At 49.9% G+C, this 253,219-nt stretch overlaps 1 protein-coding gene across 2 annotated transcripts; it reads right to left on the bottom strand.

The window, feature by feature from the left end:
* Positions 1-39,565: 39,565 nt before the first annotated feature.
* LRFN2 (leucine rich repeat and fibronectin type III domain containing 2) lies at positions 39,566-231,815 on the bottom strand. Of its 2 annotated transcripts, XM_082414113.1 has the most exons (3): positions 230,950-231,815; positions 88,669-90,093; positions 39,566-54,917 (listed from the first exon to the last, which is right to left on the bottom strand). In XM_082414113.1, the coding sequence occupies exons 2-3, from the start codon at positions 90,066-90,068 to the stop codon at positions 53,948-53,950; spliced, it is 2,370 nt and encodes a 789-aa protein (XP_082270239.1). In that variant the 5' UTR covers positions 90,069-90,093; positions 230,950-231,815; the 3' UTR covers positions 39,566-53,947. The 2 variants fall into 2 exon arrangements, with proteins under 2 accessions (XP_082270239.1, XP_082270238.1); XM_082414112.1 differs by lacking the exon at positions 230,950-231,815 and having other exon boundaries at positions 88,669-96,957.
* Between the last annotated feature and the right edge of the window lie 21,404 nt (positions 231,816-253,219).

Raw genomic sequence — 253,219 nt, 5'->3', positions numbered from 1 at the left:
CCAGCCCTTCTAGAAGACCCTAGATCCTATGGTCTGTGCTGGCCAGAAGAAGGGACAGTGCTAAATGTTCTCTCTCCACAGTGGCCTATAAGGCTGGCCATTTGTAAGCAGATTTTTTTTTTTTAAATGGGTGTTTTCTGACTGTAAAAGTAATGCATGCTCATTTTTTAAAAAATCAAACAATATAGAAATTCACAATATTGACAGTAAAAGGCCCCCCTAATCCCTCCTCTCCCTCCCCAAGATAACTACTACTTGGGGTATATTTTCTTCTAGACTTTTGCATGAGTTTGCAAATATATATTGTCCATTTTTAATGGAATTAAAATTAACAATTAAAATAATTGTTTCTGCAATTTGCTTTCTTCACTTAACCGTCAGTCTTGGACAACTTTTCATACCCGTACACACTGCCCTATAAGGCAGGGGCTGTGGTCCCCACTTATCGCTGAGGAAGCCGGGCTCAGGGAAGCTTAGTTGCCCCAGGCACACAGCCCACAAGAGACAGGGTTGTCAGCACCCCAGGATCCAGGCGTCCAGCGGGGACTTGCCCACAGCTACACCTGCCCACTCACCACTTTTCTCCCAGCAGCCTCAGCACCATCGTCAGCTGCTGGGAATTTTTAGGAATGGATTTCTGTGTCATTTGCAATAGATCAGGAATATCGCAGCAAGACAGATTGCCTGAGCTTTTTGGGTGGTTTTCTGTGAGCTGATAAAGTTCTGTCAGTTGAAAATCAAGACTCATCTCTCATGTATATCGATGATTCCTTCTTTCAGGAAGACAGCTTTCAGGCGGGAGATGGGGGTGGAGTGCCACAGTGCAGACCTGCTGACCCAACAGCCGCCCGAAATAGCCCTACACCCGGACCTGAGGAGGCGTGAGTCGTGGGGATTCAACCAGGGGCATCCCTTAGCCTCTCGCTGCTCAACGTGTGGTCCCAGCTTCCCCGGGCACTAGTTAGAAATGCAGAATCTCAGGCCTCACCGCAGACCTGCTGAATCAGAACCTGCAATTTAACAAGATCCCCAAGGGACTCCTGTGCAGAGCAAAGTATAGCATGGCTTAGTAGCATGCTACTAAGCATAGTAGCATGGCTTTGGCAGTGTTCTGGAGCCTGTAAAGCCAGCCCGCGGCTTCTTTTCTAGATGTTTCGTTGATGTGCTCAGTATTAGAAACTTAATAAGAGCTAGCAATTACAGGGAAGCGTCTACGTGCCAGGCAACACTGCAAGGGTTTTACTTGTATTAACTCATTTAATCCTCACAAGGACACTGCGCAATGAGGTACCATGACTATACTGACCTTACAAGGAAGAAACTGAAGTGCAGAGAAGTTTCCTAACTTGCCTGAGGTCACGTGCTAACATGTAGGTGAGCTGGGACTCCAAGCCAGGCCCCCAGGATCTCAACCACTACACCCCACTGCCGGCAGGAAGGTGAGCCCGTCTGACTCCACGAAGTTGTTCTGACGGGCACCTCCTAAGCAGCATTTCCCAGCACTTGCCAACACATCTTTTTCTCTCCCTTACTGCCTTCTGCCCCCTCAAACACTGATCACCTAAGGGAAACCACGACACTCAGCCCTGGTGCCATCATGGCCTTCGCAGCGATGCTGGGACCAAGACGTAATGACAGCACATCACATTCGCAAAACCCTTTGTCCCCCCAAGAACCGAGTGAGAAGAGACAGGTGTCATCTTCTCCATCAGACAAGTGGGCCAAGGAAGTCAGAGACACCAAGTGACTTAGCCAAGGTCACACAGAACTAAGATGCAGCTGGGCGTCCTGGCTGCCTGAGCACGTTCCTTTCATCTCCCCAGGTTGCCTACTTTTCTAGAAGACTCCATCCCAGTCTCCCCACCCTGAAGGCAGCCCACATCTCCTCTCCGTGCTTCCACAGCTCTGTGGGGAAACCTGGTCCCTAATGGAGCCACAACCTCTCTCCCAGGCTGCCTCCTGCCTGAAGCCACTATAAATCACAGCTTTTTCCCTTCATTCAGACTTGATGTTTAATTCATCGCTATTCTGGCTGCTTTAATGTAGAACATTTATTCAGCGGAATAGCTTTGTTTTGCCTCCCAAGCTTTGTTCTGTTTAGAATACCATTTCCATTGCAGGGGGTGGGGCTTGCTATTAGCCAGCTCCCAGAATGCCCCTCCTACCATTCCTCAAGAATGGCCCAGCTCTGCCTTCTGTGGCGACCCACCCTGGTGCTGTGAGTCAGCCTCTGTGCCTGATGAGGAGTCCAGACTTTTCTGTCTTTCGTCCAGGCACCTGACATTTTCCATTTGTCCCCTCTCTCCCAGGCCATGTGCCTGATGTAATGAGCTGCCTCGCTCCCTGTTTCCTGTCTCCCAAACCCCACAGCTGGGGAACTTAGCCCCTGAGGTTTGGGCCTGCCTCAGGCCCAGGGCACAGGAAGTTGGAGGGTCCTGGCAGGCAGCACGACTATCATGTCACACCCTTGGAGCTCCTGCCTCATGCCATTGACCACATCTTCAGCTTCCCCCAGTTTAGACAATTCTAGAAACTTGGGTTTCTGTCCTTAGATGCTTATGCCAGGACCCCACCTCCCGGATGATAATTTCTATCGTCCTGAATATCAGCTTATTTAAAGTCAAGAGAAAATGGCAAAGACTGCTAAGTGTCTACAAAATATCCATTTTCCCCCTCTTTTGTAGCAACAAATCCCTTAGCTGAGTACAGGGCTTAAAACTCAGCTTACATATAAAACTATACTCCCATCCTCCCTAGTAGTCACGTATGTCCATATGACTAGATTCTGGCTAATGAAATCTAAGTAGAAGTGTTGTGTGGGTCTTCTGTGAAGCCTTCTTGAAAAAGAGAAGGCACAATTTTCTTAATTTCTTTTCTCTTACTTACTAGTTGGAATATGGATGCAAAGGCTGGAGCTCTAGCAGACATTTTGGACCATGGGATGGCACTCACATGCTTCCACCTTGCCTGAGGCTGGAGGAGGGCACTTTCTATTTTTCCATACCAAGCTTCCTAGCCTGTCCGTAGAGGGTGATGGTGAAGCACAGGCTGGGAGACCAGGCTGCTCTGGTTTGAATCCTGGCTGTACCACTTACGGACTGCACAACCTTGGGGAAATTGCTTAACCTCTCTGTGCCTCAGTTTCCTCACCTATAGAAGAGGCGATAGTTTACACCTGCCTCATAAGGTTACTGTAAAGGTTGTGTTAGTCAGTAAGAACCCAGAATAAGTGTTAGCCATTACTATTGTCCATGAATTCCAGATTAAGTTCCTCTTGCAAGAGAGACTCTGACATGGTCAACATTTTGCCATTTTGCCCACTTTTCACATTATCATATGATCATTGATGGTTCTTTGAGGGCAGGCGGCAACTGTCTTATTAGTCTTTGTTCCTCTGTACTTAGGATGGTATCTGGCACGTGGAAGGTACTCCACTAAGAATGTGTTGAATAGACCTGAGTGGAGCTAAGTTATTTCCTCGTTTTTCAGATGAGCATCTCTCCCATTCTCTCTCCTCCTCCCTCTGTCTCCCTCTGTCTCTCTCTTTGGCTCTCTTTCTGTCTCTGTCTGTCTGTCTCTCTGTCGTTCATTCCGCCATCCTTCTCTCTTTCCATCTCATACACTCTCTCTTGCTCTTTCTTTCTTTATCAGCCTTTCCTGCTCCAGCCTTCCAACTGGCACTGGCACCCTTTTCCTGGGCTTCCCACCCCAAAGTGCACCCTCTTCCTGCTCCAAACCCCCACAGAGGCTCAGTCTTGTCGTGAAGAGCCTGCCCACTCTCAGCCGTGTGGACACTCAGGCGTCAGGGCTGGATGGGACCCTGCTGCCCCCTCTCTGTTCCAACCTCCTCACTTTTCAGATGAGGACACCAAGGTCCAGAGAACAGAGGACACTGTCTCACGGTCACATGGCCAGTTTGTCCCAGAGCTGGGAATTGAACCCGGGCTTCCCAACTCCCTGCCCAGTGTTCTTTTCCCGATGGCATCCCCAGAAGCAGACTGGTGGACATGTAGTGGGAAACCATGGGGTGTTTGTTGAATGAATAAATGAATGAATGAATGAATGAATTGTATCAGGAGGGAAGAGTTGCTCCAACATCACCACTTCTGGTTTCTCTGGAGACCCTCGTGACCTCTGGCCCCTGCCCCACCAACATAAGAACAGATGGCGGTGGGGAGGAAGGCTGACCCCTTGTGTCCAGGGGTTCCCAGACAAGGTCTTGTCTCCACCGCTCATGTGGGCAAGGTCACCTCTCCTCCACCCACATTCTCTCCTCTACTGACTCCCATGTGCATAAAGGCTGTTTTCATTGTTCTCCCTGGAGTGATCTTTAGAGGCCCCAGTCCCTTCTCTGAGATTAAGCCTCGTGCCAGGAGTCGTGGACCTGCCCTTTTCTCTGGGGCTCGCTGTCTGCTCATAGCCATCTGTTCTGGCCTCAGCACTGCCGATAGGAACAAAGTGACTCCTGTTGGAACCCTGTAGCTTGTAGCTGGCTCTGCCTGGTTTTTTTTACTGCAAAGGTGGCACCCCCTTTCCTCTCAAGGAGAAGGGGGGAATGGTTGACTTGACGCTCCTTCCCACAAAGCCCAGCTTGGGGCCCTCCCTACCGGCCCAGCCCGCTCCCTCACGTCCTCCTCGCCGGCACCACCTCCCCTGCGTTTCCCGAACGCTACCTGGTGCTGCAGTTCCTCCTTTAACTGTTCTTGTCTTAATTCCATCCCCTGTAATTGGAGCCTGAATAATGAGTTATTTTACAGGAAGATGGATCTGGGTATTAGGGCATCATTTAGTTTGCCATTACAACAGTCAATTTTGGTTACATGCTCAGCTGTGAAGGGGAAATGGACCAGGATGCTGGAGCTTTCTAAAGCATGGTGCTTGTGGGGGGGAGGAGGGGGCACTGAGCTGAGGGGCCAGAGGGCATGGAAGTCTGTCTAGCTTTAGCCCATATTCTTTATTCTTAGAATATGACGCTGGGGAAGAAATTGTAGGACTGAAAAGGGATGGAACCCTTTTTGGAAGGGTAGGAAAGATCAGGGTTTTGAGGCCAGACATGCCAGGAGTGGGAAAGTATTTGTTAAACAACTGAGTGAAGGACCCCAAATTAAAGAATGTTTCAGACTCGTCAATATTTCAAGACAACAGAGTGGCTGAATATTCCTACCCACCATGGCACCTACCAGACCCGGTGCAGGACTTACAGTGCCTTCCCTTTTGGATCTCCAAGTCTGATGGGGGAGATACAGCATCTTCCCTCAGGGAGCTCCCAGTCTGATGGAGGAGGGAGATTCTCTTTCACGTCACCTACACGGGGTGGGGGCGGGGGTTGGGGGGAGAACTTCCCCACCTCCCACCTATCTCTCAGTGTCCCCTCATCCTCTATTTCCCTCATGTCACTTCTCACAACCAAGCAGTGCCCTTTTCATTTATTTTATTTTGACTCACTTGCCTGTCTCCTCCTCAGCTAGAACAAAGGCTCCATGAGGACAGAACCGGATGAGGAACCCCCATCAGAGAGAGAGAACACTGAGTGTGGAGTTGGCAGACTTGAGGTTTGCCCTTTGGAGAAGTCATCACACGTCTCTGAAGTTCATTGTCCTCGACTGTTTCATGAGCATTTCGTGCTGTAACGTTTGTGACAATGCTGTTTCCTGCACAGGGTTGTATGAGTGCTGTTATTAGTAACATCATTAATCAGTGTGGCGGCAATCTCAAAACCTGTCTATGACCAATGAGCCCATGGGCATTGAGGGGAACCAAGGGAAGCCTATCCCGTCAGGAGACTCAGATCAGCCACCACTGAACAAAGCAATCCCTTTTGACTCTGGTCACAGAGGGGCCATCCCCTGGCCCTCAGAGGACCTCAAATATCTCAGGGACCTGTGTGCTTCCAGTTTGGCCCATTGGGGAGATAACCAGAAGACCAGGGAATGATTTGCCTGAAGCATTTGGGTACCAGTAACAACAGAAGTTGAACAGGCTTTAGCTACATTACCAAAGCTATTAAAGTTAAAAACCACTAAACAACCACAGCTTGCTTCCCATCATCCACCCCACGGGCATCCAAAGCAAAACCAACAAGAATGTGTTAGAAGAAAGCAGACACTGAGATTTATTAATACCTTGTGTTTGTCCAGAGCTTTCAAAGCAAGCCCCCGGGCATTGAGGACATGGCCCACCAGGCGCTGTTGAGCAGCACCTCAGGTCCCCCCCCACCTCACACCTCCACCCCAGAAACTTCAAGGTCTGAAGTTCATTTTTCAGACCCATTATCAGAGAACATTTCTGAGCACAGCTGTAACACAGGGGGATGGTGGGTGAGGGATACTTTGACATGGGTGGTCCATGGGTCACAGTTGAAGACCCCGGGGGCAGGCAGAGCAGCCAGAGAGTGGGAACTGGGATTTGGGAATCCTCTGTGTGGGAGCAGAGGCACTGACTGTGAATCCTGGGGCCAGAAGTAAGCCAACAGCATTGGTCTGCAAATAACCCTCATCCTGCAATGGTTGGCAGGCTCTACAAACAGAGGGAGGTTCTGCAAACAGTACAAGTGTGTTAAATAGCTTCAGACTCTCTAAACAGCAGCTTGCTCTATACACAGAGAATGGTGCTGTCATCAGGGACCTAGTGAGCAGACAGTCACAGGATTTATACCCCAGGTTTAAAGCCACAAACCAAAAGACCATCTGCTGGTGCAAGTAGGAGAGAGAGTAGGGGTCAGTTTCAGTGTTTCAATGAGGTTGTCATAAACAAGGTGGCCTGAAGACCTGAGCCATTCATATTGCTCTGTGGGGCACTCACTGCCCGCACCCTGGAAGGATCTGGTGGGGGCGCAATTTTCCAATTCTTCTCCACGGCTTCACTTTGGCCCCCAGCATAACATGGCTCCTCACGGGGAATCTCTGGGCATCTGGCTGTGGCAGGCTTGGACCATGCCTTATTAAGAGGGATGCTGGGTTCCTTGCAGAAGGCAGAGGCTGGTGGCAAGCGCATCATGTGGCATTGTTGAGTCCTTCTGGTTTACAGTCCATTTGGACATCCATTATTTATGACGGTGGAGTGGCTGTGAATGAGCTGAGACTCAATTAAGATAACGTTCTCCTGCACAGAAGCAGCGGTTAATGCTGAGAAGTTATTCCAACTCACCCTCTACACTGCACAGAGCCAGAGATACAAGAGACCAAGAGAGGCTCAGAGACAGAGAGACAGAAGCAGAGAACAGAGAGATGGAAAGAGAAAGAGGAAGGCAGACACGCCCTGAGTCAAGAGTGGGAGTCTCTCCCCACAGCCCGTCTTGGCCCTTATCCCCCGGCCTCTACACCGGAATCCCTGCTCCCTGTCCTGGAGGAGAGGGACCGGGTCGCCTGGAGTTGAATCTCCCAGGGTCCACAGTTCCCCTCTCTTCCTTCCCTTGAACTGTCCATCCTACATTGTCGGGTTCCCCAGCACATGGCAGAGTTTGATACGTCCCCTGAGGACTGTGATACGTCTCCTGTAAGGAGAAGGGGATGCCAATTCGACCTGTTGTGCCGTCTGCCCTAGAATTCACGGAGCCGGACCACAGGAGAGGCAGGTGAGGCCGGCAGGGCTCCCAGGAAAGGATGGCGGGCTAGGGAAGAGGAGGAGAGGTTGGGGGTCAAGGTGGAGAGAACGTAGGTGGTGGACAAGTGGCTAAGAGAGGTGGGGGAGCGGGAAGGGAGAAAGGGAAGAAAGGAGAGGGAGAAAGGGGGGGCTGGTGTGGGATACGTGCAGGGGAGGCTAGAGAGACGGAGGTAAGAGGGGGCAGGGAGACAGTGGAGGCGGGGGTGGGAGAGGCAGGGAGGGGCCTCATCAGGCATGTGTTTCAGAGCAGGGAGAGCCCATGATGGGTAATTATGGTGCTTCATTGAGAGGCCACCAAGGGAACTCTGTCCACTGGGGCCCTGAGTTGAGAAAGTCAGGGTCCTACATCCTGGACCTACATCCTGGGTCCTACATCCCTGCTCAGCTCCCTGATGAGGACAAAGTCCTGGCTGAGCACCTGGGGGAGCAGCTCTGTGGGCAGCAGGCACAGCTGCATCCACCAGAGAGTCTGGACCTGGGAGCTGGGAAGGAGTCTTCTGGTGGGACCGAGTCCTGTTTGAGGGAGGCAGCTGGCGGCCCAGTGCCCCGTCTCCTGCTGTAGGTACTACGGCATCTCTGTCCCGATCACTCCCCCTTCCGTTCATTTCCAGATGGGCAGCCCTGCAGGTTGCCCTGCAGAGTTCTGCTGAGCCCTGGTCACAGTCACCCACCTCCTCCTGCTTGGACTGTGTTGCCTTCCTGTCAACACACAGTTTCACTGTCATCACCACCATTACTTTTTAGCTTGTAAGCTTGAGGGCAGGAGCTGTATGTCACCCGCCGCTGTGCATGCATGTGTGTACACACACACCCTCACACACTATTGACACAGACCTCAGACCTACTCCAGGGAGTGCTGTATCAGTCAGGGTGTTTGCAAATCTACTCTGGTTAGTTTAAGCAGAAAAAGAAGATATCAAATCTTTGGGGGAGCCAGACTCAGACTCTGGGGGAAGTCACACAGTCAGGAATGATGCCCGACCCACCCCTCGGCTCTGCTCTCATCAAGACCCCACAGCTGCACGATTGGGCACATGTATTATGGTGCTGATTCAAGGTGCTGGGTCCTGGACCTCCACCATTGCTTCCCCCAAAGCCAGATGGCTCTGCCTCGGCTCTGACCAGGAAACAGCCACTGCCTGGCACCTGTGCCTGCATGCTTGTCTCAAGCCGAAGCCTCCTACAGGGGCGTCCCTTTGGCAAAGTCCAGGTCCATGCCTGTGTCCTGGATGTCGCAGAGGCTGGGAAGAAAGCCTGGTTTCTCACCCCAAGAGGTAGGACTCCCAGAGTGGGAAATTCCCAAACAGGGCAAGGGTGTTCAAGAGCTGCGGGTGACCAGAAAGCATGCCGACGTCCTCAAGTGGTGCTGAGGGGTGGCTGAGTGCAGAAGTGGAGCGCAGCAGTGACCAGAGGGGCCACTCACTGAATTAATCCCCGACATGTATTCCAGCGCTCAGCGCATGGAGGGCCAAAGGAGTATAGCAGACACGCTTCCTGCACTCAGGAAGGCACTGCCCTGGGGAACAGATGTGAATGTGTCCCATCATCCGTCACCGTGGGAGGTATGTGAAGGTATTGCAGGGGAGCTGAGGCACCTGTGATCAGACAGTCAGTAAGGATGAAGTGGCTGAATCCAGGCACGGCAGAGCCCTGCCGGGAAGCAGGGAAGATGGACCCTTGGCGTCTTTCCACCTGTAGCTCACCTGCCTGGGAGCTGTCCAGTCGAGCTGGAGAAGGGCTAATGGATGGGAATGGCAGGGGTGTCCCTTCCCCAGGTGTGTTTGCTGGCAAAAAAGGTACCCAAAGTGAGGGAAAAGAGTCGGACCTGAAGACATGAAGCAGGGCAGTCTGGCTGTGCACATATCACATTGCCAACCTGCTCTCAGGATACTTCTGCCCATCGGCTGCCCGTGTTCCCTCCCCGCCTAGCTTGGTGCAGGGCCATAAAAGACAAGAACACTCCCCGCTGGACTCCCCAGAGGTGGAAGATACTTGTGCTGGGATTTCAAGCACCTAATAGGGAGCGGGGATTGGAGGGCATGGGACCCCTTGCCTTGCACCAGGTGGTCATTCATTCTACCCAGGTGTCACCCAGGTGGCGGGAGCTGTCTTCTGCCCACTCCCCCGTGTCTGTACCCCAGACCCTTCACAACGCATCAGCAGGCAACTTCCCGGCATGACTTGTTTCCCATTTCCTTTTATTTTGGGGGCTTTCAGCTAAAGGGATCTGTGAGCAGCAGGCAAGTTCATGGGCCTAATAGGGCCTGAGGCATCTCTATCCAGACAGGGAGCGTGTGTCTGGATTTGTCGCCCGACAGGTACAGATGTTGGAGGCTCTCATCCATGAGACGGAATCACTCCTGGGGATTGAGAAGCTCAGACGGCTCAGTCAGAGGCAGGCTGCGCATCTCAGATGGGGGATGGAGGCTGCTGGCAGAGCCCCTCCAACAGACCGAGGTCAGTAGGCCCAGCGCTTCATAAACGGAATTATGGAAGCTCTGCCTCAGAGCTGAGAATTTCTAAGGATGCATTTCTCATCACCTCCTTCCTATCACCAAGGAGTCCTTCCCAGGTAAAGGTAAAGGGATGAACAAAATCTCTGAGGCGTGACACCCGGGGTGAAAACCCAGCTCCACTGTCTGCTTGCTGAGTGACTTGGGTCAGTCACTCACCTGCCCCAGGTCTCCGTTAACTGTCTCGCATGTGGGCCCGTTGTGAGCAGCCAGTGGATTCTCTGTGTGGTTGTCCAATCTTCTGCGCTTCTGCAGCACTTTATTCCTTCTTCTGTTAGGTGATGTCGTGGTAAGAAACCCTGGCCTGTACTCGTTAGCTGTGTGGCACTGGGTCAATTACTTAACCTCTCTGAGACCAGTTAGTTGTCTAAAATGGAGGTGGTGGGCTTCCCTGGTGGTGCAGTGATTAAGAATCCACCTGCCAATGCAGGGGACACGGGTGCGAGCCCTGGTCCCGGAAGATCCCACATGCCGCGGAGCAACTAAGTCCGTGTGCCACAACTACTGAGCCTGCGCTCTAGAGCCTGTGAGCCACAGCTACTGAGCCCACGTGCCACAACTACTGAAACCCGTGCGCCTAGAGCCCGTGCTCCGCAACAAGATAAGCCACTGCAATGAGAATCCCACACACAACAACCAAGAGTAGCCCCCGCTCGCCGCAACTAGAGAAAGCCCGCGCGCAGTAACGAAGAACCAAAGCAGCCAAAAATAAATAAATTAAAAAATAAATAAATAAATAAAATAAAATAAAATGGAGGTGGTGACAGTACCTACTTGGTCGGGCTGTTGAGAGGGTTAACACCTGTGAAGCCCTAGGACAGACTGGTGCCCCATGAGCCCTTGGGAAACGCTGCTGGTTGTTTTGCTGGTGGCAGTGGTGTAGGAGTCTTCCAGTACCCATTCCGAGAGTTAGATGATTCCAACTTGTTCATCTGGCCTCTCCCGTCAGCCTGGGAACTGGCCAGGGGCCTGGACTGTATGCAGCCCGGATCCTGGTGAGTGGGGGGACGTTCCATGAATCCACCTTTGATGAATCAGTGAAAGGGCCGCTGCCATATGAAGGTAACGTGTCACCCCAGTGCCGTGCAGAGCAAGCAAGACCCCCACGGCTTCCTGTCCACTGTGACTCCTCCTCTCCGGTTCTCAGTTTTCCCATCTGTGATGTGGGGATAATTGGCTTAAATAATGTCTCTGAGGCATCCAGCACCATCCCCAGCTCATGATGGGGGCTTAAAAAATGGTGGCTGGAAGCCGTCCCATGAGACCCACCCTGGAAAAATGGTGAAGTTGCCCAAGAATCTCCCACCTTTCCCTGCCCCGGCCCACCTCTCCCTTCTGCTGCCTGCTCAAGTCCAGGTCAGTGCCCCAGGCTCCAAAATGAGCCCAGCCCACCACCAACCCCCCAGAGCCCTAGTCAACTGGTTATTGGAGGATGGCTGTGAAAAAATTAGTTCCCATGAGGCATAATTCATGGGAATTAGGTTCTCCCTTTCCCAGGGCCACCTGCATTTACAAGAAGTTTGGAAATGGCATCATTCACGAGGTAAGAAAGCAGGTAAAGTAAAGGTTTAGAGTAGTAAGCTGGATAACAGGGAGTGATGGGAACCAGAAAGAATTAGCACAGCATTCAAATCCAAAATCGTGAAACACTATGTTGGCCAAGGCAAGCACCTGGTTATGGGTTCCCAATTTGCCACCTGTGAGATAAAGGTGGCTGCAGTGGTGGGATCCTGGCTGAGGATGGAGCACGAATGGGGTAGCAGCAAGTACCCCCTCTGCCTTCAGACCAACCCAGGGCGGCTCTAAGTCTCCTCAACCAGTGAAGAAAGTCTCTCCTCCCTTCTCCTCTCAAAGGAAGCCCGAGAGAGGCCAGTGTCCCTCATGCTGCTGGGAAGGCCCTCCACCTCTGTGGCCACCTCCCTGCAGCACAAGCTGGGGTCAATCTTGTCCTTTCCATGTTTAGAAAGCGTTGGGACCTAAATGTCAGCAGATGATATCGGAGCGGCATGACAGTTACCAGCTTAAACTGAAAGGAGGAAGGAAAAGCCCACCCAGCACCCATCAAGCCAGGCCAGAGTGGGGAGCAGAGCCCTGTGCTTCCACGCTAATCCTTCACCTGCCCTGCCCTGGGGAGGAGGTATCTGGGAACAGGGAAGTGGTGTGCTCAGACGTGGGGCTGGGAGGCACTTGACTCCCTGGGGGCAGCTACAGCCTCCTCTTCCCCTTGGGTGCAGGCCTCGGTGGGGCAGGCATGCCAGGCCAGGGGCCTGCCCTCACTTCCGAGCCACCCGAGCCCCTGCAGCACCTCCTCCTTCCCGGCTGGCCGGCTTCTGGGCTTCCCAGAGGCGTTGAGATGGTAGAGGTGAGCCCTGCAGGGCCAGCACAGCCTGGGCAAGCTCCCAGGAAATGTTCCTGACATGCGTTCGGCCTTCTTGAGGGGGGCTGCTCATTGGGCATTACATCCTCGCCCGGATGTCCTGGAGCTGTCTACGCAACCTGACCCAGCTCGGCCCTCCAGCTCCGGGTAAGCTGTAGTCTGGATTTGCTTTCCCATTCCTTTCAACCCTCTGGAGGAGGGAAGGACCCTTGGTCTCTGAACAAGGGCAGTGCTAGGTTGTCTTTGAAAGGATCTGCTGGGATTTCTACCATCTTTCCTCCAGCGTCCACATCAGTGGGTCTCTGAGTCCAGCTGGTGGTCCCCCCGGGCCATGCTGAGAGCCTCTGTTGCTGTTTCTCCAAACACCTGCAGCTTCTTCTCCACGACGTCACATGCTCGTGACGTCAGCCCATCCATCCCCACCCGACACCCAGCTCCTTGAGCCCAGGTCCCCTTAACCCCAACCTAGGTCCCTGGGCCCTCTTGGGGCTCCCTTGACATGGACCCAAATCCAAAGGCAGACTGTCCCTGGAGAGCACTGGGCTGGGAGTCAGAGTTCAGAAAGCCTGGGCTTTAGCTGTGCACACATCATGTGCCTTCTCCGAGCCTCAGTCTCAGAATAAATTCATCTTTTACGTCCTGACTGGCTGTGAGACTGAGATTTCTAAATACTGTTTTTATAAACAGAGTAGACTTGGCCATACACACACACACGCACGTACACACGTGCAAGATCCCCAGGGAGCTGGGCACAACTTTGCTGGGTCAACACAGAGGCACTGGCCAACTCCACCCAGAAAGGGGTGGGGGACAAGAGGTGCTGGGGAAGGAGGTGCGGCTGAAGAGAAGGTGGGCAGAAAGCCAGGAACTGCCTCCAGTTGACAACCCATCCCCCCACCTGGCAACCCATCCCCCCCACCTGACAACACATCCCCCACCTGGCAACCCATCCCCCTACCTGGCAACCCATCTCCCCACCTGATAACCTATCCCTCCTAACAACCCATCCCCCCACCTGACAACACATCCCCCACCTGGCAACCCATCCCCCCTGACAACCCATCCCCTCACCAATCCATCCCCCTACCTGATAACTCATCCCCCTGGCAACCCATACCCCACTTGATAACCTATCCCCCACCTGACAACCCATCCCCTCACCAATCCATCCCCCCACCTGACATCACATCCCCCACCTGGCAACCCATCCCCCCACCTGATAACCTATCCCCCACCTGACGACCCATCCCCTCACCAATCCATCCCCCCACCTGACATCACATCCCCCACCTGGCAACCCATCCCCCCACCTGATAACCTATCCCCCACCTGACGACCCATCCCCTCACCAATCCATCCCCCCACCTGATAACCCATCCCCCACCTGACAACCCATCTGCCCACCAATCCATTCCCCTACCTGACAACACATCCCCTACCTGACAACCCATCCCCTTAACCAAAGCCTGTGGTTTGAGGGCCTCTAGGCCAAGACTGGGTTAAGGAAACCTGCTGAGGGCAGGCTGGAGGGAGGGCAGAGGAAGCTGGCAGTGGGGGGAGATTTAGAGCAGGTAAGAGCAGGAGTAAAGAACTTCACCCACATAGTAGGAAAGTCTGAGCTGGGCCAGACCTGGGGGCCCAGGGCCCTGCTCCCCTGCCATTGCCACCTTGGCACCAGCCTCAACTAGACCTCCTAGAGCAGTGGATGCCACAGCCATGCCGATGACCTTGAGGCTGCACATCCAGCTTAATCCACATCAGCGTCAGAGTGAAGGTCTCACTGTCACTCGGGGATATTTATAACCTGCCTGCCAGGCCCCAGTACCTGGAGGCTGCCTGGAAACTAGGCCACAGGAGCCACAGAGGAGGCAGGCTCTGCCCCTGCCCCAGCCTCGGAAGGCTCCCAGGGAGTGGGGCCCAAGTTAGGGGACAGAGGAGAGAGAGCCTCTCTGCCCAGCTAGAAAACTCGCCCCACCTACTGGGTGAGTGGAGTTTCCAGAAAGGGCTTCCCGTGTCCATAATAAGCTTGTCTCTAGGCTGAGTCTCCCACCCACTCCTAACAAGCAGCCCGTCGACAAATGACCCAGCTGTGTGCATCCTCCCAGTGATCAAATCACCCAAGGGCTCCCAGTGCTGGGGAGCAAAGCCTTCACCCACACCACCTCCCCACCCGCTCCATGTGGAGGGGTCATGGGGTCATTAATGACTCAGATGGCCTGGGGTCCAGTGCAGGCTCCACTGATCTCTGTGTAACCCTGAGTAATCTCATGTGAAACTTTCTGGGTCTCAGTTTTCTCATCTGTAAAATGGGCTGAACAGTGAGGCTTCCATGAATAAAACGCTCAGGATGGTGCCTGGCACATAGTAAGCACTCAATGTGTGCTAGCTTGTATAGAAAGGCTTCTGATTAGGAGTAGAGGCTCCAGACAAAGCCTACTTGGGTTTAAATCTTGATGCTGCCACTTACTGGCTGAATGTCCTCGTACCCATTACTTAACCTCTCTGGGCCTCAGTTTCTTCCTCCCTAAAATGGGAATAATAGTACCTACTTCATGGGGTTATGAGGATTAAATGAGTTAATATGGAAAGCTTTGAGAATGGTGCCTGGAACATAGTAGGTGTTCAGTTAGTATTAGCTCCATGATGATGATGATTCTGGCAAGATTTTCTTCCAGCCAGGCTCCCTCTCTTCTTCCTGCCCCTGTACTTAGCTGGCACAGCTGCCCTCCCTATTCACCCTCTCCCTCCTCTTCTTTCCCAGTTCAAGTTCTGCACTTCTTTCAAACCCCACCTCCTCCATGCAGCCTTCCCTGACCACTTTGGTGGACTCTGCACTGCCTCCCTTCTCTGATCCCCTAGGTCTAACCCCACCCACCCCACATTATTCCTCTGAGTAAATCTACTCTGTCGGCCCTGAGGCAGGGGCTCTGCCTGGCCCACCTCTCCTCCCCACCTTGGTGCACAGATCCCAGCCTCGTGCTGGGTGAGCAGCAGTGAAACCAAAGCTTTTCTAAGTCAGACTGGTCCTTGATGAGTCTGGACCTGTCTGCTCCATGTAGGCATCTATTCTTGAGCTAGGGGACAGTGCGTCCTAGGCCCCAACACACACACACACACACACACACACACACACACACACACACACACACACATACACACACACTGTGCTTATGCCCTGTAAGGTAGAATGGAGTTGTTTCCCCAGAAATAATCCCCCATTCCCACTAATGACAATGAACATGCATTTTCGCAAAGCCCAGGCATTTTCTGGATTTTTCAGTCCTCCCCAACCCTGGGAGATGGGGCACACCCAAGAGCCTAGGTGGGGCTCTTGGCAGGGTGACATCTGACATCACGAGGGGGCACCAAGGCAGGACACCCCAAGGACCAGGGCCCAGCACGGGGGAGGGAGGCGATGGGGGTGCTGAGGCACTGCAGTCCCTTCCTGAGGAGGAAAGGGTACCAGAATGTCATTGTTTTCTCTCCCTTGAAGGCCTGACAGACAGTAGTCAGCCTTTCTGACCCTGACGCTGTTCACACTTGCTGTCTCCAGGCCACACTCAGCCCCAGGCACATCAGAGGGCTCTGTTGACCAGAGTCCTCTCCCCCACTTCACCCCAAAGGCCTGGCTGGGCTCCCAGGAGCTGCCTGTCTCCCTAGGACCTGTCACAATGGAGGGCTGTCCCCTCAGCCCCCTCCCCTGCCTCCCCCAGTGATCACTTCTCCTGGGGTGCGCCCTGCACAGAGGCAACCTCGCTCACCCCACAGGGGCCACCTTTGGCGGGGGCCCCTCCTTCTCCTACGAGCTGGGGCAGGGGCAAGGGAAGAAGGCAGTTCAGCGGGGGCAGGGAGGGAGTGCTGCCCTTGAACTCATTATTCTCTGGGTGACAGAGGGCCACTGTCACCAGCCTGAGTGCTCAGCCCTTTCTAGCCTCCATGTCAACCTGCCCCAGAATAGGTGAGGATGGGAAGAGGCCCTCCTGCAGTCCCCTAGGTGGAAGCCCAAGCCTGTCTGCTTGGCCCTCACGCCTCTCCCTTGTTCTAGTCTAAGACGGCCTGAAAACGGTCTTACACTAGTATCTGTGAATCTACAAATGAGAGCTGGAAATTAAGCCTCTCCACTTTGTAAGTTATCCCCAAGGATAATACCTTCCCAAAGGAAGGTTTGTCTAATGGAGGGAGCCCAGGCCAGGGGAGAGGGGAACGAGAGAAGCCTTACAAATCCAGTCAAGCGTTGGTCTGTGTACTCCAGCCCCATGCAAAGTTAAATCCGGGCCCTTCTTCCCTAAACAGCACGGGGTTATGTGCGGTAATACTATCGGGTATTTACAGAGCACATCACAGCTAAAAGATGCCTTCCAACACGCTCCATCCATTTGTTACCCTTCTGCACTACAAGACAGCAATCCTCTTCCACATGGGAGGGAACTGGACCTCAGAGCGGCTGGTCCAAGCCTCAGCATGGAAGGATGTATCAGATGCCCCCGGTGCCCCACCCACATCTCCTTCACCTGTCAGGCACCTGCCCCAAGCTGCTGCAGTGTTGGCTGCTAATGGCTTACAATGTGCCCTTGTCCAGCAGACTGTGCTTAGCCAACAGGAGCCACTTCCCTGGGAGACAGCCAGGAGGTTAAGGCCTCCATCATATGCCCCTGCCCTGGGAACAGCCCTTGGCTAATGACACTGGGTAGGGACTAAAGGCAGCCCCCTTGTCTTAAGGTGGGACAACTCCACATGCCATTCAGCTCCAGAGCTCCTCGGGGGTCAAGCCGTGGCTTAGCCTCACCTGAAGTGACTTCTTGGCCTAGATTCTTCTCCTCCTGCTCCCCGCACTCCCTCACAGCTTCTCCTGAGAGTACTCCCTCAACAAATCACACAGACTCGGGGATCCCAACAAAGACCCCTCTTCTGGGGAACCAGGAGGGATAAAACACAGGGCTTCTGATCTGAAATCTTCACGCTCTTAAGATAGTTCCTGGGGTGTCTGTTGTGGTGAGAACCTAGCTTTCTGCCAGGATCTGTCTCCCTCTCCTTCTCCCAGAGGAGCAGCAGGTTCTTACCACTTTCCCCCGTGAACCTGAGCCCCGGCCCCGCCCACAACCCACAGCCTTTCCCCCTCCCTGCCCCCAGGCTGTGGCAGCCAACGCCATCCATCCACCATCCTCCTGGGCCTCCGGGATCGCTACCCAGTGGCCTGACTTGTTAAGCAGCGCAGATGGCAATTAATTGCATGATATGAAAATATCCAACCCTAATTATTTCAGGGATGAGGCCAGGGACCATAAATAAATGATGAAGAGGCTTTCCAGAGTCTCCTCGGCTGGCCCCTGCTCTAGCTTGCGGAAGGCTGGGGAGCAAGGGGGACCCTTCTCCTCACAGAGTGCAGCGGTGTGGGGTGGTGAGACAAGAGGCCATGCCGAGGGAGGCGGCGTGAATTTACCAGGGGCACGGAAATACACAACCGTTAGGGCCACCGTGCTGGTCTTGCGGACAAACAGGAAGCAAACAGCAGTGGCTCCCTGGATGTCCTCTGATGAATAACTGATTGTAGAATGCAATCTGGTGAACGAATTCCAGGAGGATCCCCAGTCACCTCCTTCTCCCACATCTGCCTCTCCTTCCCTGTCCCATGCCAGGCCAAGGCAGGTTTTTCATTTTTCCCAAATGATTAAGTTCCCTTTGTGCCTCACCCTGAGGTGGCCGCCCTATGGGTATGCCCCTGGGGAGCCGCAGTCAGACGCCAGGAAGGATAGGCTGCAAGCTCAGATAGAGATCTGAGCCACTCAGGGCTGCCCTTTGCTGGAACAGTGTGTCTTTTTCCAGCAACATATCACAACAAAGCCGTGGAGAGAAAGAAACAATTTGCATTCCTGGATCCTTTTATGTGCCAGAGTGAATGCCAACGCACACACACACAAAGGCACACACACACACACACCCAGGGACACACACGCACAGGCACATTTGAACAGATGGGGCTCCCATACTTTGAAAGCCTGAATATGAACATTGATATTTATGGAGGGAGAGCTATTTACTTCACAAGAGGTTTTGCAACAGGGCTGCTTTAAACAGTAAGCAACCAAACCACATTGAATAGAATTTGATTTACAAAAATTTGACTTACCTGCACATTTTCAGAAGCCCATGCATTGTAGAGGTGCGAATGTGTGTTTGTAAATAAGCAGAACTTGTCAGCGCCTCTGGTCATCTAGTCGGGGAAGGGGCAGGCACTTCTGATGACCGGCTACGCACCTAGCCGGATCCACACACCAGTTCCTGCTCCAGCTGGCAAAGAGGAAAACAAACCCCGACCCACGGCTCACCTTCAAAGACGTTCCCCCACTGACCCCCCAACCCCAGTGGTTGAGCCTCCCATGAGTGTTTTGAGGGGGGCAGCTAGAAAAGAGCTTATTAACCGTCTCTACCAACTCCCTCATTTAACAGATGAAAAAAATGAGGCAGTGGCCTGTCGCAAGCCCAGTGCCCACCTGACCTTGGGCCTTTAATGCCATTCTCCCAGCCATCTCCACAGTACCTGGTGAGGCCAAAAGCAATAAAGAAAGCTCCTGGGTAGTAGCCTTGCTGTCCGGTCTCCTCCAGGCTTGGGCCTGCCCCCTCATTTCTCTGCCCTCCTCCTCTCCCTACTCCAGGTGACAGATGTGTCCTTTGAGTGTGAGTTAGCCTATGACACTCCCTTGATGAGATTAAAACTCACTCCCTGGGTAAAAACCTTACCTTTTTATTAAGACCTCACCCTTCAGAACCAACTCCTGTGTCAACTGCTTACTGCAGGTCCCACAGGACTGTTCCGGTTCCCCTTAGAGGGGCTGGACACCCAGGGACATGAAGTCAGAACAAGGAGTAAGATTCATTTCTCTCCTAATTTCCAGTCCAGAACTTGTCCCAGCAGAGAAACACACACACCTCTTAAGATCTAAGTTCCTTTTCTGTAATAACAATAAGGCTGATCATAAGAGCAAACACTTATTAAAAAAGAATAGGTGACACATATGCACATGGCACCTACTACGTGCCAGGCAGTGTTCTAAGCTCTGCACGTATGTTAACTTATTTGATCATCACAACAACTCAGAAGGAAGTTCTGTCATTACCTCTCCAGAGACCCAGAGTGGTTAAGTAATTTGCTCAAGGTCACACAGCTAGTAAGCAGCCCAGGATGGAACTGGGCCCAGGAAATGTGACTGCAGAGTCCAAGGTCTGACTTCTTGAACCCTTCAGACCTGGCCCTTGCTGACATCTCTGACCTCAGATCCTACCATCCCTCCTCACCCCAGCCCTGCTACTGCTCTCCAGCTACAAACACACCATGTTCATTCCCACACAGGGCTTCTGTCTTTGCTCTCCCTTTGCCTGAAATGCTTGGCCTTCAGACTTTCATGTCCCCTGGGACAGGCTCAGCCCGATGATACTATCTGAAGCTGTCACCATAGCCACCCCCCTTACCCGTCACTTACTACACATAGATGTGCTGTATTTCCTTCAGCATTTCTCACTACCTGACATGGTCTTACTTCTTGGTTTACTGTTTCTGCCACTGAGATGTAAAGTCCGCAGACACAGTGATCTGGCCCTCTACTTCACCACGGTGCGCCCTGCACCTGGACCAGCTTGGCCTGGCACGTAGCGGGTGCACACTGCTGCGGACTAGAGTGTGCCCACTAAGGCGTCCACGTGAGGCGCGGCCCACAGATGGCCGTGTGTGTGAGATAGTGCTCTGCAGTGTAGCACCAGCTAGAAGTGGTGAGACCAGCTTAATGTAAACGGGCTTTCTGGCAGCCGATGCTAAGAAACAGAATGCCTCTGAGGACTGATCTGTAGTTACCCGGCCTGGAAGAATGCGGAACAGAAAACAGAACCCCTGTGTTGGAGCCCAAGCATCTCCACCACCTGGCCCAGGCCTTTTGCTGGTTGCCTGGAGAAATGGAAGACTTGATTAAAAGGTGTGAGGAATTGGCCCCTCCAGAGGCCTTTGAAGGGCTGGGGACAGGAGCTGCGGTGGTCCAATTGCTCTAGTTACTGAGTGGAGCTTCTAAATATAGCCGGGCCAGGCATTGGGCCCTGAGGAGGAAGGTCTGAGATCAGATAGGATGGAAGGGGCACCCCTCCCCCCAGCTCCCTGCCCCCCACCTGACCACTCCCTGCCCAGGAGCAGTCTGCGGAGAGGGGATGCCATCTCTACTCTGACAAGGAGATGGGGGGAGAGAGGCCAGCAGGGACCTAAGCTTATGAATGTTCTGACCCAGACCCAGGGCCTGACCCAAGCTGGGGCATTCTGTTCTGGACAACAGGTGTTTGGGAAACGTAGGATCACACACCCGTGTGTGGTCTATGGAGGTACCGCCAAACTCCGGCGGATGTGACCCTTGTTCTGTGGCACTCAGGCCTTGCCAATTTCAGTGCTGCTCCAAGCCCTCGTTTGTGTGTGTGGTGATTCATACAGTAGGAGGAGAGTACCCAACCCCCGTCTACTGTATGGTTGAAGGCCAGTACGTTAAATATGATGCCTTCCCAGAATGGAGGCGTGGATATGGAGGGGGGAGAAAACTCCAAAACCACCATGAGTGGCATGAGGCAGGATTAGTCCTCCTTGGCCTGGCAGATGCCCAAAGCCTCTGCTTCCACATAGAATGTCCCAGGAGTCCTGTACTGAATGGGAAGGGCTGGGCAAAGCTCTCCACAGCAGGGGGCATGCAGAGCCCAGAGACATTTAGCAAGCCCAGGTGTGCACCTCTGTACTCCACCCTGCCCGTGGTACCAACATGCCCTATGTCCTTGTCTTTTGGTCACTCTGGCCTCTGGGGGTCCTGGTGTCCCTACCCCCCCCACGTGATGTTCCCCCTGGACGGTCAGGGAGCCAGGAAGCCTTGGCTGGAAGTAGGTGGCTGGACGCAGGGACGGTGAAGAGGGCGCCCACTCTTGTGGCCCAAGATTCTCCCTATCAGAGCATCAACAACAATCATCCCGTCCCACACCCACCAGCAAGGGACCTCGTCTATAAAATGGGACAATAATGCCCTCTTCAGAGAGTTGTTATGAAGATGAAATGATAAGGGACAGTAAGGCACCCAGCACAGTGTGTCAACCAAAACAACAAAGAGGCATGTGGACATCCACCCTGATTCTCTCTTCTCTGGACTCTCTTTGGAGAGTGTAAGTTGGCCTTTCCTATGAGATGTGGTCAAAATTTGTTATTGCTTTCTACCATCTTGAACTGCCCGAGACAACTGTCTTCTCCACTCCTACCTCCAGTGGAACTCCCACCACCCCCCTGGGCACTCCCCACGCTGGCACCAGCTGCCCCACAGGCCAGGGCTCAGTTGATCAATGGACATTGGGACTGGGTGCCCTCTCCCTTATCCCCACTGGTTTACCCAGGGTCGGGGGAGTTGGTAAGGAGCCTCCTCCAGGGACCACCTTCCACTGCCCTCTGCTATTGCCCAAGGCTCCACCTTGGGTCTCCCTACCCAGGTAGGGGATGTGCTATTGGCAGGCCCACCCCAAAGCCTCTCTTGAGCCCCTCCTCCTTTCTCGGGTGAGGGCTCTCAGGACTGCTCAGAAGGCAAGACTGGGATGTGAGTTGGAATCCTAGTACGAGGAAAACACGGCCCCTTCCATCATCCCTGTTCCCCGCCTCCCCTCCCTGACCACAGCTCTGCTCTGCCCCTCCACTTACATCCGAGTGAAGTCAAGTCTTCACATGGCCAGGTCTCTGCTCCTCGGCCAAGTGTCCTGGCGCACCCCCAGCCTGCCTCGAAGCCGACTCCAGAACGTCTGCTTCACCCACGGCCGAGGGGCCCCACCATCACCCAGGCTCCAATAGAGTCCCTCTTGCACCAGGCTGGGATGAACAGGTTCCTTTAAGAGAGTGTTTTATACCTTATTCTTTACTGTTTGAGGTGGTGCATGGAGTGATGAAGTTAGGACAAGAGTCTACCTTTACCTTCTACCCCAACAGGTGGATTGAGTTTGGGAAAGAAGAGAGATGAGAATTACAGGGAAAGGGCCCTGGTCCCTGGCTGCCTCACTACCCACTTCTCGAGGGACTCCCCCGCCCCTCGAGTAGTGATCACTTCCTGTGGCCTCAACAGCTCTAGAGCAGGGCCTGCATCACTTGGAGGAGTGGGATCACCTTCCTGCGTGTGGTTACATTTTGTGGAGGGTGTTCTGTTAACCTGAAGGAATGGGCTCCCCACCAGTGCCAGGTACTGGGCAAGGCTGGGGGCAGGGTGGGGCAGTGTTCTTCACCGCTGCGGTTTCTTGGTGATTGCTAAGGAACAACTGTGTGAAACGATGACTCCTCGGCGACAGACGAATGTGGCAGCAAAGCTGACCATATCTGGGGAGGTGTGACTCACAGGGAATCGGGGCCCTGAGCTTGTGATGTGTACTCTGGAGTGATATCAGGAGCTCTTTGGGGACTTTTAGTTGATACTGGGACAGGGGGGCCCATTTCCTTCTGGGTCTGGGGGAGTGGGCCACCATCCCCACCCCCTGTGCCCATCTGCCCTTTTTTTCTTCCCTTCCTGGGGTTAGAGGATGGCAAACACCACAGGAAGTGTTCCAGTGCAAGTCCTCACCCAGAGCCGGTTTTCTTGTTCAGATGGTGACGACAGACCACCCTGGGTGCCGAATCTGTCTGTGCTCAGGGTCCAAGAGGACAAGAGAATGGACCTGGTTGACCAGGGCTGCCTGGAGGGGGTTCGGCACAGACCTCCTTTCCTGGTCCCTGGGTGAATTCTGAAATTCAACATGCCCATTGTTAGTCAGGATGGTATCAGTGCTCCTTGGCACAAATATGGATCAGAGAATTCTAATATCAGATAAGGGAGACTAAGCTAGATGGCCTCTGAGGCACTTACCGTGCCAGTCCAGTGATTCTAGAACCCAATATACCCAATACTGTCATCAATATGATGTAACTGATCACAGTGTGTTCATGGTACATATTATAAATATGATGGAGACTGTTAGCCTTCCATTTCTCCAGTTCTGGGTGTTATGGATTTAACTACTCAGTGCTTCTCAGTTTATAAATGCACAGCTGCCTGAGCTCGATCTTCCTCTGTAGCCATTTTACCAATTAAAGAACTGAGGCTGAAAACTAAAGGCTTCCCCCCTTACTCATGAAGAGACGGGAGTCCCCTCACTGTTCTCTCCTGCCCACTGTCCTTTGGCCCACTGTCTGCTCCCCCCACAAGCCCACAGGACCACGTCCCCCCAAACTTTAATGCCAGAGTTTGCTCCCTCAGGCCTCCTCTTCCTCAGAAACAACCATCAGTCTTAACTGACTCCTGGTTGGACTTAGAGCAAATCTCTTCCCCTTCGAAGGCCTCAGTCGCTTTCTCTGATAAGTGAGGCACGCGGGTCTGCAGACCTCGAAGAGTGCCATGAATCCTCAGCTGAGAGCCACCTTGCAGCAGGCGGTCCTCTGGCCAGTCCATCCTTGCCCAGGCCGGGCATTCCTGATACAAGGGGACCAGAGAGGGCTGCATGAGAAGCACACCTGTCCTTGTCAACCAGAGTCATTTCCTTAGGGAGACTTGTGAAGGCCTCATGGGCCTGGGCCTAAGTGCTTTCACATCTCACCACGAGGGGCAGAGCATCTTGTACTCAGCAAGTCACTGAATGTGAACTGTTCTGATTTCTAGTCTCCTGCACAGTGCTGCCGGCCTCTGTCTTCTTAAAGTTCACGGCCCAGGTGTTAGGAGTCAGGACTATAGGAATTAAGGAATTGTCTGGGTTTGATATCAATTCCAGCACAGGAAAATGTGTTTATTGAAGGCTTCCTCAGCCCTGTCACTCCCCAGGACTGTGACCTTGGACATAGAGGTTTGTTTAACTCTCTGTGCCTCAGTTTGCTCATTTGGAACATGGATATCCTACCCCATGCCACGGGCTTAGTGAGGATTAACTGGCAGAGCACATGTGCAAAGAAACACAAGCTTCTCCCTTCTCTACTCATAAAGCCCTTTCTGCATTGTTAAGAACTTTCCTTTTCATGGAGCCTCAGAACAGTCAAGGAAGGTCAGCAGGGGCCCCGCCTCTTGGGCTTCTGTCTTTCATCACAGATGTCAGGGCTTGGCCCATCCAAGTGCCCTTTGGAACATTCCAGAAGTCTAGATCTTGGCGTTCCTCCTCTGCTCCCCTTTCCCTGACCTCCAGCTTAGCCCCACTCCCCATACCCAGGAGTCACAGCTGACCCAGGATCATGATGGTTTTTAAAAGACCGGTGGCTCATTATTTCCTCCCTCTGCACTTTGGTCCAGTGGGCTGGGCTCAGCTCATTTGAGGTCAGGACCTGGGTTGGGGTGATGGGTAGAGCTCGGCCACAGAATACTTATCGGGGAGTCTGGAGCCAGGCTTCTTAACTTGTCCCAGATGTGACAGCTGTTGTGTCCCCAAGAACGTGTGTATCCCCACACGCACCGATCCAGGTTAAAAACTGACAGGTAAGAGTGATAGGTATCAGGAGCCCTGAGGTGCGGACACAGCCCCCAAAGCAGGAAGAAAGAGCACCCTGAGGCCAGAGCACAGGCTCCCCTTCCTCAGAGGGCTGGCCCCTGCCTTTGTATGCTGACAAACACATTGGCTGCCACTCCCACTCCTGCCACGGACTCCCTAGTGGCTGGGACATGAGCGTGGAGAAAAAAGAAAGGAAAAATCAGGGGTGCCTCCGCATGTTCTGAGTTTTGGGAGTCCCCTCTTTCACTGCTCTAACCAGAACCAGGGGGTCTCTTCTGCATCTCTCTCTCTGTGTCTCTGCACCAAGCACTCACTTCCGGGTTTCAGGCTGTGCTGAGTTCTGCTCAGGGGAGGCCCAAGGAAAAAATAGGCTCAATTCACCACCAGTTCAGTGGTACTTGGAATCCTGGTGCCTCTTACCCCCCAATTCACTTGCTGGTACTTACTGTTCAGAGACTTCAGATAGCTGTACCGTACACTCTGCTCAGGTTTTATAGTCTGTGGGAGACAGAGGCTGCCATGTGTTTACTGCGTCTCTCCTGGAACTGGAACACAGTAAGATTTTAAAGTCCCATCAGGTTATAAAACACTTGGTCCTTCTCCTCTCTCCAGGAAGAAGGAGACAAGTCCTGGCTGACTGTCACATTGTCCTCCATCCCCATGAAAACACAGTCACACCTATTCACTTATTCATTCCTCTCACAAATATTTCTTGAGCACCGGTTCTGTGCTGGGCCCCTTCTAGACACTGAGAATTCAGCAATGAAGAAACAGACAAAGCCACTGTCAGGCAAGGCAGTCAGAATATAAACAAATAATTAAATATATCATATGTAGGTGGTAAGTACTACTGTGAAAAATAAAAGAAGGTAAAAGGATGGGAGTGCTTTTTTTTTTTTTTTACAAAGCATGGACAGGCAGAGCCTCTTTGAATAGGTAATGAAATCTAAGGAGAAAGTAGAAAAAAGTGAGTTCTCTAAATATCTGAGGCAGAAGTATTCCAGGAAGAAGAAACTGTCAGGGCCCTTTGAAGACACAGAAAGCATGTCCGTTCGGCAGGTCTGAGGAACAGCCAGGGGGCCTGTGTAAGCAGGGAGCACAGGGCAAGGAGGGGCGCTGTTGAGGATGAGGTCAGAGGTTGGTGGGGGGTGGGGCAGGTCACATGTAACCATGTAGGTCATTGTTAGGACGCTGGGGAACAGGGAGTTTGACACAGAGGAGTGGTGTTGCCTGACTTCTAATTTCAAAGGATGGGACTTCCCTGGCGGTCCAGTGGTTAAGACTCCGCCTTTCAATGCAGGGGGTGAGGGTTTGATTCCTGGTTTGGGAGCTAAGATCCCACATGCCTCACGGCCAAAAAACCAAAACATAAAACAGAAGCAATATTGTAACAAATTCAATAAAGACTTTAAAAATGGTCCACATAAAAAAAAGTCCTTAAAAATTTTTTTTAAAGGATCAGTTGACTGCTCTTTTGAGAATAGATTTGGGCAGGAGAGTGGGAGGCCAAGAGGGAAGCAGAGGAATCATCTAGAAGACCATGAAATAATTCAGGAGAGACAAAACCGTGGATTGGTCCAGGGCGATTCAGATGGAGGAAGTTAGAAATGGTTGGGTTCCTAATATATTGATATGTTGAAGGTAGTGTGGACAAGAGCTATTGACAGTGGCGTTCAGATGGAGAGAGAAGATGAACGGTCAACTTGGCGTTGCTCTGGAGGCCGTTTGGCAATCACCCTGCTGCCCCAGGAATCTCCAGCTCAACATCCCTGACATGATATTCAGCCACTTAATGCATACTCCTGGGGAGAGAGGATTCACCACCTCACACAATGGCCTCACCCAGTCCTTGAAAGTTCTTTCTTATACTCAAAGTCTACATCTGTGCTTTCTCTCACTGCTCCTAAAGCAGTACAAGGCAGGTCTCCACCACCTCCCACACAGAGTCCTCCAGATAGTCTGGCTTCTCTCTCGTTTCGCATCCCCCATCAATGCCATTTTCAGTTGCTCTGGACATGAACACATTCCAGAAGGAAGTAGCTCTGGGTGCTCTACTTCCTTCCTCGGTACAAGGGCCAGGGACTGATTGTTCTCTGAGGTCCTTCTAGAACATCATTCACAGATTATGGTAAATGATTTGCATTCAGACCACAAATTTAAATTTAGCAAATTCACTCAACCCTTACACTTTTTCAGGTGGGAGGAATTAGAGAGTTAGCTTAGATCTTGCTTCTTACCACTGAGAAAGCCAAAGCCGTTAGAAGAGCATCTCCTTAGGTACCACCTGTCAGCATCCATGTCCACACCCCCTGCTTTCCCTCCCATTACAAAAATGGACTACCTGTGCTCCTATCTAAATTCAGCCCCTCCACTTTTCTGCTATATTCCACCCCTTCTTTCATGTTTGAGAACACTGGTGACCTGAGAGTTGGAGGGAACAATGGAATAGAACTAATATTTTTAAAATAAAATTTAAGAATCCTTTATAGAAATAAGAGAAAGCCTAAATTTATGTAAGAGCTAACCATGTGTCTGGGAAAATTGAGAATGATCAACTCAGAGACACAGCCTAAAAAATGATTAGACTTTAAAGACAAAGAAACCATACTCAAGGACTCCAGGCACAATACTCGTAATACGTACAAGAGTATGAAAATTATATTGGCATCAGGATATTTAAGAGCAACCTGCAAAGCAAGGCAAGAATGGAACATTATTTTCAGGTAACCAAAAGAAAGGAAACAAATTGTGAGTCAAGGACTTTATATGCAACAAAGCCATCATCTAATTATCAAGACTATAGAAAAATAAATTATATACGCAAAGAGTAAAAGAATCTGTGCAAATGAGCCCTTCATGGATAACCTGCTAGAGGATGAATTCTATCCAATCAAGAGATGACAGGGGAAACTTTGGGAAAAGAATGATGGAGGATGTCATGTATTTAAAGTGTATTTAAAGCATGTAGATCTAAAATTTCATGAACAAAGGTGGAAAATACTTTGTAAATGTCATATGTTCTGATAAAGTAGAAAAAAAATGCAACTTGAAATTTGAGCTAAGAAGGAAGGCAGTGGAAAGCAGAATAAGATCATTTTTGCATAGGGAACAGGTAGGAATCAAATGATACCACTTGGAATTGACTATCCAGATAGTAAAAGGTTAAGTAAGGAAAAAGGAGAATGAGGATATCTTAAAAGATATCAATGCAAAGGTAACTACCAGAACAAAATGTACACTTTTATAAATATCAAAGCAATTTTTTAAGAACAAAGGAGACATAGAGAAGGAAACAAAATAAATATAACATAATACATGGACTAACTATAATACAAAATGTTGTAAGGAATTTACACCCAATATATTAGTCATCTCAATAAAAATAAAGGAGACTAACTTGCCTAGTAAAAGAAATAGATTTTCAAAATATCTTACAAAGGAAAACTCCAGTCTCTTCCATATACAGGAGAAACACTTAAAACAAAGTAATGCAAAGGCTAAAATATTGAAAGAGGACGGGAAAAGTTATGCCAGCTAAATAGAACAACTCTAAAGCAAAGGTAGCAAGCCTAATATTAGATAATGTAGAATTTAAGCCAAAAATATCAAACGACAAATAAAAACATTATACTGTAAAAAGGCACAATCTACAATACAATAAAATAGATCAGTTATTAATATCTATGTACCAGATTACAAAGAAACAACCTATTTGTAAAATAGAAATTACAGCAATGCAAGGAGAAATAGATAGAAACAATAATGATAAGAGAGTTTTACACACCACTCTCAGAATGAGAAGGGCACATGAACAAAAAATAAGTATGAATAGGGAAGACTTAACCAACATGAATCATAAATTAGATTTCATAAATATATATTAAATGCTGCACCCTTTAGTAAAAAATATACTTTCTTCTCAAGTAGACATGAAATATTCATTGAAATTGATCATATATTATATCACAAAGGAAACATAAGTTCCATAGTAGAAATATTACAAACAGAATTCTCTGATCACATGCAGTAAAAGTAGAAATAAAAAGAAAAAATTTTAAATGCCCTTCCAAAGATGGAGAGAAAGGGACTGACTTGACTCTCCCACTTAAAACAACAACAAAAATTCTGAACAAAATATATGAAACGATGGTTTTCAAGATACCAGACATCAGACCATGAAGGACTGTGATCCCGAAGAATTGGGAAACAAAATGAGATGAGTTCTACAATTCCATCAGCTTGGTGCCTGGAAAGAGTTTCCAGGCCACAGCACAGTGGGGGAAAAGCCAGGCAGAGCCCAGTGGACTCCCTGATTCGAGAAGCTGAGAGTCTGAGGAGATCAAGGTAGCCAGAGTTCACAGGACAGAGTACCAGACAGAGGACAGTTGCAAAAGGTCCCCCTCAAATATTCAACAGAATGCTGATAAGCACATACATGTAAGGAAACTACCTGCCTTAGTCCATTTGGGTCGCTATAACAAAATGCCAAAGGCTGGGAAGCTTATAAACAACAGAACTTTATTTCTCACCGTTCTGGAGGCTGGAAGTCTGAGATCTGGGTGCCAGCATGGTCCAGTGAGAGCGCTTCCCTGGTCCCAGACTTCTCATTGTATCCTCACATGGTGGGAGGGGCTAGGAAGCTCTGTGGAGCCTCTTTAATAAGGCACTAATCTCATTCGTGAGGGTTCCATCCTTAAGACTTAAGCACCTCCCAAATGCCCCACTTACTAATACCATCACCTCTGAGGGTTAGGATTTCAACATAAGAATTTGTGGGGAGTGGGGCAGACACAAACATTCATACCACAGCACTACCCAAAGCTGCAGAAAGAACCTCCTAAAAGGATAAGAAGAGGGAATTCCCTGGTGGTGCAGTGGTTAAGAATCTGCCTGCCAATGCAGGGGACATGGGTGCGAGCCCTGGTCTGGGAAGATCCTACGTGCCTTGGAGCAACTAAGCCTGCGCTCTAGAGCCTGTGAGCCACAACTACTGAAAACCGAGTGCCAAGACTACTGAAGCCCACGCAACTAGAGCCCGTGCTCCCAACAAGAGAAGCCACTGCAATGAGAAGCCCACACACCGCCACGAAGAGTAGCCCCCGCTCACCACAACTAGAGAAGCCCATGCACAGCAACGAAGACCCAACGCAGCCAAAAATAAATAAATAAATAAATAAATAAATAAATAAATAAATAAATAAATAAATAAATTTATTTATTTATTTATTTATTTATTTTTAAAAAAAGGATAAGAAGAAACACTGCCGGATACTCTGACAGAACCTAGGGTAGTGTCTGCTCCAACTAGCTGAACTGGAAAACCTCATAATTCATGTAAATTATATAGAGTACTCAGAAGGATCTTGCTTCAAAAGTGGGGAATAATTAGCCCTAGACTAAACATTGCAATGGCTCTATCTGACAAATCTTTAAACCAAGACCTGAAAGGAGGGCTTCCCTGGTGGTGCAGTGGTTGAGAATCCGCCTGCCAATGCAAGAGATACGGGTTCGAGCCCTGGTCTGGGAAGATCCCACATGCCATGGAGCAACTGGGCCCGTGAGCCACAACTACTGAGCCTGCGCGTCTGGAGCCTGTGCTCCGCAACAAGAGAGGCCGCGATAGTGAGAGGCCCGCGCACCGCGATGAAGAGTGGCCCCTGCTTGCCACAACTAGAGAAAGCCCTCGCACAGAAACGAAGACCCAACACAGCCAAAAATAAATTAATTAATTAATTAATTAAAAAAAAATAATGAGCTCTCTCAAATTTAAAATATTAAAAAAAAAAAAGACCTGAAAGGATTGAACAGTTTCCACGTAACTTAACTGCATCCCAGAACAAAGCTCAGGAATATTTATAGGAATACAGAAATATTCAAAACCCAGTAAACTAAAATTCCTAATGTCTGGCATCTAATAAAAAATTACCTGGTGTACAAAGAAACAGGAAAATATAACCCATAATGAAGAGAAAAATCAATTAATTAAAACCAACCAGAACTGGCCACAAATGTTAGAATTAACAAAGACATTAAAACAGTTATTATAACCATAATCTATATGTTCAAAAGTTAGTACAGAGACATAGAAGATACAGAAAAGACCCAAACTGAACTTCTAGAGAGGAAAACTACAAGGCTTGACTTGAAAAATACAATGGGTGGGATTAACACAGATTAGACATTAGAGAAGATTAGTGAATTTTTAAGACACAGCAATAGAAATGACCTAAAATGAAACACCCAGAGAAAACATAATAAGAAAACAAAATGAAAAGAGTATCAGTGAGCTGTAGGACAACTTCATGCTGCCTATTATACCTATAATTGGAGTCCCTAAAAGATAAGATAGAGAGAGACCAAAAAAGTCTGAACAAATATTGGCTTAAAATATTAAAAATATGATTAAAAAATATTAATGTACAGACCCAAGAAGGTCAACAAACCCCAAGCACAATAAACACAAAGAAACGACACTAAGCCAAATCATAATAAAATTACTCAAAACCAATGATAAAGAGAAAAGCTTAAAAACAACCAGAGAAAAAGATGCCTTACATACAGAGGAACAAAGACAAGGATGCTAGCAGATTTCTAGTCTGAAACAATACAAGCAAAAAGACTGTGAAGCAGCATCTTTAAAGTACTGAAAGGAGTAAACAAGCTAGAATTCAATACCCAGTGAAACTATCTTTCAAAAACTAATGCAAATAAATAATTTTTTAGCATGCAAGAACTGAAAGAATTCATGCCCTGCAGGACCACACTATAAGATTTGTTGAAAGAAGTCCTTCAGGCAGAAGAAAAGGATACCAGATGGAAATACAAAATTACACAAAGAAATGAAGACCACTGAAAATGGTAGCTATGTGGATACATATATAAATTTTTTTCTTATTATTTAAATCTCTTTGAAAGATAATAACATTTAAGAAAAATACTCCACTGTAGTGTGGAGTTTATAACATATGTAAAAGTGAACTCTATGACAGAGATAGCATAAAGGCTGCAAGGAGATAAATGGAAATATGCTACTGAGAGTTTCTTATAATATATATGAGGTAGTATAAAATCACTTGAGTTAGGTTGTGATGAGTTAATGATGTATACCATAAGTCCTTAAGCAACCACTAAAATAGCAAAACAAAGAGTTATAGGTCATAAGCCACTGAAGGAGAGGAAAATGGAGTAAAAATTCAATTAATTAAAAAGAGAGCAAGAAAAGAAAAGAAAAATCAAGGATATATGGGACAAATAGAAAACAGACTGCAAGATGACTTTTTTTGGGACATATTTAAACTTTATATCAATAATCACATTAATGGAAATGGTCTATACACCCCAATAAAAAGGCAGAGATTTTTTAAATGGATGAAAAAGCAATCCCCACTATTGCTGACTACACAAGACTCACTTTAAATATAAAGACACAAATAAAGTAAAGGAATGAGAAAAGATATACTGTGCTATGACTAATCAAATGAAAGCTGGAATGGCTATATTAATATAACGCAAAGTAGATTTTAGAACAAAGACTATTACCAAGGATAAGGAACGTAATTTCATATGCTAAATTAGAGGTCATAAAAATCCTAAATGTCTATGTACCCAATAACTGAGTTGCAAAATACATGAAATAAAAACTGATAGACAAGTCCACAATTATAGTTGAAAGTTTTAGTACCACTCTCTCAATAAATGATACAACAGAGACAGAAAGTCAGTAAAGATATAGGAGATTTGAACACAATAAATCACCTTGACCTAATTGACGTTTATCATCCTCCATCCAAGAACAGCAGAATATATATTCTTCTCAAGTAAACATGAAACATTTACCAAGATATTCTGAGCCATAAAACAAGTCTCAATACATTTAAAAAGATTCATGTCATACAAAATATATTTTCTGAACACAGTGGAGTTAAAGCAGAAATCAGAAACAGAAAAATTGAAAATCCCTGTATATCTGGAAATGAACAACATACTTCTAAATAAGCCACAGATCAAAGAAGAAATCATAAAAGATAATGAAAGTATTTTGAATTGAATAAAAATGAAAGCAGAAAATTATCAAAATTTGTGGGATGCTGCTGAAGCATTATCCAAAGGGAAATTTATAGCACTAGAGAAACACCCAAATTAGAAAAGAATAGCCTCACATCAGTAAACTCCCAGCTAGACTAATGAAGAAAACACAGATGAAACACAAATTATCAATATCAAAAATAACAGAAGTGACATTATTACAGATTCTATGGGTATTAAAAAGGTAATAGCAGAATATTTTGAACAATTTTATGCCAAATAATTTGACAACTTACTAAAGTGGAGAAATTCACTGAAAGACACAAACTCCCAAAACTTGTGCAAGAAGAAATAGATAACCTGAGCTATTTTAAAATTTTACCTTATAATTAGAAACCTTCAAATAAAAATCCTTTGGACCTAGGTGGGTTCACTGGTGAATTCTATCAACACTCAGAGAGGAGATAATACCAATTCAATACCAACTTTTCTAGAACATTAGAAAGAATAATGAAGAATGAGTTGAGAATATTACCCAACTCATCTTATGAGGCTAGTATAACCTTGATAACAAAACCAGGCAAGGACATTATAAGAAAATAAAACTAAAGACTAATATCTGTCATAAACATAGATGCAAAAATTATTAATACAATTTTAGCAAATCAAATTCAACAAAATATTAAAAGAATAATATATGTATGACCAAGTAGGATTTATCCCAGGAATTCAAGTTTGGTTTAACATTTAAAATAATCAATCAGTGTAATTTACCATATTAAGAAACTAAAAAGTAAAAGTTATGATCATATCTATGGATTCAGAAAATCACTTGGAAAAAAATCAAACATCCATTCCTGATAAAAACTCTAAGCAAAGTAAGAATGGAAGGGAACTTCCTCAACCTGATAAAGAATATCTTTGGAAAACCTACAAATATAATCACACTTAATAGTGAATAACTAAATGCTTTCCCCTGAAAAGAAGGAAACAAGATAAGGAGGTTGGCTCTTATCATTTCTGTTCAATATTTATTGAAGGCTCTAACCAGAGCAGTAAGGCAAAGAAGAAAACTAAAGAGCATCCAGATTATAAATAAAGAAATAAAACTGTTTGTATTTGCAGACGACACTATTTTCTATGTAGAAAATTCTATGGAATCCACAAAAACAGTTACTAGAACTAATAAGTAAGTTTAGCAAGTTTGCATGATATAAGACAGTAGACAAAAATCAATTTTATTTCTATATATTAGTAATGAACAATAGAACATTGAAATTAAATAAATACCATTTACAATAGCATCAAAAATGTGAGATATTTAGAAATAAATCTGACAAAAGATGGTCAAGACCTGTATACTGAAGCCTATAAATCATTGCTGAAGCAAGTTAAAATAGACTTAAGTAAATGAAGAGATACATCATGTGCATTATTTAGAAGACTCAATATTGTTAAGATGTGAATTCTCAAATTTACCATTAGATTGAAAGCAATTCCAATCAAAATGTCAGCAGAGTTGGGTTTTTTTTTTTTTTGTAAAAATTGACAAGCTGACTTTGAAGTTCACATGGGAATTAAAGAACCCAGAATAGCCAAAACAACTTTGAAAAGAAGAACAAAGTTGGTAGATTAATGCTACCTGATTTCAAGATTTATTATAAAGTTATGGCAATCAAGACAGTGCAGGATTGGAATAAACATAGGCAAATAAATCAGTGGAACAGAAGAGAAAGTCTAGAGATAAGCCCACATATACATGGACAAATTACTTTTGACATAGGCACAATGACAATTCAGTAGAGAAAAGATAACCTTTTCAAGAAATGGTCCTGGAAAAACAGAATATCTGTATGTAAAAATATAATAATTTTCTGATATACCTTGCATCATATAACAAAATTAGGTTGAAATAGATTGCACACCTAAATGTAAAATCTAAAAGCATAAAACTTCTAAAGAAAACATAGGAGAAAGCATTTGCAACCTTTGGTTAGGCAAAGATTTTTCAGATAGGATATCAAAATCATGACCCATAAGAGAACAAATTTATAAATTGTATTTCATCAGAATTCAAAACAGCCCCTCTTTCTTATACTCCTAAGAGAATGAAAAGACAAGCTACAGACTAGGATAAAATATTTGTGAATTATAGTTCTGACAAAGGATTTATATACAGAATATATAAAAACTCTCAAAACTTAATAAAAATAAACCATACAAATCTATAAGAAAATGGGCAAAAGGTTTGAACAGGCATTCCACCAAAGAAGACATATGGGTGGCAAAAAAGCATATGAAAAGATACTCAAGATCAGTAGTTACTAAAGAAATGCAAATTAAAACCACAGTGAGATACTACTCCACACATTTTACAATGGCTAAAATTTTAAAAACTGATTATGTTAAGTGTTGGTGGGATGTGGAGGAACTGAATCTCTCATATACTGCTCTAGGGAACATAAAAACCACGATCACTTTGGAAAATAGTTTGGCAGTTTCTTAAAATATACACACATCATATGATCCAGTCATTCTATTCCTAGGTATTTATCCAAGAGAATGAAAGCATATGTCCTTACAAATGTACACTAATGTTCATAGCAGCTTTATTTGTATTAACTAAACTGGAAACAACACAAATGTTCATCATCAGTTGATAAATACTGATAGATAAACAAATTGTTGTACATATTTACAATGGAATTCTATTCTGCAATAAGAAGAAATGAACACTAAAACATGGATGAGTCTCAAAATAATTATGCTGACTCAAAGAAGCCAGATAATAAAAGAGTACATACTGCATGATTCCATTTATATAAAATTCCATGAAAGGCAAACTAATCTACAGTGACAAAGCAGGTCAGTGGTTGCTTGAGGGGAATGAAGGGTGAGAGAGATTACAAAGGGATAAAAAGAAACTTGAATTTAATTGTTCACTACCTTGATTGTAATGGTGATGATATCACTGGTGTTTAAAATTGTCAGAACTTATAAAATTGTATGTACTTTAAATACATGCAATTTATTGTATGTCAATTATATCTCCATAAAGCTGTTAAGAAAAGACTTTCAGATGGAAAAATATTTTTAAGATGTCCTTCCAACTGTAATTGAAAAACAATCTTTTATTAAACAATTCTTAGGTGAGAAAAATACCAACAGGAATTAGAGAATTCTGAAAAAAAAGGATAATCAAAGCACTAAATATCCTATTTATAAGACATATTTGAAGCAGAGATCAGAGAAAAATTATGGTCATAAACACCTATATCTCTAAAAATGGAAGAGTAAAAATATTATAATTAAAATTTCACCTCAAAAACCAAAAGAAGGAATTCCCCCCTAAAAACCACAAGGAAGAAAATAATAAAGCTAAGTACGTAAATAGTTGAGACAGAGAACAGGAAAGTAGTAAATCTAAACTATAAATTATAATCCCAGGGTGTTTTTGGAAACTGACTGATAGAGACAAAATAGTAGCTAATCTAATTTAGAATAAAATAAGAAAACATGAATTTATATAATAAGAATTGACAAGGAAGAAATAACCATTGATATATAGGAAAGTTTTTTAAAATGTGCCTACTTTCCACACATATATGCAAATAAAGTGGGTGGAAAGAGTAGGGGATTGAGTAAAAATTCACTGATTATACATTCTATATGGTTTGAAATTTAGAATCATGTTACTATTTCACATATTCAAAGAATAAAATTGAATCAACATGAGGGAAAAGATATTTACATCATCTCTAAGTATCTTCCAAGAAATTACTTACTAATTACAAAAGAAAGAAGTAACAACTTTACAATGGTGAAATCTGGCTTAAAAACATTTTGATGAAGTGATGAACATTAGCCTAATCAATAATGGGACAAACCAACATCATGGCCCCCTATGTATTTCACTGACAAGGACAAAATTCACTTAGAGTTTTTGCCAAGGATGCACTAACTGAATCCAATCCACATGTAATACAATACAAAAGAAGAGGGAACTGTTCCAGATTAAAGAGACATGACAATTAAATGCAGAATGATGCTGAATTGAATTCCGGACTGGAAAACATAACTGGTACAAAGGACACTACTTGAATAATAGAAGAAATTAGAATATAAATTGTTGATTAAATACTAGTATTGCATAGATGTTAACTTTCCTGATTGTTAATGATACTGAGCTCATACAACAGAATTTCCTTCTACTTAGGAAAAAAATAACTATTGAAGAGTAAACACGCATGATGAAATGTAAATTACTAGTAAATGAGACAGAGAGAGAGAGAGAATGATAAAGCAAATACAGCAAAATGTTAACCATGAATAGATCTAAGTAAGCAAATATAGGAATTCATGTACTATTCTTGGAACTTTTCTATAAACTGGCAACTAAAACAAAATAAATGTTAAAAAATTGTATTCACACCTCTCCTATAGAACCCTTTATACCCATTAAGTACTCCAATTTCTATATTCCATAACACTTAAGTTCTAATATCAAATATATAGTATGTTTATCATGAATCTCCCTCCATAAAAATACAAGTTCTCAGGGACAGGAACATTTGCAATTTTGTACAACGAGGTAATCCTGTTTCTAGAACTGTACCTAGCATTTCGTAGATGTAAAATAGATATTCTTCAGTTAATGAATAAATGTATAATTGGTTAAAATAAGCTCTAGAGTCACATAAGTCAAATCCTTGTTCTTAGTGTTCCTTGATACAACATGGGCAAGTTACTGAACCTCTCAGGAACTTAGCTCCTAATAAGTATTTACTTCAAAGGGATATGAGGAGAGTGACATCCGCAAAAATTGTGCAGTAGGAACAAACTCGAAAAGTTTGTTCTCCACAAAAGCAATAAATAAACTGGCAAAAGCTGTGAGAATCAACTTTTTTCAAAACTCTGGAATTGAATCAAAATTTACCACAAGCAGAGAAATGGTTAATTGATTAAGAAAAAAAAAAAAGAACAGATGAGTCTAGATAAGAGAGCTTTGTGACATTTTAACTTACCCTGATACCATCTCCCGCTTCCCAGCTTGCAGTGGCATGAAGACAGCAGCTGGCATTCCTAGTATGTACCTGGAACCAGAGGGAGCAGAACAGACTTTATTCTCAAACAAATGTGGTTTTTTTTTTTTGACCTGTCTGGTGGCTCCTTGAAGAACCCTCTCAAATGGCTTGCTTTATCTCACCTCACTCAGAACATTCCCAGGGTTGAAGTAGCTACCCAGGGAAAATTTGTTCAAAACATTTAAAGGCAAATGTATTAGCTTTTGCTTCCTGAGACTGGGAATAACGGTTGGGGAAAACAATAGACTAACCTAAAAGTTTGGGAGGAAAGGCTGGGAAATGAGATGATTTGGGGAATAAGGATTTTGAAAAGCAGTCACATATTTCTGGGAATCTAGAAGTCCATGCACCTATTCAGGGCTGGGCACATGCTCAGAAAAGAACTGAGAAGGCCCTAGGCTTTTACCTCTGGCTGAATTCAGGCTCTGCAGGAGCAGGGAGTGAAGGCTTAGGGGGAGTTGTAGTCTGCTTGGCTGATTAGGGGGAGTTGTAGTCTGCTTGGCTGAGTGTTGGAATGCACGTCCCAACACACACACACACACACACGCACATGCACACGCAGAGTCCATCTGCAAAGACTGGCGGATTTTTTTCTTTTAGTTCTAAGAGCATAAGGAAATTTCTCTTGAACCACTAACTGGGCATTAATCTAGCAGAACAGACTTTAATGACCACACATAACAAAGGATACAAACTTTTCAAAACTAGTTCAGAAAAGTCAAAGAACAAGGGACATGCAAATCAAAGCTACAGTGAGATGCCATTAACACCTACTAAGATGGCTATAATTTTTTTTAATAAAAGTAAAAAGTGTTGATGAAGGTGTAGAGAAACTGGAACCCTCATATATTGCTGGTAAGAATGCAAAATGGTACATCAATTGCATGTTGGCAGTTCGTCAAAAAGTTAAATATAGACTTATCATATGACCCAGCAGTTCCACTCCTGGATATATATCCGAGAGAACAGAAAACAGATGCTCAAACAAAAAACACGTGTACACAAATGTTTATAGCAGAATTATTCATAACCGAAAGGTGGAAACAATCCAAATGTCCATCAACATGAATGGATAAAGAAAATATGGTATATCTGTGCAGTGGAATATTATTTAGCCTTAAAAAGAATGAAGTACTGATACATGCTACAACATCGATAAACCTTGAAAACATTATGCTAAAAGAAGCCAGACACAAAAGGTTATATACTGTGTGATTCCTTTTACATAGAACGTCTAGAAGAGGCAAATCATCAAAGCAGAAACCTGATTAGTGGTTGCTAGAGGCAAAGGGGAGGTGAGAATTGGGATTAACTGCTTAATGTGTATGGGACTCCCCGGGTTGTGGGGATGGTTTGTGACAAAATGTTCTGGAATAGTGGTAATGGTTGCACAACGTTGTGAAGCCACTGAATCGTACTTTTAAAAATGGTTAAAGTGATAAACTTTATGTTATGTGAATTCTATTTCAATTTTTTTTTTTTTTTTTTTTTTTTTAATGGGATCTCAGTTCCCCCACCAGGGGTTGAACTCCGGCCTCTGCAGTGAAAGCTCCAAATCCTAACCACTAGACCACCAGGGAACTCCCTATTTCAATTTTTAAAGAAGCAATATGGGATGCTCAAATACAATGATGGATTTTGAACTTTTCAGGACTGAGTCTTTCAAAATAAGTGCCCAGTGAATATTCACACATGGGCCTCCTCCAACTGCCCTCTAAGACATCTTCCTATTCTCATTGGTCAGGGCCATACTCATCTGCTCAGCAACCCTCTCCCATTGGCTGGATCCTTGATGCCAAGGCTCTGAGTGAGAACCCGGGTCCCCCAGGTCCTGTGGCAGGGACACAAGGAAGCAGGGGATAATGGTAAACCGGCCTATAAGAATCTGGGTCCCCAGGGGCTGGCTGAGACTGGGTAAAGCTTCCTCTATAGTGAGAGGCCTTTGGTTGGTGGGAAAAGGTCAGAAGTTGTCATTAGGGGGGTCTGAATTGCAGCTCTGCCCCTAACTCTTATGAGGCCTAAAGCTATTCACACCTCTCCTATAGCTCCTATAGCTGGATGGTGCTTTTCTCTGAGGTAAAATGGAAGTGAGGACTCTGGGATCACAGGCATCACATTATCAATGTGGTTTGATGGTCTGCTAAATATAAAGCGAGGGCCACTGCCCTCAGAGGCCAGACTGCAGCCTATCTACATTCTGGACGGTCTGCGGGCTCCCATCCCCTCCCACACCCCCAACTCCTTCTCACAGTGCTTGGCCCATCCAAGACTCAGAGGTTCCCTAGAAGCCCCCAAACTCCACGGAGTCCAGGCGGCCTCTCCCCCTACTCCTGCCTTGGGACTGCTGGTGTAGGACCAGTCAAAGGCTCTGCAACGTTCTAGAAGGCGCGAGGCCATCCTCCGCTTCCCCCCTACACACCGCAGGGGTGGGCAGAGGGAGGAGGGCCTCTGATTGGAGGAGCCTTGGTGGGAGGGTGGGGTGATGGGCGTGGCCAACGGCTGGAGGAGAAGCAGTTGGGAGCAGTTAATTTCGGGAAGCGCCTTGCGCATTTTCCCTGAGATGGCGCTGACTTAGTTGAGGAACAGGCTTTTGGGGATCCCCCCCTCCAGGAAGATCAGGACTGCTATAAGGATGCAGGAAAACCCTTGAGGCCCGGGACGTGGAGAACTGGGCACCCTCTCCCTCAACCCAGGTTGGTTGCAGAAGTTGTGGCCGGAGGGTCCCCTGGGGCCACAGTCCTGCCATCCTTGGGGCCTGGCTCTCCTGTCGCGCCAGGAGATGGGCGGTGGTTGGCAGGGCCCCGAAGCCCCTCCCAAGCCCCCTCCCCCTGGCCTCTGGCCTCACCAGAACATTTCTCTGCTCTTTTCTCCCTTTACCTCTTATTGCCTCTCTCATGGAGGAAGGATTCCAGTCTCCCATCCCAAGGAGGAGAGCCACCTGAATGCCATGAAAGACACTGGGACTCCGGGGACAAGTACGTGCCTGGCAGAGTGACCTCCCAGCCCATTCCTGTGTGCCCTGCTCTGCGCTCTGCCGGCTTCTACCAGGCCTCTCTTTCTGGGTTTGAGGGTATTTTTCCTGGCTTCTTAGTCTCATTTCTCAACTCCCTTCCTGCTGTGACTCGTGAAGGGTTGGGGTGGACAAACTGGAGACCTGGGGGGTCAGGGATCTCAGTTTCAAGTCCAAAGATGTCCCTCTAAGCTCTGTGTGATCATGGGAAATACACTAACCCCTTCATGAGTATGTGCTCTCACCTGGAAAGTGACAAAATCATAATGCTAATTCAGAATCTTGGTGAGAATGGGAGTGATTTATGTGAGTGTTTTTTGAAAATGGATGTGCTACAAATTACTTATTGTGATTTTAACTCTGTTCTTCCCACTCTCCGCCACCCAGCTGCTGCCTTTCTATGTACCAAGTTTCTTCTGATTGCCTTTTTACTTCCACAGGATGGGTCAGTCAAGCCGTAACAAAGAGCATGCAGGCAGCCCTTTTGTCCACCCCGCCATCTTCTAGGAACTGGGAAGCACCCTTCAGGAGTCCCCGCTCCAGCGGACCTTCCCAGGCTCCTTCCTTCCCAGCCTTTGCTGTGGCATTAGCCATCTGGAAAAGGAGCTGCTAGTAGGACCCCGACTTTTGTTCCCGGCACCACTCCCACCCCTTCCCCTCCAGATATCCAGTACTCTACCTTCAGGGAGGAGACGTGAATTTCAGGCAGCAGGAAAAAAACCGAGCCTTCAGGGTTATGGTTCCCTCCAAGGCCAAGGTTCCCATGATCCTCAGTGGAGAGGGCTGGGCTGGGCCCCTTCCCTTCCTCACTCTTCTTTTCCCTTTTTGTCCCAGAGCCCCGCTCTGACCTCAAGGCTTTTCCATTTACCATCAACATGGAAACTTGACTCTTCACACAAGTATACTCTCCCTCTTTTGTGCATTACGTTGTTCCTCAAAACTGCCCTTCCATGCAGGAAGCCTGTGGGGCTCAAGTGGCCTGGTCAGTCAGCTAGGCCCCCCTTTTGGGCCTCTCACACCACAGGTCGAGTGGAAAAGTTTAATAAAGACTTCATGTCCTTCTCGACCACTGGCTTGTGGTCAGTGTGCTGATTCGGAAGTGAAGACTCAGAGGGATCCTTCCTATGCTTCCCACCCAAACCAGGTGGATGGTGTTTGTGCCACAGGGAAATGCAAAGAGGGGCAGGTGGGAGGGCTGTTAAAATGGGCACCCCTGGCCCTCCCACCTCCCCCTTTGAATGAATAAAACTCATCACTGTCTCTCATCTAGGGACCTGGCACCAGCTGGTTTACCAGACACCTGGCAGAGTTTGCCGAGCATTTGCGTTGTAATAGGGCAGGAACTAAAGGAACAAATTTATCCACCAGAACGTCAGGTCACGAGGAAGGGTGTAGGAGCGGGTAAACAGTGATTCATATTGAGGTCCTGGAATTTTATTAGTTACTATTTTTATAACTTTGTTCTTTTAGTCCTTGATTGAGGATAAAGGGAGAATTGGAACAAATCACAGGTGGGAGGGCGTGGAGGGGGCCGTTGTCCTCGTTAGAGTGGGAATGGAGGAGTACATGCATCATCGGCCTGTGCTGTGCACCTGAGAGGTGGGGGCAACTCTCTTGGATCCCACACCTGGGAGTGAAAGTCCCAGAACACAAAACATCAGCTTACTGGGGCCTCAGAGGCTGCCCGGTGCCCCTGCCCCTCTCCCCTACCTGTTTTCCCCGTGTGCCATGGAGACCAGAGCTGATTTGGCAAGAGAACAGACACATCCCTAAGACTCCCCATCTGGGGCCCTGGTTCTGTTCTCTTCTACCCCAGTGGTGACCACAGAATATTCTGGGAGTTGTCTTCTGTTATGACTCTGGGGGCCTTCTAAGGAGCAGTAATGGTGGAGTCTGTACAAACCTGGAGCTCATTGACGCACAGGGCATGAGTTCTTCATGTGTTCTTCAGCTATTCTCTTCCTTGGTGGACTTCGGAATTAAAGGTATGGACTCATTTATAATCATGATACCACCTGGCAGGGATATTGGTGCATGGAGGAGGGCTTATTTGGAGACCTCTGATCTTTCCAGCCCTAAGACTCTGGGCCTGATATGCATATAATAATCAGTAATGTCCTGTAATTTATAACAGTGTTATCATTGGTCCATGTCATTACTCATCATGAATTGGTGACTTCTCAAATCCTATAGGTTATTTGTACCGTATAGAGCTCTGTGATTTACAAACACAAAAATTGTTGGAGGTAGAGAGATACTATGCTATTTTACAGATGAGGATACTGAAATGGGAAAAAGACCCAACTCCCTTGAGCGAGGGGGTATGCAGTGCACTTGCCTTGTTGGTGCTATATTACTCCTCCGCTCTCTCCAACCCTCACACTTTGGAAAGTGAAAACAAAAAAGAAAACAGGCATCTGGGGATTATTTAACACTCAGTTTGTCAGGACAAAGTTTAAGGACTCTTAGGAGGCACTGGGACAGGCACAGAGAAGTCACTAGATATTTGCTCAATCCATTTCTCCATGTCTTCTGCTTTTTAATGTTACATTTGCTCTTAACCCTCATTGCTCACCTTCCAGAAAATTTGCTGAAATTCTAATGTCCTTTGCTGTTCCATAGGTTACTTGGGGGCAACTCCAGTTTTCAAGTGATTACCTAGCCCTCCCCCTAACTAGTTGTATGACCTGGCAGCAAGTCATTAACACCTGCCTGCGAGTCTGTTTTCTCAGTGAGAAAATGGGTGATCTAACCCATTTATGAGGTGCTTATTACACTGGTTGGTAAATAACACTAGTTCCCTCGCTCCTGCTTGGACAGTCCTTTGTATTCTGTCAAGAGCTTGACTATTTATGGTGTGTCACAACCAAAAGGAAAGAGTCCCAAGTCCTCCCTCCCGTAGCTGGTTCAAGACCAACCCAGATACCATAAAACTTTCTGAAAGACTTCCATCCTTCTGTGCAACAGCCCGCCCCCCGGAGACTGGGTGTGACAGGTCACACCTGGAACAATCTGAAAGGCCTGGGGCTCATTGCCTTCCACCATCCTCCACTCATTTAGTCTCCAGCCATCCCCTCGTGGAGATCTGGAAAGGACAAGCGGACTTGATGGTGGGGCTGTGCCCCGAAGCCTCCAGTATTCATGGAGAAGCCAGCCCTTCCTTCCTTCACTAGACCTTGAAATGCAGGTGTAGACATAGCCACGATTTTCCAGTGTGCTTCTCTCTTCCTACACGGGGTCAAGAGTCTTTGCCGGACTAGTTCCTTTGAGGAACTAGAGCCTCAGAGCGTACAGCACAGTCACTCGAATCCTGAAAACGACCTCAACTCCCGGATGGGCCCTGCTAGCCTTCTGGCCTCACTAGGTAGAGGGCCCTCAAGGACACTCCGTGTGGAGCCCGAGCCCTGTCCTCTGCTCCTTCCCCCTCTTCTAGATGTGGACGCCACACGGGCTGGATCCACACCTCGGACCTGCGCAGCTGTGTCCTCCCAAAACCTCTTCTGGTCCTGCCCCTCATCCCTGCCCTACTCGTCCTTGCCTGGACCCGTCTCACGTCCCTTCTTTGTTGCTTAGCCCACAGTGGACGATGGTGTCTAACCCCTGTCCCAGCTGGACTGGCCCTGGAGGGCTGAGAGAGCCTCATGTCCACAGAGAACCCCTGGCAGAGCTGCCCTTCTCAGCCCTATCTCTCAACTTTCCAGGGTCCTATAGCCTTTGTCTGTCTCTCCAAGACCTGCTTGTGGGGCTACCGTCTTTCCTACCTCTGGCTGCCTTCCTACCTATTGTGGCAGCCAGCACTGTACCGGCTGAGTGTCAGTGGTGTGGCATGAAGAGAACTCCAGTTGTGGGGTCAGAAGATACAAGGTTTGAGACCCACTTCTGCTTTATAAGCTCTATAAGAACTTGGGGGGAAATGGACAACTTTCATCCTCAATTTGGAAAATCTATAAAGTGGGGAGAGCAGTAATGTGTAAATTGGAGTTTTTAGGTAAGGAATGGAAGGAATGATAATCTACGTGAAAGAATTTATTTGTAATAGTGAGACGCTGTACAGTCTAACTCTGCTGCCGACTGTGTATCTTAAATGTCTCCAGTTATGTTTCCTCTCTCATTCTGCAGACAAGTTGGAGGTAGGGAAGGAAACTTGGTTGACCACCCCTGGAATTGGATACTCTTGCCTGGGCCCACTCCATCTTGTTCTTTACTCCAAACCGAAGATGGAGGTGTTCAGACAAGAAGATCTTGCTTTTTCATGCCTGGCGCAAAGCCGCACTTTCCAGAAATCTTAGGGAGGTGGAAGGCCCTAGAGCTCAAGAGAAAAGTCCCAGCCTCTGCTTCCCTAACGGGTCAGGGCTGAACTAAGCTACAGCTGTTTGCAGGATTCCTCAGAAGGTAGACTCTCATCAGAACGCTTGGAAGTGTGAAGATCAAGGAAGAATTTGGCCCCTTGATTGCTGCTGAAGTCCTCTCCACCTCCTCCCAGACCTCTGGGGTGACCCACAGTTGTCTCCATTTACTCTCGACATGGAAGCCAAGCTCTTGGTGTGTGGGGGTCACCTAATCCCCAGCATCGTGTCCTGCTGCCCTTCCTGAAGCACCTGTGCACCATCAGCTCTCCCAAGGGGCCTGTCCAGCTACGCGCACTCTAGCCAGCCCCCTCTGACCTCCAGATGGAGTGAAATATTTCTCTAACGTTCTTTCTTCATTCAAGTTGGGACTAATGTGCTGCTTCAGAAGTAAAAACCCAGCTGGGAGCCAATCTTAATCTTCCCTCCTCAGGCAGGTGGATGTTGTTTGTGCTACAGGAGACCTGGATGTTAAGGAGAGGCTGCCTGGGGTCACCCCACCACCCCTCGGAAAGTGCTCACCGCCGGACTCAAGTGGGGACCCTCTGGCCCACTCTACATCCTTGAACAGAGCCGGCCTCTCCCTGGATGTCTTACCTGGCACCTGGCAGAGTCTTCCCATGGGTATTTACATTGTAGAAGGGAAAAAGTCTTTTAACCCAAAGGAATAAAGAAAAGCCAATGGGAGATTTTTAGTGGCGGCATTTGTGTCATTCCAGAGCCCTGGTTGTTAGATTTTCATCACTATGCCAGATGTGAGACAAGGGTGAAGTGTGAGCAGGGATTGGGGAACCGATGAGTGAGGGAACCCAGGGGAGAGGTCTGGAATCTTCCAGGTCCTTCTAGTTGCTGGGACAGTGGATCTCAGAACACAAAGGAGTATCAGGGGCTGCAGAGGCTACCATGTGCTTTCTGCCCCTTTCCTACCTCCTTCCTTCTCTCAATGTCATGATCAGCGTTGACTCAGCAGGGGAACAGCCCCTCCACAGATTTTCCCAGGCAGGGCCCTGGCTCTGTACCTGGTTTCCTACCTACCTGTGGTTTGGCCACAGCAGTCTCTGAAAGCTGCTTTCTCTCTGGGCTCTGGATTTCTCGTGAAGGCAGGAATAATGGTTCTGCAAGGGCCCACCAGGAATACGGAAACATAACCATCCGGCACTGGTCTGATTGGAGTACAGGGAGCCACAGCCTGCCTGGGTAAATTCTCAAATTCCTCCTGCACGATCTTGCCTGTAGTAAGATTAATAACAGTTTTCATGGATATTGAACAGGGGATTCTAATACCCACTGAGGGAGGCTAGAGTGGATGACCTCTAATAGCTCTGTGAGTCCTGGGATTCGGTGAACTTGAGATACCTATTATTATCACTAATGTGCTATAATTTATAATAATGTTTTCAATGATGCATACCATCAATAATAATGACTTTTATCACTCTGCCTTTTCCAACCTGATGTATGATCTATATAACTAAATGGTAACTCCTCAGGGGTACTTACTGAAGTTGATGCTTACCATTGATATTTTACAGGAAAGGAAACTCAGGCCAAGAAATAGGCTCTGAATCCAGCTCCTCCCACTGGATGGCCCCTCCCCACCAGGAGCAACTGCACCTGCCTTGGGCTACTCAGGACCCTCCAGTTCTTTGCAACTGCCCCTCCTACCCTCTTCCAGGACTGCTTTGTTGTCTCGTCCCCCCTCCCACCCACCTCAGAAGCTCCTGGGCAGCTAGAATTGTCTCCTCTGTCCCTGCTTGTCCAGTACAGGATTCCAGGCCTGGCTGGGCCCATCTGACCCAAAGCCATTCACTTCTCCATGCTGGTCCCTTTGGAAATTAAAATCTAGTGAATTCTTCCAGCCAGAGGTGCCACGTGGGTTTCTGGCCAATCCATCCCCCCATCCATCTCCTCCTGGATAGTGGGTTCTTCAGAGCTATAGGTTATCTTAAAACGAGTGAAAACAGGCCATCTTTGTAAAATCAGAGATCTAGAAACCAGCGAATGTCCCTGCCCCTCGGAAGTGTGTAAGGCTCTCCAGTGCATGCCCAGTGTCCTTCACTTTTATTTTGATTTCTCTCGATACCGGCCACAGTGCAGGGCACACAGTAGGTCAGCAAATACGTGCTGAAAACACACAGCACTGATTTCTCCAACTCTCTCACTTTTTCTGCTGGACTGTTTTCTCAAATTCAAGGTTTATATACCAGGACTCAGGCCTTTGACCTGAAACCCAGCCAGCTCTGCATTTCTAATGGTCTGTGCAGTTCTGTTAATAACTTCAGTGTAAATCAATGTATTGAGTGTTTACCCAGCTCTGCCACTCACTAGCTGTGTGACCTTCGGCAAGTTATTTAACCCCTCTCTACCTTAGCTTCCCCAGTGGGGATGATAATGATACCCACTTGATTGAATCGTTTTGATGATAAAGTGAAATGATCTATAGCAAGCTCTTAGAATAGTGCATGGCACATAGGAAACTCAATGAACAGCTGTTATCAATTTAATTTTGCAGTTCAACATCCACTCGGAAAATGCCAACCTTGTGTCAACCTAATGAAGGGATAAGAACTTTCTCATAATTAGTCAGGGTAGGTAAGGCAACGAGGCCATCCTTGGTAGACAGGCAGAATCATATCCTTGAGAGATTCCCCAAAGGAATATGTGGGAAAAAGTATGACAGAGAACCCAGGAGGGGAACATTCAAGATTACTGGATGTAAATGAGGGCTTAATTCTCTTCTTCTCGGTAATATTCCTTCTCAAATGGTGAGCAAGATACTTGCTTGTTACCAGGACATGCCAAGTCAGTGACTGAGGGGACAGGTGTGGGGCTCTGAGGTTTTGTCTCATGAGAAAGTGGGAATGGTCTCAGGAAGGTCAGCTGACAGAGGTAACCACGGTTTGGGGAACAGGGGACATCTCGGAGATAGCACTGGCCATTCAAAGGAAAGAAAACTCACCCTTGCAAAACATATAAATGCTGGAGTCGTTGCTGGGTGCGCCAGGGAGCACCAATGAACACATGTTACAGAGGAGGTGGCAAAAGAAGAGGGGGTATGATCGTCATCACCTAAGCAGATGGGCAGCCTGGACGGAGGGGCCCAGGGCTGTGGGAGGCTGGTCAGTAGGCTGACTGGCTGTGGACCAGATGGGCTTGGGGATCCCATGGAGATGGGTGTAATGCCAGATTCACCCCCTCATCAGTAGGGAACCAAGTGGGTAACTGCGGGAGACACTGACATCTCAGAAAGGGGCTGGCTAGTGAGATCTTCCTTGCTGCAGCCCCAGAGAGACTCCAGCACAAAATGGTGGAGAGATTGCTGGCTCTGAGTCACTCGGACTACATTTGACTGTTGGCTAAAGGGATCAGATCAGTTATCCCAACAAAAACAGGAAAATAACCAGACAAGAGCCTGCAATCTGGGCCCATTTCCCCGGAGTCAGCGAGCAGAAGAAAGATGCCAAACGTTGTCCCAAATGAGGACATGGCTGTTGCACCTGTGGGAAGATGCTGACTGGCCAGGACGGGGATCACAGGATAGCTGCAGAGGTAAAGCTCAGCTCCCCTCTTTGGTCTGTTGGGAAGAATATCAATTTCCCTCTGCCAGAGGCTGCAGGGAAGGGAAACCCATGAGCCTTGTAAACATTCACTGGCTGTGAGTTGGGGGACCTGAAATAAGATAATGAAATAAGCTGAGAAAATAAGATCTTTGGTTTAAAGGCCGAAAGCACAAGTAGATATTTTTAAACTGAGAAGGGGGCAGTGTTCCTTTGAGATGTTTGCAGAGCAACCTGGATGGGTCTGATTCTATTACGCAAAAGTAGAAGCCTCAGGTGTTTACCTGTGAGAAGCCTTCTTGTCACAACGAACTTCTCCTGCTGCCAGCTGCATCACACGGAACGTTGCTGGGTTTGGGATCTGGGTGTGCTGTATAAAATTGTGTGTTCAGGTTTTGACTGCTGCCTGCCAAAAGTCTTTTCTTTTGAATAAGTGTGTCTATTTTACCAGCAGCCGTTTGCAAACCCCCACGGCTGCAAGAACAGAGGAAACCCCACCCAGTTTGCTGAAGCCCTGAGACCTTTACTGCAGACACACTGAGAACAGAGAACAGAAGACACGGAAGTACTCAGGCTGTACTTATGAAAAGTCTATACCCACAGACTCTGGGAGAAAAGTTACTACCCTTTTGGGAAGGGGGACATCTGAGACAGTGACCTTCCTCTTACCTGGTTAGAAATGATGTCCCTTAAAAAAAAAAAAAAAAAGCGAGTCTAAGTTATTTTGGAATTTCAATGCTGTAATTATGGCAAAATGAAAAAAATCTCCTTTGAGGGGAATCTGAGGGATGTGTCATTATCAAGAACTTGGGGAGAGGGGGTCGAACACTTGCCAGAAACTCAGTAATTCAGCCAGGCTCAGAGTGTATCAGCTACCTCTCTTCTGTGAGAGATCAGAGAGCTAAAGGCTTCTCTCTGTCAGGAAAGAGGATCTGGGTAGGCAAGCATCTCTCCTGATAGGGACAAAAGTTTTGAATTAGGAAGAGGCGAGAAGATGGGTTTGGACATTAGAGTGAGCTGGTGTTAGGTTTTCTGTCTTAAGGGTACAAAGTTACAGGTTTTCAGGGCAGAGGGTGCCAGATGAGGCTGGAGGTTGGAAAGCTATTAAACAAGGGACTTCTAGAGGTCACCAGGCCAGGAGAAGGGATGATCAGGGGAATTTTCCTGGGATAGGAATGTGTTACAAGCCAAAAAGGGCCAGAAAGGCTAATGCAGGGGTCAGAGGAAACCACTTAACCAAGGGGCCCTTGCCTGGAGTCAACACTCTGAGAACTTTAGCAGACCTTCGGGCCAAACCCAGGGTTTCCCGATCAGGCTATAAATTTGAGTACTTCAGTCAGTATAAAATACAGTCTGTAACGAATGAGTTGAAGGGAGGAAGAAAGGATAGGGGAGGCCGTGTGATGTCATGCGAAGAGCTAAGGCTTGCAGCCATGTGTGACCTTGGGCAAGTTACTTAAGCCCTCTGAGCCTCAGCCCCTTCATTTGTAAAACTGGCATAATAATAGTTACCTTGAGAGGCTGCAGTGAGGATTCAGCGAGACATGCGTGTGAAGCAGCAACACAGGACCTGGAACTGTAGGTGCTCAGTAACCGTTAGCTTCCTTCCCCTTCCAGAAGCTGTGCTTGCAAGTCAGTGGTTGTATGTGTAGAGCTGCACTGTACCAGCCCCATGTGGCTCTCAAGCACTTTAAAGGCAGCTGGTTTGAACTGAGATGTGCCATGTGAAACACACATCAGATTCCCAACACTTTGTACAAAAAAAAAGAGTAAAATATCTTATTAATCATTTTATAGTGATTATATGTTGAAATGAAAATATTTTTATATATTGGGTTAAATAAACTATATTGTTAAATTAATTTCACCTGTTTCTTTATACTTGATTTAATGGGCTACTAGAAAATTTAAAATTACGGTGAGGTTCACACTTTAATCCTCTTGGACAGTGATGACCTAGACACTAGAGGAAGATAGGGTCAGGAAGCTGTGTTCCAGAAGCTCATTTGTTTCTCTCCCGTGGGTCTGTGCTTTGGTTTGTTGTCCTGGTTCCCCAGTAAAAGACCCTTTTGAAAAAATGCCACCTTGGGCTCAAAGTGGGTGGAAGGTACTTGGGCTCCCCTAGTGGCTACGCGCGGTAGTGGCCATCCGGGGAAAAGGAGGCAGGGCTGGAAGGCGACAGAATGGAGGGATCAGGGTGTAGCCGGGGATGGACTATTCCTTCCTAGCCTGGAGCTTAATTCCAGACCCTCTACTGACCTTTACTCCAGGAGGGCGGCCCCATTCTCTCTTATTTCAGAAGGCTCCCATCTTATACATGAACTTGGCAGGAAGCAGGCTGTCACTAGGCGGTACCAAACACAGGTGTAAGGGAAAATGCCACCTCAAAGCCACCTTCAGAAAACCACAGCGTTTCCAGAGAAATAAACAACAGACATTCACAGACACAGGAATGTTCTTTTTTTTCTCTCTCCCAAGAAGTGTGATCCGTTGTTGTTTTTAAAACTGTACATTTTACTGTACATTTTTTTTTTTTTTTTAGCAAAAGAGAAGATTGGCATTTGTATTCTGCCCACAGGGATGTCACTTTCCAAAACTCCAAGTCAGAAACCTGACAAACACAAGCGTGAGTACATACCATGTCACGACAGAGCTCGGAGCCGCTGATGAGGACAGACAGTTGATTCCCCCCCTTCCGATGTCCACCACTTTCCCTCTGGGCATCTGAACCCAAAGGCAAAAAGAGAGGTGGTATTTGGGGTCACTTCCTCAATGGCTACATTTCGAAAGGCTTAGTGAGAAAGTGCAGAGGGAAAAAGGAATGGAGGAAAACGGGTCCGAGAAAGAGGGAGGATGGGAGAAATTTCAAGTCACGGAGGCTAGGGGCGCCCTCATGACTGCAGAAAGCATGTGCTCTGGCACCCGGGCTGAAAGTTAGCTTGTGGTCTCAGGAAGAGACTGGCCTGGTCTGTTAATGGCCTGATCTGTTAATGTCCTGGTCAGGACCAGAAAGGGACTGGGGGAGGCAGAGAGGCACCAGGAGAAAAAGAATGAAGACAGGAGAGTAGAGGGAAGGGGAGGAGAGAAAGGAGGAGGGGGAGAAGGACGAAGGCATGGGATTTGGAGGCTCCTGGGAAGAGCCAGAAGGCAGTCCTGCATAGACAGCTCCCCGCCCTCTCCCTGTGTGTTCTGGGCGGGGTTGGGGACCACCAGCTCAGCTCCAGGTCTGAGCCCATTAGAACGTTTCAGCCCCAAATGGACTCACCTGTATGCTTTGTAGGCTGTGTAGTCAGCAAGTGGCAGAAGGAGGGAGAACAAGAGACAGAGGCTAGAGATCTATGGCAGATGCTCGGGAGAGGAAAGAATGAGGTGGGGAGAGGTAGTGCGTTGACAATGAGGAGAGACTTGGAACAGACAGGGACCAGGAGAGACAGAGATGCAGGGAAAGACCTTCAGATGCTTCCAAAGCCTTTTCTCCCCCGCCACGTCTCGTCTGCCCCCTCTGGCCACTGTCTGGGAGCGTGGGGGTCAATCCCTAGATGGAAAGGAGCCCGTGTGCCCCTCCCATCGCCATCCTGTCATTTCCATGGTGGATCCTCCTCATGAACGGCATCCATGGAAGGCATCCCCCATGTCCCCATGTCCCACCCTGAGCCACCTTCTTCAGGAACAAACAAGGGACAGACTTTGGACATAGAAACACCCTACCTACGGTGAAGACAGGGTAATGGATTTCAAGCACCACCCCCAGGAGGTAAGTGGCCTTGGGTCCTGCCCTGACTTGGTCACTAATGCACTATGTGACCTTGGGCAAGTCCTTTAGACCCTTGGGGGAAAGGAAGAGAGGGTTAAGGATGAGATGATCGCAAACACCTCTTCAAGCTTCAAAACCCTACAGTTCATTTAGTCATGAAGAGTCCTTAGTCCTTCGAGCTGGAAGGGAATTGGAGACTTGGTATGATCGCAGTATTTTATGAATTAAGAGGCTGAGGTCCAAAGAGAGAAAGGGTCTTGCCCACTGTGTTTAGCTGGTTATTCGGTGGTGGCTCTGGAACCCAAACTCAGAGCTTTGGACCCCGTGTCCAGTGCTCCTTCTGCCACCCCACTCTGCTCTCCTTAATTAAGAGAAGCCCTCTTGCCCCCCCCACCCCATGTCCATGGGGACTCCCTGTCCCAGCTTCCCCCAAAAGAGGCAAAAATCCCAAAGCAACTCCAAAAGTTAACATCCCTTATGCCCTTGTGTCTCATACAAACCCTTCTCCCTCTCCTGCACGTAGAGTTCTGGAAGTTACCCTTCTAGTTTAAGCTGATGTGATGGGTGTTTGAGAAGCAGAGGAAGCTGGGCCACGGATGGGGGAGGTCACTCATCCTTCCCAAGTGTGGGGACTCTTGGGAATAATGAGGCGTCTGGGCGGGGGACTCCAGTCTTCCCCCAAACAAACGTGCAACCCAAATTATTCCCTGCTCTTCTCAATTGGCAATGATCGCCCACCACCAGGGCTGCTGGGAACCCGCTTTCGTGTGTAGAGTAAACTCTCCATTATCCGTGTCACTGAAGAGGAGGAGTCGGGGAAGTGGAAGAAATAAATTAAGAAATAAAAACAACACCGGAACCATCAGCAATGCAAAGCCGCTTGCTTATAGGCTACATTTGTGATTAGAAAGGCAGGAGCCCCGCCTTTCCAAACACTCAGGGCTTAGTCTGACATTTGAGCCATCGAGTCTGCTTTCCCTGAGCACAGCCCAATTGGCGGTGGGGGACTGGCCTGGGAAGGTGGTGTGAGTGGTGTGGTGGGGAGGGGAGGCCATTGACAGGGAGACAAAACTGTCCCTGGATGTAAACATCACCATGGAAATGCCACAAAGACTTGTGGGTAAAGATGCTTTCCTCTTCTCTCACCCTGACAGGGTGGGAGGGAGGATGCCCACCCCACCCCCCCACCAAGCCTACACCGTGCTCTCCATCACCCACTCGGAGCTGCCAAAAGTTCCCCGGGCCCCTGCCAGGTCACTCTCCTCAAAGGGCAAGAGCATGCCGTTGACAGAGAGGCTGCGCTTTGTCCAGATGTTCGAGACCTTCCGAGGGGGGCTGTAGCCACCAGGGGCGACCCCTCCCGCAGCCGCAGCCGCAAAGTCCCCCATGTCGAAGGAGTGACTGCGTTTGGCCTTGCCCTCCAGGGGCAAGGGGAGCAGGCTCCTGGCCCGGGCCGCGGGCGGCCCCAGCAATGGCTCTCGGTCCGAGGGGTGGCCCCTGGCCGACGTCCCAGACCCTCTCCCGCCTGGAGTCCTGGAGTCCAGCAGCTCCTCCTTTCTCTGACTTTTGAGGTCCAAGGAGGCGAAGGCCCCCATCAGGCGATCAAGGTTGGGCTTGGGGCGGGGGGCGGGGGGTGGGAGCCTCCAGGGGCCCCGTCCCAGCCCTGCAGCCTCCCCCATGCCCAGGGAACTGGAGGAAGAGGAGTCGCTGCCTCGGGCCAGGCCGGCGCTGAAGTCCATGAGCTCGTGGCGCACCACCACCTTGGGCGGCCCGGGTGCGGGGGCCCCGCTGGGTGCGCTGCCCAGCGCGGGGGGCTGGGCCCCATTGGTCTGCGAGTGCACATTGCTGACGGTGGCCGCCGGCTTCCCAGCGCCCTCCTGGTTGCAGACCTTGTAGCGCACCATGAGGATGACGATGAAGACCAGCAGCGTGGCCACGATGATGCCGCCGATGACCAGGATCATGGTGCCGCCCAGGATCTGGCTGTGCAAGGACTGGCACTGCGGGTAGTCGGCCTTGGTGAAGAACTGGGCGCAGCCCACGATGTTGGTGGCCGTGAGCGTGGTGGCCGTGTCATCCCACATGGCCAGCACGCACAGGTCGTAGCCAGTCCCTGACACCAGGTTGTTGACCACGAAGGCCTTGTTGGAGGCTGGGATCATCCTGCGGGGGGTGGGTGGGCACAGAGGGGGAGGGATGGTGAGGGACAGTAGGGTGATGGGGGGACAGAGGAGAAGCAGAAAAAAGAGAGAGGGTGACAGAGACAGGAGAGATGGAGAGGGAGAGAGAGCCACAGGTGCAGGGACACAGAGAGAATGAGGCAGAGCAGAAGAGGGTGACAGGTGGAGAGACAGGAAAAGGGAGAGACGGGGAGACAGAGGGGAGGGGTAGGAGGGGGACCCGGGTGAAAGAACAGAGACAGGTTGGGGTGAAAAGGGAAACGAGAGAGAAAGATTCCGGGGTGGAGGGTGGAAGTGCCAGAAGCAGGTACACAGAGAAAGACATCGGAGATCAGGTGCAGGGAACAACCCAGAAGATGTGGAAATAAAAGAAGGGAATGAGACGAGGGATAGTTGACGGTAGAGACAGTGGAAATTGGTTAGAGATGGAGGTTCAGGGAAGAAAGGGGAGAGATTAAGCACAGAGGAGAGAGGAAGCACACGGGGAGGGGCAGAGGGAGGGACAGGAGAGGCAGAGAGATTAAAGGTGTGAAGAAGCAAAACCTGAACAAAAGGGACTCCCCACCTCCCCACTTCTGCCTTGTCTGCTGCAGATAGTCCCTGGGTCTCTGGGCAGTGGGGGTGAGAGTAAGGTCGGCCCTGGCCCCTCAGCACCCTCCCAGAGGCTGGGTCCACCCCTTGTCTGTCCTGGGAGATTCCTCAGCATTGACTGAGCCTTGTTCTGAGCCTGGCGCTGTACTGAGTCACAGACAAGGTCCTGCCCTCAGGGACCAACTCCATCCTCATCTCCACATGGCTTTCTCATGCCTCGGGAGGGAGAACGCTCGCTGGTGCAGACTGGGGTCTAAGCAGAAGAAAACTGGAGGTGGGAAGTGGGGGTGTTGCTTGGAGGGGAAGGGCACGGTGCAATGTTGAAGAATGGTGGGCAACTGTTTCTCAGAGGGAGGGGACGGGTCCTCCATCACTGCCACAGCAGGCCAGGCGCATCCAAAGACACCTGGGAAAGGGTATCACTGGTCGGGGAGGCCTTGACTGGTCTCTCACCTTAAGGGAGGGTCTGAGGGGGCAGCAGTCTCCCCCCACTGGGGCCCGTCCACCATAGCCTGGGACCCTTCTGCCTGGACCTTCAGGAAGCGTGGATGCAAACCGTGATCTCTAAGGCCTTTGTGCAAGTATCATGCCTTCTGGTGGGGGTCCCTAGAAATGACACCTGTCTCACCCCATAAACACTCCTGCAGAAATACCTCGGCCTGAAGGTGCCACATCTCTCTCTGCAGCCTTCCCCATCGCCCTCCACTCTCAAAGAGCCCTCCATTTTCCTGTCCCCTACTAATCCAGGGCGCCATCCATGCCTGTCAATCCCTCATACCCAGAGCCAGGCAGCTTAATTGAGATCTCAAATATGAAATACTGGAGCCTGAACACTTCCACCTGGGAACCGCACACGGAGACTGGGACTGACAGGCAGGTATTGACAACCCGTCAGTGGGCAGCCCTGGAGGCTGCTGCCTCCCTCCTCACTCTTGGCCCGCACAGCTGCTGGGGAAGCCACATGGAAGAAATTGAGTCCTCTGCCCCCGTCCCCATCCCCAACCCATAGCTACAGTGCATGGGGCAGAAGAGGCGGGTGGAGGAGGTCGGGGCCCAGATGCAGCATGCGCCCTGCAAGCCAGCCCTTTAGGTCTATCTGTCTCACCTGGGCATCATGGTAATGCTGTGTCCTCATGTCACAGAGGAGGAATGGCCAAGGCTCAGAGAGGCTAAGTGATTTGCCTCAGGTCACACAGCTGGGACTGCCAAGATGAGGCAGTTGGGGCTTTAACACTAGCTTCTAGATCCACAGTCTAGTCTTATGCCTTTCCACAAACTCGGATGTTTTTCCTCATCTCAGTGAAAACTGCACCCTCCGCCCCGGGGCCTGTGGCAGGTCAGCCACGCCCTTCCCTGGAGCAATATTCAGAGCCCACTAAGGCTCACGCTCCTCCACCAGCAGGACCTCAGTTCTGCTGGGCCAACTGCTGTGCAGAGCCCAGGGCTTCACGGGCCCACTTCCTCCCCCCTCAGGGAAGTGATGTGAAGGAGCTGTGCACACCCAGAACGGTGACAATAGTAGAGCAAACACTTAATGGCAAGTGTGTGCCAGGCTCTGTTTTCGGTGTCCTACTTCTATCAACTCACTTCGCCCTACGGCAACTCTCTGAAGCAGCCACTGTCGTGACCCTTGCTCTGCAGAGGTATTAAGCAGATGTAACATGGCAGAGCTGGCATTCAATCCCAGGCAGTCCGGCTCCTGTCCACTCTGACCCACCTTGCTCTGCCACCTCTCTGGGTCGTGAGCGATGGAAGAGCATATCCATGGAGGAGGGGGCGGGCTGGCTGCTTTATTGAACACTTGGTATGTGACAAGGGTTTCCACATTCGATATTGCATTTAAACTTCACCACAATCCCAGGACACAGGAGACGGACTCCGAGCCCAGAAGTCATCTCAGTGTTTAGACAGCTTATCCTGGGACGCAGACCCCACTATTCCTACTACTAACAGTTTAACACCAGCAAACAAATCTACAGCTGATTTCTACAGCTCATAGCAGAGGTTTAAGAAGAAATCACACGGGAGCATACTGGTTATTCTGCTCTTGGCTCTCAGGTCTGTCTACCCTTTCACCTGCCCTCCCATGGACACCGAGGAACTACATTTCCCAGGCTCCCTTGCCTGTTCCCAGGCTCCCTTGCCTGTTCCCAGGCTCCTTTGCCTCCCAGGTAGAGCTGGCCACTGGAGGCCCCAGAGGAAGACTGGAGGGTGGGAGGAGGGGAGAAGCCAGGTATTTCTTCCCTTTTCTGCTTTAAGTGGTGTCTCCCTCTCACCTCCTGAGCCTCCTCTGTGATCCCAGCTCCAGGGGCTCTACCTCCTGCCAGAGAGACCTGGCTCTTAGGCTCCGATCAGACCATCTCCTCCATGTACCTCCATCCTTGGGCGGGGTGGGTGGTGGCAGTGGCTTCCTGCTGCAGCTAATCTCTGTGATGCTGACCCCTCAACAATCCCATCACCTGTAACCCAACCCCAGTAGTGAATTCCCTCTTCTATCTAGAGTGTTCTTTGTTTTTTTTTCTCCTTACTGAATCCTAGGTGACACAAGGACATATAATTTACACGACAAGAAGGAAGAACTTATTTTTTCCTTGCACTTTGCGAAAAAAACTATCATTACTTGATGCCAGCAGTAGTACATCTTATCTAGTAGAACCCCAGCTGGAGGAAGCACTTTGCCACCTTCTCGGAATCACTCATCACTCCCCAAATCTACCACCTTACGCCTTTGCGTAGAGCAGCCCCTCTTCCTAGAAACCACTTATCTTTCTCCACCTGGTGACCTCATCCTTCGAGGCCTGACTCAATGTCACCTCTGACCCAACCTCTGCCCTCTGCTCCCACAGCCCCCCTGCCTTCCTCTGCTAGAGCCCTTCTCAGTGGATGCCTGTGTCTCCCCGGAGGACATGGGCTGTGTCTTCACCTTTGCATCTCTGTTGCCTATCATCATATCTGGCCTTGCGTCACTGCTGAGTAAATATTTACCCTATAGTTGAGCAGTGAATGAAAGACTGCTTTGTTAAATATTAAGGCCTGTACAAATGTGAGGGATTCTTAGTTAAATACGATAGCTGGTGACCTTTAGACACTGCCTGGTCCTTAGGATCTCTCGGGAGAGGCGTTTTCTACATCTCTGAAGCACACCCCTGACAATCTTTATGGACTTGCATGTAGATACGTGTTGGGGTGTGTGAGTGCAGATGAATGTGCGTGCATATGTGTGAAACGATGTGTGGGGGGCATGTCTGTGTGTCTATCATTTGAGAGCCAGCTGCGTGGGTATTTGTGAGCATGTGTGTGTGTGCGTGTGTGTGTGTGTATAGGTGTTCACTTGTATATAGTACACAAAGGTTCTAGTTCCAGACAATGCTGGTCACTGCTCTGTCCCTCTTCCACCCAGCCCCCCAGAGGCTCCACATGTCCCCTAACACTTCTGAGGGGACATCCCATGTAACCTTTCCCAGAGACACTTGCAGACCAAGTTTGCTCTTTCCTAACTGCTGCCATTAAAGCTACTATTTGGGGCATCTGGGAACGGAGATGGGAGAGGTTCTTAGAGTCTCCACCTGGGCCTCAGGGCAAAGCCTATGAGCTGACCACCGAAGTCTACTGTCCCCCTTTCGTGGGCTCAGTCCAGACCGCATTCCCCAGCCAACTGTGCACTTAGTGGTGTCCAGGTGGCAAGTTCTGGCCAATGGAATATGGTGGCAGCAGTGTGTGCACCTCTGCCCCAGGCCTTACAAGAGCGGGAGTACTTGCCCGACTCTCCTTCCCCTCTGCTGGCTGGACCCTGGGTGCAGTGACCAGCCTTGGCCAGGCAGATGACAACAAGGCCCACCCGAGGGATGCTGGAGACCGGGCGCCTGAGTCTCCACGTGAGGAAGGCCTCCTGATTAAGCCGGTAAACCGCCCTGGACTCTCAGGAGAGCGAGAAATCGAATTCTGCCGTGTTTGGGCCTTTACGCATTTGCATCCATTTGCTGTGGTAGTTGGCCTCTCCTGGCTAATCCAGGCCCCTGCAGATAGGATGAGGTGAACTTGAGAAGTCTGTTATGTGCAGGTGTGACAGAGAAAAAGAGGGCGTGAGTGTGTGTGGGGGTGACTGAAGAGGTGCGTGTGTCTTTGTGTAAGAGGAAGTCGGTGCTGGTGTCTACCCAAGAAATGCGATTCTTGTCTTCCTGGAACCGTCAGCAAACGCCACCTCTTTTACCTCCAGCCTCCATCCCCCTCAGCTCCCAGCATCACCACTTTTAGGTGCTCTCCTCCTCCCCTCCCCCATCGATGATGCACCGGCTGCCTGCTGAGCCCCAGCACTAATTTGGAGACACCATGTCAAGCTGCCCTCACTCCACTTCCCCCGCTCTGCACCCTCATTACTGGCTCTTCACAGAATCACCAGCCTGCCAACCTCTCTGGCCGGCCATGACATCTCAGGGCACATGAAAGGGACTCATTAAACCAAGGCAAGCAGCCTGGCTCCCCAGCCTCTCCCTCTACCTGCCAGCCCCAAAGGGGCCTGTTTGCTTTCCTGCACAACTGCAAGGGAGCAGAGGAGACGTGGCTGGGTCTATCTGGCATACGATTCATTGAGTACGTACTATAAGCCCGGGACTTGTCAGGCTGTGTCTCTGATTCTGCACACGGACTCTATGAGGTAGGAATAATTATCCCCACACTACAGATGAAGAAACTGAGGCTCAGGCAGATCGGTCACCTGCTCAAGGTCACACAGCTGGAAGGCGGCTGAGCCACCGTTGTTAGCCAGGGCTGCCAGGCCACCAAGCGTGGTCTTCCCTACACTGTATTACCTTGAACTGAATTGAGCAGAATCAGATCGTAGCAGGAAGCAAGTCTTAGAGTCAGGGTAACTATGTGACAGCAATTAAAAATCAAAACCAGAAACATATTACTACAAAGGCAGCTAATATTTATTGAACACACTATATGTCAAGCAGTGTTCTGAGTACTCTACCTGTATTAACTAATTTAATCCTCACAGCAACTCTACGAGGGAGGTACTATTATTATCCCCATTTTACAGAAGAAGAAATCAAGGCTCAGAGAAGTTAAGTGATTTGCCCAAGGTCTCATAGAGAGAATGTTTGTGCCTAGCCAAGATTTGAAGCCAGCACTGTCACATTATTTCAATAAATGCTCTTGATAACCCTGGGAAGTACCTTTCGGAATTATGCTCCCCATTTTAGAGACAGGTATTAACTGAATTACCCCCTATAGCTAATTAGGGGTAGAGATGAGAGTCCCATGAGGGTTGTTTTGCTACTTCTGAATGCTCATGGGAGATCTGAAGGAAGTGAGGGAGCTATGTGGATGTCTGTGGGCAGTTTTCCCACAGAGGGAGCTGCCAGTGCAATGGCCCTGAGGCAGGAGCCATGAGGAGGCCGGTATGACAGAAACAGAGTGAGGGAAAGGGAGAGTGGTAGGAAATGAAGTCACCAAGGTAGTAGCCAGGAGCCAGGTCCTAGAGGCCTTGCAAACACATTGTGTCTTGTGTGCCAACTCTGAGGATTTGCTGGGTGCCAGTTTTGAGAAGGATTCTGAGGCTGTGTTCAAACTCAGTGGGACAGAGTGCTATGGATCTGTTTTATATTTGTTGTTTCTAGTCTCAGGATCAGAGAGCCGTTAGAAGTACTGGAAATAGTACAAGTGGTAGAATCCCCTCTTCTGGTTTTGGTGCCAGATGCTGGCCTTCCCTGAATGCACGGCCCTGAGTGATAACAGGGGAAGGCCCATGGCTGTTCTTCAGAGCAGGATTACCATAGAGCTGGCGTGACTCAGTGAGGGCTCCAAGAATCAGGAGCCTCCCATTAACTTCTGAGACAGGCCAGGGGCCGGGGGCCAGGCTCTGTCGCTGCCCTACTGCCTGTGCCCCTCCTGAGAATATGGGGCTCCCCTGGGTGCCCTGAGACACTCTGTCTTATTGGCAATGACTTTGCCCCGTCGGCAAGTAAAGGAGGCACATTCAACATGACTGAGATTCTGAGGCAGAGAACACCAATATCCATTCCCACAGCCCTCAGAACAGCAGGCAGGGTGGGGATCAAAACTCTTGGTTGCATTGGCCTCTGGATGAACTCTCTTGCTCCCCTCCCCCCACCTCTCCTCTACAAGCAGCCAGAGGGATCCTGTTAAAACCCAGATCAGATCAAGCCCTTCCTCTGCTCAATGACCCCAGTGAGGCCTGTCTCATGTAGTCAAAGTCCTGACGTGGCCCCCAAGACCCCCTGTGACCTGCCTCTCACCCCTCCGAGTTCCTCTCCTCCTACTTACCCTGCTAACTCTGCACCAGTCACCTGGCCTCCCTGCTGTTCCTCAGGACCAAGGGTGCTCCTGCCACAGGGCCTTTGCACCACCTGTTGCCCTTGCCGGGATGCTCTTTCTCCAGATGTCCATATGCTCTCTGCCTCACCTCTTTCAATTCTGCTCCAATGTCACCTCCTCTGACCGTCCCGTTTAACATTGAGGGCTTCCCCCATCTTTACCTTGACCCCCCCCCCCCAGCCCCTTACTATGCTCCATCTCTTCCCATTACACTTTTATTGCCTGACAGACACTATCATTTGCTTATTTACCAGGCCTCCTGTTAATTCTCTCTCTCTCTCCTTCCACTCCTAAGAGCAGGCTTTTTTGTCTGCTTTGTTCCCTGATGTCTCCCCAGCCTCTAGAACAACACTCGGCACATAGTAGGCCCTCAAAAACAGTCTGTAGGGCAGGTGAATGAAATGAATCGTTCTGTATCGGCACTGTCCAATACAGTAGCCATACGTGGCCTTTTAAATTGAACTTCAAACTAATTAAATTTAAATGAAATTAAAAACTCAGTTCCTCAGTCACGTTAGGCACACTTCAAGGGCTCAGTAGTCACATGTGGCCAGCGGCTGCCACACTTGACAGCGCAGCTTGGGGGCAGCCCACCATCTCAGAGTTCTACTGGCCGGGGCTCTTGTTATGCCCTCTGGCAGGTGGTAGGAATCCTGCCATTTCCTATGTGAGTCCTGGCGCCCCAAACAGATGGGCCAGGCCGGGGAGGCTTGTCCAGCTCAGGGACAGCTCCCGCACCAGGACAATTGGTCTTGAAGGCTTCAGTCCGGGCCTCTGCGCTCTCTGTCTCCCCAGGCGTTCTCTCCATGACGCTGGACAGCTTCATCCCTTCTTTTTGGTTCTTCCAGTTTCCCTCGATTCCTGGGGCCTCCAAGTTCAGTGGGGTCTCTCTGGGGCTCCCCCAGGCCTGACTCAAGCTCGTCTGCCCCCCAGGAGTGCTCTGACTCTCCACCTCCCACTCAGCCTGTGGTCCAGACCCTTCCCAAGACTCTGTCCTGCGGCAGTACCACCTCCCTTTACCCACGGTCCACATGCTGGGCCAGCCCTGGGCCAAACTGAGGCTTTGGGCCCCTCTGGTCCTCCGTTGCTATACCCTGTTCCTGCTTTTCCACTTCCCATCTACTAGTTACCCTTGTACTTCTGTTGTGTAAGTCTCTATTAAGAAAACTCCCTGATAATTCCAATCACCATGATGAATGTCACCCCTCTCAGGAACAGTGACCATTAGAAAGAGAGGCGGCAGAGGGCAGTGGTGAGGAGCACAGAGTCTCGAGCTAGACTGCTGGGGTCAAACGCTGGTTCTGCCTCTTCCTAGCAGTAATCACTTACTGTGGGCCATTCCTTTACCTGTCTGTGCCTTAGTTTCCTAGAAATATCCTATTTCTGGAAAAAATGGGGCATTTATAATCTCTGCTCTATAGGGTTATTATGAGGTTTGAATGAGTCATGACTCATAAGGAGCCCGGGTCAGTGTCTGGCACACAGTAAACTCCACTGGAGGGTTTGTTATATAAAGGGTGGGTGATGCTGAACTAGAAGTAATGTATCTCTGATAGTGGAAATCCAGGCCTCGAGGGTTTGTGGCTGGCAAATCTCATGCAAGCTAGATCCTGGGAGACGTGAGCAGCACCTGGATCCTGGCTGGGCTGATAGGAGACATCGTGGCTTCAACACTCACAGCAGCAGGACATGTTCCCCCCTGCGTGTGACTCCAAAAGTCTTTTCCAGAAGAAATGTGGTGACAATGTTAGTCCAGCCCTGGCTGAGTGAATGAAGGGATTACTGGAAATTCAACCAAAGTGAGCCAAGCCCCAGCAGGCTGCCTCTTCACTCATCTCCCCAGAGTAAGGGCATACCTGGTGACAGATGAGGATCTGACCTGGGGAGGCCCTGCCTTTGCTCCCTGACTCGGGAAATGTGACAGATCAAGTTGCCTGGCAAGGGTTTGGGAAATCGCCAGCCCCCATGTTTGGCTGGGATGACAGTATCACGGAGGAAGTTCCATCCTATTCCATGGTGCTCCTTCATCAAGGGGATAAAGCCGGGAGTGAGAGCGTGAGCCTGGGACTGGACCACCAGGGTCCAAAGCCCAGTGCCATCACTTACCGGCTGTGTGACCTTGGGCAAGCCACTTAACCTCTCTGTAAAGGGGGACAGATGATAGGGCTTCCCTCACAGAGTTGCTCTGAGGACGAAATGAGTCAGTGCCTGTAATTTAAACCATGCCTGGTCCATCGTGAGCTTAGCATATGTAGTGATTTTGACTGAAGGAGTCATCTGGCCCCAACAAGGACGGAGATGAATCCAGCAGCCTGAGGTTAGGTTAAATACTGGCTAGTGAGGCAGGTACACAGCCCAGCTCAGGGGCTAGCCAGCTGAGCTCTGGCGGTCTGTCTCTGCTGCTGGCCCCAGCCTGCCCTCCAGCCTAGCACTTCTCTGGCTGACCCACCAAGATGATGCCGGCTCTTTCTAGTTCTCCCTGTGCCATCTCCACTCACAGACCACAGGAAAGCCGGGTTGAGGGGGCCCATCGACCCCCTGGCTGTCAGCGCTCCACTCACACACTTCCAGGGACACGCCAGGCAGCCCCCCATCCCCCAGCTTCGCGCATCTCCGAGCTGCTCAGAATCCCTGCTCACGTTGCTATGGTCTGACAGCTGCTGCTTGGTCCCACCGGCCCCAACTCAACCCCACAGAGACACCCGGGACAGGGTGTTTCTTTCTTGAACACATTTCAGCGCTTCCCAAATTGTGCACCAGCTCTCTCACCCCACCTTGAGTTTCCACTTCTCCAGAGTGAACATTTCCATTCCTTCCCACCATCTTTTCGGGACACGCTTTCCAGCTTGCCTCGCAGCTGCTCCTCACTGATCACACGCCAATCTGTCTTTGGCCCTCCTCTGTGTGTATGGGGGCGGTGGGCGGGGTCTGAACCAGAGAACAGAGTCACGTTCCCCCAACCAGACATCCTGCTTCTCCTGAGGCCCCCCACCCAAGACAACACGGGACTTTCTGGAAGCTGCATCGCCTCGGTGGCTCACACTGACCAGGTGGCTAATGGAAACACCCTGTGATTTCCCCAGGGCTGCAGTTAAGCCACGTTGCTCCCATTCTGTCCCCTAAAGCATCGTTTCTACCATTGTAGGCTGAGCCGACCCAGGCGAGGTCCCCTCCCCACATCAGGCCTTTTTCTCTCTCTGTATATCTTTATCTCTCTCTCTGTTTCTCCTCATCCAAGTTTCTATGGATGTGGAACTTTTTCCTGCCTCTAATTGTCCTTAGCTCTCAACCCCCAAGGACTGGGTGGGCACATCACAGGAAAAAAAAAAAAAAATGTGGGCTTTGGGATCTGACAGAAATCTCTCTTCGAAGGCTGGTTCTGCCCCTGACCAACGGTGTGACTCGGGGTCAGTTTTTCCTCACTCTGAACCCAATTTGCTCATGTGTGAAATGGGACTAGCGGTCCCAACCTCCTGTGCTGAATGCGAGACATTAAGTGCTCTGGGGAAAACATGATTGCCCTCTCCTCTCCCTTCCCAGGGCCATTCAGTACTCCAGTGATGACGACGATGGCCACAATCGTTGCCATTTATCTCCTCAAGGAGCTGAGAAAAGCTTGCTCAATAACGATTCATCACTTACAGAAGAAATGCAGGTGTCAGACCAATTATACCTCGTTGTAAACACAGGAGTGAACAAAATGAAGATTGCCCACCAGCCGCCTCCGAACGCACTAGAACAACCGGCAGACGCCAAGTCGGTGCCACCCAGTGATGTACCTGATGAGACAACTCTGCCCAGTTAGCAGATCCATAATTTCCCAGGGGCACCACGCAGGGGCAAAGTCACCTGTGGCACCAACTCCTTAAAACTGCTATGATGGTGCTCACTTCAGCTGCACATGTACTCAAATTGGAATGATGTAGAAGAGATTACTATGGTCCTTGCACAAGGATGACATGCAAATTCGTGAAGCATTCCATACTTTTATGAAATTCTGACACATGCTACAGCTTGGATGAATCTTGAGGACATTATGCTAAATGAAATAAGCCCGAAACAAAAGGACAAATATTGTGTGTTTCCCCTTATATGAGGTACCAGAGGGGTCAAATTCATAGACTGAAAGTAGAAGAGTGTTTGCCAGGGGGAGGAGGAAATGAGGAGTTAGTATCGGATAGGTACAGAGTTTCAGTCTGCGATGATGAAAAAGTTGTGAAGATGGATGGTGGTGATGGTTGCACACAAATGTGAATATACTTATGGCCCCTGCACTGTACACTTAAAAATGGTTAAAATGGTAAATTTTATGTTATGTGTATTTTAGCACAATAACAAAGTGGCCAAAAAGGTGCTATCACAAAGCAAAGGCTGCCAGGTGGGCAGGAAGAGGAGAGTTTGTTGGTGTCATTTGTCACTTCAGTGTGGCTGATGCACACTCAGGTGCAGTCACCACCGGCAGGGACCTTGTGGTTCTGTTGTTGCCAGGCTTGGTTGGCCCGGTCAGGTCTGGGGAGGGCATAGGGTGGGGCAGAGTGGCCCCCTGGCCTTCTGCTTGTTCTTTTACATCTGTCCTGTTGTTGAAGAACAAGGCAGCTCCAGAGCAGAACTTGGCACATACCAAATGCATGCAAAGAGGTTGCAGAAGATAAAGCATGGTGGTTCCCAGCATCCGCTGCGCTGTCAGCTGGATCTGGGTTCAAATCTCACTCTGCCACTGACTGACTAGTTGTGTGACCTGAGGCAGATTATCTAACCCTCTCTGTCTTAGTTACATAGAATGCTAGTACCTACTTTGTAGGAATAGTGTCAGGATTAAATGAGGTAAAGTGTGTCAAACATTTGGCATGACTCCTGGCAATAAATCAGGGAACAGCAAACACAAGGTTTTGTTTGAATGACAATGGTGACATCAGTGATGACCCTTGATAGAAAAAGTCAAGATGACATGAAATCCTCAGTCATCTCATGGATGGGTTTTGGGGCCCTGCCCTTTCCCCCAGTTCTAATCCCCTCCCTCTGTCAGATCAGAAGCTCCTTGAAGAAGGCAACTTTATCACCCCCCAGGTAAGTTTGTGCTACGGTGTAAAAAGCTTACTGACTGTGCAATGTAGGTAAGTCACTTCATATCTCTGAGCCTCACTCAGTTTTCTTGCCTGCAAAATGGGTTAATAGTATTGATCCTATGGCATCTTTGTGAAGCTTAATTACAGTGATATTTGTTCAGTACTGAGTACAGTGCATAGGCTATATTTGTGCAATAAAAAGCCATCAGTAGAAACTAACACAACATTTTAAATCAACTATACTCCAATAAAAATTTTTAGAAAAATAGCAGTAATCAGTATTACCTTTAGTAACTTGGCAATAAGTGATTCTCTGTGCTGTTTCTTAAATTAACCTCAGAATTTATTGAAAAACAAAAGCAGCCATGATGATACTTGGATTAGGTGTCTGAAGATCAAGTTCAAATCCTAGCCCTGACAGCTGCTAGCTGAGGGATCTTGAACCAGGAAATTGTTGGGAAAACCTACCAAGCTCCTTGGATGCACTTGGTAAAGTGCTCACAAAGTTGAGGTGTCAGGTTTTATAATGGGGACCCTCAGAACCCCTGCATGAATGAGTGACTGAGAAACTGACAGGCACCTCCCTGAGGGCTGCTCCAAAGCTGCATGCCTGGAGGCTGGACTCCACGACTAAGAGGCCTGCCCGACTTCCGGCTCGCTAAGCTGCAGCGCCAGAGTGCCTGCTGCCTCACCCCGAGGAGAGACGCCCTTTCCAGCTGGTGGTCTGGAGGAGCCCGCTTAGCACTTCTCCAGCCTGTGTTTCTGCTGATCCTGCCCTGAACACCTCCGCCTCTAACAAGCAGGCTGGCCGGGATGGGACGAATCAGGTCAGGAGAGAAACAACCTCTGAAGTGAGACCTCACTGGGCAGTGGGAAGGTCACTCTATCCAGTCAAGTGGATGGAGGAGCAGAGCTGTCCCCACCCACCAAATAGTCTCAAGTTCAGCTGGATGCACAAGGCTCTAACCCTGGCTCTCTCATGGAATTGCTGTGTGACCTTGGGCAAGTCACTTTCCTCCTCTGTGCTTCAATGTCCAATTCTGACATTCTAGAATTCCACAAGAATATCACCAGGAGAGGGGTGACAGGAGCAAGGGAGAAGCAGGAGGAGGGAAGGAGAGGCACAGCCATCAAAGAGCTGTGGGAGTTTGGGCACCAGGTCCCCAATTCTGAGGGCACATGGGATTTGGCAACAGAGTGACCGGGGCTCTGGGCTTAAATCCTGACTCATAACTTACGGGCTGCATAATCTTTACCCCAGTACTTAACTTCCCAGAACTTCAGTCTTGTTTGTAAAAGCAGTCTGCAAACCTAATTTGCAGAGTCATATGATGATTAGAAATAAAGTATGGAAAGCACTGGCATATGATATATACTCAATAGACCATATATGTATCTAGTGAATGCTTACCTACTTTATCATCTATCATCTGTCCATACCTATCTACCTATCTATCTATCTATCTATCTATCTATCTATCTATCTATCTATCTATCTATCTATCATCATAGTTTTTATAGAGAATACTAACACCATCCAACCCACCCATCTCCCAGAAGGACCTCTGGCAGTGGCGAAGGTGAACTATCTGGGGGGAATGGTGGGTTGCCTGGGGGTTGGCACTTTGTGCTGAGTGGGAAGGTAAGCTTCCCTGTGGAATTCCTTCATCTGTCAGGAGTTTTCAGGTGAGGCTGGCCTGGCCTAGAGGTGCATCGTCCTGGTTTTAACTGGGAACAACTGAAAGCAGTATGGTTGCCCTCCCCAAGCCTGGGGCAGCAGCTCCTGTGGGGACAATGAGCCCCTAAATGTGCTTCAAGGTCCCTGGAGGATGGCCCTGTGGGTGTGTGATCTTAGTATGGAAGTAATCATGTGAGTAAATCTAATGTGAGTAAATCACAGACTTACATCTGTAACTTTCTGGTGGTCTCTCCAGCACTGTATATTGGGGTGCATGGGTCTGAGGCTCCAGAAATTGGTTCGCTTTCCTCCCTCTTCTGGTCCAGGCTGGGAGGGGTGTCGCTGGGCTGCAGAGGGGGCAAAAGGCGGGTGAGCGGCCTGCCCCTCTCCTACCCACACAGGCGGGATGGAGGCTGAAACCCGGCAGGGGAGCTGTGTGTGTGTCCACTGACTGGTGTGTATGCGTGTAGGTGTGTTGTGTGTGTGTGTGTGTGTGTGTGTGTGTGTGTGTCTACTGACCAGAGTAGAAGCATCACTGGTGTGTGAGTAGATGAGAGGAGGGTGTTGGCTTCAGGCTGTGAGCCTCTGTGAGCATTTACAGGAGGTGAGCATTTGAATGAGTCAGAGCCTGGAGAAAACACCCTCCAGGGGTCCGCAAGGCTCCTCGTGGTCTGGCCCCACTACCTCCCTGCCCCGTCTCCTGGACTCTGCCCCTCGCTCTCTCCCGCTGCTGCGGCCACCCTAGCCCCCGTTGCTCCTCAGACATGCTCCAGCCTTGAGGCCTCGCCCCGGCTGGTCCCTCTGCCTGAAATGCCCTTCCCGTAGACCTCTGTTTGGCTCACCTCCTTCAAGTCTTGGTCCTGTCTCACCTTCTCAGTGAGGCCCGCCGGGCCACCCTATTTAATATTGCAATTTGCCCACCCCCTCCCCCAGCCCCTTACCCTGCTCTGCAGGTTCCTTTTTGCGTAACACTGATTTTCTCCCCTCACCTCTATACTTTGCCCATGTATCGTGCTTGTTGCCCGTTTCCCCCACGAGGACGAGGATGTCCAGGTGTTCTGTTCACTGATGCATCCCAAGCACCCAGAACAGTAGCATTTATTTGACGGCACATTTGCCTCTAGTTTCTCATTTGTAACACGGGGACAATAAGAGAAGCTCTCCACTTCAGAGAGTTGTTGGGCAGATTAAATGAATGAATACCTAAAAGCACCGAGAACAGCGCTCGGCACACAGCTTAATACATGTTAGCTGTTGTTATTACACCCCATCACTGCTTGGGAGGTGGAATTGAGTGAGTGATCCACGTGAGGGATTCAGCACGCCGGCAGTCACACAGGGGTGAAGGAGCTTAATAAACGCTTCTCGCTTCACTCCCACCCCACCCCTTAAAAATTCCCAGGAAGGAAAATTCCCGGACCTCTTCCAGTCATGGAACCCGTATTTTTGGGCCCTCTTTGGGTTAGGAAGTTAGTTATCAGTAAATTTACTATCTGTTCAGGTTTTGTTGTTGTTGTTTGTTTGTTTTTTATCAAAGGAGGAAGCAAGCAAGCCCCCAGCCTGCCCCACCCTGGGCTGCATAGCTCCCAGGTCCTATAGGTAGTTAATAGCATGTGACTAACAAGCACTTCCCTTGTTGGGTGTGATAGCAGCTTGGACTACGCAGCACCTGAGCCCAGGAGTCGGGTGCCCAGATTCTTCTCCCAGCTCTGCAACCCCTGATAGGCTGGATGACTGGGGCACGTCCCATCCCCAATCTGAGTCTCTGCTCTTCCCTGGTAAGGGGTTGGGATTAGACCATTGCTAAAGTCTTTCCAGACTCTTCTGTTCATCCGATTTTTATGGAGCACCTGTTATGTGCCAGTGCTGCTAGAGGGGATACAGCAGTAAGCACAGGACACAAGTCCTTGTCCCATGAAGCTGACATTCTGGGCGGGGGGAAGGTGGACAGTAAATGATTAACACAATTGGTAAATTATGTACTATGTTAGAAAGTGGAGTGTGCTATGGGAAAAAGAAAAAGCATAGCTGATTAAGAGAAGGTGAAAGGGTTTGGGCGTGGGGTGGGCAGACTCAGCTCCATGTGGGCTGGTCAGGGATAACCTCCTTTAGCGGTGACATTTGAGGTGAAGGACATCTTACATTCCAGGAACCTACGAATCTGTGTGATTCTCTATTCCGTTTGGGGTCCCCTGGAGTCCCCATCTCTTATTTTCTCTCCTTCTCTGAGCACACTGAGCCCCAGCTTGGCCAGTGGGTGATGGGGCCAGAAGACAGATCAGCCAAGTCCCCAACGGTGGTGAGTGATTTATCACCGTCTTTATTCACATTCCGATATTTCACGGCTCCCGTGGCTCTGATGGAATAAATATGACCTTTTATTCTTCACTTCGCTTAAGACTCAAGGTCAACAGCCCAGCTGCGATCTATCGGCTGCCCCCTCCACTGGCCATCTGTGAGCCAGGGAGCCCCATGGCTGTCAGAGATTCATGGCACCACCTCCCAGCCCCACGCTCCGCCTGCCCCTAGGCACTGGGCCTGGGCCTTGCTTGGCTGAGGAAGCAGCAGCCGCGGTGGCTCTGGGGGACCATGGCTTATTGAGGGCAGAGATCAAGCCATAAATCTCCCCCCTCTCCCAAGCACCCCCCATCACTAAGGTTGAACCCATGACCCGGGTTTCATTTCAGTCCTGGGAGGAGGCAGCCATGGGAAGGCCGAGCAGCCACGGTTCAAAGGGCAAGTCATACATTAGAACGCCAAGGGCACGGCCATCAGTTTTCTCAGCATGGAGAAGGGACGAAAAGGCATCAGCCTGCCTGCCTCAGATGGAACCCTCCAGGCCCTTCCGGCAGCCGAGGCCTCCTGCTTTCAGAGAAGCCTGGTTTTGCTTGTCAGACACCACCAGCACTCCTGGAAGTTCTTCCACTTGTCTAACGGAGACCCATCCCTGCAGCACCCGCCTCCTTCCTCTCGTTTCCTCCTTATGTGTGGGTGGTGGGTGGGATGGGATGGTCTGGTTCATACTTCCCCTGCTTCCTCATGGTGGTCTGAGTGACACGGGCTGCTAGTCTGGGTTCGCTAATAGGTTAGGTGGCTGGGAAGGGGCGGCTAGACAGTCTAGAAAGGAGACGCAGTCACTGGCCTCTATTTTGAACACACCACCTGTGACCCTAAGGTACCATCTTGCTCCTTTCCATCCTAACTCATGTCCTGGGAGGAAAAGGAGGGGTCAGGAGCTCTCTGGAGCACAGCCAACCTGGGTTTGAATTCTGGCTCTGCCACTTCCAAGCTGGGAGAACTTGGGCAGCTTACTTACCCTCTCTGATCCCAGAGATTCCTACCCTGCAAAGTGCCCATAGTAGTCTCAGCTGTCTCCCAAGGGTTGTGCGCATGCTCGATGAGGGGGGGGCGGGGGGGGGAAGCACAGAGCAAGCACTCAAATGCTAAATGTGTATTATCAAGGCCTCGAGGTGCAGACCCTAGAGCCAGCCCACATGAGTTCAAATCCCAGGTGGGACACCTTGGGTAAGCTTCTTAACCTCTTCGGGCCTCAGTTTTCTCATCAGGATAATAACATCTCATGGGGATGTTGCAAGAATTAAATGAGCCAATAAATGGAAACCACTTAGAAGAGCACCTGGCACGTAATCATTTCTCAGAAAGGTCGGCGCTTATTATCATCACCATTACTGGAGGAGAAACCATCTGCAATCACTTGGCACTTTTGACCTAAGCCCCATCAATTGGTTTTGTGATTTATAATCCACCAACCTCCAACCAAGTTTATAAAGGGCCTTGCAACATAAAAACACATATAAAACGAGATGAGTAAATTTTTAAAATGTTTTATGGCAGATCATGAGCCAGCAAGAAGGCTTGAACTAGAGGACCCCAGGATGTTTGCTGTGATGTCCAAACAGTAACCTCACTTATAACCCCTACATACCCACCAGGTTGCCACACAGTGCTGGGCCACTTCATCTTGGGAAGAGCCTAGGGAGGAGGGGGCGTGATGGCCTCAGAACATGTGAGGGGAGGGGCTTTGTTAGGGCCACCCTTTCAGTGTGGGACTTGGACCAGAGGAGGCCAGTGGGGCTGAGGCTGCCTTCAGATGAGGGGCACCCTCGGCCCATGAGGAACTGCCCCAGTCCACTTTGCTCTGGTCAGGCCACATCCAGCATACTGCCCACTGTTGGATCCCACACATGCAAAGGGATGGCACAACCTGGTACACATCTGAGGCAAGGGACCAGGAGATGTGCCACAGGACACACCCCAGGTCCCTTCCTGCTCCAGGGACAAACATGACAGCCCTTTACCTGTAATGCCTCCCACAACTCTTCACTGATTGCCCTCCTACTTGACCTTCTGGGTCACCTCCTCCAGGAAGCCTTCCCTGACCGCCCCAGGCTCTTATAGGCTCACACAGCTTATCACAGCTGTAGTATCTGAATCAGTGACTACACAAGTACCTAGTCCTTTAATGCTTGTCTCCCTGGGAAATGCGAGCTGCAGGAGGGCAGGGGTGTCCCATTCTCAGCTGTCTTCCCCGTGAGTGGCCCAGACCCAGCATCATAAATACCTCTTGAATGACTAAAAGTAAAAGGCAAAAATGGATGGTGGCAGGGAGGGAAGACGTTGCATTTGAAACAAATAGCACTAGGTGAACCATGAGAATTATCTGTAAAAAATAAATAGACATATTATGGAAGAAGAATGAGTTTTATTCCTGATGAGAATGAAGACAGAATCTAAGGCTAGGAGGTAGAGGGAGATGGAGTTTGGGGCCTGTAAGAAAAAACTTCTTAGCTTAAAGGCATCCAGCAGTGGTCTGGGCTCTTGAATAAAAAAGAGGGCAGGTTCCTGTGTCTGGAAGTTATCCCCATGTGGGCCAGTCAGCATCCCAAGGAGGTGGTAGGAGTGGGGGTGATCAGTAGGAAGGGTGGTGGGCATCATAAGGATTCATGAACAAAGGAGAGGGCTGGCCTGGATGACTTTGAACTGCCCCCTTTTCACTCTGGACTTTTTTCAGTCTATGAGAGTAGCAAGAACTAGGCCCATTTTAAAGATAGAAGAACAGAGTCACAAGAGAGTTTTAGCAAATGAACAGCTGAATTGGTCCCCAGACCTTGGCTTTTCCTCCCTCTCCCTGAGCTCTCTCAAGCCCTTGGCAATGTGTCCACACAAGGGAACTAGGCTTTGAGGATGCCTGATGACCCCTTCCTGACCCCCTCTCCCTCCTCCTGTTAGAGCCTCCACTGTGCCCTCCATCATGTCTGCATCCTCTGTTGGCCAGTCCCAGAGGAAACCACTTGAGTATCTCCCATGACAAATGCAAAGAAACACATCTCTAATGGTGGGATTTCAGATCTTCTGATCTTTTGTGAAGGCAGTATTTTTGGATGGGATTCCATTCCTAGGCCCACTCTAGGCAGGACGAGGGAGACTGGAGTTTGGGTCTGGACCTGGGCATTCCCTTCCCGACCTCAGGAAGGTGGCTTCCACCCACTCACTTCTGCTGCAGGACAGAAGCTTCTTTCCAGCCCCCCTGCCTGAGGGAAAGGACTGCTGAACACCAGCCTAGCCAACCTGGGAATTTTCAAAGCCTCCCTGTTCCACTCAGACCTTCTTTAGATCAACAGTCAAAGCTTGGCGGAAAAGCAGCCTTGGGAACCAGCCCCTGGCACTGGCTCATAAACGGTGGCATTCTGACGGGTGGTAAAAATATCTCTCTGGTGTTCAGTGCCGGCTGCCGCCACCATTTCAGCTTCTAAGATCCTGTCTCCATGCCCAGGACCTCAGCAGCCTCCGCACCTGTCCACACACACACCCCAGGAGACAGAACACAGGTCACCCAGCCCCTGACCACTGGCCACCCTCACACCCACAAACGCCACCCCAATTGTTGCAGCCAGGCACCAGCAAAAAACGCTCTTAAGAGCCACTAGAGAGGGAGATTTATTCTCAGAAATACTGCAGCACATGTCTAATGAGCTAATTAAACAAGAACATAAATAATTGCTCCCTATCAGAGTGAGAGGACCTGGGGGGAGGGGGGTGATGACTGAGGAGCTGGGACAGTGATGGGTGAGCTGTGATGCTCTGGAGGGGGAGATGGGAAACTCCTCTCCGCTGTGGCTGTGGGTTGGGCCTCAGTGAGGTTCCCGGGCCAGGGAGATGCAGCCCCAAGGAGTCTGCCAGAAAAATCATCACAAAATGCCGCTTTGTTCCCTGAGTACTTCCTGCTCACTCACGTGCCCACGCCCTGACATCCCTCCACCGTCATAACAAGCCCAAACGGGAAATTTTGGTGGAAGGGGTCCTTCCCCGCATTTTATGGATGTTGACATTAAGGAGCAGGAGGGTCTCAAGACATTGCTAAGACCCCTGAAACCATCCTGTACCTGATCTCCCTGCTTCCACCCCTGCCCACTATAGTCTCTTTTCCACCCAGCTGCCAGAATCTTCTTTCTTAGTCACATCATGCCACTCTCCAGTGTTCAACCACCCAATGGCTCCCATCCCATTCCAGATAAAGTCCAAGGCCTCGCCATGGCCTGTGAGGCCCTACATGATGCAGCCCCATCCAGTTCTCTAACCTCATTCACTGTCACCCTTCCTCCAGGCTCACTGGAGTCTTGCTGCGTCCCCAGCATCCTACCCTAAGGGCCTTTGCACTTGCTGTTTCCACTGCATGGCTCTTCCTGTCACTCCATTCAGGTCTCTGTTCCAAGTTCACTCTTTAGAGAGGCCATCTCTGACCACCCATATAAAACAGCAGCTCCCCAGTCTCTGTCTCCTTACACTACTTATTTTTCTTCCTAGTGCACATTTAAATTTTTTCATCCCTCTCCTCCATAAGAATGTAAGCTCCTTGTAGACAAGGACTTTGCCTATCTTGTTCTAACCCTATGGTCTTGACTAGATTCTACCCCAAAGCAGACACAAAATAAGTATTTACTGATTGAATAAATAATAGTCTAGATACAAACATCAAAGTGTGGTTTGTGCCTAGACTATTCAGTTCCAGATCCAGAGTTTCTCCACCACAGGTCATTTCTCCCCTCAGAACTTGACCATGGTTCCCCACTGCCAACAGGAGAAATCCTGAAGTCAGGACAGAGCACTGGCTACAAACTCCAGCTCCACCACCTCCAAGCTGGGGGACCTTGTAAGTCATGTCACCTCCCTATGGCTCAGAGTCTTCATCTGTCAAATGGCAATATCATACCTCACAGGGTTAATGTACCAAATAAGAGAATAAGTTACCCAACACATCTTTAAAACAATATCTAGAATGTAGTAAGGGCTCAGTAAATATAGCTATTGTGTGTGACACTCAAGGCCACCCTCTGTCTGCCCTCTTCCATCCTCTCTGAACAAACGTCTTATTATTTCCCTAGACCAGAGGGTCTCAAAGAGTGGCCCCCAGATGGACAGCTCAGCATCACTGGGAGAATGCATTAGAACTGCAGATTCTCCGACCCCACTCCAGACTGAATGAGTCAGGAGCTCAGGGGGGTTGGGCCCTGTATCAGTGTGCTAACAAGTCTGCCAGGTGATTCTGATGCGTGCTCAAGTCTGAGAACCACTGCACTGGAGAGAGCCTTTCCACCAGGTAAGCCAGGTGTGGTAGACTGAGCTGTTGGACCTGTTTCTTCACTTCTCTTTAATAAGATAAAACCTCCACAGCCTTGCCGTGGCCTGACGGTGGGTGATATGCATGCCCTGCTTGGCCTTGTAACTTGCTTTGGCCCATGGGATTTAGCAGACGTAATGCCAGCAGAGGCTTGATGTTTGCTTCTTCACCTGCCCACTTGCATTTCTGCTCTCACCATGAGAAGAACATACTCTGGATGGCCACTACACCCTACCTGGGCTCCAGAATGAGATACACAGAGAAGATCTAAACCAGACCCGGAGTCTGGAGCCCAGCCCAGCTGAGACCAGGTGAACTCCAACCGACCTGCAGACCCACAAGTAAGAAGATTCAATAGGTTGTATGCCACATAGATTTTGAACTTGTTTGTCACACAGCATTATTGTGGTGACACTGACTAATACACTGGGGCTCTCAGGGGTCCTTGACCAGGGCTGATCATTCCTGCCTCGGCCTCTTTATTGCTTCCACCTAAAACAGCTAACCCCTCCCCTCTTCCTTCCAAATCCCACCTACTCCCCAGGACATAGCTTATACCTCACTCCACCTGCTCCCAGAAGCTCTGCCCCATCCAGCCACAGAATACACCCCTCCAACCCAGGCATGTGAATGCACTTCCATTAGCTCATGAAAAAGCTCAAGTGGATCAAGTTCACCAAGCAAGTTCATTTACATTTTCACCTTTTAGGTGGCTAATTACTAAACTGAAATGCCCCTTAACTTAGTATCATCACTAGCTAATTACCTGGTTAGAAGGTTAAGTGTCTTATAGTTCCGTGTGATGTTTAATTTCTGAACAAGTACCTTCTTGACGATGCAACAGCAGTTAGTTCCCACATCTGGACCAGTACTCCCACCCACAGCATCAGCCCTGCAGCCACAGCACAAGTGGGAGCCCATCTTTGCAGCCCAGCCCCGCTAGAAATAGCTCTCTTTTGTAAATAGTTAATGAGCTTGTTCATGCATTTTGCATGTCTCCGTGGCCCTGCTTTCACCTTGGGCTGGCATATCACAGTCTGTGGTTTTGTGTGATTCTGCTGGCTCACCACCCCCCACCACCTCTGAGGCTCTGAAGATGATGGGCATTAATCTGACTTCACGTTTGGAACCCTTCTGTCACCTACGGGGTGCCCACTCTCGTCACACACACACATGCCAGACCACAGGCCTAATTGGCAAGAACTCAGACATCCCTCTCGGCTTCTCTCTCTGTCTCAGTGTCTCTAGAGATGAGAAAAGAGCACTCACAGAGTGGCAGAAAATCAGCCCAGATCAACTTCCTTCCCAGGCTGGCCTCAGCTAAACTACACACTGGCTACTGGCTCCCGGGATTTTGTGGGCAGGTGCCAAGAGACGTGGATGTCACGGACGCTTTCGCCCATACGGCTCTGTGGCGGTTGCACTCCTGCCCAACATCCATCCTCTTCTTCTAACTCCCCTGCAGAGCCCTGATTTTATTTGGGAAAGCAACATGCCTGAACAAATGACCAACTTTCTCAGACTCTGACGTGGACTGAGGAAACACAATGAGATGGAAGCAGGAGTCATTGGGTGGGACTTCTGGGGGACTCTTTAAAGGGGCTGACTCATCCAGAAGGTTGGTACCTGTCTTAGTTGGGCTTTCCCGGGAGCAGACTCTAAGATGAAGATTTGAGTGCCAGTAGTTTATTTGGGAGGTGGGCCCAGGATTCTCTGGAATGGGGAAGAAAGGCCAAACAGGCTGTTTCGCTAAGCAACTTACCCTTGTGAGCAATCTGGGCTCAGTCCTACTGGGACCCTCTGGGAGACAGCACAGAACATGCCTCAGCTGTCCTTCTTCTTTCCCCCTGGGGGAGGAAGCTGGGGTGTTAATCCTCCAACTCCCTCTGGCATAGGGTGGGGCTGCTCCTGGGGACGTCAACTCTCCTGCACTTCAGCTGCCCTCCCTGTGGGCTGGGCACACCTGAGGAAGTCCCAGGGGGAAGGGTCAGTGAGCCACATGTTAAAAGACTGCAACTGACCTAAGAAGGAGCTTCAGTCCCTGAGGTCCATGGAACTCCCATACCAGCCCTGAGCTATATCCCTCTGGAATTCCATTACATGACAGAAACAAACCCCCAATTTTGTCAAACCACTACAGTCAGATCTTTGCTACGAGAAGCACTTCACACTATCTGAAGATGCTCTTCTTCACGTCTTACATCTTTTATCATTTCACAACATCCTTGTGAGTTATTATCATCCCCATTCTGCAGATGAGAAGCCTGAGGCTCAGAGAAGGAAAGGGAGGGGGATAAGAGACCACGTCTGGAGCCCTGGATTCGATCCTCCTGGTATTAATCACTAAGCCTCAGCTGAGGGGTGAGAAAAATGACTCCAGCAACTAAAATGCACAAGATGCTTTTGTTTCCTAAATGTTTCACATACTTTACCTCTTTGGAGATAACCCCATTTGAAGGGGTTTGTATTTCAATGTTATAGATGAAGCAAAGTCTCAGAGTGGTGAGATGACCAGGGCAAGGTAGAGCGGGATGGGAACCCAGGTCTCCTGACTTCTTCCCTCACCAGAAGTTCAGAGACCAAACCCCAGCCGTGGGATTTACAGCAGCTCTGCCCACCAGTACCGCCCATTCCCTAGGTACAACAGCCCAATGCTGAACACACATCAGAGTCACTGGGGGAGCTTTAACGACACGGATGCCTGGGCCCCACCCCAAGCTGACTCAGGATCCCTTGGAGAGAGGATACAGCTCCCCATGGATTCCGGTGCACAGCTAGGCTTGGGGAACACTGGGGTGGTGGGAAACCTCAGGCTCCAGGTCAGAATGCCTGGGTTTCACACTTCCCCGACCCACAGTTCTCCTGGAGCTGTTACGAGGCTGAAAGGAGCTGGCTGCTGTGAACATGTTTGGGGGAAATTCTAGTTGTCAGATGAGTGTTTGTGTTTGGTGTCATTCTGATGGCTGCCACCACCAGCATGATCCCCAAGTCCCAGACACTCCTCAAGCCTAGCCCCTCCCTCTATAAACCTTCTTTGGTAATTTCCTGGTGAGAAATAAGTAATATCCCCACCCCCACCCCCAAACCAACCAAATGTATATAAAATTAACAAGGGACTGGTTCTCTGGTTCTCACTTACTAGAGGGGGAAAAGCCACATTCCAAAAGAAAGGTAGACTGGATGCACAATTCTACTCCCTTTACTCCTGCTAATTATTTCTCCCTTCGAAGATGTCATCAGACAGAACTTTTTGAGAATAATGAAGGAATGACAAGTAGAGAATTTAGTCACTTCTGAACAGGTGCCCTGAAGGTTTTTGAATCTGAGTGGAGTCATCTTCTTGTGCAGAGCAGGAGGGGCAGGATGATAAAGTGGTGATATGATTTGAGATGCTCTTGGAAGGCACCCCTGAAAAATTTCTCTCCTATGCACAAACTTGCTGTGGGTTTTGAAATTCCACCATTAGAGATTCACTGCTTTGGGTCTTTCAGAGTTTCCAATTGAACTGCAAAGATTTCTGAAAGGGGTGACACCTTACACCTTGATCTCTTAAATCTCTATCAGATTGTTTTCCCAGTTTACAGTTCTCTTAGAATAAGGTTTTGAAGAATGGAGCTGCAAGAAGAAGCCTGGAGAACAGGGACAAAAAGAGGGGGCTAAGAAAGGAAAGTGGATAGGCTCCTAATAACAATGAGTAATGATACGTATCCTGTACTTCACAGTTGACTATGAAAGATGCACTTTCAAATAGGTGATCTCATTCAGTTCATGCCACTGTCTATATAACATATGCAGAAAGGAATCTCTGTTCCCATTTTACAGACAAGAAAACAGAGACTGACAGTGATGCAGTGTTTTGCCCATGATCCCAAGACTAGTAAATGGTAGAGTTAGGGTGCAAACTCAGGTTCTAGAAGTGCTAGCTGCCTCTTTGTCGTCTCTATATTACTGGCAGTGCATTGTGCCTAGTTTTAAAAAACTACATTTCCCAGCCTCCCTTGCAGACATGTGTGGCCAAAAGAGATATAAGCAGAAGTTATTGGGTAGAGCTTCAGAGAACCTCCTCCCCTTTGCCCTCTGGCCCTTCTGCTTTTTATCTTTCCTGCTGTATAGAAAAGAGATGTGAAAGCTAGAGTGCCAGCAGCCATTTTGCACCATGAGGGAACCTTAAGAACAGAAACTATGTGCTGAGGATGGCAGATCAGAGAGGCAGGAGCTGGGCCCTCGGTGGCCATGCTTCCCAGAAACCCAGGCTAAACTCTCTTCCACTGGACTTCTCTTACACAAGAGACATAAACCCTTATGAACTTAAATCTCATTAGGTTAAGTTTTCTATTCATCCTAATTGCTACGGCTAGGCCTTAGAAATGTGGGGAAAGCAACTAAAGCTGGAAGAGAAAATCTCAGCAGACTCCCAGTGGGTTACCCCATCCTTCCAAGAAAAAGAAGTTATAGTTGGTGTCCCTCAGCCCAAGTCTCCAGCCTTAAGGAAAACTCCTTGAGATATCAGTGAGATGTGCCCCACAGCATGGTACCTGGCATTGGATGTAGGGCACCACATTTCTAGTCTTTGCTTTGTGGAACCTTGGGAAATCCACTCAATTCATTAAAGACTTAGTTTCACCATCTATAAAATGGGTATAATATTTGTCCTGTCCATCTCTGCTTGTGGATATCAGATTTCAATTGTCAAGCAATATAAAAGAAATTTAGAAAAATATAAAACCCAAGGCAGGCTGATCTGGCTCTGACCAGGGAGTTGCCGGGGATCTTTCTACCCCACCCACCCCAATTTCCTCCTTTACACCTTTTTTCCTCTGCCTGTCAGGGTTCAATCCACTGTTTCAGGAGAAGCTGAGATGTCAAAGAAGCAGCTGAGTCAAAGAACATTCCCCCTGCATAGGTGTCAGGTTTTGCATATGGCATGACCCTTCCTTTAGGGAGCACCTGTCCCTAGCAGTTTCTCCCCATATCCACAAGATCCCAGGTTCATCAGTAAATTTCCCTCCACCCCAAGGTGGAGAAGGCTACATTTTCATGGGGTAGGGGGGACCAACTGAGGTGTTGATTCATAAGATTCTGATAGGGTAGAAACTGGCTGAATCTGCCATTTTATTCTTTCCCCAGATGGGAAACAGAGCAACAGTAAAAAAAAAACAATGCCCCAACCCAGCCCTGCAAAACTCTGTGGGGTGGTTCAGTCTCCCCCAAGGTGGGGAGTATGTCTGACAATCATGGAAGAATATGGCATGGAAAGGGGGGGTCTGAAGATAATTGGGGGGGCGGGGCATGGAATGGCTACTATCTTCTACCACCTTCAGGTCTCTTGCCTCATAACCCCTCACTTTTTCTACACGGAGATGATGACAGCAGAATAACCTGCACAAAGACAAAGCTGCATCCTGGCTAATTCCACACTGTGCTATAGAAGTATGCTGGCTGTTCTGCTGGCCCTCCTGGGGACTGTTCCAACATCATGCCTGGAGGCAATTGTTTGTGAATGTCATTTGGGCTGCTAATGACATGCAGGGCACTTAACTTACCATGTCACGCGGGGGATGAGGCAGAGCTGGGATGGGCTTCTGCTTTCTCATGGGAGAGGGGAGGCCCCCTTCTTTCTGACTCCCCTCTCGCCATCCTTCCTCTTCCCCTCAATGACTCCCCCCCACCCCCTGACACTGTCCCCATTAATGCTAGCCACTTCCTGAAAGGGCAGGCCCTGGGGCAGACAGATGGGGGAGCTGGCCCTCCCCAGTCACACGGGAAACAGGCCAGGCCCCACTCGTGGACTGTACGTGTCCAGCATGACCCAGGGCTGCCGGCAGGGCTCAGCCGTGTGTACTCAGGGAAGGCAAATGGCTTGGGAAGTCAGCAAAAACCATTAGATAATTAGGGAGCTAATTATCTGATTTAAAAAAATAAAAGCGAGACACTATTTCATAGCCAAATTCAAATCCTGAGTTATCCATGGCTTGGAATTAGCCATGCCTCTGCTCCCCCTTCCTGGTATATAGAATAGAACCTGATGTTTCAGACACAGCTCACAGCCCCCAGGGCTTCTGTAGGCCCATGGTGTTGGTCAATGGTGACCTGTCAATGACGTGTCCAATCTGGCTGGACAATTGAGCCTCCACCAAGGTCCCTGTCTGTGGCCTCGGGCCCCAGGGCTTAAACCCCTATGAGACAGGGCACCCTAAACCTGGGAGGCAAGATGCCATGTGGCCCCAACTGGCAAAAGCAGGTGGATTTAGCAAGTGTGATAACCATATTGTCTTGATCATGGGGTAATAAGAAAACAGAGCCATAGACCATCAGGGTGGGCTCACTTAAGTCAAATGTTACAGTTAGGCTGACCACTCGGTATCCCCGGCGTGGAGTTAGCCGGGTTCTGCTTGAACCCTTCCGGTACTCACTACCTTATGGCAGCCCTTGTTTATTCTGCTGTTGGGCAGCTCTGATGTTCATTTCCATTCTGTTCAGTTCACCAGGTGTTGACTCAATAGCTGTTGTGGGCCAGGACTTACTAGGAGCTGGGGATACAGAGATGAGTAGGTATGACTAGCACATGCTAGAGAGGAAGAAAGACACAAGCCAAATCATTTTGCAGCCAGATGGAGAGCAATGAGGTAGGTACAGATGCTGCTATTGGAATTTTTTATTGTAATGGGTCCATGCCTGCTTTCGTGCGTGTGTGTGTGTGTGTGTGTGTGTGTGTGTTCCTCTCTCCTACTCATACATTCTTTGAATAAATTAAGGGATATATGACTCCTTTCCCAAATCCTGTCATCTCCAAGGTAACCTCTGCCCATCTCACAAGATTCTAGAATCCCATTCTCATCAACGGATCTCTGGATATATTGCCATTGGTAAAGATAATCTCTTGAGACTCTGTCATCCTGTATTAAACGTGTTACAGCTCCACTCCGACCAGCTTGAATGATTCAGTGATTAAAATCGTAACCTCCCATGATCTGAGCACTTCACCTCTGCTAACACAACCCAAAATTACAGGAGTCTTTTGGCAGCTCCATCACTTTGCGGCCATGATGTCCTTGAGATCAGCTAAAACTCTGAGCCGATGCCACACAAAATTCCAGTCAAGCCAGATGTGCCTCACCTTGAACTCATGCAGTTGAGTTTTTGAACCGAAAGAGAATACATATTTTCCGTGTCATTATCCATGTCAATAAGAAAACACACTGAGCAGTACAGAATGGGAGCAGGTATGGGCACAAGGCAGAGGCTTTCTCCCATGCTCACATCAATTTGTTAAGCACCTGATTACTTGACCAGTTACAAGTCCACTTCACCAGTTCACACGTCTCCATTTTGGCCCAAACACAGGGTGAGATTTTGTCAAGTGTCCTTTACAATTGTGATACGCTCTGTTTACGGCAGTGAGTCACAGCCAGTGGAAACTCCTAGGACGTTTTCCAACAGCATCTATCACCCCAGAGGTTCTGGCCCACTTCCCCCGTGGAGATGCATAGGTGTGGGGTCTTGTGGAGAATCCTGTGTCAGGAGGGATGTCATTGAGGAGGGCTGCCCTCGTGAATGACAAGGGGGCAGATTAGAAGAACTACTGGGTCACAAACTAGTGAATATAACAAAAAAAGAAACAGACTCACAGATATAGAGAACAAACTAGTGGTTACCAGTGGGTGGGAGGGGCAAGATTGGGGTAGGAGATTAAGAAGTACAAACTATTATGTTTAAAGCAAATAAGCTACAATGATATATTGTACAACACAGGGAATATAGCCAGTATTTTGTAGAAACTATAAATGGAATATAACCTTTAAAAATTGTGAATCACTATGTTGTACACCTGTAAAATTATGTAATATTGTACATCAACTATACTTCAATTAAAAAAAAAGAAAGAAATACTGGGTCATAGTGTCCCCTGAAGACAGCTGAATACTTGGGCAGGATTTGTCCCCTGGGAACCCATGCTGGGTCCTGGCAATCAGCATTCTTTGCCAAGGGCTTATAGCCATCTGTTGAGCAATTCTGCCCAGCCTAGCATCCTATGCTTTATGGGGTCTAGTCTTCAAAAGCAGACTATCTACCCTTTTCCCATTTTGGGCACTTCTCTTTCTGTCCATGTTATCTCAGGCCCACTCCCATGGGCTTGGGAAACTCAGCTAGTGTCCTCTAGTCCTGGGATGTGACCCTTGGGGTACATGTGATGTGTCTCTGTTGGCCTTGGTTTCCTCCTTGAGTATTGGTCTTGCCCTTCCCATGTTGCCTGGATTCCAATTCTGTCTCTGCTACTTTCCATGTAACACCTTGGGCAAGTTTCTTATATGGGAAGTGGAATAACAATAGTTCTCACCTCCTGGGGTTTTGAGAAAACTCAGTGAGTTAGTACACATAGAGCCCTCAGAATAGTGCCCGGTTCAAGTAAGCTCTCAGCGCAGATGTGTACCATTATTGCTGGCCCTGTTCTTGCCGGGGAAGGTGGAGGCCAATTGGAAACTGTGTGGCTTTGCCTGTGGCTCTTGTCTAGTCTCCCTGCAGCCTCCTTCCTAACCAGCACATTTGTCCTTCCTGCTATGAACATGGATTAAAAGCCCTGCCCTCTGTACAGTGTGTGCTCCTCTTTAATATTCATCTTTGAATAGAAGCCTTTCTGCCCCTCTTTTGTACACATCCCTGTTGAAGGCCGAGCATGTCACAGAGCCACTGTGCAGCCCACTGGTGTCTCTTCTTTCTTATGGGGACAATTTGCTTTCTAAAAATCCACTGTATCCTTCTTGGAGTCTCCCATTTGTCCTAACAGCCAGCTTCACTGTTAGGGTGAGGGCAGCACAGCCATGGTGGCTAAGTCTAGGCACTGAAACCAGAGGCCTGTGTTCAGATCAGTCCTGCCTCGTTCTGGCTGCACAACCTTGGGAGAGTTTTAATTCTCTTGGTCTTTTATATTTCTTGATATGTCCAGGAGATTTAAATGAGATATTTACTTCTTGGAAAGCTACATTGAAACCCACAGTAAGCTGGCAATAATGTTGTCTGGTGATTGCTGTTACTATTATCTGGCTACAGACTCATGTTGTCCTTTTTCTCTAAATTTTGGAAATCCAACTTCTTAAAGACTGAATTGCATATCTAACCATACTCTCCCCGTTGCTCGCCCAGGATGGCAGACAAGATAATGGTCTCAACTCTCACCATTACTGTTACTACAACCATCACTATTGCTAATAACAATAATAATAATAATTTGTATTCCTTGAACACTTACTATTACGTGCCTGCACTGTTTGGAGAGCTTTCCATGCTGCTTCTCTTCTAATCTTCAAGACCACAATAAGGGGAAATCTGCATTGTTATCTGCATTTTTTTCCCCTAAGATTTCTGATGTTTCCATTTACTTCATTTTATTGCACGTTGCTTTATTGCACTTTGCAAATATTGTTTTTTACAAATTGAAGATTTGGGGCAACGCTGCATTGAGGAATTCTATAGGGGATATTTTTCTAACAGCATTTGCTCACTTCATATCTCTGTGTCGCATTTTGGTAATTCTCACAAAATTTCAAACATTTTCATTATTATTATATTTGTTATGGTGTCTGTGATCAGTGATCTTTGACATTACTACTATGACCCACTGAATGCTCAGATGATGGTTGGCATTTTTTAGCAATAAAGTATTTTTTAATTAAAGTTTGTACTTTTTTTTAGACATAATGCTGTTGTACACTTAATAGACTACAGTATAGTGTAAGCATAACTTTTATATGCACTGGGAAACCAAAAAAATTCATGTGGCTCCCTTTATTGCAATATTCACTTTATTGCCGTGGTCTGGAACCCCACCCAAAATATCTCCGAGGTGTGCCTATATTTCTACCTATAAAGCTAGTGTCTCCAGGATCTCAATCACCAAATAAAAGCACTTTGAATTCAGCTTTGAGTGACTTCAGAAGCATACCTCCGACCCCTCCCGTGGCCCTCGGAGGGTTTCTGAGACCCCCAGGGAGGGGTGCCATCTTGGCAACCTTGGCTTCCTGCCACCTTGATGCCAGTATCTCCCCCTCACAAACTGCATGTCCCTTCATCCTGCGCCTTTGCAAGCCTCAGAGTTGGTAGCTTTTTGCCTTTACACTTTATATCAAATTCAAAACCATATAATAAATTCACAAGTGAAGAAATATACTTATTTTCAAAAGGTCAACCTCACAAGGTATCAAAGAAATGCAAATTAAAACAAGGTCCATTTTTCACCTATGAGATTGGCAAAACTGAAAGAAATTATATATTCTATAATTGGCAAGGGTGCGGTCAAAATGGGCACTGTCACCTTCCACCGGTGAGAGGATAAATAAATGTTTATATGCAATGTATAAAGGTTGTAATTTCCCCGTGAAACCAGTAATTCAACCCCTAAGAAAATATGCTAAGGAAATCACTGAAGTTGCACAAATGTATTTATGTACAAAGATATATCCATTGCTGCATTACTTTTTTTTCTTTGCTGCATTACTTTTAATATTGAAAAATGGAAACAACCTAAATGTCCAACAATAGAAGACTGATTAAATAAATTACGGTATAGCCAAATGAAAAGTACTTTAATACCATGGGATCTAAGCAAGCTACAATGCTGAGTGGAAAGAATTAAGAAACAAAAGGACACACTAGATTGATCGTAAGTATTGTTTTGAACTGAAATAAAACTTAGAGGCCAAATGCTCCTGGTTAATTTTGAGTGGTGGGATTACAGGTCATTTTCTTCTCTCTCTTTATCATTTTGTTTATGTTCCAAATTTTCTATAAAGACTATTACTTTCATAAGTAGGAAAAATATATATGCAGATTGTTTAATGTCATATATATATGAATACATAACATATATTGTTTAATTTCATATATATATATATGACATGCATATACTCCAGTTAAGTTCTAATGCTGTTTTCATCCTGAGAATGAAGCTGCTCTCCAGACAAGCCGCACATATGACGCCAGGTAAGGGAAGTTCCTTGGCTCCAGCAGCTTCCATGGGGCACCCACCCTCCATGTCATGGACTCCGTTTGGTGAATAAATGCCTTCCTCTCCCCACACCTTCCCATCCAGAGACCGATTCATCAACTGAGAAAGTCAGAGCTGGAAGAAACTTCATTGACAGATCAAGGTTCTTGACCTCTCTTGTACCATGGACGCTTCAGCTGTCTGGCGAAGTATATGGGATCCCCTCTCAGAATAATCATTTTAAATGCATACAATAAAACGCACAGGATTTCAAAAGAAACCATGCATTCCTTGAGCTGTAAGATTCTAGGCCATGTCTGTCATGTTTAACGCAAGCTGAGGCTGGCCAAGGAGGAAACACAACTGTGATCAGCCCCCGACCCTTCGGCCTGGACCCATCATCTGTGGGCGCCTCCCTCCCTCCGAAAAACAGGCAATTCTGTTGCAGCTTTTCAGTCTTAATCTCCCTTTCGATCAGCCTAGGAAATGGCCCTTTGATTATCACAGAAGGAGATGAACATCGATGTCTCCATTTCCAGATGAGGAGACTGACACCCAGAGCGGTCAGGACAGGTGGGCAGGATGATCCCACCTCTAATATTCAGTAGGCTCACATGACCTGCTCTGGTTAATCAGAGCTCATCCAGGGCTTCTGCGGGACCAACTGGGACATGGACGCTCTTCTCCTTCTAGGGCTGCCCAGAGGAAAGAGGATGTCTGAGGGTGAAGCCAAACCAAAAGAAAAATGAAACTTAGGGAAGCTAAGAAACTGAGAATGCAGGATGTTTGTGGGGCCTTTGATCTACCTGAGGCAGGTCCCCGAGTTTTCAATTACATGAGCCAACACATTACCTCTCCCTTTTTCTTTTTTTCAGCCAGTTTGAGTTGAGTTCAATTACCTGCTGACCAAGTCAGGTGCAGATTATCCCCATTTTACAGATGAGGACAACTGAGGCAGGGCAAGAGAATTAAATGACTAGCAAGTGGCAGAGTGATGATCTGAATTTTACACCTCCTGACCTTAACTGTGACTGCCTACAAGTCCAGGTGAAGGTCAGATTCATCCCTCCTTGGAGGAGTCAGATTCTTCGGCCAAGAGTTCTGCTCATTGTTATTGTGTGCCCTCCATCTGAGGCTCAAAACAGAAAGTTCTGAGGCTCACAGCCACGAGACCACCTACCACAGTCACGGCCCTGGGAGGTACGGTCCTCCGACATACACATCTCTTCGGGCTGCCCACGTGGGGTCCCCTCTCCTTAAACTTGTAGGTAATGTTCATTCTACTTCCTCTCACCTGCACAAATGGTGCAGTTTGTCCCCAGAATCCCACAGACACCTCTGGGGAGGTGGGGCATAGGTGGGAACAGCTCAAAACCCTCCCCATCATTTCCTCCTGGCCCAGCCAGACACCTCCCTGTGTTGTCGCAGTCCCGGGCTCACCTGTAAATCAGTACCTCATCGTCGGAGCAGTTGTACTGCAGCTGGTACATCTTCACCCGGGGGGCGGACTTGCTGACCGACCACTTGACCAGGGCCGAGGTGGTGGTCACATCGGACACCAGCACAGCCCGTTCCGGGGGGCTTTTGGGAGGCTCCCCGCCCCCACTACCTCCACCTCCCCGGCTGGTCTTGCTGGAGCCAGTGATGTCCGAGAGGCGGGACTTGGGGGACGCCGTGCGGCTGGTGCTATTGCTGAGGTGTGGCAGCTGGACAATGGAGACCTCCACTGTGGCCGTGGCCTCCCCGGCAGCATTGGCAGCGATGCAGGTGAAGGCGCCGCTGTCCTGAGACGTGGTGATGAGGATGTCCAGGGTGCCGTTGTCATACACGGCAGTCCTGGAGGAGTTCCCCACCAGGCGGTCATCGGGGGCCACCCAGTGGATGAGGGGGCTGGGGTCCCCGATGGCCTTGCACTTGAGTGTGGCCGCCTGGCCCTCCAGGACCAGCAGCTTGTGCGTGTGCTGGGTGATGAGAGGCGGTTCGCACACAAACTCCTCCTCGCGCACGTGCCAGAAGTAGCGGCCCTTGAGGGCCCCCGGGGAGCCACAAGTCTCCAGGTCATCGTCCCGCTCGAGCCTCCGCAGCCAGAGAAGCTCGCAGTTACAGTGCAGTGGGTTTCCCCCAAAACTAAAGGACAGGGGTGGAGCGAAGGGCGTGGCCGTCAGGGCAGAGGCCTGGGAGTGGGCGAAGATGGGGTCCGGGGGCAGCTTCTGCAGCCGGTTGGAGGTGAGGTCCAGGCGGGCCAGTTTCTGCAGGTCGGCGAAGGTGCCCTCGGTGATGTGGTCCAGCAGGTTGTGGTCCAGGCTCAGCTGGTGCAGGTTGACCATGCGCCGCACGGAACCCCAGGGCAGGCCGTGGAGGTTGTTGTAGGAGAGGTCCAGATCCTCCAGCGTCAGCAGGAAGTCCTCGAAGGCCTCGTCTGCGATGCCTCCCAGCTGGTTGTTGTTCACAATGAGGTGCTGCAGGTTGACCAGGCCCCGCAGCGTGTCCTCCCCGAGGCTGGGCAGCCGGTTGCTGTCAAGGTGCAGGGAGCGCAGGCTCTCGAGGTCCAGGAAGGAGAAGGGCTGGATGTGGCTGATGGTGTTCCTGGACAGTGTCAGGTCCACCAGCCCCGTCATGTTGGCGAAGTCCTGGCGGCCGATGTGGATGATAAAGTTGCCGCCCAGACGCAGCTCCACCGTCCGCCGGTCGATGTCAGGGGGTACGAAGAGCAGCCCCTTGGAGGGGCACAGGGTCCCCAGTGACTCAGACAGGTTCTGGCAGACACAGTACTTGGGGCAGGCGTCGACCACGGCAAACGCCATGCCAAACGCCAGCAGGCCACCAAGCAGGGTCTCCATGGTCTGGTCACTCAGGCCGCGGCGCCTGGAAGGGAGGGACACAAGGTCAGGGTCAGGAGGCGACTTCCTAAAGCCCTGGCCCAGAGCTTCCTCCCTCACACCCACCCCCTGCCTTGGGGAGCAGTAGAGTAGCATCTGCTCACGCAGGTGTAATCTCTTCAACCAGTCCCTCCAATACAATTCTACTTTTTCCTTTCTCCTTAGCTCTTATCACCTTGGAACAGACTATTTAATTACTTATTAATTATGTTTATGGAATATTTTCTATCTCCCTCACTAGAATGTCAGTTCCATGAGGGCAGGTACTTTTGTCTATTTTGTTAATTGCTATAACCTGCACATCTAGCACAGTGCCTGGAACATAGTAGATGCTCAATAAATATTTGTTGGATGGATGCATGGATGGATAATTCCATACCAGTGGTTCATCTAATAATCATTGGATTTGAAAAGTGTTCTATGGCTGTATTTTGAAGCGGTTTTGCCTTCTTAATTGGATTAGGCTCAGCATGAAATCAAATTGGACCAGCATTCCCTAAGAACAAGAACATGGACAAGGAAAGAGCTGTCCCTGGGAGATGCCAGGGTTAGTGGGGAACTGGCTTTGGGTAAGTTCTTCCCCATGGAGAATCCACATAGTGGGTGAATCTCTGGGAGTTCAGGGAGGTGAAGAAGGGGGTGGGATGGGAAGCCAAGGCATGGACTTCTTCTGAGCACTTAGTATGTGCTGGGTCCCCCGCCTGGACCTTCATATACATCACCTCATCTGGGCTTCAGGAACACCCTTCACAGGGAAGGGCTTATCTGTGTATATAAATGAGGACTTGTCCATGGCCTAAGAGCCTCCTTCACGTCCTTATGCAAAAGTCACCTTCTCACCAAGGCCCTACCCTCTGTGCACATCCCTCTTCCTTGCTCTGCGTTTTCTCCTTGGAATTGATCACTAAGTTACTGTATGTTTCACCTACGTGTCTTGTTATTGTTTGTCTTCTGCACTGGCAAAAAAGCCCCAAACGGTTGGGGCTTGTTTTTATTCACCACTGAATAAAAGTCCTATAGCACTGCCTGTCGCACAGTAGGTGCTTTTGTGAGAATGACTATCCAGGGAAGGAAGGAACAGAGCTTTGGATCAGGTCTTTGAATCTCCAAATCTTACAGTTTCATCATTATTCCATGTGGCTCTATTTATGTAGTACTAAGAACATCAACTGAGTTGGACTTTCGGAAAATCATTACACACTGGCTGTGTAGCATCACGCAGACCAACAGCTCTCCATTTGCCTTCTAGGAGTGCTAATTAGGGTTCTGCAAGGAAGGCTCCTAAGGCCACTGAATTGGGAAGCACAGCCCACTCTTGTTCACCCTTGCAAAAGCTCTCTATGCACTAGCAAGTTCATAGAAGGGTTGAGAAATTCTGTGGCAGTAAAGAAATTTGATTTAATGTTTAATTAGGCATTGCTCCTTTTTTTAAGCTAAATATACTCCTATTTTTTTGCATAACAACTATTAATGCCTTGAGGAAGTAGAGCTCTATTGCTCCCAGTTTAAGGAGCACAGATGCGGACAAAACAACTAGCTGATAAAAAAAAGATACATAGTAAATTTAAAAACCTATTCCAATCAGATATGACTTTATTGTGAAGATTTGAGTTCCATCACTGTGTCTCTTTAAGGGTAAATCTCCCACCTGAAACGCTTCAGGGTGAGATTTACTTTGCATTTTATCTGTAGTGAGTGTTAATCCTGAACAGCACTGTCCAATAGAAACATAATACGAGCCATGAATATAATTTTAAATTACATATTAAATTACATTTAAATTACATGGCCATATTAAAAAAGTGAAAAGAAACATGTGAAATCAATTTTGATCATGTATTTTACTTAATCCACTATATCCAAAAAATTATTTCAACATGTAATCAATACAAACAATTATGAAGGAGATGTTCAACATTCTTTTATTTGTACTAAGTCTTCAAAATCCAAGTGTATTTAACACTTAGAGCACATTTCAAGTGCTCAATAGCCTTATGCGACTATGGGCTTCCACAATGGACAGCACCGTTACAGCAGGTGTTACCTAAGTGTAGCCCAAGGGCCAAATCCAGCCTGCCACCTGTGTTTGTAAATAAAGTTTTATTAGAACACGGCCATGCTCATGTTTGCATATGGTCTGTGTCTTTTTTCACGCTACAATGGTGGAAGTAAGTAGTTGCAGCAGACAGAATATGGCCAGCAAAAGCCTAAAATATTTTCTGTCTTGCCCTTTACAGAAAAAGTTTGCTTACCTCTGTTCCAGAGGATTTTCTTTTCTTTACATCTTCTTCATTATGGTCACCCTCATTAAAAGCCTTTGTCAACATGCCTATTTCCATGCAGCTCTGCTCTGAGCTCCCATGAGCAAAAGCCCACCCTTCCAGTCCCTGCTCTCGCCCATCTCCTCCTTGAGGGGTACCAGCCTGCCCTGACCCAGGTCCCACCAGGCACATCCATCCCAGAGGTGTCTACATGTGGAAGCTTTTGTGCCACCTTCTCCATGCCCAAATGCATGGCCTTCTAGGTACATACTTAGCTGGGTGCTGATAAAGCAAACAGGAATCTTTTCCATCTGCCTTGACCCTCTTCTTATGTTTAGCACAAGGACAAGTCTTTGCAAGAGCTGGTTCTGCCCATTTCTCCACTTTCTTTCTCACGACTCTTTCTTCCTTTGTTCTTCTTGCTTCAACTACACTCAACCTCTCTCACTTATAACTGCCAGGCTTGACCTTCCTCCGGGACTTCCTCCAAGCCCTGCTCTCTTCCCGGCTTCTCCCCCGCCTCCACTCCTGCCTGACCAAGCTCCTAGTGCACCTCCAGGCTCAGCTTAAATGGCACCTGCTCCAGGAAGCCTCTCCAAAACCTTGACCAAAACAGACCTTCCTGCTATGGGCCCCTTAGCACCCTATACTTGTCCTACGTATTGCTCACCACACTTATACAATTCCTTAATCACTTACACGTCTGTCTCCCTAGACTAGAAACTCCACAAGGCAGGGAATTTATCTACCCTGTCCACCCATCACTGTATCCCAGCACCCAGTACCACACCCGACTTGTAGTAAGTGCCCAATCAGTATTGAATGAGTGAATGAATAAAATCTGGTGCTGAGCCAAGGGAGCTTCTGGCATTGTCACTGAGGTTCTGAGTTCTGTATCAGCTCTGTCCAGGGTTCACTTGGCTAATCAGCTGAGAAAACCATCTTCGTGGAGTGGCCTGGTCACACAGAAGCTTCAGAAGTATCTTCCGCCAGCCATCCGTGTGCTTTCTCAAGCATATGGCTCAGTGTGGTCATAGAGTCAGGGAGGTCAGAGGTCTCTGGCCACTTCATCTGCTCAAGGAGAGGTGAGTGGTATCTCCTACACCCACTGGGGACACAGGGATAGCCACCCCCAAGGAGGTCCCTTGCTAGTTAAGCTGTGTGCACGCGTGCCTGTGTCTATGTGCATGTGTATGTTTATGGGGGGGTGGGTAGGGTTCTGAAAGCCTCTGGCCCCTTGAGAAGGGCATCCTCCTCATGAGCTCTTGTCAGTAAACACCGCAGTTTCTAAGGCTCAGCAGCACTTTCCAACATCTTCCCATCGCTGCACACACAGGAAATGGTAATAATCATTGTCAAGTGCATCTGAGTCCAGAGCCGAGGCTGTTGGCGGCCTGTGGGGGTATCTTCCACTGTCCCTCCAGATCCTCTTTCTCCTCCCTCTCTGACCCTGCCCTGTGTCCTGGAAGGCTGACCAGCATGGGCGGCATCAGTGCGATATGGACTGACTGCCCTGTCCTACGGCATCCTTGGGCCTTTCCATCCCTGCCTCTGTCGCCTGCCCTCCGGCAGTGGCAGCAAGCAGGAACGATGCGGACACTTTGGGATGCACACCCTGCATGGGGCCCATGGTTTCAAACAGTTGTGCCCCTGTAAATTGTGCTAAACAAACCACATTTAAAAAAAGAGTTTGTTGAGGATTAACAAACATCTAATGAATTCATATCTGTGACATAATAGAGCTGGGTAAATATATTTTAAGTAATCAGCATGGGAGCTTACTGACAGAGAAGTGACTATTGAATCTTAATTAAAATTGTATTCTGAGAACCGTCACTTATTACTCTTATAGCCAACAAAAAGCAGCTTAAACCCCAAGTTGGGAGGGAGGTGAGGGGAACGGGGTAGATAACAGGCAACTAGTGCACACCTGGGGGGGGTGGGGAGGATCTCTCTTTTGAGCAGTGATTTGAACAAATGATAGAAAGAGCAACCCAGGTTCCTCTAAGCATCTCGGAATGGTGTAGGTGGTGGAGGGGACCACGGAGAGGTGGCGGATTAGGAGTAGAAGGCTGGTATCAGGAACAAAGAAGCAGATGAAAGCAGGCAGGAGGGGCCGAAGCTGAGAGAGGTGCGTGGGGATCAGAAGCGAGGCTATGAAATGGATGCTGGTATCAAATGTCAGAATCAGCCTTCATGGGAGGAATCCATCCGCAAAGGAGCAAGAGCTTGTCTGCTCAGAATGTCTATGAGCCAGGACTGGGGGGGAGGGGAGGGGCGAGTCAGGGAAGTTGCCAGAGAGACCAGGCGATGAGCTGGAGAGGAACAGAAACAATCCCCCCTGGCCCTGCAGTGCCTGGGAGAATCAGCATGTCTCTGGGGGTTTACCCAGGGTAGGAACAGTTCTCCTCCCTTCCTCCCTAGGTTTCTGGACGCGGTTTTCACAACAACTCTGCAAGGTGAGTGCTGCCACTAGTCCATTAAGATGCTCTGGTGTAATTGGAAAGAGGTGTCCCCACTGGGCGTCTGGAGTCCTCCTTAGCGGAACAGCCTTGTGCAGTGAGCAACCTGATCTACCGTACCTCATGGCCTGAGTATTGCTACCCCTGTTTTAACCACCAGGAAGTGAGGTTCAAAGAGACTTGGACCTGCCCAAACTCTCCCATCTCCCCTGAGAAGAATCATGATTTGAACTCAGGATAGTCTAGCTCCAGGCTGCCCTGAGAGTAGAAGAGGCCCCTCTAGAGGCTTCCATGTGCCTGGTGTACGTAGAAACCGGCTGCCTCTACCATGAGATTGCTTAGTAACCTGTGACAACCCAGCTGTTCAACTAAATTTGGGCACTTGTGTTTCCTGCTTGGGGATGGGCCTGGAAGGAACGCTGCTGGTGTTCTCAGAAGCTGAGGCCTAATTGGCTCAGAAAGACCCACCTGTCAGGCCCGATGGTAGTGAGTCACACACATACACATGCACGCACGTACACAATTAAATATACTGGCAATGAATATAGAGTTGTGGAACTAGGCTGGTGGTTTGTAATCAGAATCTCCAGATGGGATTTTATATTTAAAACCAAAGGAAAAAAAGAACGATGAGGACAGAAAGGGGAAAACTAAGGGACACGGCAGACATGGCAGCACAAAAGGAAATTTCCTGTTCCTTAACTTCATGTGGAGACCACAGACTTTCCTCGCCCTTCCCCCAGCCCCTGGCCCTGCCTTCCTGCCAGAACCACCTCGAGCTGTTCCAGACAGAAGAGGCAACATTTAGCAGATGGCTGGCACGATATATGTGATATCTCTCCACCCTGATTTCCATTTAAAAGATACCTTAGCAACCAGCCGAGGAGCCACCCGCCCCTGGAGCCTGTAAATCAAGTAAGATGCCTGTCTCTGCTTCAGGTAAAAAGAAATGGCCCCTCCAGGGTGCTCCAGGCCGACAGGAAAGTGTGAATTAATAAGAGGGGGAGGGGTTCGTATCTGCCAGGAGAGGCAGCCGCCTGCGTCTTCTTTCCAGACTTGCCCTCTCAGAGTACTTGCTGCTCCCCATAAATCACACCACTCAAGGCGAGCCCTGAAGGGACCTGCACAGGAGCCAGGGGACCGGAAAAGGAAACTTGATTTTCAGACATGGGTTTCCTGAAGGGGCTGCTTCTCTGATCTAGGAGTTGTCAGGTGGCGACCCTGCCTCCAGCCCGGTGCGTGGTTCCAGGTTGAGGCTTCCAGCCCCTGTCCTTGCCCCGTCGCCAGCACCTCCACCTCTCAGGCCCTTAAGAAGTAACAGTCTGGGGTTTCTTCTGAGGGTAAGAGAAATGAGTTAGCATCAGAGAACTGATTTTCTCCATCCCCCTCCCTGATGCTGCTTTGCACAGGAATCCTTCTAGAATCTCGAGAAAGAGGGGATGGGGGCAAGTTCAGTGGATGTGTTGGAGAGGGAGATAGCTCCTGACCACAGAGAGCTCCCAGTCTGATGGGGGGAGGCATAGCTTTTGACCACAGGCAGCTTCTATGTTGATGTTGGAGTCACAGCTTCTAGTTTGAAGGGAGAGGGAGAGACCGAGAGACAGAGACAGAGAAAGCCAGAAAGCCTGCCCTTGGAAGGTCCTAGCTCCATGGCTGCAGAAAGACACCCACACAGGATGGGCAAAAACATTCCCTGTGCCGTCCCCAGGCAAAGCCGGGGAGACAGAGGCCACATCCCAAATCCTGGGACTTCTTCATAAACTAGCTGAAAAGACTGGTCTTAGATAGCAGAGGTAACAGGAAAGAAAAGGGAAACGAAGTCTAAAACATCCAAGGGCAGAATGAGCCCACTTAGGCTCTGTTTAAACTTCTATTGTGCAAGGTAAGCAGTTGTTATGCTAAGTAAGCTATTAAGCTCAGAACTGCTTCCTGTCTGCTCAGTGACAGCACGATGCCTCCCTGTTAACACATCCACGATAGCTTTGATTGTGTTGCAGTGTAATTATGTGTTTCCCTGTTTTCTACCCTATTCACCTGGGAACCCCTTCTTGGCAGGGACTGTATTTTGTTCAGCTCCGAATCCCCAGTAGCAAGCCCAGGACGTAGCACAGAGCAGGCACCAGGCACATGTTTGATAGAGAATGAATGAATGAATGAGGGCTCCAGCATGAACAGCTGTACACCTTGGCACCTTCGACCCTGTACACGCCCTCTTACTGCAGGAGTGTGCTCGCCCCCGTCTGGGGCGGGCCAGCCAGGCTGGCGCATTCATGCCCTGGAGGACAGCCCCCCAACCAAGGCTAGTAAGGGGGGTGGAAGATAAAGACCTCAGCTTCCTCGCCGGTTGGGTGGAACGACTCCGAAGCGTGTCGTGCACAGACTCCTACGGGTCCCCAGTGAGACTGAGCCGCAGTGGCCCTTCGCAGCCGCCTGCTTCTAACACACCCTGTTACTGGCTGCCTTCCCCTCCCCACGTGACCTCCCACCCCTCTTCCTCTTCCTGGGAGTCCTGCGATCACGGGCCAAATAAGCCACTTACACTCAAATCCTTGTTTCAAGTCCACTTCTGGGGCATCCAGCCCAGGGCACACTTCCGTACAACTCTCGTGCTATAAGGTACCGGCCGAGCCTGGGCCATTGTGGAAACGTCAGACACGTGGGAATCAAACATGATGGAAAAGCCACGCATATCCTCGTCAGTGACTAACACGAACAGGCCGCTTATCGAAGGCAAGAGACCTTAGTTCCCACACTAATGATAGGTAGTGAGAGTTGACCGGAAAGTGGCTTCTACCCAACGTATTCACAACCAGGGCTGTGGAACACTAGCCCTCTTCTGTCTTGAGACACGTGTGAGCCAGGTGAGCGTTCGCGTGTGAATGAGGGAGGCCCGTGTACGGATGGGCGTGGAGCACGAGTGGAGGGTGTGTGTGTGTGAGGGGGGCAGGCGTGCCTGAGTGTGCCCGGAGGCGCCTTCGTGGGTGAGCGAGGGGGCGCTGCACGGATGGAGGCGGTGACTGGGGGACCCGCGGGCGTGGGGGAGGGGAGGCGAGCTGACTTGCTCAGCTTTGATGGGAACAAACGCTGTCTCGCGGCTGTGTTGTCAACTGCAAGTGCGTTACTCTCCATGGTCGCCTGTGATCCGTCCCTGCTTAGGGGACACGGACGGCCTACGGGGCTGGCGGCTCTCGGCATCGGTTCAGGCCCCGGCCTTCCGGCCGCTTTCCGCCCGTCGGCCTCCACGCCAGCCCTCAGCTGTGAGCGTGTGGGGGCTCAGCTTTCACACGCACAGATCTCTGCTTCGATTCGGTCATGACTTTCAAGACTTTTCTCTGCCATAACCCCCGTTCCAAGCCTCTTTTAGATTCTATCACCCGAAGCCTCAAGCAAGCGAGGCTCCAGCTCTGGGCACGGCTGGGTAGACCACCGCCTTCTTACCTCAGAGGCGGGATGCGGAGAGTGTGGATACACAGGGAGGCGTCTGCGGTGGACTCGGCCTTTCTGGTCCTTTCTGCCTCTCCCAGAGTCTTCCCCAGCAGATTCACAGCCAAGGACCCCGTCTTCGCCACTTTAGCGCTTTCATCTTCGCCTGCTCTAAACCACACAACACCCGCCACCGAGCACCCCGGCCCCTCTCTGGTCCCCACGCGCAACGGAGCAAGCGGAGCGCGTGGTCCCCTCCAGGACCCCGGTGAGGAAGGGAGAAGGGGGGGGGGAATTCAAAGCGGCAGAAAATCCAAAACTCATTTCCACTCGGCTGGGGAATGTTCACTCTGTGATTTACTCTCCTCATTATGTTTGGCTCAGGCTAAAATTAAAATTGGCTTTTCTTCTTCACGCCAACCAGGCTACAGGCTAGGCAATGGCTGGATAGCACTGAAGTTTCGTCCAGCTAGAGAAGTTAATTATGGGTTAACATCTGACCAGGATATCAGACTTGAAGGTCAATAGAGGTAGGGGTTGGATCTCCCCTCAGCAGACCGGGGCTCCCCGAGGGCGGGGCCGCGTCTCCCCTCAGACCGGGGATCCCCGAGGATGGGGCCGTGTGTCCCCTCAGACCGGGGCTCCCTGAGGACGGGCCTCCGTCTCCCCTCAGACTGGGGCTCCTTGAGGCAGGGCCGCGTCTCCCCTCAGACCGGGGCTCCCCGAGGGCGGGGCCGCGTCTCCCCTCAGACCGGGGCTCCCCGAGGGCGGGGCCGCGTCTCCCCTCAGACCGGGGCTCCCCGAGGGCGGGGCCGCGTCTCTCCTCAGACCGGGGCTCCCTGAGGGCGGGGCTGTGTCTCCCTGAGGGCGGGGCCGTGTCTCCCCTCAGACTGGGGCTCCCCGAGGGCGGGGACGCGTCTCTCCTCAGACCGGGGCTCCCTGAGGGCGGGGCTGTGTCTCCCTGAGGGCGGGGCCGCGTCTCCCCTCAGACCGGGCTCCCCGAGGGCGGGGCCGCGTCTCCCCGAGGGCGGGGCTGTGGCTAGCACCTGCCCACAGTTCTTCCTCCGGCATCTGAGGCTAATATTCGCAGCGTCCTCCTGCTCCTCACAGCCCCCTCTGCTTACCCCACCGTGGGAAGCCCAGGTGGGGGCCAGGCCTCCCTGAAGCAGCCGTTCCCGCAAGTCCGCAGCTGGGCCTCCGCAGGGGCTGCCGCCAGCGTAATATCACTGAAGCTCACAGGCTGCTCTGAGAAGGGCGATGTCTCGTTGCACAGGCCTGTGGTTACTACCCTTGCCTGTTATTATGCAGCTGGCGCAACATCAAGCAGGGAATATTTAATCTTGGACTACTAGTAACACCTCTGATTATTAAAACAAAAAGAATTTAGACAATCAGATTGGCTTGATGGGAGTTTATTTGCCTGTTTGTGGGTGGCGGGGAGGGCGCTCCTGCATGGGGGACACAGTTACAGGCAAAGATTCCCATGTTGCACCTCCAAGGTCAGGTCTTTCCTTGGCCTTGAAACAGAATCCTCATCACCTGTTGGCCAACCTAGACTTACAAGGTGACACACGAAAGCAGGAAGACTTTTCAGTCGGGGCTACCTTTGCTGTTTTATGGAGCTCCCACAAATTCCCTCAGTAGACGTAAGTCACACTAGGGAAAAGGCCTATCTGTGGGGTCCCCTGACATGCTGTCCCATGTCGCATGCCCCGGCTGAGCAGCACTGAAGGGGCAGGAGGGGTGGTGAGGCAGGGCTGCCCAGCTGCTCGGGGGTGGGGTGCAGGTGCCAGGCCTGGTGCCCGCTCTACCCCCAGGCAAACTCCTCTTCACAGACCAGCTCTAGCTCCAGCGCCCCGCACTTCCTCCCACTTGGTAAAAAGTATCTTCTTGTCTCCTCCCAGTTCTGGACAGAAGGGACAGAGAAACATCATCAGTCAGGGAGGAACAGATGAAAGAACTGAAGGGACACTTAGTGAAGGGAGTTTAGACTATTTACAGAGGTGTGGGCAGGGTTAGGGGAACCCAAGAGGGGTGCTGTGGCCCCCAGGGGCTGGCAACAGAGGGAGGCTTTTCAAACCCTTTCATCCCTAGGCCTGAAGGGTTGAAGGCAGAGGGCAGTTCCCAGAACCCACGCAGTGTTACAGACGCGGGAGCGGGATGGGGATGGATACAGCCCACTGACCAACTGCAGCCTGGGCGGGAGCTGGCCAAGGACACAGTCCCCTCTCTCTCATCCTGCCTCTCACCTCCTCCTGGGCCTCCCAGTCGCCAAACCCAGGAAGCTAGAGGACAAAGGAGCCTGCAGGAAGCGGTCCACACAGGCCAGCCTCCCAGGGCACGGGGCAGGGCAGATAGAGGTGGAGAGTTCACTTGCAGGAGCGGTTGGAAAATAATCTGCACACAGAGAGAGCAGTCTTCTCTCTTGTCAACTTTCCCGGTGAGTTGTTGGATAATAAAACCACTTGAAAGTGTAAGAAGAACAGGGAGGAAAAAGGAGGAAGAGGAGAAAGAGGAGCGAGAGATGAATCCACTGGAAACAATAAACCCCACAGAATCAAGGGCAGTAAATATGAATTCAATTTGCTTTTGCCATTTACACAGCCCAGCCTTCGTAAGCGCTGACAGGCTGATCAGATAAAAGTCGCCATTGCCACCAGGATGGCACATTTAAATTTTTATTACAAACATCAGGCTCCATTACCCTGGGATTTGCCCTCTGCATTCCTAATGTTGTCTTTCTTCATGTTGGAATGGGAGCACTCTGGCTCCCAGGGACTGACTAATACAGCAGGAAGAGCCTGGTGCAGGCGTTCTGTGACCTGGGTCCCATCCTGGCCCTGCCCATGGCCTCAGCAAGCCACCTCTCCTCTGTGAAGCCTCACCTTCAGTCTCTCTTCTTTTCCCAAACTTGGCTAAAGCACTGCCATAGGCACAGCTGTCACTTTCTGGTAATGCCTTCTTCCACCCGAACTAACTGGGGACCTGTGATTAGAGAGTCTTGAGAAAGTGTGTCCTTAAACCTCTATTTTTCTGTGAACTTCTCAGAAGGCCAAAGGCTTGAATTTGGCTTCAATAATTCTTACTCTTTAGCCCTTGAAATGGAGATGACGTCATCATCGTCATCATCATCTATCACCATCTAACGGTGAACACTTGCTGAGTGTTAATTTCATGCCCATATCATTTCATGCTTTAACCCTTTCATCCTCCCACCCACCCTATGTAGTGGGTGTGGTAATTATCCCTATTTTACAGATGAGGCAAGTGAGGCTCAGAGAGGTGTTTAGGTGACTTGCCCAGAGTGTCCCTCCTAGTCAGTGACCGCTGGTCCCTCTGGGCTGTCCGAGTGTTTTGTCAGTATTGTCAGTCTCAGGACCCTAGGACTCACCTAGCTCTCCAGGAGAGCCAGTCAACAAAATGTACAGGGGCTCTAGCCAAACAGTAGGCAGAGTCACTTTATTATCAAACATTTAACTGAGAGAGAATGGGGAGCTCACCCTAGAATTTCGGGGTGGGGTTCTCCGCCCTGATGTGTCAAAGGTCAGAGTGCTCCCAGAGTTAAAGCACAAGCAGGTGAGAGATCAGGGGGCTGGTTGCTCCTGAGTGGTGTCCTTCACACTGGTCCCAGTGGGGGACTGTGAATCGCTCTTCGACTCGCACCATCACTTTGGCCTCAGGATTCAGGGGTGTTGCCGACTTGGGGGAAGGGACTCACACCTTCCTGCTATGAATGGGAAAAGCAGATCAGCTCTCGGTGGAGGCAGTGAGTTTTATGTTTCTCCTGCAACCCCCAGGGTTTAGTCTCAGCAAGCAAGTGCTCCCCTTGAGACCCTAACTCAACCAGCTTCAGGTAGGGTGAAAAAAAAAATTATTCTGATAATCAGGAGATCAGAGTGAAGTTGAAGCTGAGAGGAAGCTACCCCCGCCACAGTGTGACCACAGCTGTCTACATCTCTCCTACCACCCTCGGTTGCCTCCAATGTACACGGGAAGGGAGTTTGGGAGCAAGGCGATCTCTGGATCCTCTTCCAGACGTAACCTTTCCTAATCCTAGTCTTGCTGCCTCACTTTCAAAGATCAAAGGAGGGTGGGAGGGAGGGAGATGCAAGAGGGAAGAGATTTGGGAACATATTGTATATGTATAACTGATTCACTTTGTTATAAAGCAGAAGCTAACACACCATTGTAAGGCAATTATACTTCAATAAAGATGTTTAAAAAAAAAAAAGATCAAATAAATGGTTAAAATATTGATCAATGGTTAAAATATTAATGGCTGATTAGGTTAACTGCGAATTCTGCACTGCTTAACCAAGGAACAGGGTCCCTAATGAAATTTTAGGCATTATCCCCTGATTTGTGGGAATGGTGTTAGGAGAGACTGCAAGGCTGGGAGAGTCTAACTGTTTTTCCTAATTCACATCACATAACTGCCTCCTGCCTTTTGACATGAAGCAGAGCCAGAAAGGACGAATGCCTCTGGCTTAAGTTCCCACACAGAGACAAGGAGATTGGATGGAGGCTCCCTAGATGAGTGAAGGAGGACTCAGTCTACTTTGCTGAAGGAAGGAAACAGGGCAACTTCCTGCTGTAGTTGAGTGGAGGAGTAGCGGAGAAGTCAGGTTGGAGAGTTGGGAGGGCAATCAAATCAGCCAGCCCTTCCTTGACGCCCAGCGTTGTGCACTTCCTCCATGGTGTGACAGTACAGAGTCCCCTGGTTGTCCTCTAATATCCATTCTCCCATTTTCCCCAGTAAGAAGCCCCAAGTGTTATTTGGCCACAAAGCCATGCAGAATAAAGACTACATTTCCCAGCCTCCCTTGTACCTAGGTGTGGTCATATGACTAAGTTTTAGCCAATGGGCTATAAGTAAAACACTAGTATGTGATACCCTAGAGGTGTCCTTTAAGAAAGGATGCACCCTTCTTTGCCCCTCCCTGTTTCCTAACAACTGGAATGTTGATGCATGGACAGAACTTGCACAGCTATCTTGGTCCACAAACTGGTAGCCATGTGTTTGGGGATACAAAGTGACAAAACAGAAGGAACCTGGGCACCTGGTGATCATAGCACCACCATATAGTCCTGGAATCCCTGAAGTTTTTGTTTTTGTTTTAATTATAACTTAAAAAAATAGTTTAAGACTCATAAGAAGTTTCAAAAATAGTAAGAATTCCCATAGACTCTTCACCCCACTTTCCCCCATGATAACATCTGATATACCTATAGTACATTATCAAAGCAGGAACTTGACATCGTTACAATGCTGTTCATTTGAATATAGACCTTATTGCCTGTACTTTCTACATGAGAGAGAAAAAAAAGTCTTTATTTTTTTATCACTCACAATGAAATCAATTTCTGATATAATTTCCAAAAAGTATAAGGTGGCATCCAAGCTCCATCCCTGAGAAAGGTACATGGCAGGCAGGAGCTGGCCAGATGCAGGGAACAACCAGACAACCTTCAGGGCAATGTGGAGAAGTCCTTTCGAACAGTGAGAGGCATAGGACTATCGAGCCATCTTTCCCTTTGATGGTGCTGGTGAAAGGACTGTCTTCCCCGACCTCCTTGCTCTACCACTGGCCTTGGCAGGCATCCCTGCCCCCATGCCTAACTCTGTGCTCACCCTTCTCTTGCTGGACCCACCTCCACACCCACCTCTTACCTACGCAGAGCTCTGCATCCCCTTGCTAATTCAGGAAGACCTGAGATGCTCATTAGTGTTGCTGGATCCCGGCCCATCAAAGTCACATGTTAGTAGGACAGGGGAACGAAGGCGGGTGACATTTGTTGGTATTTTCAACTCGGGTGAAAACAAACAAATTGCACTGGAGTTAAATGTCAAAGAATCCTGAGGCTGCTGCATGGGAAGAAGGGAGGAACGTCTCCTCTTGGGGACAGCCTTCTCCGTGTCCCTGAGTGGGTGCATGTGGGAGATGCAACTGTGTTGGAAGCCTGCAAGGAAGGCCAAGTGGGCCCTGTTTGTCAATGTCCAGCTTCATCCTACTGTAGGCAGGCTGGTTAGACATGTGGGCAGTCCCCAAGGGAAGACATGCATTCATCATCCATCCATGCATCCAGAAAACATATACTGAGAACTGGCTACATAGAAAAGACTCTACAATAGGTGCTGAGGGGCAACCAAAGACGAAACAAATATGGCTGGTCTCCACCTCCTGGGAACAGGTCTCCCATAGAGAGGACAGAAGGCGTATAAACATATAGTGTAAGAAGAAAATGGTCATCGTCGTTAGGGGTACAATGTTCTCAGACGAAGAAGAGGGAAGGAGAACCAGGGATGAATTTCAGAAGCTTTGCCACGAGGCCTGCAGGATGGACAACACTTAGACGTGCACAGATGTGGGTTGAAGGTGGCGTTCAACTCAAAGAGATCACCGAGGCCTCTCCACCCACATTACTATTAGCTTTACTATCATTGTTCCCCCCAAAACTGGAAGGAAGTGCACCTGTGGAGCTGGACACATGTGATGTAACCCAGCAGCACAGGAAGGGTTTCTGGGGTCTATGAACTTATTGGAATCGTGTGCTGAATTTTGTGTGGTCAAGCATTTTTCTGGCAGGAATGTCCACAGCCTCCATCAGATTCTGCAAGGTAGAGGTTATTTGCCCCCAAATTGAACCCCTATTCTAGAAGCTGGCAAGAAGCCCTTGCTGGATGTCAAACCATTACTTGTCTGAATGAATACACTCCATGGAGACAGGCTGGAGATTTCTAGATGGCGGCTCTTCCTGCACAAGCTCTAATTCCTGAGACCTGATTTGGAGAGACTAAACCATCCCCAGCCCCAGCTCGAGGGGGTGGGGCAGGGGGTAGAGAAAGGGCGTTGGTGGGGGGGAGTAGGGCAAGCTCTTTCCCAGGGAAGCAGCAACCTCTGCTTATGCCCAGCCCTGCAGTGATTGAATTATCAGCCCTTTCACTTAATGAGCATCTCTCTGGGCTGGCCATGAGACCTGTGTTCGGGAGAGCAGACATTTCATTAGTAGAATTCCGTGGCACTGTGTTGATCCTGGTTTCCTGACAATTATGAGAAGGAACCAGAGTGCCAAGTAGCATCCTTCTGTGAGCCTTGCCTTGTTCAAAACATGCAAGCTCTCCTCCACTCCCTAGTCTCACGTGTAGCTCTGCGTGACCAGAGGAGGCAAGAAGCCCCCTGTAAGGGATCCCAAAGTACAAGAGGAAGGCCTTGTGGGGATGTGCCCTTGGGCCTGGACCACTTTGGCTGCAGACAGATGATTACAGATTAGGAATGAGCAAGAACGCCACAGGCTGCTGGTGGACAATCTTCCAGGAACCATCACTCCTTCATCTTGTCGCTTCCAAGGATACCTCTACCAGTGAAAATGACATTAGGGATACTCCAGGTCACCATTGGGATTACCATTATCTTCCTTTCCACACGAGGAGAAACAGAGGCACAGGAAAGAGGACAGGGGCACTGGTGGAAGCCTCTGGGAGGACTTCTAAAGTGTTCAATCTTACCTCCGCAGTGAAAGTCTTCCAGGAACAAAGGGTGAGGTACATACCAGATTTGCTGTGTAATGTGACAATGCAGGTGGGAGTTTCTCTAGGTCAGCCCGCTTAATATCCATGGTATCAGCTGGCCTCAAGGCCAGAGTCATGGCTGGTCAGCATCATAAGTCCAAGGCCACCCAATCCTGGGTCCACCATGCCATCAATCTGCTCCTGTGATCAAGCTGACAATGATCCAGAATTAACCACATGAGCTGTCAAAGCCACAACAGCCAGTGGTGTCGCCAGTCAGGATTATAATGTCACTGTCCACACTGGTGAGTTCTGAGCCCAGGTGGTCTCTTACCCCAGGACATCCTGAGTGTGGGAGAGAGAAGTGCCCTTCGGTCTATGGGTCTGTGGTGTGTGAGCACAACCCTCCCTAAATTCTCTACATCAAAACCTAGAAGAACTGAGGGACTAGACCCACCTGACTGTTCCATCAGGTCCAGAAGACCTTATAGATGGTGACAGGGCTCTGAGAGGAGCCACACAGATCCACTAACAGGAGGGAGATGACTGATGACATCAGCAAGGTTCCCTGAAGACAACTGTGTGAACAAATGGAATTATCCTTCTCCCCCACAACTCCTTATCACATGGGAAGGGAAACACACATAGAGAGAGAGAGGGAGGGAGTGCGAGAGAAAGATGGAGAGAGAAAGGGAAGGAAGAAGGGAGGAAGGAAGGGAAGAGGGAGGGAAGGAGAGCGGAAGAGGGGGCAGAGAGGGAGAGAATATAAATGAATACATGGAACTTTGGAAACAGACACCCCAGCCCCCTAGGGCAAGATGCTGGGTAGTAGCATAAGTTACTTATGCAGAATAAGAGTGACCTGTTGCCAAGTGTAGGAGATGAAGCAGTAGGTGATTTCTTCCCCATGGGGGATGGTCTACGGCCCTGCTCCACTCTGATCACCAATGCAGGTGGAGGCCCCAGCTCGCTCCAGTAAGCAATCAGCAGTGCTTCCCTATGTGTGTCCTGTAAGGAACTCTTACCCTGGGAAAGTCACTGATTGTGTCAAGAGGCTGGAGGGAAAAGGAAGAAGGGAAAAGGAGAGTTGGAGAGTGAGGATGTGGCAATGCTATTGTAGAGAAAGGGGGATGTGATTGGCTGGCACTGATATTTTCATCTATATCACACTATGGAGGATGGATGAAGGAAGTCTCAGCTCTCTCTAGCTTTAAGGATCTAAGAGGGAAGCATCCCTATAAAGCGCATCACCCCAACACCCCGACAGCCACCACCCTTAGCAAAGCCACTCCCACCATAACTCCCCCAATGGTGGAAGCCCCCCCCACACCGTTCCTCCCCCTGGACATTCACAGACACACACAACTCCCTTTTAGTTGGCTTTGATGTCCAGATGTTTCTTCCCTCTGGGTTCAAAAATCCTTCCTTTTTCCCCAAAGGCATTTCCCCAAGGGAAGTGTGGTCAGGACTGGATGTTTTGCAGGAAGGTTTGGAGTTTTACTCACAGATCCCTCGCAGGGTCTCTGATTTGCTGGGTGCATGCTTTGTGCCCAGGATCAGAAAGTCACTCATACTGACTATCCTTTACAGCAAACTAATTTCAAGGTTCTCACAGATATGCCAAAGCTCAAAGTCAACAGGCATGTAAAAGTCCAGCCCCATCCATCATGCATTGGGTTCAAACATCTACCAGCCTCTCCCTGATTCATGTTAACCCTCAGTCCCCATGAGCTTTTGTGCTGGACTATCTCTCTGCTCCATTTCATCCTGTTAGGAGTGACCCCGTTCAGCTGGGATGCTCCAGACCAAGAGGATGGACTGCCAGATCCAGTGGGCAGGTAAAAAGTCAGACCTTCATTACGTTAAAACTCCCTCAGGACTTCCCTGGAGGTCCAGTGGTTAAGACTTTGCCTACCAATGCAGGGGGTGCGGGTTCGATCCCTGGTTAGGGAGCTAAGATCCCACATGCCTCGTGGCCAAAAAACCAAAACATAAAACAGAAGCAATATTGTAACAGAATTCAATAAAGACTTTAAAAGTGGTCCACATCAAAAAAAAAATCTTTAAAACAAAAACTCCCTCAATGTCTAATGCATTCAACCTTATTCATAATTAAGGAAATGCAAATGAAAATATCTCAATATTTTTTATTGAGAGGGTGGTAAAGACTGTTAATACCCAGTACTGGTGGAGCTATAGGCAAACAAGTACAACCAAATACTGTTGGGGTAGTGAGGAGAGGGTGTGCGAATTAGGAAGACACTTTGGCAATAACTACAGAAATTCAAGTTGCATCCACTAGTCCACATCTAGGAAGTTAATTCTACAGATACTTGCCCATATGCACAAAGAAGTAGGTACGAGGATTTCATTACAGCATTGTTTACAATAGACAAAGACTGTATATAATTTAAGTATTCACCTGTAGCACATCCATATTTGAAATGCTGAGTTGCCAAAACCTAATGTATCGTCAGATCCTTTATGTACCCCCCAAAAGGATACACACTTTATCTATCTATCTATCTCTCTCTCATCTATCTCTGATTTATAAGCCAGACAATATTTGGAAGAACACAGAAAAATTGTGGTTTCTCTGGGAACTGTACCTGGAAATCTGGGCCATAAAAAAGACTTTCATTTTACCATTCACACTTTTTTACTGTTTCCATTCTTTATTTAAAGGCACTACCTCCATAATAAAAAAAAGTAGTTATAAATACCTTAAATAAATGAAAATGTCTTGATTCCCACCCCCCCTCGCCCCCATATTCCTACTGTTCCTGACTTTGAGCCATTTCCCCCACTTGGACCACAGCAGGAGCTCTCTGTTGCCCTTGTTCTCATGCCTCTGTGAGTGGTTGCCTCTGCATCACCACGGGATTCGTGTGTGTCACCCTACCAAACACACCATGATCTCCGGGCCTCACCTGGCTCCCAGATCATTAGCCACTTGCTCCATTTCAGTGGCCGCCATGGCAGAACACTTCCATGAAGACAAGCATGGCCTGGAACAAGAACCCACATTCCAAGGCATGGGATCTGGCTTCTAGAGCAGCTCCCCAAAGGGGCCAATGGAAACAGGAGACAGGAGAAAGCCAGGCAGCCAGGTTCCTCTATTGCCTCTTCCCTCCAAAGTATGGATTCTCCACACAACCTGTCCAGAGAGTTTTTGCTCAGCTGAGCAGGTTCATCTGATGCCTCCTTGTGGCTTGTTGTGAAGCAGTGGCCATCGCAATGACAGTGACCCATCACCATGCCGTGCCTCCCATCCTTCCCTGCCTTCCTTCTCTTCTCCCTCACTCTCACTGCCCTGGGACTGTACCTCCCAAATAAGCATCAGTATTTAATCTCCACCCCAGGCTCTCATTTCTAGGAACCCCAGGCTAAGATAACCATGCTGACAATTACTTGTTTCTAGGTCTCTTGGTATCTTTCAAATTTAGGGTACGAAAGGAGACTCAACCTTTATTAGACTAGAATTCAGCTTGATCTGAGACCTCTTGGATACTGTGGTAGGAAGAATTCCAAGATGGCCCCTAAAAGGCCACCTCTTGCAGAATCCCTTCCCTTTGAGAGTGAGGAAGTAGGATGTGGGGACTTGTGAATATGATGACATATTACTCCTGTGATTACGTTACATTATATGACATAAAAGTTTTGTGGATGTTACTAAAGAAGGTCCCTAATCAACTGACTTTGAGTTAATCCAAAGGGAGATTATCCTGCATGGGCCTGAGTTAATCAGGTGAGCCCTTAAAAGGGACTCAGCCCTTCCTAAGATCAGAGGGATTTCTCCTGCTGGCCTTGAAGGTGCAAACTACCATGCTGTGGAAGGGCCGTGTGGCAGGGAACAGTGGGCAGCCTCTAGGAGCTAAGGGAGGCCCCCAGTTGACAACCAAAAAGAGAGCAGGGGCCTCAGTTCTATAACCACAGGGAACTGAACTCTGCTGGCAATCTGAAAGAGCTTAGGACTGGATATCTCCCTAGCTGAGCCTCCAGGTAAGAATGCCTTGATTTCAGCCACGTGAGACCCTGAGCAGAGGATCTACAGACACAGCGAGGCAATACACCTGTGTTGTTTAAGCCACAACATCTGTGGTCATTTGTTATGCAGCGATATAAAACTAATACAGATATCCAGAAGTGTGGTTTCACTTCAGACTAAAAGGAAGAGGCAGCTAACTGCACAGACAGCCAGAGGAGAAAGACACTGCACCAGAGGGAAGTGGATCGAGGAAAGAGAGACTGAGAGAAACCAGATCCAGGCATGCCAACGAGATTTGTTTCATAAGCTAGATATAGCCAGATTCCGTAGCCACTCTGGATACTTATAATTGCTGTTATCTTTGTATCTTCTGCTCTCATGTATGGGAATAAAATAACAATGATGATGATGATGATGATGGTGATGATGGTAATGATGATGGTGATGATGATGATGATGGTGGTGATGATGGTGATGATGGTGGTGGTGATGATAATAGCACAGTGGTAACCCCTTAGTTTGCACAGCCCTTTATAGTTAACAAAACCGATATATTTGTTTGCATGTTTGATTCTCCAAGATCCCCGGAGAGAATACTTTCATCTCTATTTTACAAATGAAGAAAATGAAAACAGAGATTGGAAGCCTTTCCATAGTTACACAGTTATTAAATGGCTGTCCAGGACCCAAGGCTCATGGCTCCCTCCCAGAAAAGAGAAGAATGAAGAAAGAGCAGCTGTGTTCCTTGGGTCGAGGCCACACGAACAAGCCTCAAAGGCAGCCCTACTCATACTTACTTAGAGGAATTTTGGCACCTGGGAAAAATGGCACCAGAGTCCCTCTCACCCTATACATGCTTTTCTCTAACCAGTAACAGGTCAACCATATAGCTCTTCGGCATTTTACTCCGTGAAAGATTAGGCTGGTCATTATCTCTCCCCTCCAGGCATCCCACACTCTCCCCCCTGCACCTCCTCCCCTTTCCTCTTTCTCCTCCCCCTCTTCCCCTACCTGTTCTTACTCCCAGACTCTGCCCACTAAGAATACCATGGCCATATGGAGGTATGAATGAATAATGTTGGCTGTACATGCCTGTCTCCAAGCCAAGAGAAAGTGTGCATTTTAAGAGGGTTTTCCCACGGCCTTAACCCAAAAAAGGGATTGTAATTATGTGGATTTGAGGCCTTGAAATATAAGTAAGCTGCCTAATTTGCAAGAAAGCCCAGCATCTACAAGGAGTTTCTGGGTATGGGATTAGCCTTTTCTCCCCCAGATGACTATCTTATCAGTCACAAAGGTAATTGTTTGCAACTATTTGTTGTTATTCCCAGGGAAGAGTAAGTGGAGCTTGCCTTATTGTCAGACTAGGGTTACATCAGAAACGAGAAAACTCTTAAAAAAGCTTAAGGTGCCATTATTTGCCATGGGAGCAAAACATTTGTGGTCAATATGTCTAGTGTTCACCAACACCCACGTCTCCCCGCTTCCAGACAACGCTCCTCGACCCGGCCCCCTTGCAGGTCTGTGAGCTCTGTGACTACGTCTGGCCAACGGAATGTGAGCAGACTGTGTGTCACCATCAGACATGATTCTGGTCTCTCTCTTGCCCTACCATGAGGACCAAGGGGGTTACATGTTCCAGATGATGAAGCTACAAGAAGACAGAGCCATCATCAGCCTGGATCTCTGAGAACCACATGGAGGACAGTTGCCCTGAAGAGTCACTCAGGCACCTTTTACTTCATGTGGGTGAGAAGTAAGCCTTTGCTGTGTTCAGGTACTGAGATTGGGGCTGCTTGTTATTAAAGCATAACTAGCTTATCCTAACTAATATATCACATAACTTCACTGAGCCTGTCTTCTCTTTGATGACGTGGAGAAAACCTGCCAGCCTTCATCCTAGGGTAGCCATGAGGAACAGATGAAACCACAGACAACTGCTTTGCAAACATGAATCGATGTCAGGACAGATCAGGGAATGGGCAGTTCACCAGAATGGAGGTTTTGTTGACGCTTGGTGCTGTTCCTCCATGTCACCAGGGATGGCGCTGGTGCAGGAGGCGGGGAGGACTGGGTGGTGGACATTCTCGTGAAATGAGGTACTGCTTAAGAGCAGCAAAAGCCCAGAGGGCCCAGAAAACAGCAACACGCATTCCTTTTAGTGCTCAGTTCCACAGCTGTCCACTGCTATCTGCATAATTGGGTTCTAAGTCCTAGCTCCATTGGGAGGTGATAGTCCAGAGCAACATGAAATAACTCTCAGCTGCCTCTATTTCCTCAACAGTCAGAGCAGAAACACTAAGCACTCTGATTCCTTATGCTAACAGACCCCATCCCTTCCCCAGGGCTCCACTGGGCACAAAGTAGCAGCCACAGACTACTTCCCAGGCCCTCCTAGGGTTAGGTGTGACAATGTGATCTTGTGTTTTCCAAAGAAAGTGTGCAGAAGCAATGAGTGCAACTCCTGCATCCCTTGTTTTAAAGAAGAGCCTTTATACTCAGTTTCTCTTTCCAGTTCCCACACATTGGAAAGCAAATGTGCCAGCCACACAGCTCCAACCATGCAGATGAGCACAATGCCCAGGGGAGAGCTGAGCCACAAGACGAAAGGAACCTGGGTCTGAACGCTCTGTCAATCACAGTGGTCCCACCAGCCTGAACCAGCTAGACTGTTATGTGAGAGTAAAACATACCTTCATCTTTTTTAAGCCACTCTCTCAGGACTCTGTTATAGCAACTTCACATTTATACTAACTGATACGCTGGATAAAAAGAGGCTGCAGCGAACGTTTTGGTTTATTTCACATATGCTTTCCAAGAACCCATAGGACCAACTGCAACAAAAGCAATCTTTCTTATTTATGAGCCTGGCTAAAGATCGCTTCCTCCCTAAGAAGGAAAGCCAGGTCCTTCTCCTAGGCAGGCAGGTTGGGGGCTCTGAAGGGTCTAGCAATCTATTACCCCCACCATCTAACACTCCTCACTTTCCCCAATAATCCAAGGAAATTGTCTCTCCAGCTTGGCTGCCACGTTCTCAACAAAGTGGACAAACTCTATGATGGGACTGGCATAGGAATAAAGTCTTGGACCAGAGGAGCTTCCATGGAGGGAGATGACAGGTCCCCCTGGTATCCCTGCCTGGGGGGTGATGGAATAGAGTAAGAGGCTTGGGTAGCCTGTGAGTAATGTATAACTGCCTTTTGAATTGCAGTGAAATTGAAAACACTGTCTTTTTATGTAAATAGAGATATTTCAAGTACAGATACAAACATGCGCCCTTTGCCGTGAACTTCTCTTAATCCATAGCCCACCCTTTCCTGCTTCTTAATGGCTTCCATCTCCTCTCTGCAGGTCCTATCTTGTCAGTCTTTTAGGGCCCAGAACAAATGCCACCTTTTCCCCTCGAAAAACCTGCATGTTGTCCACACCCAGATCAATCGCTCCCTTCTCCAATCAGCTAAAGCATTTTTATCTGTGCTTCCTTGGGGACACTTGGAACTTTGTACCTTGTAGATGGGTTGGTGAAGATGCATAATGAAGGCTTGTGGAGTAGCTGGAGAGAGGATCTTTTAATGAGAACATCTAATGTCTGTCTCCTGCTTTCTGCTAGGGGACATGATCTCACTTGATTCTTATGCCAACCCTAGAGTCAGGTACTATTGTTACCTCCACTTTAAGGACAAGGAAACTGCAGCACCAAGAGATTAAGGAACTCATGGTCACCCAGCTAACAACTGGTGGAGAAGAGATTTCAAGCCAGGAAGCTGCAGTGGAGAGCTGACTGTTATGATCACTGCACAACGCTGCCCTCATTCATGAGAGGGAAAAGTGGGTACCCAAGAAGCTGGCACAATGGAAATATCCATACCAGAGGAGGTGGCTGCAGACAGGAACAGGCACCCCTATGTTCAGAAGCCCCCCGGGCTTATGTGTGGAGAGCCATCACATGATAGCAGGCTTGAGCTTTGAGTTACTCAGCTGAGACCGCGAAACAATTCTGTCAATTAAGTCAAACATCTGGTCAATGTAGCAAAAAATCAGTCACCAGGGGTCTGGCCACAGACCCAGGGCTCCTTCCAGGCAGTAGATTCTTCCCCAGGCTCCAGATGATGGAAGTGAGGCTTCCCTAATTCCCAGACCCTAATTTACATGTTCCCCTTTGATTGGCTGGGAAGATTCACACCTAATGCAGCCATTAGGACATCATGTGAGCAAAGGAGGGACAAATCCTGTGGGCTCTAAAAAGTGCTTCAGAATGGAGAGCCAAATTCAGCGCAGATCCAAAAAGCACATTCCCAAGCCGGGTGGTAAATTCTGTACCGCCTGCTGTAGAAAAATGCAAATTGCCATAATAAATGCTGATTATCCCAATTACCTCTAATTGTCTGGCTTGTGTAGCAAGAGCATTAACATAGGAGAGACTGATAAGGGAGACCGTGTATTTAGCAGAATACCCTATCCTGGGAGTTGGGTTACAAATGAAGTAGGTGAGCTGGGCCAGGAGGCCCCCTCTGTGGTCCCTGGGAGGGATGTCACAGAAAGACACAAGGGCTTCACAGTCTCCCAGCTGCTTGGGGACAGCACTGACGCAGTGACATCTTTATGCAATGGTCATTAAATGCTATTTTAAAAATTGGCCGTGTGCTGGAGAGATAAGGGCAGAGAATATATGCTTGTTCTCCATGCCTCCCTCCTTCTGGCCAGCTGGGTCTGCGGAACACCTAGTGGGGAGGGGAGGCTATTGGCTGGAACATGACATTATTTTCCATCATTGTAATGTAACATTTGATTCATCCATTTATTTAATCAACCAGCCAGGGCAAGCATACACTATATACCAAGCATCTGGAAACACAGAATTTTAGAGCCAAGAGTGACGTTAGAAATTATGCCCACTGAGTATACAACAATCGTATCAGGTGATTCATTCCTTCCAGTAGCAAATAATTTATAGAGTTTCTACCACGTGCCAGGCACTGTTCTAGGCTCTGAGGACACAGCAATGAATAAATGAGACAAAACAAAAACAACAACAACAGAGGAGAGACAGAGAATAAATGAGATAAACAAATAAAATAAAGAGCATACTAGAAGGTGGTAAGTGCTGAGGAAAAGCAAGCAGGAGAGAGGATGGAGATTACTGATGACCGGGCTTGAGGTTGAAATTTAATGTAATTAGGGTGACATGAAAGAAGATGACATAAAAGCCTTAAATGGTAGTAGCAATGATAGACTGGCCCTGCCTCTAAAAACCACATGCTTTTAGTCAATATCTGAATAAACTAGAGGAAAATTTGATACAAGATAGAAAAATGTGGTCACCAGTTATCGACAAGTGCATTAGCTAAGGTTTTACGTGTAATTATGTAGGTTCATTCTTTATTAGCTTAGGTAAGATCACAAGGCTTGCTGAGACCTTTTAATTCTGTTACAGCATTGATTAAGGCTGAGCAAATGCAAAATGCGCGATTTGCATGCACCCTTGTGGAATTAAAACCTTTCCGTTTACTGATAGAGCAATAATTACTATAAGGAACACCTCAGCTAAACCAAGAAATGATTTAATTTGCCAATAAAGAGAAAAGCAGGGCCTAAGCAAGGAATCTTCACTTCGTCTTGGTCCCAGGACAGAAGCTTGGTATAGGCTCAGACAGATGGGGGAGGCCCTGAAGATGGCTGGATTATGAAGGAAACTATTCAAGTGCCTCTATATGCTCTTGCCCGATTCCAGGTACAACCACTGGGCTTTGGCTGAAGATGTCTCCTTCAGAGATACGTGGCCCTCATTCCAGGACACCCCACAGGTGCCCTCAGTACTCGATTCACAGCCTTCCTGCCCTAAGCCCTCTCTGTCGGAAGAAGCCCTGCCACCACATTACTCTTTTCCTTCTTCCATCCCAAGCTTTTTTACTGACATCCTTGTAAAGCAATTCCAACTCATCAATGGGGCCACAATGAATACAACCACAGGGATACCTCACAAGTGATAGCACTCGACAGTTTATAAAGTTTTTGCGTCTGTTACTTCATCGAATCTTTACAAGAGTCCTAAATCTCTGTTTATGGATGAGGGCACCAAGGTTCGGAGGAAGGGTCCAAGGTAACAAAGAATGGAAGCCAGGCCAGTCTGGCCACAATACACATGTCCACCATTACCTCATCACAACCAGTTGTCTCCAGGGTCCACTGTGCCCTTCTTTTGTGGCTGGGCATATGGCTTCCAGGAAGAAGACAACATTTCCAAGCTCCTCTTGCAACTAGGTGTGGCCGCAGGACTAAGTTCTGGCCAAAGAGGTGTAAGGGGCAGAGGTATATGTGACTTACAAGAAGTGTCCTTACAGGCAGTTGTGATATACTCTTATTAGAATATAATTTGGTTTTCATCCTAGTCCTGGCACAGAGCTCCTAAAACCCTTTGTAACTTCCTGTGATGAGAGCCATAAAGGTATCCTTTGCTACATTAATGGTGATTTTTGGAAAACACCTAAGGGTAGGGGCTGGTTGCTAGGGGAGTGAACCATTTAGTTAGAGGGTTGGAACTTTCAGTTCTACCCTCCTGACCTCCTGGGAGGGGAGAGAGGCTGAATCAATCACCAATCGCCAAAGATTAATCATTCATGCGTCTATGACGAATCCTCATTAAAAATGGTTTGGAGTACTTCCGGGGTGGTGAACACCTGGAGGTGCCAGGAGAGTGGCACACCTGGGCAGGGCATGGAAGCTCTATGCCCCTTCCCACATGCCTTACCCTGTGCATCTCTTTCAACTGACTGTTCCTGAGTTATATCTTTTCTATAACAAACCAGTGAGCTAGTAAGTAAAATGTCTCTCTCAGTTCTGTGAGCTGCTCTAGCAAATTAATCAAACCCGAGGAGAGGGTCATTGGGGAACCTCTGATCTATAGTCAGTTACTCAGAAGCATAGAAGACAAACTGGACTTGCAACTGATGTCTGAAGGTGGGGGCCAGTCTCGTGGGACTGAGTCCTTAACCTGTAGGATCTGACACTGTCTCCAGGTAGATCACGTCAGAATTGAGTTGAGCTATAGGACACACAGCTGGTCTTGGAGAACTGCTTGGTGGAGTGGGGAAACAACACACATGGGAATTAGTGTCAGAATCATAGAAGGTTTTGACCTTTCCCTCTTCTCCTTCCTGTTGCCTGGAATGTAGATGTGGTGGCTGGAGTTGCACTGGCCATCTTGGACCAGGACGTGAGTTTGGAAATGGAAGCCATAGCCAGCAGGGCAACAAGGTGGAAGGAGGCCAGGCTGCCTAGCTGGGCTTTTATGTAAAATGGAATAAACTTTTAATGTCCAATTTGGATTTTCTGTAAGTCAAAGTCATACTTCATCCTAAATAATATTTTATCTACAAACAGAGCTGGCCTTGGAATACCGGCATATGCCTTTCTACCTCTGTAACCAGAATCCTAATTTGGAGGCTCTTCTTCTCTCCCCTGGACCATTGCAATAGCTCTTCACTAATCTCCCCTGCTTCCGGTCCCGCTACCTCAAACCCATTTTCCACACCAGGAACAGAGGGACCTACCAAGGATGCTCATCTGGCTACACCCCTTCCTGCCTCAAAACCTTCAATGGCGTCCCATTTGCTGCAAGATGGTGTTCAAACCTCTTCTCGCGGGCGCTAATGCCCCATGACCACGCCCCCTAGCTCTACAGAGGAATTCTCACAGTTCCCCGCGCAGTGTTTTAAGCCAGGCTACTTACTCCACTCCATCCTCCCTGCGTGTATCACACCATTGCTTGCCCTGGTGTATTTGCTTGTGCCATCTCCTCCGTCGGGAACAGTGACCTGCCCCTGTGGTCTGGCCATCTCCTAAATGTCCTTCAGTGTGAACTCAGGCTTTAGCACTGCAGGATGCCTTCTCTGATCTACTTCTTATCCCCACTCCAGACCATGTAAACTTCCGGCTCACGTCCCTATGCTACACTGACCACATTGCAATATAATCATCTCCTGTGTGTCTCTCCCCTCCACTATACTGTGAAACCTTCTAGAGCAGGGGTCCCCAACCCCCGGGCCACCAACCGGTAGCGGTCCTCTGCCTGTTAGGAACTGGTCCGCACAGCAGGAGGTGAGCAGCAGGAGAGTGAGTGAAGCTTCATCTGCCGCTCCCCATCGCTCCCCATCGCTTGCATTACTGCCTGAACCATCCCCCGCCCCTCATGTCCATGGAAAAACTGTCTTCCATGAAACAAACATTTTGGTCCCTGGTGCCAAAAATGTTGGGGACCACTGTTCCAGAGTAAGTTCTGGCATCGATTTCATCATTCTCTCACTGGGACTTGGTAAAGACCTGGCCAAGCCAGACATTCACATTATTGATGAAGAAATAGATGAATTAATTGTAGCAGACTCTGTTGGTAAGTGGCCCATATCTCCTCGGGGCTCACCATTCCCATGCATGCTGATGGCTTCACACTCCAAGCATCTGTGACTCTATCTAAAGGCTTTCTCTGGCCATAGGAGCTCACTGGGCTAGGGCAGACAGGCCAGAAATGCTGAGAAATTACTTCCCCCTGCAACCAATCTTGGATGGGAAATGGTGGATAAATACACTGGCTTTCTCACCCCTTGGGTGGGACAACTCTGAAGTGTGACCTATACAATTTCCTTTGGTAGGCAGAATAATGGCCCCTCAAAGATGTCCACATCCTAACCCTGTGAATATGTTAGGTTATGTGGCAAAGGGGAATTAAGATTGCAGATGTAATTAAAGTGGCTAATCAGCCGACCTTAAAATAGAAATAATCCTGGAATATCCTGGTGGCCCCAATGTAATCAAAATGGCCCTTAAATGTGGAAGAGGGAGGCAGAAGAGGGCAGAGTGATGCAATGCTAAAAAAACCTGCTATGGCTGCCTCTGAAGGATGAGGCCATAAGCCAATGAATGTGGGCAGCCTCTAGAAGCTGGAGAGGGCAAAGAAGTGGATTCTGCCCTTGAGCCTCCAGAAAGGCAGCATTGCCAATACCTTGATTTCAGCTGTGTCTGACCAATTGTGGACTTCTGAACTACAGAACTATAAGATAATACATTTGTTCTTTTAAGCCACTAAGTTTGTGGTATTTGTTACAGCAGCAACAGGAAACTAATGCACTCCTAGAGGTCCCCAGTGGGACTGAGTCCCAGTTGTTCAAATCAGTAATTTGCTCATTAACACACCCCGTATCGGCTTCCTGCACTTCCTGTTCTCACTTCCCTATTTCTCTACTCATGCTTCCTGGGTTCACCTCCAAATATTCTACTTACCCTCAAATCCTCACCTGGGTTTGCTTCTAAGGGGACCCAACATAAGATATTAATTAATTGGAAGAACTAGTGTTACTTGACCAAAAAGGCCTGGGCTCTCCTGACCCAGGATTTGACCCAGATCTGATACCTGACAGCTTTAGGAATTTTGGGCCAATTAAGTTCCCAGGATGATCAAATTTGTGGGAATTTGGAGGGTTAAGAGACATCCTGCAGTTACCAGGGATTAGGGGAAGCCCAGCAGTGGCTCAAAGGGAGAGGTGTGTTGGATGGGACGGAACAGAGGGGAGGGAGGGCAGGTGGAACAACAGTGGGCTCAGAAGGGCCACCCAGAGAAGGGTGGCAGTGACCTCCCACTCATCCCCGGCTTCCCTCAGAAAGGTGCCCATGGGAAATAAGAAGCTTTAACCTGAAGGAAAGGATGGGGAGGACAGTAGCTGGAGAACAGGGTGGTGGTGCAGAAGCGCAATGCTCTAAAGGCCCTACCAGGGGTGTACCAGGGCTCTCACCCAGTGTACAGAAAGGAGGGGAAAGTGGTGCAGCAGGAGAAGTCGGACTCCAGCTAACCGTCTCTCTTTAGCCACCAAGCACGTGGGATAGAGGGATGTTCTTTGCAGAGAATCCAGGAGATAGAATAAATGGGATGACCTTTGCAGGCCCATTCAGATCTGAAGTTTGGAGCTTTTATGACCTTAAGACAAGGTGACAGGATCACCCCAGGGAGCAGGCAACAGGGCCAGAGAGGGGGAAGCGGGGGGAGACCCTATAAATGCACTAAGCAAAGGTCTTCCCGGTGCAACTACTGCCTCCGCTAGGGGATGGGCCAGAAGGAGGAAACAGAGCTCTGCCCTGCAGAGCTCCCAGTCTGAGTGCAGAGACTCAGCCCTATCTTCAAGGAGACCCTGATATAATGGGGGGGGGGGGAGACAGGGCACCCACCTGAAAGACACCCACTGGCCACACATCCAACAAAACCCTGGATGAGTGGGTGTCTTCACCACGAGGTGATATGGACAGAGAGGAGAGGACGCCACTCAAGAAGCTACCAGGATCGCTCCTTCTGGAGACCTCAGGGTCTTAGGCTGGGCACAGCATGAGAGTTATAGGTAGAAGGCACTCTGACCCACTTCTGCTTCTCTACCCCGACTCAGATCACCCCAGGCAAGCCACTCCTCTCTCTACCTTAATTTTCTCATCTGCAAAATGAAGACAGTGTATGTTTTACTTATCTCAGTATTTGGAAATTTGAATGAGGTGATGATGATGATGATGTGTATGGTCCAAAAATAAGGCCCTCTCCCCTTCCCCTCTGCCCCCCTCCTAGGTCCCTGGTGTCCTTTCTTTGATATCAGTCGGTGAGCGGAGGGGAAGAGCTTCCTCTAGATCCCATCTTGGGGCAGGCTCAGCTGCCCATGTTCCCAGAGGCTGGACTCAGTCCGGGGACACTGTAGCAGGCTCTGGGCTGGAGCCAAGGCCTGGATTACAGGACGTGACATCCCCTCCTGCAACCGCACCCCCCCGGCAGTCCGGCCACACTCACATCTCAGCTGCTCAGAGCTGGAGACACGGTGTCTGGGGGACATGGTGAGTGACTCCTGGCAAAGTTCAGAGCGATGCAACAGGGATTTTTTTAGGTGAGTTATCTCCAGACTGGGAGGTAAGAAGAGAAAACAAGGAAAACCTCTCAGAGAGGTCTCACACTGCTCAAGGACATCTCAGGGGCAGGAGGCAGGGGCCCGGCTCTGCTCTCTGGAAGCACATAGGGAACGTGTGCCCTCTCTCCTGCACAATGGCAAGGAGAAGCTCTGACTGCAGGAGCTTCTGATGGGATAAAAGCCACCCCAGCCTCAGGGATGGCCCAGTCTGATGGGGGAGATACAGCCTCTGTCTTCAGGGGACTCCCAGTCAAAGGAGGAAAACAACCTCCGACTTCAGGAAGATCTATCAGATGAAAGACACCTGAAACTCAGGATGCCCCATTCTGAGAGGGGAGACAGACCTGACTTATGGCATCTCCCATCATGATGAAGGAGGCACAGTCCCTGCCGCATGTGGCCCCAATCTAATGGGAGCAGACAGCCTCTGCTTTATGAATCTCCAAATCTGATGCAGGACACTCAGCCCCTGCCTCAGATCCCCAAACCCTGGCCTGAGGGAACTCCTAGTGAGAGGATTAGAACACACTTAGAGAGCATCTGTCACAAGCCAGTGCAAATGTCACCATGTGGAAAGGGATATAATGGGCTCATTAGGGAATGATTTCCCTGAATCGGAGGTGCGTGGGGCTGCCTTGCAAACCCCTCCACCCATCTAACCCCAAGCCTCGCTCATGACTTTCTTTAGTGGACCGCAGGCCCTGCTGACCTAGAATGGGAGGTTTAGCGTCTATTCCAAAAAACCTTGTCATTAATTCTATCAGTGTTTAGTGAGCACTTGCTCTCAGCCAGGCAGTGGGGCTTCAGAGACAAACTTTTTGAATCTGGTCTCTGCCTTCCAGCAATTCCCACCCAATGTCAGAAACAGATAAGGGAACAAGTTCTCCTCCCACTGCCCTTCCTCCCTACCCCAAGCACCGAGAGATCCCATATGCCCTGTTTACATGTCCCAACCTCGCCGGCTGTCGGGCTTGCTTTGGCCATCTCTGTGACCTGTGCCTGGCACGGAGTTCAGCCCCAAAGTTGGTGTTCAACAATTACTGGCTGCATTTAACACACAGCAAGGCAGGTATCAATACACTACTTTCTACACTTTTCTATATGCTTGAAACTATCATAATTTAAGGAAAAAAATGATAAGAAAGACATGCAATAAAACCACATAGAAAGGAGAGCAAAGGGAAATGGCCAGCATTCAGAGTGATGGGGAGATTCAGATTTGGAGGGATCTGGGGGTGTGGGATGCAGGGACTGGGCCCAGATGTAGGTTATGGTCAAGCTGTTTCCTTGGTGGTGAGTTAGTGCATACTCTCCATTACTAAAGAAAACTAACTAAATAGCTAGATAGAAGTGGTTCATAGAAAACCAGTGAGACATGAGACTCAACTTCAGGTCTGGGCACCTGAAGTCCAAAGAGGAAAAAACTCCAGAGTGAAAACCATACTAAGAGGAGAGTGGACAGAGTGCTGAGGAGGGGGCTGATCTGTGCCTGTTGGGTTGAGGGGTGGGGCAGGAACACATGGCACAGGAAAGCTACACCCCCGGCTCCCGTCCCGCCTCTACCTCTTACTCAAATCCTCTCATCTCTTCTCTTCTTTGGCTTCATCTCTAAACTGGAAATAACAACAGCCCTTTCTTCCTTCCTGGCCAGCTTTGAAATGCACTGAGGTGACACGTGTAGGGGACATCGAGAAAGGACAGGAGCTCCCCCGAGATGACCATTAAAGTGGGTTGAATGGTCCACCCTCCCCCAAAAGATAAGTCTACCTCCTAACTCCCGGAAGCTGTGAGTGCTGCCTTGCTTGGGAAAAAGGTCTTTGAAGATGTAATTCAGTTAAGGTGATGAGGTCATCCTGGACCCCAAATCCAATGACAAGTGTCCTTCTAAGAGACAGGAGAGGAGATAAAAAGACATAGCGGGGAAGGCCATGTGAAGACAGAGGCAGAGACTGGAAAGTTCCTGCCACAGCCAAGGAACACCCGGAGCCACCAGAAGCCAAAAGAGGGGGGAAAGATTGTCCCCCAGAGCCGCTGGAGGGGGCACCACACCACAGCCTTCATTTCACACCTGTGGCCTCCAGAACTGTGAGAGAATACATTCCCATTGTTTTAAGCCACCCGGTTTGTGGTCATTTGTTACGGCAACCAGAGGAAACGAATACAACCATCACCACTGGTGTTCATGCTGTTTATTCTCCGTGAATCCACCCCGTCTCCAATCCATTCTCTTCCCCCTCTGACCCCTGGGTCTGGTCCCAACCAACTGCGTTTCTCAGACTTCCCTTTCCTCTGGCTTTCTTGGGTTTGGTCACTGGGGGGCGGGGGCACCAACAGGAGACTGGAGAGTGACGTGTGGTATTTCTTCCACCACCCTGCCATGGCGCCGGCTTCGTGGCCCTTCTGGCAGTGGCTGTGTCCTAAGGCTACGGCTCATGTGGGACAGTCCCTCTCCCCGGCTGCAGCTCTCAGTGTTCCCTGTGTTCTCTCCCCTGGCTCTGCAGTCCCCAGGGCTGGTAACCGTTCGTTCCCTGCCTTGTTTTGCCGGGAGTGTACCAGCCCTGGTGGGTCCGCTGCCCTGCCCACACCTCTGTAAACCGTCCCTTCACTTATCCCTCTGGTTAACGCTGGGAGTTAGTCATCCTTGCAGCTGGGTCCCTGCCAGCCAGTGTCCGTCTGCCTGGGGCAGAGGGGCAGACTTGTAACCTCAGAGCCAGCCCCTTCCGTTTGAATTCTCACCGGCAGAGGTTCCTCTCTAAACAATCACATTGGGGGACAATGGGGCCCTTGGCGTCCGAAGCATGTGCCTGGGCCTCAATGTCCTCACCTGTCATACATCCCCAGCTTCCCTGTGGAATCCCACCTAGGACCTTCCTGCCCCAGCCGCCTTGGTCCCCTGAGGCATGCCCATTTGGGAAAGGGGCGATCATGGGGTGGGCGTGCATCGAAGAAACACAGCACCCCTCCCTGCTGCACCCCCCCATGCAACAGAAACCAACAGTGAAATTGTGCCAAGTGTTTTCCACGTATCCAGTGAGTTAAGAGGCTGTTTGAGGGCTTCCCTGGCGGTCCAGTGGTTAAGACTCCGCACTCCCACTGCAGGGGGCGTGGGTTCAATCCCTGTTCGGGGAACTAAGATCCCACATGCCTCACAGTGCGGCCACACACACACACAAAAAGAGGCTGTTTCTTGCCTGCTTTTAGAGGAATTCCCTGAGAGAGGGAGAGAGAGAGAAATTTGGAAGACTGAGCAGCCTGTGTGATGACCCCCAGCCCCATCCCATCTCCCCCCGTCTCGGGATCCGCAGCCTCCTCCTGCTTTGGCCCTCACATCACCTCCCGTTGCTCTGACTGCTCAGCTCTGACATAGGCGACCTCCAGGCCTGGGCCCCACTTCAGGGAGCACCAGGAGGGGGGCGGAACATGAGAGGCAGGAGACAGGGCAGGGGGTGGGGCACGCGCCCCGGGTGCCACTTGGAGTGTCAGAGCTGGAGATAACATCATGGCCACCTGATGAGCAGGTCACACCCAGAGTGTCCCTAAGTCTGATCAGGGCCACCTGAGCCAACCTCTCCTTCTACAGAGGAGGCCGAGGACCAGGAGTGGCAGGTCACACCCAAAGTGTCCCTAAGCCTGAGGACAGCAGGCTGAGAAGAATGTGGGCAAACCAGAGCGTGTCCAGCAGAACCGGGCCTGACAGGTGATGGGTGTGGGAGCTGATGGCCAAAAAGGAGGAAGAGCTGAGGGGCCAGGGGACCCTGCTTGTGCAATCCGAGTCTGCAGGTGAAGGCATGGGGCTGGCCTGCAAATATCCGAGGGGTATCAGGCCAAAGGGATGGACTTCTCAGTGGCTCTAGAACTTCAGCCAGGGCAGGAAGGGACAGCAAGGCAAGTTTGAGGCTCAACAACCCAATGATTTTTCCAAAAACTCAAACTCCTGGGTGATGGGCCTGGCCTCCTGGCAAAGTAGCAAGTAGCCCATCATTGGATGTGTTCAAACTGGACTGTCGTGATTCAGGGATGCTGCCGTGGGGACCTCTGTAAAGGATGTTACTCTGACTGCTAAAATCTCTTCCTGATACACCTGAGCTGCCCTGTGGAGGTGGCACGGTGTGGAGTCCAGAGCATAGACTGGAGGCAGTTGACCCTGATTCAAATCCCTGCTCTGTTATTAACAGCAGTGTGGCCCCGGGCAGCTCACTGAAGCTCCCTGCTGTAGAATCGGCATGAAAATAACAGCACCCCCTTCACAGGACTGCTGATTCATTCTGTATCACATCAAGAGATGCCCTCTGTGAGATGGCTTGTCATGCACCCACAGCCAGAACAGACTTGCCCGTAGGAAGAAGGTCAACAGGGAACCCCATGCCTGCAAGCAAGGCTGGCAAGAGGGTGCCCAAGTGCCCAGAAGCAGTGAGGCCCACTTATTCACAGTAATTTAGTGAACCTTATATCCCCAAGTATCCCACATCTGGTGGCATGGTCACAGGGACCCAATAACCTGTCCAAACGCATGCATCCCCCCACACATAGGGGTCTTGATGATAAGCTCCCTTGTGTGTTCACAGAGGATAAAGACAATGTGGTTATAAAAAAAGCTTGGCTCTCCCCCACCTCCCCTCTGCCCTTCCCACCCCCGTCTCTGCTCTCCATCTTCCCTCCCCCCTCCCCCCGCCCCTTCAGTTTCTCTTGTTTCCTCTCCTCCCAGAGCTGGATAGGTGTCTCTAGGTCAAAACAACTGATCGATTCCACCAAGTCAGGGACCTAGCAGGCAGAGCTTTGTGAAAGCCAGGAATCTGGGGACTTATTCTCACAATGAGAGAGCAACCACTGCCTGCCTAAACTTTTTTCACTTGTTTGCCAGCTGAGTTGGCATCTGAAGACCCGACCTGTTCCCCACAGCAGCAACTCAACAGAAGGGGGAGGACTTGAGGGCATGGGGAGCGGGGCAGGGGGGCACTGTGGTCTTTTTTAGTCCAGTAAGGATTCCCAGGCGTCCTGCCAAATGACCTTGGGAAATGGTCGGCTGAGTGCCCCCTCTGTCCCCATAAAGCTCCAGATTTACCTGCTCTGAACCCGTAGCATTATTCCTCAGAAAGCCTGGCAGCACAGCGCATTTCCCTCCTCCTGATGCTGATGTTGGTATGAATCACTCAAGAAACTGCATCCTGTGGTTCCAAGGAGATCCTATGAGGAGCCCTGGATGTGTCATGACGCCGAGCATCATGAAGACAACGATATTGTATTTTCCCCCTTGGCCTCTCCTCTGCCTGTGGCTGTCATCCCCACCTTCAGTTACCTTGGCGACCTGACAGCCCAGAACCATGTCATTCATTCCCCAAACCTCATTTTCATTGACTCTCAACTTCCTACGACTGTGATTCTCCTTGGCCTGGAATCTCCTGTCTCTTTCCACCCTGGTGTTCACACCCTTCCCTCACTCTGGGCTGCATCCCCCCAGCAGTTCTTAAGCATCTGTTTCTCAGGCTGTTATGGAAACAGGTCTCATTGGGTAAGATGCTGGCGCAGAGGCCCTCCTGTGCCATCAGAGGAACACAACGCATGCCTGGCCCATCCCTGCCCCTCTGCGTCTGGCTCCCCCCCGTCTTCCCAAGGCCAGCTCACACCTCGTCTTCCCAGTTCCATGTCTCCAGTCTACCTTCTTTCTCCTCAAAAAAGGTGACCTCCTGGGCCCAGCCCAGCTCCAAGGCTCTGCTCTCTGCCAGGTGTTGGCCAGGAGTGGTGGATCTAAACTGACAAGCACCCCCAGCTGCCACCCCTTGACAAGAAGTCCTGTTAAGCATCGCAGGTAACATCATGCCTCCCCTCAGCTTAAATATCAAGTCTCCAGGAAGCTCCTGAAAAGGAGACAGTGTCTGTCAGACTGGAAAGCGTCTCTGCTTCAAAGTCAGAAAAACCTGAGCTTAAACCCCAGCCAGGCCATCTGCTTAGCTGGGTTAGGAAAGTGACATAACCCACCTGGGCTTCCATTTCCTCACCTGAGCCATGGGGGAATGACAGATAGTGGCCAAGACTTGCTGAGTCCCAGGCATGGTTTCAAGCGTGTTATATATGGCTGATTTATTTAATCCTCCTGACAACCCCGAAGGCAGGCATTGCTGTTATCACCCCCATTTAATTGATGAGGAGACTGAGGCACCGAGTGGTTAAATCACCTGCCCAAGGATATATGACTATAAAGCGGTCCTGCAGCTCCACCGTGGCCTTAAGCACTATCACACACCGTCTCTCACACATGTCCTTCTCGCTCGTTGGGATGCAACACCCAGCTACTCTCTGGCACACAGCAGGCGCTCAATAAATGCAAGATGGTCTTATGGTTGTTGGTAATCTAGACATGGGGTCTTCAGGCAGTCCAGTGGGACGGGATCGGTGTAATGAGGGAGACTGGAAAAGGGAGAGCAGGGCACATGCAGGTAAATCATGACTCTTCTGCAGTAGTTTCCTGGGGCGGCCTTAACAAATGGCCACAAACCGGGTGGTTTAAAACAGAAATTGATTCTCTCTCCGTTCCGGAGGCCGGAAGTCTGAAATCAACGTGTCGGCAGCACCCTGCACCCTCTGAAGGCTCTTGGGAAGAATCCTACCTTGCCTCTGCCAGCTTCTGGGGGCTCCTCAAAATCCTTGGCCTTCCTTAGCTTGTGGCTGCATCGCTCCAATCTCTGCCTCCGTCTTCACGTGGAGGTCTTCTCTGTGCCCCTTTGTGTCTTATGAAGCGTGGTGAGATGATGCCTTTTTTGTCTCTTATGAGGACACCCATCCGGGGACTAGGGCCCACCTTAATCCAGGATGATTTCATTTCAAGATACTGATCATCTCTGAGGTCCTGGGTGCACTTATTTTTGGGGGGCCACTATTCAATCCACTACGCATTCTTCATGCTCCTTGCGTAGAGAAGGTGATGCTGGAAGACCCTGTGCTCTCCTGGGTCTTGGAGGAAGATGAGTATCGTGCCACATCACCCACTGAGGCAGGATGGTGGCTAGTGGGGACAGCCGGGGCTGCACCCACTCTCATGGTTGCTGGAGACTGGGGTTGCCACTTGCATCCCATACACGGAAGAGGGGCCGCCAGAGGTCGGCATAACCCCCAGAGTTTGCCAGAAGACAGGGTCTGAGCTGGGCTGGGCTGGGGATCCCAGCACCTGCTCTGAGACTGTGAGACTGCATTTGACTGACTGCTGTAGCTGTACTGCTCTGAGAGGTCAGCTGGACCAAAAGAGCATCGCAGGGAAGAGACCAGGATATGAGCCCAGCGGGTCCCTGGAGGGAAAGTGGAGAAGAAGGATTTGGGGATTCCACTCAGTATCAGAGACAAGCACCAGCTGCCTCTCCCCAGTGCTGGCTCTGGCGTGATGCAGAGCTGCGTGCAGGGGACGAGGGGTAGGGACGGACAGAGCAGGGTCCCGGGCCTCGGGGCTCGCGGGGTGCCACAAGGGGGCGAGGAGCGTGCACAGACGGGGTGCACAGAGAGCTCTGTAGGTTGTGCAGAGAAAGGGTATTATCAGCACTGACAACAGAGTGGTTCTCTTTGTTTCAGTGGGAAGATTTGATGGCACGTGTAGGGAATGGGGTTAATGAGGCCGAGAGAGGGGCCCTTGATCCCTTCCCCAAGTGCCAAAACTAAGGTTCTCCTCAGAGATGCTTTTTTAAAAAGCGGTTTCACACCTCTTATTTCAAGTCTTCACTCTTGTGGCCCCTTCCATCCTGTGGCACATTCCAGGGGCACCTTTCCCTATGGATCCCAGGTCGATGGCACCCCCTGGAGGGTGCTGCCTATGAGATGGGTCTATTGCTCCTGGGTTACAGAAGGGAAAACTGAGGTTCAAAGAGGATTGGTGATTTGCCCCAAAACACACAGCTAATCAAAGGTAGGGCTCGGGAGAGGGTCTAGGGATGTAGAATTCCAGCCAAGCAGGCTGCCCCAGGGCAGCATTGTGACCTTTCTGAACCCTAGGCATGTTTGCCTTCCTGGGCTCCTTCCTTCACAAAAAGATATTTAAAATTATATTTTATGATTGCATTGGTATAACGAGGAATATAATCCAGACTTGATTAAACATTAAAATATTTTCTTCAATCCTAAATTTGAGAATGGGTCTAATCGGCCCAACGTGGCTTCTGGGACCACTTACTGCCCTGTCCCAGCCTGGCCTGGTGTGGCTCCACCCAGGCCACCTCCCTGGACCTCAGTCACAGGGGCTTCCCTGCCCCACCCATACCCCAGGCCATGTCAGGGGCTGGATCATCAAATATGCAAGTCTTTAGACCCCGCCCATAGCTACTGCAGTCCCCTGAGATATTACCTGCCTCCTGTGTGCTGTACATTTCTCCAGACTCACCTCCTCCAAGCAGCCTTCCTTGATAACCCAAGCCTATTAGGAGCCCCACTAGGAATTCTCTTTGTATGGAACCATCTTGAAATTCCCTTTGAACTTTGTGTCTCCCAGCCTCACTGTAAGTATTAAGGGTGGGCCCATGTTCTCCTGTGGGAACCACCCCCCAGCTACACCAGCAAAGCCTGGTACAGAGCTGGGCACGCAGGGAGCCCCATGAGCGGGAGCAGCCCCTGGGTCAGACATGCCAAAGTACTTGCTGTTTTCCATTCCCTGCTGGGGAATGTTGCTACCTCCCCTGCTTTCCACCTGGCAAACTTGTATACATCCTTCAAAGCCTCAACTCAAGTCTCCTGCCTCCAGAAGCCCTCCTTTACCTTCCCAGAGAGAATCCATTTCTCCCCTTTCCTACTCTCCCTCGTTCCCAGTGCACAACCCACTAGAGGACAGATCACACCACTCCCTCGTCATCCTTTATGGGGCTGTTTTCCCACCACTCTGGGGCTCTCCTGACAGCAGGGCTCAGCCCAGGCCTCAGGAGTCGTTGGTGACCTGATGGATGTTTTCCACCCTGACCCCAGCCCGTGCTCAGTGGGAAGCAGAGTCAGGAGCAGCATCCTGTTTCCAGCCTACCTGGGCTGGACCCCGAGGAATGTCTCAGATCTGGACGCCAAAAGGCCTAGACATCTGGTTCCCCAAAATCTCTTCCCATCTTCTTCATTAATTAAAATCACCTTCAACACTTGATCATTGGGGAATGGATTATCTAGGTCATATCTACAGTTCTCAGCCCTGGTTGCACATCAGACGTATGTGAAGCTTTTATAAAATTCCAATGCCTGGGCTTCCAGCAGATCAATTACATCAAAAATCCCGGTAATGGAACCCACCCAGCATCAGTATTTTTGGTATTTTTAAAAAAGGCTCTTCAGGTGATTCCAATTATCAGTGGGGTGACTAGCACTCATCTTGCTGGTGGATTTTCTCATCAAAAGGGTCCCCTTCTGTTCTCACGATGTCTATCTTTTGGCTCATTTCCTAAGCCAAGGGGATCTGCTTGAAGGTTGGCTGGGAAGAGTTTACACTGGACAGTGTGATTCGGCTGCCTGCCTTCAACGTGGTTTTCTCCATTGTCTGTGGTCCAGAGAGGTTGAGCGTCTTCCACAAGGTCACTCAGCTAGAGGATGGCACAGCTGAGTTGATAAGTAGGTCCTTTCAACAAATGATTCAGTGGTGGGCAGGGCAGAAGGACTCTCACTAGGGGACCAGTGAGTCTTGAGGATGGTGTGCAGCGTGCCTTTTCCCAGCACCCACGCTGCAGAGGTGTTTCTGCTCTGTCTCCCTGGGTAACATCTCCCCAGCCTCTAAGTGGCCAGCTTTGGGCACGTCCTGTCATGTCCTCCCAGTAAACAGACCCCCAAGCTGTGGCTACACACCCTTCATTCCCCGTCCCCTCCAGAGCACTTGCTCTAAGAGGCCCAGGGGATGACACCCGCACCCCACTTTGGGGACCCGACGCTCCTCTCCAAGCCCAGGAAGGAGAGATGTTTAATTCCTCAGACAATGCCACAAGAAGTAGTTTACATGCACATGGAATGTAACAGATGCAGCAAACCGTGAATATCGTAAACCTGTTTGCGGCTTCTCCTCCTCCGCATGACAATTAAAGAGATAGCTTGGGTCACACGTGCAAAGTGGCAGCATCAGGGCAGGAAGCCACAGGCATAAGCTGACACAAGGGGACAAAGTGTCCTGTCCGCTGCCATGCTAGACTCAAGGCTAGGGCCCACCCTGCCCTCTCCTCTTGCTCCTGGGTGGAGGGACAGCGTGTCCTGGTACCCTGCACACCCTTCCTTCTCCTGTCCCTGATCCGAGACATGAGTCGGGGGGCTGAACCCATACTTTGTGGATCCTCATACTCTTACTTGGTCCACAGAATAACCCTAGGAGGCAAATGCTGTTATTGGCCCATTTTATAGGCAAAAAGTAATAAATCATATTGTCACCATTATCACCACGATCAAGGTTAACATTTGTGCATATTTACTGTTTGCCAAGCTCTATGTCCTTTACCTATATCAATTCATTTAATCCTTGCAACAGTCCTATGAGTAGGTACAATTATTATCCTTATTTTACGGATGGGAGAAACAGAGGAACAGAGAGGTTGAGTAACTTGCCAATGGTCACACAGCTAGAAAGCAGAAGTGAGGAAATAATCTAATCATCTGTTGAGTGAGAACAACGGAAGTTCAGGAGCAAATGATATAGACACAGCCCCATCTCTCACGGGGTAGGCAAATTAACTTGCTGAGCATCCCTCAACTGCACAGCATGGGGCCAGGACTTGAACTAGGAGCTCTGGTTCTCTGAATTCAGTATACTTTCTGCTTAACCAAGCTCTCAGCCTTTTCTAATGCATGCGTGTGTGTATGTGTGGTGAGCGTATGTGTATATGTGTGTGTGTGCACATGCACCTGTGTAGTATGTGAGAGGCCAGATCTGAAATTTATTTTATATTGATACACTTAATTAAGAACCAGTCACTGTTTTTGGCTATCCTTCTGATCATATAGTAGGTCTCAACAAATATACTGATGAGTTAAACTGCATCAAATCCGGCACCATTCCCTTCCCCGAGCGTCTACAGACTGGAGATATAGAAATATTACATTCCAAGAAGTCAGTATAGACAAATAGTTGAAGGGCAGACTCTAGAATTTTGCCTGGCTCAAGACCAAGTTCCTACACGTACCAGCTGGGAAACCTCCCGCAAACTGCTTACCTTCTCTGGGCCTCAGCTTTCTCACTGTAAAGGGGGATGAAGATGGCTCCCCCCTCACAGGATTAGATAAATATAAAGCACTTAGAACAATGCCAGGCACTAGCACTCAATAAATTACAGCTATCATCGTCATCATCACCATCATTACACTTAATAGGACATGTGTCTCTATCTTTGTGCTAAAGCGCACTTGAGAAGATTCTCTTTCCTCAAGCTGACAAGTGGTAAAAACCCAGAGGAGGGGGGTCAGGCTTCACACTCCTGACACAGTGGCTACAGGGTCAAGGGCGCTGGGCCTGCAAGACAGGACACACGGGTTCTCTCGTCCCAGCTCTGACATCACACAAGGCACTTCCCCCACACTTGGGCCTCAGTTTTCTCACTGGCAAAATGGGAAGTGTACTAAGTAACTTTTAAAGATCCCCTCCAGCTCTCACTTTCTGGAATTTCTAGGAGCTCTCTCCTGACTCCTTCCTGCTATGAGCGTCTGGTGCTGCCACCCAGGATTCTGAGAGGCACCCTGGGTTGGGGGGACATAAATCTGAGTATGTCTTGTTAAAACCATACGGAGCAAGGTCGTCGATTCACAGGTAAGGAAGCTGAGACGCACAGCAGGACCCCAGCCAAGTCAGTGGCAGGCCCGGCCCAGGGTAGGGGCTGCTGGCTCTCTGTCCTCACCACAGAGCCTCCCTAGAAAGCCCTGGGCGCCTGGGAGGATGAAGAATGTGCCAGGATCCCACTTTTGTGAAGGGCAGAGCCCAAATGCTAACTCAAGTGCATCTGGCTCCATAGTCCTTCTTTCCTCCACTAGGTGAGGCTCTGCCAGCCCTAAGAATCTGTGCTGCTGTGAAATTAGTCTGGGAAAATAGTTTGAGCATAAAACCTGTGAATTTTTTTTTAAAGGCCTGCTTCTAGGAAAACCTCAAGGACTCTTGAAAATCGATGTTTGGGTAGAGACACGCATCTCCTCCCCTTTTACAGGTCCATATATGGAAGCCTCAGGGGCTAGTAGAAATGATAAAAGTAAACACTAGATTAGTGCTTACTGTGTACCAGGCTTTGTTTTAAGAGCTTTGCATATATGAACTCATTTACTTTTTTTTTTTTTTTTTTCTAGAATTCCAGGCTGATGTTTATTTTCCCTCAAGACTTTACATACAATTCCAATGTGAGTGTTCTGGGTCTTTTTGGAGTATAATTGCCTTTACAATGTTGTATTAGTTTCTGCTGTACAATGAAGTGAACCAGCTATATGTTGGTTCACCTATATCCCCTCCCTCTTGGGCTTCCCTCCCCCCCACCCCATATCCCACCCATCTAGGTTGTCACAGAGCACAGAGCTGAGCTTCCTGTGCTTTATATCATGTTCCCGCTAGCTATCTATTTTACACACAGTAGTGTATATATGTCAGTCCTAATCTCCCAATTCGTCCCCCCTCCCCTTCCCCCACTGTGTCCACCTGTCCATTCTCTATGTCTACGTCTCTATTCCTGCCCTGCAAATAGGTTCATCTGTACCATTTTTCTAGATTCCTCATATACGCTTTAATATACGATATTTGTTTTTCTCTTTCTGGCTTACTTCACTCTGTTTGACAGACTCTAGGTCCATCCACATCTCTACAAATGACCCAATTCCGTTCCTTTTTATGGCTCAGTAATATTCCATTGTCTATATGTACCACATCTTCTTCATCCATTCATCTGTGGTTGGACATTTAGGTTGCTTCCATGTCCTGGATGTTGTAAATAGTGCTTTTAACAGCACCAGATTAGCAGTATGGTCTCTGTTTTTCAGATGAGGAAATGGAGGCCTGAAAAGTGATTTCCACACAGCTAGATTCTGGGAAAGCTGGGATTCAGTCCCTCTTGTCTTGTGGGTGATCAGTTCTAATCACCGTCTAGGCTGCCTGTAAGTCAGGGATCACGTCCTAGGGCCTGAACGTCTTAGAGCCGAGTGTTCTTAGATTTGAAGCCTGACTCTTTGACCATGTCACTGTGTGGCCTTGAATGAGTTCATGACCTCTGGGCCTCACATTCCACCCCTGGAAATAAGGATAAGACAGTCCACCCTGCAGAGTTGTGATTGGGAATTATTGATAATGTATATCACCAAGTCTCAGAAGGGGCCTAGTGGGACATAAACACTCACCAAGTGTCATTATTTGTGGTTTATAGGAATATCAGACTGCTGACTGGGCACTTACTGCAAAGCCTAATTACTCTGAAATTCATAGTAACTGAGATGGAGCCTAAAATAATGTCACCTATACATCTGGAGAGAAGGTTAAAAAAAAAGTTCTGGGGAAAACATCCATAAAGAACCTTTCTAGAGCACTTATGTGTTATTTGCAACTGCCATGCTAATTTGAGTGAGTCACCAATAGCTAACAGGCCCCTGATAAGTGTCTAGGTCTGTTCAGGCTTGGGTTTGGAAGGAAGGAAACTACTTATTGAAAAGCAGTGTCTGATTCAGACTCTTGTCAATGCAGACAGGTCCTCCCCGAGGATCAAAATCAGCTTGTTTTGGGTTTGCTTATTTTTCTTGCTCAGAATTCTAGAAATGGCAGGGATGGCAAGCAGCTTGGAGAAACTGAGGTCCAGGGACTCTGGGTGCACAGCCAGGCCCAGGGTACCTGGAGAAGCAGGCCTGAGAAGAGGGGGCTCTCCTCTTCTGTCTTCCACATACCTGGGGAGTAGGCTGGGGGCTCCCTGGGCCCAGGTCTGACAGGTCCCTAATGCCCAGGGGCAGGAGATGGGGGTGGCTAGGAGCTCAGTCCCACAACCCAGCCATTCAAAGCCTCAGTTCCACAGCCTAAAGGCTGAAGACTACAGAAACCCTGCAGCCCTAGGCCAGACCCATGACACTCTTCTAAGTGTTTTACTTACACTAACTCATTAAGTCCTTCCAACAACCCAGTGAGGTGGATATTATTATTGTCTCTGCTTCACAGTGGGGAAACTGAGGCACCATAGTTAACCAGCTTGCCCAAGCAGCTAGAAGGGACATTGGGGCTGTGGAGTCAGGCAGTATGACTCTGGGGTCTGAACTTTTATTCCCTGTGCCTCTTGGATGCATGTCAAGCGCCGTGTAGATGAAGGACATACTTTTAGGCAGGAATGGGGAGAACAGGACAGGGAAAATCTTGGTTTCTGAAATTCCTTCTTTCTAGTGGGCCCAAGTCTGAAGAGGATTTCTCTGTGGGTCACTTGGCCAGACCTGGATGACAAGCCCCATGGAGTCCCCAGTTCTCAAAACAGAATCTGGGAGGCAGATTTAGCTGGACCAGCATCAGGAGAGGATGCCATGGTCTGGGGTGCTGAGGCCCACATGGAGGAGCCTTCCTCAGGGATCAAACCACATTCTCTCCTCAGAGGGATCTTACCTCTGACACTCACCCACCCACCCGCTCAGCCTTCTCCAGCACTCCCCAAGGTCCCCACTTCTCCTCCTGCCGAAGGATGCAAAGACAGCAAATAAAATCTCCAAACTTGTTGTCTTTTTTCTTTTTCAAAGATGTCGCCTGTCTGTGGTTGCCATGGTGACACCTGCCGGCTTCTCTGAAGTCAGGGCTCAGCTCCCTCCAACGGCCTCCCCCACTGAACCCCCCTTTTGCCGCCCCCCGCCCATCTCTGCCCTCACAGGTCCCCAGGCCCAGCCTCCTATTCCTCCTAGCCAGGCTGGCTCAGGTGCCACGGGTGGAGTGGGCGATGGCTCAGGCTGGGGTGGAGAGGACTTCAGAAGAACCAAGTGAACAGGCAGGTTAGTGACAGTAATGAGCTCCCGGGTGGCAGAGGCCTGCCAGGGACACCCAGACATGACTGAGCTGCCCAAGAGGCTAGGTGCACTCCGCTGCCAGCTCCCTGTCCCTGCTGCAGCCTCCGTGCCCTCTGTTCCCCCGGCCTCTCCTCTGTCCTTTGGGCTCTCTCTTCTTCCACCAAAGCCCATATGCCTCCAGTGTAGTCAAGAAGAAAGAACCTGTGAAAACTGATTGGCTTGATCCCGGCCAAGGTATTTCACCTCTCAGAGCCTCACTTTCTCCATCCACAAAGGGTAGTTAAGACGTACCTTAAGGGTTGCTGTGGGGCGTAAATGAGAAATGTGTGCAAATCCCAGATACACAACAGATGCTAGAGCAATGCTCCTTCCCTCCTCTGTTTCCCATTGTTTCCATCCCTCCCACCCCTGCCCCTCCATCTTCTGTCTCCATGAACCCACTTTGCTTTTCTCTCTTCTCCACTGCCCTCCTTGCTCTGTCTCCTCTCCACCCCTTCCTCCCCAGGCGTTATAGCTAATGCAGTCAGCTTCCAGCCTGGAGGTCATCCATTCTTCCTGGGGTCACAGGGCTTCTTGGGGAAGGTGGGGGTGGGAGATGCTCAGCCTCCAGAAGGGACAGCCTTGACCTCTGATGGGAAGCCAGTGAGAACACAAGAACAATAACGGTGGACACCATTTATTGAGCGCTCACAATGTGCCAGACTCTATTTGAGGAGTTTTCCATGAATCAGCTCATGTAATTGTCACACCGCCCCTATGTGCACTTACTATTGCCATCCCCACTTCATGCCTACAGAAAACAAGCAGTGGCAGGAAACGAGGAAGGAGCTGCAATTCTACAGCACAGGACACGAGAGGGAAGAAGGAAGAGGGGATCTGGCAGCGCAGAGGCACAAGCAGCATCTTCCTGCCCTTCCTTTTGTCAGGTCGAAGTTAGGTCCTGCCATTATATCCCAGATACTCCCAAGGAGCATCTGAATCCCTGAAAGTATCCTTGGCTCAAGTTTAAGGTCACCCACAGAGTCTATCCCACCACCCTCCTCCAGAGCCTGTCAGCGTGCCCCACGCAGAGAGCGTGGCCATCTCCGTCCACTCTCCCGCCAGGAGCGAAGCCATCTCTGCGTGCACAGCGGGCAGAATTCTCAGTCTCCTTTGGCAAAACCTTTACTATCCTGCCAGCCCGTGGCCGCTCTGTAGGGCCAGGGGCCGGCTACCTGCCTCTCACCACCTCTTCTCAGCAGCGAGGCTGCGCCAGCTGCCTCCCCACTGTCAAGGAAATGATCTCATTCCAGAAGCAAGGATTTACTAGTAAGCAGACAGCAGGCCCTGACAGGGACAGAGTGTGGTGACAGGTCGAGGAACAGGGCTGGCTGAGAGCGCTCATCTCCGGAGGCCTCTGTCCAGTTACTGATCATCGGTTTTTTCTTAGCTATCTGGCTATTGGCCACTTCTAATTCTCACCTGCTCCACTGCAGGCCCAAACTGGAGAGGGAGGGCTCTCCTTGCCAGATCCTGCCCCCCACCTTCTGAGTCCCAAAGCAGTTTCTCCTAGCCGCCTCTCTAGATGGCTGGGCCAGAGCTGCACACAATTAAATGCACACACTGGGCCAGAGCTGCACACAATTAAATGCACACACTGACCACCTGGGGTCTCCAGAAAAGAGCAGATCTTGATTCAGAAGATCCAGGTGGGGTCTGAGATGCTGTATTTCTATCTGTCTGGAAATTACTTGGGAGTGGTGAGGGCCTAGATGACTCAGGATTGCATCCTAAGAGCAGACATTGAGAGCCAAGGGTCCAGGGCTCCCCAGAGCCTCACATGGCCCTCCCAAGGCCTTCTGGGATCTCTCCTTCAGGAAATACACATCACACAATTGTTCTTAGCTGCTGCTTACCAGTCATACAGGCCTGGCCGTGAGCACCTTCAAACTAAGACCATGAGCTCTGAGCCACGGAGTACAATACCTGTGAGCCACGAAGTGTGACACCTGGTCCCTTCCTTGGAGGAATGCGGTCCTTAGACCCCTCCAACCCTCACACATTGACAAGCACGGCCAGGTGCAAGCTGTGCAGACGGGCTCTGCCATCCACACTCACGACGCAGTCTGATCCCATAGAAGCTGGCAAAGTTCAGGAGAGGTGAGAAAGCTCAGGGAAGACACAGTGCAAGTCCAGATGTAGTCTTGGCTAGTAGAAAAGCCCCCAGATGAGGATCTGAGAGTCACAGTCAAACACTCACAAAAGAGGCCAAGAATAGGTAAGAACCCCACATCTTTCCGCACTGCACTCCAACCTTGTGCAGGAAAGATCATCATCAACATACTTCCTCTTGGGTTTACTCTTCTAGCTATAAAAGGGGTATTTCTCAGACAGGTCATTTCTAGAAAAGATCTCATGCATCAGGCCAAGAGGGTCTGTGTGCATTCAGACATAGGAGGATGAACCAGGTGACATCTCAAGGTCACTGCCAAGTGGAGGAATCTATGAATTCCCTACCAACTCCTGGGCATCATGGAGAGAAAAAGCCCCTTCTCTACTGCAGTTTGTGGTTTTGGATTTGGTTAAATCTCAAGATTAATTTTTCCCAATGACAGGGTGGCCAGCCTGGAAGCCATAATCCCTTCAGTAGTTCAACATGTTTATGAGGGTGAGAGGATGCTTAATGCTGCAGTTAAAATGCTAAGCTGAGCAATCAGTTCATTAGGAATTTACTCAGTATGTTTGCTGCCTGACGCTGGGCCCCCTCCCCTGGACAGGGATAAATCAGCAGACAATGCAGATGGTGACAAGATACACTCTTCCAGCGTCGACATCCATGCTCGAAATGCCCTGACCCAGAGGGGAAGTTTCTGGCCCAGCACCCTGCAAGGTCTTGGACCAGGCCAGGCTGCTGACCAATGCTGGGGAGAACTCTTGATGTGGAGTACACCCAGGGGCTGGACTTCCAACCCCCAAAAGAATACAGGGTGAATCAGGCCAGCTGCAGCCCAAGGACTCTTGGTAATCATGGGCCGATGAGCCCAAGTGTCTTGGTTTAAGTTCCCCCGGGAGACCCTGAGACAAGGATTTGAGGGCACATAGTTTACTTGGGAGGTGGTCCCTGAAAACACTGGGAGGGGTGCAGGGGAAATGAGATGGAGAACAGAAGGCAGTCAAAAAAAGTGTGTTATCAAGCAAGTTACAAGGGTAAGCAATGGAGCTCAGTCCCACCGGGACCTCTGGGCAACTCAGAGGACCCACGTCAGGGTTCTCCCTGCTGAGGGGTGAGGGTGCTGGGATAGGAGTGTCCAAAAGTCAGTGTTTGAGAACAGCTCCAGCAGTGAAATCCCCTAGACACTTGACTGGGCAGAGCGTGCTCCAGCAGCCAGAGAATGCTCTTAAGCCAAAGATGCAGGTGGAGGCGGCGGGAGCTGGTGTGAACAGAGATGGTGGGGTTGGTGGGGCGGATTGTGCCGGCTGCATAGACAGCGAGTAGAACCCACTGGGGGTAGGACCATAACCCCCACAAGAGTAATCTTAGAAGAGACTGGGGACCCATGGACTAAGGAGTTTCACTTTCTGACCCTGTAAGAAGAATTGGACGCATCTCTATAAACGGCAAGACCCCTGAGCCCCAAAGCACAAGGAATTAGCAGGTAGCGAGCCCTTGTGGTGAATTGATTCGGGCTTACAGAGGGGGTCCCCCGGGATGGCAAGAGGGCATCTCAGAGGCACTGTTCCTGGGTTAGACATGGGCAGGAAGTTGGAAGATGTGCTGTGCTCTTCTCTGGGGGGAGAATGGCCAACAGAGGCACCCTGCCGTTAGTTCAGTGAGTCTCATTTGAAATTTTAATGTATCATCTGGAAGAAGGAGTACACAGTGAGAGCTGGAGATCTGCAAATGGCACTAAGTTTTTTGGGGGAAGTGAAATGTCAAGCCAATGGGGATACACTACAGAATCCCACAAGGGTGTGTGTGAGTGGGCAGAAAAGCGACAGATGAGCTTTGGTGTGGGCAAGTGTAAGATAGTGTATTTAAAGACCAATATCTCAAATTCTACAGGACTTCCTTCTGACACGATGCAATCTATGGTGGTTTTATTTTAGGAAGAGTAAGGAGGGGCAGGAGAACTGACATTTATGGAGTGGCTATTAGGTGCCAGGTAAATAAAACACATCGGTTTTACTGAATTTTCTGCATGCAGAGTGAAGTATGATTCAGAGGGGCAAAGTAAGTTTGCCCAAGGCCACATAGCTGGGAAGGGCTGGGACTGGGATTCTGATTCAATCTTTGTTCTTTCTGGTCTGTTCCCTAAGGACACGAGCCCACTGTGTGAAGGGGCCTGAGGACCACCAGGCTGCAGCCACAATAGGAAGACCCTGGAAAGGGATGCCACATGCTCCTGGTTTCCCCTTCCTCTCTGGTCTGTCCTGCTCGGTCTCTTTTGCTGGTTCTTTCAGCAAAACACTGAAGGGCTCCAGGCCCTTCCCGGCCCTTTCTTTTCCTTCTTCCTTTTTCCTTGGGGAAATATCATTGTATGCTGATGAGTCCCCCTGAGTCCCCAGCTTTGACTTCACCTTGAGCTCTAGACTCACAATCTGACTCTCAGGACATCTCCACTGGGGTGTCTAACAGGCATCTCAGACCTAACAGGGCCACAGGCAAGCTCTTGTTGCTTCCCCTGGAGCCCACCGTTCCTGCAGCCTACCTCATCTCAGGAAGCGGCAACCCCATGGCGCCTGTCCTTCCATCTGGGCACCATGAACGCATCCCAAGAAAGTCACAGAAAGGAGGGGAGGTAGGCAGATCACTGTGAAAGATGCAGGACCTCTTACTTTTGGAAAGATGGAGGTGAGAGGATGGCTGGGAGCCCAAGGAACCCAGACATAGATGGTGAGAAGTCACTGGGTTTTACCAGCAAATCCAAGGGTGGTGGATTAGGGAATGGCTAGGATTAGAGACCCCTCTCAGAAATGTGGAAAGATACATGATAGGAGCAAACCAAAGGAAGCTCCCAGGCCCACCATCCACTGCCACACTGGGAGCCCTACTCTGCGCTCCCAACTCCCTGCTTCTCTGACCTCTGCTCCTCTCTCCCCTCAACCTACCCGCACTACTTCTTTACGCCCTTCCCCCGGGCTACAAGGCAATGGGAGCCGCCCACCTTCTGCACCCCGTTGCCCCACAGCAGCAGCTCTGATGTGAGCACCAATGCCAGCCTGGAATGGCCTGGAGCGGAGGGTGGTGCATGGTTAAGGGCTCTGCATAGCAGGTCCCAGGCCCCCAGTCACAGCAGAGGTCCCCAGTTCCTCCCCAGCCGGGGGTCAAGAAGCAGAGGGAATGGCTCCTCTTGCTGTTGGGAGGATGAAACCGAACGATAAAAAGCCATACAGTCACTGGATTGGAAAATGGGAAAGCAGAATAAATAGGCTCCTGGGAGGGAAATAGGTCTTCCCCGCTCTTTGAACAGGAATAAACAGGGAGAGCGCCTGTCAGGAGGGGACTTACACCAGGAAATAGGTGGCTTGGCCCTGTCAGGAGCCCCTAAGGAGAGGGTTCCAGGGAGCCTGAATCTTCTCTCCTGCCCAGACTTTCCTTCTCCTGGACCACCAGGCAGCAGGGGCCCACTGTGCTGGCCGCTGGCCTGTCCCCTCCCCATCCACACCTGTCCTCCATTCCCTCTGCCTTGCTCCTCCCTGACACCTCTGCCAGGGCGTCCTCTCCTCCACTGAAACAAACGCACCTCTCCTCTAAGCCTCACTTCCTGTAGAAGCCTTCCTCACCTCTCCTCAGACCTGCTGAGTCACAGCCATACAACAGACAAACCCTCCACCTGTCCCCACACACCCTGGGCACCCGCCCACCACTCTATCCCTTGACTGAGCCATTTGCCCGGCCTCCCATGGCCCTTAGAGTATAACTGATCTGTTTCGATGTCTCCTCCTCCAGGAAGCCCTCCCTGATCGCTACAACAATCAGGTAGATTTAATGCCTCCTCCCTGTACCCACTGCACGTTGGGGTAATTCTAGTTACGGCACAAGTCCCCAGGTCCGGTCTGAAGGTGCATCACTCCTGGTATGAAGGAGCCTCGCCTTCTCTGCCTCTTTGAGGGCAGGTCCACTCTGTATCCCCCCCCCCAGGGCTTCAGGGTGGTGGGTTAGGGATGACTAGGATTAGGGATCACCCTGTAAAGTGTGAAATGTTAGGAGCAAACCCAAGGAGGGGAACTGACTCAGCCATACAAACAGCACCCGCTGGAGGAGCGCTGAATTAATTATGGGCACTTTTATTTTGTCCTCAAGGTGTTGGGGTAAACGCTGAACACAGCACGGAACACACAGCCTGATATAAACTTGTACTTTGTGCAGATACAAGCATGACCCGAGCCCTAACCGCCCCCCCCACAGACACGCCTCACAGCACAGCCAGAGACAGACACCCCGCACAACCTGCCTCCACCCCACTGCCCTCTTTGGGCCCTGCTGGTCCACTTTATTGTACTTGAAAACCACTGACGATCTCCTGCCAAAATGAAGCCTTAATACAACAAGACAGTGGAGCAAACCCCTTTCCTCAGGACTCCAGTCAAATAATCTCCACACTGCAGAGCTGGAAGGGGGTCTGCAATAAGCTTGCCTGACCTCTTAACTTCACAGATGTGGAAACTGAGGCCCAGAGCGGGGCCGTGCCTGTCTGAGATGGCTTAGCCATGGTGGCATCAGCGGGTCTGCACTGTGTCCCCGGCTCTGCCACTCCTTAGCTGCGCCATCTCAGACAGGCACTGCCTGGGACCCATGGACCCCTCTTCACTCATGTAACAATGTTCACTGGGTGCCCATCTCAGAATGTGCCTGGACGGCAGGGAAGGAGAAAGATGTGCCCCTGCCTATGTCAAGGCCACCACCTCATGGAAGAGAGAAGATTCCCTCCCCAGCAGTGCCTAGAAGGAATACCAGGTGGGCCTCTGCTGTCCCAGGCCCTGACCCTACTCTGCCACTACTTTGCTGTGTGACTTTGGGTAAGCAGCTTACCCTCTCTGAGTCTCTCTTTTCCTCTCTGGAAAATCAAGGGTTTAGACCCTGTGGTCTGAGGTCCCTTCCAGCCAGGCCACTAATTCTCTTGGATCAGAGGAGGAGGAGGAGAATTAGGGCGGGATTTCTCACAGGAGCCCTCACCTGAGTCCCAAAGGTGGGTGAAGCTGGGAGGTGAGTTTCCCTCCCCAGCTCCCCCGCCACCGCCTTGTCTGTTCTAGACCCTCCAATTCTTCCTGCTGGCGAGACAGTGGGGAGATGGATGAGGGCTGCCTTGCGGAGGCAATGAGCAGACGTGGAGGGAGGGACTCGGGTGACAGAGCTGGAGAAACACTCCTCCCCCCTTCTCTTCGCCTCCTGTTGAGGTAAATGCCTTCCCTCAGAGTCTGTCCTCTGCCTGATTTACGGAAAAATAACAATGAAAAGGTGCAAAATAGAGACCAGAGAGAGCGCCAGCCCACCAGCTCCTCCCTCACGTCTGTCATTCTGTCTCCATTCACTTCCTCTCTCTGACTCACCCATCCTGCCCACTCCATACATATGCCTGGGGGCCCCCGCTCCAGTCCCCACTTGTACCACCTCACCCCCGTCTGCTCCTCCTGCACGCTGCCCTCCGAGCCCACTTCCCCATGGCCTCTCCGGGTCTCCTCTCCCAACCTGCCTGCCACTCTGTCTGCCAGGACTTCCCAGGAAAGCTGTGGATCGGCCCGCTGGACTTTACGTCAACCCCTTGGTCCCAGATGGCGTGGGCCGCAGAGGGAGGGCCGCTGCTTGCCCCAAGCCTGGGCAGGGAGGTCAGCCAGCTCCAGAAGGAAGCAGGGCCCAGCGTCTGCTGCTTCCGGCAAGCCTGCAAGGGACGTCAGGCCCCGGCGGAAGAAAACATCTTGTCAGGGTTCCACGGAGGCCTGGGAGGAAATGGGACCAATTAATCCACATTTTCCTCTCCAGATTGGAGTACAAGTGGGAAGATAGAAGAATTAACCTTTTCAAAAATGTAATTTCATAAAATCATCTTGCTTGGAACAGACTCTCTCGTGATTACTATTATTTATGGCCACGTCCGTGCCTCAGGCCAGCACCGGCGTGGAGGGACGGAGGAGGGGCAGAGCGGCCGCAGCTGCCCCGTGGAGAGAGGAGCGGCTGCCTCCCAGACTCAGGGTTCAATCACAGACACCCCCGGAGTCCCCACGCTCCCACAGGTCACTGGCAGCTCCTCTGAGAAGTGCCCCTCATTGGGACTGAGTCCCAAGTCACTCTCAAGACAGTCACGTGAAAAAATTGCTACTGTGACCCTTCTCAGCCTGACGACCCCTGTCCACACTGCCTGTTCCCGGCTGTCATTCTGGAGCTCGCCCTGGCTGCTGCTGTGGGGTCCTTCAACAGCCACCCCTCAGGTTGGCCCTGCCAGGACAGGGACACCAGAGGACCCCGCTGCAGGAGACCTGCTCCCTGGCTCAGAGTACAGGTGTTAGGCTCTGTCTGCTGCCCACCTGCCTGCCCTGGCATCCTGCCTGACCTCCCACCCTCCCTGGCTGCCATCTCGCTCAGCCTTAAGTGATGCCTCATGGCCTTGACTCCTTCAGAGTCTATGGCTCTCACCTGTAAAATGGGGGAGCAAGCCCGGCAGGCAGGAGGGACAGGAAGGGGACCAATGTGGCCATAGGGTGATGAGAGGGTAGAGGAGTAGCAACGACGTCAGCATGGGATCACATAGGGCCTTGCGGGCCATTGGAAGGACCTTGGCTTTTACTCTGACTGAACTGGGGAACCACGGCAGGATCTGGAGTAGGGGAGGGCATGATCTGCCTTATGTGGTCAAAGATTGCTGCTCACCCTTTCTCTGGGGCCTCGTCTATTCAGTCTGGTCCATTCCGTCCCCAGAATATCCCCTCTCCCTCCCTGGGACCCCATGGACTCCTCTTCACTCATTTAACAGTGTTCACTGGGGGCCCATCTCAGAGTGTGCTTAGAGGGCAGGGAAGGAGAAGGATGTGCCCAGCCCTTGTCAAGGCCAACACCTTGTGGAAGAGAGATGATTCCCTCCCCAGCAGTGCCTAGAAAGAATACCAGGTGGGCCTCTGGCGTCCCAGGCCCTGACCCTACTCTGCCACTATTTTGCTGTGTGACTTTGGGTAAGCAGCTTACTCTCTCTGAGTCTCTATTTTCCTCTCTGGAAAATCCAGGGTTCCGACCCTGTGGTCTGAGGTCCCTTCCAGCCAGGCCACTAATTCTCTTGGATCAGAGGAGGAGGAGGAGAATTAGGGCAGGATTTCCCACAGGAGCCCTCACCTGAGTCCCAAAGGTGGGTGAAGCTGGGAGGTGAGGTTCCCCCCACCTTGTCTGTTCTAGACCCTCCTCTCCTTCCTGCTCAGCTGCCCACCCCCAGTCCGCAGCTCCCCTCTGCTCCATCCATCCTGGCCCAGCTCCCCTCCCAGCCCCATATCTGGCACTGAGCAGGAAGCACATTGAAGATGCCAGGACAAATCAGATCAGCATGCGCAACAATTTAACAAAAGATGGATCTAGTGTATGTGTGCAGTTTTTAAATAGAGGCTCCTTGGAGCCGGTTATTTCACTCAGAATGAAAACAATTGATTATCTTTAGAGCCACTTACTGAGGCTTATCGGCCTTGATGCAACCAGCCTGGGGTTTCCAGGGGCCCAGCGCTGCTCACCCGCACTCAGGTAAGGGCCTGTTCCCAGGGAGGGGGTGACCATCACAGCATGGCAGCCAGGGCCCCCTCCTCTGCTGGGAGGGACAGGACCCCCAGGCAGGAGGGGCTGGATGGGCCTAGGACAGTGAGGTCGGCCTCCCTGCAGACCTAGACCCAGACACAGCTCTACAGGGCAGTGAGGCATTTAGAGAAGGGATACCCACAACTCAACTGTGCCCTTGGGGGTGGAGAAGCAGAAGAGGGGCCACCGGGGCACCCCTCCCAACTCACTGCTGGGCCAGCCCCTCGTCCTGGGATATGGATGACAGGGAAGCCCAATTCCAGCCTTGGGGGCTTTCAGTCCACTGCCAGCGTGCAAGGTCGACAGTAACAGTAAATATGTACATTCTAAGATGTCAGGTCGTAGTATGTGCTTCCAGGAACAGAGAGCAGGTTAAAGGCTGGGAGGGGAAAGAGGAATGAGGCCTGGGGGCAGTCAGGGAAGCCCTCTCTTAGGAGGGGACATGTGAGGGAGCTGGGTCTTGCTGACATTGAGGGAAGGGCTTCAGGGCAGTGGGGACAGCCTAGAGTCCTCTGGGCACTGGGCCTGAACCAAGGCCGGGGTCAGGGGAAATAGTGCCCCCTGCTCCTGTCCGCCCGCCAGGGCCTTCTGCATGTTTCTCTGGTGGGAGCTCTGCTGTATTTGGAGTCCTGACTTGTACCCTGACTCATCTGGGGCACAGACACTATTTCCTACATCCCAGGCTGGGTGGGTCGCCTGTGCATGGACAGATGGCTCAAAATCATGATGCGATGCCCAGCTGGCCTTGAGTACCGCCCTCGGCCTCCATGTCCCTCATGACATACGGGGCTGGACATGCTCCCTGATATACAGTCCTATCCAGCACCTCACTTACCAGTAAGCCCCACGGGACCGATGAAAAGCCCCTGTGCTCTCCAGCATCTCTGAAAGCCCTCCAACTTTGTCTCTTCCCCTCCTCCTGACCCTCCTCCATCTCTTGGGGTCTGGTTTCTGTCCCACTGCCTTGCCGCTGGCTTCCACCTCTCAGCCACGCTGATGTCTAACTCGGTCAGTCCACTTAGCTGGGTCCCGACCTCACCCATGTCCGGCCAAGGCTCTAAGAGGCCAGAAATGGTCAAGTCCCAGGTTGCAGTTAATCTCTGGACCCTGATCTGGACCCCCAAGGGCAGACCCTGTAGGTGGGTGAGTCCCTCAGCCATCCCAGCCTGGCTTTCACCTAAGCCTAGCCTCCTACTGTGATAGGACAGTGTTGTCCTATAGTTCTGGAAAAGGCCAGACAGAATGAAATGGACCTCCCTAGGGACAGGCTAGGGAGCTTCCTGCTACTGCTGTTGTCAGTCTTGTGTTTACAGCACAGATTGTTAGGAGCCTCAGGGGAAAACAGCACAGAATAGGAAAACAGGTTTGGAGTAGTTATGGAACCCAGGTCCAGTGGGAGACAGGAAGCCTGGACTCCATTCTTGCCTCTGTTCCTAACTAACAGGGTGACCTCGGATAAGTAGCACTCCTGCTCCTCAAACGAAAAATAAGCGGCATTGGATTAAATCAGTGGTTTTCTAACCTTGTGCCCTGGAAGGTTCCATGGAGCCCGCCCAAAGGCCCCTCAGAGTGGAGATGAGAATAAGGGGCTCCGTTTCCCCTGCCCCCTTTCCAATAGTAGATATGCTTTCACTTCTGCTATTGTTTCAAGCTGCCTCAAACTGCTTCCTGTAAACAAGAGTTGAGAGTTTGACACATTGTTTTAAAACCACTTCACTAGATGACTTTGAAATTCCAAGAATTAAGGATTAGTCACCAGTTGATGACCTGAGCACTTAGCTCTCTGTCTCTCACTTTCCCTCTCCACCACCGTTCCTGCCGTCATTCTCAACGCCTTTAGTATCCCTCAGATGATCTGTTCCACACCCTGGCCTCTCGGTTCATTGACCACCCCGCTCCCCCCACCCCCCAGTACCAAAGGTCTTTTCCTGCCCTTCTTCTCCACTTTCCATACACACGGTCACACTCTAGACCTCATCATCACCAATAACTCCCTCAACCCTGAATGCTTGACTTCAAGGATCCCCTGTCTAACTTCATCCCCTATAATATTCCACTACCCCTGTGCTAACAATACTCCCACCTACTGAGACCTCCCAATCCATTCATCACTCAGCCCAGATTTTAGTCCCCAAACCATCCCCTTCCTAGCACTCTTGATGTCCTTGGCCCCCTCTCCCTCCTTCATACTCATCTGGAGAAACCCCTACCCTAGCTAAACCCCACCATCCACTTGTTCAGCACCTGCACCCCATCGGCCAACTGTCCTCTAGGAATTCTCTCTGTAGAATATTGAACTCTGCCACGTAACGTTTCTATACTTTCCTAGTAAATCTACTTTCCAACTCTCCAAGAAAATTATTTCAAAAATTTCCCTCATCTCTCAAATGATCATCTCTGCTTGACACCCTCTCCAGATGATGGCTTTGATGTGTACTTCAGAGAGAAATCAATGACATCAAAGACCTGTCTCTTCTTCCTACCCATACGTCACCCACCTACCTACGTCCGTCCTCACATTCCCTGCCTCCCTTTTTGTTAAAATGAAAAAGTATATATCCCATTGATTTCTAGGACCAAGCCCTCCACCTATGAACAGGATCCCATCTGGTTTCATCTTCTCAAAGATTCTCCTGCAATGATTCCCTCTGTCCCCTGCATAGCACTGTCTCTATTTGTATCAACCCAGTCGACAACTACGTCTTACTAGTTCGCATCTTTAAAGAAAAAAATCATTCTCTTGACTCCGCATTGCTTTTTAGCCCCTCTATTTCCTTGTCCTGCTCCCCACCCCCAGCTAAAGGTTTACTAGCTAACTGTCTCTACTGCTTCACCCCCACTGCTCAACTTGGGCTTTCAACCCCACATCTCCATGGAAGAGGCTTTGTCAAGGTCACCAATGACTTCCCAACGTCTCAAAGCCAACAGCCTATCCTCTGTTTTCTCCTTACCCCATCTCTCCTTGGCATTTGATGACCCCATCTCATCTTCCCTTGGTTTATCCCCAAGCTCACACGTTGCAACTCCTCAGTCTTCTCTGCCAGCTCCCAAGCCTCTAGTCATCATATTGCTCCAGCTCCGTCCTTCAGCCCTCTTCTCTCCTAAGTCTACACCCTCTTCTCAGATCATCATATCCAGTTGTACAACTTCCAACACCTTCTATTTGATGAAGACTCTTGAAATTTTACCTCCAGCCCAGACCTTTCCCCTGGAATCTGCCAGAATTGCACATCCTGCTACCAACTTGCCATCTCCACTTGGATGTCTATTTGGCATCTTGAACGAAAACAGAACAGTAAACTCCCTCTTCCCACTCCAAACCTGCCCTCCTTGGAGCCTTCCCCATCTCTAAAATGCCCCACCATACACCTACCTAACTTCTCTTGATTCCTCTTTCCCTTACACCTGATATCCCATCCATCACTGAATCTTGTTGGTTGAACTTCCAAAATGTATCTTGAATCTGATCCTTTCTTACCACCTCCACTGCTACTTCCTGGCCCAAGTCACCATCATCTCTCGCCTGGATCACTACATTTATCCTCTAATTTATCTCCATCCTGTAGTTCTGGCCCACCTCCAATCTGTCCTCCACAGAGCAGCTGGAAGGATCTATCTAAACCAGAATCAGGTCAGGTCAGCCCACTGTTTTCAAACCTTTCAGAGGTCCCTGCTATACAGGAGATAAAAGCCACGGACCTCACTGCAGCCTACCGGGCCCTGTGTGGTCCGGCTCCTGCCTACCCCTCCAGCCGCATCTTCCCCCAGCCCTGCTCTTGGACAGGAAGCTCCAGACTCCCTGGCTGCAGCTCATCCCAGTCTTGAGGTCTTTACACTTCTCCCTTCTGCTCAGATCCTTCTTCTCCCTGCCCCAGTCTTCACACACCCACTCCTCATCATTCAGGTCTCATTTCATGTGTCACCTCCTCTGGGAGGCCACCCCTGATCATCCTGGTCACAGGGCCCCAACCCCAAGCCCACTGTCCTGCCACCCTCCCTTACACTAACCTGTTTTATCTTGTTCAAAGCTACTTGAAAGCATCTTACTGATGAGTTTGTGTGTGATTCTGTGCTTCCTCCCTCTGGAATATAAGATCCTTGAGGGCAGGGATTCCATCTATGTGGTTCCTGGCTCTAATCCCAGTACCTAAAAAGCATCTGGCACACAGTAGGTGCTTACGAATCGACCTAATAGCCCCAGATCTTCAATTCCTTGCTGAATGTCCTTAAAACGCCAGTTAATCACTCTGTGCCTTCTCAATTTATAATGTAAGAGTTCTAATACCTGATGTGCCTCCAGGGGCTGGTATAAGGTTACTGGATGTGACAGAGCTTTACAATCTGTAAAGCACCACGCAGAGGCTTCAGTCTCCTACCTGACTCAGCAGAAAGGGGCTTGCAACAGAGAAGAGTTTATAGCACCCTAAAGTGAGACCCCTCTGGGCCCAAGCCCACCTGCCTGTCTAGCTCAGAAGTCTGTGCTTTTGTTTTCACCTTTGCTCCTGCTCCTTGTCCCAGCCTGAGAGCGCCCTCGGCAGTTCCTCTGCATGTCCCTAACCCTGACCCTGATAAGCAGACTGCTCCCCAGTTCCCACCTACTGAGGACTCAGCACCTCTCTGTTCCAGCATCGCCTCCAAGCCCGCTGGACTCTACCTGCTGTCCGCATCAATCCCTGATCGTCCCCAGGACTTTCCAGGTCTTTCCTGTCCCGCCCCGACCCAGACACCTGCTTCCAAACCTGTCTGGTGGCTTTATTTTCTCCCTTTCTGGGAGTCACTCACTACCACATTAGCATCTGTGATGTCCTTTGTGCTACGCAGAATGCACAGTGAAACAGAAAAGAATGCACTTACACTAGGACAAGGAAGGGGAGAGAAGAGGAAGCTGAGTGTCTGACAATGCCTCAGTTTCCACGTCTGCGTGGAGGAGACTGCAGAGCAGATGCCCTAGATTTTCTGTAACACACTCCCACCTCCACCCTGCCTTCCTGTCTTCCTCAGGATTGATGCATGGCCTTTGCAGAGAAGGCCTTGGGCTCCCCAGGAAGCTAGGATGATCAAAAAAAAAAAAAAAAAAAAAAACAAGATCGGGACAACAGTGGACACACAGGGAATTCTTGGAAGGCTAGAGAAATGTCACTTCGCCAGTCTTGGACCACAACAGCCATTTATCATCCTTCCTGTTGGGGGGGAATCCTGAGACGGAGCTGACCTTGAGGAAGGAGATAATCACTTGTTGGGGTGCCCACCGGGGTGCTGAGGGACCAGGGGCCTGGGAAGGTGTGGTGGAGACTGGAGGAGCAAGGCAAGGGGGACAAAATCCAGACTGTCCAGAGGGGACACAGACCAGATGACAGTGTGTGTACAGAACTGGGTCCACGCTAAAGACTCTTCCAGAGCGTCAGGGAAGCCTGGAGAGACTGAACAGGGAAACAAAGTGTAAATGGGAGACAAGAAAGAGCCGGAAGCACGGTCACGGCCAGAGAGGTAAGTAACGAGTGTCTGTGCTGAGCAGTCCGGTTTCCTGCCTTCAGGTCCTTCATCACAGTTGAATCTAAGCTGCATTTGTGGCTGAAGGGTCTACAATTAAGACCTGAATCCAGACACGCGAAGGGCCACGGGCAAAGAGGCCAGAGCCTGTGAGAGAGGAGCCTGACATATTTGTAAAGATATTTCTAGCTATTTCTCTGGTGTTTCTGCTTCTAGTCACCAACGATGTCGCTATCTACACTTACGTCTTTTCCCATAACAAACAAGCATGTACACTTGCTCCCAGATGCAGATACATCCAACCCGGATACTCCCAGGCACCTCGATATCCAAAGATACTCATTCTCACCCATCTCTTTCACTCATAGGCCAACTGAGAACCCCACACGGACATGCAGATGCACACAGCACTGCGGTATTGCTAGACGTAGCACAGCCCTGGGCTATGTCAGTGAATGAAGCCGACCAAGATCCCTGTCCTTGGGGAGGTGACATTCTGGGGCACCATCCACAGAGATGCACAGACATGTCCCCTCGAACCCTGCACGCAGACTATTCACATACATGTAGGTGCTCCAAGTGACTCCAAACAAACATGTATTGAGTACCTGCTTCATTCCAGGAAGCATGCTTGGTGCTGAAGAGATACAGGTGGGCAAAACCAATATGGTACCCGCCCTCATGACACTCCCATAAAGACATACTCACAAACACGGGCCCAACAACTTCACATGGACCCTGCATGCACGCACGTATGTGCACACACGCACGTACGTGCACACACGCACGGCTCTTGGTGACTTTAAATACAAATCCAGAGTCAAGGCATTTTTAGGATGCCCCAGGAGGCAGCTCACTTAGAATGAGGAGTGGGGCCCTTCCAAGTCCAAAGTCAGATCTGTAAATTGTCCATTCCTCTCCCTGGCTGTGTGTTCCTGTCCTCCAACCTCACGTCATCTTCTCCGTTCCTCCCTCTCCCGTCCCTGAAGTGATAGCCCCAGTTGAGCTCTCCCCTTGCTGCTCGAGACGTCTCCCAGCCTCGCCGTCAGGACAGGAGCCAAGTGCGGGCCCAGAGGCCGGGGGTTTTTGCTGAGACGTTGCATTACAACAGAGCCTTCTCCTTCCAGACTTTTTTTTTGCTTCTGCTTTTGCTTTTAAAGAATCAGAAATAACTTGGCAGTAAAAATGTGCTTTGGGCTGAAAGCTGACTGCCAGGGTCAGAGCCCAGGAGAAGATTTCTGCTACAAAGTTGCAAGGAAAATAGCAGGCACTCAGCAGTTTTTATTTTCCAAGGCATAGAGAGAAAATACAGTTGGAGTGGAGTTAGGGCTTTGTGGGGCCCCTCTCCAGGTTGCAGTGTATGTGTGGTTTCTCTTGATCCGCCTGCTGGAGAGAGGGGCCGCAGAAAGAGTAGGCAGAGAGGTGGTCGGAAAGCTGGGTCTGCAGCCAGTTCCGCCTGAGACCAGTGACCCGCTGGCCCCATAGTGGGTCCAGGGCGGTGGATTTGGAGCCACTGACCCAGATTTTGTTCGCAGCTCTGCCTTCTCCTAGCTGTAGGAGCAAGACTTTTTTTAAACCTCTCTGTGCCTCAGGGCTTCTGCGAGGATGATAATGATGAAGTATGTACTGTAGAATAGTTTAATGTATGATATGTAGCCTTGTTTAACCCTCACTATGTGAATAGTCTGCGTGCAGGGGTCCAGAGGAGGCCCCGGTGAGCCCCCAGAGGATGTCGGCTCTTGTCGTCCTCCCATCCTTATCCTTACCCCTTCTCTCCAGACTGTGGCATCTAGCTCCCAGCCTTTGGGTTGGATGGAGGGTGGAGCCCTCCCTTACTGGGGCCTAGAGGCCACTGCCGAGCTGACTGTTCTGCTTGGCCCTGCATCCTCTCTGCAGCCTTCCTCACCCAGCTTTGTGCTCCAGGAGCCTGGCCTCTATAGACTGTATCCCCCAGACCCCTTTCCCTCTATTTCCACTTGGGTTTGGCCAATGAGAGGACAGGAGGAGAGCGAGGCTGGATACTTGTGCCCACACTCCGTCTGGCTTCAGCCCCTCACTTCAGTTTCCTCTCCTGATCACGTCCAGCTGGGGGTAGGTAACTAATGGCCTCCTATCACTGCTAGTCTTTGGGTGCCTGACATCCTTGTTCATCTGTCAAGTCTGCCCACACCTTTGTGAAAGATCCCTTCCTTAAATACTTTGGAGGAGAGTGAAAGCAGCGACGTACAAGGAGAAAGTCATGGCTGCACACAAGGTTTTTCATACAAGGATGTTCATCACAGTGTTGTTTATAATGACAAAAAAAATGGAAGGAACTTAGAGGTCCAACCATCAGGCATCGACTGAGTAATCCAGACAGCGCACTGGACTGCAGCTATTGAGAACAATGAGTGCAAAAATATTCCCCAATACTGGGGAATAATCACTACACCTCTCAGGAAAACAGGAGGCCACCAAGACTATGGACAGCCTGATAGCAACAAAAATAATCTGTACAGGTTTGGAAAGAGCATGTATGTGAAGGACATATACAAAAATATCAACTGCGTTATCCTTGAAAATGTGAATTATGGGCAGTGGTTGTTTGTTTCCTTTGTACTTTTCTGTGAGGGTTTTTGCCTTTTCTGCACTGAGCAAAAATCACTCTACTGACTAGAAGTTACTAATAATATAGGTGCAACTATTAAAAATGATATTTTAAAGAATATTTAGAGTCACGGGAAAATAAACATCATAAAATGTTAAGTGAAAAAAGCAAAATCTCATACACACACACACACATTAGACGTTAAACCAGGGTCTCAAACCTTACTAAGGACTAAAGCTCCTACAAACTGCCCTCCCGACCTGGATGGGGGAGCCCCTCACTTACTGCCAAAGGGATTTCACACTGTACTGTTCCCAGGGTATGTGACATCATGGTGGCCCAGGGTGGAGGGGGAGGATGTACGGGCAGAAAATGCTCCTGGATCTTTGAGGACAGTCCCAGAGCTCTCTGGTAGCTGCAGTGAAGCGGCCAGCAGGCTCCTTCTGCAAGGGACAGGCGTCTCTCCTTCATCAGGCGTGTCTGTGGTTGTTTATAACCTATCAGCAGAGCCTCCCAGGGCTCTGCGGGGCAGGGGGCAGGGCAAGGGGTGGTCAGTGAGCTCCCTAACATGAGAAAATAGCCTCACGGTGAGTCTAATCACCACTTTCCACAAGGAATTGCACCGCGCTGCTCATTTGCTTTTTAATCATCCTCTAAATATGCATTTTCACGTTGTACCCTAATGGCACCTACAGAATCATTAGGATCTGTTGGGACCTTGATCCATGGCTTCGGAAGTCTCTAAATATGTAATTTCGCTCCGCGACGCGGGTTTCTAAAAGTCCACAAATAACCATTTGCATGATAAAGTCACAACTCCGAAGTCAATTACAGCTATGTCTGGAGAGAATTTATTTCCTTTTTGAAAATTAAAATGGGAAATCAGGAAGTTGCCACACAAAAGCCTCCCCTTGCCTGGGTGGGAAGGAGGAAGAGAACGTAGCACGCCCTGGGGTCCTGACTGACAGGGTGCCGTTATGGAATCACCAGGCTCGGCGGCCTGGGCTGGTGGCCTCCAGGGTGTCCCTCAGTGGGGCTGGCTGTGGGCTGCATCTTGCACAGCGATCATCCATCTTCCCCGCCCCCCCTCTGTCTCATCTTCATGCATCCTAACGAGGATTAGGGGTCCCAGCTGTGACTCTCCAGGGAGCCCCAAGATGCATAGATATGTGAGGGGGCCCAAGTGACCCAGACCTTATAAAGGGTGTAGCCAAATGGCCGCTGGAGCAAATGGCCCCAAGTCATTCCCCATCTCAACATCCAGGATCCTGCATGCTGGGCCTGAGCTCTGAGGGGCCCCCAACGAAGGGCCCACATCTTTCCAGGGGCCTGGATGCTGCTTAGAACTGGGTCCATTTCTACAACACCAGGGCCACAGGGAACCTTGGAGGGCATCCTGTGCAGAGACGGGATGAAGGCAAGATGCCTGACTCAAGGCCACACAAGTATTCGGCTGCACAATGGGCTTGGAAACCCAGCCTCCTCTCTCTGAGGATAAGATGTGTTCCACGGACACTGTCGGTCCACCACGGTTTTATCCAGCCAATTGCCAAGTAGAATAAAAACTATCTAGATCCATTTTCGTTCTCTTTTCATGCAGAGATGTGCACCGGAACTTGATCTGAAGGCAGAGTTCTGACCAGAATGAATCTGCTGGCTGTCTGAAGCAGGAATGGAACTATTTAAAAAAAGATACCCCCAGAAACAGTGTGCACTGGAGCCTAAACCTGCATCCCCTATATTCTAAAATTATGAAGCTAAGACAAGAGGAGAGGCCAGAACTATTCTTCGAGCTTAGCGGGCATTTCATTCAGTTGGTGTTTGGGATTGCAAGCAAGGTGTGTTTGGTCTCTGGGAAGGTGCCAGCACGCTAGCGGACCCCCAGGCCAGTTCCTAAATGTCCTGCAAAACAGACAGTTTGCAGCAAATTGTTGAGTCATGCTGTCCCAGCCCTACTAGAAGATGCGTCTTCCAAGATGTCACCGACCCCAAAGCTGGGGTCAGCCATGCCTCCCTTTGAGAAGAAGACCAGGATGGGGCAGTGAGGAGTCTTTGATCCGGAAATCAGAGTGCCTGCCCCCCACACTCCCAGCGACCGGCCTCAAGAATTTGGGAGACTCACTTCTACTCTCTCAGCCTCAGGTTTCTCAGATGTCAGATAGGACTAACTGTCCTTACTCTGCCTGGCAGGGATGTAAATCTGAAAGGAAAAGACCACAGAACTTTTAAGTTTTATACTTTGAAGGGGTACATTGTTTTCCAAGTATAAAACACTCAACAGATAAGGTACCACTATTCATTTAGAAAGCCTGGCGTTGACAAGACAGTTGATGGTGTCTAAATGGTAATGATTCGTGTCGGCTCCCTGTGTTGGGGGGACACCCTGAGCCCTGGATTTGGAGCCAGTAGCCAGGGTTTGATGCCTACTTGGTTTGGCTTAGCATCTCTGCTAGACCCAAAGAGCACGGATTCATCCCACACACGGTAGGCTCTTAATAATCGCTTCCCAATGCGTCCAACTATTCCCTGAGTCAGACTCGCATTGCTTGGTTTAGTTCATTATCTAAAGAGGGATTTCTCCCCCCCTGTCTTCTGTACCCTAATGAAACATGGATGGGATTTTGATTACTACCGTTTACTGAGTACTTGCTCTGTGTCAGACACGTACTAAACCCTGAGCACACGGCATCTCCTTTCATCTTGACGACGGCTTGCTGAGACTGGCTCCATCTCACAGAAGGTAAGTGACACAGCCAGCTGGGGGAGGGGTCCTCAAAGAGTTCCGGCTCTTGGCCTTAACACCAAACGGCCTCTCTTAGGGCTGAGCAGTTTCTTGAGACCCTCTAAACCTTAGTTTTCTCATCTGAAAATTGGGCAGAACGATGCTTCTCACTTATTGCTCTGAAGAGGAAATGAGGACTTAAAGGAGAAAGTGCCTCACCCAGTGGCTGGCACATTGCACCTGCCAAGAGATGCTGGCGCCATCTTGTTTTGTTTTGACTTGTCTTTTTGTTCTTGCCTCTAGATGCTTAATGATCTACTCAGGAAACGCACAGGCCCTGAAAAGTTCCCGATTCTATCTGAATCTGATGAAACCTCGAGCCACAACTCAGAGCCAGGCATGCTGATTCTGATGGCATGACGACAGTAAGATGAATAAGGGCCTTTTACGAGCCAGACACCTGATGGCTATCATAACAGTCTTCAAGGTGGGAGCCTTTCTCCCCACTGGAAAGATGAGGAAGCCGGGGTGTGGATCAGGCCACTAAACTGCAGTACAGCACCAGGGGCGAAAGCAGAGGCTCAGGAGTCGGGTCAAGTTGGGGCCCAAACCTGGCTCTGTCCCTTCCCCAGCTGTCACCTGGGGCTAGTTTCCCACCCTCTGAGTCCCCACTTCCTCCGAGTCTTGGATCCGATAATGCGTGCACAGTGCTGGCACCTAGTACCACTCTATAAATTTTAACAGCTATTGTTTTTCCTGCCCAGGGACACACCACAGGGGAAGGGGTGGAGCCAGGCTTGGGTCTTCTGCTCCGCCATCCTGCCCTGCCCCATTCGAGGGCCCCCTCTCTGCCACCCCACAGCCTCCTACTTTTAGCTGCACCATCAGCCGTGCACCCTCTCCCTTTGCAGCTAGTACATGCGGTAGGAATGGAGGTTTCTGGAGGGGTCTGACCTACAGTGTGGGAGGGGGATCCACTCAAGAGGACCCGGGTATTTTTCCTGTGCCCGGAGAGGCTCTGCTCGCCCCACCAAGCCTCCAGCAGCATGAGCTTAAATCCCTAGCTCACCATGAACCAGTGGGCAACCTTGAGCAAGCCGCTTTACTCCTCTGTGCCTCAGTTTCCTCCCTGGAAAACAGGCTTTATAAGGACACCTAGCTTCTAGGGTTGGCCTGAGGAGTAAAGGGCTTAATGTATGTAAGGCATTTAAAGCCATGCTTGGCATGAAGTTAGTGCCCCACAAATGCTCAAAGATGCCGCTATAATAGGAAGAGTAATGGCAGAAGCACCGCGTTCCAGACCCTAAAGTCTGGACTCTCCCCATTCACCACACCGTCTCAGCACCAGCCTGAGAGCCAGCACACGGTAGCTCCCAGCTCCAGCCCTGCTAGTGACCCGAGCATGATCTCGGATAGGCCACGGCTCCTGTCCGGACCTCAGTTCCCACAGCCGTGAAATGACGGGTGATCAAGATGACTTCCGGTCTCCTTCCACCCCAGGACTTTGAAATGCCCTCCTTCTAAGGACCACGGCAACCAGTGTGCCACGTTCTCCCTCCACCCGCAGGGTCTGCACTGGAGGCGTGTGGAGGGTTATTCACTCACTCATTCGGTCAACAAACATTTTAGAGCGCCTACCACAGGCAAAGCAGGCTCTCTGTTCTTGAATGACCCAGACAGGAACGTTACACCCACAGAACTTCCTTCCCCAGCTCTGATGGAACATCCCCCCTCCTTTCTAAGAATAATCTTGCTCTCTTAATAAGCGTGAGTTTCTGTCCCTGGTCTCCCAGGCGGGACTGCCCACTGGAAAGAGCACAGGCTTTGTGTCCAGCAAGCCTGAGTTGACGGTCACCCTCCACACGAGGTAGCTCAGGGACACTGGGCCATGTTTCCCAGAGTGTGGGTCATGACCTATTTGTGGGTCATAAACTCAGCGTAGTGGGTTGTGTCTGGCATTAAAACACAATGAAAGAGCAGAGGGTGGAATAAAATGGCACAGAAAATAAAGCGTGCTACACGGAGTAGGAGGCGAGTGTACACGTGAGATGTGAATTGCATGCATTACCGTGGGAAGTGTTCGAAGAAGTTTGGAAGCCGCATACCTAGAGCACATATTTTAACTTCCCAGCCCTCACTTTCCTTATCTACCAGGAAGGGATTTTGTGAAGATAAAATGAGAATAGTATCAAGCCAGGCGAAGCTGGAGATCCCAACGGTTGTCAGGAGGCCCCGTCTCTGTCCTGACACATGAGCCTCAGTCCTCGAGAAGCTGAGTCACCAGTCCTACCTCTGCCCCCAAACCCTCTCCCCTCAGGGGATCAACAAACCAGTCAGAAGATAAGAATATGCATATCAATTCTGCAAACATTTGCAATCCCCAGTCAGTAAGTAAAGAAGTGCTTACGGATCCCACGAACATTTATTGAGCAACTGCATGACGCCAGGCCTCGGGCTGGGTACCGGGGCACAATGATGAGTAGACAGTCAGGCCACTGCCGCAGGGAGTTCACAGTCTAGCATGAGAAGCCACTCATAAAGCCACAGACACATGCCCAGAATGCCAGGCAGGTCAACGTGCTGGAGGAAATGAAAGCAAGGTCAAGGGTAGACAGAGATTCTCTTTCAGATTGGGCAGCGGCGCTGATGGCCTATTCATGCCCGGCCTGGTGGCAGGCAGAGCTCGGGAGTAAGTGTATGATGATGACAGGGCTCTCAGCTCCAAGCAGCACGAGGAAGATGAGACTCACACGGCAGAAATAGAGGAAAGCTTTCCAAACACCTAGGTTAACACTGGACGGGATGGGGCCAACTACAGATCAGAGAAGGCCAGCCCAAGTGTAGCCAGGATTCCCTTTCTGCAAGAAGGAAGGACAGAGCTAATTAATATAAGTGAGCAGGAGGTGAGTGGGCATCCCAGGGCGCGGGGGGAGAGGTGAGACCGGGGGGAGATGGGCAAAGGGGACCTGGTGCAGGAGGGCACAGAGAGCAGAGTCATCGTGCCCACTAGTGGGGACAACGAGGGGAGACCTTGAAGAAAACATGAAGGTCAGATGGAGTTTACTCTTGTGCCAGTAATAATAACAACAACATTTGGGGGGCACATACCATGTGCCAGGGACTGTGCTAAGAATTTTCCACGTGTTAGCTAATTTAATCCTCACAACCCTTGAAGCAGACATTACAACGTTTCATCGAATCTAAGACCCTTTAGATTAGAAAATAGACTGTTAATTTTGGTATCCCCAAGAAAGAAATCTCGCTGCTATTTAAACTTTGACATGTCATGGATTGTAGGAGGTGTTCCAGTTTCAGAGATGTTAAAATAAAGATCTTAGCCTTGATGGAATGTGGCCGTGTTATCCACAGGAAGTAGGGGAGGCGGGAGGGTTGGTAACTTGACCCGAGTTATACAACTCATAAGGGGGGAGGGGACTCGAACCCAGGCCATCGGGCTCTGGAGCTTGCGTCCTGCCCCGAGCCTCCTTCCTGTCTGTGAGATGCTAGGGCAGCAGGGAGGGGCTGCGGGGCTGCGGGGTTTCAAGAAGAGGAATGATGGGTGTTCCAGGAAGCACATGGGGCAGATGGGAGAGGAAGAGGCCACTGAGAGGGTGACTGTGAGAACCGGGCGTGGGGCAGTGGTGACATGGCCAGCTCCTTGCAGAGGAGGAGGGGGATGAGGGGATGCAAGGACGGCTGATACCATGATCCAAGGTTTTAATACGATGATCCTTTCCAGCCAGAGACAGGGGTTTCTATAAAGGAGAAATACAAGGGTATAGGTTTCAAATAATTATAAATGTCACAGGCAGGAAGGAAGGACAAGTGGAGACAGAGAGAAAGGAGGAGGGAGGGACGAGGAGGGTGGCTACACAGGAGATGGGCCGAGTGGGTGGGTGAGGGGCCTTTAAGAGTCACTTTGGAACCCCTGAGTCAACTGGACCCTAAAGGGAAGAGAACTCTGGCTGATGTCAGACTTCTGGACCCTTAGGAGCCAGATCATCAAGGCACAGAACTCCCCCACCCCTCCCAGCTTCCTGTGCGCACTAACCAAAGTCTCCAGTCCCCTGTCAGCAGACGTGATCTCTCCTGCATACTTTTCTTTCAGGGAGATTGGGAAGATTAGAACAAACTCTCTGTGCCTCCTGCAAAACCCAAGACCTCGAGTCTTCCTCCTCTTATGCCCAGGTGGGCACTTAACCTCCTGTCGCCCCCATTTCCTGTGGACAGCAGTGACACATTTCATCAATCCGGAGATGTTTATTTTAACATCTCTGAAATTGGAATGCATCTTACAATCAATGCCATGTCCGAGTTTAATCAGCAACGACGTGACTTTCTTAGTCATACGAAAAATAACAGTCCTTCTTCTAATCAAAGGAGTCTTAGATTCCATGAAATATTGTCATATCTCCTTCAATATCTTGGACACTCCCTGGTGGCAGAGGCTGTCTGCACCCCCAGGCCAGGTCCCTACTCCTGGTTCTCGGCCCAGTTCAGCCCTGTTGGATTCTCCCCCTTGGTGCACTGAAAATGCACAGAACAGACCCTGGATCCCTCCTGAGACCTCATCGTTGCCCCACAGCTTCCTGGACCCACTTTCCGAGCCACACTGGGTCAGGAAAGACCCACCTGGAGTATGCTAGGACCCCACCCTTTACGCAGAGCCCATAGGGAGAGAAAATTCTTGCAGCTTTCTGCCCAGGAAGAAATCATCTGTAGCAGCGTGCTCACGTGGTGGGACAACAGTCAGCCAGGGAGATGAGAGAGACACAAAGAGAGAGGCCCTGAGCTGAACAAGGTCAGGGGTCACAAGATCCAGGCCCCTGTCTCCCAGCTCAGCCCGGAGGAGAGCTGGCTTCTCTGTTTATAAAAATCAAGACTGATGCTTATCACAGCCATTGTTCAGCCTGTCAGTAGTGGCAGGGACTTATTAACTGCTGGGATGCAGCGGCGGGGCTCAGAGCAGGTGCCCCGGAGAAGCCAGGGAGCTGCGGCAATTATTTGTTGGCAAGCCCGAGTATTGTGTAACAACTGTGCATTGAAGTGATTAAGGCAGAACAGCTGGGGAAGTGCTTACCATATCCTGTCACTTAACAAATATTTCTGAGCATCTACTATGCGCAAGGCCCTGTGAATGGAGAACAGCACAGACCGTGATCCATGACTCCTGAAGCTGACATCCTGGAGGTGAGAGAGAGATCACACATGATAAACAAAACAGATGAGGTAATGGCACAGACTGTGCAAAGGTGCTAAGAGTCGAGGAGGGAAATCAAGTGGGGGAGGGGAATAGGTCACTCTGGGGGCAGGGGCTGTGGTTTTAAGAATGATCAGGGGGGCTTCCCTGGTGGCACAGTAGTTGAGAATCTGCCTGCCAATGCAGGGGACACGGGTTCGAGCCCTGGTCTGGGAAGATCCCACATGCCACGGAGCAACTAGGCCCATGAGCCACAATTACTGAGCCTGCGCGTCTGGAGCCTGTGCTCCGCAACAAGAGAGGCTGCGATAGTGAGACGCCCGCGCACCGCGATGAAGAGTGGCCCCCACTTGCCACAACTAGAGAAAGCCCGTGCACAGAAACGAAGACCCAACACAGCCATAAATAAATAAATAAATAAATAAATAAAATTAAAAAAAAAAAAGAATGATCAGGAAGGCCTCATTAGCTGGTGACAAGATCAAGGAAAACTTCCCCAAAGTGATAGCTGGGCTGAGTCTTGAGACATGAACAGTAGCTCACCGAGCAGAAGGGGGTTAGAGGGAAGACCCTCCCAACAGAGGGAGCACTATGTGCAAAGGTGTGGGAGTCTGCAAGCTCAGAGCCACCCTGAGGAGCTACCAGGAGTAGAGGGCCCGGCCAGAGAGGAGATGGGAGAGGTAAACAGTGGCCAGGTCATGAGGGTCCAGGATACCAGGCTAAGATAGTCTGAGCATCGCCCAACAGGCTTGGGGAAACTTGAGGATCTGAAGCTGAGAAGCGAAGCAGTCCTGTGTCCTGTTTTTAACAGGATTTGATGAGAATGGGGTATGAAAAAGCTCTGGAAAAACGCCAAATGACATTCCCAAAGAACGTTCCATAGGGCACTCACACAAGTCCTAAGAACTCTACATGAAAGAAAGGGTTTCATGACCCATAGTGTTTTGGCAAAAACAAACAAACAAAATACATATAAACATTTATATTTATATATACCACATTCCTTTTTTGGAAAATCACAAGGCTGATTTGGATTGTAAAGGATCGGAGAAGGTCTGCAGTAAATAAACTTTCAACCTTGTCAATTCCAGCATTTTCAAACTGACTTGACCACACAAGTCTTTTTCATCTGTCTCTCCCCACACCATCATAATACCTATGAACCTCCTGGAGAAATAGCAGACTGGGGCAAACGCTACCAAACAGTTCCCATTTCTCAGAGAGTGTGTGTTTCCTCATGGAGCCCGCCCCCATCCTGCCGCTGGCTGAAGGTCCCATTTCTAGAACTCGTCAATGGCAGCCCCACCCTGGTGGCCATCTGGGCAGCCTCCAGCCTGCTCGCCTGCAGCAGATGAACGCAGCAGTCATGGTCACTCCCTACAGAGATAGCATAATCCAAAACAGCAGATAATCCAAAAGCCATTTATTCTCGGTATGCTTAAGTGAGTTTATTTTTACTTCAGCCTTACCTTCCTAATTTGGCCTCCCTCAGACACATGCTAAAACGAGCTTGCTTTTTTGGAACACACACTGTGTGAAGGGGGGGAAGGGGACCCAGGGAGATGCTTGGGGAAGCCACTGGGGAATTTCATACACACTGAGCTAGTATCTCCTTCCTCACCTGCCTGTTGAAAAGACCTCCAGATTGGAAACCGTGTGCTGATCTGGTCCCTGCAAACACCAGCTCCAGAAAAAAAAAAAAGAAAAAAAAAAAGCAGAACATGTGGTTCAATGAGATTTGTTGCAAAAAGCACTAGTTAAGGGTGGTGGGGCGGGGGTGCGGGTCTCACTCAATGAGATCCAAAGCTCCGTGCTGCAGACATCACGCTGCCCTGACCTTGCCCCTTCCACGACAGTGCCCAACTGCATCTTTCTCCCTGAGGGCTTCTCTTGTACCAAAGCCACTTAGCCTGCCCACATGGTAAGCCCAGAGTGCCAGGGAATTAACACTCTCCATCCCCAATGCAAGAGGTCCTCAACCAATGCCTGCTGGAGTAGGGTATAAATACCCCAACTCACTCACCACCCAGCTGGTGCAATTCTGAGGCTTATGTCTTTGCTGGATTCCTGGATTCCCCAGCAGGATTAAGCTGCAGTTGGCACCAGGGGTGACTTAAAAACCCTACCCTTCTTGGCTGCATTCCCTACCCTGTCTCGCCATCCTCCACCCTCACCACCCATCAGTGTTTCCTGAGCCAACCTCCTGAATAAACTGCTTACACTCAGATCCTTGTCTCAGGGTCTGCTTCTGGGGAACGCAAACTAAGAAACCCAGCTCTTCCTGGCTGGGGGAGCTGGACACAGCCTGGTGTGAGTCTGGTTTTCCCAAGCATTGGAGGAGATGCATGGCCTTGCTCCATCCACTTCTTCTGAGGGTTCTGGAGGTCCCCACAGATGCTGTATAATCCTGAGCCCTTGTCAGTATTTGCACCAAAATCATTTATACCAAGTCAGGCCTGGAAGGGTCACCAAACAGGGACCAAAATATTCACAGAGAAACAGGAACAAGGATGCTTGGTGAACTAAAGGATGTGGCTTTCTTCCATCTGGAGGCACAGGGGAAGCTCGGCACACACGCCGCCGTGGGGCAGCGAGAAGGGGTCACATGATTTAATGTGTGGGAATCACTGGTCGATGTCACTTGTTTTCCTAATTAGGAAATTACCCACTAAAGGGTTTCTTCCCCAGCATCTGCCTACCATCTTGCTGATACGTGCCGGTCCAGGCCTCCCTGACCTCTCCCACCCACAGCTGTCTCTCACACACCCTCCATGCTGGTCGTAGGCTGTTCCCACTCAAATCTCCAGGTTCCTGGAAGATTAAGGGGTGGCCAGGAAAGGAACAGTCACTCCTGAGCGGCCAGGGATGGGTGAGACCCCATTCTGAGCCTTGGGAAGACACCTCTATCCCTCTGGGTCTCGTCATTGAGGAAAGGGCAGGGAAAGGGCCCTTTCGTGCTCTTCTGTGATGGGCTCTTCACTCCTTCCTCAACTATTTGTTATTTGCAGCCGCTGTGCACCAGGCCTTATTCTGGGCGCTCGGGGTGTATGCTGTGAATAAGCCAGAAAGAAGTGCCTGCTTGCACAGGGCTTATATTCTAGCTCTAGAAATCATCACTTGCTGGGAAGGACAGCCCTGCCTGTGACAAAAGGACTTGGTCACCCAGGTGTTCTGATAAGAGAACTGGCCCCACTCCTCTCGTCCCCCTCCCTCCAGACCCCCAGACTACCGAGTGCCCAAAGCCCCAGCCGAAACCTATTCAATTGAATTGACAGGTGGTCTCCAAGACCTCAGTAGCAGGTAGAAGGACCATGTTATCCTCACCTTGTGATGTAAGGGGAATGAAGGTTTGGTTCTGAGGTAGAGGACCCAGGTCCTTCAAGACTCAGAAATCTCAGGATGGGGAGGCCAATGCCTCCTAAAGTACCCACCTTCCCACTGACCCCAATCTCAGATTCTTAAGCCAAAACTCACACTGTCCCAAATCTCAGATTCTTAAGCCAAAACTCACACTGTCCCATTTGAGTTTCAGTCGAGGCAGGGTGTCAGGCCCTGCTCTCTGCTACAGACCCTGGACAAGGGCAGAGAAAGTTCTTAAACTCCCTTGGGCTTCCCTGGTGGCGCAGTGTGAGAGTCTGCCTGCTAATGCAGGGGACACGGGTTCGAGCCCTGGTCTGGGAAGAGCCCACATGCCGCGGAGCAACTAGGCCCGTGAGCCACAACTACTGAGCCTGCGCGTCTGGAGCCTGTGCTCTGCAACAGGAGAGGCCGTGATGGTGAGAGGCCCACGCACCGCGATGAAGAGTGGCCCCCACTCACCACAACGAGAAAGCCCTCGCACAGAAATGAAGACCCAACACAGCCATAAATAAATAAATAAATAAATAAATTTAAAAAAAAAAACAAAAAACTCCCTTCTACCCGAAGAGCCAGCTCTCCACGTGGATCTCCCTGCTCATCTTGGGCACCATTATCCCAACCAGGATCCCCTGCCAAGGATGCCTCCCCACCACCTGTGCAGGTGCACTTGCAAGAAGGAGGCTCATTTCAATACCACTCTGTGCAAAGCCTAATTAGGGGGTCAGTAAGCGACTTCCCCTCGCACACACACATCAAGCAACAGTACACACACAATGGCACAGTGCCACAGGGCTGGGGAGAATGGTTTATGGGATTAGCTGTACTTGGGGATTCTCTCTGCTCCATTAGTGCATACAATTGTGTGATAACAACAGAAATTGCCTAGCTCAATCAAGTGCCAAGAGGAGAGCAAGGGTGGATCAGGCTGGTCTTTCCCCCACCTCCCACCCACTTCGTGTCAACTCATCTCCCAGCTGACCCCTTTCCAAGTAGAAGTGGGTGGTGAAATACAAAGAGCCCTGCTTGGGCATCAGGCAACCTGGTTTCTAGTCCCGATCCTGTCTTCACTGTGTGACTTGGGTTAATGCCTCACCCTCTCTGGGCCTCGGTTTCTTCATCAGTCAAATGACAGAACTGGACTAGATGGCAACAGGAACAATTGTGAACAGTTAGTGTGTGCTATGAACTCAGTCTTGTGCTAAGCATTTTCATGTAGTACCTTATTTGATCCTGTGCTGATTTTAGTTTGTTCCCTGCTCTCTCTTCAGTGCCTGGCACATAGTTGATGACCAATAAATATTTGTTTATTTGATGAATTCTTCCAATACCTCTATGAAGCAAGTGTTATTATAATCCCACTTTCCAGAGGGAGAAACTGATGCCCAGCAAATTAAATAACTTGCCAAGCTCACTTTCCTATTCTTCTGGCCTCCCTAGGTGATCTACTGAGTGCAGATGTCAAATGGGGGCAGATACCTGGCCCAATACAACCTGAGCCCACTCTACGGTAAGCACTTAGTAAATGCTCATTGAAAGGCAGTGGGCAACATTTTCTAATGTCTTTCACTGACGACCCCACAGTACTTAGAACAGTGTCTGACACACAGTAGGTGCTCAATAAATATGCACTGAGTAAATGAATGAATGAATTCTTTTAATTCTCATAACAACCCATGAAAAATAAGGAAACTGAGGTTCAGACAGGTGAAATGACTTGTCTATGCTGATAAGAGGGGGGACAGAGATTCAAACACTGATGGGGCCCCAAATCTGCCCACCCAATCCCCCGTACTCATGTTCTTTGCTATAAGACTTTGAAGTGCTTCTCACAAAGGGGTAAGTATATTGCCCCACTCTTGACTTTAATATGGCTATTCAACTTGCTTTGGCCAGTAGAACAGGGTGGCGTGATACTGTTTCAGTTCCAAGCCTAGGCTTCAAGAGGGTTTACAGTTCCTCTTGCCTTCTTGCACTTCTGCCACTGCCATGCTGAGAATATGCCTGAGCTAGGTGCTGGTCCCAGGAAAAGGATGAGAGACATGGGAGCAGAGCTACTCCAGCCCAGCTTAACATTGCTGCTTTTAGCCACTGGCTTTGAGTGTGGCTTGTTACTCAGCAACAGCTGACAGATACAACAGGTCTGCTTTCATTTCTTGTAGGAAAAGGGATACATAAAAGGTGTCCTAATAACACACAGGAGATGCAGGTAAGTCTAGGGCAGGTAGAAAAGGCTTCCTGGAGAAGGAGACATTTGAACTGGGGCTAGATGATGAGTAAGGTCTATCAGTCATTCACAAATACTAATCGAGCACATACTGTGTGCCAAGCACTGTTCTAGGCACTGAAATTTTTCAGATGAGAAGAGATAGGGAAGGGCATTCCAGGCAGAGGGAACAGCATACACAAAAGTATGGAGGTCCTGGGAACAGACTGGCATGTCTGGAGTATAAAGGGCGTGTGGGACAGAGTAGGAGATGAGGCTGCAAAGGCAGGAGGGCCAGGTGGAGGAGTTGGGTCTTATGCTGAGGTGATGGAGACCCCTTAAAGGATTTTAAGTAGTGTGGCAATGAGACCGCCTGTGTTTTTAGAAAGAACCTTCTGGTAGCCATGAGGAGAACTGCTTAGCAGGAAACAGGAAGGCCAGCCAAGAGGAGACACTGCAGCAGTTGTGACTTAGAGCAGTGATGGAGGGGGTGGAGCGGGGAGTACGGAGGGACAACAGGCAGATTTTGAAAATGGACTAAAGAGGGAAGGGCAAGGGGGAGGTGTCAAGGATGATGCCCTGATCTCCAGCTTGGGCAACTGGGTTGGGAGGTTGTGGGAAAATGGGAGGAGGGTCAGTTCCGAGGGTGGGGGGAAGAAGAGACAGCTGGGGTATGCTTGCATTGCAGGAGGGACCCCTTCCTTGTGCCTTGGATCCTACCCCATCACCCGGCCGTCTGTCTGACCCACCAAGAGGCGGCTTGGCCTTCGCCCCCCCACCAAGAAGGTCTCTCTAATGGCCACGCTGTCCATGCACTGCAACGACAGGCAGCTGGCTCTGTGCTGACACAGCAGTGCCCACCAGGAGAGCGGCCTCGGAGGCGGGGGAGCAGCAGGGGGAGGGAGGGGCAGGCAGCCACCACACCTGAGCCCGGCCCCCTCTGCCGGCAGCCAGCACGGAAACAACAGAGACCGGGAGGGAGAAGCAATTAGAAAGGCAGTGAGGAGCGGAGGGAGGTGGGGACAGACAGAGAGTGAGGCCTTCAAAGATGTGGAGCGGCTGTCGCCCCAGCTGTCCAGCTGGGGAGAGACAGAACTTGAGTCAGGGCGGACCTCGGAGCCAGAGGGAAAGGAGTAGGCAGGAAAGTGCGTGGGGGGATGTGGAGTAGAGGGGAGAAGAGAGGAAGGAGGGGAGAAGTAGACTGATGAGAAGGGCTGGGATTCTCACCTCTACTCTGTCAGCAGCTGAGATCTTGGTGCACCCTGAGAGGATGGGGGTGGGTGGGAGATGCTTAGAAGGGCCTGGACGGCGGACACCAATAAGACACCCTTCTTAGGGGGCGTCAGGGCTCCCAACCAGGATCTCGGAGCCCAAAGCACCTGCGATCAGAGGCAGGGACACCAGAAGGAGGGGGCTTCTCTGACAATTTGAAATAAAATGGGCACAGCGTTCTAATACTAACAGCCTGTTATTAAAATCAAGTGCTATTTTACAAATTGCATTTGCCAGGGAATGGCTAATTACAGGCAAGGCACATTTCTGTGTGTTGGTGTCGATTAATCCTGAACGGTTTAAGCAGTCGAATTTTATACATATAATTATCACTCGAGATTTGCAAAACAGCAACAAGATGCTCTGGGGCTCTGCCCTTGAGGGACGTGGAGGCTGAGGGATGTCTTGGCAGGGAGGGCCGGGGGAGGGAGGTGCTGGACAGGGAAGTTCTGCTGTGCTGAATCACAGGCGGGCACCTCTTCCTATCAATCTCTTACTTCCCCCGGATGGAAAGGAAAAAAGCCACTGATGAAGAGGGGAGGGGCCTCCTGGGCTGGGGAAGCTGGAAACAGCTTCCAGAAGGGCTGCTAGCAAAGTTCCACCCCTTCCCAAGCGTGGTCCCTTCGTGAGACTGAACTCGCTGTGGGGTTTGAGACAAGGCGTATTCCATTGTCCCACAGCCCAGGTTTTTTCATGTGTGAAATGGGCAGGCTGGGGAGAGTGTCAGGGATGGAGGCCACACCCCCAAGACCGTGAAGAAGGGAGGGAGTTTTTATGGGGCTCTACCGTGCTCCTCAGCCAATCCCGCAGCCTCCAGGAGCAGATGGGGCCTCATGGCAGAGCGAGATGTAGTGGGTGGTGGGTGCTGCCAGCTGCAAGGCATGCTGGGAGACCCTGGGGGGAGGGTGCGGCAGGGAGCTGGGGCAGCCCACCCTGGTGCAGGGAGACACGTGGAAAAACTCACTGGCAACCGCGGCCCAACTGCCCACTCTGGGAGGAGGGGTGCGCCCAGGTACAAGTCAGGCTGGGTCTAGAGGGTGCCCAGGGAGGTGGAGTCACGGGGGCGTGGGGGCCACAACCAAGAGAATGTGGCGCTCAGAGAGGGTGCAGAGCCAGAGGGCTGACAGTCCAGCCTGTTTTGCTGGAAGATAAGGCCAAGAGCCCAGCCCACCACCTGAGGCACCTGAAACCTTGCCCCGAATCTCACGGGAAGCTGAGAAGGGATGTGTGGGGAGCGAGGAGGTGAAACAGGGAGGTCCCGGCTGCAAGTGTCCCTAAGAAGACAACCACCCTCCCCGCCTCCCCTGCTCACCAGCTAAAGCTACAGGCGACCCACTTCACTGCTGGTATTGGAGTGAAACCCAAGCAAACGGGGCCGGCAAGGGGACTATGTGAAGGTCATTGTCTACCTGCATGGGAATTCCTGGGCCCCTGTCCTTCACTACTTCAGAGCTCCTGAGGGCGAGCCCCAGGAGTCCTGTGAGCACTGCAGCTTGAAAACCACTGGCTTAGAAAGGCAGCAGCGTCCACATGGGAACCCAGAGTGTTTAAAGGAAAAAGAGAGAGTAGCGGACCAAAGCATCTGATGCTTTATCTGCCTCCTGCCTCCTGTTTGCTTCGCTATGCTTTGTGTGATGGGCTGGGAGCTGGAGCTGAGTGTCAGGGTGGGTGTCCCATCGGATGCGTGCAAGGGGAAAGTGGGCACAGGACTGGCTAACGAAGCTACTGTCAGAGTGACACTGGAGAGACCAAGCGCGTCAAGGTGCACAAGGACCTGGCAAATCTCCACAGGTGTGAGTTTTTACACACCTGTTACCACTTTCGTCACAGTGGCCCTTATGGCTTCAGAGAGGCTCAAGGGACCTTTTGAAGGCCAGAGTGACAAGTGTGATAATACCTGTGCAAATGCCCAGCACACAGTAGGTGCTCAATAAATGCTCAGTGTTGGTGAGTTTGAACCCCTCCTCATCCTCCCTCTGAATGCCCACCGAGGACTCTGACCTCCAGTTCTGCCCCTTCAGACAGCTGCTTGATGGCCTCATCCCTGAACTCACCGAGAGCGGGTTTCACAAGGGCTCAGCCTGCGCCCTGACCAGAGGCCTCAGCCCTACTGCTCTAAGCAGAGAAGCATAATCACAGAGTCATTAAACCAGAGCACTGCCCCACTCCCCTTGCTTTTAGCGCTGAAGCGGCTTCAGGTGCTTGATTACCAAAAATCTTTGAAAGTTGGCACGACAAGACTTTCTTTTACCAGAGACACTGTGAATAATAGTTCAGTCCACTGTGCGCCTACTGTGTGCCAGCCCGGGACCAGGTGCTGAGAGCTAAGCTCTTTGTCAGCCCCGTTTCCCAGGGAGCAGAGGAAGCTTGCTGAGAGGCCAAGTAGGACACCCAGGGCCCCGGGCAGTCACGTGACTGCCCCCAGTAGGGCAGGGAGGGAAAACCTGTGGCCTTGTCTGAGCTCCGGTACTTCCTGTCTCTAGTACAGCATGGAAAGGTGAGTTGCCTGGCCCCAGGTCACAGAGCTGGTTAGACACAAACTGGGGCTCAAAAAGGGTCTTCCTACTGTTATTGTAGGATGAAGGAGATGAAGAGGATGAAGCAGGAAGAGGCGCTGGGAAGGCCAGCCCAGGCTTTGTGTCACTTCCCACAGTTCCGAATAAACACACATTGTTTTACTGACAATCATGAGCAATAAATAGGGGTATAGGAAACCTGGGGATGATGTCCCCTCTGCCTGTTTTCTGAGCACAAAGAGAAAGAAAATTTAAAAAAAATATCCTCCCAACATTGATACCCTAACCTGCCAAAAACACATGCAGATTTCAAAGCAAAGAAAAATTCCACTGGGGTCAACTCAGCTATCCCCCTGTCCATAGCAGGACAGATCGGCTAGATACCTGCTCTGGTCCTGGTAACTCATATCATGGGTCAGCCACCTCCCTCTGCCCTGAATCACACCTCCAAACCCTACCACATGTGCACACACCTGCAGCCCTCTTCTCTCTTAGATTGTGAAGTAGCTGAAGCTTGGCCTCTGGTATTCCCCCCTTTGGCACCTTTTCCATCCTTCCTGGGGCCTGGCTTAGCCAGGCAGGGGACCAAGGCTCTCCTGCTCACCGTCTCCCCACAACCCAGCCAGCCTTTAGACTGTCTTTTCTTATGAAATGAAAACGCTTTCTGTCTTTAAAGGAGTTTGGGGAGTCAGAGGGATGGTGGAGGAGATATTCCCAGGGGTGAGGGGCCTCCAGGCATCCTGAAATGAGGCTATGATATAGGCTTCTGAACAAGTTCATCCCGATAGTAGCAGCTCCAGCCCATCCTCATCCTGAACCCCGACTCGTAAGCCCTGCTCCGGGAGACGGAGTCAGGGGCCAATGGTTCCAGAAGCTCCAGACCCTGTTCCTTTCTTTCCTATTAGAAAGAACCACTGTGGCATCAGAGATAAAGTACTGTACTTGTGGTAGGGAGAACTGGCTTCTAGCCTTGCACTGTACCCACCTGGCTGTGTGACCTTAGGCAAGTCACTTCCCCTCTCTGGACTTCAGTTCATTATCTATAAAACACAGCGCTGGTGTAGATGGACTTCAGGATGTCCTCCAGTTCTGGCCACTGGACTCTGTGACTAGGCAAATGGCCCCGGCTCAGATCCACTGACCCCAGTGGGGCCATGCTGGTGACTGGGGACGGGAAGCTGAAGATAGAAGCAGTCCCCAGGCCACGGGTCCCACCCTGTCTGGCACTGTGCTTCTTTTCCAGACTCAGAAATCACCAGAGCGTAGGGGCGGCCCTGCTTCAGGCTGGCTCCACAAGGCAAATTACAGCCTCTCAAGGGTGCCTATGACGACTAAATGGTTTGCTTTCCGTATGTAAATGAAGCCACCAATTTACATTCATTTGCACCTGATGGGTGTCTGAAATGGATGGATTTGATTTGTGCCTGATCTGTAAGTGTCTAATTTATTAATCAATAAAACGTCATGTACAGGCACAAGGATCCCCAGTTCCAGCCGGCCTCCATATATATGTAAATAATGCAATCTCTCAATCTACTTGTTATGTAAATGTTAATATAAAACTGACAGAAATACACATCTGCAGAAATTTATGAACAGAGGGAACTGAGATTTACACCGGCTCCTGCTCACCCTCTGCCCCTTGGCTCTTTCTTCCTCTTGCCACACCTGCCTCTCACTTTTCCCTTATGCCAGTTGACCCATCTCATCTCCTCCAGGAAGCCCACCTGCTCCTCTAGCCTTCGGACACTGCCAGGCCTCCAGCCAGAGGCCCTTGCTGTTACTTCCTGCACAATCTTGCCTTCCTCTCGCCCCGGAACTTTGCCCGCAAGACCACACCTTACACAGTCTCCCCACCCACGCATTTCTCCCCTCTCCATCTCTGTGTGTTGAAATTTACGCCCTCCAAGGACCAGCTAAAAGTCACCATCTTTAGCCAGCGTGGACACTGAGTACGCAGGCACGGCCCCATTCTGGGAAGAGGGAGGGATCAAAGGTCCCAGCCCTCAATACGCTCCTGATTTAATAACAGCAATGTTTCCATCCTCTGTGTGCCAGGCGCTGCTCTGAGCACGGCTTGCGGGGCATCCTCTGCGGTGAGGGCCTGCTGTTGTCCTGCTGTGCAGATGCTGAAAACGATGCTTCTTCAGAGAGGTTACCTACTAGACAGGTGCAGACAGGCAGGGCCAGGGTTTGACGACAGGCAGCGCCAACAAGAGTTAGTCTCAAAACCATAATATGGCCTTTTCCCAGTGAGCAGAAAAGGTCATTCCAAGCCATGGAAGCCAAATTAAACCCCTTTTATAATATTCCTCAAAGGGGCCACAAAACAAACCTTAGCAAAGCCAGAAAATGATAGCTTTCTCCAGCCTGTCCCGTCAGGAAAGCATCATGCCTGGATTGCATGACCGCCCGTCTTTTTTTTTTTTTTTTATTGAATTTTATTTTATTTTATTTTTTTATACAGCAGGTTCTTATTAGTTATCTATTTTATACATATTAGTGTATATATGTCAATCCCAATCTCCCAATTCATCCCACCCCCCTCGTTGGTGTCCATGCATTTGTTCTCTACATCTGTGCCTCTATTTCTGCCTTGCAAACCAGTTCATCTGTACCATTTTTCTAGAATATCGTATATTAACGCATATACGTGGACCGCCCATCTTTAGCACATCAGTTCTTCACGTTAGCTAGATGTTCTCTCTCCATTTATTTTTCTCCATGTCTGATCTCTCCTGTCCATTGTGAAGGCAAAGTCAGCTCTTCCCATGCCATCGGCAGCCCCCAGAGAACCCAGTACTCAGAAGATGAATGTGTGGAGCCATCAGATGTGCCAGAAGATCCCTCCCCACTCACCCTTCTCCTGCCCCTCTGCTCCCTGTACATTCACCGCCTCCTCAATCCCAAGCTTCAAGAACCACTCTCAGCCGATGCTTTATAGATGAAATCTATACAATTTGGTAGAGAGGGACAAGAAAGAGATGAACGTCCATTGATGTTTATTCTACACTGGGGGCTCGGCAGATAGAGACCGGGAGGTGAAGCAGTGTTCACAGCATCACATACCCAGGAGAAGGCACAGCCAGGTTCAAAGCCAGGTCTGTCTAGTGCCAGGTCCATCCTTAGGCAGGGTCGGTAAAGGCCTAAGCTGGATGACCTGAAAAGGGCTGAGAAGGACACCACCATATATCTTCCCTGTCCATCATCCTCCCTGCCTTATATCCTGCCATTAAAGATTCAGGGTTCCTCTCCCACAGGAATCATCTTTGAGAGCCTACAGATCCCCACAGCAGTAACCAAAGGCAAGAATCCAGCCCGAGTGGTCTGCAGATCTACCAGATCCCGTTTCCTTCAACGTCAGCATTAAGTGATGTGTTCCCGGCGAGGAGGGGCTGCAGGGAGGTAGGGCGAGCAGGGTTTTGATGATACCCATTACATCTCCATCAAGAGGAAAAACCAAACGTTTTGTATTAAGAGGTGCCACTGAGGGCGGAAACTGGATTTGCAAGTGGAAGTTCATTAGTGGCTGTACGACCAATGGTGACTAAGGGAAGTGGCCCTGAATGCAGGACCAGTTATAGTTTGCCTGCAGTGCTTCTAGAAATTCTTCTGGAAGATGGGTATTTCACTCGCCCTTAAAAGTGGGATGGAAATTGACCTTCTCTGCACTGGAGAGCAGTTCTCCAGAAGCTTTCTAAAGGAAGAGTCTAGAGCCACAGTCAGGTTAAGCCTCCTCTTCTGGTCTCCTCTCCAACAAGGCAATGTTCCAGGACAGCCAAAAGCATGAAGATGAAAGAACGGAAAGGGGCAAGAAGGAGACTAATATCCACTGATATTTATTCTGCAACCAGAGGCTTGCAGATTTTATTTTATTCAATTGGGCCCATCATATATTATACACACGGAGATAGTGGGGCTCAGAGAAGTTAAGAGATTCATCTAAAGCTACACAGCTAGCAACTGGCAGAGCCAGAACTGGAAAGCAGGTCTGTCTAACCACAAGGCCTTGACTCTTTCCAGTGCCGAGACTCAGGTTACAGAAGGAAAAGGCCTGAGCCACTACAGATGATATGTCAATCTGAAAGAAGATTAAAGCCAGACTCCAGATCATTTAGAAAGAGAATGGATATATGCCTGGCTAGAGATATAGTGAGTATGTAAGTGATTAAGGAGAAAGGTACCATATTGAACTTGAGAAGAGTTTGAAAATGATATAATGTAAATTATTCTACCCATTCATGGTTGCTTAATAATGCTGTTTTTAAATTAATTAAAACAAATACATGCATTTGAAACTACATGGTTATAGCCTAGATTTGGGGCCAAGTTCAGTTTGTAGTTTGGGTCATATAAAGGAGATGGAGGAACCTCCTTCCACCAGACATGATAATAATTGTAACTCTAATAGCTACAATATGAAGTTACTAACTGCAAGTGCTTTAAACACACAAAATCATATAATCCTATGAAGTGGCTGTTGTTATTCTGAATAATAGAGGAGAATATGGAGTCTCAGAGAGGTTAAGAAACTTGCCTAAGGTCACACAGCTGGTTAGGGCCAGAGCTGGGATTCAAACCCAGTTTTCTCTGGTGCCAGAGCTCAAATAGCCCCTATAGCATATCCTAGTTGTTTTTTTTAAAGGGGTATCTTAAAGGAAACCTTTAATTTTCTATGGCCAACCTGCGAACCCATCTTCCCCCTGGCAGCTTGCTGAGGTGGGGCTGCACAGCTGTGCCAGGGAGACAAGGCTGAAGGCAGGAATTCCTAGATGTGCAGGCACTCCAGGTACCCTTGTGGGTACATGAGCCCAACAGAGGAACCCAGTGGGAAGGCACACCTTTCCCAGCTCTTAAAGACAGACCTGTTCTTTAACATGAGGAGGCTGACCTAGCTGACCCTAAAGCCCTCTAGCGCTCAGATGTTGGGAGCCCATACTTCTGTCTTCCATACTTTTCTCTGGGATCCCCTCTGTGGGGGAAATAGATGCCTCCTGCCTGCCCTGCTGCTGCTTTACTGGGGGTTCCAAGGTGGAACCCCATCAAAGCCAGGAGGCATGGCTCATTCCAGAGGCTGGGGGCCCTGGGCTCAGGCTAATACACCTTCCTTCACTCTTCCAAGGGGCAGTCTTCTGGGCTATCTGATCCTCACCCCAGGTCCCCTCGGATTCTCTAAGGAAGCCTCCTAGAATGGTCCCTCCAACTAGTCACACCGGCACCCCTATTCCCACCGCCACAGGACATCAACTGGGCTCAGTTCGTTTGCATGTCTGGGGAAGTCAGTGCATGGGCAGCTCCTGCTCCTCCAGCAGGCAGGGACCTCCCCACGGACACACATCTTCTAATTTGTCTTGACTCTCCCTATCTCCTTCTTTTTTTCCCAGGCCTCAAGGATGTTCTCAGGATGGAAAATAAAAGATGCTTGAGGTCATGGCCCCTTTTGTCTTTTTTAGAAAAAAAAAAGTGTAAATTTGGTGAGGAAATTATTTGAGGTGTTCTAAAGGGGAGCAGGAAAATCAGAGCAGCTCTGAAGGTGCTGAGAAGAGATGGGAGGTCAGCCAGCACTTCAAAGGACCCCAGGACCTTTGCACAACCCTGGGCTGAGTAGGAATGAGAAGTCCCGATCATGATAGAAACTGAAATTCCACATCAATAGAAGGTGTGAGGTGAGGACTCAGGGTCAGTTTTATGGCACTGGAAATAAAATCAAGAAAGTGTGATATTTAGTGGTCACCTAAATTTGTAGACCCAGCTGCCTACCCTACTATCCACATTGTTTCCTGCAGTTAGTCAACGTGGGCTTAAGGGAAATGTAACTCACCTTAATATTTGCTTAAACCAAATGGAATATAGAAAGGAAGTAAATTTGTTGCTAAGCCTTCAAGCACTGCATTTTAAACCCAAAACAAAGGGCCTGAGGATTGTCTATGGATTTAGATTATGCATAGCTTCTGCCACAGCTCCCTGTGTTCTCATCACTAGAAATATTTCATGAAATACGGTGGAGAGTATGAGCTGCCTGGATTCAAATCCCAGCTCTGTCACTTACTAGCTGAGTGACTCTGGACAAGGTAGTGAACCTCTCTGTGCCTCAACTTCCCCAGCCATAAAGTGGGAGTAATCATTGCACACACCCCACAGGGTAAATCTGACAATTCAATCAGATCACATATGTGCATGCTGCCACACAGTAAGGTTCAAAAGATGGGTAGCTATTATTATTATTGAAATTGGAGGGTTCTTGTGGTTGTTTTTCTGAACTACCTAATTTCATCTTGCAGACACCCAAATAGAAGCACGAGTTTTTACTTGCTTGCATACCTTCCCCTTTTCCCTGGTTAGAAGTTACATGCGGCCCCTACGGGGGAATGAATTAGGCAACATGCCTGCTGTGACATGGGGAAATGGCAGGCCCGGGCAGGCGATACAGAAGGAACTGAAGCACAGACAGGCCCTCTCTTTGGGATGCCAGCTGCCTGCTCCACGCAGACCCTGGACTCTGGACCACCCAACGTCCAAGCCTCACCCTCCTCCACTCTCCTCTGCGGCTTAGACAGACAGATGAAGTCTAAGAGAGATAAACGGAAAGTTCCACATTTGGGCTGGAACCATCGATTGCACAGGCAGAGGATAGGCGAGCTCAGGCTCAGGAGCAGTTCCAGGAACGCAAAAGGGCCCAAGTTAAGTTGGTGGGGGTGGGCAGTGATGTTCAGAACAGGGGCGGGTAACTGACTAAATAGCTCACTTAGAAAAGACTTGGAGGCAGGTAGTAGGGGTGGAGGAAACAGGAGGCGGTGGTGGCAGCGGGGATGGTCAGAACGACCAGGCTTGACCTCTCTGCCAACATGTGACCCTACTGACCATGTTCTGCATGAATCCCACCCCTCCTTCTGGGTTTGAGCCTCTCCTTCTGGCCACCCCTTCCCAGCTGCCTTTGAAATTCTCCCCTCTACTTGTCCCTGAACCCTGGTGTTCCCAGCACCTGATCCTCTGCAGGTTTCTCTCCTCACTATCCGTGTCCCACCCGGGTGACCTGCCCTTGCTTCCACACGCCCCAGACTGCCAGCCGTCCACCTCCTCTCCCAGACTGGGTCCCAGTTCACGGCTTCCCCCTACTGCCCCTCAGGCGCCCTAAAGTCAACCTAATCCAAACCAAAGTCTCTTCTGCTTCAGCCCTGCTGCTACCTGTTCCTGGGCCTTGGTAACTCTCGTCACTGTTTTCCTGGTTGCTCCAAACCTCATTCCTTTTAGGGGAGATGGGGAAGGGGAATGTTTTTTAAAAGTTGTTTGTGGCGAGAATTCCCCGGTGGTCCAGTGGTTAGGGCCCCGCACTTTCACTGCCTGCTGGGCTCCCAGGTTTGATTCCTGGTTGGGGAACTGAGATCCTGCAAGCCGTGCGGCATGGCCAAAAAAAAAAAAAAATGTTGTTTGTGGAAATATAAGATAAATACAGAAAAGTTCCATATTATAAGCTCAATGAATTTCCATGAAATAAACACACACGTGGAAGCAGCCCTCAGATCAAGAAAGGGAACAAACCCCGCCCCGCAGAAGCCCCACCCCGACACGAGTGACTATCGTTCGGATTTGTATCACCACAGATACATCATCTGTTTTTGTAATTTATATCAATGGGATCGTGCAGTCTGTATTCTTTTATGTCTGGCTTTTTTCACATGTTCAGGAGACTTTGTTCATGAGATCGTCACGCAGAGTGTGCTGTGATTTTAGACTCTCATGCTTTACCGGGCAGTGTTCTTTGAGTCACGTCTCTTCTCTGCTGGTGAGCCTTTAAAGGGCAGCGTCCCGCTGGGGCTCTTGTGGATATAGGGCGCTGCTGTGAACACCCGAGAACACATCTTTCGGGGGCATATGTGTGCATTTCTGCTGCGTGTACATCTAGGAGGGAGTTCCCAGGTCACAGACTCTGCACAGAGACAGCTGGAGTCAATCCTGCCCAGTGGTTTTCTAAGCATCTGTCCTGACATGGCCTCCTTTCTTCCAGCAGCACAGAAGAATTTCAGTTGCCCTTGGAGCTGTTTTTGACTCCTTCCTCCTTCTCCCTTGTCTCCAAGGAGCATTTACAGCTGTCTTATCTGTGTGCCAGTTTTTTGTTTCTGAGGCTGCTTCCCATGGGCTCTGAGTCCTACTGGTTCTTCTTATGCAATAGCTTTTTAATCCCTACCGTCCTCTCCAGCCCTACTGCCATCCCTTTAATTCTGTCCTCCTTCTCTCCTGGCTGGGCTATCCCCTATTCCAGTCCTGAACTGGGCCCTCCTCCCCCACCCCATCCTCCACGTCTCAGCAGGATGTCCTCCACACCCATCACGGCTACGTTCTGCTCAAGAACCCAACAGTCCCCAGGGCCTAAAGCAAAGTGGCCATGCCGGAACTTGTGGACACCTTGTGGGCAAGTGCCGTGTCTCTGCACAGCACCTGCACAGCTCCTGGAGCATCTCTGTGCTCAGTACATGTGATGATCCACTTCTCATTCCAGCCCCACCTACCTTTCCAATCTCATCCCCTGAAGCTCCCCTAGTGACCCCCCCCCGACCAGAGACAGCTGCCCACCGCATAGCCATGGAGTCGCCCAAGTATTACTGCGTACCCACCATGTGCCAGGTAGGTGCTCTTCCCTTGGCCTGAAATTCTTTCCCCCTTTGGGGATAGTTTTAGGCAGGCAGCAGTCTAGTCCTACTTGGGGGTCATCAGATCCCAGAGATGGCAGGAATGGACCTCCAGTTCATGGCAGCTCACTTCACCCACCCAAGAAGGAACTGACTGCCTTGTTCCTTCCCAAGTGGCTAAGAGGGGTGGACGTGGCCATTGCCAGGGCAAGGGGCATCCATCCTGATATGACTGATTTGTAGTTTGTGCCCAGCTGCAACAGGACAGAAGCCGACACGCTTCTCAAACCATCCAAGCTGCCATAGGTACATAAAGTTCCCCGTCTCCTACAAAAGGGCCAGTTTTGGCTTTTCAAAGGCCAAAGAGAATCCCCACCCTGCTCAGGTGGTCTCCTAGCCAGCTGTACGTCCTCTTGTACCCAAGGGCCAGGAAGTCTGGACTGCTGTGGGCAAATGCTGCCCAGCCTCCAGCTCTATGCAGTCACCAGGCTTGTAGTCTTACATCAGGGTAACGTACCTGGTGGTCACAGTCACCTTATGACAACCAGGCCGCCCCCAGTGTTATTTTTCACTTTTGTTCAACAGTGGACATTTCATAAGACAGTGTCACAGACTTTATCTCTTACTGCAATAGGCCTATGAGATATAGACTGTTATTCTCACTTCGTAGATGAAGAAACAGGCACAGAGAAGTTAAGTCACCCGCCCAAAAGCACACAGCTAGGAAGTGGCACAGTTAGAGAGTAAATCTAAGTTGTCTGATGCAAAATCCATCCCACCCCCGCTGCCTCCACCCTGGCTACAGAAACCCTGCTCCTCCTCCAAGATGCCCCATCAGTTATTCCTTACAAAGCAGTTCCGGATTTCCCAGTTAGAATTAATTAATCTCTCCTCTGTGCACTTTATCTGAACTTTTATTATAGTAATTATAGCAGCCTGACTTTTATTATAATCATTATTTACCTGTCTGTCTCTCCAACTGGGCTGGGAACTCATTAAGGGCGGAACCCTGTCAATTTTGTACCTTAAGCCCCGGCAGGTGGGTATTGAGCACAATGCAAGAATAATAACAGCACCATTATTATTATTATTTTTGGAATAAAGACGCAGCCATAGAGAATGGACTTGAGGACACGGGGAGGGGGAAGGGTAAGCTGGGACGAAGTGAAAGAGTAGCATGGACATATATACACTACCAAATGTAAAATAGATAGCTAGTGGGAAGCAGCTTCGTAGCCCAGGGAGATCAGCTCGGTGCTTTGTGACCACCTAGAGGGGTGAGATAGGGAGGGTGGGAGGGAGATGCAAGAGGGAGGGGATATGGGGATATATGTATACATATAGCTGATTCATTTTGTTATACAGCAGAAACTAACACACCATTGTAAAGCGATTATACTCCAATAAAGATGTTTAAAAAAAAAGACTAAAAATAGATCTACCATATGAACGAACAAAAAAAAAAAAAAAGAAGAAGAATGATAACAGCAAGACAGTAATGAAGGCCTCCAGCCTTCAGGCTTAATCAAGTCCTCGGCTTAATTCACCAGGACCGCAGGTCAAGTACCGAGAGGTGACAGACTGCCTATGATTGTAAAAATGCAACAGAACCTTTAAAGGTCTTTAGTGGCAGGGTCTTAGGCTCCCACAAGAGGAGGATATTTCTCAGAACATCTTGGGATGTCTTAGTGACCATTTTCTTGGTTCACCCACTGGGTCTCTATTTTGTTTTCCTCTCTCTCTCTCTCTCCTTCTCTCCTCCCCCTTCTCTTTCTCCCTTTCTCTGTATCCTTGTCTTTTCTTTCTCCTTCCTTTCTCTTTCTCTACAAAATACAGAACCAAAATATATTTTCTATTACTTGTTGTACCAACTGAATTTTTTTCTGTTTCCTGCTCTAAAAAGTATTATTATGAGTGGGACGTTTGCTACTTTACTGCTCTATTGCTCAACACACACACACACACACACACACCAAGCTGTACTTTGGTTGGGTCACTCCAACCAAACCAAAGTACAACTTCCTAGATGGCATCAGGTCAGCCAGCCTGCACCAAATGCCCCAAAAGCAAAGGACAAAACATCCCTTCTTTGGACAAAAAATAAAGGGGAGACGCATCCCCTGGGTGTAGCGACCTGATGTCCTAATGAAGGAGACAAGCCCTGCACCCACAGAAAAGGGGGCGGGGTTGCTAAATCATAAGAAGCATGTTGTGGAGGAAAGGGGGATTTGGAAGCCAAGGTGTGGACCTCAGGATGGCCTGTACTGAGGAAGGAGTGAAAAGGAGCGAGAAGGCAAGGTAGATGCAGGATCGGCACAGGACCATTGTGCTAATGTTATTACACGAATATGATACTACTGTTATTACACTAATATGATGAATAGCCACATTCACTGAGCACTTAGAATCCATCAGGCACTGTTTTAACTTCCTTCCATAGACTAGCTCGTTTAAGTTTCACATCATAAGTATTCTTACAACTATCATCCCCATTTTCCAGATGAGAAAATTGAGGCACAGAGGGACTAAGGAGCTTGTCCATGGTCACACAACTGGTAAATGGCATGGACCAGGCAGTCTGAGCTGCAGAGCCTGTGCCCTGAACCACTTTCTAAACAGTTGAGGGGGTTGGGAGGCCCAAGGCCCAGTGTTAGCTCTGTCACCTTGTCCCCGTGGACCCTGGGTGAGGCACTGTGAGACGGGCAGGCTCTGAAGTCAACTGTGTAACTTCGCTGTGCCTCAGTCCCCCCTCCTGGAAAGTGAGCTTCATAACAATAGATACTTCATAAAGATGTTATGAGAATTTATTGAGAAGGTGTATGTAAAGAGCTTAGGGCATTGCCTGGCACAGAATAAGAGCCTAATATGCATTGGGAATGCTATTGCTAGCATCTGGACTCATTCTCTTCCTCTCCTCTGTGGTCACTCTCCTTGGGACCCTGGGCACAGGCTATGGGCCACCTTTCTGGGAGGGAGAGGAAGGGGCAATGGAGCTCTCAGACAAGACCAGGACAGATGCCACTTACTGAGCACTTCCTAAGTGCCAGGCACCATGCATGCTGCTTCTAAAATTCCTGGGCGAGAGGCCCACTACCCCATTTCACAGATGAGGTGCCCGAGGCTCAGGGCAATGAAGCAACTTACCCAAGGCCCACGACGGAGAATGGCAGGGCTGGGATTTGGACCGAGGTTTGTCTGACTCCAAAGCCCAGGCTTCTAATCATCTCCCTGGGGCTACCAAGGGTCAGGCCTTGGGTCTCAGTCACCCCAGAAAGCAAAATGGGGCCGAAGGGAGAGGGGCCTGGGTGCTGCCACCATGCTGTGTGATCATAACACAAACCTCTCCACATCACTGAGTCTCAGCCACCCTGCCAGTCAGATGCGATGATGACAGGGGAGTGCCCTTGGGCAGGCATGAGAGCATTTACAGCTAGACAGTGTGATTAGTATCATTATCAGGACGATCATGATGGTTCACCCCAAGTTAGCAGATGGACAGCCATGCCGTGGACGCTCGGGGAGGGCTTAGGGCAGCCAGAAGGCAAGGCTGTGACCTGGACACAGAGTTCCAAAGAGGAGGGAGGAGTGGGGTCTGGACTGTCCCTGCCACTGCTCTGGTGTCCTGGGGACGGACAGGAACCACCTGGGGTGGGGACACATCCCCACGGCGCCACTCAGACATCAGCTTTGACGTGACTCCATTAACCACCTGGACCTGTCCTCCCCCATCCGGTCACCCCCGCAGCAAGTGGCAGTCTTGTGAGCCAGGGCCCTACCCTGGCTCGCCTGCAGCCCCGCGTCGAGAACTGTTAGCACACGTGAAGCCCCGCAGCCAGCAGTGGTGGCGGTGCAGGCGGGGAGGAGGGGGCAGGAAGGTGCGAAGGCCCTGCGCTTTGCTGATTATGCATCAAAGCTCTCATTATGCCCATCTCATCCCTGCGCTCAGGGTTTCCAGCGAGTGTAGAGAACCTGCGTCTGTTGATGCTTCATCTGACATGCACGATGCAGAGGAAAAATAATTCGATTAGGGAAAAGGGACAAGAAAGACAAGGAGAGGGAGGGTGACCTGGTTTTGCAGCTGGCTCAGCGATGTACAGGCAGATGGTCTGACCCGAGCTGGGACGCTAGGAAGACACTATACAGGCCCAGGATCCGGGAGTAGGGGAGAGATGGAAGCAAATGAGGCTGAGGTCAGGTGCCAGCTGCGTGTGACCAGTCACCAGAGGCAACTCCTCAAGCAGAAGCAGCACAGAAAAGAGACCTGGAAAGGATCATGTGAGGCGGGGAGAAGGCTGAAAAGGAGTCTCACACAGGCACAGCCTGCCTTCAAGGAGCCCCAGTCTGAGGGGAGACGCAGCCCCGTCCTCAGGGGGCCCCAGTCTGAGGGGAGACATGGCCCCGTCCTCAGGGAGCCCCAGTCTTGGGGGGAGACACAGCCCTGTCCTCAGGGAACCTCAGATGTAGCGTGAGGGAGAAGGAATAACCTCTACTTTCATAAAGCTTCTAGTGTGAGAAGAGTCAAAGTATTGCCTTTCCCAAAGTGATACCCAGGGAATTTACATAGATATTAACAATACCCCGAGGTCAGAATGTGACTTTGTTCAGAACTAAACAGAATGATGAGATGGGTACATGGAGTTTTCCTCAGCTGCACTGAATCATGTAAATGACAAGAACCAGAGTGATGAGACTGAAGGGCCTGTGTCTATGTTTAGATAAACAGAGGTACAGGGAAGATGAAGAGGAGCTTGCTCTCAACTGGGAACCACTGGGAGGAAGGTAATACCTGGGGTAGATCCAGACCTGTCCCACAGAGCAGGAGGAGGGCTGGCCTGGACGGGCTCTGTCCGGGATGCAGCCTCCGCTACAGAACCAGAAGCCCGTCATCTCAGAGCGTAGGTGCCCGGGCGAAGCCCTGCCAGGTGGAGGGCAGTTAAGAAGCCAGGGACTCAGATCTGATGGAGCCTCTGAGCCCTTGAATCTCATCTTCTGTCCCCAGGGAAAGAGAACCCCCTAGAGGGTAATCATACCAGTAATTGACACTATAAAGGCACCATTTATTGAGTACTTAACTTGTATCAGGCACTGTTTTCATGACCTTCCATGTATAAACTTTCTTAAACATCACAATATTAGGAGGTAAGTGTTATTATTATTCCCATTCCTCAGATGACGAAACTGAGGCACAGAGAATATAAGTTACCGCCAAAAAACGCCAAAAGTTATACAGCTAGCACGTGGCACGGCTGGAATTTGGACAGAGGGGATCTGACAGTGTGGTTATCCAATTTTTGCTTAATTACTTCCAGGGACTGGGAGCTCACTACCTTGAAGACTGCTATAGCTAGGGCACCTCCTAGCATTATCTGAAGCACAGAGCAGGGGCTCATCACCCTAGACATACAAGGTCCAATACGACAGTAACCTAAACACTGAGAACAGTGCCTGGTACACAGTCCTCAGGAATATTTGTGAAATGAATCTTCCAGTAGAAACATCCCCTGGGTACACATCCCATCACTCCTGGGGCCACAACCAGGGCAAAACCATGGGTTCTATGTCATACCCCTCACCATGTCACACATAATGTGGCCAGAAAAAGCCCCAAGAATGGAAACCCGAACAAGGAAATTCCCAAGGAGCAAGTGCCATGGGAACTGAGGGGCAGAGCTGAAAGCAAGGCCCATCTCAAGTGCCCCCTCCTCCAGGAAGCGTCCCTGACTGTCCAGCCCCCCTTCGACTCCCATCATCTTCACCTCCCCCCTGGTCCTGAGCCACACCTGATGGGGTTGGTTCCCATCTATGCGGGGGACCCACCTCCCCACTTGACCCACAAGCTCCATTACAGGGGCAGGGACTTGGTATCGTGTGCCATCCCGTCCCCAGTGGCTGGGCGTAGAGTTAGGAACAAAGGGGGACTCCCTCAGTGTTAAAGACGGACAGCCATCCGAGGTCATGGGGAGGGGCTGGGCCTCACTACCCATCCCAACTCCTACAACCCTCCAGCTGCAAATACGAGACCCTAGGACCTCCCAGAGCCTGATGGGGGCCTGCAGGCCCATGGAGCCCCCTCTCTTCTGCCTCATCGTCATCTTCCCTGTGGCTCCAGCTTCACCTTGGTCAGGCTTGACGATTAGGAGGGGAGGGAACCCCCAGGAGCCTTCTCACCACCACGGGTCTCTCCACTCTGTGCCCTGGGTGCTAAGAGGAGGAGCTGCCTTTTCCAGTTCTCTCTTTGCTACTCTTTGCTACTTTGTTACTCTTTGAGAAAGGGTAACAGGAGAAACAATTATTTGAGCCCTGGGCATCCGATGCTCTAGGGAGGGGCAGGAAGTGAGGGTCTGCCATAGAAGGAAGGAAAGGGGGTTGGGGCTGGATAGGGTGATGGGAAGCCCCACCTCCCCCTACTCCCAGATGTCTGCTCTGCACTCCCCTCTGCGTGGCCCCCAGCTACCCACTGCCTTCCGCTGACAGCTCATTCCAGAGGAGAAGCCCACCCCCACCCCAGCTCAGGATTCCTGCGCCCCAATGTGAATTACCATAAACACAATGGGTCCAATTAGAGATTGGCTGGCTTAAGAGAAACATTCACACCCACGGCCCTCTTTGCCTCCTTTCCAGCACCAGGCAAATCGGCAACTATATTCTCCTCACCGCTCACAACCTCTCAGGATTGACACCCCGTTCGCCACCAACCCCAATCACCTCCCCCCTCAAATCATAGCTCTCTATTGACACCTCCCAAGACACATCCTACCCCATCCCCATCCACACCCGTCTCTGACCCAGGTGACAACCCTACCCCCACCCTAGCCCCCCCCATTCCGTGACACCCATTCTGAGTCAGGCCTGGGACAGGGGCTAGTGGGAAGGGAGCGAGCAAGGAAAGTCCTGCAAGCATAGTATCAGATCCCGTCTTCTTTTGTTCGTCATGAATGTCTGCATTCATTCTTTTTTTTTTTTTTTTTTAGAAATATTGCATTAAAAGATTTTTCATCTGTTACCTGTAGCATCCCCTTAAATTTTGCGGCCAAGGCGTGCACTTCACCCTGTTCCTGCCCGGAACACACTCCCTGTGGTTGGGGGGAGTCTGAGACTCTTTCCGGTCTCTTCCATCTCTAGCGACACAGGGCAGCTGACAGCCTGACACTCACCCGACCCTCTACCCCTCCCCAGCCCCAAACCCATCACCCCTCCTGTAGAGTGAGACATCTTTCCCTCCCTCTTCCCCCCCTCCCGGGGCCAGACCTGAGGAACAGAGGGCAGAAGCTGATAAACAGCTGTTAGCACAGATATCTCAAGCTTTCCTCAACAGAGCTGAGGTTGCCTTCCCTTCTGGGGGATCACTGACCCCCATCCTGTCAACACTGCCCCAGAGGTACCATTTCCCCAACTTTAATCATTTTGATATTTCTTCCCTGACAGCCACTGACAAGGGTTCAGCGTAAGCCAGTACTAACAGTTTGGCGAACAGAGGAATGAATAAAGACGGGGCGTTCTCACTGATGGAGACAACAGCCACTCTCAGCAGCTCGGGAAAGCTTCAGGTTCGATTCGTTCATTTATTCAGTAAATACAGCGTGGGCACACCCATCCTGTGGCAGGTGCAGTTCTAGGAGCCGAGGATACGGTAGGGAACAAAACAGAATCGCTGCCCTCCGGAGCTTCTGTTTAGGGTTCCACGGGGGAGGCACAACCCCACCCGCACAGACTCCCCACACACAGACTGTACCTGCCTTCACTGGCACAGGATTCGCGGGCCCCGTGGCACTGGGGAGCCCAAGATGATCGGTTGGTGTGTCTTTGTGTCTTGAGCAAAGAATAAAGGGAGCTCTAAACTCCTGTGTAGGGTAGAGAGGCTTAAATGGGTGGGAAGCTGGGGTCTTAGTGTTTGATCGTGGCCCCTGCCCTATTCACTGTGGGTACGGCAATTCCTGACTCAGTTTTGCCACCTGTGGCCAGGACTGGCTAATCCTCACTAGTCCCCTCCCTTCTCCATCACCCTCTCTGGGATATCGTGAGATGATAGCAGGAGAGGACAGACACTGTAACACTTGAAATCTGGCACATCTCCCCCAGTGCAGAAAGAGTGTTAGACCAGGAGGAGTCAGGGTCATCTTCCTAGCGTGGCCACAGACCGTGGAGCACAGCAACTGAGTGAACAGATGCTGAATTTGACTTGGTTCAATACCACCTCTACCCTGCCTAGCCGCGCGAGCTTGGGAAAGCCTCTGTGCCTCAGTTTCCTCATCAGGTACATGGGGAAAATACTACCCCACGCCTGATAGTGTTACTACAAACAAAACGTTCAGAACAGTCCCTGCCACTTAATAAGTTCTGTATACGTGTGGATTCTCATGAGCTTGCTGGGTGACCTTGGGCCAGCCCATCCCTCCTCTGGGTTGCAGGTGTTCCATCTGGAGAATGAACAGGTTGGACCTAAGCTCCCCTCTGGATCACAAGCTTTTGTAAAGCATCAGAGCCTCTTCCCTCCGGGCCCCCAGCACCAGACCCTTAGTTGGGGTCTGCCTACTCCCTCCCCAACAGCACAGAGGCCTGGAGCATCTCCAGGGGCCTTGGCCAGGGAGGAGGAGAGAGCCAGAGCGGTCCGGGATGCTGTGGTTTTCTTTGTGGATCTGCTGTGACTGGCAGTGTGGGGGAGGAGGATGTCGCCCGAGGGGCTGCCAGCTGCCTCTGCCAAGATATTGTTGGGAGCAGAAAACCATAGTGGTATTTTCATTATGAAAGGGAAGCGCAGAGCGAGGCTGTACCTTCTGCAGAGACGTATGTTTCCTTCCTCCCTCCCTCGAGGGCAGATCGGCCTGGTGGTGGAGATGGCGTGCTGTCCTGGGGACACATAGACAACTCGACCTCCAGAGGCCTGAGGGGCACAGCAGGGGTCTGTGGTGCCCAGGAAGGCAAACCACTCCATGATGGAAGAGGGCAGTTGGCAAATAAAGTCCTTCTCCAGCTTCCTCTTGGGGCCAGAAGGGGCCTGTCTGGAGCTGCAGGAGGCTACTGGGATCAGGAGGGAAAGAGATTTCTCCCCAGGGAAGGAGGGGGGGTGCCTTTGAGCCTGGCGCCTAAGCTATGTCCTGGAGGCTTGCTCCTCCCCCCCACCCCATCCTGCAGCAGCAGGACCGTGTGCACCCAGACCTGCCACAGACACAGGATGCATGCGCCCTAACTCTGCCCCCAGCAACCCGCGTTGCCAGTAGAAGCATCAGGTCCTGGCCCTTCCCTGGCCGGCCAGCGGCAGGCTCCAAGCTTCCTGTGATGAGTGGCCACTTCAGCCTGGGATGGTTCTGTCCAGCGTGGACTCTCCCCACTAATGCCACCGCACAGAGGGGTACCCCAAATAATCTCCCAGCTCAACCGCTGCCAGATGACGCCTCCCTGAGCACCTGTGTGTGTCTGTAACACCTGTCCATTCATTCATTTACCTCACGTTCCCCCAAAGGACCTATCTGTGCTGGGCCCTGCCCTCAAGGAGCACATAGCTGAACCCCGAGGCAGAATGTGTCCCCTGGGGGACAGCTGGGGACCCGCTGAGGTCTTTGTTCACCATACCTCCCACTTCCACTGAGGTGTCACGAAGTGATAGGGTCCCTGAGAATGTGGTGAGGTGGGGGCAATGACAGGGGCAGACACTTGGTGCAGATGGCATGGGGGAGCCCTCAGGAGCCACCCCTGTCCAACCAGAGAGTGAAGAGAGCAGAGAGAAAGCTCAGGCTGCAGGGCAGACACTGAGCTCACTGGCAAAGTCCCAGACACGCTGACCACAGATGTAGGTGACAGGTCTCAGCTGCTGTGAATACGGATGGTCTCACTTGCAGAGGATGCTAGGAAACAGGGCTCGTCTGGACATGGGCCTCGGCCAGGGCAGCCACGGCCCCCCAGTCCTCCAGCATCACCCCCTTTAGACACACGCCCAACAGTGGGCTTCTGGCCCATAGAGAGATTCTCATAATGTTATTCAAACATGGGCACCCATCGGACACCACAGCAGTATGCAGAGTGCCACACGGGCACCCAGAAGCTCACCCCCACCTGTACATGGAAGCCAGAGAGGCACACGTATCTACAGAGACACAAACACGCAGCCGAGAATGCCCGCGTGCACATATGCAAAGCAGCGCTATGCGCAGGTACACACCACCACACCCAGGGTGCCTCTGTCATCCCAGCCACCTGCAGGGACTTCAACACACAGACTTTTGCTCATGTGGAGAGACTTGGTCCTTCCAACACACGCATGCACACGTGTACACACACACACACACACACACAATCTCCAGGCAGGCTGCTGCTTCGGGCTGCATGCTTGCTGCAGGCGTGCTCCCATCAATTCTAACACGAGGAGAGAGAGCACTGGGCCAGGAGGAAGCCCACACACTCCACCATGAACTTCCTAGGCCCCTGCGTGATTGCCTTTTCCTGAGATGCAGGCTGTGAGTTTCCCAATTAGGAAACCTGAGCCCTGAGAGGCTCGGCTGCAGCGGAGGGTCATTAAGGATGTGGCCCAGGCAGTGCTGGCTGGGAGGAGGAAGGAACGGGGCAGGCAGACGGACGGGTGGGCAGGAGGCACTGCATATGGCAACCCAGCAGCCGGGGACGGACTTTCAGAGGCTCTGCAAACAGGTGCGGAGCACTGAGCCTCCAGCCCCTGCATCCCGGCCTCAGCCAGCAGCCTTCCTCACTCTCCGCCCAGGACACCTGCACCACCTGGCCCCTGAGCCTGGCTGGGGGCAGAGAAGTAAGATGTTAAAAAGACCTCTTCATCGTCTCCTCTGTATCCAGCTCTGCCCCCAACTCTGACCACGCCTTGTCTCTTCCCACAGGTGACACTCACCTTGGTACCCCTGGCCCTGCTAGCTCCAGACGGAACTCGGGTCCCTCAGGCACCTACCTTGAGCCTGTCCCCAGAGGGCTGGGCACCCCCAGCTGCTCTTCCTGCCTGGGAGGATTCCCCTAGGTCTCTGTGGATGCAGCAGGAGCTGTGGCTCCCCAAAGCCACATATCCACATTTTCCCCGAGGGCACCTAACACCAAAGCACCCTATAGACAAAGACAGGGTTGCAAAGTGAACGGGGGCTACGGATCAGGGTGCTAATTCCCGGTCCCCCATCCAGTCACTTACATGACTTACCCACAAAATGGGCAGCAAACCATTTCCAAGGTAAGTGGTTGGGTCTGATGACTTGTGGAGGCCCTGCCAGCCCCCAAAAGCTGGGACAGTCTGAATTAATCTTGAATGATGGACCTTCAGACATCAGCACATTGAAAAGACTATACATCTGTTTCCCCTCCAACAGGTGGATACCTCCCTGGCTTATGCAGTCCCTCCTTGTCAGCACGGAGTCCAGAGGGACGATCATTCCTCTCATTCTGGCTTCTCTGGTTACACCAGTCCCATAAAGCCTTCAGACTGAAGCCTGGGGCACCTGCATATTATACGTACACACCTATGTGTGTATGTACCTTTCTCACTGCCGCCAGAGACGACTGGCTAGGTTTTTGGGAGCTGAGTCATATTCTTGGCTTCCATTCAGCTCTGGTCCATGCACACCCAGGTGTCCTGCACAGCTGTATCCCCCCCACTCCTACTCCTGACTCCCCCCATCCTAGCCTTGCTGTCCTCTCTCCCCCTCCTCCCTCCACTCACCTAGGGAAACAAGCTGTGGGAAAACAAGACTGATTTTTCACCGTGTTTATAAATCTCTTAAGCTCTGCAGGGTGCTTTTTTTCAGCTCAAAGTCTAGCCGGAATGTTGCTGTTTTCACAGAGAAAATCAAAGAAAAGGGATTATAATTATGGGTCAAGTCCTCAGCAGGAAACAGCTGCAAGCGCTGGGGGCTTCCCTTGCTTGGGCATCTTTTGTATCAGCAGAGAGCCAGGCATCCTAGAGGTGAGCTGAAGAGGGTTATGACCTGGGTTTTCATCTCTTCCCATTCTCTCCATTTCTTGCTCTCGTGAAATGCCACGCTCCCATCACCTCCTGAACTTATCCTCGGTGAAGCAAATGCCTGTGGCCGGTTCTAAATGCCCAGCTCATCAGCCACAGAGGCCCCTGGGCCTGGCATGCTCACCCCGTCCTCGTCCCACCCTGGGGAAGCACCCTGCTGGCCCCCAGCTTCCTTCCAATGGCTGGCATGGACCATCCCCACCTGTCACCACAATCCCCACCCCGAGACTGGGGGCCATCCAGAGGCTCCCACCGGAGGGCACAATTCGCCAGTCCTACCCAAACCTGGAAGTGCTCTTCCAACCTGGCCTGCAAGCACAGCGACCTGCCCAACCCACAAAAGTCTTCAGAGTGTCTCATCCGCCCCCACTAACGCCAGACCTGAAAGTCCCACGTGAGGCTGATGTTTTCAGACCTCTTGCTTTTTTTTAATTTAGCACAAACTTTCAGCATCAACTTGAAGCTGCCATAAAAACCCCAGGCCTGGCAGTCCTGCGGCTGAGCATTTCCACATGGATTTGAGTCAACAGCCATGTATAACCCAGTGTTTCCTGCAGGGCCGCACGCCCTTGTCTCCCCAGAGGTCTGGGAGCCCAGATCTCCCTGTCTCAAACCCTCGATTCAGAACGTGTGAGCTGGAGAACGCTGTGGAGTCACTGGCCCCGGTGCCCTCCTGTGATGGAGGAGAAGGAAGAAAACCAGCCCAGGCTCAAAGGAGGGTGAGCGACAACCACCTGCCCCCTCCCTGCTCTTTCCCTAAACAGCCCGGCAGGTTCAGGGATGGCCCAGCGCCCCAGTTCCTGCAGAACTGAGGGTACCCTGCATGCTCACGGTACTGGCCAGGAACAGCAAGTCCCAGCTCAGTACTGGCCCCATGGCAAATTGCCTTCCCTCTTGGACCCCAAAGCTGCATCTTTCTAAGGAGGAGGATAGAGCAAATGGGTGGCAGGGCCTTTTGCAGCAGTGACGAGTTAGGATATGGAGGGGGCAGCCTGGGATGGTGGTTGGAAGCACAGCGTCCGGAATTCAAATCCTGCTTTCCCAGTTAGGAGCAGATGCCCCAGGGTCAGTCACTCCTCATCTCTGAGCCAGGGTTTCTGCGTTGTAAATCGAGGATAACAGGAGAGCCTATCTTATGGAATTGTTGTGGGATCCAACAAGCTAACTCATGCAAAATGCTTAGCACGGAGCAAGGTACATAGTGAGCGCTTAATACACGGTATTATTATTTTCTCCTCTTGGAAATTGACCAGATAACAAGGCACCTAGCAAGCCCACTCACTCATTCCTACTGCAGAGCCAGGCTCTGCAGGCTCGTGGGGCCGTAACAATGTGCTGTTGGTCAACAAGGGGCAGGGCATGAGCCACCTTCACTGAAAACACATTCATTGATCGAATGATTTGCATTCCCCCATCTCCCACACCCAGGCACTGGGGCAATGGCGGGAGCATGTTAAGTGTGTGACCATCTGTGGTGGTGGAGACAGGAGGGGGTGGGGGAGGGGAGGAGGAAACACAGGAGGCTCCTGGGGGAGGAGAGGGAGGAGGGGGTGGGAGAGGAGGGAGGGGGCGGAGACTGAGAAGGTGGAAGAGAGGAAGAGGGAGGTGGGGGGAGAGGAGGCAAGAGGTAAACCTGGAGAAAGGGGAAAGATGCAGAGGGCTAGCGGGGAGGCGGGAAGGCCCAGGACCTGGTGTCTTGAGCTGAAATGGTGACTACAGCACAATTCCAAAGGCCGCAGACGTCCTTTGGCCTGTGAGTAGAAAGTTATTTTCAAATGGAAGCTCCATGAGGGCAGGGACTATTTTTAACTGTTTCTTTCTTAACTGTTCTTTCAGTGTTGTATCTTCAGGTCCTAGACACATGGCTGTCCAGGAAAGCATGCGATAACCACTTAGGGAATGAGAATATTTCCACGCAGGCTATCAACTAGCAGGTTGTAGTCAAGCGGCTGCTGTGGGTTCTGCCCTGCACTAAGGAACAGACAGGGTAGGGGCTCCAGAGAACCCCAGTGGCTGATTTTGAGGACTGCAGCTTGGCTGGGGCAGGGGACTGAGAGACAGCAGGTAAAGAGAGTTCAGCTCAGCAACCCACAGTCAGTGGGTGACAGGTGGTTTTGCCGGCAGGCAGCACAGGACAGACAGTGCAGAGACGGCCTGGAACGCAGCTGAAAATACGGATCAAGTGTGTCTACTTGGTCTTAAAGGTATGACACGTTCCAAAGGGTTTGGGCCAAACCCTGTGCATTGTAACTCTTCCTTTCTGGGAAGAAGGTGGAGTGATCAACCCCAGTGACCTGCTGATACTGACCCCGAGTCTCCCTGCAGCCTCTGTAAACCCCCTGACTGCTAGACCCTGAGTCAGTAGGAGCAGAAATGAGTAGCCAAGCCCAAGTACGTAAATCACCTCTTGGCCAGTGCTGGTGGGGAGCCCATGGGAGCCCCTTATGACATGCCCTCATTGGCTTGACCAACTCTGTGATATGGACCAGATGATAAAATGCCACTCACTGGCTTTGGAGTCTGGATTCAAACCCCACCTCTGCAGCTTCCAAATCACGCAACTTGAGGCACTGGGTGGATAGTACAAGCTCATGTTTATTGAGCATCTACTCTGTTCCAGGCACTGTTCCAAGTGTTTTGCATATACTTTCACTACCCTGTGTGGCAGGTAGTACTGTTATCCCATTTTTCAGATGAGGAAACTGAGGCACAGAGTCACAGAATGAGTAAGTGGTAGAGTTAAGATTTGAACTCAGGCAGTCAGCCTCCCCAGCCCTTGCTCTTACCTTCTACAACACCTATTTAACCTCTCCGAGCCTTCGCTACCTTATTTGCCAAACAAGGCTCATAACGGTATCTTCTTTTTAGAGTTACTGAGGAGATTTGAAATAACGTATATAAAGTACTTGGTAAAGTAGGTGTTCAATAAACTGCAGCTCTTATATTTTACTGATTTAAGAGTGTATTTCTGTTGTAAAACTGGCAATAAAGTAAATCTTGATTCATGTCAGTAAACGGCCCAAAACTACGGTGACTCTCCCGCCCCATAATACCTCTTATTTAGCTTGTTATGTCTCAGTGCTCCTGTGCTGAGAATCGTTTGTTTCCCCTCCAGATCAACCGTCCAGGCTTCTTCACCCTGATCGCTGCCCAGGAAGCTGACCTGTGGGTCCAAAATCAATGGCCATCATGCTTTCTGCTTCTGCTTGGGGCAGGTCAATTGGGAGGACCAGCAGGAGATGGGAGAGGAAAGGGAGAGTGGATTTGGGCTATTTATCCCCACCCCCAACCCCTCCAGTGAGTCTGGTTGTGACCTTCAAGCAAAGGTCACACACTCTCTGGGTTTCAGGAACTACCCCGACCCTTTATCCCTTCAAGTTTAGGGGTGCTAACAGCTCCCCACTGTAACTAGCCCTATGATACTGCAATATCCCTGTGACTCCCCAATGCCATGCCTGCATCTTTAGAAATAGTTCCTTTTTAAATAACCCATGAGAGTGTGCCATCTGTTTCCTGATAGGACCTGATCGATAGATGACTTCAACTAGATGAAGCCGGAAAGCATCATTTTCACTGAAGTCTGGCAGACTTTGGAGCAAATCTTCTTCTAATACCTACCAGTCCTGTGACTTAGGTAAGAACTTCAGTTTTCTCATCTATTTTTACATGGGAGTAAAATTAGCAGTAAAAATACTACCCACTTTATAGGTTATTTTGATCCAGTGCACAAAGCAGAACAATAAATGATAGCCATCAGCATTATTAGTGTTATATTTATATCAGGAGCATGTATGGCTATCTTCCCCCAAACCCTTGATTTCAGTTTGGGGAGCTATGTGGTTCTGTGAAGTAGATTCCACCCCCTCCCAGTGCCAATCGGTACATTTAATTCCAGAGGCCACAGTGATTGGTTATGAGAGGAACATATGGCTCCAGCAGGTGCAGTCAGAGTGGGACTCAGAACTCCTCCCAAGGAAATAAAGGCAAAAATAAATGGAACTACATCAAACTAAAAAGCTTTGCACAGTGAAGGAAGCTATCAACAAAATGAAAAGGCAGCCTATTGAATGGGAGAAGATATGTGCAAATGATATTCCTATAAGGGGTTAATATCCAAAATACACAAAGAACTCATACAATTCAACATCAAAAAACCAAAAAACCTGATTAAAAAATGGCCAGAAGACCTGCATAGACATTTTTGCAAAGAAGACATACAGATGGCTAACAGACACATTAAAAGATGCTCAACATCACTAATCATCAGGGAAATGCAAGGTAAAATCACGGTGAGAGATCACCTCACACCTGTTAGAATGGCTATCATCACAAAGACAAGAAATAAGAAGTGGTGTTAAGGACATGGAGGAATGGGAACGCTTTTGTATGGTTGGTGGGAATGTAAATTGGTGCAGCCACTATGGAAAACATTATGCAGGTTCCTCAAAAAATGTTTTAAAAAATAGAACTAACATATCATCCAGCAATTCTACTTCTGTATTTATCTGAAGGAAAGGAAATTACTAACTCAGAACAATATACACATCCCTATGTTTATTGCAGCATTATTTACAATAACGCAGACATGGAAACAACCTAAGTGTCCACTGAGAGATAAATGGATAAAGAAAATGTGGTATATATACATCCTGGAATATTATTCAGCCATAAAAAAGAAAAGAAATCCTGCCATTTATAACAACATGCAGGGACCTTGAGGGCATTGTGCTAAGTGAAATAAATCAGAGAAAGACAATTACTGTATGATCTCACTTATATGTGGAACCTATTTTTGAAAAAAAAAAAAAAAGAACTAATTATACAGAGAACAGATTGGTGGTTGCCAGAGGTGGGGAGTGGGGAGTGGAGAGTGGGTGCAATATTTAAAGGTGGTCAAAAGGTATGAACATCCAGTATACGATAAGCCCTGGGGATGGTATGTATAGCATGATGACTATATTTAACTGTATTATATATTTGAAAGTTAAGAGAGTAAATATTTAAAGTTATCACAAGAAAAAAAATTACATAACTGTGTGATGATAGATGTTCACTAAACTTATTGTGGTAGTCATTTCATGATATATACATATATCAAATCATTAGGTTGTACAATGTTTTATGTCAATTAGATCTAGATTAAAATAAGGTAAAATAAGAAAAGAAAAAAAAGAATTCTTCCCAAGATGGTTGGGAGAATGTGTTCTCTCTCCTTCTAGATGGCCTGACCTGCATGCTGCAGCCATCTTACTACCATAAGGAAGGCGTCCTGAGGATAAAGCCAACTCACAGAGACTGGGGAAATGAGCCAAACTCTGGTGAATCCAGCTTTCTTGTTACACAAGCCAATAACCTTCATTTTTAGAAGTCAGATCAAATTGGGTTTTTGTCTACTCGTAATCAATTGCATCTAGTGGATTGAGACTTTGCTACCGGAAGTGGGATGTTGACATAATTGATCCTACAGTGTCAGGCAGGGTGTTTATACCATGCCACATAGATGTGCTGGCAAGCAACAAAGATGTGGCCATCCCAGGACCACCACGGACAAAGCCCTTCACAACCCTGGGGCATCACTGACCTTCATAGCCATCTTAGATCTGTATCTTCACAAGACGTCTTTCTAGCAAATGGCAGTAGAATGACTTGAGAAGAAGGGAGACTTTTTAAAATTGGCACAATGATGTCAACTGGGGAAGCAGTGGGGCTATCATTCCCCAATCTGGCAGATTGTCAGCACTTGATATGTAACAGCAAGGAGGGTGGTTAAAGCCTTGCCTCAGTCTCCTGGGTTCGCAGACTGTGTGCCCGATAAGGCTATGGCGGGTGAGAAAAATGTAGTGTTCTGGAATATACTGACTGCTTCTTGTGGCCTTCAATAAAAAGTGGAGTCCCACAATACAAAGACAAACTTTGGTTCCAGGTGACCCTCTGAGAGCAGAGAAAAAAGAAAATATGGCTTTGCTAAGAGAAGCTATCATTGCCACCTGTGGTTTATCATCCAAATTTTCTTGAGATTACGGTAATCTGGAGCCTGCCAGGGATGGAAAAGCATACTGTTGTGTGTGAGCAAAGGTAAGTGTAGGAACCATAGCGGAACATAAGAGTGGGATCCACAGGAAGTCTGAATCCCTGAACCACACACAAGATCTTTCGAAATAAACTCCCCTCCCGGCAATGAGGACAATCTCTTCTGTTGTAAGGATGCAGCTGAGGTGTAGGCAGTTAGCAAAGGGCAGATCAGTAGCGCCTTCCTCTCCCAAGGAAGACGCCCCCAGGAGGTACAGTGTGGAGGCAGAAGCTATGAAATTAAGGGCTAGGGAATGAGCAGAGCAAGGAGGTCTGTTGCTAGGAGACAATTCTCAGACTTAAGACTTACTCAGCAATATCTCTTGGCTGCTGTCATTGGCACATGGCATTGACTGGGAAGTAAACAGACTGGAAATGTAAAGTCTTTAGAGAGAGTTACATTGTCAAGTCTGGCTGACAGTGGCCTTTGATTGCTTAAACCCTAAGGCAGTGCCCAAGTTCCCAGCCTCATCCAATAGGAGGCAACTGCTAAAACAGTAGAAAAGAGAGGTCCTCTGCAATGTCCGCTTCAGAGGGGTCTAGAGAGGACAATGAACCAGGGAAAGCCTCCCACCCATGACTGGCTAAGCGAGGAAGGCGCGCACTGCCAGAAGAAGGTGCTATGGACCACAGACCAATGACAGCAATGGGGCTTTCCAATTTCACTGTTTTCCAAATGGAAGGGGTATGTTTTTGTTTGCTTAATTTGTTGATTTTTGCAATTCTCATAATCTGTCTCCACTAGTGCATACTGGGTGTGTTAAGACATAGAGAGCTTTCCATTTAACAAATCGGGGCCTGAAACGGCAGCAGTCTTCTCTGGACTAAATGCAGAAGACTGTGAACACTGAAAGACGGATGACCAGGAGCTGTAAGCAGCAGCCGGGTGAAATCTCACAACGCCTTGCTCTGGGCACAGGGGAGTGCATTGTATGTAGGTGGGTGTTTTGGAAAGTGTACAGGTGGTACCAGAGTATGTGTTGCAGCCAAAGAGGTGGACTGCAGTGGACATTCACGGTTGCCTTCCAAGGATCCATCATTAAAGCTCCCAAATTCTATTAGGACCTCCTGTGGGTCTGGGGAGGCTGATTCAATTTCCAGCTCCAGGGTGGGGCATGTACGTGACTGGGACAGTGATGGTTCATGATCGAAGCCGCAGAAACGAGTTCCTGAGGAAACTGTGATCCAGATCTTTCCATTTAGAGTAACTCTCAGGGACACAGCACTCAGTAACAGGTAATCAAGGAGGCCATCTGCGTGCCAGACACCGTTCTAGGCAATGGCAGATCCTACAGTGAACAACAGAGGCATGGTCTTTGCCCTCCAGAAACCTGCATTCTTCAAGAAAGCACAGGATGCAGATGTGAGGCCAGGAAGGAAGTCAGCGAAGGAAAACAAGGCCAGCACACAGAGGACAAGACACAGACGCACAATGAGAAACTGAGCCCACGGCCTGCTCCGTCTACTCCTGAAGTCCACGTAACTGCCCCGCTTTTCAAACACATGAACCAATAAACACTCTTGATGGCTTTACCTACTTTGATTTGGGTTTTCCATTACTTATATTTAAAAGATATGCTGTGCATGAATCTGTCGAGCTTAATTCACTTCTTTGGATTCCATCATAGCACCTAACCCCCTGGGGCAGGAGCCTAGATCGTGACTGATAAATACATGTTGAATGAATCAATAAATACGACAACCATTAAACACGGGAGGAGAAGTGGCTGCTGAGGGCTGATTCCGAGACGGAACTATAGAGGCCATGATGCCAAGATTGTACACAAGCAGTCAACCTAGCAATTCAGGAGGGCGGCTGAAGAATTAGCAGAGCGTTCTCCATACGAACAGCAGAATGCCTTATAAAAATAATTATTCTGATCAGCTTCTACATGCAAATGTGATAGAATCAAATATTAAGAAAGAGCAGAGGTGGAAGGAAGATTCTAGTCCAACACGTCCAATTCGCCCACTTAATTGATGAGGAAATTGAAGCCAAAAGAGAAGACAAGACCCACCCAAGTCCCACAGATATGACACTCCATGTACGCAGGTGAAGGGCACACTAGTTCCTGCACTGTTCCCTCACTGGGGGCCGTAACATGTTGCTCCATCCTGAGAACAGTGGTTCTCAAAGTTTGAGCTCCAACCTGCAGTGTCAGCCTCACCAGGGAACGCATAAGAAATGCAACTTCTCTTGGGTTCCACCCCAGACCTGCTGAATCAGAAGCTCTGAAGTGGGTCCCGCAATCCTGGTCTTACCAAGCTCTCCAGGTGATCTTGATGTATGCTCAAGCTTGAGAACCACTCTTCTAGAACAGTGGTTCTCAAATCTGAAGGTGCATACACATTACCTGAGGATCTTGTTAAAATGCCAATTCAAATTTCATAGGTCTGGGGTAGGACCCAAGAATTATCCCTTCTAACTAGTTCCCAGGTGATGCCAATGCTCCATGGACCACAGTTTGAGTAGCAAAGGTCTCTGTATTAAAATATCGTCTTGTATCCGCTCCCCATTACCTGTGGAAATTGGAACTTCTTACAGAGGTAGCTGAGCAGACACAATCACGCTGGACTTGAAAAAGTAAAATCGGGCTTCCCTGGTGGTGCAGTGGTTGAGAGTCTGCCTGCCAATGCAGGGGACACGAGTTCGAGCCCTGGTCTGGGAAGATCCCACGTGCCGCGGAGCAACTAGGCCCGTGAGCCACGACTACTGAGCCTGCGCGTCTGGAGCCTGTGCTCCGCAACAAGAGAGGCCACGACAGTGAGAGGCCCACGCACCGCGATGAAGAGTGGTCCCTGCTCGCCGCAACTAGAGAAAGCCCTCGCACAGAAACGAAGACCCAACACAGCCAGAAATAAATAAATAAATAAATAAATAAATAAATAACCATTAAAAAAAAAAAAAAGTAAAATCCCAGAGAAGTACCATACACACCATGTAAAAGAAGATCTATTTATAGCTAAAGACATTAGATAATTCAAATGTAAAACATAGGTCGCTAAAGTCCCAAAACCTATTTTTCTTGTCTTTCTCACTTAAAAACAAAAAAACTTTCATTATAACAGCAATATCATTAAAAAGGTTTCTAGAAAAGGAAAGGAAGAAAAATACTCGTACTCTAATCACCCTAGCCCAGCAACTATTTTTTTTATATTTGCGTAATCCTTCCAATCTTTGTTCATAAATACCCTTAAAAAATAAAATAAAACCAGCTCCTATCATGTACTCTGGAGTTTTCTTGACTAGAATAATTCTGTGCTGGAGTGCTCTTATCCAGTTCCCATTGATCTTAATCAGTAAAAACCCCATACTTAATCAGTCCACTAATATACTCAGCTATTCAACAAGTTAGTTAATTCTCTGGGCCATGGTGGTCCATCCACCCTGGACAGTGTTGTTCAAGGACACAGGTGTCCTTTGTCTCTCCCATGGCTTCTAGCAGGGCTCTCCTCTCTTAGCCGACTTTTCAAAGTCTTCAGAAAAGGAATCACCTTTCAATGCCCCCTCTTCTTCCCTCCTACCTACCCACCTGGGTCCCTCCACTGACTGGTCCTTCCATTCCCACCACCTGAGAGTCAGGGCTTCCTTACTGGGTACAGGCTCCTTGCCCTTATCCCCATCCCCTCCTAAGAGGGAGAAGAATGGTCTATGGGAAACATGAAAGCAAAGCGGAGAGTTTGTAGAAGAACGGGCTGCCCAGAGGCTGCCCAGAGGCTGCCCAGATGTCTGGGTAGGAACATGTGAGTGGACCGGGATTCAGTTTATGAGATCACCTCACTTCTGGAGGCTTCTGTCTAATGCACTAATTTCACACCTTCCTCGGGGTCTTTCTTCTTGGGCCTTCTAAGATGCTGTCTTCCCTACCTTTGTTCCACCTAGGAGTAAGCTAGAATTTAAGAGAGAGAGAGAGATGCGTGGACTGACAGATGGGTGAATGAGGTAGACAGATGGGTGGGTGGATGAATGGGGCAGAGGGAGGGTGTGAATGGATGGAGAGATACAGAGATGATGGGTGGAGAGACAAGATGATAGGAGGTAGCTTGGATGGACAAACTGACAGGAAGCAGAAAGGTCCCAAAGAAATATAGGTAGTTATTTTTACTCTTTTCCTTGCCTGTTTCCCAAGAGCAATCATGAATTCAAGGTAAAGTGGACCCAACAAATGGTTGTCAAATCATAATCACAGCTTCACAGAACCACTGACTAAGCTAAAATGGGGCCCCCTTTTACAGATGAGCAAACTGAGGCCCAAAGAGGTCAGATGATTGCCCCAAAGTCTCAAACACTGCTTGCTTTGTATACTTTTGTTTTTCAGTCTCTCAATTTCAATCTCTCTCTCTCCTCCTCCTCCCTCCTTCCCTCCTTCTCTCTGAAAAAAAATCACTCTTGCCCTTTCACCTACATATCTTCCATCTATCTTTTATCTCTGCCCCCAGCCAGTTTCTTGGTTCAAAGTCACCCCACAGTAAATCAACCTACGAGCACAGCGGTTTCCACGGCAGAAGCAGGAGGTGAGGGCGACATTCTGTTTCTAACAAAGCCATTTTCAATAATGTAGAATTAATTATACCGTATAAGAAAGGCCTTTTCCTCGCCTGCTGGTGGAAAGTTCTTCCTGACATCTAACATAACTCCATCCTTCTCTTTACAGTTGATTAAATAATTTCCCCCGTTCTCTTTTCCCCAGGAATGTAAGGCATTGTCTTTGCCAGCCTTAGAGAGGCCAGGACAAAGGAAGGCACTGTGCTGGGGGCCCCCTCCTGCCTGCTCCTCCACCTGGGGCAGGGGGTGAGGGGAGGCTGGCGGAGATGAGCTCACCGCCGGCTAGGAGAGGAGACCCTCCCTGCTCTTTCTCTCCCCTCCGCACGTGAAGCTGAGCCGGCAGGATGCAGGAAACCTTTCTCAGAGTATTGATCACAGAGGGACGGGTGGCAGCCAACTGATGCACGGATGCGCTGTCGGGGCCGCATCCGGGAGACGAGAGCTACATGCAGAGCCCCTTCCCCACGGCCCTGCTCCAGGGGGCAGGGGAGGCAGTCTGTAGCTCCTGGCTTTGGGAGAGACATCCTTTACTTGTACTCACAGCCCCACATCCTTGTACTCACCCATTTTCCCCAGCCAGTTTCTCTCCCTCCTCCAAAGGGCTTCAGAAACCTCCCCTCCCACAGGAAGCCTTCTTGCATGGAATAGATGAGAGGCAGTGGTGATTCTGGTCCAACCCTCTCTACCCTGACTTGGAACGCCCACCACTGAGCACCTGCCCCACCTATACGTATCCCTGACGTCCATCTTGCCCATATAGTTTCCTACCTAGAAACTACAATTGTTTTACTGCGCTACATCTTTCTTCTTTGTCTACATCTGTGTCACCTTAGACTGGGAGCTCGCTAAGAACAAGACACGTAATAAAAACAGGGTAACCTTAACAATAATAATACACTGAGAACGTACTCTGTTCCAGGCTCTGCACCAAGCATGTTCTGGGCACCGTGACCCTCGCTGTCAGCAGACCTGCCCTCCTCAAGCTCCACCCACCCTGCCCACCTGAGCCACCAGGGAAGGGCCCCACCAGCTGCTGGGTCTAGAATTGGCCCAGTGGTTGTAACCTGGGGTCTGGATTGCCTGGGAGGAGCCACAGCCATCAGAGGGCCCTCTGAGGCTGGATGCTGACACCTTAGCAGGCCCCTCTCACCCCAGGGCCAGAGCCGTTCTGCCTGAAAGGATTAATGTGATCTGAAGCTGCCCTGAAGGTGCAGAGCGGTGAGGATGGAAGGAGGGAGGCCACGTGCTCTTCGGAAAGGGCAGGGGGAGGGGAGGGGAGAGATACCTGGAGTGTGATCCTTCTCCCAGGTCACTCGTCCACACCCTGACCCTGCAGGACATTCCACCATTACAGACTTCAGAAAGCACACCTCTCGTCCTCAGGATGGTTTTCCAGCTGAGAGTGCAGGTGGTGGGCACAAGGTCACACAGATGGTTAGTGACTGAGAGGGAGCTAGGACCCAGTGGCTTTCTCTCTCTCTCACACACACACACACACACACACACACACACACACACACACTCACTCCTCTACTAATGCCCTGGGCCCTCTTCTGAATGGCTGATTTCTTGGACTCCTGTCTCCCTGTCTGAGTCATCCCAAGTTTGGCCCACTCCCAGAATTCCTGAGGCCATGGCCACCGATGCTGAGAGCGCCTAAGATACAAATCCAGCTCAAGGAATTCTTCAATTTTGCCTAATCTATGTCACCTCTGACAAGAGCTGCTTAAGACAAAGGGACATAATAATAACCAGGATCATAATCAACACTCAACTGCCAGGTAACCCCCTGGGTGGCCCTCCCCCATTGGCATGCCTCACAGCCTTTCTGCCATCATGCTACCACTTCATTCTGTGCAGGCCCCCCAGCCTAGCACCCCTGAAGGATTTAAGATGGGATGGCTGTTAGCTCACAACAGAGGATGCCCATGATTCATCAGACCCTCCTTCATTCAGGGGCAAGGCCCCCACAGGTCCAGCACATGTCTGACCTTTGCAGAACATAAGCCTGCCCTCAAAGCACTGACATCTGGCCGATGGAAGTGATGTCCTGACTGTCTCACAGAAATGACAGGGAAAGGGCAGAAAAGGGCGGGAAGCAGAGGTGCAGTGGTTCAGAGAAGGGGCAAGGATGGTGGAGGCGGTGGCGGGGCCAAAGCTGCCACTACTGGCCTTCACCCCGGAGAGCCACAAAGAGACAAGATCCAGAGGCAGGGGTCCATGGAGGCCTTGGGGTCAGGGACAGGGCTCGGCCCTGAGGGTCCAGCAGGACATCTACAAGTAAAGATGAGAGTGAGGTGTGCCCAGGGAAAGAAACTGGGGCAGCAGAGATGCTACACACCCATGATTAAGTATGCAGATCCTGGCTCTGCTGTGTGACCTCAGGCAAGTTACTTACCCTTTCTGTGCTGCAACTATAAAATTGCAATGAGAGCAGCACCTACTTCATAAGATCCCTGAGAGATTTAAATGAGTATTTACAAAGTGTTTAGAACAGTACTTGGCATGTAGTAAGTGCTATATGAGTGATAATTACTATTGGTGTTGATGATAATGATGTTATTTCATTGCATGGAAGGCTTTTCTAAGTGAATGCCCAGTGGTTTTGCTGTTACCTGGTTTCTATACTTTGGGTAAGGATTTGCTTGCCCATTTACCTGAAAGAAGTAACAGATTCCAGTACTGAGCGGTGGAGATCCCTGATGGGGTGCCCCGTGCCTGCTGACTCCCCACGAGAAGGGGAAAAGGGGAGGAGAAGAGGTGCCTTCTGGCTAATGGGTGGTTTCTGGTGTTTCCCAGCCTGAGCAAGCGGAAGTCCCCAGGGAAGCTGTTCCCAGAGGGACCCTCCAACACCACACCTCCTTCAGCCCAGCTTGTCCATGGATCCAGGCAAGAGCGGCACGCCCGGGGGAGCCTGGGAACAGGAGGAAATTCCCCGTCCACACCCTCTGCACCATCAAGTGGACAGTGCATGGATCCTCTTCTGGCCACTGGTTCCTGGCAGTGGAGGAAGAGCCAGGAATTCCTTCACCTGGATGGTGGCAGGGCTCGGCCAGTGCTCTCTGTGAAGGACCCGCCACTCTATTCTCCAGCCCCACGGCCAGAGTCTGCAAGGATGGCACTGCACAGGGGGTGGGAAAAGGGTGTGGCCACATGGCTCCTATGGAACTTAGACCATCAGTGAGCTGAACGCGAGAGGCCAGTGGGTCACAGGAAGGCGGGGGGCGGGGAGGGGGCAGGCAGAGTGGGAGGATATGCCTTCCATCTGATAGTAAAGAGGGTTCCTGACGTTGTGGAGTTTGGGGTTTAGTGGGGAAGGCGAGGACGATACTTATGTTAGAAGCATTCAATAATAATAATTATTATTATTGTTATTATTATCAGCTCCTATTCCTATTACTCAGAGCTCCCCCTCTGCTCTTCCAAGCACTTTCCTTGCATCCTGTCATTTAATCCCCACAGAACGCACTATGAGGTGGGTGATGTCATGCAGGTGAGGAAACGGAGGCACGGGGAAGCTATGTAACCTGCCCAAGGTCCACAGCGGTCAGAGGCAGCTCAGGGTCCGCAGGCCGGGCTTCACCCTGACCCTGAACTGTGGGGGGAGACAGAGGGTGCAAGCAGCACACCCCGACAGGTGTGCCAGCATCAGGAGAAGGCACCCACAGGAGTGATTTCTGACAACAATGAGTATTAATAGGGGGCTGGGCAAGGAGCATATGCTGGGGTGCGGATCGCAGCAGAGAAGCATGTCAGGATGGTGAGACGAAGCTGCTGATTGTGTCGGGCTTGAGTGGGGGTGAGGCAGTGCTGCTCTGCTCTCCTGCCTTTATCCTGTGCAGAACGGGAGCCTGGCGGCCGGTGGGGAGGGGTCAGCCTCTAAATGCTCCTCTGGCAAAGAGCAGGGCCTCGAGGCTTCCTGATGATGCCGTAAATCAGGGCTCCTAAGTAAAGCCATTACTCTGCCTCCAATGCTCAGTCTATTGCCCGATGTCACTGTTTGAGACGTTACTTGAATTTAGTTTATGACTCCTGCTTTCGTAAATCCTGCCTAGAGCACAGCCAGGCATTGGATGCAACACTCCCGCATCCTGGGAATCCCCGGTCTGGGTCTGGCTGGGACTGTTCCAGGCCTGAGCAGGGGAGCCTGTCTGAGCCTGGCACTGGCTGGGGGAGGGGTGGGGGGAGGGGTGGAGGGAGGGGAGGGAGGGAGGGAGTAACCCCTGAGGGGGTTACTTGGTCCCACCTGTAATTACCTGCCTTTTGACCCTGAGAAGTCATCCAGGCTCTGAGATCAGCAAGGGATCAGAGATCCCACAAGGGCCAGGAGGGATGTGACTCAAACCTACCATTCCACCCCTGCCCAGCACCCTCCCCAAATTGAGCCGCATTGACTCCGCCTCTCCCACCCTGCAGGCCCCCACCTCCCCATCCTGGACAGTCTCCCCCAGTCCTCTTCACAAATTCTCATTTCTCCTTCTCTGCCATTCTTCCACATCCCACTCATGTGGGAGCAGCTGGTACACAAGGGCCGGCCTTCCTCCTTCTTCCACTTCCCAGGCTCAGTCCTGAGTTGGCCATCCCAAAGCCAAGGACAGTTTTAACCATCTGTCCACACACGCCTCCCCCAGATACGAGCTCCTGGAGAGCAGGACTGCATCGCCTTCATTTCGGCATTGTCTCCGTCAGCCCTGGGCCGAGTGCTCAGAGGAAGCTCGGTAAACATCTGTTGAGAGATCTCTTCATTTCTGTGGCGTTAATGTATTACAGTGCGGGGGACACAGAAAATGCTAAATGAGTGTTTTTGCACTGAATGGAATCCAGTCCAGGAGACCCCGCCTCCCACTGAGTCTGGGACAAGTCTCCAGCCTTCACCACCTCCCACCTTTCAGAGATCACGTACTCCAGGCTCTACAGGCTCTTCCCATGACCAGGCCAGGATGCTGTGATGTGTCAGGCACTATCCCTGGGCAGGGGAGCCCTTGTGAGGCCAGGGACCCTCACATATTCAGAAATACCTCGGCAGCACCAGGGAAATATAGGGGCAGGGATGGCAGGCGTAGGGCATGCCTCACTCCCACGGGGAAAGGGTCTGCGGTTGCTGGCATGCTGCTGAGTGAAAGTCCTCCGGATCGGCCAGCCGGCACATGCTCCAGGAGGAAAGCTGCTCTTACTAACACACATTGGAACAGACAGAAGCTCCCTGTACCCATCACAGCAGATCTGCCCAATCACTCCAGATCAGTGTTTATCAAATTGCAGTTCATGACCCCATTGGTGGGTGATGGCATCAAAGCAATAGATCATGACCAGCATGCAGAGTAGAACAGAAGAGAACAGGATAAGGTAGGACTAGATGGAAGAGAAGAGAGAGAAGAGAAGAGAAGAGGAAAAAAGAGAATAGGAGTACTGTACTTAGTAAGGATATTGTTTCACAATATCTTTGTTTCCATTATAATTTCCATTATACACACATTGGGTATTTGTACGTGTCCAATGTACCTACTAGGCTGTGATGTAAAATATATTTCTTCCGGGCTTCCCTGGTGGCGCAGTGGTTGAGAAACTGCCTGCCAATGCAGGGGACACAGGTTCGAGCCCTGGTCTGGGAAGATCCCACATGCCGCGGAGCAACTAGGCCCGTGAGCCACAATTACTGAGCCTGCGCATCTGGAGCCTGTGCTCTGCAACAAGAGAGGCCGCGATAGTGAGAGGCCCGCGCACTGCGGTGAAGAGTGGCCCCCACTTGCCGCAATTAGAGAAAGCCCTCGCACAGAAACGAAGACCCAACACAGCCATAAATTAAAAAAAAAAAAAAAAGATTAAAAAAAAAAAATATATATATATATATATATTTCTTCCTCTGGGTTCCAGTCAAAAAATGTTTGAAAGCCACTAATGTAGGTAACCTAGACCACCCTCAAATCTACCAAATCTACCTAATTGACTTCTGCCTCCCTCCCTATAATTTGATTCAGCAATTATGTGGTGTGTCCGTCTGTGGAAGGGATGTTTTGAACAGCTCTTTTTTTTTTCTTTAAAAATACTTTTAATAGTTTTCTAAGTCTTCTATCTTGTTTCCATCCATAATACATCCTTTCCCCTATTCTTGGACACTTCCATTCTCATTTTTACAAATAACGTGTTTTTCTAAAAAATTTTTATTGGGGTATCATTGATTAGCCTCAGGGTGGAGCTATCCTCTACCTGGGTGTCACAGCAGGGCATGTTCAGCAGGGAGGCATGTTCAACGGAACCTCAGGGACACACAGCCACCAGACCATGAGGTGGTGCTGGGAGCTCAGGTCCTAGGGAAAGGGCAGCTGGGACAGCCCCCTTGAAGCTCTCTGCAGTCAGCCCCCCTGCCTTCAGAGGAACAGAAAGTAAAGAACAAGGTTTGTATGGCTGCAGGAGAGCTGGCCTGCAGGAAGGGGCCCCAGGGAGCTTTAGCAGCGACCCTCATGTAGTTGGGGAACCTGACGCCCCTGCAGAGGGAGGCCGATGGCTGGCTTGGGGCTGCCCGGGGTGGAACCCATGTCTCCTACAACCTCCCCATGAGCACTGCTCCCACCGCTGCCCAGGCCTGCCCAGGGGGGCTGGCACATTGCACCGTAGGCAGTGTCCTCTCCCCTGCTGGGGGCTGGCTGCTGTAGACACTGCCGGCTCAGGGGGTTCCCGGGCGCAGCTGGATCCACTGTTAATTCTCTCCTTGGACCTCCACAAGAAGGCACCTTCGCTCAAGGGGTTGACAAGAGGCTGCTCAGAAATGAGGGAAAGGGAGAGGCACGGCCATTTGAGATACTAGAAAAACAAGAGCCCCGCCTTTCCCACACTTGGCCCTGATGGGAGGGTGGGATGAGGAGGGAATTCCAACGAGGACAAGCTCCAGAGGGGCTGGAGGAAGGGGGTGGGCTGTGGCAGGCCAGGGTGCCCCACCCAGGCTGCTCACTTTCCCGGGGTTCCAGGTGACACCCCGTCCCCAGTTAGGCCTCCCCATGCTGTTCTGCAACCTCAGGTTTCAGGGAACCCCTGGTATCCCCGCTCCTCCCCCTGCTGACCTGGAGTCAAGGAGTCCCAAAGCAGAAAACCGTTAGTGTTCCTCACCTCCATGGCCCCAGGGCCTAGTCATAGCAGACAAGAAGTTCAATGAGTATCTGAAGAATGAATGAATGAATGAATGAATGAGGATGACAGCCCAGCTAGAGCATGAGGACGGTGACAAAGAGAAAGAGCATTTAAAAATGAACATACGACGAGAGGCGGAGGAGGGTACACATGGTGAATGAGGTGGGTGCTGTGGGCAAGGCGGAGCTGGAGCAATCTCAGAAGGCTTCCTGGAGGTGGGAATTAAGGGAAGGCAGAAGGAGGCATGGCAGCACCGTAGTGCTGGGACTGGGGAAGTACAGGGCACCAGAGGGGACACAGGAGGGATGTCTATCTCATATTCAGAACTGGAGAGTGCTGGGGGGCTTCCTGGGGTTGGAAGAGTGGAAAAAACTAGGAGCTGGCCCAGCGAGTGCCAGGGAAGGGGTACAAAGGGAGGAGGGAAAAAGGGCCTGAGAGGAGACAAGATTTCCAATTTCACATCCCCAACAGGAAATGGGGTCCGCCTGGAGAGCGGGCCACTTTGCCAGGACCCTGTGGTTCCAGCCAGAGGCAGAGCAGGCTGGAGTCTCCCGCTGCTGCCCCCAAGGTGAAGGACCTTAGCCACTGGAGACGCAGCGGGAATGGGGCCTCCTGGTCCTGCCATCACACACATATTGTATTCACCAGCTAGAGAAAGCTCTCAAAAGAAACGCAGTCTATTTCTGTCACCACTTGGAAGTGAAGACTTCCTTAGAAATTGACTGTTGAGGCTCCATTGTACATGTAAAGGCACTTGCGTGTGCGTGGGTGTATACACACACACGCACACACACTGCCTTATTCTAAGAGGCCCAATGTGGGGCTTGCCCATGGCTGTGCCCCTCAAGGGGCTGCAGGTGAGTCTGAGAGTAGGGCTGGCCATAGAGGATGTGAAGGTCAAGACCTATGCCTCTGTCTGTGCAGGAGTGTGTCACATGGGTGTCTCCCTAAGGCCCGAGTCCAGATTTTGACCAAGTGAAGCTTCTGGTCCCACCCACATCTCCCTGAGGGTTGACTCTAAGCTGACAGATGGCTCAAAGGGCACCATGTGCAGAAACCCCTCCCTACACACATATACAGTACCCACAGATGACCCAGGTGTGGATGGGTGCCCCTCTGTCCTGCTCTCAAAATATTTGCCTCTCTGCATCCAGCCAGTAGCTCAGTGTCTGTGACTCATATCTTGCTCTCCCTCCAGTGTGGACGCACAAGGACGGCAGCAGGGGTAGCTGCTGGGCCAGTGAGCTCCCTCCCCCTCCTTCTCTGGGAGGCCCTCCAGGGTCCTCAGGCTTGCTGAGACCTCACTTTCCCATCAATGGGAGGAAAGGCACAGAGAGCAGCGGCTGCTGGGGGCCCCCTGTCAATCCACAGTCACTCACCATGGAGCAAAGACCATTAGGGAGCAGTGGTTTTTAGGGGCTTCCATCTGGATGAACATCACCTGTTGCTATTTTTAAAACACACTTCTTTGTGACTAAGCTGGAATTCAGCTGAGGCAAAGGTAGATGTGGGAGCAGCTGAGTCCCCAGACATTCTGCTTTCTCCGTTGGCACCAAGGGCCTGCCATGAGCCTTGGGGGCTACGTCGCAGTCTCATCTCCTGGACTGCTGAGAAGCAAGAATGGAAATGAGGGTGGAAGTGACAGGATGCATGTGGAAGCATCAATCTCGCATTCTCCCCAGCCCTGTCCCCGAGGTCTTCAATAGCTTCCCCGCCTCCACTCCTTTCCTCAACGTCACCCTGCAGACACACCCTCTGCGTGCTGGCACGGTGCTGGATGCGAGATACAGATGATTCAATTTTCTTAAATGACTGCCACCACCAACCATGGTCCAGGGACTGGGCTTAGTGCTTTACACCATTATATTACCTCATGTAATCGGTATAACAACCTTGTGAGATAAGCACTCTTTTTATCCCCATCTTAGAGGTGAATATACTGAGACTCGGGGAAGTTCAGTAACTTTCCCCAAATCATTCAGCCAGTAAAGGAAGGTCCTGGGATTTAAATTCGGTTTCATCAGAGTCTGAGGTTCAGCTCTGTAACTATTAACCATTTGTGGGCCAGCTCCCAGACTGTTTGGTGTCCAGTGGAGGACATGGGCATGGGAACCAAAAATTGTAATATACTGTGTCCATCGTGATCGGAACCAAGAGTCAACAGCAACAGTCATCCAACCAACATACCCTAAGGGTCTACCATGTGCCAGCTGCTGCTTGAGAGCCTGGGCATACAGGTGGACACAACAAAGTCCCTGCCCTCATGCAGCTTACATTCTAATGATCCATCCAGTTGCCCAAGCCAGAAACTTAAGGTTCATCTTCAATAAGATGAACTCTTCTCACCCTTTGCACTCACGGCTCCCCCAGTCTGATCAAGGTATTATCTAATCATCACCAAGTCCCATTGATTTTACCACCTAAGTAGCTCCAGCTTCTGCCCACTTCTCTCCATCCTACCTCTATCACCCCAATCCAAGCCACCATTCTCTCTCTCCTGGACTATTCCAATAGCCTCTTAACTGGTCTACATCCATTCAATCTTGCCATCTTCCAAGTAGTTTTCCACCATGCACTTAAAGTAAGCTTTTCAAAACATAAATCTGGTTCCCCTTCCTTTAAATTATAATCCTTCAATATATATCCTTCCTATTAAATATAGAATGGATAAACAACAAGGTCCTACTGTATAGCACAGAGAACTATATTCAAAATCCTATGATAAACCATAATGGAAAAGAATATGAAAAAGAATGTATATATATGTATAACTGAATCACTTTTCTGTACAGCAGAAAATTAACACAACATTGTAAATCAATGATACTTCAATAAAAATAATAATAGTCCTTCAATGCCTTTCCATTGCCACTAGCAAAAATACTTCTTACCTGCCTATGATGCCCTGTCTCTCCAGCCTTTCCCTACACCATGACCTCGACAACCATCTCCACCATCATTGTAGTCATACCCTGCATCCCCACAATCACCACAACCTCCTCCACCTCCATCCCCACCACCACTGCAGTCCTCACCATCACAGAAGCATGAATCTTCATAAAGCATCCCCTCCTCGTGTGTGGCTAAGCGGGTGCTGTGTGCAGTGATGGAGGCAGACAGCCCTGCCATCAAAGCTCTGATGATTTGAGACACAGACTCAGAAACACATCATCATGGCACATGTCCGTTCAAATAAAAGCCTTATGACTGATGCGGAGTTTCTAGCCTTCCCACATCTCTAAAACAGAAGTTCTCAGCCCATAGTAGAGGGCGCACTGCTCTTCCTGCCCTGAGGCAGGATGTATAACAGCCAGGACCATCTGGAAGAGGATTGGGATCCCAAGACAAATCACTGTAGGACCCCTAACACCTATATTCCAGCCAAACCTTGGGATGATGACCTTTGAGAGCAGCCTTAAAGAGAAACACAAAGAGTAGGCTTCAAGTTGAAAGAGGCAGGCCCATTTCCCTAGAGTCCTTAGGATATTATGTCTGTAGCTCTTCCATCTCCCAGTGTTAAAGATGAGGAAACAGAAGAGGGCCAGAGAGGAGACCCTCTTGATCATACTGCAAGCCCCTGGGACAGCCAGGATCCGAGTCAGCCTCTGAGACTCCCTCCCTCAGCCCACTTGGCTTCCTGGAGACAAGGAAGTAGAGAGGGAAGCCACTCAGGAAGGGAACAGCCTCCTGCTACCAGGGTCCTTATGAATGACAGGACAAGACATGCTTTCTCTGGGCTTCTACTTATCTTTCACAGCTGAGAAAAAACCAAAATGGTGGACACAGCTGGCTCCCAGCAAATAGGATGGAATTACGAATGATGGGGGCGTTTCTGATTGATACTGCCTTGGCTAAAAGAAGAAAAAAGATACCCCCCTCAACCCCAGACCCTAAAGGGCCCTAGGGGAGCAACCTCACCACTTCATCGCTTAAAACCAACTATTCCAAAGCTGTCTTGGTTCTTGGCTTCTTCTCTGGGTCCCAATCTTCCTCCTCTCCCCTTCCTAATCTCAGCTCCAGAAGAGAGATGGGACACTAGGCAATGCCAGCTGGAGAGGCCAACAGATGGAACCCAGAGAAGGAAAGCACCAGTAGTTAGAACTTACTAGACATTCACTGTGAACTTATTTCCATATGAACACTTACTCTTCACTTTTTGGAGGAATTTGCATGCACTGACCCATTTAACCCCACAGCAGCCCCTTGCTGAGGAATTCTGAGGGGGAGGGTGCAGACCTGGCCTAGCTAAGGCAGAGGTGCTGGTGAGGTGGCCCTGGAAGGCATCCTGCTGAGATTTTACCCCCAGGAGAACTCCTGAGATTCCTCTGGAAAGTTCCTAACAACTCCATTGTGTTCTTTGATGCCCCTAGACAGCCACTCAAGAACAGAAATGCCCAGACCAACTGCCAGCTGCCAGCTGATCAGTTCTCCCCCTCTCCAAAATGTAAAAACAAGATTCACTGTTCCCAGATGGTCTGCAGCTTCTCCCTCTCTTCTCCTCTCTTTTATAAATCCAGTCTTTGCCTTTGTTAGTTGACAGCAGTCTACTGACTGTCCCCTCATATGAGAAACATTATATGCAGATAGCTGAGTCAAGACTTGACGCAGCCTGGGCTGGCCTAGGACGCCCTGGGGAAATGGCCCAGGCTGGCCCCCCACAGAACAGTTAAGGCACATGTGCTCTGCGGTGTCTGCCCTGTGTGCCGTGAAACCCCTATCTGTGGGGAACCGTGAGCTGGCAGGAAGGCCTTGGGTCTCTAAAATGGTGTACAGATGGCAGGAAATTGAGGCTTCAGCTTCTCTGTACCAAGGAGACACACGTGCGTCTCAGCTCTTATCCACAGCAGCCGATGTGCCCCGTGCAAGGGGCCAAAAAGTTGTTTAGGTGAGCAGGTGCTGGACCTCCCCATGAGATGAAAATGAAGATGCTTTGTGTGCTTTATTTCCTGTCCTGTCCTGAATACTCCCCTAATGCTAAGAAACAATGTGTAAAATAAAGCCCACTGTATCCTCGGAATTAGATGGCCAATCCAAACCCATGGCCATCACTGGTGGCACTGGACTAAGTAAATGTCTCTGAGTTTTCACCCCCATTTTACAGATAAGGAAACTAAGGCACAAGGAGGTCAAATGACTTGCCCAAGATCACACAGCCCGTAAGTAGCAGAGGCAGGTTGAAGCATGCATCTACACTGCCTCTAAGGGGTGGTATACAGTGCAGTACGGTGGGAAGGACGTGGGTCACTTTGTCAAGAGCCCTGCCATTCAAAGGCAGCACTTGGACCCACATCCACATCTAGGACGATTGAACAATGAGATGGAAATAGCTTGGTGGCTGGGGACCTGGGAGTCAGAAAGTACGACTCTCACCTACAAACCAGGTGCAGGGGAAGATGAAGAAAACACTCCAGCTGTTGCTGGGAGAGAAGGGCTTGGGGATGGCAGCCTGTTGCTTCAAGGGTGGACCGGCCTGGAACCTGGGGAAAATCGGTACATTTACATCACAAGCTGGAGGACATCATAGATGAGGAAGTGGACCTGGGAGGGATTTCCAGCTTGAAACAGCCAGCTCAAGGGCCAGAGGGCTGTGGAATAGAGAATTTTTGCTGCAACTTGGGAGCCTGGCTTAGAACTCAGACAGAAAAGCCCTTCTGTGGTCAGGACAAGATAAGGTTTACATCAGCGTAGGGTGACAGGGGTTTCAAATGCAGCTGAGGGCAGGGTGGCAAGGAGGAATCCTGCACTGTCCAGATTTCACTGATCAGACATGCCAAGGAGGATTAAGTAATTAAACAGGGAACAAGCCAGTCACCTTCTCTGTATGAACCAGGCCCTGAACTGCTCTTGTGGTGGCAGAAGGGCTTCTGTCCTCTGATCTCGGAGCCTTCAATTTCATTCACAGTAATCCTTCCTCCACACGGCCACCCAGGCCAATTTCCTTAAAGGCAAATCGGACCATGTCATTCTCAGCTTAAAAGCCTTCCAGGCTCCCCACTGACTTCCCCACAAAGCCTAAGCTCCTCAGCACTGCACGTAGGGGCCCTTCCTGGCTTGGCCCTTCCTTTCTGTGCTGCCATTCAACTCCCCTGCCCTGGCCTCACTCTCTCTGCTCCCTCTTCAAGGACATCCTTCATTGAGGCCTTCCAGCTGCATGATTTTCTTGGTGTTGTGAGTGCCATCTCCATGGTTCTCAACCCTGGAATCAGAATCCCAGGAGAGCTTTAAAAACTCCAATGCCCAGGCCACACCCAGAATAATTAAATCAGGCTCTCCTGGGATTGTGGCCCAGCCATCACTGGTTTTTAAAGCCCCCCCTCCCCCACCGACCCAGGTGATCTCAGTGTGCATCTAGGACCCAGAAGCAACCCTAACCTACTCCCTTGAAGATTCAGCCCAGGTGTCTCATTGAATCATCAAATACTTATTGAGTTGGGCACTATTTTGAGCACTGGATATAAAAATAATAATGATAGCTAATATTTATTGGGCACCTGACATATGCCAGACATTGTCCCAAGTGCTTTATGTATATTAACTCATTAAACCGGAACAATACCTGGATGGGGTAGGTACTATTATTACCCCCCTGGGGCACAGAGAGGGGAAATGACTTTCCCAGGGTCACACAGCTGGTGAGCATTGCTGCAGGACTTGCAGGCAGGCAGTCTGAGCAACAGTCTGTGCTTTTAATTCCTGTCCTCACATCGTTCACAGGCTGCAAGAGTGAAGCGACAAACAAATGAGCAAATAGAGTAGAAAGAGGGATATGGGGGAAAAAAAGCTGCCTGAGTGACAGGAGCGAGGGGCTGACTTTAGACTGGGTGGTCAGGCCATCGCCAAGAGCAATATTTAAGCTGAGCCCTGAAGGATGAGAAGGACCAGGCAGAAGAGTGTGGGACGTGGTGTTCCAGGAAGGGGGCCAGCGAACATGATGTGTTCTAGGAACTGTGGAAGTCCAGTGGGGGGGTGGGGAGAGGGCACAGTCAAGTAAAGAAGCTGAAGGGGCAGTGCCTCTGCAAGCCACCTAAGAAGAGGAATGAGGTCTTCAGCAGGGCACACAGTGTCCACCTGAGGGTGGCCCGGAGGCGCCCAATGCAGCCATTGAGCGAGAGGCACCTGCTGTGGAGCTGGAGAGAATCAACTCCTCCACGAGGCTCTCTGAGTTCCTCACCTCCAATTGTAGCACCATCACAGTGTGTTGTAATTGGCTGTTTACCTCTCAGCCTCCCCTCCCAGACTGGGAGCACCTTGAGGACAGAGACCAATCTAATTGGCCTCTGAAACCCAGCCACTGACCAATACTAGGTGCTCGGTAAACATCTGTCATCCACAAGAAAGTTGAATGAAAGCCTGGCAGGCTGGCAGCTTCCTGAAGAATTTCAGAGGGAGGAAACTAGCAGAGGTCCCTCTGCCTGCTTTCTCCTCCATCGATCTGGGGCTTTCACAGACCTTGGCCAGAAGAAAGGGATGTGGCACCCCCTCTGTCCCCAGCAGAGCCCCTCAGCCCACCCTCATGGCTGAGCACCTGCCTCTGACGGGAAAGCGGCGGTAGAGCTGTAACAATTTTCAGCAGCCAAGCCCCATCCCTTCCCCCACCCCCAGCAAACCCCATTAGGCAGGGCAATGGGGAGGGAGGTGACCACAGTCCAGTGCCCAACTGAAACGGTGAAACCTCGGGATTCCAGGTGGTGACTGACGCTTTAAATAGCTCAGGCATTTAGCTGCAAGTCTGGGCACCCACTGCTGCTCTGGGTTTCTGACAGTGAAGGCAGGGCCAGGCCTGGCGTTGGGGCTTCTGTGGTCCTACTTCTGCTGCCATTGCCACCACCAGATGGGCCCCCCCAAACCAAGAGTTGCTCTGTCAAATCAGAGGAGGGCAGAGGCAAAGGGCAGGAGGCTCAGAGGGGTCACCTAGGTCACATGGCCAGTTGGTGGCTAAGCTGGCCAGGACTCAGGTTTCCGGACCCCCAGCCCAGGGTTTTCTCCACCAGCCGCTTCTCCACCGGCCTTCACAGCCCCTGCCTGCCCTCACTGCTCCTTTAGGAATGTCTCAGTCTGGCTGTGCTGAAGCTGAGCAGAGCACCTGGAACAGAGGGGCCCACCTGTCTCCTGAGAAGAGGCAGCCAGCCGGGTCGCCCAGGGATGGCAGTGGCCCCTGCTCACCGTCACAGGCCTTTCTGCTCTGACGTTTTGCTAATGGCGTGATGGTTAAGCATGCGGGTCCAAATTACAGTCCTGCAACTTCCCAGCTCTGTGGTCCTTGGCAAGTGACTTAAACTCTCTCTGCCTAGTCTCCTCCCTATAAAATACAAATGACAGTGACAACAATAACCCTATGTCCTAGGGTTGTGGCGAGATTAAATGAGTGAACAAGTGTAAAGTGCTGAGAACAATTCCTGGCAGGTAGTAAGCTTAATCAGTATAAATGTTAGTGAGAACTTCCCAGGACAGACTCAAGGGACTTGGGTCCCTATGCGAGCCTGGGCTATTCATCAACACACTCTATGCCTCAGTTTCCACATCTGTTAAATGGGGAGTAATTCATCTCTATGAGTGGCTTGAGGACAACCATGAAATGCCAAGAACCCTGAAAAGAGTTTGGAGGTTAAAAAGAAAAGTACCTTACAAGTGGGAAGCGTGATGTGTAGGTGACCCTGTGGCAGACGCAGGGGCCCATAAATCACCCTCGACCCAGCAGCTGCCTGGGTTTTATGGGCCCTGGGGGCCAGGCTACTTTCCTGAACATCATTCAGAATTTATAGACTCTTGTCACTGTCCTTCCCAACTCTTTTATTTCGTTGCCTGAGAAGGAAGCCTGGCATTAACAGAGCCTTTACTGCCCTCCCAGGAAAATGCAGCCTGTTCTGTATTCAGTCCCCAGCCAGTGGGAGGAGAGGAGCTGTGAGGCCGGCAGGTGTATCCATTGCAGCCAGGTCCCTCCTCTACCTGCTGAGAGAGGATCAGAGAATGACAACCCAGAGCCCAAGCCCAGAAACCAGCCTCTGTACAGGGGACCCAGTGATGACTGAGACCTCAGGCCTCTAGGAGTTTGAACAGGACTGGGCTGGGCTGGGCCGGGGGCCTCCTCCCAGTTACCGAACAAGGAAAGCATAGTGGGAAGTACCAGCTGGGAACCCCTAGCAAAACCTTTCCTGCTTTTGTCACTTATGAGCTCTGTGCCATCAGCTAAGTAACTTGGCTTCTCTGAGCTCCCATTTTCTGACCTGTACTCAGGGAATAAAAGTACCTGTCCTGTCTACTCCACAAGCTACTAGGATGAGGAAATGAGACCATGAAGGTGGAGGGAACTGGGAAGAGATACAAGGGGAGCCGTAGCAAAGTGACCAGGAGTGTGGGGCACTGGTGCCAGATAGCCAGGTACAAGTCCCCATCTCCTGTCTGGGTGACCCCAAGCGAGTTACTTCACCTCTCTGTGTCTCAGTTTCCTCTTTGGTAAACTCTGGATAAGAATGTTTAATTCACAAGGTTCTGTGAGGATGAAGTCAGACAGCATCTCTAAAGCCAGCCAGGGCTCAGCAAATGTGGGCAGCTAAGAGAGGCGGCATGCCCGAGGGAGTCTAGAGTGGTGGGTAAGGGCATGGAGTGGGAATCAGACATGACTGGGGTCAAATCCTGGCTCAGCCATGCAGTGTCTGTATGACCTGGGACTCATCCCAGTTGGCCTGGGACTTCCCTGGTTTCAAAACGGAAACTCCTGCATCCCAGGAATCCCCTCAGACCCAAACAGGGTCAGTTGGTCAACTTAGACCCAGAGCAAATCCCACTGCGATTCTGAGCTTCAGTTTTCACATCAGCACAAAGGGAGGTAATACCTACTTTGCAAAGGTAGTAGGGGAACGAAATGGGAGAGTGCATGTAAATTACGCCAGACACTGTAGCACTTCATACATGTTCATTCATTTCATACTCACCACGACCCCAAGGAGGCAATGCTCAGCAGGGGTTCCCCAGGGAGGGAAGGGGCTGCACCCAGCAGAAGACGTGGGGCCCCCAGGCACCGCCAGCTCCTCCTCTGATGCCTGCTGACCTGCTGGGCCCCTGGGAGCCAGGCCCAGCTCCAAGCAGCTTTGCTTGTGATTAGAGCTTAAACCCCACTCTAGGGGCATGTCCAGCTGCCACGAGGTCCCCCAAGCCTTTCCCTTGGGTGCAGGAAAACTATTCTAGAAATTGAAGGTGTACAAGAATAAGAAAGCCTCTCGTATACCAGGAAGCCATCCCACCTCTATCCCTACACTCTCACCCCTACTACCTGTCACAGCATGTGATAGATTGAATCGTAGATAAGAGTGTGGGCTCAGGAGCCAGGCTCCCTGGGTTCACATGCAAGCTCTGCCCTCTTACTTGCTGTGTGACCTCAGGCAAGCAACTTAACTTCTCTGGGCCTTTTTCCTCACCTGTAAAATGAACTAATAAGTACCCACCCCACAGAACTAACGTGGGGATAAAATGAGTACAAAAAGCTTACATTAGAACAGTGCTGGGCCCACTATAAGCATTCAATACCCAGTAGCTATTATTCTGATGGTATAATATAATATAATTCAATCCAACATGATCTGGTCATTCCATTAGCCTCTTTGAGCCCATTTCCTCACCTTTAAATGGAGACAACTCTGCTTGCCCTACTTCCTCACCGTCATGGGATCCAAAATAGATAAACATGGCTGTGAGTCGAGCTTTAAAAACCATCAAGCGCTGTATATGTGAAAGGGATAAAAATAATGCCTACTCTAATAAATATAAGGTAATAGAAACACAGTACTATGGGGTAACATGATACAATGTAAGATAATACTCTGCATTAAAAACTGAATTGAGAGAGAGACAAGACAGATGGAGAAAGAGGAGGAGAGGCAGAGAAAGGCCAAGCGAGACAGGAACAGTGAGTGAGCGCTGAACTTCAAGAGCAGGGAATTGATGCTGTTCTGTAATTTAAAAACCAATATACAGTAAATATCAGCCCGGCGCCACAGAGCAGCAGCAGGGCAGGGTGGCCCGACCCGAGATAACTCACACCCCAAGCTGCGCCAGCCACCAGCGCCCTGCCAGCCTCCCCTGTAACTCACGTGCCATTGCTCTCTCCCCCTGCCTGGGGCCACTTGTACCTGCAGTGCCTCCCAATTATGTGCCATATTCACTCGGCCCGAGATTTATGGAACAAGCTGATCTCAAAGTCCTGGAAATGAGCTTGGAGTCTAGACCTCTCCCCTCGAGAAAGGAGGAATGGGATGGGGCTTGGTTTCCAGGCAGCCTGGCTTTGTGCTAAGAGTGACCCGGAGGTCCAGGCCCCGGTTAGCTCCCATCCCAGCTCTCCTCCTGTGGCTCTACCACCTCCCTGACTCCTGTCCCCTCCCTGTGGTTACACACCCTCCCTCCATCATCACCCCATGTCACACCTAGACACTGACCCCGTAATCCACTCCTGGACCCGATGCCCCCAGTTCCTGAAACCCTGCCTCCCCCCAGCATTCCTCTGGATCTGCTTTCTCCCTGCTGGAGGTCTCATGCCCTCTTCTGTGTCCTGGCTCAAGGCTCATTTTTTTGCCCCAGATGCTTTTCCAGCTTCTTCAAACCAAAAGAGCCAGGAGGTCCCTCTTCCCACCACCAGAATCAGCCCTGGGGAATGGGTGTTGGGGGGTGGGCAGGAATCATGGCCCAGGGAGATGTTTCTTTCTGGCCTTCTCTCCACATAGAGACCAGGCTGAATCAGATGCCTCCTTCCCTGACAGAATGTTCCCCAATCCAGGCTCCACACTCACCTCCTTAGGGCCCCCAGCACCTTCCCACCCCCAACCCCACCCAGGGCATGCACAATGGTTTCAGAAGGACCCAAAGCAACATGTTCTGTGGCCCTGCCACTAACTCCCATCCCCTGAGATACCGTGTCGCGCTTTCCCCTGTGACGTGCCCTGTAGATCCAGCCTAGGCACGCTGACCTGGAACATGCCTTGAACGCCCTCCCACACTGTGGCGTATTTCTCCAATGATCTGACCCCTACATGAATACGTCCCACGTGGGAGGTCCAGTCCCGAACCCATTAGCCATGTTCACCTAACCCCTCCTCCACAAAATTCCCCCAACCCCTCAGCTGAACACAGTGTAGTTGTAAGGTGTAATAAGAACCCAACTGGACCAGGAACCACTTAGTGACCTCTAAGTGCCTCAGTTTCCTCTCATGTATAATGGGTATAATCATAACATCTGTCCTTCCTGCCTGCCTGGTAGGATTGTCCAAAGGGTCCAATGAGATCTTGTGGAGAGTATTATGAAATTCCCCAAGGTGCTATACGATTTAGGGGGTGGTTGTTGGAAAGGACCATCAGTTAAGCCGGTCCACGATCATTCCTCTCCTCGCTTAGGAAAATGCCACTGGTCTATCTACCACGAATAATAACAGCACACATTACACAGCATTCACCACGTGCCAGCCATTGTTCCCAGCACCTCGCTTATAGCAATTCACTGAATTCTCCTAACAACCCTATGCCATGGGTACTATTATTATCCCCATTTTGCAGATGAGGAAACCAAGGCAGAGAGAGAGTAATCTGCTCACTTGACCAGGAAAAGAGAACACAGTGTAAGCCCTAGGAATGAGGGTCCAGTGCACACACACTCCCTAAATAAGAAGGATCTACATCCACATATTTCAGTGCCTAAGCATTCCCGGATAATGTGCATGTTTCTCTCCTCCATGCTCCTCTTAGACCTAAACTTCCCAAGGACAAAAAGCGGGCCTTTCCCCATCCGAGGAAGGTTTCTCAAGAGTAAGGAGCCTGCCTTGCTCACTTGCGACCTCTCTGTGCCAGCAGCCCCCTGCCCAGATTATTGCCCATCTAAGTCCTGCCCCCAGTGTGATGGCCCTCATGTGTCATGTTCTTAGAAGCTGTGACTAGACAGAGGAGCTGGGATTTATGTCTATTCTAGACTCTCCCCTTAGTTCCCCTTCTCCCAGCTCAGCCCCTGTGACGCAGGTAACCAGGCCAGGAAGAAGATTAAGCGGTTCCTTTAGGGTCAGCTGCCCCTAAACTGGGACCACAACCCCCAAATCTCTTCATCCAGTCAGTTTGCATTTGGGTGAGATGGTAAGATGTCAGCTAAGTAGTGGGGCAGGGAGGGAACTGGGAAAGCAGCTTGAGAGTGCATTTCTTAAGTGGTCCCCATCACCCTTCCACCACCACCATCCTCACCACTATCGTCGGCTTTACATCACGTAGTTAATTGTGTGTGACCTTTAGCTGAGTCCTGAGCAAACACACACACACACACACACGTGCATGGGAATGCAGGTGAGGGAAGGCACTAGAAACAAGCCAGAGCTGGGCATCCCCACCCCAACTCCCACCTCCACCAAGTCCTGGAGTCCACAGGCAGGGCTGGAAAAAATACAGGAGTGGAAATCAAATGATCGGTGTGGTGGAGGGCTGTGTGCACACACAGACCGGAGAGATGATTCATCTTTGTAGCATCTGGCCTGCGGGGTGGTGCACAGTAGGCGCTCAATAAATGCTTGTTGAATTAAACTGAATCGGTGAGGACTGCTGACCAGCTAGTCACGAAAAAGATGGATGAAGGACCATGGGCTTGATCACCAAATCCTAAACACACAGGCTCTCCTGGCTTTAAAGCTTGATGGGGTGGAGGGAACACTTTAGAACAAGTAAAAGGACGCCTCACTCCCACACTAGCAGCAAAGTACAGAACTTATGGCCGCAAGAGGTGGGGTGGACTGAGACCATGAAAATGGTGCCAGCAAATCATGATGACCACACTTTGATCCCAAACAAGCATCATGAAAAATGGCCATGACAGGGCTTCCTCCACCCTGTGAGGGCAGAAACGGTCCAATCCTCTCCCGCACCTAGGTGGAGACCTCGGTGGAAACGAGGCAGAATTGGGGCTGGAACGTCCGGGGGTGGGGCTGACCTAGGGTGGAATTTCTCAATTGCAGGAGGTTTGCTGTGAATCAAAGCTCCTGAGAGCAGACCGAGAGCCAGGAAGGAATGATCACCAAACAGCCACATGAGTGCACACATGTCCCAGCAGAGAAGGACAGAGGGCTCCAGTGCAGCTCCATCACCTAGAGCGTGAATCACTTGGTGAGTTCCAGACAAAGCTGAAAGAGAACTTATTCCAGGTTCCCCTGCACCCCAGTGAGTCCTCCAGGACCTGTTGCCTTGTGCTGTACGACGACCTCTAACCTTTTACCTCCTTGACTCCAAGTTGCCATCCATCCTCCCTCCCTCCTGCCCCAGGAGGATTTATCTGGGTATTATAGTGGCTTCATTACCGGGCAACACTGAATCAAAGGATCAACTTGCCCACCCAGGAATCTTAAATACCTTTTTAGAATGACCGGGTCTCATCTTATGACCCTTGTTGGGCATTTCCAGGGGTTTCCAGGAGCTCAGAAAGCCAAGCATGCCTTCACCTCCATTGCCATCACCCGGGGGGGGGGGGCTCCCACATCTCTTTCTCATCAGGTACTGAGACCCAAGCCGGAGCCTGAGCTCAGCTCACTCCCTAAGCTCCTCCAAGTCGTGCAGGCTGAGTGACCATATGTCACTCATTTGGGTGACCAGAGAGAGTCATGTCACAGCAAGACCTAGTTTACTACTAGTCTGAAGTAGAAGCCTGCACACACTCCCAGTATTAGTTGGGGATCAAAGTAAATCCCCACCCCCAGCTTATTTGACTAAAGCTGCCTTAACAGGGGAATAGATCAGGAAGGGTAACTAGGAAAGAGAGTGCTAGCTTTGAGGTAAAAGAGTAGAAAGTAAGTCTTAGGGAGGGGAGATGGGAGGACCAAATAGATTTTGCATCCCTGTGAAGTTTTATTAGAGACCTGAGTTAAGGCGAAAGGGAAGACCTCCCTGTGTTGGCCTAGACCGAAGTGGGGTGTTGAGGGGAGATGGCCGAGGAGGGAAATACAGAGGGAAAATGAGTTAAGAGAGACTCAGCGTTTTGCTTCCCATGCTGTGTCTGCTGTGAGTGAGTTAACGTATGGAGTGCACAGTTGTCTCCCCGGTACCCAGGACCCCCACAGATACCAAAATCCACGGATGTTCTAATCTCTTTATAAAATGGCATAGTATTTGCACCTAACGTATGCACATCCTCCCATATACTTTACAATCACCCCTAGATTACTTATAATACCTACTACAATGTGAATCATTGTAAATCATTGTAAATACATTGTAAATGCTATGTAAATAGTTGCCAACGCATGGCAAATTCAAGCTTTGCTGTTTGGAACTTTCTGAGATTTGTTTTTTTCTGAAAAATTTTGATTGAATCCACAGACGCAGAATCCACAGATAAGGAGGGCTGACTGTAAATGCATAGAGTTCTGAAGAGCCCAACTTTGGGATTTTGCAGTCTCTCGTGTTTTGGGGCTGCCCTGTAAATACAGGACTGCGGCAAGGAGACCGAGACTCCATGCAGACAACCCCAAGCAGGTTGATAAATTACAAGAGCTCAGTTTTGCTATTTAATCCAGCTTGACACAGTTTAACACCTAAGTCTTGTGTCTACAGTTCTAGTCTGTCTCTCGGGTTGGTCTGGTCCCCATTAGCCTTGGCCCTTGGGGATATTCAAGAAAGCAGACCCAGATCTGTCCAAATTAGATGCTTGGCCTTCTGTTGCTCAGAAGCAAGGCCATACACAGCCTTGCGTCTCCTCCACGGGACCTCCACACCTTCTACACGACTTGCAGCTACAGTGCAAGGAATCACCGGGAAAAAAATAAAGAGCAATAGATCACAACACAGGTAGATGGTGTCACTGCTTAAACGTGCTTGGTGCATCAGCACTCAGCTTAACGAGCTGGCTTCTCGTGCCTTTTCCTTTGACCTTCTGTTCACAGACTAGCCTTGTATTCCAGGACCATGCCTGCAACCCTTCCCCTACCTCCCATCTTGATAAAATGGAGTCGCCTATACAGGAGGTCTGGGGTGGGATGGGGTTTGGCATCACTAGCCTGCTTCCAGGTCATGCTGACACTACTGGCTCATGGACCACACTCTTGGCAGCGACATGCCGAGGCGAACCTGTCCTCACCGTCTCCTGGATTCTCCCTCCCTCAAATCTACCTCTTTTTCTAATCCTAGTCCGTTAGCCCTAAAACCTGCATTCGCAATGGTGGCAACAGCGCCCCCAAGGGGACAAAAATTTGTTATTGGGAGGGGGTGAGAAAGCAGCTTACTCTTTTTGTATACAAAGCACAGCTATACCTACAGGACGTAAACAGATATACAGTATATCTGTGGTATTAAAATTTCATGGGGGTGCAATTATAAAAAATTGTGTCTAAAAAGTTTCCTGCGAGAGGGCAATAATGAAAGAAGGATTGAGAAATACCGGCTGAAGGCTAACGCCCTCCACCCTCTCTGGTGCCAAAGCTTTAATAATGGCACCTGAAAGAAATTCATGGAAAAGACTCTGACAAGTACAGGTTTCTGGTAACTGACTGTACTGCTGAACTGAATGAATAAGCATTTTCAGAACTCTGATGAAAAAGTGATGAACTCATAAAAGTGCTAACAAAAGATCAAGATGAAAAAAAACAATTAATTACATGGGACTGAGTGAACTGATGAGGATGAGTATAATTTTTGTGACTTTCTGTCTGAATTAAAAAAAAAAAAATCCCACAAGGACTCAGAGGCAAAGAATATACAAATCAATTTTCACTGCAAAGTAAAGGAGCTGTTACAGTGGAGGATTACTGGACTGAATGTAAATATTATGACATAGTATGAGTGTGTTTCATGTTTGGTAATGGCAATCATTGTTGCTTTTGTTGTGGTCATCCATGTACAATGCTTGGTGTCAGTATATTTATCTCTTGTAAAAATAAAATACAGTGTGTGTGTGTGAAAAAAAAAATAAAATAAAAAATAATGGCACCTGATTACAAAAGTAAATGATATATGTAACAGTGTGTCCCTTCCTAGCTGCCTGCCACCAATCCCTCCCAATTATCTGGACCAAAGGCCCCTCTCCTGCAGGTTCTGTAGCATCCCTTTTCCCGGAAGGCACAGTGTCCACCTGCCTGGCCTGTTATCTTATTGGGGAACTCCAGTCCCACATGAAACTGATACAGTAAAGCCCACATGTAATGCCCTCATATCTGGGCATTATTGCCGTTGACACTTTAGTTACTCGGTCTAAATTAGGAAGGGGTCGCAATTAGGAAGGGGTTGAGTGCTAAAGGGCTTGCTCAACGCATGAAGCGCATTCACACAGGCCTGCCCTTACATCAATGTTGGGAAGTCAACATTAGCATCCTGACTTATCAGTAAAGAAACCAGGCCTCAGGGGCTCCCAACCCAAGTCACACGTGATAGAGTCGGGTCTCCTGACTCACGGTCCAGTGTTCAGCCTACTATCCCATCTTCCACCTTGTCCAGGAGGACAATGCTGACTGTCTGATGGGAACTTTTAAACAGGCAGGTGTGAGCGAGAAAGGCAGGCAGGACGCCCATGAGAATGCTGAGCTCCTCCGGGCTCTGTGATGGGGGCTCTGAAGTCTCCTCCTCAGTCAGGCCGGGAGGACAGCGGGGCTTACAGAGGTGCTGACCCATGATGCCTACTGATCCTCACCTTGGGACAGAGGCAGTACAGAGGAGTTAAGAGTGTGGGCTTTGAATTCACACAGACATGAGAACTGAGTGACAGCTCTGCCACTTACTAGCTAACTGGCAGGCACCCAACTTCTCTGAACCTCGGTTTTCCCATCTGTAGAGTGGAGGTAACAACAGTGGCCATTTCACAGGATTGGGAGAATTCAATGAGATAATAATGTGACGCTCTTAGCACTGTGCCTGGCGCATAATAAGCAAACAAGAAATTGTTTGAAGGAGCTGGTCCTGATAGCCTAAGAAATTTCTCAGAACATTCATTCTACTTGTTCAGTACCCCATGCCTGAAACTCCCCAAATTCCCAGTGACCTCTGAGAATTTACAAGAAGACAAAATCTGCCTTCTATGGACTTCAATGGGCTTTTGCTGTTCCTGAAATCCTCACCTCCTCCAAGAAGCCATCCTGATTGCCCTCACCCTGAGCATACTGAACATGGCTATTCTCCCTGGTCCCTATCTCCAGACCTGTCTTCCTGCTCCTTGAATATACCTTTTCTTAGGCCTGCCCATGATGGTTAGACTACCTCTCCACTCCTGTTCCGGTGATTCATTAGTCAGATCCCACTAAATACATGTCTGGGTTTGAGCCCCTCTTCCCGACTGGATGTGCCACCCAACTCCACAGACAGGACCCAGGTCCAATCACAGGCCCTGCACAGACCCGAGCAGGAGCTGTGTCCATTCACTTAGCCTGGGCCTGACACCAGCCCTGTGAGGCCACTCTTGGGGCAGCAAGAGGCAGAGTCAGGGAAGAAAAGGCAGGGGTTGGATTCTGGAAGATATTTCACACACAAGCTTGAGGCAGCAAAGGGTGATAGATGACACTTGTAAAACACAGAGTCCGAGCATCCTGAGTAAATGTGCATGGCTGTAAAAATCCAAAGCAAACAAGAGGGAGGGAGGGAAGCAGGTGCCACAGCCCCAGAGGTGAAACCTGTTTCTCGAATATCAATTCCCGAAGTTTTCTTGGAGGGCTTCCTGGAGTCTTTTAATGATCAGTTTACATGTGATGGCATCAAACCCTCCTGGCAGTTACGTGGCGGGGGAGGCTGGGGACACTATCCTCCATGTCTCTGAGGGCCCCTCCCTCTCTCCAAACCTTCCGCCTCCACCCAAACACTCCTCCAGATCTGCAAAGGAGTTTGGGGAGCACTGAGACACATATGGGGTCATACACATCTGCAAGGCATATACTATTATTTTCTGTCACCGGAGGAGAGCACAGAGGCTCCAGTGCTTAACCAACAAAGATGTGGCAGAGCCAGAATTTGAACCCAGGCCTTCCAAGTGTAGGTTCCATTCCATTACAGGCATACCTTGTTTTATCGTGCTTCATTTTATTGCCCTTCACAGATATTGTGCTTTTCACCAATTGAAGCTTTGTGGCAACCTTGCATCGAGCAAGTATATTGGCAATAGTATTTTTCCAATAGCATTCGTTCACTTCGCGTCTCTGTGTCACATTTTGGTAACTCTGCAGTATTTCAAACATTTTCATTTTTATTGTATTTGTTATGGTCATCTGTGATCAGTGATCTTTGATGTTACTACTATGACTTTCTGAAGGCTCAGAGGGTGGTTAGAATTTTTAGCAACAAAGTATTTTTTAATTAAGGTATTACATTGGGTTTTTTTAGATATAATGCTCTTGTACACTCAATAGACTACAATATAATGTAAATATAAGTTTTATATGCACTGGGAAACCAAAACATTTGTTTCACTCACTGTATTGTGATATACGCTTTATTGCAGTGGTCCGTAACTGAACCTGCAATATCTCCAAGGTATGCCTGTATATGACAACTCTATCCTTTCAAATAAGTTGGACCCTAAAACCCTAACTGTACTCAAAATAAAATTGCAAAACACCCAAATCGTTCTTGCTTTTGTCCAGGGTCCCGTTCCATTCGGCTGTCTCTGGTTGTTTTCTGCTCCACATCTCTGCTCTCAGTCTAGAAGCCTCCCCCATCAGAATGGAAAACCGCCAGACGCCAATATTGTACTCATCTCCACTTCAAGACAGGGGACTTTCTGAAAGAGAACTGCTCCACCCCACAGGCTAGAGAGACTTGACATTCCTGACACTTGGAGGCCAAAACCACCCTGGATCCTTGATTTTACTTCAGAGCTGCAGCCAAGACACAAAAGCGATTTCCACTGTAGCCACACCAGGGCTTGGGTGGCCAAAAGGCTGCCTGATTCTCCCAGTAGCCCCACCTACCTCGTCTGCATCTCCCACCCCTTCCACCCTCCATCTCCTCCTCAGTCTCGCCTCCTGGAAGCTCCCGACTCACCCTCTCTCAGGCCACACTCCCCAGCTTCTCAGATTTCGGGGCCTGGGAAAGGAACTGGCATCTCAGAGAAGCTGGGAGCCTGAGCCCCAGAGCAGGCAGTCAGGTACGAGGTCCAGCCCGACAGGGGATGGAGCTGAGAGCCCACCGCCCAGAGAAGCACCGCCAGAGGGTGAAACAGAAATGCCAAGTTGGCTGTTTGTATTCCCCAGGGCAAGGGCAGGAAGATAAGTAATTACATTCCTGGGCAGGAATTAGACCAGAAGCTCTAAACTGAGGGCTGGGCAGGGGGCCTGAACAGAAGCACGTGAGGAGCCAGAGGAGAGAGATGGAACTCCGCACCCCTAGCCAGAGTCAGAAGGGAGAGACGACATTCCAGCGTCAGCCGAAGGGCCGAGGCAGCTGGTGTGGTCTGCAGAGGCTGCCGGCTCCAAGTGCAGGCCCTGGTGAGCTTCCGAGTCCTCCCTGCACGACCCTGATTCCCTTCAGCCCCCAAGGTACCCCACAAGCGAGTCCCACAGCCAGCTGGGCTCCACTGCAAGCGGCTGCATAAAGCTCTTCGTAGAGGACAGCGACCAGCCCAGCACACAACCCCAAGACCCGGGATCTGCGCTCCCAGTCTCCCCACAATCTCCCCACCTGGGTCTCCCCACCGTGAGTTCCAAGCTGGCCCCCATCCACGTACAACAGCCCAACAAGAACCTCTCAGCCTGGTCCCTGGGAACTTCACAGCTGGCAGTTTCCTGCCTCGCTTTGCTCCTCCCCGGCCCCGGGGGCTCAATTTCCTGAAGCCGCCCCCTCCCCCAGCCCCACAAGACCAATCAGCCCATTGCAGCCACAGAGGCCCCCCTCCCTGACACATGCATGCACACACATACAATCACACTAACACGTACACACACTCCACAGTGGCGGGGCAGAGGGTCAGCATCTACAGCCGTGCCTGTAACTCCAGCTCGGAGTGCGGGCTCTGAAAAACGCCCTCTCCCCGCGGGTTTCTGACTGTCTGAGGACATCTCAGCAGGCACTTGGTGTCGGCCTGGCTCAGTCCCTTTGTGGTCTCTGCTCAGGCTCCCTCCTATTTCTCTTTCAGTTTCTGGCTTTCAGGAGCTCTGTCTCCCTCGAACTCGCTGCCTATGTCCTTTGTACTGGGATGAAGGAAAGATGGGCAGGACGCCTCCCTGTCATCCCCTAGGGTCTGTGCAGAGCAAGGCACTGCTGGCCTCCAAGCAGCTGTCCACTGCTTTCCCTCCTCCCTGCCCAGGCCAACCTTAGAACCAGGGCAGCGCTGGGTGGGAGATAGACCTACCAGCTAGGCACGGCTAATGCCAGTTTCCATATTGCTTCATCATGCCATTCTGATGCCCCAAGCTGCACACGCACAATCTCCCTGATCTCCCTGCCTTCTACCTGAAGACAGGACAGGGTCCCTGAGGTTGCCCTACCTGCCTGCCTCCCGAAACTGCAATGATGCCTTCCTTCCCTCCATCAGCACTGAGTCAACCTTCCACACCGGGCTCTACCCCACCCAACCCAGCCCACAGAGCGCAGGGAGCCCTGGCGTCCGACCCAGCCCCCAGCAATCGCTCTAGCCAGGCTTCGCATGTGGAGAGATGCAACAGAGTGGGCTGGTGGCAAAGTTCTCCTGCTGTTTCAACGTTTCCGTCTACCTGCGGCTCCCGTCTCTCCCTCTTGCTCTCTGGCCTCACACTGACCCGCTCTCCCCGCTCCTCGCCCCCCACTATCGGAAAAAAAAAAAAAAAAAAAGGAAATAAAGAAAAGGAAACCTCCCGCGACAAGGATGGGCGAAAAGAGAAGAGGGTATTCATATGACTGCCCGGGTGAGGGAGTCCTCAAGTGAAAAAGGGATGCAAAGTTCCCGGCTCCCCCGGTGCTTTCAGCGCAGCGCCGAGCTCCCGCGGACACCCAGATCGCTGAGACGCAGCGGCGGCGACCACTCACCTGGGCGAGGCAGCATCTACCCCCGGCTGGGAGGCACCGAGGCCGGCTCCGCGGGGCGCCCGGGCTCCCTGGCTCGGCCACGCATCCTTCCCTGCCCAAGACCGGCTCGAGCTAAGCCCTCCGGCTCCGGCGAACGTAGGCAGATGGTGGCCTCGGACGTCCACGCGGGGAGAGCCCTGAGCGGTTTATTCAGTTATATCCACGGCATTTAGCAAGAGGAAGGGAGGAAAAAGCACAACTTGTTCTCTTCCAGATTTAAAAAAGCAAAAAAAAACCCCCAGATAATCCCTCCCTAGGAGGACGCCGGTAGGATTTTCCAGATCGAAGAACCCCGGGCATCCCCAGGAACCTCGGGCATCTTGGAATGTGGGGCGTCTTCAAGTTCAGACGAGCCAGCCGGTTTGTGCGTGAGAGAGAGAGACAGAGGGAGAGAGAGAGAGAGAGTGTGTGTGTGTCTCAGCGAGAACGAGCCAGGCACTCACACCCACACGCACACAAACACACTCCCCCCGCAAGCCCCGCAAGCACACTGCCCCACACGCGCGCGCGCACACGCGCGCCCCCGTCACACACACACGCTCGGCGATCGCACGCATGGAGCCGGGAGGGAGCCGGACCGGCTGCTGCGGCCGCGCGAGGCCGGCGGCAGAGAGAGCCCAGCGGCCGGAGGCGCCCGGAACCCCGGGCCGTGCGCACCGTTCCTCCGAGCTCCCCGGCGAGGCCGCCCCCAAAGGCGGCCGGCGGAGCTGCAGGAGCCGGGAGCCAGCCTCGGGCCAGCCGCGAGGCGCACCCCCTTCCGCGCCGACCCACCCGGCCGCCGGAACCGGAGGGCACGAGGACCCCGCGGGGGTGGTGCGAGGGCAGCCGCTGGCCAGCCGGGCCCGCACGGAGGGGCGGCGGGGGGCCGGGGAGGGCGGCAGGCGGGCCTCGCGCTCCGGGAGCCGACAGGGTGGACTCGGCGGCCCAGCGGCGCGGGCAGCCACTGCGCCAGGCTAGCCGGGTGGCCCGGGCTGCGCGCTGCGGCCGGAGCCGGTGCTGCCGCCTCACGTGCAGAGCGCGCCGTGCAGCCTTCAGCCCGCCGCCTGCCGGAGAAAAACCCCACAGCGCCGGCCCTGTGCTGGGGGTGGGGGCTGGGAGGCTCGCGTCCACCCAGCCCTGGCCCGGTTCTGATTCCGACACCCTGGCGAGGCGACCCAGGACAAATGAGCGCCCGGCGCATGCACACGCACGCTTAGACTTTTCGTGAGTATCGCCAGAATCCGTGAAGTGTGCAGTGGCGCCAACTGTTTGCACGTCGCCTTCCCTTGTTTGATCCTCCCAGCGACCCTCATTTGACGTGTGAGGAAACTGAGGCTCCGAAGAGTAAAGCGACTTGTCCGAGGCACGTGGCACATAGTTGAGTCCCCACTCCAACACTACTGTGGACTTAGCATCAGAAGATCTGGGTCTGGCAGGGGTCTCATCTAACTTTGGTTTTCCTCTCTGCCCACTGGGATCAGCAGCCAGTTCTTGGGAAGGTAGGACCAGGCTCTGACTTACTGGGCTTCCCAAGAGGTACAGGTACCTTTCCCCCTGAAGGAACTGAAAGTTTGAGATTCCTGCTTGTACTCCAGCTGCTAAATCCAGGGAGAATGTCTCAATCCATCTCTTCTCCTACTGGCTACACCTCCCATGCACCTGTCCCAGATACCCACAGGGAGGCACATGTGGCATATGGAAGTGTCTCTGCAGCCACAGGATTGGCTCAGCTGCATAAATCTGTAATATAAAACCCTGCCTCCTCTCTGTGTGCATATAAATGGGTGAAAATCTGCTGAAGCCCAGGCACCTAGACCCCCATGTGGTGGGCACCCTCCCCATGTACACTCAGGGAAACTGCTAGATCAGTGTTCTGCAGACCCTGGAACACAAGTCCTTCCCTGGGGGGACTCTAGAAAGGCTGAGGGGAAAAGGGCATGGCCAGGATGAAATTCAAGGTACATCAGAGTGGGTTGACACAAGAAAAGAGGGGCTGGAACAGGGGGTGGGGATAGAGGAAGGGAGGAGAAATGAGGAAAGGAAGAAGGAAGGAGGAGGTGAGTAGAAGGAGGTGGGGGTAGAAACAGGAGGACGTGAAGGTAGGGGAAGGGGTGAAGGGGGGAAGATCATCAGGAAGAGGGTTTTCTTCCTCGCTTATCCTTTGGTTTTGCATTCCATAGGTGGGGACTCCAAGGGGAGGGGTCAAGAGTGGAAGGAGGAGCTATAGCCCAGATTCAAGTCTCTGAATTGCCCCCAAGGGTCAGGGGCATCAGGCTAGATTATCTCCTTACACCAGAGTCACCCATGAGAGGACTGGAATCTAGTGGCAGGGATAGGATGAAGCTGGCACCAGAGCAGAGATGGAGCTGCACTCAGAAACCAATAAGGCGTTAGGATGGCATGAAGGCCAGAGATGCTGGAGGGATAGCCCAATCCCTCCTCCAAAGGGAACCCAATACCCCATCAAGAAGTTGTTCCAGCTCAGAGAAGGGAATGGATATCCCATGAAGAGCCAGGACCTGGATCATTTCTTGCACTTTGGGTAATTCTGAGGACAACTGGCTTATTTTTTGAACACTATTTGCCTCACCTGAGCACTCAGCACTGGGCTAGGAGTCAGGTGGCCTGGATGTTCACCATGGCTTTGTACTAACAAGCAATGTGACAATTCCCATCCCCTCAAAGGAGCTGGCCTGTGTGCTTTAAGGGCCTGTCCAGCTCTAGGAACCCCTGAGTGACTTTGGCAGATGGAGAAAGGTGGGGACCCAGATGCTCCTCGGGAGGCCAAGAGAAAACCAGTCTGCAGTCACCATTCACGGTAGAAAATCCCCAGAAGATAATCCACACTTCAGTAGCGGAAAGGTGAAGGATGGTGGATTTCTTGTTTCCTTGAGCAAGCCCAGAAGGCCTGGGTAGGGACAATGCTGTGCTAGCTATCTGGCTGCTTTTACTGACTGCTGACCACAGAGGTGGGCCGGGGCTTCCCAAAGAGGTGCTACTATCATCCTGCATGAGAGAGAGAGAGAGGTGGGGTTGGGGGGAGAGGGAGAGAGAGAGAGAGAGGTACAGCGAGGAGAGAAAGCTCGTATACAATCCATTCGAATGGTGGGCATTGGGATTCTTCTGGATTTCACAAGTTCACTTTTCTAAATAACCCTGTGATGAACATCTTTGTACCTAAGTCTTTGCCTGCATTCTTGCTTCTTTGCTTGGGCTAGATTCCCTGAAGTTAGAATCCCTGGGCAGAAAGGTATGAACATTTTCAAGGCTTTTTGTACATAACTTCTTTGTTTCAGTTTTAGAGTCAAGGCACTAAAGTGCAGGGCAGATAAATGATTTCCCAGAGAGCTCCCAGCAGGTGCTTAAGAATGTTTTCACACACCTTTTCATGTCTCTATGTGGCAGAGAATGATTGTGCCTTGCGCTTCACACTGCACATCGGGGCAACGCTACATCCTTGGGGTATTGGGGTGACTGCAGTACCCCAATGTGGAGAAAGCTCAAGCTCCCCTTGCCCACCATCATGACTCATCTTCCCCTGCTCTCCTGGGCACTCCTGACCAGCTTCACCCTGTTGTCTGGCTTTCTGGCTGAACTATAGTTACCAATCCCCCTCCCCCTACTTGTGGTTGGCTCCCAATACCCGCTTGCTCAATGGGATGGCAGTGCATGATAAGAGGAGTTCTTGGGAGGGGCTGGAGGTGGAGAGGCATTCAGCCTGAGGAAGAGAAGGCCGAGTCGGCCTGGGCCTTCATAACCAATAGAAGGACCCCTGTGCAAAAGACAGTGAGGAGCCTCTCTGTATCCACTGAGTATGAAAAAGAGAGGGAATGGGTGTAAAAAGCAGTGAGGGCTTCAGGGAGCTGACAGGACAGAGCCAGGTGCCTGAGGATATGGAATCACAGGGTGGAGACTGTTGAGGCTGCTGCATAAAAGAACAGTCTATAATCCCAGGAATGCACTAGATGCTTCTTACAGTCCCCCTTGGCACATCATGGCCTGAAGACTGATTCTATGGACCACAGGAATCAGAGAGATCCTAGGGCACGGTCTCATAAGGCCTTGGGACCTCCCTCCACTGAGTCTACTGCGTGGCTAGAAGCTAGGAGCCATTCCTAAATCCTTAGCCCCATTCTCTCTGCTTCCAACAGGACTCACAGCCAGCCTGATCCCAGTTTATCCCGCAGGCCTTGTAGAACTTGCAGAGTTTCCTCAGGAGCCTAGCCCCAGAGTGTACTTTCTAGAGATAAAGGTCCAGTGTCTTTTAATCCTGCAGTGCCCTCTACCCCTCCTCCCTTCCCAAATGCTGGAGTAAGAAGCAGCCAAAATAAATTCCTATTAGTATGCATATGTATTCCCAAATTCCTTAACAGAACGACTAACACCACCTACAGCCATTAGCTGGAGTTTGTTTTCTAAATCCAGTTTGCTTTTCATCATCAAGTCCTCTGTTTGTCTCTCCCCCTCCCCCAGGCCCCATGGGTTCCCTTCACAGCTTTACTCTCTTGCCCCAATACCAGGTCTGGGGTTGGGCTCCTGATGCATCAAAATGTCAGACCATCCTGAAAGATCACACTCAATCAACAAGGAAGTCTTTACTGTGCGTATTCTGCGTACCACCTAGCACTCTGCAGGGGAGAAAACAGGGAGGAAGAAGGCAGAGTCTCTTTCTGGAGAGGAAGAACACAAACTGACATCAGCACAGCGCCTTGCAGTCCATAAAGAACATTTGCAAATGCCGCCCCACTGATTTGTCATAACAGTCGCAGGCAATAATAGATCATTACCCCTGTTTCACAAACAAAGACATGGCGGCTCCAAGAGTCTGGAGCTCCTGTTGGATGGCACTGGATTTCAAACCCAGTCTTCGGACTCCACATCCCATGCTCCTCCCTGTGTACGAGGCAGCCTCTCTAATACCAGCCTGGATGCCATTAAGTGGTGAGTTACCAAGTACGCCTGAAGTGCAGTTGACATCCAGTGGAGAGAAGGCCAAGGCAACTAGGGCCAACTTGGTGGATATTTTGCAGCTTGAGAGAAGCACCCTGGCAAATGCACAGAGTTAGGAGACCCTGGAATTGCGGGGTAGGGTGGTTGAAAGAGCACCAGAGGGGAAGATACAGGACCTGGATTCTGCCTCTTTAAAGTGAACTTGGGCAACTCTTCCTCTCTCTGGACCTTAGCTTCTCCATCTTTAAAGAGAGAGAGTTGGAGCTAAATGGTCTCTAGGATGCCAGAGAAGAGCATTAAAGGAATCAGCCGTCAGGAGCAGGACTTACGGCAACAGATGCCAATGACTTCCCTGGCTTTTGCCTCCTGCCAGGGAATCCCCAAATCTTGAGGGTGGTATTGAAGCAGAATAACACTGTGGGCTGGGGTAGGCGCCCAGGAGGATCTGGGAAGGACCATAGCTCTTAGCTCCACCCAGTCACCTGTCGCAGCACCCCCCGTGCTTCACCAGACCACCTTGCCGATGCCAGCCTCCTCTCTTGCCATCAGGCACATACCAGTAAGGGTGCTAGGCAACATTTAGGGCACACGTGTGTCAGCCACTCCTCTGCACCCTGGACAATGGCCATTTTATTTAATTCCCACAAAACCCTCTGAGGCAGGTACTATTACTGTCTTCATTTTACACATACGGAAACTAAGGCATAGAGAGGCTGAGTAACTTGCTAGGTCAGAGAGTTGGTGAGTAACAGAGCCAGACTCCTAACCTCGGCACTCTTAACTCCAGAGCTTGTGCCCGAAGTGACTGGTTGTGAAGTAAACTTGTTTCAGGAGAATCAAGGCAGGGATTCATTTTGTCATTCATTCATTTTGTCACTCTCAAAACAGATAGGCAGATTCCCTCCTTTCATACCAACTCATAGTGCCTTCCTTCACCTCTCCCTGCCTTCTTTTATATATTGTTTGGATCATACAGTCGTAAGTATGCAGTTTGTTTTATAATCCAGTCGACCGGGAAGCACAGCTATAGTCATTTATATCCCTGCCTCACCATCCTTCACCCAAGAGATTTATCACAGCAGGAACTGACTGACTACAGAATTCTTTCCATTCCTTAATCAAGCCTTTGGCTTTTCTTTCAAAGGGACTTGGAGAGCGGAGCAGAAACCAACCCATTCTTGGTCCCAAGCAGGACAATAATTCAATTTCATCTAATAAAACTGCCTTTGTAAGCTTCATGTGAAAAATGCAGAGAAAGATTAAGGGAAAAATCAGCTGTGGCCCCATCTTACGCTCTAGTTTAGCAAAGGACTATAATATAAAGGAATTAGGTAAAAATAAAAAGTTTGGGAAAATTTTGTATTTACAGAATAGAGAGATCACTTCCAAGCAAGAAAATCAGACAAGACTTCAAGGAGGCATTAAAATTTGAATGACACTTGAAGGATGAACAGCATTTTGGTGAGTAAAGAGATGAGAGAAGCTGGCAGTCCAGGTGGGGTTAAAAGTACAGGTGACAGCAAGGAGGCAGGGCAGTAAAGTGGGTGTGCAGGCATGGGGAGTTTTCTTGCGTCACCAAAGCAAGGACAGAAGAAGGAATGGTGGTTAGAAATGTAGGCGTTGGATACAGACTCTCAGTTTAAATTCAAGTCCCCCACCTGTAAGAGAAGTTACCTTAGGCTAGTTGCTGAGCCTCTCTGCAGTTCCATCTCTTCATCAATAAAGTGAGATTAATAATAGTGACAATAACACAGTCTGGATGAGAGGATTAAATGACATAAACAACTTTAGAATATTAGATAAAGTGGCACATAGTAAATTTTCAAGAAATGTTAGTTGTCATTACTATTATTATTATTCAAGAACATAGTGAGAAATAAAAGAACAGAATAGGTTGGTGCTGCCTTGGGTCCAGGTTCCTTTGTGCAAATAACTGTGTAACACTGAAGTGCTTTGAATAGATCTATGTAGGGGTTTGGTGGTTAAACTGCTGGGAGAAGTACTCAAATAAAAGAAAAGCATGTATAAAGGTATTGAAATAGTCCAGGTAGGGGGAAAAACCATCACAATGAAGTCTATAGTAGTGACAATAAAAGAGAGTGGATGTGAGAAGTAGAATGGACCAGACCTCAGAGATGCCTAGCTGTGAGGCCTGAGGAAGAAGATGATTGTGGTCAAAGCCCACTTCATGTTACGAAGCCTACTTAGCTAGAAGGATGGTCGGTGTCCTTGAGAGATACTGGGAAGATGGGAGAAAGTGGGAGGGGAGATGGGAAATGATGAGTTCCACATTGCATGTTTGGAGATTGAGAGCTTGGGGATACCCAGGTCCTCTTGTTCAGGACGTAATTGAATAAGTGGGTCGGGAAGAAATAAGGGTAGAGTGGAGGTGGAAGGTCATGGGAATGGAGGAAGTCCCCAGGGGAGAAAGCATAGAGTGAGAGGGAGGTGGAGGTTAGGAACCTACACTTATTGGGCTTTACTCCACCTGTGGTCCTGCACTAGACATTTTACACATATTACCCATGATCCTCCCTGCAAAGCAGAAATTGGTTGGCCCCATTTTATGGATAAGGAGACTGAGGCTCAACAAGATTAAGTAGCTTGTCCAGGGTCACCTTGTTAGAGAAGCCAGACAAGGAGACAGAGAAGCAGCCCACAGAAGTGTAGAAGAACAGGCTCTTATCATGGGAATCAAGGTAGGGGAGGGGGCTTGGAGCTTTGCTACCCAATTTCCCCATGCCAGGGCTCACATAGAAAATATCTGTATAGCACATGGAGGGTCAGTAGAGAGGCTGATTTTCCCCGGGGGACAACTTGCCCTCCAGACTCCCCTGACTCTATGTGGCTAGTCCCAGTAATCAATATCTCAGCACAGCATTAAACAGGGATGGCACTGAAAAAGATCTAACAACAGGTATACCCAGGTACCCACTAATAAGAGCAGAAGCCCCCTACCACACCAAACATCATTCTGTTACATAATGAGGAGGGTCATCTTGGGGTCCTAGAGCAGGGGCTTGGGCAGCAAGGTGGTGGAAAGAGACACATGGGGGATTCTGGCAGTGGTTTGAAAATATTTCTATATTTTCATTACCCCTATGGCTGAATGGTACATCCCAGGCCTGCCTGTGACCAATCTCCAGCACACCCCTGTGCCGTGACACACCAGCCGGGACCACTGGCTTAGAATTTGGTTAAATCGTGTATTTGACCTGGCAGAGGAGTAGGTCTAGGAGAAATGGTGACTGGTAAAGCAGAGCTATCCCGCTTGGTGATTCGGAGGTCATTATGGCCTTTAAGAGAGCAATTTCTGCAGTGTTATGGGTGTGGAAACCAGATTGCTAGTGGTTGGGACTGAGTGGGAGGTGAGGAAGTAGAGGCGGTGAGCGTATAATACTTTTTCGAGAAGTTTAGCTGTGAAAGGAGGGTGGAAGGTGGGATGGAAGCTCAGGAGAAATCAGAGTGGAGGAAAGAGTTTATTGGGGGTGGGAAACACTTGGGTGTAAGCCAGAGTGAAGCAGCCAGCGTACAAAGAAAACAAGAAGAGATCTTCCAGGGGAGGGAAAGGGAGAGGAGGGGAGGGGAGGGGCGGGGAGGGGAGGGGAGGGAAGGGGCAGGAAGTGTTCAGGCATGAACCCTAGAAAGAGGAAGGTGTCCTTCTTCTGCAGAGACCAGAGGAAAGGAACAAAGGAAAGGAGATGACAGATATTTTGAGGTGGAAGGAAGTGATATGTGGTCTGGAAGGAAGTGATATGTGGTCTGAAAGGAAGTGATATGTGGTCTGGATCTTGCAAGTTGAGTGGTACAGAGAGAGGAAGTGGAATTTGAGAGGAGAGGAAGGTTGGAGCAGCCCCCTGGGGATGAGACTGGCAGTTTGCCAGGGGATGAATATGAGTATTTCAGGCAGAAGCAATGCCCACTGTTTTCATTAAGCTGTGATGGAAACTCAGGCAGGTCATGGGACTTTGTCCTGCCATTTGTCAACCTGAGAACAACAGAAAGAACCAGGATGTTTGTGCTCTAGAATTTTGGGTAGTCAGGAGGGAGTGGGGACATACTGAGTGTGCAGTGAACTTGGAGTCCTTGTGAAAGATGGGTTGTGAGGTCCTAGGTAAGCAGGATAGTGAAGATAGGCAGGGGTTATTGGTGGGGAGTGGGATGGGCTTGCTCTGAAGGGGAACTGGGGTTCAATAGACATAAAGTGAAAGATGGATAAGAACATGTGGCCAAGAACAAAGGAGAAAATGAAGTTCCAGATTTGGGGGACTGTGCTGAATGGTGCCTATTGGCAGGAAACACATACCTGCTCTTTCATACTCTCCCCTGTACCACAGGAGTTTGGACACCTGAAAAACTCATTTCCAAGACTCCCTTGCCAGCTAGATTCTGCATCGGATCCACTGATGGGAAGCACTCAAGTGAGATTAGAATGCACAAAGAAGGTGGAAGCTCTTTTCTGCTTGTGGTAACAGCATTAGAAGGGATGTGAGATCCTAGGTTCCAGCAGTGGTTCCACTCATGTCAGGGAGTGCAGGATCCTGGGATCTGGACACCTTCCCCTTTTCATTCTTTCAGCTCTATGAGCAGTAATGGCTTCATGAAGTTACCAACCTCTGGGTAATAGCATCTTCTCTTTCTTGCTTTTAAAATCCAACCAACTCCTTTGACACACATTCCCTGTATTGAATTCCCCTCTGTTTGAAATACCTAGGGTGGTTTCTGTTTTCCAGATGAGACAGTTTTACCTGTTGGAAAGCCCAGGATGTAACTGGGCATATGATATGGATGGCTGGAGTAAAGAGGAGATGAAGGGCTTGGGATGGGGAGTTCTGGGGTCAAATAACTGAGAAATCAGGGAGTGAACAGCTCAGCATAAGAATCCATAGTTGAAGCTAGAGAGGAACTCTCACACCCTCCTCGGGGCTCTGAATTCTATTGGGATCATGGGCTATTCCCCCAAATATTCCTTCCCAACTTTCACTCAGCCAGAGCACTATCCTTACCCCCACCTCCCCAAGTTAACATCTTCTTCTGTACCCCATGGGTTCCACTGACTGATCAAACTGTGATATGTTTGTTATCCATTCTCCCCACTACTCCCTCCTAAACTATATCCTCTTCATAGTTTTCCCACCTCCCCAAATCCCCAGGAATATATTTTGTCCCCTGTTTTTTGAAAGTCTTATTCCTTAATATAATTTCTTAATCTGGAGCCCATGGGGATTCTAAGGGTTAGAATTTGCACAGTTAATTTCACATGTATGTGCATGTGGCTTTTTTGTTCTTTTTCCCTGAGAGAGAGGCTATCATATTTATCACACTTTCAAAGGGATCCTTGTTCCCTTCACCTTGGGTGTGGTTCTAGGAAGAAAAAGAACAATCCCTGATGAGTCTTAGAACTTAATTTGCTCAAGGTCTCTAGTTTTTTCTGTGACCTTGAAAAAACCATTTTTCACCCCTTGGGACTCAGTTTCTTCATCTGTAAAGTGGAAACAATAATTCTTACTTTTCAGGATTATTATAAGGATTAGAAATAGTATAAAAGCCAGCACAGTGCTGGGCATGGGTGACTTTTAATAAAAGTCAGCCATTGGAATTGAGCTAGTTTGGGTTCCTCCAGAAACAGACCTTTAGTAGGAATTTCAGTACAAGTATTTTATTTGGGAGGTGACCTAGAAAATGTCAGTGGGGGGCGGGGTGAGAAGTGAAGAAAGAAAGGAGAGTAACCCAATAAAGCAAGTACTTTCAGTTGGAGCTCATTCCACTGGGGATCTCTGGGATACAGTGTGAAGCACACTCTGAATTGTCCCCTCCAGGGGTGAGGGAGTGTGGTATTTATCCACCTACTTGCTGCATATCATTGCCTGAGGGCTTCCAGGGACATTAACTCTCCAGCACAACTGGTTCCCTTGGCCAGCAAAAACCCTCAGGCATCAATTTTCAGTCATTTATAGTAGCAATTTAGTTGTATAAAGGAGAATGCTCAAGAGATAACGGCAGGGCAATGACTAATATGAAGTCTTCCCCTGTCCTCACAATCAGCATTGATAGAGTCCCCACTCCCTGCCCCGTAACCCCTTAGCTTGTCCTCTTTGCTCTGTGCAAGACTAGCACTATAGTATCCTGTGCACACATATCTGTCTCTCCAAGAGGACTCGAAGCTCTTTGAAGGCAGGGGTTGTATCTCACCCTAGATCTCTGATACTAGGATTTGACATAATGGCTGATACAAAATGGAAATATCTGGTACATGTCTATAATGAATTAACTGCCCTCAGAGTGGCTGTTTGGAGGTTTCTGATGACCCCGCTCTGCCAGAGGGGTGGCGCCATTAGGCATTCCACACACACGGTAGGAGATTTATGCCCCCTCCTGTTTCTGTGGCAGGTGCCTTTATCACAGTGTGTGTGGTTCCTGAATCATTCGCCAAAGGATTCATGTCTCAATATTTTCATCTCCAAAGGGATGATATTAGAAATTCTGTTTTAAAAAGGAACTGTTTAGGGTGTCAGTATGCTATGATAATTGTCTGGGAGGATTTTCCCCCTCTGCTTCTCCTTGAACTGTACTAGTAAGCTCTTTTTCACCTCGAATACAAAGAATGGGAAGAATGTGGACTATTTATGTGTTTTCTCCACCGCACCCTCATCCTCAACTCCCATCCCCACATTGCCAACGCATGGGGAGTGTACCCTGTTCCCCGGAGCACATGCCTGAATAGGCCTGATTGCTTTCCTGTATTTCTTTATAAAACTTTAAATAGTCATCGCGCCATCAAATTAAATGGGATTCTTTGGCTGTCGTTCTTTTCAACACACTGAGTTCTTTTCTCCAGTACCTGTCCTACCACCATGTGAAGCCTCTGAAGACTTGGCATTTATCTAACGTTACCCCCTATAAGCTTGGCTCCCAATCAAGTGAGAGGGATGCTAATAGAAACAGAAGGTTGGGGCCTGTCGCTGAGGCCAGGAAATCAGTTGGAGGTTTGAGGGACAGCAGAGAGAGACCAGCCATTTCTCCTGGCTCAAAGAAGGAGATTTGAGGATGAAAGGCCATCATCTCTGCACAATAGCCATTTTATATAACCAGCCTGAAGTTGGATGAAGCACCGCGCGGGAGAAAGCCCCGCGCTGCGGCTGCAGCAGGATTGGCGGGCCGCCGGGTGCAGGGGACGGGGCGCGGGGGGGCAGGGGGGGACACTGCAGGCGGGCACTGCAGCAGGTTGCACTGCGGGCCGCCCACCGTCGCTGAATTCACCGCAGTGCCGGACACGGCAGTTGGCCCAGACGCAGGCCGGCGTGCTTCAAGAGCACGAGGTGCTGGACAGCGCGCTGTGCGCTTCGGGAAGCGTAAGGACGTCTCTGAGGAATAGCAGCACCTAGACCACGAAGGCTGCACGCGCAATGGGGGAGTACCACCTGTGGAGGGAGATTAAAAATGCACATTCTCGGGCTTCCCTGGTGGCGCAGTGGTTGAGAATCTGCCTGCCAATGCAGGGGACACGGATTCGCGCCCTGGTCTGGGAAGATCCCACATGCCGCGGAGCAACTAGGCCTGTGAGCCACAACTACTGAGCCTGCGCGTCTGGAGCCTGTGCTCCGCAACAAGAGAGGCTGCGATAGTGAGAGGCCCGCGCACCGCGGTGAAGAGTGGCCCCCGCTCGCCGCAACTAGAGAAAGCCCTCGCACAGAAACGAAGACCCAATATAGCAATCAAGCAATCAATCAACAAAAAAAATAATAAAACTTAAAAAAAAAAAATGCACATTCTCAGACCCAGCTGTGCAGTTGCGATTCTGTAGGCTTGGGATAGGCTGAGAAGAATGTCTATTTTTAATTTATTTATTTATTTATTTTTGGCTCTGTTGGGTCTTCGTTTCTGCGCGAGGGCTTTCTCCAGTTGCGGCAAGCGGGGGCCACTCCTCATCGCGGTGCACGGGCCTCTCACTATCGCGGCCTCTCTTGTTGCGGAGCACAGGCTCCAGACGCGCAGGCTCAGTAGTTGTGGCTCACGGGCCCAGTTGCTCCGCGGCATGTGGGATCTTCCCAGACCAGGGCTCGAACCTGTGTCCCCTGCATTGGCAGGCAGATTCTCAACCACTGCGCCACCAGGGAAGCCCAAGAATGTTTATTTTTAATATGCATCTCGGTAGCCTCTTCCGCAGGCATTAGCGCAGAGGAGTTTGCGAAATATTGCTTTTGGAGTACCTCTCTGCTGTTTTGATTTTCCCATCTCCCCTCCACGACTTCTCTGCCCTCACATCCCCCACCCTCACATCTGTGCAACATACACACACACACACCCAGGCATCCTGTGTACAAATAACTTATTTATTACCCAAACTTTAAAAGTACTCATTCTGTTCCGGGGAGAAACTTAGTTTTCTCAAAGAAAGTTAAACAATCTGTAAGACAAAGCAGTTTCTCTCAAAGAGGTCCTACTGTCACAGGGAAGACAGACAGGCAGACAGCTAACTGTTATACAGAGTGAAAAGAGCCCCCCTCAGGGTGTGCAGCTGAGTGCGGTAGCAGCCCAGGTGCGCAGGCTCAGGCTGTGTGCTCACACAGGGGGGCAGATGGCTGTCACCTGTGGGCAGTGTGTCACTCTCACAGGCCCGCTGCATGCATTCTTCATGCACAGTTTCCTCAGTGTCGTGGACAGTTCTCCATCTGTGTAGTGCATAGCACGCCGCCAAGTAAAGTGATAATTGCTTTGCTCATTCGTCGTGGAAGCTCAGGGGACACCTGACTTGCCGAAAGAGCTTCCTCCACTTCGTCTTCTGCATCACAGTCTTCCCGTGTATCCTCTTCTCTTTGTCTTCCTCTTTTTCCAAGGTTCTCCCTCACTCCTTTCTTATCCACGTGTCTCCATTTTGGTGCCCCCCGCCCCCCCCCCGCAAAAAAGAGCCTCTTTTTTCCCCTAACTCCATTCCTTGTCCCTAGCTGCCAGATGCCATCTGTGCTGAGGGAGGTTTTGTAGCTGCTGCTAATGAGGGAGGTCCTTGAAGAGATGGAGTTGGATTGTTCACCACAACAAATTATGGTGAGGGTGGAATGAGGTTTGACCCCAGCACAATGACGCTTGGGCTAGCTTGGTGCCGAGGAGGTAGGATTGGCAAAGCAGGACTCAGGTAACGATCAAAGACCTTAACAGTAACTGCAGCCAAACTGGCTCGGCATTGGTCACAGCGCCCTCTTGTCCAGAGGTCTATGCACAAGACTCCTTCATTCCTCGGCAAATACCGAGTCCTTCCATCCTCCACCCTATTGTCTGTCTCGAGTTTTCTCTTTTGCTAACCTACCACTTGGTATCCCATTACTGTTCTTCTCTTCTCTCTTCTCATGGACCTGATGCTTTGGACATCGTTATCAGTACTGTGCAGTCTACAGACATATCCATTTCCGAATACCCAAACCATTCCCTTTCATCCAAGACATCACTCTGATGGAGACCCTCTTCTAGGCCCTTCCATGCAAGCCACCAGTTTCTCAAAGTTCACACAAGTCCACGCATGTGATTAGAAGGCACAAGAAACCCTTATCTCTATTCTGACAGGTTTTTTTTTCTCAAAGTCATTGTGTTACTCCCTTGAACGAACCTGATTTTTAAGTCATGCCAGTTTTCACCAATGATGGCTGTGTTTTTAACGCCACATTCCTGCTTCCAAAAAGTAAGGTTTGGAATGAATATTTCTGTGGCTGCTCAGTTATAAGCAAAGTTCCCCATGTGTGCCCTACACACATAGCATAGGGGTTTCCCCAGTTCTTTTCCCCAGACCATGTCTTATGTTTGGCTTTCTTGCCAGGACTGTCCTGGAACATGCTTCTCAACTTGCATGGTTCTTTCTGCCTCAGTCTAAGTCCTGTTTCCCACATCAGCCTATCTGGTCTGATGTCTGATACTCCAAAGCAGAAGTCTCATCTAGAGCCAAGAGTATGCACCCCACAGAACTCAGTGACCCCCATTACCACAAACGCCCACTGTCATGTCCCACCGTCACATTGGTCTCCTTAGATGTAGTAGCTGGTTCAGATCTAGCTGCAGTTTCCTAGGCCACTCCCTATGCTGTAACATGGACTAATGGACAATCTACTGGAGGAATTGGACATGTTCCCATCAGTTCCCTCAGCTCCAGCCCAACCCAGCCATTCTCTTGCCCAGTTGCCCCCTGCCTTTAATTATCATAACAACCCATGAAGGTATTAGTGTTCCTTCTTTGCAGGTGTGGAAGTTGAAGTTCACAAAGGCTGAATAATTTGCCCATAGTAACTAGTTGGCCTGTGACTATAACGCAGGCGATCAACCTTCTTCAACGAGGAAAGAGTCTCAGACTGCGTGAGCTTTTAGCTTTCATCTTTAGAGTCATTCCAAGTGAAAAGAACAACACTTTCCCTACTAGTTCTTCCAAGATGAATGGTTCTTCTCACTCTTGGTTTGGCCAAAGGAAGTCATAGAATTTTAGGGACATTAAATATGCATGGCAAATGCTGTCAGTGTCCTGCTCATATCCCCTTAGCACTCAGTGGTTCTGTGCTGAGAGTCTCTTATTGCGAACATCTGCATCTCCTTGCCTGAGGACTTTCTCTAGCAGCGAGAACATGCTTCCCCCCACCCACCCCACCTGCCCCACAGAGAAGGCTGTAAATGCTAAGGAGTTAACACCCTGAGAGAGGCGTCCAATCAATGACAAATTTGAATTTTGTGATCAATTACCGTGTCACCTCTCATGAGGGACAGCACATGTGTCCTACACCATCTCCCAAAAGTTCCCAGTGGGATTGAATCCCAGTTATCCACAGCAGTAAACTGTCCCTACAGACCTTGTGTTGGCTTCTTTCCCTGTCTCACTTCCTGATTCTGCCACTGGTACTTCCTGGGCTCACCTCCCAAATACACTACTTGCTCTTGAATCCTAGACTCAGTGTCTGCTTCTCGGGGAAGCCAAGCTAAGACAATCAGCTTGGAATCTTAGAGGTCATCTGGCTCAGCCATGTCATGACTAAATTAAGTCCCAGAGAGGGAGGAGACCTGCACAGGGCACACCTGGTGGAGGTGGGCTGTAGCCACAGATGTCTCCAACTCTTAGTCCAGCTCCCATTCCATTCTGAGATTCCCCTCCTGCAACCCCTGGCAGCCACATACCAGGCAGTCATATATCACTGTGAATACACCACCAGGAATTGGCAGAACTGGTTGGGAAGAGGAGTAAGGATGGTAGGGAAAGAGCGAATGAGTGCAGAGAAACCTGCAGTCCATAAATCTCATTATGATTCACCCCTGAACTTTGTCAACAATTCACACCATTCTGCCTCTCTGGCTAGCTATGTGCAGCAGGAATCTGCAGCCTCGACCCAGGTTAATTATACAGTTCTCCTGAGACTTTAGAACCACAGAGGTTAAAACAAGCTTTGTATCTGTGTCCTGGCAGGCTGCTGTATGCCCTTTTCAAGCAACCACTGGCGCTGCTGAATGCTGGCCTTGGTGCTGGAAGCTGGGTTGGCCTGTGTTGAGCTGAACTGGGCTGCTGGAGGTTAGAGGCTCAGACCATCATCAGAGCTGAACAGGAGCTTTGTGATCACTTATTTTACCTCCCTTGTGGTACAGGGGGGAGATGTGAGACCCAGAGGGTGGATGGGAGTGCTCCAATGGCATGACTATACCTGCTATTTAAGAAGATCAAATATAACTTGGCTTTGATTACCTCTGTCAATGGAAGGGAAGAGGAAGCTCATAGAATTCCAAATAGCATGTAATACAAAATAATTTCTATTTTGAGTGTAGATTGAATTCAAAGCCATTTGGGTGGGGAAAGGGGTTGCAGGTGTGCTCTTGTAATCACGTTGAGCCCTGCTGAATAAGGCAAGAGGCAGAAAGGTGGAGAACGTAGGGAGAAAAGTCAGGAGGTAGCCAGCCTAGGATTAAGGATGCCCTGTGGACAGTCTACATGGGGGTAAACAACAGGCCACTCCACAAATACAAACGTATTTCCTTCACCAGTCTTGCAACATTGCCCTACACACACACACACACACACACACACACACACACACACACACACACGCACTGCATGGTTTTAAGAGCATCATATCCGCCACCTCTTTCCAGAATCTCCAGCATCCTCCTCTCCTTATCAGTCTGCCAGATGCATTCTGAAATCCTTCATCTTTGGTCCATCCAACCATCTTCCCCTATACCTCTGCTGCTGAGCCCTGGGGAGAAAATGTGCATACTGAGCTTGGGCCAGAGTTTGGATCTCATGTCTCAATCTAGCCCCTTCTCCCCTTGGGACCAGGGCTTGGGTGATCTCCTTTTTTCACTCTCTGTGGTGGCTGTTCTAACCTTCCTCAACTTTTCTGAAGACCTTTAAACTTCCCCAGTTTCCTCTCAGAAGATGACAACACTTCCCTGTTAACAATGAACAATCGGACTATTAGGAATGGATTCCCTCAACCCCATTAAAAATCCATCTGTTCTCAAGATTATCCGTTCCTTCTTTCTTTCGCTCATAAAGGAGGAAGTTTCCTTCTTCTGCCCAAGGAAAACCCTTCTATCCGTGATGTAGGGCCTTTCTCCTTCAACCTCTCTGAGGAACTTTTCCCACACTAAGGCACTCTCCCCATCTACCTCTCCCTTCTACTGAGTCTTACCTCTCAGCACAGAAGCAAGTTCAAGTTTCTGTCATTTTATAGAGTCTCCTTCTAACTAATCATCTCCTCTCTCACCTTACTTTAAACGCCAAATTTTCTTTAAAAAGGAACATACATTTCTCTCACTCCAATCATCCCACAACACATTGCACTATGGGCTTTAGCTAAATCACTTCACTGAAACCACCTTTGTTTAGGACAAAAATGACCTCCTAATTGCGATGTCCAGTAGACCCCTCCCCTGCAATCCTTTTCTTAACTTAGTTTTTCCTTACCACTTCACATTTTGAGTACCTTAAAAATCATTTTTCTTCCTTGAAATTTGTGACCACAGTGGTTTTTCCCCTCCCTCTTGGATCGCACCTTCTCAGTCTCTTGAGCACTTTTTAAAATTTTTTTTTAATTAATTAATTTATTTATTTTTATGGCTGTGTTGGGTCTTCGTTTCTGTGCGAGGGCTTTCTCTAGTTGCAGCAAGCGGGGGCCACTCCTCATCGCGGTGCGCGGGCCTCTCACTATCGCAGCCTCTCTTGTTGCGGAGCACAAGCTCCAGACGCGCAGGCTCAGTAGTTGTGGCTCACGGGCCTAGTTGCTCCGCGGCATGTGGGATCTTCCCAGACCCGGGCTCGAACCCGTGTCCCCTGCATTAGCAGGCAGATTCTCAACCACTGCACCACCAGGGAAGCCCTCTTGAGCACTTTTTAAAGATTTTGGTGTTCTACAGGATCCTACTCTAGATCCTCTCCTCTTCTCACTTTATGCATTCTCCCTGGGTAAACCCACCCATGCTCCTGGGCTTCTCCCCCACGAGTTCATTGCTCCCAAATGCATGGCCCAGCACAGCCCTGTCCTCTGAGCCAGACACGAATATCCAAAATCCTTATGAACACCTTCACTGGATGCTCACAAGCACCTCAAACTCATCCTATCCTCCACAGAAATTATCACACTTTCCCCCAAAGGTAGCTTTTTTTTCTCTTATTTTCTATAGCAAAGAATTTGAGTCACCCTTAACTCCATTCCCCACCTTCCTCTTACCTTCCTATACTAACATTCCATACGTTATGCATCTGTAGTTACCGAATATCTAGTCTTCTGGCCATTCAAAACACACTTGTTTATTTGCCAGTTAAGCTTTTTCATTTGAGTTTTAGGTGCTTGTATGTGTATTTTTCTGTCTGTCCTTGTTTTATTCTTTGTAAAATACAGTTCTAGGCAGGGAAAAGGCAAGTTATCATTAGTCATTTATACTTTAGTGTCAATGAGTTTTCTGATAGGAGAATATGAGAAGGGACACGGGGGAAAAGCCTGAGTGCCTTAGAAGGTAGCTAAATGGAGAATAAAGAGGCACCCCCAGGTACAGAACTAGGTAGCTGGAGCACTTGAGCCAACTCTGCCAACTTCTCAATTTTCTCCCAGCCTTGGCATGCAGTGTTCACTAGCTTCAAATTACAAGAAGCTTGTTATTGCTTCACTTCTACCTCAGGACTGACCCATCTGTGTCTGGCTCCCATTGACTGTTGCACTTGGGGAGATTTAAAGATTTAGGATCAAGTTGTCTGGTCTATAAACATAAGCTATATTTTTCCTCCTCTCTCTCTTTCTCTCTTGCTTTCTTTCTTGCTTTTACTTAGCTAGAATGTAGTTAACTTTGAATTGCAGCCAAAGCCGATTTGTGAGACAAGCATTTGGTTAGTGATATCAAGCCAACCAGGTAAAAAAAAACTCAGCAAAATTTCAAAAAGGCCGATAATCACATTGTGATTGAAATGCAGGCCTTCTATTCTCATCCCCTCTCCTATTAACTCGGACAAGAGCTGGAGCTCCTGTTGGGACCTTTGGCTCATTGCATTTTGCAGATGGGTCTAGGTGTATAACTGTGCACATAGCACAGAGGGGACGGCCACAGCATCCCGCCCCCCCCCACCACCAGTCATAGTTGAGGAGCTCTAGTTTGACTAACAGATTCCAGGATATTAGAGGAGGACTAGATTTAGCAGAATTAAGGGGGTTAGGACATTGGGGTAGGGACAATGATGGAGGGACAGTGAAGGAGCAGGAAAGGATCGGATGGTTCGAACATCAAACCCTGGAACGTGCGGATGGAATATAAGACGAAAAATGAGATTAAGAGTCAGAGGGAAGGTCTTTGAGTATCATTCATTCATAAAACAACAGATTCTTAAGTTTGCAAATGAACTCAAGTGGCATCTATTTCTAACACACCTTCTCTGTCCTACTGATGTGGAAACTGAGGCCCAAGAAGGAAATGGACTTACCCAAGGTCACCCAGTGGTATCCAATCACTCATTGACACATAGTGATGTGTCCTATGCTGTGCCTGATGCTCTGGGAGTTTCCAAGCTGTGTTTAGGTACAGTTTCTGCCTTCCTGGGAAATGATGCCAGAGTAACAATGAACACAACCCTCCCAGCAGCCTGCACCCTCAACTTTCTGTGACCTGCAGCACACCTGTTCCAGGTTAGCTGTGACCCTGGCCCTTCCTTTCCTAGCTCTTACCAGGATCATCTTTGGGGGAGCTCATTGAGGGGAGCTGAGTACAGGCAGGGGTGTGTGTGTGTATACGTGTGTGTTCACAGGAGTGTGCTGGGCAAGCAGGAGACCGCTGGCCACATCTCATTCCCTCTCAATACCAGAGAGAAAGGGTCCATAGGATGTTTATTACTTTGGGTTCTCCATGCCTCTGTATCCTTCCTTAATGTGGTGAGCTCTTCATAACTCTCCTCTATGGACATGTCAGGTAGATCTCTACTACCTATCAGTGGTTGTATGTAAGCCCTGGAAGACAGGAAAGATGCTGGCACTTCCCCAGTTGAGCCTGTGGATTTTCTCTATACACTTGTTGGATGGATGGGTGGATGGATAGATGGATGGATGGCTAAACAGTGGGCATTGAATGAGGAAACAGGATCCCAGAAAAGTGAAATAACCTACCCAAGCTCACACAGTTAGTGTTGGGGAGAGTTGAGATGAAATTTCAGGCCTTCTGGCTCCTAGCCCGGTGCTCCATGTGGCCCCCACGGCCCTGAGAGAAGGCCTTGAAAGGCAGAGGCAGACATAGGGATGAACCAGAGAATAACCAGCTTCTTGGTTAAAGCCAGCTCAACAGCCTTGCATGAAGTCCCTTAGAATTTAAGAGCATCGAATATAGAGTCCAAAGATCTGGGCTCTAGTCCAGGCTCTGAGGTTGGGTGTACAAGTTGCATTTCCTCTTTCAGTGTCAGTTTCCTTACTTGTAGAATGGGTTATATCTGACTATATGACATTCAAAGGGCTCTGAGCCCTGGTATTTTAAGACCCCATCATTCTAGATGCCAATGGATACCCAAGTCCTATTAATTCATTTAGTCAACAAATAATAATAGCAATAATAAAAATGATCATTATGATTATTACATTTTCCAGCTGGATGGGAGATGTTTGGCTGGGAGGCTCTTCCTCCCTGTTGCTATTTGGGGAATTCAGAGCTAAATATAGCCCAGTGCCAGGCATTCCAAACACCATCATCTCAAATTAGGAAATACATTTGCACCTCCTATCAACAGTCCTGTGGCAGACATGCTGACAACTCTGGCAAAGATGCAAGAAGACTGTTTCCTCCCATGAAAAAATCCATGTCTGCCTCCTGGAAAAAACAGTCTAGAGAGTGTGCGGAAAAAACTGATGGCAGGGTAAGGGAGAGTCATAGGTAAGGATCGACCCTATCACTCAGGAGGACTGGCATATAATCACTATTGTTTATTGAACACCTACTATGTGCCAGGTTGTATGATAAGTAATTTGTATATGTTACTTCTATCCTTATGGCAACCTTGAAAAATAATCTTTCAAGGCCACATAGCTTGGAAGTAACAGGAGAGATATGCGTCTTTGTCTCAACCCAAGGTTCATGCAACATCCACTGATTGTACATACAGTCTCTCTGCAGTTCCTTCCTCTCCTCCTTCCTTGAACACTAGTGGATACTTAACCATATTTCTGACCCTGTACTAAACATACAAAGGTAAACAAGACTCTGTTCTTGCTCCCAAAGGCCTCCCAGTTAATGCTCCATGGATAACATTAACTGATCATCAAAATACAATGTGACACAAACAGTGATAAGGATAAATACAGGGTGAGGTGGGAACATAGACTTGGGGTGGCAGGAAACACTTCAGAAAGGAAGTAAAGTTTGAGTCAAAACACAAAGGGTGACCCGCAGTTGACAAACCATCGAGGCAAGAGATGGCCCTCAGCCAAAGGAGCATAGGGACAAAGAAAAGGCACACTGGGTTTGGGGGAGCAGCACCCGGTGTACGGTGGTCTTGTCCCCTCTGTACCAAACCATCTCCACTGCCAACATTAAGTGGACCCATGCGTGCACAGAAGGAGCAGAGCCAGTTCAAGTCACCCCAAACTAGAGCTCTCCTTCCTGCTTCACAAAATGAGAGAAGCATTGAGTCCTATCCCTGGGAGACCTCATATCCTAGATTCAGGGACTAAAAAAAATAACATACAGGAACCTGGATGGTGGCCTGGAACCAGAATAACCCGAGAAAGTCCTGCCCCCTCCCTTGGCCTCCAAGCCATGCTCTGCAACCCTGGCATCTGAGCCGGACAGCGTCTCCAGGGAGTCGAAGCTTTTCCAA

The sequence above is a fragment of the Balaenoptera physalus genome (assembly GCF_965194825.1).
Source record: "Balaenoptera physalus genome assembly, chromosome: 11".
Classification (NCBI taxonomy): Eukaryota; Metazoa; Chordata; class Mammalia; order Artiodactyla; family Balaenopteridae; genus Balaenoptera; species Balaenoptera physalus.
Note: the sequence above shows the minus strand (reverse complement) of the source record. Positions and strands in the feature narration are given on the sequence as shown.

Bases quoted from the DNA above. Each gene is read 5' to 3' on its own strand.
- LRFN2 (XM_082414112.1), bottom strand. From the start codon at position 90,203: ATGCTACTCTACTGCTCCCCAAGGCAGGGGGTGGGTGTGAGGGAGGAA. The intron at 54,918-88,668 runs GTGAGCCCGGGA...CACCCCCCGCAG, and splicing joins GATGAGGTACTGATTTACAG to GATGATCCCAGCCTCCAACA.